General features: G+C 39.6%; 2 protein-coding genes across 6 annotated transcripts; one reads left to right on the forward strand and one right to left on the reverse strand.

Moving 5' to 3' along the window:
• Positions 1-7,229: 7,229 nt before the first annotated feature.
• OPRM1 (opioid receptor mu 1) lies at positions 7,230-28,375 on the forward strand. The gene is made up of 3 exons (XM_032485224.1): positions 7,230-7,718; positions 8,500-9,020; positions 27,898-28,375. The coding sequence occupies exons 1-3, from the start codon at positions 7,376-7,378 to the stop codon at positions 27,934-27,936; spliced, it is 903 nt and encodes a 300-aa protein (XP_032341115.1). The 5' UTR covers positions 7,230-7,375; the 3' UTR covers positions 27,937-28,375.
• Positions 28,376-52,768: 24,393 nt separating this feature from the next.
• Positions 52,769-206,041, reverse strand: IPCEF1 (interaction protein for cytohesin exchange factors 1). 5 transcript variants are annotated; one of them, XM_032485221.1, is made up of 13 exons: positions 205,699-206,041; positions 169,518-169,736; positions 161,055-161,098; positions 135,747-135,799; positions 123,376-123,415; positions 122,590-122,759; positions 100,148-100,221; positions 98,100-98,171; positions 92,486-92,544; positions 91,132-91,220; positions 80,529-80,901; positions 65,888-66,081; positions 52,769-57,676 (listed from the first exon to the last, which is right to left on the reverse strand). In XM_032485221.1, the coding sequence occupies exons 4-13, from the start codon at positions 135,792-135,794 to the stop codon at positions 57,470-57,472; spliced, it is 1,326 nt and encodes a 441-aa protein (XP_032341112.1). In that variant the 5' UTR covers positions 135,795-135,799; positions 161,055-161,098; positions 169,518-169,736; positions 205,699-206,041; the 3' UTR covers positions 52,769-57,469. The 5 variants fall into 5 exon arrangements, with proteins under 5 accessions (XP_032341112.1, XP_032341113.1, XP_032341110.1 ...); XM_032485222.1 differs by having other exon boundaries at positions 123,376-123,412; positions 169,514-169,736; XM_032485219.1 differs by having other exon boundaries at positions 169,514-169,736.
• Between the last annotated feature and the right edge of the window lie 30,995 nt (positions 206,042-237,036).

Below are 237,036 nucleotides of genomic sequence, written 5' to 3' on the forward strand. Positions count from 1 at the left end.
CAAAAAAATGTATGTCTGGTGATTAGAAGTCTTATCCACAGACTAGCTTCCTGCTCTGACATTTTAAAACTCATTTCTCTTCCCTGCACATTCTGATGCATCGTGTATAACATATTCATAATTCCTCTTTCTCTCCTTTCTTCTCTCCCTCTCTTCTTTTCTGTCCTTTTGTGGAACTTTGTTTTTCTCTGTCTTCACATTCTTCACATTTTACATCATACCAAAAGGCAGCTTTATCCACTTGCGTGATTGGAATTACCATCTAGAGGCTGACGACTTATAAATGAATTACTCCAGCTGAGTGGCAAATATATATTCAGGTGCTTAATGGACATTTTTCTTTCGTCCCACAACATAATACACTCAAAATCAAACTCTCTGTCAATCCCAAATCTGCTTTTCCTCTCTCCCATCTATGTTAAATGATGTTATTGCCATCTGTCCATTCTTGCATTCTAGAATTTGAATCATATTACACACTTCTTCCTTTATTTCTTGTTTCTAAAAATGTAGTTAACTTTTGTCTTCCTAATTATCTCAACTGTCCATTTGTTACATCTTATTCACTGATGTTATTGATCATTTGGCTATTACTAATTGTGATGATGATGATGGTAGTGGTGGCGGTGGTGGTGGTAGGTAAGAAAAAATAAGCACACTTTGAGAAATATTGCATTCAAGGAGCCCACAGCAGGCGGCAGATGTCCAAAAGAGAGTTGGAAATGTACACACGGAACTTAAGAGAGAGGCTGTGAGTCAAGTACACAGAACTGATAGGTTTAAATCATGGATTGTGAGAGAGTAAAGCAAAGGAAACAGAGCAAACGCAGTTTTCCTTTTAAAAAATGATTCTGTTACAACATTCAATATAATGAGAAAATGTCTCAGAATTTTCAAGATACTCTCAGCATGGGCATCTTTGAAAAAACAGATTAAAAAGCTTTGTATGCCCACCTTGTTTTAGCTACACAGTGGGTTGAGTGTATCAGCAAAGCACATCCAGAAATACACATGGCCCGCAATACAATCACAGCACGAAAGGTTCATTTTAGTTTTAAATGGATCCTAGAGAAATGGGGGTGGGGGTGGGAACAGGTCTCAAACATTTGTACATCTCTCTGTGCCTAGGTTCCTTCACCATAAAAGAAGGTGATCAGACAATGCGGTTTAGAAAGCCCCTTTCAGATCTTACTTCTCATCATTCCATGACCTTCTATGGCCAAAACTCTTTTTAATTTGACAACAAATTGACAAAGCAAAAAGGAATATTCTTTGTTCACTTTTACTTCAAAAGCCACTGGTTCCCTGAAAAAAAAAAAAAAAGTATGTTTCATCTTACCATAAAAAAATAAGATAATCCAAAGTCGTCTTCTTGTACTCAATTCCATTTAGTGGTGCCCACCCGATGCTGGGTTCTCTGTCAGATGGATGACTTAATTACATTTTAATTTTCTCATGCTGCCTCTCATGTCATACTTGTATTGAGTGGTTATACGAACATCATCACAAGCAGAGATGAAGCCTCACATTTGTTGAACTAAGTGGAGCAGATAATAATTCTGATAGCCTGTACCCTCTAAACATCTATAACCTACAGCATATGCTGGCACTTCTTCAAAAAGCTATTGTCTAACATTGATATTGGTAGAATTGTATCACATTTTGAAGTTTTCTCTTTTGTTCCTTCAATATAAAAGAAATACTAGGGATATACCATGATTTGATGTTAGTGGTAATGCACATTTGATTATTTTTTATGTACAAAACTTTCAGATCCTAACATAAAAGAAATTTCCTTTTCCATTAGAACTCCCATATTTGAAAGCTAAAGTGTTTCTAAATTTTAAAAACCAGGCCTTAAGAATAAAAATAAACATTGTTACCTACAAAGCAAAGGGTTCTAGCTCCTGGGATTGGAGTTCTGATGCTGAACTTTTTTTTTTTTTTTTGATGTGATTTGGTCTAAAGAGATAAATAATCTGTATTTCAGGAAACAAAACTCTAAAGTCACAGATAAGAATATTTCATCCAATTAAAAGGGTTTACATACATCAGAGGATTTAGCATGATCCTTTATATCTTTCTATCATACATAAATGTTTTTTACCACAGAATACAGGAATCAAGGAAACAAAACATTATTTTTTTTCACATACGCTTATGATGAGATAAATGCTATTTATGTCCTGAAGTAAAATGTTCAGAAATCAAATAAAGCAGGAAATAAGCACTTCCAAAGAGCGTAATGCAAAAAAATGGTTAAGAAAGTCTCTTGGGCATAATGGAAGAGTCTCTGCATTCATTTCCTTTCCTCCCTCCGCATTGATGGCTGGTCCTCTTCTCTCCCCATCCTCCACCTCTGTTCCCAATTCTAAAAAGAGGATTTGAGGAGCTTTGCAAAAATGCATGCCATAAAATAAGAGAAATAAAGAAGAAAATAGACAAATAGGAAGCCAACAAAGAATGAAATGTTGGGATCTGCAGGAGACTTAGCACAATAGAAATGCATTAGATTCTAGTGCCATTAGAATTCTATGCAATTATCAAAAGGTGCCACACATTTTGCTGATTTTTTTTCTAGCACCAAATGCAAAAATAAAAATATGATCGGTTATTCGCTTCATATTTTCTATTTATAAAGTTCACCCATTGCTTCAAGAAAGCAGATTTAAAAAAAAAAAAAAGAAAAGAAAGAAAGAAAGCAGATTTTTGTCCTTATTCCATTTGAAGGATTTTTTTTTTCACAAATTGTCACTAATGGGACATAGAGTAGGAGGAAAGTAGGAATATAGAGAACAAAAAAAAAGAAGTGGGTGTGGAAGCAGAGAGTGTACCTACCACTCAGCCCAAAAGACTCTGATGGTCGTTAGACTCCCATGACAGAGACGGCAAGAGGCAATTGACCTCCGGAAGGAGGTACCACACTGTTTAATTTCCTGTAAGCCTCTCAAAGTTTTCTGTTTGGGGGCAAATTAGCAAACAATAGTCACTTTCCAGTCTGCAGGGCTCAGAGATCTTCTTTAGCTAGTATAAGCTTATTGAAAATCTGGTCATTGATTGCATAAAACCACTTTGCAATAAATGTAAATGAAGTGTTTTAGAATATTTTATAACAAAGGGAGAAATCCCCAGTTTCCTCCTTCACTAAGCTAGTGGTGAATATAACAGAAAATAAACTAATATATGGCCTCTTTCTGTGTTAATAGCTAATGAGAGTATATCACTGGTTTTGGTCGTTTTCAACCTTTTCTCTTTCTCTCTCTCTCGTTCTCTCTCTCTCTCTCTCTCTCTCACACACACACACACACACACACACGTGTTTGCCTGAGACATCAGAATGAAATGGGTAATAAAGGAAAAATTCAAGTAGGTACGCATATGACCACTGTCCTCATCTAAATAATAACCTAAAATGTACGACAAGTGCCTTTATTTTATAGTATTTATTCAATTAATCATGAGTGTTAAAAAAAAAATGACACTCTAGGGAGATTTCTCCTCCACTAAAAATGTGAATTTCTCTGTTGAGGGTTGGTGGACATAAAAGTCATGGCAGATGGGAAAAGGCATCCATCCAAGCACAAGGCTGAATATACAAAAGGGCCTCATGAATCCTTACAGAGTTGAGTATCTTCCTTCTTCACTGATATTAACAAAAGGTAGGGGGAGAAAGAAAGAAAAACTCCATTTGGTAAAAACACCAAAGGGCAGAAAACCAGCCCCAAAAGAGGCAGAAGTCTCCTGTACACCCCAAATGCTTCCACTGTGACCTCCTGAAATAGGCAGCAGAAGGAATGTGAAATGCATAATGGGGAACAAAACTAGCAAGCTGGACTCTGGAATATGTTCTTCCTCTTTTCAAGCATCCTTGGCCAGTTTTATTTCTGGATGGAGACAGGGTCAGCACAATTCAAGAATTAACTCAAAAACAAAAACAGGACAAGAAAGGTTTGCAAAGCCTATCCCATTGGGTATACAGGAGTCATTTATTCAGTGTGGCTTCATTTAGCACAAGTTGGTCAAAATCAATAATGTTTTGGTAAGTGGTAATTGTTGGAGAAATGACATGAAGAATGGGTCTGAAGGTAAATAGGCATTAGAACCACAAAAAAGGAAGGACATTTACAAACTAAAGGTATGTACGCAACAAGGGAGAATAGGCGAGCTGCCAATGGAACGGGCTTCATAATGCCTCTTGCCTAACGCAGCATCTGGAAGCTTCATAAAATCACTTTAATGGGTCAAGCATTAAAGGTCCTGAGATGAATACATTTTTAAAACAATTGCATTGTAATTCATTTAGATTCATATAACAAATAAGCTATTCAATCATTTACAAAAAATTTTTTGATACATACATAGGACAATTTCAATGGGATAACTAGAAAGGAAAAAATAGCTTGGCCCACTAGCCAGAGGGAAAGACCCAAATGCGTGGGCACAGCAGGAGCAGTTGGTGTCAGGAAGGCCCTGTAGTCCAGGTGAGACTCCAAGAACGTGTCATATATCCATCCCAGTTCATTTTGCCCACTTTGCCACTAGACTCATTTATGACGCATTAAGGAGTAATAGGTACAAAGGATGGGGAAAGGGCTGTGTGTTGCTACCCAGGTGTTCCACTCAGACCCACCAGGTAAACTGAGCAGCACAGGCAAGCCTTCCTTCAGCTCACCTCTTTGGCACGCTTGCTAACTCTGGTTCGTATACACCTACAGCTTGTAGCGTGACTCTGATCTTTCAAGTGACTTTCCTGGGGCAATGCTCGCACCTCCTATCAGAACAGAGGAGAAGGAAAGGCTCATGTTTGCTGGACTGCATGACCCCTTTCCTAATCGGACTATCCCTTCAGATCAAAGCCTTCAGAGATATGCCGGAGGCAACTGGCGTTTCCAAACCTTTAGCCTTATATAATTTCTTTCACTTATTTAGGAAACTGCATGGACTCTCTTTTATATGTTGCTGTGATTCAAAGTGTGAGTAATTGGGATAAGAATACTGGCTATCTTTAGAAGAAGGCACTTTGGATAAATTGAGAAAATTAAACACCATTGCTCCTGTAAAATGCCAGTGGAAATAGCTTTGATAGATAAATGCTCACTTTTCCTTTTGTGATGTAGGACCCTAACCTCATTTTGTTTCACAAACATCTCATTCTGGAGAAGGAAAGGATTTTTATTTTTAACTGAAACGACCATACATCAGTAAGTATCTAGTGCTAAGATGAGCCTGAAGAAAAGGTTAGAAGTATGATGAGTCATCAACTGACAATAAAGAACCTGATTAGTTAACATAAAACATTCCACTAAAGATAAGATGTGAAATGTAAGGTCTGCTGGCTGGGAAAGTGACTAGTGCAATCAAGCGTGCCTCCACATCCTGCAGGTCCATCGTGTATGGTGGCGCTTACAAGGTTTTGGGAGACTGTTTCTTTTCTGCTTCACAGGAGAAATTCATGCTCATGAACAGCATTAAAAATTTTTTAAATTTCTTAAGCATCAAGGTCAGTTATTCCAATATCTTAAAAGTCATTTTTTTTATTTTGTTTTTGTACTTTGGAGGAACTTGTCTAAATTATCTTTTTATGTTTACCGTATTTGGAGTCTTCACTTTAATCAAACTGATTTATGTCTCCTCAAGTTCAGTGGCTTTCCCTACCTTTTCCTTTTTACATCCTTTAAGGAAGTGAAACTTCTAAAGCAAGTCAAAAAGCCCCAAATCTGAAAATGGGGAGCATTTTTGGCAGTAATGCACCTTTTGCAATTAAAGTAGACTAGATTGGGTATTAGAATTTTAGAGCTCAAGAAATAATTCAAGCCTATTGGCTCAGAGGAGGTTCTTAAAATCTTCCTTTAAATTTCAGCTTCCTGGTGAAATCAAAACAACAAGAACTTTCCCAGACACTGAATTAGGCCCTTAACAAATGTGCTTGTAACACTATCCCCTCAAACCAACAGCCATCTTGGACTGAATGAGTTAGACTCTTAATTTCATGTAACTGAAAAATAAATTAACATAAGATAAAGATTAGAAACAATTTATTGTATCATGTAAATAAAAAATCCAAGGAAGACCTGACTTTAGGTATGGGTTTCCCTCTCACTGTCTCGGATCCACATCCTCTGTGTTGAGTTCATTTTCAGACAGGCTCTTCCAACAACTGCATACCTTTCCTCCTCTCAGGTTTAATTATTTTAAAATAATATACTCTTTTCCCAGAAGTCCATATGGTCTCTGTGGCAACTACTCAACTCTGCCAATGCATCATCAAAACAGCCATAGCTAAGAAGTAAGTAAGTGAGTGTGAGGATGTGCCAATGGAACTGTTTGCGAAAACAGGAAGCGGTCCAACTGAGTGTGCAAACCACTCCCTGATCTTGATTATGGCGATGGTTTCACAAGTGTGTACATTTATCAAACTTGTTAAATTGTACACTTTAATTACACACCTCCATAAAGCTATTAAACAATAAAAACAAAACAATCTTAGCTTCCCCAACACAGATTGAATAAAGTCTAATCCTCCTACCGCGGTGCACAAGCCCGTCTGGGAACTAGCCTCTGTGTTCCTCCTCTGTCAGATTCATTGTCAGTCCTGGTGGGATGTTATGTGTGTGAGGCCAAACACACACATCATGCCATTTAAACTCTCTGCTTTTATTTGGATCTTTTTCTCTCTCTGTCTGGAATGACCTACTGCCACCAACGGTGAGATTAAACTTGTGCATCTACACTTCTAAGATGCCTTCTTTCTTTCCCTCTCTTACCCCTACTGTTCCCTTTGCCTCATCTCTCTGCCCCCATAATACTTGTATATTTATGTGTGTACGTGTATATGTGTGTACATGTACACACATATACACTCTTGCACAGTTTCATTGTTCTATAACTTTAATCATATGTCTGAAATTTTTCTATGTATTTAAAATTAAAATGTATTATTACCCAGTGTCTGAATACTTGACTGAGTGCTCCCTGTGTCTGTTACACCCATCACAGTGCCTGGCACATTCCAAAAAACAAACAAACAAAAACACACACACTAAAAAAAAAAAAAAAAAAAAAAAAAAAAAGCAAGGGGAAAAAACAATAAATCATGGCAGCCATTCTTATAACCAATATACAGGGAAGAAAACTGATATGTAGAGAAATTATATATTTAGTCCATAGGCATATGGTTATAAATGGCTAATCCGGAATTGGAAAATAGTTCTGCTGTATCTAACCTCAAATGCCTTTCACTAATCTTTGTACTTGTTTTTGTTTGTTTTCTGTTATTGTTTTCTTTTGTTTGGTTGGAAGCTTTACTGCATTTCACACTGTGACATCTTTTTCTGACTCTGCCGCTACTTTTCTTTCATTTCCTAGATACACCAAAATGAAGACCGCCACCAACATCTATATTTTCAACCTTGCTCTGGCAGATGCCTTAGCAACCAGTACCCTGCCCTTCCAGAGTGTCAACTACCTAATGGGAACATGGCCGTTTGGAACCATCCTCTGCAAGATTGTGATCTCCATAGATTACTACAACATGTTCACCAGCATATTCACCCTCTGTACCATGAGCGTTGACCGCTACATTGCAGTCTGCCATCCTGTCAAGGCCCTCGATTTCCGCACTCCCCGCAATGCCAAAATCGTCAATGTCTGCAACTGGATCCTCTCTTCAGCCATTGGTCTGCCTGTGATGTTCATGGCGACAACGAAGTACCGGCATGGTGAGTGACGCTGCAGCCTGAGGGATGGAGGCTCTGGGGACAGATTTGCTGGTGGAGTCATGAGTCAAATAGAGTTTATGGACTGGTCCAATGCCATAGTCAAACTGTAGCTTTAATGATTCTTTCTAGCAAAATACTTTTGAATATTTTGAAATAAGATTTTTTTCCCTATAATTTTAAGCCAGTAAATATTTTAAAGAGAATACAATCCATAATCTATGGGTTCCTAATTTCTCTGCACTTCCTTAGAATGATGGGAAATTAAGAATACACTCTTTCAAGAGCAATTAGAGCTTAAATCCAAAGAGCGTTAAGTGGAGCCTTCTTTTAAAATCTCAAGTGTCCACCTACATGACAAATTTATCCCTTTAGGCTTCAGTTCAGAATGAATGAACCACCCATCAAAAAGTGGACTGAAAACAACCATTAGCTGGAAATTCCTATAGACTTTGGGCAGTGATTATGTTTTTTGTCAACATAGACCCCACAGAGGATCTGGTTCATGGTGAGAGGTCCATAATTGCTGGCTCAGTGAAAGCTTAATGCCATTTAAAATGGACCAGAAAATGAGATATTTGGAAAAAATAACTTTCCCTAAAAATCAACAGAGATCTGAGTTTCTTACATAATTTCTTTAAATCTTCCCTTTCTGGCTTGCGTAGTCATAACCGTAAGTTAGCTCAGGTCAAGGCTCTAAATTAGAAAGAGAAATGGCAATATTAATATTAATGACATAATTAAATGTTGTGGCTAATTCCTCCTTGTAATTCTTTACTTCTAGGTTCCATAGATTGTACACTAACATTCTCTCACCCAACCTGGTACTGGGAAAACCTGCTGAAAATCTGTGTTTTCATCTTTGCCTTCATCATGCCGGTCCTCATCATTACAGTGTGCTATGGACTGATGATCTTACGCCTCAAGAGTGTCCGTATGCTCTCTGGCTCCAAAGAAAAGGATAGGAACCTGCGAAGGATCACCAGGATGGTGCTGGTGGTTGTGGCTGTTTTCATTGTCTGCTGGACTCCCATCCACATTTACGTCATCATTAAAGCCTTGATTACAATCCCAGAAACTACTTTCCAGACTGTTTCCTGGCACTTCTGCATTGCTCTGGGTTATACAAACAGCTGCCTGAACCCAGTCCTTTATGCATTCCTGGATGAAAACTTCAAACGATGCTTCAGAGAGTTCTGTATCCCAACTTCCTCCACCATTGAGCAGCAAAACTCCACGCGAATTCGTCAGAACACCAGAGACCACCCCTCCACGGCCAACACAGTGGACAGGACTAACCATCAGGTATGAGGCTTCTAGAATTGGGTGTGCCTGCTGGGGATGACATAAAAATTTAAAGCTTTGCTGCAATCCAAGAGTTTAATCCATTAGAAGTGGATCAGTAACTGGGGAACTGAGGTCAGTAGGAGGACCAAGGGAGGAGGGGAGCAAATTATGATCGTTGTGGCAGAGTCACTTTGTTATATAAACTGAGCTTTGTATATTTTGTACATATTCCTTTAGCTACAGAGACATACCAACTAGAAATCCATAGATCTGCAAAAATTCTACTATCTTCACAGCCTTTGCTTCTATACAAAACTAATGACTTCAGCACATTGTGGAAGTGACCCTAACCTAGAATTCTTCTCATCTCCCTCCGTGTTAGGTGTTTCATGCATACCACTCCAACTTCCCTGTCACTTCTCAAAAGCCAGTGGTTCTGTAGTTACAGTGGAAGTGCCAGCACTTTGCCCCGTGTGGTGAAGGGTACAAGATGTTCCCAGCAACTCAGTGTCACAGCAAAAGAGAAAAGAGAATTAAATGACTGGCCTTAACTTTGTTAAGCCATTGATTTGCAAACTTTTATACCTGAACTCTAGAGCAAACACCAAACATATTACTCAATGATTAGAATTCAATTAGCTTTATAACACTCGTCATACCAGATGAGGTTAGTATCACAAGGAGTGACTATTTGTTGGAAGATGCCTTTCTATTCACAGAAGAGTACAGATGGAAGCCTGCATGGAAGATTCAAGATTTATACACAACAGTACAATGACAAGAGAAATCAAAAAAGAGGAAAGAGAAAAGTTCATTCCTCAGTTAATGCTATTTTGTTAAGCCACAGGTTTGGAAAATTTGGAGTCTGACCTGTAAAGCAAATCCGTCTCTTAAATTGTTAATATTAATTTAAGTAAGTAAATTTCCGAATAATGATGCCAGCATCCCAAAAATCACAGCCTGTGTAATTCTATAACATAGAACTCAAATTCAGACTCCCTAGGAATGTAAATCCTCCTGTCAGAACCTTTTATAAAGTTCCCAGGGTCAGGGGGCAGAACTGCGAGGACAGATGGTTCCATTAAAATGAGCAGGGAGTCAAGTCAAGGAGTTCAAGGACAGCCTGGTTCCCTGAGGGTGCAGCTGCTCCCTCCCTGTTTCTCTTCACTGTGCCCCTCCTCGCTGTCCCCTGTGACCCCCACTGCTGCCACTCAACCTAGCCCAGGCTCACCCTACTAGCTGATCCCAGGACTGGTGTAACACAGCCCAGGTGGATCCGCCATAGGAGTCATCAAACCTCATACCCTCAATATTCAATAACGCCAAAATGCACCCAGGAACTCGGAGCCCCAAAGGTAATGAGGCAATGATGGCAGACCTACTTCCAACCAAACAGTAATTACTAACTTATTATACTTCACTTCTAATTCCATTTCAGAAAGAAATGTCTTTCTACTCTGCTACTGTATTTTTTTTCCACATCAAGACCTCTAAACCTACTCCGCTTACTAACCAGCTCTCCTTCTCAGTGGCTACAGCAGTCTTGTGAATAACTTAAAGAGGGTAGGGATTTAAATAGATTTTTCCCTAAGCTGAGAATAATACATTAAAGAATGCAATTTAAAACTCTCAGTCCTAAACTAAGGTTAAAGCATTTTTACATTGGAGCAATATATTTCTATTGGAGCAAAATGATGGCCCTTCTCAAGGATTGATTCTTTCTCCTTAAGCACCTGCTCATACCCTCCCTCTCCTTCCAGGCACCTTAGCGTGTGGCTGTGGGTATTGTACCCTGGACCGCTGCTGGGGGCTCTTTTCACACCGGATCCTCTCAGCATCCTCTGGTTGCCTTGCTCTCCCGGAAATACAGCTCCCAGCCTTTCTGGTTTAGCGTCTTCCCTGAGTTCAGCATGACTGCCCTTCAGGTGCCCCAACACTGCCCTTGACTCCCCTCCCAATCCAGCGTTTCACATTAGTGTGGTTCTTGCACAGCCAGAGAGAGGAGAAAGGAAGCTAATTGGGGAAGCTCTGTTCTAAGTAACTAAAAGGTTTGCTTCAAAATAACATCCAATTAGGGCTTATCTTCATTGCTGCCTCTATGAAGCAGAATGAGCGTCAGATAACAGCAGAAGCGCATTAGCCCTGGAGTTGGCTGCTTTCCCAAAATGCCCAGCTGGGAGGGCTGGATAGAGAGGAGTGGCTGCCAGGAAAAAAGGAAAAGACACTCTGACAGATTTGAAAATTAAGGTAAATCAAAGATCCCTTTTACTAATCTCCACTGACGTGTCATCGTTAGAATCGAGGCAATTACACACAGATACCTGAAACAATACAGAAGAATTTGGTGATAGTTTCAACACTACATCAAAATAATAAAATGATTTAAGGGAAAATTGGAGACTTTATCGCTGTGTCTATAGAACATAGTTGATTAGTTGTACAAACCAAGCATCTGACCAACAGGTTTTAATTTTTTTTCTTTTTTAGCGTCATGAACCACCACGTTAGGGAACAAGGCTAACTGGATTTTCATTAACATTTTAACTGCTTGTTTGACATCTGTACTGTTGTAGATGTTTATGTCCTGCCTATGTAATTTGTATTTTTCTCCAAGAAATATATCATACTATATATGTCACACCTCAAGCACATTAGTCAACTTCATATTCTGAAGATCAGAAATCAAACATCAAACCTTCCCAGGGTGTCTGTATTCTGACAACTGTACACTGAGACCATGTCCTTACAACGCAAAGTCAAGTGGACAGTTGGCAGTTAGTTATCAAGGTAATTTGATAAGCCATGTAAGAAAAATCTGTGCCCAAAATAAACTTTGAGTCATACTTAACACAGCTAAAAGCTATGGGGTCAGCTTTTGCTGCATAACAAATCATTCCAAGATTTAGTTTCTTGAAGCAACCATTTATTTGGTTTGCAATTCTATAGCTCAGTAATTTGGGCTTCTGGGTAGATGGTTCCCCTAGTCTTAGTGGGGCTCACCCAGTGGCCAACAGCTGCTGTTTGATGGGCTGTCAGCCAGCTGATCTAGGCTGGCCGTGGTAAGGATGGCTAGCTCCATGTGGGTCCTCATCTTCCAACATCCATGTTCCCCTTGGCTTGTTCTCACGGTGATCGCAGGTTCTAGATTCAAAGGGTGGGAAAACAGACTCTGCCTACTGATGGTAGGAGCTGCAGTCACATAGCAAAAGGTTGTGAATATAGGGCAGGGAGTCACTGTGACCACTTTTGCTGACCATCTACAGTGGGCGCACACTGCATGGGACAGGCACGCTGTCACTTCCTGAGAGCCCACACCACATCTGCCTTGCTCCTTCTTGTACCTCCAGGATCTGCCTAGCACAGTGTCTGGCACAATAAAGTACTCAGAAAATATCTGTTGTCAAAATAAATGAATGGTTGGAGGGCTCTTGATATTTCAGGAAATATGGAGGTGAGAATGACCCCTTTCTTACTACCGATTAACGACCTAAAGGGTTGTCACTCTGTCACTCTGACATTATATGAGACTCACCATTCAGCAAGAGGGAAATATTCCCAGGAGGGTTCTTCATTTTTACCTCCTCCAGGATTTAGTCCTCTGATCAAGATTTACACCTTTCAAAATTTTTCTTACATTTATGCTTGTCCTCTAATTTTATTTTTATTGTTATTTTTTCTTTCTTTTTATTGAAGAATAGTCAGTTTACAATGTGCTAATTTCTGGTGTACAGCACAGTCATTCATTTTTATATATATATATCTTTTCATATTCTTTTTCATTATAGGCTATTACAAGATATTGAATATAGTTCCCTGTGCTATATATTAGGAACTTATTGTTTTTCTATTTTATACATAGTAGTGTGTATCTACAAATCTCAAACTCTCAGTTTATTCCTTCCAACCCCTTTTCCTCCATGGTAACCATAAGTTTGTTTTCTGTGTCTGTGAGTCTGTCTCTGTTTTGTAAATAAGTTTACTTTTTATAAGAACCAGATTCAGTTCCCTAAACCAATTATGTCCTGACTCAATACAGAAAAAAAAAAAAAAAAAAAAAAGATGGTCTCATATCCTTTCGTGCATTCCAGCCTAGCTTGTCGCTCCAGCTGTAGCGCTCCGTGCCTGACTGATGTTCAGCTTGCCATCTCTATGTCTTCTGGATCTTCATTAGGTAGGCTCAGGCATAGGCATTCATTTTCCGTCTGCTCTAGATGCAAATTAATTTCTTTGTACATGCACGACCCTGTTGCTACCCTCATCGGACTCCACTTGGCTACAAAACACTTCCACCTTTGGCTCAGATCAGTCCAGGTCCAACTCAGACCCAAGATGCTGACCACTACTGAGCTGTCTTCCCTTTCTGGTTTCTTCTGCAATTGCATTCCTTTTTTAATTTCTTTCTCTTTCATTATTTTTATTTTTTATTGAAGTGTAGTTGATTTACAATGCTATTTTAAAGCAATTCAATTATACATATACATACATAGATATATGTATATTTTTCCAATCATATTCTGTAATACATTTTTGTTTGACGCCTAGATTGTTTTTTAATGTTAGACATTAGATGAGTAAAGAAAAATATGTTATATCAGTTGGATTATTATTTAAAGAGTTTGTATTAACTATAACCATAATAATTGTGGCACCCTGCACTTGTATGATAACATGCAGATTAAAAAGTGCTTTCATGTGCCCTATCACACCGGTTTCCTGTAATAACCCTAGTGGTTAAACATGAAAAAATAAATGTTCAGGGAGGTTAAATGATTATACAATATCAAACCACCAATGAGAGGCAGAACCTAGACAAACATCTGCGATTTTAATATGAATCCAAAGCTTTTCCCTGCTATCCCAAAAAATGCCACTGTGCACTCAAATATTAGTGTATGGTCTCAGTCAGAGGATCTCAAACTTTACTACGAGCTTCAGAAAGTGTGATCTCCAAGAAACTCTAAGAAATTCTGGTTCACTGAATCAAAGTAGAGTCCAACAATCCAAATTTTGAATGAAACACCAAACAGAAAACTTTGATTTAAAATGTAAGTGTCCTCCAAGCACTGCTAAGTTACTGTTTCGTCTAACCGGAGTGACCCGTTCAGTCAAGCTGATTAATACAAATTTTTTTCACCAAATGAGTATTGTGTTTAGCAAAATAACGTAGTTCTCTTTTGACAAGCCTCAGCTTTCTAATATATCAATCAGTGAGTCTTACAGGACAAAGTAACACAATACGGATAAAGTGCCATCATGGTACCTCTTGCTAAGTCTTCATCAATATGGCAAGTCCATTGCTAAACCCTCGGGTTACTATTTTTAAAGCAGTTTCTTGATATTTTAATCAAAGTAGCAGGTCAAGAGATGAGGAGATGCTTTAGCATTTGTATTAACTACAAAAGTGTATTATCCCCAGCTAAACTGAAACCACAAGCTTAATTTTTCAAATCAGCCACATCACTCTCAAAAGTTGGTTCTTGATTTTTTTACAAGACATCTGTGGAGAGCCAATTTGAGAAGGAAAAGCCTTTCAATTTCATAACAAAAGCCCCAAATGGGAATAGCTCACAGAATTACTGTGTGTGTCCACATCAATGCATATTTTGTGAATAAAGCCAAAGTGGCTATTCTTTCAATTCTTTGGTTTAAAAAGAAAACAGTTCCAGTTATGAGTGTGTGAGAGAGAGGGGGGGGGCATACACGTGCATGATATGGGTGTGCTTCCATGCAGGTGTGGCACTGGAGTATATCCAGGTTTAAAATTAACATTTAATATTAAATATATTAAAATTTAATATTAAAATGTATAATATCTTTCATAAATAGCAGAAGAACTTGGTATGTTTCTATAAATTGGCTACTATCTGGGAGGAGAAAATATTACTTACTTAGCAATTTATTTATTCTCAGAAAATATTTGGCTTTAAGACTATTAGTGATAACATTTTGACTAGCTTGTATCCAGCATATCTTATTCAATCATATGAGGTGTAAGAGATAATAATCACTATCTCTACAGTTGAGGAAGCCGATGTTTAAGGAATTAACTTGCCCAAGGTCATAGTTAAAAAGTAGTGGCTGAGGAATAAAAGCAGTTGAATTTGACATGATAACCCGGACCTTTAATTAACGTGCCCTACTGTCCCTTCAGTCTGGTCTTCACTCCACTTAGTGGTGCCTCTTACAACTACATTTTATCATTTATATACTGACAGTTTGAATGCCATAAGATCTTTATGTAGGCATGCTGAGATGTATTCATGGTGCATTTGTGTATCTGTGTGTAAAAGTAAACATTCAAAGAGATTAATGAATGGCAAGGGGAATTAAAAATTCAGCAATGGGGATCGTGGTTTCCATTATATGAGCTCAAATTATTTGACTAAAATCTTTTCCCATCAGTCATGTTGACTCTCACTGAATGATGGCATTTGCTTTTCCACAAGTTAAGATTTTTCATTAAGGTCAGAGAAATTCATTTAATATTTTCGTAAGTTGACCTTTAGGATCCTGAGCGCAATCACATTATCTTACTAGAGAAGGCAGCTTGGAGGGGTGGTGGTGCCAGAGGGGACCAGGACAGGGAGTCAGGAGAAAGTTCTAGTTGTCATGCTGTGCCTGACCAACATGTGATGGAGGAAACCCCTTCGTCTGGCAAGAACTCAGTTGCTTTAACTGTCACATTAGTGGGTTGAACCAGAAGATTATTCTGAATAACAGAAATGTACGTGAACACCAATACATCAGTTAGCTAGAGTTCTTCTTGACTGAGCACACTGATCTTTTAGGAAGGTTGAGTTATAAAGACTGGATTAACTAATATAATTCCTGAAGCATTTTCTTGTGCTTGATGATCCAATTAATATAGCCAACTGATAAAATATAGCAGCATACTTTTCTTTAAAAAACTAACTCAGAATGATATGTCATTAATTTGGCTAACCATAAGTGGTAGATTTCTGGTTCATAACCATTTACCATGAAAAAGTTCTCACACCGAGATTTACTTCCTTTCTTATATAGCTTTGGGAGCTAACTATAAGAGGTGAATATTTCATTTAACTTTCTACCACACATGTTCTTACATCTACGTTTATGAATCTGAAATGCAGTTTCAACTGCATCTTATAATTTTTTTTTGCTTTTGCATTTCTTTTCCTCATATCAAACAATGTTTCACTGGAATGAAAATGACCTATAACAAACCAGTCATTAACTTTTGAATATCATTCTGATTGTTGTTACCTCTTGGTCAGTTACAATAAATATTTGCAAATTTATACAATTTTACAAAAATTGTAAAACTATTTTTGGGATGACATTATGAGAACTAGAAATTTTTAGAATAAAATATGTATAAATATTTCCTTTCTAATTATTATTTCCCTGGAAATCAAGAACCTAGAGCCACAATTATTGTCTGCTTTCTCCCTGTACACTTGAGAATTTCTTTCTTATATACTAAGAGTTCCTGGCTTTGAAATGAATAGAAATTTTTCATGATGAAAAGAAAGATCAGAACTATATTATCTCTAACTTCTACTTTTACTGCAATAAAATTCCATATATATGGAATTCCATATATATTCCATATATATATATAGTGTGTGGATAAGGGAAGGCTAAAAACAGGAGTCATCTTGACTGCTAAATAATTGTAATAGTACTTTATCAAAACATGAATGGTTTTCCTGATATATATCAAAAGGATAATGATGCCAGTTTTCAAGACCCCATGTGAGTTTGGGCACCCCCATTGCAAGTGATGTTTGCTGAAGAAATGAATATCTATAAATATTAACCATACCTGGGTAGGAGATAAGTATGAATTTAGTGCTTGTTGCTTCACTGTGAATGAAAGGAAATTAAACACTTTCTTTCTGCAACACCTGCCTTATTAGGAACATATGCAAACACTTAGCCTGATAAATTAACTCCATGTAATTACAAATATCAAATAAATATAAGCTGAAAGTTTCATTATAACTTAAAATAATGGCCCTCTCAGTCCAAGAATGAATATGTAGAAAAATAATGTTATTTCTCTATAGAGAGTGTAGTTTATTAGGAAGGGAAGGAGGGAAGGAAGGAAAAAAAACAACCCACAGAATACATTTTGTGTTAGAATTCAGCCACATTCTTCCTACTATTCTGTTTTCCATATAGACATGGGAAACCCCAGGAAAACTGGAAATCTACAAAATCTGTGAAGCCCAGCTTGTTTCTTTTTTTTCTATATGCATTATCAAATCATCATATATGATCCAGAGTTTCCATATAATATGTCCAAGTCCCTTAGCATTAATAATTTTTTTAAGAAATGAATAAATTTTTCTTGTGATAAAGTAAGTAACTCTAAGACATCTGACAAAAAAGAAAAAAAGTAAAGTCTATGGAAATTGACATTAACAAATACAACTACCTTCAGGAAAGTCAAATTACTGCAAAAAAAAAAAAACTTGACAAGACAATGCAGTGAATAGTGGATGTGAAATGGAATATGGCCATATATTTGACAATGCAATCACCTATCTAACCCATCCTATAATTCACCAACTTAGCAAGAATATCTCATTCTTGCTGTTCTTTCTTCTTCTCCTTCATGTCAGCTAACATGTCTTTATATTCGAAAGTCCCCAAATATAGTTACATGTGAGCCCATTCGAATTTAAAACATCAATTTTTAAAAAGTGTTACTCTTTGGAAATAGATGAGGTACATGTCACTCACAGAACCTTAAAATGCTGCAGATGGAGCCTTGCAGAATGGCTAGCATGCACTTTAACAACTGAAGATCTTTCTGGTTATTTCAGAAATTCAGTGGAACAGATAGCGTTTCCAATGGCTACGCTAAAAGTAAATATCAACATCCAAATCCCAATAATGCAGTTGAATTTATCAAGCAGATTGTAAAATATTCACAGTTCTTAGGCTATTGAAACTGAAAAAGAATATAGATCATCTAATTAAACCTATTCCTCTTATAAATGGAGAAATTGTTGGCCAGAAACATACTTTTTATTGTATGCTTTTTTCTAAATTTAAAATATGATTGTGAGAGTTTTTTCAAACCTAATTTCCAAATAAAGTTTAAAAAAATTGTAACTAAAGAAAAGCATAATTATATTTTATATAAACTCTACTATATATAAATTTAATTTAAAATATCCACAGTTAAGGGCAAATTTTATAGTTAGATAAGAATAGCAGATATAACACAAAATCTCGAAACTTCAGATGGCTCATTTACTTAGCCAGACTCTACCACTGACCAGATGAATACCCCTGGGCAAGTTTCTGAAACTCTCTATATTTCAATTTCTTGCTATATCAGAATGGTCATAACTATAAAGACTAACATTTAGTTTTGATGTGAATGTGATGTGTACTCGTCCATGTAGAATACATAGCACAGTGCCAGGCAACTGGCCAATGTTACCAGCCTAAGCTACTCAGTGAGGTTTTACTGTTTTCATCTCCTCCCTTCCCTTTCCCCCAAGAAGTTGAATTACAGCTCTTGTAACAAAATTTTAAAAGAATGAATTAATGCTGCTAAAAGGGATCATAAGTTTGGTCTCTCCAAAGGACCTCTCAGTCTTGGCACTAGTGACATTCTGGGCCAGATAATTCTCTGCTGTAGGGGGATGCTCATTGCAGGACGTTTAGTTGCTTCCCTGGCCTCTACCCACTAGATGCAAGTAGCATATACCCATTGCTCGTTGTGACAGCCAAAATGTCTCCAGACATTGCAAAAAAAAAAAAAAAAATCAATTGAAAACCACTAAGGTAAAAATCAGTTGTGAACCACCGATTTAACCTGACCAAACTATGTTATAGATGAAGAAACATGAAGATCCAAGTTAGTCATACCCTTAAAGCAGTGCCTGAGAGTTGGAACTCGATCCCCGGTATCCTGATTTTAGTCTAAATCTTCTCTGAAATATCACACTGATTTCTCAAAAGAAGGTTTTCTTCTGCACTGCTAACCAGTTGCAAAGAATAAGATTCAATATTAATGGAAGACAAGAGGAAGGCACAATTCTTCAACCCTCATTTTATTCCGAGCCTTTCTTTCTGAGAAAAGATCTTCAGCCTGAAACACTGTTAAGAACTGAAGACCAGTAAAGGTGAAGATACTGTAAGAGAACATCCGGAAATGAAGCCATATCTCCTGGAGATCTTAAAACATTAAGGTAACTTGTCAAGGAAGCACAGTCAATGAAACACAAATCATAACTTCAGAAGCAAAGAAGAGTAAGAGGATTCTTGGAAAACTAGAGGAAAGAAATAAGAGTCCCAATTTTAATGGTATTTTTGTGGCAACTGAAAACCACACAGACAATTTAGCTTTGCACTAATTGCTTTTAGAACTTAGATCAGATTATTAAAGTATATTTTGAAAGCACTTAGAAAGGAAGTAGTGACCTCTAGGGGGCAAGTTTTCTAAGAATTAGTTACAGCGAAACAAATTTTGTTTTTGTAGAACATAGAGAAATCATTGATACCTAGTATTAATAGTGTTTTTAACAAGAAATTTGATGAGTTCTTGTTAATTTCTGTAACATTATCCTTTGGTGAATTATGATCTGGATACAACAGTTCAATGAGATAGATTTATAAACTTTGATTCCCACCTCACAAGTCCCAACCAACAGAGAAATGCTGGATAACCTAGGTGACAGGATAAGGAACCAAAGGTACTAGGAGAGAAAGCGAAAACTAAAATTATAGCAGTTACTAGAGAAAACCTTTAGTCCAAAAATCCAATTGTAGAAAGATAGGATGTGAGTGATAGCAGATATTAAAAAATGTCATAGAGATTTTATTTCATGAATCAGCAATATGATACAGACCACCTCAATTCTTGCAGTTAAAATCACATCAAGAGAAGTTGAGTGTCTAGAACCAAAGAAACATTTGTGACGCTCTAATAGATAATACATTTCATGAATGAAATAAGCAAATTAGATTGTGTTCAGACACAAACAACCAAGAAGGTGAAAAGAGTTAAAATTCCTTAATATGACAAATGGTTGAAATAAATGCACATGATCATCTGGGAAACAGAAGACTCAAACAGGGCAAGATGGTTATCGTCATATACTTAAAAGGATGTAAGTAGAAAATTGGACTTTACCCAATACAACTCTGCTCGTTAAAGCCAATGGGTGAAACCACAGGGAAAGGGATTTCAACACAACCAAAGAAAGAATCTTCTAAGCTTTGAAATACAAGGATTTCTTAGTCACTGGAAGCTTCACATGTCCAAAGAGGAGCATTTTGCCTACATGAAAGTGTTAAGATTTGACATTTAGGAAATCAAAACAAATGACTCTCTCACTTTTTTTTTTTTTATAGTTTTTACAATCTGCAATAGAACACTACTACAGTGAAAAGCTAGTATGTGGCCCATAAAAAAAAAATAGCTCTATAGGCAAATATTCAGAAATTTTGCATGTCTTATTTCGGTCATGAGGACCGATACTGTGAATTAGCATTTTAAAGGCTTTGAAAAGCCCTACTGTGCTTGTATATGTGTGTACGCTGCATTTAGTTTTTTACATATACTTGCATTTTGTTTTTTAAGCTAAATTTCTCAAATTTATTTAAGCGCAGTCTCAGTTTTTCAGGAGATGCCTTGTAACATCTCACCGAATTAAAGTTTCCCTAAGCGTTTCAAAAAGCCCGCTATAGACCGTTAAGTCCGAGTGAGGCACAAATCAATTCCAAATTCAAGGTTTTACTAGAATAAACGGCTATGTCCCGTAATTCCAGGCACTAGCCAGGTTCTAAAGTTGATTACTGATCTCTCATTCTCATTCATTTAAAATATGTGGTCTAAATACAAACATGATACTGAAACTTTGTATCTCTGAAAATAGAACAGGTTGTGTTTTGTTTGGCTTTTCCTTTTGTTTTGCTTTGTTTTGAAGGCTGTCACTTTCTGGTTACAATCCTAAATGGGGGGAAAGTCTGTGTAGCTTTGGGATATGTTTTCACTGATTTAAACCACACATTGCTAGGAATAAGCCTTATAACTGACATATTCTTTTGAATGAGACATCTTTGAGGAAACTAAGTTTCTTTTAAAAGTGATCTATATTCAGCTGCGAGAAGCATGCCAAAGTTTAAATAATTACACTATTTCTTGTGAAAGAATGCAAGGTTGGAAGCCAGGGAACCTGGGTTCGGGTGCCAGGCTGCTGATAACCAGCTGTGTGAGCTTGGCATCCCATGCTGTGACTGCTTAGAGGATCTCTTCACAGGCAGGACTTTCCCAGCTTCTTTTGACAACCAATGAATAAGGACTCATTCCTGGGTGATTAATTACCCCATTCAGACTCTGGGGCTGGCTAGCTTCTCCTAATGGACAACAAAAGTAACCACCAAAGCTTCCTTCTGTGAAAGAATTTACTATATTGAACAAAAAAAAAAATCATATTAAAAGCAGAAGGACGCATCTGGCATATTGAGTCTGGATCCTTTGAACTACCAGATTCTTCCACCTCTCCCTGAATTCCCCTTTACTGGAGTGTGACTCAGTTCTCTATTATTTAGGTAAATAGAGATCTTTGCCTATGAGTCATCTGTTCCCAAAGTTTTTTTGTGGCTCCGTTTCTATGGCTTCTGTTATGAATGGGATTTTGAGGTCTATTACTGGCTGAAACACTGATCAGCTTCGGAAGTACCCAAGTCTGGTAGTGGCTTCAAGTGCAACTTTGGAAGACACCACAAATAGGAAAGGGGAAAAAAAATGGAAGTGGAAGAGAATGCTACAAAGAGCAAAAAAAAATATTAAACTGGCTTTCCTCAACCAATACTTCCGGGTGTGTCACTTCACCTCTCAAGACCTCTATTTCCTCTCGTAGATTAATGGAATTGGAAAAGGCAATCTTTTAAATTCCTTGCAACGATGGAAAGCACACGCCAGTTGTTGTATGGACAGAGATTAAAAGTGCCTTAAATAAATTTCAGATTCTACCTAAAAGCTTTTCAAAATTTTATTTTTCAAAATAGGCTAAAAAGTAGCTCAAAGGGATTTGCTAGTTGACTTCCTGGAGAAATAAGAGTTTAAACAGCTGTTGGCAAAATTGGAAATCTGACGGTAGATTAAAATATTGTACCTATGTCAAATGTCAGATTTACTGAATTTATAACAGTGCTGTGGTTATTGTCAGAAAAGAAGTGCAGTCTGAGAAACTAGCAGGGAGTTGCAAGTTTCCAAAGGAAGTTTCTCACAGAGTAAGCAGGTCAGCTTGTGATGACTCCATGGGTGTCAAACATAGACAGTGTGACTCAGTGGATCAGAGGAAACAGCAGGAGCATCGGGACAGAGGCTCCGGTTACCTTGCCCCCGTGTCCTATGGAGTGACACAATAGACCCGATTGTCACTATGCACACAGTTGATTGATTGCACAACAGATGAGGGGCCTAGAGCTAGGGCTTCAGTACATTTTGTAGCAAACAGTAAACCAACCCCTAGGAGCAAGCAGTCACAAAGAGATCATGCTGTGGTCCTCATGTGGTTTGGCAGCAAAGGGTCTTCCTATGTGAGTAAAGAAACTACTTGGAGTCGGAAGACAGCAGCAGTTCAGCTCAGTCAGATGGAGTGTGCAGGGGTGCTTGGTGAACTGCCTTTCCCAGGAATTCACCGTCAGCTCAGCTTACTCTCATCTGAACTCAGTTTCATTACAATTATGCTCCCCCATCAGCAATTTGGAATAGACACACTGACAAGGGCTAGCACCAAATCTGCTTCATTTATTTCAGTCAGTATTTGTCTAGGGTTGTCATCCATAGAATCTCGATCAGCAGGAGCAGATCAGCCTGAGATTTTGACCTCAGGCATGTGCTCCAGAATCCCAGACTCAACTGATTAAGGCCCAGACAAGACTAACAGGTCTTATTTCAGAAAACCGTGTAGCCTCTTCCTCAGGATATGCATGATTGCACCACTGTACTGTTAACGTATTCAAACTCAGCAGGAGTGGCTGGCAACCATACCAACCAGAAGGCAGTCGAAGGCCAATAAATGACTCACTTGCAATCCAGAGCTGAGCCTGACCTGTTGGTCCTCTGTGGCTTATTCCATCTCATTGGCTATGCTTACTAAAGTCAAGGGGAAGTTCCTGACCTATCTCCAGAATGTGGACTCCGATGCCAGGGAACAGTACTCACACCACTGTATGGATGCAGGGATTCATGTATCCTTCAAATGGGACAGCCTTCTTTACATGGGGGCCTAACAAAAGGACTGCGACCCAAGGAGTGGTGTCATTGCCAATAATTGCATGAGGTCAACGATGCACAAAGCCTCGCCCTGATGCCTAGCAGAGAGATATCCTGTGGCCCCCCTCTCTCCTGCCAACAAACATAGAACTGAAGGGGACGGGTTCTGGCTCTGGATTTGGATCACTGTCACAATGATGTGGATGACCCATGGAAGCAGGGACACCAAGTGCTTGCAGTTTTGACAGTCACACGTGGCATAACCCAAGGGCACCCAGTTGCCAGGAGAAGCTTATGAATTGGTATGAGCTTAACTGAAACCAGATTGCATATATCTGTGAGTGTTTGTACACGTACAAGGACTTCACGTTTGGGAGCTGCCTTTGACAACATTAGTCACAGTAGAGTGACCCAGGGCCAGCGAGCCCACGTGGGCTCCTCTAATCTCACAGCACACAGGCTGGAGTGATAAGCCCTCCAGTAGGGCAGGCTGGCAATCTAAGCTGTGCTTGTCTTGTTGCACTGCACTTCTGCACTTCACAGTGGACCATGTGATTACTTGGCAGGGCTGGAATTTGGAGACAAAGAGAGCATGAATCATTGCCCCTCTCCCAGCACCTCCAAACCCTGAGATAGTCCTTCTCCAACTGAAGTGGGTAGCCATGCCACAGAGGCCCCAGGGGATACCTCTTGTGGAGGCTGCCTCCTCTTGCAGAAATCTGTAGTTCAAAAAATCTCCGGGGCTGGGCTACTGGGAAAGGTTGTCACACTGCCTCCTGTGTCTCCTGCTGCTTAGGTCCTCAGCCAAATTTGGCAGATTATCTGATAAACTATCAGACTCAAAAAAATGTATACATAGATAAAGCTCTTATTGTCTCTAATACCTGAATAATGCAATTAAGTGCCAAGCTATGTTTCTGGTAAAGGGGAATCCTAGTGCAAAGAATATTTTCTTTACAGACTCACGAATCCACTTTTGAGTTGTAGTCCATGTTGCTCCCAAGATTTTGAGTTGGGTGGCTGATCCCTGTATCTTTTCAGAATTAATGAACCTTCCTGGGCTTTTGTGTAAGTTAGCATCTGCTAAATTCATTGGAGCTTATCAGCATATTATCATCAGTGTAGTAGGACCAAGTCACTTACAAAAAGAGAGAGACTTCTGTGTTTTGACCCACATGTTGGTGACAAATAGCAGAACAACGTTCAAATAATACTGCAGCAGCACAGTAATTATGTTTTAGAGGCTTAGCTAGGTAAATAATCTTGAACTTCAGGTGCCAAAGGGATAGAGAAGACATGACCAAAGTCCAAGATGGCATTCCAGGTGCCATCATGGGCAACTGATTCAGTTACAGTCATGATGTCTGGAGAAGCCAGAACTGCAGGGAATAAAACTGAGTTCAATTGGCAGTTATCCTCCATAAGCCTCCAACATCCCGTTAGCATTTTTCGCTGGCCACACAGCACAGCGCTATGATATCACAATACTGTATTTTTCATAAGTCCTGTTGCATTTAAGTCCTTGATCATGTTGTGGTTTCCTTTTCTACTCCTGGGATTCTAAATGATCCTCTTTTATAACATAGGGAAGGGAACCAGAAGCCACGTTATGATCAACGTGCAGGCATCTACCATCACGTCCCTATAAGTGGCTCTTCCAGATCAGGACCATCTCCCCTGGACATAATGAGCATTCACAGAACAAGCGTATAAATTACCAGCACCATTTGCGCATTCAGCCTTGGGAACAGCAGAAGTGGAGTGCAGCAGGGGTCCAAATAGCCCCACCAAAAAGTTGCAGTCGCTTCTTTTCCTGTGTTACTCGCTGAATATGCGATTCTCACACCTCAGGAGAATCATTAGTCATTTGAGCACAGGCACCAAAAAGAGACATGAAAGTTTACGTTCACCCCGACACTTACTTTTCTCCCCTACCCTCATTGTGCCTCCCTTAGGGGGTAAGGCCTTTTATCCTTCCTGGGAATGAAGATGGGTCACTTCTCCCCAGTGCACCTTACCCTTAAAGGCTTTCAAATTAGGATACAAATTAGAATCAAGCAGTAGAGATTCTGAGGGAGTAATTTACTCTAAGGCAGCCATCCAGCTTCCTAGTTCCTCCATTAGAAGAGATTGATCTGCATAAAGGAATCTGGTTCTCCAGAGACCAGCAGAGTTTCATGGACCTGAACAGCTAACAGCCTCCACGGAATGCACCATAGCCTGACATCTGGACCATATCCCTTTGGTGATCACAGCATCAGTCTCTACTATGGGAATCCCTATTTTAATAAGCATCTCCATTGCCTTACTGTTTGGAGCAGGTTGGATTTTCACATCCCGAGCTTTGTCTTGGATTGCAGATTCTTTGCCTTCTAGCACAGGGTCTCCCAACCAGAAAGGCAGTGGAGTGCTTCACCTTGGGGGAGGGGGACCAATCTAAAAACTCATCTCTCATTCTCTGGATGGGGGATCATAATCATGCTGCCATTCTGGGCAGGATAGACTCAGTCCAGAGCAGTTCAGTCCTCAGGCTTTGAATTGCTTCCTTCATGGGATTTCATGAGATTTTCATTGGCCTTGAGAAAGTCTCATTGGATTGGCCAAAATGTAGTCATTGAAACAAAAACCCACAGGAGCATTGGAGGGCATGTTCCTGTCCCAGTTAAGTAATCTGCACAGTGGCTTAAATGATGGGGCCTCATGTAAGACAGCCTAGATTCTTCCTTCAACCTCTAAGAGCATAACCTTCGCCCTTCATCAGCCACGGATCTGACAGCTCCTCAGTCTGGCGATCCATGTGCTCCTAGGCCTCCGTCCTTTCCTTCTCACCAAGTCTGCACATTGGTGCTCACTGTAGGGGCACATTACCCTCTAGATGTTTCTGGTTGTGACTTAAGACTGGATGCACTTGTGCTTCCTCCCTGGTGGGCCCCAGAGTGCTGTCCTCATCCTTTAGTCCACAGGAGAGCAAGCAGCAACCACGACACCACTTAGATTTTATCCTTCACTTCTCAGCCTCCCTCCATCAACTCAACTCATGTTTATCAACAGGTAGGACAGGGGGACCACACTCTCCCTCTCTCTGCACCAAATGGGCCAGAACATTCGCCACCAGCTCCCGAGGAGTTTCTTAATATACTCAAATCTCTTCCATGAGCCCTTGCCTTTTCTCTTTCAAAAACCCATTGTCTATCTTGACACCCTGCTTGTTGTACTAGCTTGGGAAGAGTCTCAGCTCCTTAGAAGATGGCAAGAAGTAAACAAGACTCCAAAGGAGATAACTGAGCAAGCAGGCAGGTTGTCTCACCACAAGGCTAGAGGTGCCAAACGTAGACAAAAATGCTAAGACATGTTATTACTCACAGCAGAGCGAACAACAGAAGTTTAGCTTGGTGGTGCCTCCCGGCTCCCAACTCCCACAGGGCGATGCCATGGAACCAGATGGTGGCTGCACACACAATGGATCGTATCACAGTCGAGGAACCCGGAGCTCAAGTTTCAGTCCCTTTCACGGCGAGCAATAAACCAGCCTCCCAAGAGCAAGCAGTCACAGAGGGATCCATGCTGTGGTCACCTTGACCTTAATTGCTTGTGTTATCACTACAGAAAGTGTTCTGGGTCGGACATCAGTTAAGCCTTACAGTTTGGCACAATCAGCAAGGCTGAACGGGAACAACCAGTACTCATGGCAGACTGCCTCTCCCACGGCTGCTAGTGGTCACTCTACTTCTTATTCTTAGGAAATGTATATGGAAATATTTAGGAATCAATTTAATATCAAATGGTTCAATAAGATAATGTGTATGTTTGTGTGTGTCTGTGTGTGTGGAAGGAGGAAAAAGAGGCAAGTGGGGTACAACGTTAACAGAAGGTGAGTCCAAGTGAAGGGTACACGAGTGTTCTTTGTACCATCCTAATTCTTGCACTTTTCCTGAAGTTTGAAACTTACCAAAATTATGTTAAAGGGAAAAATTCTCATTCCTTTACATTTACTATGCGACACTTCTTTTTTCTCAACAAAAATTGTAACAACTCTGACAGCAACAATTATGTGTTAATTGTAAAACTTGTTTCATGTCTGTAATCCCCCCCTTATTTGAAAACAGCAAGCCACATTTTTCTGTGTGAACAAATGTCGTGTTACTGCTCAACATACAGGCTGGCTTTACAATGGAGGTGGGGGTGGGGAAATCCGCTGCTTTAGGGGAAAATCCATTGATTTTGAGAACCAGGTGAAAAATGAAATTTCTTTATCTAGAAATAAAGAGCATAAAAGGGACTGCAAAGAGACGGCCTGCTTCTCTTTTGAAATTTTGGTCAAATCATGAATAATTTGAAGATAAAGCGGGGAAAGAGGGTCAAGAGGCAAAGGAGACACAGAGTTTGGGTTAAAATACATTTTTTCAAAGAAGCCATCAATAACATCCCTTTGATGACTAGCATATAATTCTTATTCATTAGTGTATACAAATCCAATAGCATATTCAGAATGACCCAAGAGATTAAATAATGTCTTGACATTTAGGAAAATCTCTGAGGGCTGCAGATGAAAGTGTGTCTACATGAAGGTTCTCAATACAATTCTGACACACAGAGGATGCCCAATACATGTGTTCTGCAACCAATCTGAAATACTCACTGGCTTTGCTCTTTCTCTCCTTTCAGCTAGAAAATCTGGAAGCAGAAACTGCTCCGTTGCCCTAACTGGCCCTCATGCCATTGAGACCCTCCCTGAGCTTAGAAGCCACCATCTCTGTGGGAGCAGGTCGCAGCCAGCACGTGTGAGAAGGCTCCAGCTTCCTAGGAAAGTGCCTCCTCTGAGTCATCGAAACTCTCCTCTCTGGCCACTCCGCTCTGCACATGGGAGGGACATCCAATCTAAATTAAGCACTAGGAAGGCAAGAACTAAACCACAGTGAGTTGTCTTGTGTACATAATCGTGAGGAAGAAGCCCAAGGGGACCGAACCATGCTGCGGTATGTGCGTTGAGGTCATCGTCAAAGGTGGCCATTCTGTATGTAATATTGTTTTCAAGCAAATATTTATGAGCTCATCCAAGAAAAACCATCACCTGTTAAATTCACCATAGTAAATGTAAAGTAAATGCTACCTCTGATCAAAGCACCTTATGTGGAAATCCAAGACTTTCCAGCCTTCTGTAGGAGAATACTTTTGCTCTATTTTTGACCTTTAATGTTAACCTTCACTTTATCTGCGGTTAAGACATGACTTCCAAGTTCATTTCTTGGTTTTGCATTTTTTAAAAGAATAACATCTCTTACCTAGCTCCGTTTTCCCAAGGGAAGAAATTACCATGAAAGGTAACCTGAAACTCAGTAATGCATCAGCTGCAAAGAGGTTGATTCTCGTGCCCTACAAGTACTTCCTGAGAGTCATGATGGGAGATTTTTCACTCTTAGACTTGCAGTGGTTTGCTCAGCTTTAACTCTGCAATTCCCTTGCTCCCATCTGAGCTTTGGAAAAAAGGTAACAGTGGGTCAATGAGCTCGTCACTTTATCCATGCAGGAAGTCAAGCACTGAAACTGCTCTTCATTTCTCAATAGTTTCTCCATCCCTGCGTGTTCCCTTTACACTGTGTTCTTTTTTTTTTTTTTTTCAACTCTGCTCAGAATACTTATGCCTCTTGGATCAGCACGACAAAATGACAGATGTTTGATGTTGATTTTCAGAACGGTTTCAACTTTTTTAAAAATGTGGATCCAATATACTTAATCTCAAAATAGAAAGACTCAAATGACCACAGAGAAAAGTGGATGGTCTACTTTTCACTCCTGTGTAGTTACTTGGACATGAAATATTCACAATGACCCAAGAATATTTTCCTGAAGATTGTGTTTCTATCATGTTATCACCAATACATTGGTCTTTTTGATCTTTGCTAAATGTCAAGATTTCCTTTGTAAAATGTCAGTCTTCTAAGTAGTTTAAGACAATTCCTTCTCTTTGACTGGTTTTCTTTGGTATGAAATATAGTTAGAGATTTGGCAACCATCTGTTTTATTTGACCTCTAGAGGCAATCAAGTCAGATGACCCATGCCAAAAAACTCTCCACTTTGAATTTTTGTCTGCATTGTTTAAGTGAACCAAGTAAGTTGTAGTTTTCTATGAAGACACAGAAAACAGGGTGTGAGCTTCCCTTATAAGAATATTCCTCAGTCTACAAGCTGCCAGCAGACTCAACTTTACAATTTGTATTCATTCTTCAAGCTAAGAAGGCACAAATATGCATCAGATATCCAAGAGCAGTGTTTCAGGAAGACAGCTGTCATGGATCAGAATAAATGAGTTTATTGTCTCAGATCCAATCGGCTGTAGTTATATGGACCCAACCCATGTATCTGTTAGATGAGAAAAAGACAAAATCCCGGATAAATGTTTAAATGTTTCCTCCTGACGAAGTCTTATATTTGCCTCTAATCATCTCCATTTCTCAAATATAATGTCCCAGAATGAATATGCTTTTTTTTTAATTTTTACATTTTCTAATCAAAATAATTAAAATCAGGGCCTTAAAAAGAATGTTGAATAAATGCATTTGTGTATATACATTTATATATGTGCACTATTAGAGCTTCCACAAGTAAAAGGGATCATTCAAAGGAAGCACAATAAAGGAAAATTAAACATTTGTATATAAGTCACTGGGGAGGAAAGTTCTTGTTTTTACTGGGCCTTAAACACATGAGTTCTCTCAAGGGATGACGTAGTATTGCTTTCTGCTCATAAGGCTGTTTCTCAACAATCATTATTTCTGCCTAATGACCAGCTCTTAGCTAAGTAAATAATAAATTAGTGTGCTTTTGATATTTTTCATTCAAAACCATGTTTTATCATCAGTTTGCTAGAACTACCTTGAAATTCCATGACAAATAGAGAAGTAACAGCCTGGACCCAGTTGGATGGGTTGAAGTTTCTCATGAAATCTAAATATTAAGAAAATATAATGTTCTACTTTGTTCTTTCTTCTTTTATTCTTCTATTTCACCCTTGCCCTTATGGATGGGATTTCTTCCTAGTTTGGCATCCCAGTGATGCCAGCAGTACACATGAAACAGAAATGTTGCTTCTCGTCTGATTCCGGGCTGTGGAATTTCTCATCTCCAGGAGGCCTTCCCTCCTTTAGTCTCCACCATCGCGGTTATTTTGCTCCCACATCCGTCTATCTCTGCCAATCACCAGGGAGGAAAGAAAAGGGAGATGAGATCCAGGTGGAGCAAATGTGAGTCACCAGGAGTTTGCTGCCAGTACCCGTACTTGGAGGGGGGGGGGTCCTCAGAAGGAGATCTGAGCACACTTTTGTTTTAAACTTTTTGCTGTAATATTCTGGATCCACCTTAACAATCTGATGATGTTAAATAAAAGAGTTTAGTGGAGAGGCTAAAAGTTTGAGCTTCAAGGTCATCTAGATCCGTGTCTGAAAAAACACTGGCATTTTTTGGCTCTGTGGATTTGGGCAACATATTTCAGCTCTTTTAGCTTCAGCCCTCTCTTAGAAGTAAGGTCTATAATAGCACCCTTATTGAGTTAAGGTCTAGATCAAGTGAGATGATGTATAAAAAAGGCTTACCTACCGTGTAGCAAATGCTCCCTATTTGTAGCGAAAGTTATAAAAGAAAACTATCAAAATCAAAAGAAAAAAGAGAGAGAGTAACTTGGTGAATTCACTGGGAGTCACCTCTGATCACTGCTGGCAAAAAAACCTTGACAGGGACCTCTGTTGAGAAGGCAGGAGGCACCTCAAGCAGAACTTCCTGTGCTAGGAAGGCATTTCGACTGTGCTGTCAGAAGAAACAGGACTCTGAATTTGGCCACCTGAAATACTTCTCAACATTGGAATAGACAGTTGGCTGTTTTAAAATAAACTCTTCTAAAAAACAGCTTTGAGTTGGTAAGAGGATAGTCATTGCCTTAGATCATATGACATGAGTTGCTAAAACTGATATCCATTCACTTTTACATTTCATTATTGAAAAGGCACACTTAGCTTATTTACAGTGTGTGGCAAAGATGCAAGCTCTTATCATGCAATGCCATGGCATTTCTGAAATGAATCAATTTAAATTTAATTTAATCAACATCATTGTGTCCTGGGCACTTGGGTTGCAAACATAAGGACCAGTGACACTGAGATTTTAGGATTATGAAAAGTGTGTTGAGGGTGGGTTAAAAGTGCGTTCTATAACAAGGTACTTTTCTAGTAACACTGGATAGCTACATACGCATTTCAAAGGAATTTTAAGAGTTCAGAAATCATTGAAATTAGTTATATCATTCTTTGAAAGCTTCTCTTGATTCACATATATGAAAAGATGATTGTAGACCCTGAGCACATATTCAGAGAAAGATCAATTTTCTGGGTTTTTTCCTGTCACACATTTAACTCAAATTTAATAATATACTCACTTTGCATTTCCTATTAACTTGTAGTAAATGAGAATTCCATTAAAATCTCTACCTGGAATTGCACCTAAACTTTACAAAGTTAGAGAAAAATTCGAAGAGTTACTGTTTCTTCCAGTGCTTTGAGAGAAGTGCAGGTTTGCACGTCATAGAAAACCCACCTAGAAACTAGTGCCTCGAGTTCTAATATCCCCACGTCCCAGACCCCGGACCTCGGAAATCCAGTCCTACAATCTTGTGCACTCCACGGAGTGAGCTCCTGCCTACTCTCCCAGCCCCCAGAAACTTGGCAAGTCTCTGATCCATTCATGTCCAAAACAGCTCTCCAGACACTTAAAGACAAAATGAAACTCTACAGCAGTAGATTAAGCTAGTCCTAAAATGTACTACTAGGTGGGAGAGAATGTGGAAGGTTTATTATTTATTTGGACAAACTGAGACAAGAACCAAATAGAAGCAATATGGGGTAAAGAAGAAAGGAGAGGGTTTACTCATTTTTATCTTACTACCGTTAGAATTATTGGGCTTCACACTTCACCGCCACTCAGAGAGAGCAGTTGACATTTCTACCCTTTATATAAAGAGAAAAATTGCCCCGGTGTTTTGTAGAGTGGGTAGCAGTTTATTCAAAGTCGTAAAGGCTCTGTAGAATCTATCATACCAGAAACAGGACCTCCTGAAACCACACTTGAGTGCAAACAGCTGCAGTAGATAACTTTTCCAGCTCTGTGTTTCTGGAAAGCCTCTGTCCCTGTGGCAGTGGCACAAACAGTCCTACGTTCATATAAAACTGCCCAATATTCATCTCAACAGCACCCAGTTTTTCAATATGAGTATGAATATGTCTCTATTTTTCAGATAGTGTATCTTCTTCAGTCCTGGTTTTGACGGAATTGTCCTAGATGCTTGGGTTCCAAGTATATAAGTATATCTCATAGTACAATGTTCACAGTAACTAAATTTGCTTCTGTCCGTGCATCTCAATCATTGCACATGTGAATGATTTATTGTCATTCAAAGCTATCTCATGAATCAGATATACTTTGCTTTTCACCCTACAGTCATGTGCATGAAATCTAAATCTGTGCATCTGAAAAAAAAAGCGGAAGGGGAGTTATTACCTATGTTCCAACTAGTAGTAGCCCATTCTTAGCAATATGTATGTTGCTTGTAAAGAAAAATGTGTATTTGCTTTATGGTTTCAGAGAAAGAGCACGGAGATCCTTTTGGGGACAATGAGGAAAATTCTTCTTAGTATTGTCACATGCCCTGTAATAGGAACGTTTAGCAACAGAAATCTCCTAGGACAAGGTGGTTTTAAACATTGCCTCCAAGTTCCTTCTTCTTAGCTTGCAATTTGATTTTTGAAAGAACCTAAATCTTGAGAACAGGCTATCATAGTCCCTGTCAAATCTCTTAAAAGAAATGTCTGTTGCTTTACTTCAAATATATAAATGTTCAATTAGCATCAGCCACTAATGTGAGAAAAAGTTCAAGGAATAAACAGGAAAACAAAACACTAAACAGGAATGAGAGAAGTGGTACAATCCAAGGGAGAGACACGAGAGGGAAAGGGAGACAATAAAGGAGCCAACTGTTTTCCCAAGAGTCTGGGTGCAATTGAACAGAGTCACATACACTGAACAGTATGACTAAGATTCACAAATTTAAGCACAGTAAAATTGTTTTAATTAACAAATGCCAGAGAAAAGCGTGGCGAGATTACACTTGTGTGACCTGATGATTGAAATTTCACAGTCCTCAGTGGAGGATGATGCCAGTGAATCTCCGGGAAGAGCAGCAATTGTTTTCCCCACTTCAAGGAGGGCAGAAGTGTTCCAGCACTACGTGGTATCTGCAAAATCCACTTATCTGCTAGGCTGTCCTTTCTCCAGTTCCTTCAGAGATGGGCTTTGGGGTTGCAGAGATGCTTTTCATGTTCCACATCTGGTTGTGGCCAGGTCACCACCCGACCCTGCTATGACACCAAAACAGCCAAGCCTAGAGATCGTGGCTCTTCTGGGCTGCAGGTGCCTGTGTAGATTTGGCCCCCAGATCTGGTTAGGAAGGTCCAGTTACAGGCAGAAGGTCTTCATTAAGCCCTCGAAGGATCTCCAGCCAAGAGAGCCTACCAGTTTTTGAGTGACACATTTTGTTCTTACTTTCTCCAAATAAGAAAATGCAATTTACCTGAAGTTTTCACTATAGAACATACCACTGAAATGCAGTATTAAATATGTTATAGCTTTCCTGGCAGAGTAGCATGTTTGACTTTTTCTCTTGCCAGTGTCAAGACACCATGCTCTGAACCCAGTGGACGTTATTGTCTAAGGATTCTGACAACCAGAGAGTTCCAAAGGAGTTCCCATTTACGAGATGAATTTGAATAAAATGGTCAGAATGCCTATTCCTGATTTGCTGACTCTGTCACTTTTTTGTTGGTTGTTTAGTTCATTAGCTGGTTGGTTTTGGGGGTTTTGTTGTTGCTGTTCAAGACTTTTCACTTCTCCCTAGAATGTTTGTCATCAGACAGATGCATGTTCCCCTGTTGTCTCTACCAAATGCATTTCCCTTTTAATGACCAGTGTAAGAGGTCAGCATTACTGAAATAAAGTGGAAAATTGAGACATACCTTTGCTGACGGCTTGACAAGATGGTGGGGCCACCACATTCATGGCCCCCCTCCTCTACATCGTTTTGATTTTAGAACCAGTCAGAATTCAATCTCCAATATCCTGTCTCACACAAGAAACCCGTCCACTGATTCTTGTCCGGTATCTCTGCAGGTAGTAAATCTGATTCCTAATGCCGGCTCCTGCCTCAGCAGGCGTCCATTCAGAAAACAGAAAAATAGCAGTGTCTTTCTGTTACTCTCCTTGACTGTGAGACAGTTTGTTCCCATCTGCCCCCAGGCTCACCCCACACTCTGATTCAGTGGGAAGTTGCTACTGATCACGGCTGTATTAACTCAAAACTCATTTACTTTATGGACATTCATGGCCCTTATTTCTCAGGGGGATGGAGAAAACCAACAGGCCTCTTACCAGCTGAGTACTTTCCATGCAAGTTACTGTTTCTGTATAAATTAGGTTCAAAAACATGATTTTCAGGATTTAGAAACTCAACAGTGCAAACAGTAGAAGCTGGCAAGGACTCTCCGGATACCCTTGCAGCCTGCAAACCAATTACATAACGTCTATGTGGACTGGGGAAAAATAACAACAGTAAGAAAAACTTGTGTTTACATGAAAAACTGACCAATAATTTTGTTTATTTGTTCATTTTAATCAGCTCTATCCATTTACTGGCAGCACGAGGTGGGTACTTAATTCTGATTACATGATTCCTTTTTCACTTCTTTTATTGTGAAATTCTGCCTTCTCCACGAGTGAACTAAATTTTATCATAACCAAATTCACATGCCAATTTCAGTAGGAAACTGGGAGATCAATTTGGTTAGTTTTTTCACTGGTCATGAAGAGCATTGAAGCAGTCTTGCTCATTGCTAGATGACAACTGAGCAGTTAAAGACACCAGGAGAAGAAAAGGCTGCCTTCTACTTCCTGCAGAGCTGAGGGAGAGGAGAAAAGACTGTTACAACCCTGTAACAGCCATACCGTCTCTGATGTCAACTGAAAAACTAGGAGTGCTTCCTCTAAATTTTATTTTTGAAAGCACACAGATAGCTTTGTAAATAATAGGAAATTAATGTCAGGTTGGATCTATAAATTAAGTCAGTTTGACTCTGTTATGTTAAAAGAGCATAATTTGGCCTTATCTGTATTTTATAACATTTGAAATCTAAGAAGTTTGTGTCAACATTATATGATATTGGAGACTTCCGCATACAAATACAATTTGAGTTTGAATGCTTTCTGCTTGAGAAAATTCATAATGGAAACACTAAAATGCTGATCATACGTTTAGATTGTAGTTTATATCTCATAAGAACATTGCATTCATTTGAAAAATAGTTCTATGCACATTCTCAAACAATTATTTAGTTCACAGCCTGATACACATGTGACTTCTGCAGCCTCTTGAGGATCAGAGGAACCTGTGATTTTTAAAATGGCCAGTTTGGATGAATGTCTATCAGTCAGGTGCTTTACATTACATAGTATCCTTTAAAATGAGTATTACTGGGACACATAAACACCAACACACACACAGCATAGCAAAATGAATCCTTAGAAATTATATGGTAATTGAAATCAAAATACAAAGCAAACAATAAAATGATATTTATCGAGAACGTAGCTCCTTATTTGAAAGTCCAGAATCAATAAATTAGATGTAAACTCTTTTACATTTGTACCTTGGGAGTAAACTTAAAATGAAAATTAGAAAATGTTTTCAACTACACATTCTCTATTAAATCTTAACTTGAACTTTATGCTGTCATTTCCACTCAAACCATCAATCTCAGTGAAAAGTCTGAATGGTCATAAATTCTGAATCCATAAAATTCAATGCTACTGTTTATAATTTAATGCTCCCACCATAAAAACTCCTGCTCTATGAATATCAGAATATAAATTCCCATTAATTTAATGAGAATTAAATTAGAAATATTGATGTGTATATGGATATATTTCCACTATATGTCCCGTTGTGAGAATATATATCTCAATATAAGTGGAATATATAAAGGGGAATATATATACTGATGTAAACTTACCTATATATTTATATTGGCATATAAATTCCTACTAATTTAATGGGAATTAAAGAAGAAATGACAGTTTCCACTAACTCATCCTTCCGTTGGTAATGCATTTTCTGAACTTTTCATCTACTAACATAATTCTTAAGCTTAAAACAACAAGTATCTTGTTTTCGTCGTCTTCTGTTAGATGAAAAAGAGAAACCATTTTGCAAGTGGGGCTTTAAAAAAAGAACTGAAAAATCTGTGCTATCAAATGTAGCAAATAGACAAGTTTTTTTTAAAAGTGTGGATCTAAACATCAGGTGCTCTGTCACTTGTCATTAAATTTGTTGTGACATTATTGACACATTCTTGCTTCCTAGAGACAATTTCCACTGGAAAAGAGAAGACGTGCTGCATGGTTTTCATTATATCTGAAATTCAGGTGACTAAAAACACTTGGTTTATAAAGGTGACCATAATGCTTCTATGGGGAAAATGTTATAAAGAATGTAGTTCATTAAATGAGATTCTCTGTGGTTGACTTAGTTTTAATAGTTTTCAACAAATCCTTGCCCCCAAACTACTTTTCTCCCCAGCAACAGAAATGGCAGCAGAATTGCTACTCCCTGTTTCTATAGCTTCAAGTCAAACCTAACATCAACAATCAAATCTCTATGCATTGATCTCCTTCAAGTGGCTCCCAGTCAGGGTTTGAGAGATGAGCAGAACTGATCATTTTCCTTGAAAGTGTTGGGGGTGAAAGGAAAGAACTAGATCTGTTGCTCCGCCTATGGATTCAGCTTCCCTGCCATAGTCCAGTATCTAGAGAGCAAGTAGGACCGCTTGTTGGTAACATAACAAGAAAGTCTAGAATAGTCCAGGTTTTACAGATTTCATACCCGAGTAAAGGAAATCATATCCACGTCTTTCAAAACGTGGTATGAAATCCATAGATCTAACAATGAACACAACATACTTCCTATATTTATTTTTCAGGTCTTCCCCCATACCTGTCTTCACCATAGAAAGACAAAAGTATTGCCTAATGTCCGTATTTCACTTGTACATCCCTGCCAGGAAAATAGAGACAGAAGAGTATATTGTTGACTATAGTAACACACAAAGAGGAACGTTTTAAAAATACACATCATTCTCATGTTGATGGTCTGGTAGTTTTTCTTTAACTTTTTGTATATTTTTTGGTTTTAATTAGTGTGTGAGTCCCACCATGATGTCTTTTTCACTGTTGAGAAACAAATACTTCCACTCGCAGTAAAGACTAAGCTATCGTTTCACACTCAATGCATATTCTCAGGTAGGACAGAATGATCAGCTGCAGCTTTCAAAAGAATGAACTGTCAAGCCACAGTGGCCTCACGTGCAGATCAAAATGTTGACTCGTACGTCCAACCATCAGCATATCACTACATTAATTTTACATTAATCCTATTTGACTGCTTAAAATAGTTGTATGAGAAAACATAAGCTTCTGCACTGTATTACTCTTGTTGTGCCAGAATAATCATTTGGGGCTATATTGTGATTATCTTGCATGTAATGTACAATAATATTTATGACCAATAAAGAAAACATGACAGTAATACAAATCTAGATTTTCCCTTTGACTTTCTCATTCACACATGATAACTGATTTGTTTTAAAAGAACACTCTCTGAAAATTTTTGAATGATCATAAACTCTGAATCCGTTGAAATGTGCCAATGTACATAAGGAGCCTAAGAATCAGACTAACAGATGGCTTTGACACTGAACAAGCACTTCAAAATGAATGAGAAAGTGGAGTTTTTCTCTTCATCAATTATTTCTATTTTTAGAACCAAAGTGTCCCTAAACCTAGACTTCATGAGTCCTTCCAGTAGAATTGCCAACCAAACTGTGCAAAGAGGAAAAGAGAACCTCTGCTGTAAAGTTCATAAGTTGAAAGTAAACGCAGGTACATTCACTTTTCGGTCTACTTTTTAAAAGTGAATTTGATACATTAAGCAATTAAATTCGTTACAAGAAACAAGAAGTTCAGTAAAGTGAATCTGAGAGTGTCCTGAAGTTGTTAGGTATGATTTTTTCTTTTTCTGGACTGTGGAAACAATCTTGACATGAAAACACTTTCTGGTAAGAAAAACTATTTTAAAATAACACTGGATAACTCCAGATTACATATATAAAAAGAGTTGTAAACATGAACATTTTGAAAAGAAAAACCTGTGTCCAAATCCAAATTCTTACAAATATCTTCTCCCCGGCATTACCACTTCCTCATTCACGCTCTGTTCTGCTCAACACCTCTGAATGAGGTTCCACTGCCTAACAAAGTCCAGTCCCTTTGTCTGACGCCCAAGGGCTTTCATACTTTGTGTGAATGTACTGCAATTTACTCATCCATTCTACTACTGATGCACAGTTGGGTTGTTTCCAGTCTGAGGCTATTATAAACAATGCTAGTATATACATATACTCTGATTATATATATATATATATATATACATATATATGTACACATTTCTCCTGGGTATGTACCTGGGGATAGAATTATTTGGTATGTGAATACCACTGTACTTTACAAGAACAGACACAATGGCTCTGGTACTGGAGTTGTGCCTAAATTACCTACCTTCTACTCCACATCACCCCTTCCCCTTCCTCTAACCTGAGGCAGGGTACATAATCAGCACTACAAGTGCTGGAGACATAGCACATCCAGAAGCCACATTATGTTCAATAAAACACACAAAGCAGTGACTAGTTAAAAAATATTCAGTCATGACTCAGGCTCCTTCCACTCCAACTTCTGACCCAGATAACGAGAGCAATCAGGAGTCCTGCAAAAGTACAGACTGTTCTCTTCCAGAAACTGGCTAGCTGAGCAGCTTATTTAAAAATTCCTATGCCTTTTTAGGACAAGAATCAAAGGAAAACACTCTTTGAGAACAGGAAATGGGAATAGCAACTAACCCACTTCGCAAGGGTAGATGGCGGGCACTACCCATCTCCATTAGATTGCATGCTGAGAAAAGAAGATCTCAGAGCCCTTCTTTATTTCCCACCCAACCCCTTGGGGTCATGGGGCTTCCAGGGGCAGCCTGACAGCCGACCAAGGCTTGGACCATTTCTGTAAATCAAATTTATAACCCACCTCTTATCTTTTGCAAAAGCAAATTAGACCAGAATAACTAGAAGTCTTGGAGAATAAACATCTTCCCTCCTTAAGTCTGGGTACCCATCCTAAGGGATATGGATGGACTGAATCATTGTCCAGATCCAAGAGGAACTTTAATTCTCTTTTAAATCTGTCTTCTTCCTAGTGACAGGCTCCATGGCCAGCATATGAAAGACTTGTCAGTGGCCAATCTTTCAGATACCTGGGCCTCAGGCAGGCGTCTGGAGCCTCTCAGTCTCGGCCAGGAGACATGGAGTCTCCTAGACAATGAAAGCAGTAGTTGGAGCTCTACTCAAACTTCTCCTAGAACAGTCCGATCCTGGAACAGTGCCCAAGCTTCTCCACTGAAACTAGACATGCCCTCTCTTGGAGGAAAAACAGAGCAGGCCTATTAAAAACACCAAGGCAGAGAGAAAATTGAAAGAACTTCAATATTTCCTAAAGAAGAACCAATATGATCATAATAGAAAAATTCAAGCTCACTCAACTTTCTTTTTTTAGTGTTGAGTATTTTCACTCTTTTGATTTATATGTGGAGGGTGGGGAGCCGTTATCTTTTGCCTGTTTAGGATCTGTAAAGACATCATTCAGCTCTACCATTCAGAAAGCCTGAGACATCATATCCAGAGAGGCCTGGTTGTTCACACGGAAGTGACTGAGTGAAGCTGCTGGGTCCTGGTTACCATAAAAGAGGGACAAAGCCGTATTAAAGGGATCACATGCACAGTCTTACCTGTGTCCCGACCTGTCACAAGTGCTTTCCTGGGCTGCTGCTTCTCCATCTCTCTGTCACCATCCCCCCCCCCCTCGCCCCAACTCCTGACTGCACCAGAGTTCCACTCTGAGGCTAAATATTCAATATGAAAAATACTCTGTCCAAGGTAGAAAAAGAGAAGTAGAAATGAGAGAAACCTCTATGGGAATTTATGATATCCGACTCTCCCTGCCTCTTCTAGTAAAACAATGGTACCACATTTCAGCTGAATAATGTAGAAAGAGATGTTAAACATAGCCCAGTGATACTGCAGACTAAGCTCCTTCTAAAGGTCTCGTGCTCACCTTACACTCTCTCTCTAGATTTGTTAGGGGACCTCATGTCCCACCTAAGCCTTCCACCCCCCAGCCCCTCAGCCCCTTTCCTGAGCCCTCTTCTCCCACTGGCCCAGCATCCCATAGACAGTGGCCAAGCCACATTCCAATACTACTAGGGTCCCATTTTCCAGATGAGGAAACTCAAGACTGAGACATTATATTCTCCTTAGTAACTCAGGTAGTGAGCTATTTCAAAATATGCTCTTAATTTCTACATTATACTCTTCTTTCAAAAATTATTTCCCAAGCATATAGATAACATTCAAACAAAGTAAAAATAAAAGCCCATGATTGGAAAAACAAAGCTAGAAGTGAGCTTATGGTAAAGAGAAGATTGCGGCTATTCACAGTGATAAAAACAAATAACCAGGAGTATATTTACTATTTAAAAATGTATTTACTTTGAATATGCTAATCTTCTGCAGCATGCCTTGTGCAAGATTAACAGATTATTTTATGGTTAAATATAGAGATAATCCTTTATACACTCAGTTCTTCCTGCCAATAATTTTATTTTCTAATCCTGGAAATAATGGCAATTGATGATTCCTGCCTGGTACAGCAGGTATCAGAATCTCACAGAAAAGTTGGGAAGAGGATCGGATGTGTAACAGACATCGGAGAGGTCAGGAGCGAGGTTAAATTTCTACCTTATGGAACATTAAAAATGGGTCCCCTTTATTGTGCATCTCAAACTCATTGAGTTCTCCCCTAACAATCTCTTGCTTTTTACTTTTCTTTCAACCAGAAGCAACTACAAACAAAAAAAATATACAAAGCGTTGAAAACTAGCAATGGAAAAAGACAGCAATCAGTAACAGTGGCCCCTTGAGTGGTCCCGTGTCCATGTTGACTCTGACCATGTTCCCTCACTCTGATCTGGTCACTGGCACCTCAGAAAGGGTGCACTGGGGACACCCTGTTTGGTTTAGGATCATCCTTAAGGAAAGAAAGGGTATCACTATGTCTGCAGCTGGGTCTAACACAGCCATAGATCTGTGGTCGGCTGATACAGTTTCAGAGAAGCACTCAGAGTGAAAGACACTTAAGGACCCCAGCAAGTGTGGGCAGCCACGTAGACCAGCCCTACCACCTAGCTTGCTAGAAATTTAATCAGAAGCTTTTCATTTTCTCCACTGTATATGAAATGAAACACGTGATCTGCAGACTGAAATGGCCAGAAACAAAGGGCATTGATCCCACTGCCTACACTTTAAATTTCCTGGTAATGACACCTCTTGGCCAAAGCCACACTTGATTTGGCCTCACCAGCAGGAAGTTGAGGAAGGAAGCCAGTGTGCAGACTCCAGTAGCAATATTTCCAGAAAACCAGCACTAAGGGCCTGAAACATTGACATGCAAGTCACTCTCTTGGGCTATGAGTCAGTTTTCTTCTCGAAGCAATTAGCAATTACCAGCATTTATTCAGTGAGCAGGACGCAGGCAGACAGACACTGACAGTCTGTCATTATAACAACAAAAGAACCACAGCTTTTATCCTCCCCAGAGGAAGTGAGGTTTTTAAGAACTCCAACTTTCAAGCTCACACTCTTCCCAGGCCTGTGACTTATTTCATCATCAACCTTAAAAATAATACAAAGTTAAGCTACTCATTTACAAAGACCAGCTCGCAGACGGGCCTCCCAAGCGTCACGTGCAGCATCGCAAGGCTCTGAGAGACTACTGAGCAGAGATTCAACGGGTCACCTCCAGGGGGCGCCACCTCTACATTCACAGCTGATTGACTACCTTCTGGGAAAAGGCACCCTTTCTTCAAACTTCCTGTAGACTGCTTTCCCTCTGTCATACCCTAATCTCTCAGCAGCTGTTCTGATGTGGTCAGATCAATCAGTATTGGTCCCATTCCAATTATAGGCCAATATTAGACACTGTAGAAGTAAGGATGAACGAATGAGCCATTTATGCTCCTAGCTCTTGAGTACTAGACCCTATAGGTTCAGTAATGGAGCCAAAGTCAAACTGGAATCAAATCAAATCCATCGCCAGCTCTCACAGGATGCACGATTTGGGGCAAAGCATTTAATCGCTCTGAGCTTTAATTTAGTTTCCCCGTGTATCAAAAGGATAAAACCCACTTCACATCAAAGAGACAATATACTATAATAATAGTACAAAACAAACTGCCTTGCACACAATACGTAGGCAATACGTATTAATGCCGTTAACTCACCAGTTTGTCCCTATCTTTAACCACTTGATAAGTATAAATATTCTAATGGCCAGCCCTTCCCTCTAAATCTCAGTGCTATATCCCCCAAGTCCATCATATCTGAAGTTCTAGTCCTTTTCATTAATTTCCTCTCTAATTATTCCCTCTTAGAGATCTTGATGGGAAAGGGGATGGTAGAATTCCCAACAGCCCTGGCAGAGAGGGATCTTCAGACAATAGAGCTGCCTGGAATTCCAGCCCTGTGGTCTGAAGACCCCTGTGCCAGGGCTGCAGGATTATGAAGCTTTCACAGTCTACACGTCTCTGTTGCTGCTTTGCCTTGTCCCTCTCATGACCAAGTAATATACAAGCAGTTCAGATGTAAACCTATGGCACCTGTAGCACCATAGATTCCCTCTTCCCAGGGTACTCAGGCACTTGAATGGCGGAGGAGATGCAAATAGCCCACTGTCACTCACTCTGAACCTGGAATCTGTCCCCTCCACCCTTTGGTCCTCTCTGCTATACTTCTAGCCTTACCATCCCACCTGTCCTGTTAGTCCTCTCACACTCTAGCCCAGCCTCATCTTAGGTCTCCTAATCCATCAAATAAATGTGACCTTATCTCAACCCTCATTGTCAACAGTTCTTTTACTTAAGTCTCCTAGGCTCTGTACCAGTTGGGTGTGGTTTTGAATACTCTGAATATTCGCTGCCCAGAGTAGAGAACCTCCAATCAGACAAACGGAATCTCTTCTCTAATATAGCAAAACACCTAGTCACTAATATGCACATACACACATGCATATACATGCACAAGTATAATACACAGTCAGTAAGGAGTTCATACGAGTTTGATTACTTTTCTACAAGAAGCCAACTGCTTGTGTTTCAATAAACATTTTTCTGATGTCACACTGTCCCTTCATTTCTGAGACTGGCACATCATTTTCCTCTCACTCTTGCTTCCTCAACATCTAGCTCAAACCTCACCTCCTCCATGAAGCCCTTCTTGACCACCACAGCACACAGTCTTCTCTTCTTCCTCTACATTTATTGTAATTATTATCTGTGATACACACTTGACAATGAATTTATTCTTTTCCACCACAGAAGTAAAGATTAACAAAAGAAAATAGAGTGATGTCCAATAGTATAAACTACCTTCTCTCGTATAAGCTACTGGGAAAGGGAGTCTGAAAAAATTCACTGGGAGCTTCTTTTGAAAAGGTAAATAAATTGCATTTGAGCCTGGGAAGGCCTGATGACTGACTAGTAAGCTCTCATCAGCTGTTTCCAAACAAACTACCTACACCTCAAGGAACAAGGAAAAGAACAAACTAAGCCCAGGTTAGCACAAGGGAAGAAATAAAGATCAAAGAAGAAAGAGATAAAATAGAGACTATAAAAACAAGAGAAAAGATTGATGAAACTAAGCGTTGGTTTTTGAAAAGATAAAACTGGTAACCTTCAGCTAAACTAAGAAAAACGAGAAGACAAATAAGTAAGATTATAAATGAAAGAGGAAGCATTAAAAACTGATATCACAGAAATGCAAAGGATCATAAGGGACTATTAGGAATAAGTAAGTGCCAGCAAATTGGATAACCTAGAATAAATGGATAAATGTCTAGAAACATATAACCTATCAAGATTAATCCAGGAAGAAACAGAAAATTTGAAGATCCCAATGAGGAGTAAGGAGATTGAGTCAGTAATCAAAACCCTCCCAACAACGAAAAGGCCAGGACCTAACAGCTTCACTGATAAATTCTACCACGCATTAAAGGAGTAAAGCCAAGCTATCTCAAGCTCTCCCAAAACAAAGGAGAAACAAAGAAAGGAGGAAACACATTCAAACTCATTTTACAAGACCAGTATTACCCTGATAACAAAGCCAGACAAAGACACTACAAGGAAAGAAAATTATAGGTCAATATCCCTATTAGCATAGATGTAAATATTCTTAACAAAATACTAGTGAATCTAATTATAGCACCTTAAAAGGATCATTCACAATGATCAAGTGGGATTTACCTGTTTGATATAAAGATGGTTCAATACACACAGATCAATAAATGTAATACACCACATTAATATAATGAAGGATAAAAATAGTATGATCATCTCAATAGGTGCAGAAAAAACATGTGACACAATACAGCATCCTTTCAAGATAAAACCGCTCAATACATTAGAAGGAATGCATCTCAGCATGATTAAGGCTGTAAATGGCAACCCAAAGCTTACATCACACTCAACGGTGAAAAGCTGAAAGCTTTTCCTCTAAGACCAGGAACAAGACAAGGATACTCGGTCTTGTCATTTCTATTCACTCTAGTACTGGAAGTCCTAGACAGAGCAACTAGGCAAGAAAAAGAAAAAGGCATCCAATTTGGAGAGAAAAGGGTAAAACTGTCTCTGCTGGCAGATGACACACTTTTATAGACAGATAATCCTAACAAGGAAAATTCTGTCATTCGTGACAGCATAGATGGACTTGGAGGACATTATGCTAAGTGAAATAAGCCATGCACAGAAAGACAAATTCTGCAGGATCTCACTTATATTTGGAATCTAAAAAAAGTCAAATTCATAGAAGCAGAGATTAGAATGGTGTTTGCGGGGGGCTGGGGGTAGGGCAAATGTGGAGATATTAGTCAAGGAGCTCTAAAGCTCGGAATTTCTGGCCGCCTAGCATGCAGCACTGAGACTGGCATTGAGAGTGTTGTATTATATAACTGAAATTTGCTAAGAGAGTAGATCTTGAGTGTTATCAACGCAAAAAAAGCAATGGCCATGTGAGATGATGGATATGCTAATTAGCTTGATTGTGGTCATCATTTCACAACATATACATACACCAAAACATCACATTGTATACCACAAATATATACACTTTTTGTTTGTCAAATTGCACAACTGGGGAAAAAATTCCAGCAAGGTTTTTTCATAGATACAGACAAGATTATTCTTAAATTTTCATGAAAGGGCAAAGAGCTAGACTAGCTAACATATTTTGGAAAAGCAAATAAAGTGGGAAGGCATAGTCTGCCAGATCTCAATTTTTATTAATAGAGCTGCAGTAATCAAGACTGTGGGATACTGGCAGTGGGAGATACACACAGATCAAATGAACAGAACAGAGAACTGAGAAATAGACCCACGCAGATATGCCAAACCGATTTTTTACAAAGGTGCAAAAATTCAGCGGAAGAAAGATAGCATTTTAAACAAGTGATTCTGGAGCAATTGGACATCCAGAGGCAAAAAGTAACCTCAATTTGAAAGGTTCATTAGCACCACACTTTATACAAAAAGGGTCACACTATCCTCAATAAAATGCCTCGATGATAAGGCAATATTAGAATGAGGCATCTCTGCAAGGCAGTATGCTTTTAAAGAGATATTTGCTTAACTTGGATGCTTGGGTTAAAAACAGTGAGAAAGAAAATCTCATACAATCTAACACTGATCGATAATTTGTAATGAAGGATGATTACAAGAGTAAACATTTAAATTTCAAACAATGTTTTAAAAGTAAAAAATGGAGCACTTTTTGCATAATGTATAAAACCAAGATGTGTTGTGATCGTTAATGAATGATTCTGACTTCACTCGTGGATTGGATGGTACTTAAGGTATACTAAGTTGATGGGTTAGGAGTGTGCAGTGAAGCGCATTTGCTTTCTGGGCTCATTCTCCAGACTGACAGACTACTGAGCAAGGAGAAATACAGCACCCTCAATATGCCATGCTCCCCAGTGTAGCTTCCAGCAGCACAGAACAAAAAGAGCCCCCATGTGAAAAAGCCAGGCAGAGCGGTGGATAACTGTCTTAGATCAGTTTCCACAGAAGTAAGGCCAGAGACAGAGCCTTCTGTTGAAATGATGTATTGAGGCGTGCCCTCCAGAGAAGGCACATGGGTAGGCAGGATAGGGTAGGGTAAGAAAGCTAAGTTACAAAGTGGTCTGGAGGTAAACCAGCTTCTGTTTGATCTCAGGGGCCACTCTGGAGTACACATGGACCAGGGAATTGGTCCTATCCTAATATAAGGGAAACAAACTTGTACCCTGTGTAATTTAACTTAGTTATTGGTCACTGGCTGCCAGGGGAGAAGTGGGGAAAGGGAGCAGGAGGACAGCCTTTAAGAAGCCAGCTGCCATTCAGCCAAAGGCCAGTCTCTGGAGGTGGAGTCAGTGGTGAGCTACCAGCTGCCAGCATTCACTGGGGTCTGGGAGTCTGGATAAGGATCTGAACAGTGTACCATCTACATCCGAAGGAGTCTACCTCCTGACCCCTTCTTGATTTTCATGTTGTTTGTTACATATAGGCACAGTCACAATTTCCAAGCAAACTCCCAAGAGGCAAGTTAGGGTGATGTGTACTTGGTCCTAAGGCCTCAGATGACACAGGATCTCCCTCCTCCAGCACACATCCTGGATTCCTCTTGCCTGGCATGTCTGCTATCAGATGTTGCAGAACCCCATCCCCAGCTGTCAGAGCTCCTGGTTACCATACACGTCTCAGGCACTTTGCTGTCCTTGCCCTTCTAGTGGGCAAGTCGTAACTGGGCATGGGCGTAAAAAGGATGCCCCATGGGACTGTCTGTGGCCAAACGTATTTTTTCTCTCTACTTTAGGTAGCAACAATCTTATCTCTTCGTGATGATCACAGCCAGTAATCCCCGCCAGTATGGTAGATCCTTTCAGCACCTGCTGGTCTCCTAGGCTGAGGACCTCTAAGTAACGAGGTGGAAGCCATAGTCTTCGGTCTATTGGAACTCTTCTGACTCCCCAGGTAGAAGAAGCAGGACATCGAGGCCCACAGAGCCTGAAGTTGCAGGGCTGGAAAACACAGACTCCCCAGCTGAACCCCTTGGAATGATGTTCAGCTAGCCAATCCTGTTTCTTGCCCGTTGTTCCTACGTAACTTAGCCTGTTGTGAATAGGGTGCCATATAATGGCCACTGGCTTTTCAAAGTACACCGTATGCTGAGGGATGGCGCTCCATTCTCATGCCGTGCCCTCCGCTGCACCCTCAGGAGACCGTCCCAGAGTTCTTTCAGGCCAGCGGCCTCTGAACGTACAGACCGTGGCAGAACCACTGACTTCCGCCGTTACGTGCCCATTGCCCAACTTCCTTGGCCATATACCGGGGGCTGCTTGTTAAAGCAACTGTCTTAGTCAACTCAGGCTACTATGTCAAAATAGCATAAACTGTGTGGCTTAGGAACAACAGAAATTCATTTCTCACAGCTTTGGAGGCTGGAAGTCTGAGATCAGGGTGCCAGCATGGTCAGGGTCTGGCAAGTGCCCTCTTCCAGGCTACCAACCCCTGACTTCTTGTATCCTCGCATGGTGGAAAGGCAGTGAGCTTCTCCTAAGGTCACTAATTCCATTCATGAGGGCTCCACTCTCATTACCTAATTACCTCCCAAAGGAAACGCTATCACATTGGGGATTTGATGTCAGCATGTGAATTTTGGAGGGATACGAACATTCAGTCCATAACTGTGGTGTTACATGGGATCCCGGGCCTAGATCAGACACTTCGTAAGCCCTTGAATGAATCCATCTGTGGAGCCTCAAAAATCCTAGTCAGGGTGAAACATTACCTTTTTCCAGATGGAAGGGATCCAATGTAATCAACTTGCTAACAAGTAGCTTCTTGGTCTCCTCAAAGCATGATACCGTCTTGGGACTCATTGGTTTTGTTACTAATGGGAAAGACATTCAGCAGTAGCTTTCATCCCTGGGGAGGGAGCCCATGAGTTTGGGTCCATGGTTAGCCTCCAGCTGTGCCCCTATGGTTTCTCTGCCCACGAGCCCACGTGCAGGCCCTGGGGTGGTCAATGAAATAGGCTAGTGGACACCAGCTGGCTGACTCACCCTGCCCGCTTGGTTGCTTTGTGCTTCTTATGACATGGATGTTCTCTGATGGTTACTGACACTTAATACAAATATCAGATCCTCACATACTGTGTTCACTCCCATGGCTAGACTCTCAAGCCTCTCCCCTAGACCTCCACGTCCTCAGTGGTTCTTGGACCACCTCTCCCTCCACACAAAGTGGATGACCAGTCACATTGCCTGAAGCTCTGACTCCTGGGAGGTTTTCTCCTCCCCACTGGCTTTCAGAGTCACCCATAAGTGAGACTGTAGTACGGTTGAGCAGTCCATTTTTGACTTGAACTCAGCCCATTAACGATCTGGGTTCAGGCATTTTCCTCTTCTTTCTGACAAAGGAAACTTCCCAGGAGGCTGATGTGTCATCTGAGGGGGAGATGACTATGCAACAGTGGTAAGTGGCATAGGTGTCTGATTCACCTGTCCATGCAATTTTCTTGTCCCTCTAGAGCTGTTGAAGCCCAATCGTGGTTGTGCCACTTCCGTTTTACAATGAATTACTTCTGAACCATCCTAAAGTTATGTCTAACAGCACTCACCTCTTGATGGTTAGTTCTGGCTGCAAAGTCAGTGGGATGCACCATGGTTAGATACTGTACCATAGTTAGTATCTACCAGGGCTAAATCACATGTCAAGAGCTGTGTTTTAATGGTGACTCTTGATTGTTGATGGCATGACCTTGGTCCAGAACCCTAGGGATCCATGCCATGACTCTCATGTTGGAGACTGCCGCAGACTCCACATTGTTTCTTTCTTTATTGTATATGTCTCTCCTGTCAGGGGATCTGTCAGGTCATATGGTCCAAGCAAGAGAAGAACTACTTGCACCACAGCCTGCTCCTTCTGTAGAGCCCATTCTTGTTCTGGCCCTCACTCAAAACCAGAAGCTTCCCATATCACTCATGAATGAAGTCAGAACAATCTTCCCAAGTGGAGGCTATGTTGCCTTCAAAACTTGAACATGGCCAGCAAGCATTAGCCTTCTTTCTTATTGGTAGAAGTCCAAGGTACAATAACTGGTCCTTTGAATGTCCTGGCTTTCTCTAAGCATTTGAACCCCTGAATAGTTCACACGTTTGGCAAGACCCTGAATCATTGCAGGGTTTATCTCTCACTCTCTGGTGTTCTTGTGTCAAATCAGAGCCTCCAGAGCGTTTAGCACTTCCTGCTCATCAAGCTCTTATTGTTAATTACATAATGTCATCTGAATGGTGAACCAATGTGACTTTCTGTGAAATCTTCAAATGCTGTGGGTCTTTTTTGGCTATATTGTGACACACAGCAGGAGAATTAATATAGACCTGGGGCAGGACCATAAATGTGTTTTATCATCCATCTCATATAAATGTGAAATGCCTCTGATCCTCCTTCATGATGGCTATGGAAGAGAATGTGCTTACCTAGCCAAAGTCCATGTGCTTGAGGCTGTCATCTGCCCAACTAAAGACCCTACAAACACAGCCGCTATAGTTGGGGTGATAACTTGGCTGAGTCTGCAAGAATCGACTATAATTTGCCATGATCCATCTTGGATTTTCAGGAGACAAACTTGCAAATTGTGAAGGTGTAAGAGGGGACCACTGCCTCTGTACCTAAAAGTCTTTTATGGTGGCAGTAATCTCTGCCATTCCCTGTGGATGTCACGTTGGTTTTCATTTGCTAACTTTCCTGAAGGAGGCAGCTTCAAGGACTTCTGTTTGGCCTTTCTTACTGCAGGAGATTACCGGTCAAAGAACTGACATGAGAATTCTTTCAACTGCTAAATGTGGCATTTCCAATTATATATTTAGAAACTAGAGGACATAAGCCACTTGTCATCTAACCTGTATGTGTCCCTCCCCTGCCCTAACCCAGTGGCCATATTATTTGGGAGTGGTTCCTGGGAATCAGCAACAGTGTGGACCCTATATCCATCTCCCTTGAAAGTATGTCTATGTTTTGTTGGCTTCCCGTGTATTTTGTCTCTGGAATATTGCTCTCTATTAGCAATCTCCAAGATCCATGTGGTCAGCTGCAGCCCCTGGCTGTCACCACTGCCCCTCACAGTAATGCAGACCATCCTGCTTGTGATTGTTAAGAGCTGCCATCTGGCCTCGGCTGTTGTTGGCCATGGCCACCCCGGTTTGGAAGGAGCAGCGTAACATCCTGGCTTAAGTGGCCTTCATTAGCTGAGGACAATTTTCTGGAAAAGAGAGATGCTGGTAACTACAAAACCTGATAGCACCCGGGACATGAAAGCTCTGGCCGGGTGAAGGGGCCTGGGTGTGAAGGCACCCACAGCATCCACGGCAGTACCTTTGGCCCTAGAACAATAACGGGCTAAATATCCAGGCATCCTGTTTGCCTGGCAGTGTTGTCCCTTCCCCACACACACCCCCTGGACAGAACCTCCATCACACGCTCAGCAGAGACCCCGGTTTTGGCAGAGTGCTCGTGACGTCCTAAAACACGTGACTGGGATACAAACAGACTAGCGTCAAGGAACGACCTGTAAAGATAGGCTTGCTTGGGTTTTTAAAGGGAAAAGACAATTATAATACTCAGATTGTGATTTACAAGGACGAGGACTTCTGGAAACACTATGCCAAGCGGTACATTTAAACATCCTCATGCACACACGAGACTCTCTGGGACTCTTTCAAGGGAGAGGAAGTTGCAGCCTGGCCAGACCCCTCAGTCAGTCTGACGTGGCACCCAGCAGCTCCTAAACCTACGATTCTGAAGCCTAAATTATCCTCTGGTTCATGATACTTGATTCTCAAAAGTGACTTTCTAAAAAGACTTCAGCAGTACCTGTCATTAAATGCAGGTATTGTTAAACCTGATCTGATTGTTAAACTACTGTTTCACCTGTGTACGTGTGATTTTGTAGAAGCTAGAATTTTTTTCCCTTTTATCATCATACAGGTGGAATTACTTTTCCTATGGTGAACAAATTTTGATGAAATCAAATTCAAGCCATATGGGATAACAAGGAACTTTTATGCTTGTCATTAAAACTTAGACATCCCAGAATTTCTGGAAGAAATTGATGGTTCAGGAGGACTAAGCAGGATATTTGAAATGGAGCTTTGCAGTAGGCAGAGTGATGTGGCCATGTGCTAATCAGTGGAACCGACACATACAAACTACAAAGAGGAATTAAGGCTGCAGGATTCAGGCTGTTAAAACAGTCTCCTGGATTATCCAGGTGGACCCAGGGTAATCACAAGGGTCCTTAAAAGAGTCAGTCTGGGGAAAGTATGACTAGAGAGAAAAGGTGTAGGGAGATACAACGTTGCTGACTTCGAAGACGGAGGATGAGAACCAAGAAGAAAAGAATGTGGGCGGCCCGGAGAGGGCAAGGGAATGGGTTCTTCCTTGGAGGCTCCCGAAGGAACACAATTCTGCCAGCAACTTGATTTTAGCTCACAGAAACAGGTGTCAGACTTCTGACCTCCGCAACTGTAAGGAAACACATTTTTTAAGCTGCTACATTTGTGGTGATTTGTTACAGCAGCAATAGAAACTAACGCAAGATTGTTCTAGAGCACGCTGCCTCAATGCCTTTGGCTAACCCCTTTTACTGCTTCCACGTGGGAGTCTAGACGTATTTGGTGTTGGCAGATGGAGGGAAAAGAGGATGAGCCTCAGCATGTAAAGTGAAAATTGGGAGAGAAAGGGAAAAAAAATAAGACTTCATGTAGACAGCAGTCAAGAGGCTGTGAAGTTCAGAGCAGGCTAACTTCCTCTCATCAGTGGATCCAGAATAAGAGCAAGTTTTTATGCTATTTCAATATTTTATTTGTTCCTTTTTCACAGAGATACTTCACGTACTTTAAGGAACTCCCGTGCTACTGGTTGTAACTTTTATAATCTGCAACGTTTTAAGTCTCTAAACCAAATGTGGCTGCCTACTCATGGCAAGTCAAATTTTGTGCACCAACCATTTTGAAAAATATAAATATCTCTGGACTAAGAATCTTGTAAGCTGAGAAGACCACGTCAGTTATTGCTGAAGTAGATTTCCCAACATAATTCAATCTTTAACTAAGACATCGATCATCTAGAATCAATTATTCTGTGACCGCCACCAGAGGGCGCGATAACCTTTGTAGAAGATAAAAGCCCAGGCATTCAACACTTTCCAGGGTGATTTTATTTTGAGGAAGCAACACTTCAGGGCAGAAAATCAACACCAGTAGGACATTTTCCATTTTTTTCTATGTCATTTGCTAGATATATTTTCCCTTGTTTTTATTTTTATCTGACACGTCAACCTCAAACACATAAAGCAGGAGAAATGAGCCGTGCTGCTTTTTATCAGTTTGGTCAAAGACAGCAGGTGACAGAAAACGAAAGCACAGTGAGATCGAAGGTATCGTTTCCACATTCACATCTTGCCCCCACACACCATGCAGGGCTAAAAGTCACACCCCCATCATGCAAGGACATTAAATACATGGAGGTTTAAAATCCTGGGCGCAATTATGAGATGCTAAATGTCTCCATGGGGCATGCTTTCCCTTTGGACTCAAGGCAAAGAAATGTCAACACAGAGCAGTGAAGCCTTCTCACAGCAAGAGAAACAAGAGAACAGGTTTTTGGGTTGTTTTATTTTTTTTTTTTTAACGTAGCATCCACTTTTTGTTGCCGTTCGTTTTCTCTGTGGTCTGCGGTGGTGTGAGGAACAGTAAAGATGTGCAGAGGAGGTGAGAAAATTGCTTCCTGTCTCACAATGTGGAGAAACTTGTAGCTCATTATCTTGTTCACTGAGACGGGCAGCTCTCCGCACGAGGTGGGACTCTCGCTCCCCACCAGTCGACTTCGTACGGTTGATAAAATCTAGTTTCTGGGGTTTTCATTTTCAGTTACATATTACAGAACCCTGGGCAGGGCAGACTTCTGGGGCTCTATGTCTCTGGGGAGACCAGTATACGAAAAGTTGGAACGGTAATAAATTGGAAAACCCCAATCAAATATCATATTCTGTTGAACTGAAGAAAAGATATACCTGAAAACTTCATTTGGATAAGGCAGCTTTTTAACGTCCAGTGACTGTCGGATAGCCGTCCTCTGCACGTACTCACCCAATCTCCTGATGACTCACTAAATACTACCTTTCAGTGAGCCTGCCACACAGAGGTATGTGTCTGTGAATTCTAAAAGGCCGTAATTTGTTGTAACACCTCTCCCCAAATGACTTAGAAGTACTGTTTCATCTCTGTGACATTGTCTGTGACTTAGAGGCTCTAAGGAAACTAGCAGAATTAAATGAGCAGGAATTAAGAGCGGAATTTGAGGATCTAACCCTTAGTCACTAAGCCTGGTCTCTGGCATCTCCTGAGACGTTTTAGAAGGAAAACAAAATAAATGCACTCCACGTCTTAAAGTGGATCCCTTTCATCCAAGGATCTCATAGCCCCTGGCAAGAAGTGAACTTCACAGAAGAGAAGCAGGGTTGATTACGTTAAACCCTGTCCACAGCCAGCCCAGCAGGGGACAGAAACCTTTCAGGCCATGAGGAAGAGACTGTACTCAAGGAAAAGAGGCCCCTTGGGTTTCCAGCCAACGACCTCCCAAAAGCAGCCTCAGCCTTGTGCCGATTTCAGGGTGACGACCGGTACCAGGTACCGTCAGATTTCAACTGCTGGGTCCCCCGCAGCCACTGCACAGGGCAGAGGGGGAGAGAGGAGGGAGACTGAAGCTCACGTCTGGGCCCCAGCACGTGGTGCACTCCCCACAGCCATCCCTAGTGTTACGAAGACCCCTGGGGAGGGGGAAGGGGAGCCTGAAACACACCCATCTGCAAACTACAAAGTGCTACGTAAGCATAAGGCATCCTCATCGGTTCCCCTGGCAAGCCCACTCCAGCACGCCCTCTCCCTTCAGCTGGCTTCCCGGAGTCTTTGCAAATAGCGCCCTTGGAGCTTGGAGCCTTCCTAGGTGGTGCTGGGCACTATGCTGAGATTGTGGCACAACTAAGAATTTAATTAACTAATTAAAATTAATTCAATCAATCAAATAAATTGTTAATTAATTCAACAGACACCCTTCAAGTGCCAGACACGACACAGCACAGACAGCAATGGTCCAGAAAAATGGCTTGAGGCTAAGAGAGACTGACTGGAGTTACTTCTCACCCTCCTTGGCGGCCACAGCCGAAGGTGGGACTCACAGCAGCAGCCCCCCCCCTTTCCTAGCCCAGCAGAACACAGGGTGAAAGCATTAGCGGAAGGGAAGTCACGAACCAGCAGGTGGGTCTGGTCTCGAAGAGCAAGGTGTGAAATTACGCAGTTCACTTGAACTTCCATTTGAGGTGCTCCTGCAAAGCAACTGCTTTAACTGACAAAGCAGAAGCATCTAGACTAACTTGACTTTGAAAAATACCTGAAAGGCTGGAGTAAGTAATCTCCAGATCTATTCTGCCTTTAAATGTGAGTGTTTTAAAGGACTTTCAAAGGTCAGTTCAATGTGTACTAATAAAAGTCAAAAGTAAAGCATTAGAATATATTTGCAAGCCCTGGCCAAAAGCTTTGGAGCGATTTGGCAAAAACCAATTTGAAGTTCATAAATGGGTGACGCAAAACAAAGGGTAAAAGGTGGAAAAACGCTTATCATCCCACCATTTCCTCCATCACTGTTCCTCCTCGCCCCACTTTGTGTCATTGTGAATCCTAAATAATCAACCTGCTAATTTCAGGAAGAGTCAGATGCTGCTAATTACAGAAAGAAGAATCAGTGATAATTTCCAGAGTGAAAAGATGGAAGCACTGGCCTCTCAAACTAGAAGCTTCAGGGTCCAATCTGAGGACCCGAGCGGTTACTTCTCTCTGTGCCAACAGTAAACTCACGGAGGGCCAGGTCCCCCCTCTGCATGGTCTGAGCCGTGCCCGTCACACTCCACTTAAATGTTTCCTGGGCCAAACTGAACAGCATGACCTTTATCTTCCAGAAGCTTCCAGTACTACAACTTGCTTCCTGGTTTTGTTTGTTTGTTTGTTGTGTGTATGGTTTTTTATCTTTTTTGTTTTTTCTGTTTGCTATCTTAATGCTAAGGTTGATTTTTGTTTACAAAGCATTAAGACTTCTTAGTAAAGCTTAGGGAACATTTCAACAACTATTTCCTTTTTAGTTTGCAGATAAAATTCAGGGGGTTATTTCCATTTAAACATCAAGCCACACACTTTGACACTATAAAGCCAATAGTTTTATGTTGACGATCTGCTAGGGGTCAGGCCAAAATGGGTTTGGGGTGGGTTGTGGTTATTCTAACGGTGAGAAGTATGCATGGTGATGAGTAAGTGAAGATTTCCCTATAGTTCCTCTAATAAAGTGAGTTTTCTTTAACAATAAACCCCCAAATTTCTACAGGTCTTTCGTCAAAAGACTACAATAACCGTGCTTCAGTTGGTTTAGGGTGTGTGGGCATAAATGATAGAAAACTTGAAATGTATTTACTAGAAGGGATAATGTAGGATGCAAGTCTTTTTCTGGTTAGGAGAGTGGTTTACAACAGAGAAATCTAAGCTTTATAGGGGGAGAGAGAGGAGAGAGAGAGAGAGAGAAAGCAGAGGGAAAAGCCAGAAAGTAAAGATTATTAACGCATGCCCCACACTTATCCCACAAGATTTCCTGAGCATTCCTCATACATTATAGTGCAACATAGTAACTCCAATGAATAGGTAGTTTTCCTATTTTTCTCAAGCACAAAGTGTATGCTTAGAAATATATACTGAACAAAACGTATAATAGTATATCATCTTTTAAAACACTAGTCATTTAAGCTTCTATAAATATCCTTAAATAACAAATGTTATACATAGCTATTCACATAGGACACAAAGTGACACATAAACATACAAAAATAAAACAATCGTATTTAACTCTTTTGTTGGTTTTGTTGGGTTTGGAGGGGGGGCAGGAGGTGAAGATACTAAAACAATGCAAATGCCAGAATCATCTTGTCAATGCTGATCCTGGGGGACCTGGCTATACATTTAGACCGTGCATAGGTACCACACCCAAGGACAAAGGCAGTAAACATTCCTCGCTGGATGTCTGTCTCTGTGGTTTAGAAAAGCGAGGAGGGAGGAGAGGTCTCCAAGTGTAACGAGAGCTGTTTCGTTCGGCTGTTCTGCAGAAAGGAAACATTCATCAGATCCCCCTTCCCAACCTGGATAAACCGTGAAAATATTAAGCTGTCCTTTCAGTGAGTGGAATAGAGAGCATGCCTCCTCCACGGGTGCTCCCAACACACCACTGGCTGTGAAGTATTTCTCAACATGTGGAAAAGGCACCACCATTCTGGACCAAAGGCAAGGGATTTTGGTTCCACAATACCACATCTGTCCTGCTCCAGGTGCTGCTATAGAAAGCATTCTTCCACTCAAAAAACAACAACAAAAAAAAGATTTGGGGAACTCAGCTACCCAACCAGAAGGAATACGTACATTCTTCCTTTGGAAAACAAGAGTATTTCGGTGAGTATGTATCTCTGGGACAGAGTGATCTTTTGTCCGTGGAATGTTGTAATTCTCTTGAGAGCACGAAACAGGGGATACAGTTCTCACACCCCGCCTGGAACCTAGCATAGCTGAGAGCTCCCCAAAGGAACACAAACTGTTTGTTCAGCTGGACTCCACCGCTCGGGTCTGAATGGAAGCCCTGGACCGGGCACCGCCGCCATGGTGTTTATTCTCACCCCAATCGCATCTCTACAGGAGGATCTGGGTTTCGGTTTTCCTTTTTAAGGAAAAAACGTTAAGCTCTTGCAGCGTATCTTGAAGAGGTGCTTGGGGTGAGATAATTGAAGGGGAAAGAAGCCCGTCTTAGTCTCAAATAGAATTTTCGACGCAGGCAGAGGGAGGTGGTTTCTCAAGTCCCTGGGGGGAGCCTTCGGAGGCAGGCGTGGGGGCCCGCTGCTGCTGGTAGATATCCTGGATCAGCAGTGTGTTCACGACCTTCCACTCCCTGTATTTTCTGGCTGTCAGCTTCGGATCATCCAGCAACTGGTTAATCATGGCCAGGTCATGTTCTTTACACTGTCCAAGCAGGGGAAAAGAGAGAGAGACAAGGGTGAGATGTATCAATTTCAATAAACCATCATCAGCCCTTTTACAAATAAATGCACGAATACATTGACTATAAAATTATTAAAGTGTTTTTATACATTAATATTCCAGTCCCTACAGCAATCCTAAGAGATACGGCAGGACATCCATTTACACGTGGTAGCCACGAAGAAGGGAAGTATCCCACTCAAGACACAGCAGTAGGGCTAGGCAAGGGAGTCCTGTGTAGGTCTTCCCTGGTCAATCCAATATTCCGCACTGCTGTAATATCTACCTCGGCGTGAGCATTACTCCTCCTAAAACGTACAACAATTTTGTTGGCCATCTGAGCCTCACTAAGTAAAACTGGGACATGCTACTTTTTTAAGACATAAGACAATACAAAATATATCTTTTTTATTAAATTATCTTAATTTTTAATAAACCACATACATTAATTTAATTCATATATGCAGAATAAACATAAAGGCTATTTTTTAATTCAAAGACTACTAACCTGCCATCAAAATAGTGTGCATTCCAATGATGCTAATAGACAATCTATTCATATGATTTCACCCTGCCTCCTCTGTAACCAACGACACACATTTCTGAGATGTCTGCCTCAGGCTAGGGGACTTTTCTGTAGTCAAGGAGTGGAGTAAAATTAAAATGTATCAACCGCCACAAATAAAATTTAAAAAATCACTTAGCCCTTAACAAATGTATCTCACATCTATCCCTGTTTCCTCCATCCCTATGACCATAATCCCAATTTTGGATATAAAGCCCAATATATCACACTTGATCAGCTGCTACAGCCTCCCAAGTGAGGCTTCTGCCTCCAGTCCCCACCTTGTGTCCCCTCTCTGCATGGCCACGCAGGGGATCCACCGAAATTCAGAGGTCTCTTCAGGGTTCTCCTTCACATCCCCGAGGTTCCGTGGACTTGAGCCCATTTGTTGGTCCTCTTACTTCCCACTCTAACAGTATTGATGTGTGGCTCTTCTTCCCCCCACATGCTGGGTCACGGCTCCACGATGTGCCCCATGGAGGCCCATCCTCCCCTTCCTTTGCCCGGGGACTCTAATTCCTCCAGTGACTCTCACATGGAACATTTTCTAATCTTTTACTATCCCTGAGTTTTACTACAACTCATAAATGCATACTTCCTTCAGACATCAGGCTCTCCAAAACGTCTCTGAAACTCCAGACTGAAATGAGAAGCTTTCTTATACTCTCAAGTCTTCCACGGCTTAGAGCCCTCTTAGCACTTAGCACGTTACGCTTGACGTTCACAGATCTGCCAGGCTACCTGTTCTAAGTCTTCTTAAGGAAGGCGACAGGGAACACTGTATTCACCCCTGTATTCCCTGTACCTAACACGATGCTAAGTGCCAGGGAGACATTCAATACATGTTCATTAATGAACTAACCTCTCTACCTCGCCCCCAGGGTGGCATGTGCATAGCCAGAAATTCACAACTGTGCTCACTGGTCAAAATTCAAATTCATGACCACTTCCATTAAGTGGACTTTCACCACTATTGAGTAATCATATTTTCTCATCCCTTTTCTTTCCCACTCTCTCAAATGACTATTTCAAAACTTCTCATTTCTACTCAAATCTCCTCCCCCAAACTTCCCTTATAGCTGACGACCCTGCTGTCTCTATTTTTTTTTTTTTTTGAGGAAATGGAAACAGTCAGAAGAGTAGTTCTCTGTTTGCCCATTACCTACATCAGCACAAATCTATGCTGCCTACCTTCCTGTTCATTTGGATGAAATATCTGTGCTCCTGGTAAACACCAGTCTCTCCACTTGTGTGGGCACTTCCTGTCTCATATTCAAGAAATTCACTCCAGTAATTCTCCCCTCTTTCCTGCAACTTATCTATTGTCCATCCCCACGTGACAGTTCTCACTGGCTTACATACATGCTCTTATTTCTTCCATCTTAAAAGCCCTCTCTTGACCCCACTTCCCTATTCGAGCTAACGCTACATTTTTCTCTGTCTCCAATGTCCTTGTGCCCATTCCTCCACAGACCCACTCCCATCAGTTTCAGCCCCCATCATTCCACCAAAACTGCTCATGTCAAGGCCATCAATGACCACCATGTTGCTAAATCCAATACTCAATTATTTATCTTCAACTTTTATTTATCAACAGCATCTAAAACTGTTGACTACTCTTTCTTGAACACTTTTGTCATGTTGCTTCTGTGACACATTTTCCTAATTTTTCTCATCTCACAGTGGCCACTTATTCTCTCCCTCCTTTGTGGTTCCTCCTTATGGCCAACTGCTCAACACTGGAGTGCCCCAGAGCTCCGGCTTTAACCTCGTCTCTGTTTTGTCTACATTCATGCTCTTGGTAATCTTATGTACTCTCTCCCACTCTCTCCTACACACTGAGGGTCCCAAACTTATTTTGCCAGCCTTACATCTTACCTGAACTCCATACTTGTTTGTCTAAACTTCCTCTTAAGCATCCCCACTTGGACATCTTATGGGCGTCTCCAATGTAACATGTCCAAAACAACTTCCCGTTATTCTCAATACCACCCCCACTCCCAATACACCCTGAAACCTGCCCCACTATCATCATCCTCAAAGCACCTCATAGCAACTCCATTTTTCCAGCTGCTCAGGCCAAACACTGGACTCCTCCTTGACTCCTTCTCTTACTCCCAATCCACTAGCAAATCCTGATGGTCCTACCTTCAAAATGTGTCAAGCCATGGCACAGCTTGACTTAGAACTTCCTAAAGGCTTCTTCTCTCATTGTGAGTTAGAGCTGCAGAGTTTGCAACGGCAATAAGGCATTGCAGGCTATGACCCCCTGCTGCCCCTCTGACCCACTACTCTTCTCCCTGCTTCCCGTCCCTCACTACACTCCAGCCACACTGACCTCCTTGCTCTTCCTTACGCAGGTTAAGTACACTCCCACCCCAAGGAACATGTGTTTTTGTTCCTTCTACCTGAAACATTCTGCCTCAGATAGCCTGAAGGCTCACTCCCTTTCCTTTTTCAGATTTTACTCAAATCCCATCTTTTAAAGAGGCTTTTCATGTCAAACCTAATTAGAAATCCATCCCTCTGCATTCCTTATCCCTTCTCTTCTCTACCCAAACCTATCACCATTTAGCATACGATAAATTTTACTTATTTATTTGGTTTATTTCTTTTTCTACCTAAGGTAAGCTTCAAGCAGTTTTGTCTCATGTATACCCAAGAGTCTGAAATAATGACTGACACATAGCAGACATTCACTAGATACTTGTTAAAGAAAACGAATATACGAAATAAGAAATGGATGAAAGAACTAAACACCCATTTGCCTTTTCATCTCTTGTGCATCATGAACCCTATTTAGAGCCTGAGGAAATCCTCTCCATAAACAAACAAGTAGAATTATTTATATATATATAAGCATACTATATATATAGTATCTATATTATATCTACATAATATATATTTCATATTAGAGATATATAGATAGATACAGATAGTTATACACACATTTGATATATACACACATTGTTTAGGGGATTCTAAGAATTGGCAGCTCTTACTTTACCCAAATGAGGCATCTGGTCACGGATGATTGCAGACACTAGCGGCACACAAACGTATTGTTTGTACTCTACAATTTGCTTTAACTCATGTTTTACTTGGGGTGTGTCATTACATTTTCTTGTTTTCTTCTTTTCCTGCTTCTAAACTGGTCAGAATAATATGGATTTCAAGGGAAAAGTACCACACATATAGTCCCCTGGGTGGTGAGATTTATCATTGTGAATCAAGAGAGCAAGGATGTGGTGATGGATGGGGGACAAAAGATATATTTGGGTTTCAGGAAGGAGAGAGAAATTGTACAGTAGGAACAAAAACAGAAAGGGAGGACAAGCAGGTGGTCGGGTCCCAGAAGCAGAGGAATGAAAGGTTATTAAGTACGTGGGTAACTTGGAAGGATTACCGGCAGAAAGTCAAGAAGGACCAAGAGAGTTTCTCCTTTTCTCTCTGAGTTCTCAACACCTATACTTCAAATCTTTAAAAAAAAAAAAAAATGCTTTCATTCTCTAATATTACAGAGTGCTGTTCACATGAAGTTAAGGAGTTTTGTTCTTAAGAAAATTTGACATCTGTCCTAACATTTTATTGAAAAAAACTAAATAAGATCTTTGCAGACTAACAAAATTTTGGAAAACTGATTTTTTAAAGGCAAAAATGAATTAACCACCACTCTAAATCAGTTAAAAGTTTTAGGAAAGGGTCTCTTCAACTTTGGGCTAACATTTCTCATGTGGTTTTTAGCTCTAAACAACTCAAATTTCTTACCATTTGGCTCAAGTCTGTGTTAGTTCTTTTATGGATAAAAGAAAAAAAAAAACGGTAGATAAGAATAGAGAGGAAGGAAATTAATGTAACAACAAAACCCTCTAGGTTCCTTCCTAAACTGAGACAGTGAGGTCAACAGCACCACGCAATGGCCCTGCTTCTCCCCCATGGAGCACGCGGCTCACCGAAAGCTTCCAACTACTTTTACAACATCCTCCTGGCTTTCTGGCAGGCAGCCGGGGGCTGGTAGGGGTTGCAAAATATACCATAGTTTAATTTTTCACTCCAAATATTCAATATACGGCTCAACTCAAGACCTAAGCACCGGAAATGTGTTCCACCAGAGCAACTGGGCAAAGGAGAGTTTGTTCCTCTTTTGAGGTAGGCGAGAGGAACCCCGGAAGAAGGTTTCAGTTGGACCCATTAGCCATTCCTTTTTTAAATCAAGACAGGCTGAGCCGAAAGTCGGGGGATGTGGAGCTATCAGAAATTCCTAAAGATCTACCTTCAGTGTGTGATAGGGCAGTTTGTTCAACTTCCTAGAAGAATTTCCCTAAAGAGCATTCATTCTAATAAAATCCTGGTGTGAGGATTTTTTTTTTAATTTCTGGAACGCTGCCTATCACCAATATAAACGTTACTGCTGAAAGGGCGTCCTTGTTTCTGCATAAAACTCTATTCTTTATGCTCATCCATACTCCAGCTTTGAAGTATTTTTTAAATAAAACTTTATATGGCAACATAACATACACAGAGAAAAGCACACCTATCATAAGGTTTGTGCTCGATGGAATTACCACAGAATGAACACATCTGTGCGGTCACCGCCAAGATCAAAAAAGGACTCTTGCCCAGCATCTCAGAAGCTTTATTGTGGCCCCTCTCAATCACATCTTACCCTCCTCCTCAGAGGAGACCACTATCCTGTCTGCTTTGAGTTTTAAAGACAATTTAAATTTATTTCTGTCCTGTATTAAAATTTTAATTGTGGTTGCCAGGGGGGTGGAGGGTGGGAAGGGATAGACTGGGATTTCAAAATTGTAGAATAGACTACACTGTATAGCACAGGGAAATATACACAAAATGTTATGATAACTCACAGAGAAAAAAATGTGACAATGAGTGTGTATATGTCCATGAATGACTGAAAAATTGTGCTGATCACTGGAATTTGACACAACATTGTAAAATGATTATAAATCAATAAAAAAAGTTTAAAAAAAAAGACAATTTAAATTAAATTAAAGAGGGTAAAAATAAAATAATTTTTACAGCTTTTGGACATGAATAAACATGCATGTACCAAATGATCTTTCTCTAATGAACAGGTTGATGTGCTTTCCTCTTTTTTTCAGCAAGGTCAATTTCCACGTCATCATTAACTTCCTGGGAGAGTCACAGGAACATATAACATGGGGTAGGTTTCATACGCCCCAGCCTAAGGGATCTGTGGAAAGGTCTTCTTCCCAGGAATGTTCAGAAGTTCTGCTGGGTGGGGTAGACAGCCCCTGAGATGGCTCCAATGTTGCCTGCTCCCTGGTATTCATGCCCTTCTGTAATTCCCCTCCTTGACTGTAGGTAGCTAGGCTGACCTAGGGACTTGCTCCTAATGCGTATGATACTATAAATGCAACATGACGTCACCGCTGAGATTGGGGTATGACCCATCCTGCTCACTCACTCTCACTGCCTCACTCGCTCTGAGGAAGCCAGCTTGTATTTTGGGAGCTGACCTATGAAGAGGATCACAAGGCAAAGAACAGGAGTGGCCTCCAGCCAACAGAGTGTGAACAACTGATACCCTCAGTCCAACAACCTGAGAGGAACTGAGCCCTGCCAACAACCACATAAGGGAGCCTGGAAGCACACCCTCCCCCGCGGAGGACTGAATGCAGCCCCAGCTGATGCCTGGATTGCAGCCTTCGGAGAGACATGGAGGCAGAAGCCCCTAACCACGCCAAGCCCAAATCCCTGACTCACAGAAACAGTGAAAACAGAAATGTTTATTGCCTGTAGTTGCTAAGTTTGGGGGTATTCTGTTACCTAGCAATAGATGACTAACACCCGGGAAGAAAAGAAAAAGCTGCTGAATTTGTCGATTCTGTGGCCGTAGTGCATGGAGAACAAGGCTCACGGAGAGCTATCTGGGTCAGTAAAACCTTTGAATTCTTTGCACAAACCTGTGCTCCCGGTGGCCAAGCCCCAGGGCATGGTCCTGTGAAGGTCTCACCCAAACCCTGAGATTGCTTCTCTTTGGAAAGCTGAGATCACCCTCTTTCTCTTTCTAGAAGTAGCCTGAAGTGGCCATGCTCTCCTTTGCCTCATCTCCTATTTCTCCCAACGTGAGCTGCAACATCTCACCCACTGATATACATCTGCCTGGGCCAGCTCCTCCTCCCTGAATGCACTTCCTTCTCTTCCTGACGTTCTTCATCTCTTACCAAGGTCCAGTGTCAGCATCTTCGTGGCATCATCCCAAACGGCCTCAGGTAGACAGCTGCTTCCCTCCTCTGGGCCACCAAAGCACCCCAAGCTGCTATCAACTAGAGCACCTATCATATCTCATTCCAACTGTTTTCCTTTGTATTTCTATTGTCCAATGGGGTCTACTGAGTTGTCCCAGGGTTCCAGAATAGTGCCTCGTACATAGTAAGATTCAGGAAATATTTGTTCACTAACAAATGTATTCACTCATATCAGTTATCACAAATAAGACAGCAAAATCCCAACATATTATGGTGTATTACTTAGGGTGACCAAAAATGTTTATCAATTTTGTAAATACTGTAGAATATGACATATTTGCCTTTGAAATGAGTGCTAGTGATGACTTTCATCATTCAGTCTAGGGAATTTCCTCTAAATTTGGATTCTCTTAGTATAAGTGAAATACACCTTTCCTTTTATTTTTCAGCCTTATTTTCGCAAGGCTTTTAGGTCTTCTACCAACTAACTGGGATGTCTGATTAAGAATCCCTCAGCCATCTTTTGTCGCCTTGTTCTTTTGACGACTGATATGTCATCCTGGAAAGGGATTCAAATTCACGATGCAAAAGGACATGTACAAAACAGACTTAAACTGCAGGATCTATCAAACCTTTTTAGAATCTATGCATCTTCTATTAATTCAAGACTATTTTACAAAGTATCCTGGCCTTCACTTGTTTGTGCTATAACCCACATGTGAAAGCAGGTTGCTTTTGTTGTGAAGAACCATTTTAGCTACAGGAGACCCTGAAAACAGCTTCACCACCTCCTGTATACTGTCCCTCTTTCTCACTGTAAAAACCTCTCCTGGTCAACTGTCATGAAATATATATTTCCCAATGCCCAGCTCGCATGGCATTTCTTGGCTCCAGAGCCAACAGCTTAGAATCACTAAGTCTTTGCTGTGTCTGAAATACAGAAATTTTCTTCTGGATAGATTAGAGAACAATGGCAGCCTTTAACGAATTCAATGAAATTCCAAGACCTTATTAAGTATTACTGTGTATTCTCACCACTTGACCGTCTCAGGCTCCCACCAACATCAATTATGCCAGGTAGAAAGATTCAGAAACAAGTTACACCTGATCTTGTCGTCTAGGAGCTTAATGTTTAAAGTTTTATGCCAGAGCGAATGCAAAAATCAAGGCCTAATGTAGAACACTGCTTTGGGTGCTACCATGTGAGAGTCCTACTGCTTTAAGAATGTCAAGGGTCAACTCACCTTAGCGAGATGGTATCGGCGTTTCTGCTCTCCCCTACTCTCCACCCACACAAACGCAAATGGCTCATGTGGTCAGTATGAATCATTCTACAGAACCAGCATCTTCTCGCCCCACGTCTACAGAGTTCACCCACTCACTGAACTGTCTTACCTTTAATGTGCTATTCAAAGTTCGGATTTTGTGGAGTTTCTCATTTATGGATGGATTTTTGCACCGCTTAACAAAGGATTTTCTCAACTCCTTTTTGGTTGAAGGCCGTCGGTCCCCAAGAGGAGACAGGCTAGCTTGCTCTAATGATTTGTAGAGCTTCTCCATTTCATCATCTTCAGACACTTTTGTCTCTTCTATTAAAATAAATACATAACAATAAACCCAGTTAATCAAGGAGAGAACATTTGACACTGTGGTCCTAAAACAAGGCTCTCCTGACACCTTGATCTTAGACTTCTAGTCTCCAAATCTGTGAGACACAAATTTTTATTGTCTAAGCCACTCAGTTTGGGGTACTTTAACAGGGCCAGGTTCCCTTTGAAGGCACTAGGGAAGATCTTTTTCAGGCCTCTCTCCTAGCTGCTGGTGGTTCCTTGGCTGGTGGCCCTGGAACGCTAATCCCTACATGGTGTATTACCTGTGTGCAGGTCTCTGTGCCCAGATTTCCCCCTTATATAGATGCCAGTCATATTGGTTTAGGGGCCCACCCTACTGACCTCATCTTGACTAATTACAGCTGCAAAACACACCCTATTTCCTAATAAGGCCACATTCTGAGGTAGTAGCGATAGGACTTCAACACAGAAATTTTGGAGGGACATAACTGAACCCATAATAGTACACCATCTAACCTTCCAAAATCTGTGTCCCTCTCACACACAAAATACACTCATCCCAACAACTCCAAAAGTCTTAACCCATTCTAACACCCAAATCTCATCCAAATATCATATAAATCAGAGACTGGTAGGAGGACTCAGGGGATGATTCATCCTGGAGCAGAATTCCTCTCCATCTGTGAACCTGTGAAACCAAACAAGTTCTCTGCTTCTAAAATACAATGATGGGATAGAAAAACCTTAGCAAACTAATACATATCCTAAAGCGTGACAACCGTTGTCCTGGATCACATTTTGATGTCCTTTCTAGAACTGCCCTTTGAAAGAAAGACTCTGCTGGTGGTCTGCGATTTGAGCAAACAGTAGTCATTCCTCATGCCACACATCTCTATTCATTCCCTTCCTTTACCACGCCTTGCTTCACCTCAGATGCTTCCAATGAAGTGACCCCAACCAGGATCCAGGGGAGACCCTGTGTGCTAAGCTAAGCCAATGGCAGTTCCATCATGCTGACCACAGTCATTGATCTAGGGATGAGCCTGTGTCTCAGGTCAGGCCCATTGGGGCCAAAGAGACTCAATTCTGAGACTTTGGTTTAGGGTATCAGGGAAGCAATCTATTTTCCTAAACTGAGTGGTGTGATGATGTGACCTGAAAGATTCCAGGAATCATGCCAAGAATCATGAGAATGGAGTCAATCCACAGGACACAACTGAGATGTGGATCTTAGCACTACCATTACAGTCCTCTCAGCTTATGGGAGCCAGTACGCTACCTTTGTCAAGATATTCTGGGTGTTGTTTTCGGTCATACGCAACTGAAAGAGACTCAGATGATATTTAAAGTTACTCAAAGAAAATCATCTCTTGGTGTTGCTTTAATTTCTTACTAAGAACTTCAGTTCTTTATTCACTTCAGTCTCCAAAAATAATCTTGGGAAAGATATACAATAAGATTTTTTTCTACCATGTACTCCTTAGTGTCTATGCATTTTAGCTCCTGCCCTGAAAGAAAGCTTGATAGAGGGTCGTAAAGGAAGTATGGCATCAGGAGAACTGAAAAAAGGGAGAAAAGGGTCTCTCCAAAAGGGAGGAAAAAAACGTGTAATAGTAGTCTAGAAGCATCAAAATTAAGCACACTCACTCGCTTTACAATTTACTCTGATAAGATTAAAAAGCTTTAAGTAGCTGTTTTCCCCCAGGCACCACCAGGAAGTCACCACCGGTATTCCTAATACTCTTTTGTAAAATGGGGAGCAAAGATGTTGGGCTAACTTTGCAACTAAATTAAAGTTAGTAAATTTCTTTGGTTTCCTTCTTTGTTCTCTACCAAAACATCCTCAAAACAGGGGGAAATATTCAAAACTACATTTGAACACAATGAGACTTTTTGGCTCAGTCTGTGTGCAGACATCATAAGGAGGGTTTTACCCATAAGCACATGAAAAGATGCCCAATACTATCAGTCCTTAGAGAAGTGCAAATCAAAACCACAATGTGATACTATTTCACACTCACCAGGATGGCTAAAATTAAAAAAGACACAATAATTAAGTGTGGACAAGGATGTGGAGAAGAAACTGGAACCCTTATACATTGCTGGGGGTATATAAAATAGACACACCACTTTAGGAAAGAGTTCGGCAGTTCCTCAAAATGCTAAATGTAGAGTTGCCATATAACCTAGCAATTCCATTTCTAGCAATATATTCAAGACTGAAAAACATGTCAACAAAAAACTTGTGCATAAATGTCATGAATAATATAGACAAAACGTGCCAACAGCCTAAATGCTCATCAACTGATGAATGGATAAACAAAATGCGGTATACACAAGCAATGGGGTATTAGTAAAAGAAATGCAGTGCTGACACACACTACAGGGATGGCCTTGAAAAATTCTTTGAAGTAAAAGAAGCCAGTCACAAAAGACCACATACTGTTTCAGCCCATTTATATGAAATGGCCAGAATAAGCAAATCCATAGAGAGATAGAAAGTAGATTGGTAGTTGTCTGGGGCTGAGGAAGGGGCAAGTAGGAATAGGGATGCTAATGTACATGGGTGTGTCCTCAAATTAGATCGTGGAGCTAGTTGGACAACTCTATAAACACCAAAAACCACTGAACTGGACATCTTTATGTGTGAATTTTATGGTATGTGAAATATATTTCAATAGAGCTATTTTAAAAGTAGACTTTTATAAGATTATCATGATGACGAATGATACTTGCACAGCAGAAATACCTAGCATGGTAACAGTCCTGGAGTTAAGCTGGAGACATTAGAAAGTCTTAAGAAATTTAGATGAAAAGTCATCTGACTCTTAGAGGGGGACATTAGCATTGAGAACTCTGGAAGTTTTTAGACACAAAAACACAATAATTTTTATACATCTTTTTTTAACAGATAAGCAGGTGGAACTCTACTTCAAATAAAGGCTTAGTATATAGCTTTTATTACCACCATGTTTTTAAAGTAATATGTATTTAATAAACATCAAGAAATAAACCAAACCAGTATATAACAAAGAAGATAAATAAAATAATTTCTTTATTTTCTCTGTGTTCACCTAGCAGCTCAGTTGTGCTACTAATGATTGTGATAGAAAATAAAATTACTTCTGACTAATACATTAATTTGTAATTATGTCAGAGGAAAATGACACTATTTATTAAGATCATATATCTAATTCAACAGATATTAAATCATAAAAGATGGAAACAAACTTTAGAGTCTTGGAATAACATGCCATAAAGTACATTTCCTAAATGAAAAATAAACAGGACTGCCTCTTCGGATAATTTTATTATTACTTAATATACTTACATATATATTACCTTTAAGTTAAAAATATCAGAGATTATCTCTCTCCCACACACACATTTTTTTCCCTAAATTAAACTTTGGGACATTACCCATGAGGATGCATGTGTGTGTGAGTGTGTGTATGTATGTGTGTGTGTGTGTGTGTGCGTGTGTAACTTGATCCTCCAAGACATAGTGGAACTTTTAATACAGAGGTGAAGTGGATCTGTTGGGATTACTATAAATTAATACAGAATTCACCTAAAATATGACCAAACAATATTCAAAAGATAAACGTTTTCTCACTGGACTCAGTTAGAGATTGGAGATAATAGTAAGGATGGGTATGTTCAGATAAAGTTAAAGCTGCTGGAGAAATGGGGGGAAACGAAAGAAAAATCACCATTCTGCTCTTACCTCTCAACCATCCATGTCTTCTCAGAGGAAACCTGAAACTAACAGCCTGACCTCTACTAACCTGATTCTAGAATCGCTCACAAATGTATGGACAATAAAATATAAATGACAATGTTAAGAGTTAAGAAAATACTCTGATTGTATTTTCTGTATCATAATCTGAGACACACACAACATATTGCTAGATACTCAGGGAACAGACCTATGATGCAACCACGTCCATGACCTAGCCGGACTTTATACTGTATCTACGGTTGCTAAAGACTAGTGCTTTGGTCTTCACAGGACCATAAAATGAATACCCAATAATAATGGAAGCCGATGATACACAGGACAGAAAAAGGACCCAAAGGGTACAAGCACACAACAAAACACAGCTTGCACCTGACCCCAAAGCAGAGGTGAGAGCCCTTCCCAATTGCTATATGGAAGACTAGCTCTGCCTGGTTAATCCTACAGGGCCATCCCTGTACCTTTCAAAGGCTTCTCAATAAAACAACATTTTAAAAATCCCCCTTTCATCTTTATATGTACAAATATTTTTCTAAATTATAATTTCATATTAGAAAACACTAAATTATCTCCCTTATAGATTATAAGAAAGCAAGAAAAAAAAAAGATTGGCAGAAAAGACCACTGGTCTCTCTCCCACTGGAAACAGAAGCCAAGTTAATTATTTCCACCTCCTTTGTCCCCTGAAGCAAAATAAATGAATTTTGTCTGACAATCAAGTGTGTCCAATGCAACTGTTATCCTCCATCTCAAGTGTATATTTTAGTCTTCCTATGAAATAACAGGACTTTAATTTCCTCCACCACATAAGGCACGCTGTAGTCTATCTCATCAAGCCTCACAAGTTCTTTGCCAAGGAAGATGAAAACTATTTTTATTTTATAGATGAGAAAAAATGTGGAGGTTCTTGAAAAACAGTAAGTGATCTTTTCAAAGTATAAATCAGTGATGAAATTAGGAATAAAAATTCAATTCCACACTGTGGAGGTCCATGCCCTTCTGGCCAGACTTCTCAAACTTTAATAAGCAAACAATCACCCAGGGATCTTGTTAAAATACAGTTTCTGATTCAGTCAGTCTGCCATGGCAGGCACTGAGATTCTAGACCTTTAACAAGCTCCTAAGTGATGTCAGATCTGCTGGTCCATGAACGCCCTTGGAGTAACAAGACTAGACTGCTTGCCAGCAATTGGTCATCAGCCTCAGCTCATTGGAAGAGAAAAGGACTGGAATTATAACTAGGAAATCCGGACTTGTCCAGAAAGCAACATCTATTTTCTCTGCACCATGTCTTAATTTTAAAAAGAAATCTGGCTTGCTCAAAGGAGTATTCAGGAATTCCTGCTGTAAAGCATCAGTATCGTATATGTTGAGTTGGTAGGAATTTGAGATCAATGTTAGTGACTCTTTACTTCTGTTAGACTCGCTCAGAATGTCCGAAGGGGTCAGACTAGCAAACGTTCTCCAAACTCAGGTCAATAATCTAATGATTTAGACTCAAGAAAGGGATGGTTTTTTTAACAAGCTCTTTCTTATTGACATTAGCAAAAGACAAAACAATATCTTTAACTAATGGTTAGTAGTTCACTCCTTTCCAAGATTATGCCAAAGGTATGTGCTTCCCTCTTTACCCTCCCACGTACCCAGCCTATTGTCTGCTTCTGACGGGACAGACATGCTCCAGCAGACCCCGAATTTGGCTGTCGAGCACACTATATGCGGATTATCTCTTTAAACGCTGTATTGTCAACTTTGTCTCCCCCACTATTTTATTTTTGGCATTTCTTTCTGCTTTCTAGAATGTGGTTTTATTTTCTATTTAGAACATAAATGCTGGCTTCAGGAGACAAAAGGAATTCATACGCCGTATTTCATATCAGAATTTGAAAGGAAAACCTTTTGAGATTGGAGACGTCTAAACGATGTCCCAAGGAAGATAAGGTTAGTTCCCAACATGAAATATTTGAAAAGGTTTAGGTAGAAAATAGTCTTCCCTGTCTCATGTGCAGTGTTCTAGAAAGGAAAGGAAAGGAAAGACTATGGAAGGCACCTGTTACAAAGAGAGGAAACAACTACATAACCATTTGGACGTTAAGACCTCAAGGCTTTACAAATGTCATTGACTACAGCATCTGATGCCGAGAGATCAAAAGCATTTTACAGGCTTCCTCTAATTAATGATTCTGACAACTTTACAACAGAAGACTTAGAATCATAATGACAGACAAATTTAAAGTATAAAATGAAGATGAATCCAGGTAACTCATTTTAATCGTAATACTACAAACCAAGACTTTAGCACACATTCTGAGGTAGAGATTGCTTGTTTCTGCTTCTGCTGCTGCTGCTCCTGGTGGAGATGGTTATCACATATTGAGTTTTTAACTATGTGACAGGCACTACATTAACTGCTATACCAACATTATCTCATTACCTTGGTAACAACCACACGAGGGAAGTATTATTAACCCTGATATAAAGGAGAGAATGCCAAGATGGAGAAAGACTAAAAACATTCATCAAAGTCACAAAGAGACAAACCTCGGTTCTGACCCAAAGCTCGTCCTCTTAAACACTAGGCTTTATACTATAAACATATTAAATACACTGTCTTTTGAATAATGTGCAATGAAGAAGATTTCAATTCAGGCAATGCATAGTCACCAAGATGGTAGCTGGCCGGACTGGACAAACCAAGGCTCAGATCCCTGCCCCCACTATTCTGTCTTCCAGGGAAAAATCCCCACTCAGAGCCTCTTCTTCTGAGACACCCAGGTTTTATGCTTCAAATTCTGTTCTCACAGGGCCACAGGGCATTAGATCCTAGGACAGAAGATTCAAAAGCTGGCCAGCAACCTAAGATACAGGCTAGATAATCAGATTCTCTGCTTGGGCATTTGAACTGGGCCCTGGGGGATGATTAACTAGTTCAGATCTGGAGTAGAAGGTAAGAGTCACGTTCACAGTAGGCCAGGTCCTGTTTACAACAAAGGGGTCAGTACACAGACATGGAGAATGCAAAGTCAGGGTTAAAAAAAAAAAAAAAGATGGCAAGTAAAAGAAATTCTCTAAGAGAAAAATCAAACAGATTGAGAGAAAGTCAGAGAGAGCACCCAAATATAAAGGAAGTATTTTTACTTGTGTTCTTACAAACCTGACAGTAATTTCACTTCGGTTTCCCTCATTTTCCTATATTTGCTTTATCTTCTCTGCCAGAAACAGGTGCTTATTTTCTTTGGGGTATTTGATGTTTCTATTAAGAAAAGCAACTCAATACTCTTCTACCATATGATTGCTTTTATTGATAAGAATAAATCTAGTCTACTGGGTAATCTTTAATATTGCTCCCTTGTTTTACTATTATTGCCTTTGTGGCAATGATTTTCAGAAATAATCTTAGGTTGAGTTCATTATATAAAATTCGAATGATCACTTTCTATCCTTAAAACAAAGATTCTATTCATTTAAAAATGTATTCTTCCAACCGTGTGAGCACCTGGATTTGGCGAAATATTTAATGCAGACAGCTATAGCTGGTCACATCTGAAGAAAACAAAAGACACTGGCATGCATGGAAGAGAAGTATTTGGTCAGGTTTTCTTTTTCCTTTTTAAAATATATTTATGAGATGGAGTCTGCACGGGATATAAATAGGAGAAGAAGCTGTAAAATTGCCTAAAACCAAGGAGATAAACACAATGCACAGTAGAGAAATATGTCAACCTCGGCTCCAGAACCTGCTGGAACCATCAACCATGTGGATCCATGATGGGGACAAGTGAGCCGAAAAATGTAAAACTGAAGATTCAGAAGGAGGGGAAGGATGTGAGGGACACTTCATGACAAGAGCAGTGAGGCAAGAAGAAGAAAGAAGTTATTCAGCCTTAATTTCACTAAGCAGAAAATGTGGTTCTGGAGCAGATAAATGCCCTTACCTTTTCAAGATGGAGCTGTCTTGTCCTTAGGTCTATGATTATAGTCTAGTGTGATCCATAATTACTTGCAAGACATCTTTATTTTTCCCTTATAGGAAATCCTCAGTGTACACGTTTAGAGTTACATATTTCAATATGGCCATTAAATCCCTACGAGCAAAATTCTCCCCAGGAAATGATAATGATCCAATAGAGTTGTGATTATATTTAATGCTACAAGGTACTGAACGTGCTGGAAAACTTATCACTCATCCTTGGATCCTCTCTTCCCCTCACATATATGATCCTTTCATTATTTTTCAATTCGCCCATCACATATTCTTTGAATGCCCACTGTGTGCTCGGGCAGTGTAGTTGAGAGACTAGCGATAGACTGAAACAGGTAAGAATCCTTTATGAATCTTACATTCTGACACTTTGTTTATAATACATCCCAAATATGTTTTTTTCCTACCTCCCCTCCACATTGCTACCAATTTAGTCCAGGCCATCACCATTTCATTGGTGGCCTATTTCAACAGCTACATTCCTAATAATCATTTTCCATATCGTGTAATCTTTTTAAAAATTTAAAGTTTCAAATCTCTTTAAATTTAAACACTCCCAGCTTCAGTTCCTATAAAAACATCGCATTTTACTTTTGACAAAACCCAAACACCAGAAAGGACCCACCAGTTGCCACACAAGCCAGCTGCGATTGAATTCTCCAATCTCTTCCTATGCTTCTCTGACCCCTCTGCTCCAGCCACACTGGATTTATTTCTGGTTCTTGAACTGAAAAATCTGTGCCAATGCTAGAGCATTGGTACTCTATTTTCTCTCTATCTGGGGCATTTTGCCAGCTGTTGTTCACAGGTATAGGTTTTCTGGTGCTATTCAGATCTCAAATCAAATGTCAACTCCTCATGGAAGTAGCTCCCCAATCAGTCATCTAAATAAAGGTCCTTCCCACCCCCACTGTTACATACCCCTACCTGATGTCCTTCTGGAATTTACTCATTACCACAAATTATCCTGTTCTTCTGTTTACCTGCTAATTGTCTCCATACCCTGCCAAAACAGACATACACACCAAATTGTAAGTTCTATGCAAGAGGATTATTATTGCCTTTGTTATAGTCAAAAAGGGTCTCCAGATGTCCACAATTGAGCAAAGGACATAGTAGCTTCTCAAAACATATTTATTAAGTATTCATTATGTGGTCAAAAGGTCCATTCTTAATCTTATTCTCACCCTCTATCCATTCATCAAAGAAACACAGTGAGCTAATTTTGGAATTGGATTCTTTAAAAACTCAATAAGTAAAGTACACTTATTAAATTTCAACTGTCTATATAAGTCATAGGTAAAACACAGAGTTTCCTTTTGGCTAGAGAAAAAAGGGAGATGACACAAATTGCTAATATCAGAAATGAAAAAGACGGATATCACTACAGATCCCAAGGGACATTAAAAGGGTAATAAAAGAATATTATGAGCAACTCTATGCCCACAAATTTGATAACTTAGGTGAAATGGACTAACCCCTTAAAATAAACAATCTGGCAAAACTCACACAAAAGAAGCAAGTACTTTGAATAGGGCTTTATCTATTAAAGAAGCTGAATCAATAATTAATAACCTTCCAAAGCAGAAAGCACTAGTCGCATATGGGTTCACTGGTGAATTCCACCAAACATTTAAAGAAGAAAGTGTATCAGTTCTCTGTAATCTCTTTCAGAAGATAGAAGTAGAAGGAATACTTCCTGACTCATTCGGAGTCCAGCATGACCATAAATATCAAAACCAGACAAAGGCGAGAAAAGAAAACTGAAAACCAATATACCAATATATCTCATGACCATAGATGCAAAAATCCTCAACAAAACATCAGCAAATTGGAGTATAAAAATAATTTGACACCACAACCAAGTGGGAATTAGCTTAGGTATGCAAGGTTGGCTCAAACTTTGAAAATAAATTAATGTAGTTAACCACATTAGTAGACTTAAAAGGAAGAAGAAAACAACATATGATAACATAAACAGACCCAGAAAAAGCATTTTAAAAAATCTAATACCCATCTGTAATTTTTTAAAAATCTCAGTAAACTAGGAATAAAAGGAAATTTCCTCAACTTGATACATAATATCTATGAAAACCTACAGCTAGTTTCATACTCAATAGTGAGAAATTAGAAGCTTTTCCATTAAGATCAGTAATAAGGCAAGGATGTCCCTTCTCACCACTCCTTTTCAATATTACACTGAAAGTCCTAGCCAACACAAATAAGACAAGAAAAGGAAATAAAACTGTCTTTGTTCATAGATGACATGATATTGGCATACTGGAAAAGGCAAAACTATGGAGGCAGTGAAAAGATCAGTGATTGCTAGGGGTTGGGGAAGGGAGGGATGAATAGGTGGGGTACAGAGAATTTGTAGGGCAGTGAAAATACTCTGATACTATATAATGGATACATGTCATTGAAAGACATTTTTCACTGATGTCCTTTTCCCAGTCAGAATCCAGTCTGGGATATTACACTGAAGAAAGTTATCATCTCTCCTAGTCTCCTACAATCTAGGGCACTTTCTCAGCCTTCTTTGTCTTTCATGACCTCGATGCTTTCAAAGAGTATTGTCAGTTATTTTGTAGAATGTCCCTTAATTTGGGCTTATCTGATGTTTCCTCATGATTAAATTCAGATTATGATTTTTAGCAAGAACACTGCAGAAGTGATGTTTGACTTCTCGGTGCAACACATCAGAAGGCCCACAATAACAATATCTCTCATTATAGGTGCTGTCAAGTTTGAACGCTGCTTAAGGAAGTATCCGCTAATGTAATTTTTCTAAAGTATACCTCCAATTATATGATCACCCTGATTAAAAATTGTCCTCCATTATCAATTGAAATAAACGAATGACGAGCCCAGTATTCAACATCATCCAAATTTATTCTTCATTCCTCTTGTCCATGGCTCTCCTCTCTATGTACAGGTCTTCCCATTTAGATATTTAGCTCATCTTAGATCACTTAGATGCAATCTTCCATATTTTGAGTTCCTGCTCTCTTTTAAATCCCTTGAGTACTTTGTATCTCTCTGTGGCACTTATTTAACTCTGCTTTGCTGTGTTAAATGAGTCTTATTCCTCCCACTCGCCTAATTACATGTCAAAATTTTTTAAATCAGAAATTATACCTTGCTCATTTTTGATTCCTTGTTAGCATAAAGTACATGAGTACATGTTAGGTACTCAAAAGTAATAAAAAAATAAGGCTTAATTGAATGGAGTTCATTAATCAACTTTTTTTATTATTATCTTGCTTCCTAAAGAAACATATCCCATAATTCCTACAGCAACATCTGAGGTAGTTGGCTAAATTAACAGCATCTGTACTGTTTGCACTAAAATGGTGCAAAATTTTTGGTAATTGCTAAATCCTAAAATCTACCTCATTGATGTCACACATGCTCTAGTATGCTTATCTCTTCATTAAAAGTTATTCAACATCATTCCCAGATCATTTCTGGCTGTACTTGTTCTAAATGATTTATTTGCATAAATTGGTTGTTAGTCTTATTAGTGGTTATTTGGCTTGTTAGCATCCAGGGTATGGTCACTCCATTCGTGGAATAAGTATAAGTAAAACTGTCTCCACATTGTCAGCACAATGTAAGCAGAGACAAACAGTGTGAGTCACCATCATACAGGAATGCGTCATGGGCCAAATAACCTTACACAAAAGAAATAGTATACGGTAAAACTGGATTGAGATGAAAATTCCATTAACCCCATCACCTCTTTTCCCACTATGCTTTGTAGAAAGACTCTGGATCTCTGGAACTCCCAATGCAGAAAGGCAATAGGATGGAATTAATACCCTGCATTGTTTAAATAGCCTACACTGCAAGGGAGAAATGTCTAAAGGGGTATTTAAATTCAGTATAAAATTCTAGCAACCACAATTTTAATTGTATACCAACTGCAAAATATTTCTCTCATTGTCTAAATAAAAGAAGGCTATAATACACACTGTCTGCTTGCTTCAAGACTCAGTTATTAAGCTTTAGGACTCTTTTCTAGGATAAAGCCTTTTTCTCTAGCAAATGGATCTTGAGACTGAGACTTTAATCTAAAATCCTAACTCCTGTCATGAACCACGTCGAAACTGCAATCCCTGTCATAGAAACATCCCGAACGATATTTCAGACACAGGAATTTCAGTGTTTTTCCTTTTTTTTTTCAATTGGCAACTAAAAAATAGTAATTTTAGTAGTCACAAAAGTGAAAAGCTACCTTCTTCTCCAACACACAAACACACATGCAAAAAAAGAAAAAAAAAGCACAATTTGCAACTGATCACTCAGCAGCATGTCATCGCAAATGCAAGCAAAGACTGGGTTGCTGTTTCCATAGCAATGACTTTATGTGGTTTAACTCTGCTGGGAATTTAACCAAATCCCCAGCAGCAGGAGAAAAATCATCAGCAAAAATTTTCTAACATATGGCAGGCAAGTTCAAACCAGTGAGGGAAAAATAGTTTTATTTTCTCTTCCTTTCTACCCCAAGGAATACCTTCCTGTCAAGCTGTTTGAAGTAGCATACAGATTTTGTTGGTCACTCGACATCTAACTCAAATTTTTAAATACCTGGTTTCTTCCTCCTTAGATTAAAAGAGCTGTTGGCACTCAGTCAGGCTCTGCAGCACATGCATTCCCAGAATGACATTTAAACACAAACAAGAATGGCATGCATCTTCCCATGACTATCAGGTTATTCGTCCTAAAGGAAAACTCAATCTGCAGAGTTATCTCTTGAGAAAGAATGCAAATGGAATTTCATTCCCTATTTTGCTTTTGAAGCCATCCTCACCCTGGGGTTTGTGTGGTGTGTGTGTGTGTATGTGTGTGTGTGTGTGTGTGTGTGCTTGCATGAAACTTTTTAGTTCTACCAATGGCCCAACAATTGAAGTAAGAGTTTTTAGCAAGAAAAGAATAGATATGATCCTTTTTATTCTTTTTAGTTCTACCAGTCTTATATCTGGAAGGATCTTCTAAGTATCAAGTTAGAGGCCATTTAGTTCAAGAGACTTAAATGCCCTCTTCAGTATATCTTCATAAGAGCGGAAGTTGTGGTCAAGATGCAATATGCACTGAATACCCAATGAAAACGGTTGCCTCAGAACAAGTAAGCACCGCCAACAAGGAACACATTACTTTCCAAGGAGCCTATTCAATGTTGAACAGTTCTCAACATTAAAAAGAAGCTTCTTATGCTGAACCTAAAATGACCTCCTTTTCACTTGCACAATTGGCCTCAAAATTTGCATCAATTTTGTACTTCCAAGGAGGTACAAATTAAGCCCAACACTCTCCAAGTGACAGCATCTCCCAAAGCTGAGGCCATCTTGAGTTTACTGCTCTCTATTCCACACAGTCCAATAGGGGACCCACCCCCCCATTCCTCAATGACACTGTCTCCACTCTCCTCCCTACCCCACCTCAGTCACCTCTACAAGTAGGTTATTTTGGCAATGACTTCATTTCCTCCATTTTTTCTAATGTAAAGCAGATCACTGGGTATCAAACAGAAATTGCCATCAGAGGCCAGGCAGGTAAATTAACTGTGTGAAGCATCTTCAGGAAAGGCCGCAGGGAGTGGTGGTAACTGTGGTGACTTGGGAAATTAGTTCCCAGCCTGAGTGTTCAAATAAATGCTGTGAACACACACACGCACACACACACACACACACACACACATAGCCCTGGGTCTGCAGTTGTAATCCTTGGCCTAAATTACTCTGATACCAAATACTAAATTAATAGGGTACATCTGAAAAATTTGAGAACTTAAAGAATCTTTAGGCTAGGGACAAGGGGAGAGAAGTCGCCTATGTCAGCAGGCTACCTGGCGAGGTATCATGGGAATTTAGCCAGTCAACTTTCGCTCAGTAGTACACTGAAAAAGTACAAACAGAAGTCACCATTCTTCCATTTTTCGGTATCCTATATCAGGTAAGCTTGTTTTATGGCAGAATGAATAAGGCACAGACCATCAGAAAAGACTCCTCATGGCTGAAAACTAACAATTAAAAGAAGTTAGTCTGAATAAAGGAGAAGGACCAATTATCATGGAGTATTTAAGAAAGTTCACACATTGCATTTCTACACTCCAATGACTCTTCCCTTTGCTAAGACTTAAAATGTTGTTTTTTTTTTTCAAATGCATGAACTGTGCTCTCCTCTGGTTTTAAAGTTTCATTGCTGCCCTCCAAATTGCATGCAGACTGTCTTGCTGTTAACCACAGGGGCCGCTCAGGAGCTGACGACCTGGGGCCCAGACCTCGTCTGTGGTTGTGGCCCAGGGAAGGTGGCTGCTCTGCGTTCGGAACCATGGAGGTGATGTCATCTATGCAATGTTGATCTAATCACCACAAGCTCCAGAGTATAGGGCATGGGCCCCCCTCCAAACAAACAAACAAAAAAACAAAACAAAACAAAACAAACAAAAACCCTCAAGCTTCCCCTCAGACTGGTGGGGAAGTATCATTATTTTATGAACACGTGTCTCATATTTGCAAGCATTTGGTTGGTGACACTTACCACCAGGTAATGAATGGCCTTGATGCTAGAGTTTTCTGCATGCAAATTCCTCTACAGAAGTGGCCCCTGGACGTGGCCCCACTTGGCTGTTTAATTATTGCATCACTCGTGACTTTAAACATTCTTTTTACAATTAACATGAGCGGTCCACACCCAGACACATTCATTCTCTAAAGAAGAGTAAACGATTTCTTGGTTTACCTCTGTCCGTCATCTTTGATCCCGGCGGCTTGTCTGGGACAGTGAGAGGGTCTAGGTTGCTACTCAATGAAGAAGTGTCATCACTGGATATAGAGTTCAAAAATCCACTTTCTGATGTGGCCAGGCTGTCTTCCAGGGCCCTGCGGCTGTTTGCCTCTGAAGGCGCAGGGGAGTGGACCTGCACAGCACACGTCACAGACTGTCCCTCACCACCAGCAGCGGACGAACTGTTAACCATGTCGATCCAGGACTGTCTTCCTCTAGACAAGGAGGAAGACAAACTTCTGGGTGTCTTTCTTGTGTTCTCCATGGAAGAGAAAGAACGGGCTGCTTCACTCGATTTGGGCGAAGATGAAGATGCCCGCTGTGCAGCCTATTTTTCACCAATAAAAACAAAAAGAGAAGACAGATCATGATTAAGTCAGCAGCCTCTACTTTGCATTTTCAATGAAAGTATCCCAGTGTTTTAATTCAAAAGGTGGCAAATGATAAAAGAGTCAAAAGAAAAATATATGATATTTCTATCTGTATGACAGGCTTTAGGATGCCATTTTCCAAAGCCAATTTGTATTAACTTTAAATTTATTGTTAAAGGATTTTTTAAAAAATCTTCATATCATGATTTACCTTACTCCTCACTGCTCTCTAGATACTTGAAAGACCTCTCTGGGGAATTCTTTGGATCAATGAAGGACACTCTGAGCAAGAAGTAGATGGCAATCTATCACTAAATTCTCACTGATTGAGCAAAACTCTTCAGAAAGGCGATCAGGAGAAAGAAAGCAAAATTTGGAGCCAGATGAGAGGCAAAATAATAGTAACTGAGTGGAGACCAGTGATGTGGGCCAAGCGCATATATTTAAACCCTCAAATATCCTTCATGCATTCCTTAGCATGTGACTAACATAGCTCATAACTACACAGTTAAGTGAAATAATCCTAATTCATTCACTCTTCAATAATTTTTAAATATCAATAAACTTTCACTGAAGAAGACAGGAATACATTTGTAGGCCTCCAACTCATTAGAGAGAAACCCTAACCTGCACCACAGACTGTGAGAGGTGGGTCGAGGATGCAAGAGCTCCTGAAAGCATTTCCTGACATGCGATCCAAGGGGAAACGACGGTCCTTGGCAAAATTTTCACCAGTCTACGGAGAAAACATCAATGCAGCATCATCAACCACCCTTTCTTGGGAAGGACTTCATTTATTCTGAGATTTTATCCTTGTTACATATTGCTGTTAATATATAGGCCTTCTTTTAGAAAATGGTATTGGTAGAAATTAGCTTTTGTCTTCAGGGAGTTTTTTTTTTAATGCCCAGCAGAGCAAAATAAAGACGTGGCAACTCTACATTGTTCCTCCGTTTTTAATTTTCTTGGTCAATAAAATCCAAAAATCTAGACACCAGTGCTCTATGGATCACCCTATATCTCCAATGGCAGGAAAGACAGAGAAAGCATCTTCTGGTCTCATTTTGTCATCCTATGGGACACCCTTGTCAATTTCAAGCATTCAGGACTCCAAGGAAGTGGTAGGGAGGAAACTGTGAGATGGAAGAAGCCAAAGAACAAACTAGGATCCTCTCCCAAAGACCTCAGAATCATTGCATCTAACTTAGGGTGGGTGGCTTTGTTCCAAATTAATTGCTCCCCAAAATGCTGCATATTCTAAGCTCTTGATTTCTGTTGGGAAAAGCCAACATTTACCCAATACGTGCCCAACTGGCTGTATACTAGACATGGATTGTCAAATAAGCAATAAATCCACTTTTTAGTAGCATGACACTAAAACATCTAGTTAAGATACTAACTCATCACACACATTCTTCTTAATAATAATATATTTGGCACAGACACGAAAACTTTCCTTTTGGAAATGTGTCTAGAAGCTTTCAAACCAGTTGCCTTCAATCACCCAGACCACTGAACTAGGAGATCCAAGAGCTGTAATTCACTAAACACAGCCTAGTTATCCAGAGGCGGTAACGCCCCCCACCCGGCACAATGTCCAAAAGGATGCTAACACTTGTTTACTCATGAGCAGGATCTACAAAATAAATGTTAGCAAAAACACCCATTTAGGCCCAGTCCTGACCTGTTCCCCTATTGTGAGCTGCTTTAGTAAAACTTGGCTTCAGTGGGATCAGCTTCCTTTTCTGAAAAGAGACCAAGCACACGCTTTTCCTGTTGTTCTTGCTGATACTCCTGTAATTTGATTAAAACAAAATGGGCTACTGAGCACACCATGGCTGCAAGTACTTTCCATAAGCCTTTCTGAGCCCCAAAACTCTACTCAAAGGACTAAGGACAGACATATTAAATGAGCATTAGAAATTTCCAGGAAGTGCATTCCTGCTTGTGGTACTACTCAAACACAGTGCAAATGCTTTCAGTCCATTTTCTCTCACACCGTGTAACATTTATAAATTTGATTTTTAGACAGAGAAAAGAAGAGTGAGGGGGAAAAGGCAAAAGGGAAAGAAGTAGAGAGAAGGAAAAAAATGAGAAAAAGATGATGTGTATCAGGTCAGAGGGAATTTTGATTAAAAGAGAGATTGACACAAATCAAAGTGAACCTGGAGTGCCACTGCAGAGGACCGATATGGGAACATGCTTTTTAGGCACTGTGGTGCTAAATCCTGGCTCATTACTCCTACCATTCTATAGCCAGCAACAGCCAAAAATCAGACAGAGAACTTTTAGCTCAGTGCCTTCCACAAACCACCCAAATAATATACCCATAAAACTCCCCACTGCAAATCAAATGAAGGTAGCAAGGAGGGACAGACTCTCCTCTCCACCCCACCACTTCTTGGCTACCAGAAGCCCATCCTTCAAACGTCAGTTCAAGGGCCAGCTCCTCCAGGAAGCTTTCTCTGGTGGCCTTGGGGTGAGGTAGGTCCCCTTGCCTGGTGCTCCTGGACTGACTTCTAACATGCCAGGTGGAAGATCATTTTATTTGTCAATTAATACTGTAATTGCTGATTGATTTGTTCCTCTTTTTTGGTGAGCTACTTGAGAAGAGGCTGTTTATTAATCATTTTTGTATCTCCACTTTTTGCATTGGTGCCTGACATTAATACATTTTTTATATAATTTTATTGAAGTATAGTCAGTTTATAATGTTGTATCAATCTCTGGTGTACAGCACAATGCTTCAGTCATATAGGAACATACATATATTCCTTTTCATATTCTCTTTCACCGTTAAGTTACAACAAGATATTGACTATAGTTCCCTGTGCTATGCAGTATAATTTGTTTATCTATTTTTTACATATTAGTTATCTGCAAATCTTGAACTCTCAATTTATCCCTTCCCACCCCCCTGACATTAATAAATTAATAAATTAATGTAGTTGCTAATAAACAAAGAGTGGCCTAGAGAGCCAATGGTGTGAAGGAAAAAAAGCAATTCAGGCTTTTCCTGAAATTCTCTGTGAAGTTGCTAAGGATGATTTACTGTAATCCCAGGATATAGGGGTGACTGTTACTGATTGCAATGCACATAGTCCCACAAAATGCTCTCCTAATCGCAAGCAAAATTATTATTCTCTTTATCAAAGATTAATAATTGTATGCTATTTCATTTATTTCAGAATGTTTCAGTTTTAAATATTTTATTTTTAATGAGAAAATTTAAGACTTTTTTAAATCTTAGTTTTAATGAAGAGACTATGAATACGATTAAATTTAAAAATCAATATTGTTTTCCCCCCATTTTCTGTATAAGACATTTTTATTCATTGAAGAAGCTCAGTTCACATGCTGATTAGCTGTTAAAATCCTTGTCTTTGAATTGTTTTAAAAACAAAAGTTTGACATGGGAAAAATAGTTTAAAATGGCCACGAAAAATCTGTCATTAGGAGGGAGTGAGGCAGCATATAAATCTCATGCAACATTAGTCAAAGTAGATGAAAAAAATTAAAAGAAAATACAAGAATAAATTAAGCCTAAACATAATAAAAACAAATACAAAAAAAAAAGGAAAGTATACAGCTTTTCTCTCTTCCTATTGGCCACATTAATAAAAGCAAGCCAGTCAATTGCTGTCAAGCCCTAGGAGGTATTGTGTTTATGTTTCTACCGTATGCTAGCAGAAACACTGCTCTGAAAACCTGAGAACCTTGCATGGTATACAGTCCCCTCTGTCACTGACCTTCTGCATGACCTTGGGCAACGCAGAAGATGCCCTCCTCACTCCAATCTTTAGTATCCAAGTGGCCCTGTAGAAGCCACTTTACTTCCAAGTCCTAGTTTACTGACTTCCTGCTTCCACCATCACCCACCCCCTTCCCACCCTAGTCCATCCTCCAAACAGCAGCTAGAGTATTACTAAGACAGAAAGCCATCACAACATTCTCCTGCTGAAAACCGTCTAGTAACTGCCCATGATGAGTAGAACATGGTCTTCATTATAGCTGAGTCTTACATGGACCCCCATCTGCCCCTCCAGCACCATCTCCTTCCACCTCCCTCTCCCTCTCCTTTCCAGCCACATGGTTTTTCTGTCCTTGAGCATATCTCTGGTTCTTCTGCCTGAAAGGCTCACTCTGTGGATTTTTGGTTGGCTGCCTCCTTCCCATTATTTTGGCCTCAAGTTAAACATCCTTTCCCAACAGTTGTAGACAAAGCAATATGCTCCCCGCACCCGTCAATCCCCACCTCTCCCGAGCACATTGCCCCATTCTTTCTTATTCATAGTATTTATCGGTACTGGAGACTCCTTGTTTAAATTACAAATTTATTGTGACTCTCCATCAACTCAGAACGTAAGATGCTGCAAGGAAGAGACTGTCTATGCCAGTTCAGCATCCCCTTCTCTGCAACAGTGCCTGGCACGTAGTTGATGCACAAGGAAATCTGTCAGTGGCCTGCCTGCCCGACTCGGATTATCAAGAGGTGCGAATGAGGTAACACAGAAGAATGTTCTTCAGAAAAGGTTAACTCAAGCTTGCAAAGGTTACTTATGATTATTCTAGGTACTTCTCGGGCACTTGCCTTCCTCATTTACAAAACACAGGACTTTCGTGAGAGTCAAAAGAAGTCATCCTTCTCAAAGCCAAGTGAAATCACCAGACAAGTACACAGCAGTACTTTCTAATTCATATGTGGAAATATTTGGCGAGCAACAAACCTGTGGAGGGAATGGAGTTGTAATCATCACCCACACGCCTCTTTATCAGTCCATGAAATAAATAGTCAATGTTTCAAATATGTGTTAGGCACAGTCATACATGTTGTGGGTAAAGAAAGATGTTGGACACTGCCTCTGACTTTAAGAATTTAATAATTAACTAAAGCAGATACACAAAATCTATAATGCAAAGCAGAGACGAATAACAGGAAAAAAGTGTCCCCAAAAATATGTGCTATAGGAAAAAAAAAGAGTTCAGAAGAGGACAAGGGCCTCCTGACTCAGAGAACTAGGAAGGAAGTCACATTTAAACTGGCCTTGAAAGACATTTAGAAGGCGGAACTGGGGTGAGAGCTAATGGGTCCTGCAAACAGAGAGGCTTGGCAAACACAGGCATGGGAGCAGGGAGGTCTGGAACGCTTTGGGGAAACAGGAGGCAGCTTCTTGAGCTGAGGACAGAGGAGGAATCAGGAACAAAACTGTAAGGGCAGTTTGAAGGGAGCCCAAGGGCCTTAAGTCCCAAGCCGATGAGTTGAGAATTAATTTGATAAGCAACGAGGGCTCACGGAAAGGGCTTGTGCTGGTGAACCAATGCATCAGAACTGCACGTTAGGAAGGTGAGTGTAGTAGGGTTTTTTTTTTAAGAGGAGAGAGAGATTAGAGACAGAGAAAGAAAAATAGCCTGCCATTTCAACATCCTGGCCAAGGGCTAATGCAAACCCAACCAGGGCAGCGGCAGCAGTGGCGTGGAAGGCCTGGGAGAGGTCCTGGGACAGCTGTCATGCCCTGTGACTGACGGTCAGAAGATGAACTGTTAAAGCAAGTGGCAAAAGGTAAAAGCTAATTTTGGAAAAGTCTTAAAATCAGTTAGGTGCTCAACTATAGACCTTAAGATAATTTTTTGCATCCTGAGGATGGAGGGTGAGTTTTTCTATCTTTTCCTTCTAATTTTTCATACCACTACCTCACTTGCAAGCATTTCTATTTTTTTATGTAGTTCATGTATCAAAAGATCAAGTATCCTTTAGTAAATAACTGTGAAAGAGCCATCCTTAAGATGAAATTTAAATTTCTAAAATTGAATTTACCCCTTTTTGTATTTAATCTTTGACCTCCTCTGCCACTGGCCAGTGGGTCACAAGGTGCAGAGTTTGTTTCTATTCATTACTTCTTTGGTTTGCTTTACACTGGGTTTTTTTTTTTTTCCCGTCCTTTGGATATAGAAGAATTTTATTTCAGAGAAGCATCAAAATATAAGGACTATGACGTTAAAATAATCAGCATGAGCTGCTTAAAGCTGCTTAAATTGTTATCTTCTCAGTTTCTCTCATAACTGATCTACCTATTGGTCTGCCTTCCAACTATGTTCAAAATCTAGCCATTCCAAGTCTCAGCCACGCCCTGACCCCAGTCATCACCGCCTCTCACCCTAGATTACTGCTCACTCTCCCTTAGACTTCTTTGCTTCTATGCTTTCCCTCTACTTCCCAAGTCTCCTTCACACAGCAGCCTGAGTGGTCCTTTCAAAATGGAAACTGATCACATCATTCCTTTGCCCCAAATTCCCAAAAGCTAAGAGACTCAAAACATCAAAGTCAGGGGGAGGGTATAGCTCAGTGGTAGAGCGCATGATTAGCATACACGAGGTCCTAGGTTCAATCCCCAGGACAACCATTAAAATATAAACAAATTAAAAAACCTAATTACTTCCCCCTAAAAAACAAACAAAATATTTTTTTAAAAGACAAGAGAAACAAAAACAAAACAAAAACAAAACATCAAAGTCTTTTACTGGTCTGCAGGCCCTCCACGGTATGGCCACCATGACCCTCCAGCCTCAGTTCCTGCTCCTCCTGTCTTAGATCACTGTGCTCCCACCACACTGGCCTCCTTGGACTGCCATCTATGCACCAAGGAAATCTGGACTCTTACCTATTCCCTGTGCTTGGAAAACACCTTCCCTGAATACCCACCGGGCTGACTTTATACCACCTTTAAGAGTTTTGCTCAGATCTCAACTCTCCAGGCCTCTCCTGGCCACCCTATTCACTGTCACACCCTGACCTGCAGCACTCCTGACCGCCCCTTACCCCCTCTGCTCGACTGCCTCTCCTGACACAGCAGACGATTTACTTGTTAGGCTGATTGTTTATTCTCAGTCTCCCTCAACTAGAAGCTTGGCTCCATGAAGAAATGAATCATTGCTTATTTACTTACTGTTGTGTCCCCAGTACTATTTAGAACAGTGGCTCTCAATAAATATTTGCTAAATGAACGAATAAGCATATAAACACAGATCAAGCTATCAGACAATGCTTTTGAAAAATGAAACTTAGAGGGAAAATATGTATAACAGATTTTTAATGATCTTTAAGCTCTTAAATCACTTTGTAGCTTATAAAATTAGTAAGTTTGAAATGTGAATAAAGCCAGTTCCTTCTTTGTTCTTTTCTGAGTTTCAAGTATCATGAATAGTGATTTCCACCAAGGATCCTCCAAAGTGAAACCTACAGAGTCCCATGTATTTGGAGCCTGTCAAAAGACTCTCCATTTTTAATTTCTCTGTAAATAAATGGATGTCCTTTCCACTATCCATCCTGTGGAGTTTTCTCAAGAAGAACGAACATACACAGAAATAACTTGTTCACTTAAGGAAACCCTGCAGTGTTCTTTATCCTCTTGTGGATTGTGGTCCCACCCATTAGAAGCAGAGGTCCAAATTGGTTCGGTACTGAAGTCTTCCTGCTTATCTTCATAGCAACCAAAATGATTGGACACAGAATTTAAATTTTAATTCAAGACTTTTAATTTTTGAGATAACTTTCCAGAACAGTATTATTTTGTACTTTTGAGTTCATCATTCCAAAATGAAAGTTCATTACTCAAAATTGTTTTTAAAAGCAAGAACTTGGGAAAGGTTAGGGGTTTTTTGTTTTGAGGGGCTCTGGGTTTTTTTTTCCTTTGCCTCGGCTTACACAGCTCAGTCATGGCTAGCCCATGCCAGATTGAGACAAAACAGTAAGTGGATTTGTACTCTGGATGAAAGTCATTACCATGATTTTTTTTTTAATTTCATCTGTTAAAAAAAAAAAAAGTTTCAATGTTATTTTAACCAAGTGTCTTGCATGTCTGTTTTTCAGAAATAAGAGAAAACAAAAACAAAATCTGCCTCGGAAATATGTGAGCAGGAGCGACATACTCTGTTTTAAGGGATATTAAATCTAACTGTTCAACATTTATCTAATATATCTAATTTATCTATTAGATATAGATATCTAATATATTTCTTCAGAAAAAATTGTTAGCCTCAGTGGCCTTCTTAAAAATTAGCTTAACTTAGAACTTTAAAGATTAACATTTGATTGACATTTAGAACAACATTCTAAATATTCGCACTTCAGTGACATAATTTACTGGTGTCACAATCATCCCTTCATTTATCTGTGTTGAAACACACATTCCCTGAGCTCCTGCTGTAACTTTAGGTAAGACTATCACTATACAATGCAACAGACCCGTGACCCTTTCACATTCATCAGGTGAGATTCACGACGCCCGACAGTGCTCTTTGTAAAGTCGTCTGTGATGCAAAGTTGTCTGTGATGCTAGTCTGCCATCATAAAGCTGAAAATCACAGTGTTTTAGAACTAAAATATAACATGTAAGAGACAGAGGTGGAAAGACAGAGAGACAAAGACAAAAAGAAGCTTAACAAAAATATGGCTTCTCTATTAATCCAACAAGGCACATCTATTTCATTTTTTCTAAATGTGGAAACTGATATTAAAAGAGGAAAAAGACTACATCAAGGGAAACTATGAATGTATTAAGAAAGGATCTATCGAAAGTCTAGTTCAAAAGCTGGCCTACATTCTACCATATTCGAAGTTTAATCTTGCTTATATCTTGCTTAACTTTGGTTAGTCCTATTTAACAGAGATTTTAATAAACATTTATTCAATAAATATTTATTCCTGGTCTTGGCTGCTAGCCGAATAAATTAGAAAAAGTGAGCACAATTCTCCACTGACGGCGGATAAAAGTAATAGAGGTCATTATGTAAATAATATTAACAGCTTAAATCTAGGAACTGGCAAAATACAAATAAAGATTAAAACCTTATCACACAAAATAGAAAGTTCTGGCAGAAGAGGTCCAGTGGGTAAGGGAACCACTGTGACCTATCGGAACCTATGGTTATTCAGTTCCAGAGATAGACGGGTGTCATGGTAGATGGGACAGAGCTTACACTACAAAGCCAGACAGACCAGGGTTCCCCCCTCAGGTGCTCCATTTACTGGGGATGTGACCAGGCTGTCCACTTCTCTGAACCTCAGTTTCCTAAACCAAGAAATGAAGACAGTAATATCTACTTCCTTGTGATCTAGGAACAGGAAACAATTTTTTAAGCCAGAAACAAAGACAAGAACCACAGTGGAAGTGACGGATACATCTGACTCGCTGAAATCAAGAGCATCTGTTGACAAAAAGAAACAGAGTTAAAAAATAAATAAATAGAAGCCACAGGTTGGGAAAGAAGATATGCCTCACTTTTAACTGACAAGGGATTGATGTATAGAATAATAAAGAAACCCTATAAATCCAAAATAATAAGAGTAAGACAGCTAAAAATGTACAAAAGACTTGAAAGACACTTAACAAAACAGAAAATTCAAATATTCAATCAACATGAAAAGATGCTTGTCCTCATTAGTAATCACGGAAATGCGGATTCAGTAATACCACATTTCAGGGTTATTTGGGGAAAGCAAATAATTATATATTTGAAAGATCTACATAAGTCCTGGTATATGGTAAGTATAAAAGCCCTAAATCTACTTGTCCAAAGACCCCTGCCTGACTGCTCCTCTGGGCATGACTCCAATGCCCAGGAGCATCCTTCAATAACCTGAACCTTCACTGATGCTTCCAAAGCTTAGACTCAAACTTGGACCTCTCTCTAGCGAACACAGTGAATCATTCCATGTGCAGATTTAATGCGCCAACCTCATGCCTGGCTTCCCACAATCTTTCTGGCTCTAATTTTCTCTCCATGTTATTGTCTTCATCCCCTTTACATTCATTTTACGTTGTTAGCATGCATGCATCTAGGCAAGGCATGTTCAATTCTTTCTGAGAACAAACAGGGTATTAATAAATACTATAAAATAAATCTTTGCGAGCACTGGCCTATCGCCTAGAAGCCCTCTGTGTTACCAAGAACCCTCCGAGCATAATACATCTGTGGATCACACACAAACCCACCAGGTTTGTCACACCAGTGGGTTGCTATGGAGAAGGCTCAGAACCAGAACCCTGAGAACTGCACTTGCTCGTCGGCAGGTACTTAACTTAGCCTGTTCTAACAGCTGATCAGGCAAAGCAGTTTCTACCCAATTGGAAGGAATGACAGCCATGCACTTGATCCATGACCAGCAGACTAACAAGGTCAGTACAAACCAAAGGAGATGGAGCCTCCACCCGGCGAGGAGGCGGCGGTGTCTCCGCGGCTATTTCAGGATCTTCCTGTTCACTCTCGCTGTAGCATTCTGCAACAGAGACGAGAGAGATTAACATTTCCACGCTGCCATCACTTACTCCATAATGCCTGAGCAGAGGTTTTTCTCCATCTGGCTATTGCAACTCCGATCCAATTCAGAAAGTACTTATTGAATGAGCTACCTGGTACATAAGAGGGAAAAGCAAACGTTAGGGTTTCTTCCCTCAAGGAATGTCCAATAGGCAGGAAGAGGACTAACCACACGTAGCTCAGGGAAAATAAAAACAAGTCCTCAAAAGAGATGTGAGTCACACACTAAGGGAGCAAAAAAAAAAAAAAAAAGTCTGCAGTGATTAATTTTGAGCCTAGGAATCATAATGAGCTGAAAAGTGTACAGAGTCGCCTAAGGGACAGGGTGGAAAACAAAGCTGAAAGGTTGTTGAGGCCATATCATGGAAGGCCTTACATATCAGAATAAGGAGGGTTTTGTGTAGTTATATTTTTGCTCACAATCTATAAATATACTTCAAATATGCAATGGGTATTTATTTTATGGAAAAGAGGACCAAGGAGACAATTAGGATACCAATTTCACAGTATTGCATTGTACCTCTTTATTGTTTTCAATCAAGTTGCCACTTCTCCATTTCTGAATTTAAGGTTTTATGATTCTATTATCCAAACATATAGTCCCCTACTTCCAATTTCTGAGTTTTTTGTGGTCTGAGCATTTCAGAATAGTCAGCTCTGTGACCCTGGCATCTAAAGCCTCTTTCTTCTCAATCTTAAGGACTAATTGCATCCTTAAGAAGAATCAGACTCCTGTAGCTTTTGAACCCTGCAAGCTACAGACTGAGCTAAAAATATGGCCTCTGTCCCCAACTGACATTCAGGTTCCTGGTACAAACTTAGGGTAATTAGTCGCAGCACACAGCTGGTGGAAATACTAAGATATCAGAAAGGAAACAGTGGGATGCAAGTTATCTGTCTAGATCATGAAGAGATCAGGTCTTTGACTAAGAATTCAGTAAGTGAGGTAACAAAACATTTGCATTGGCAATTGGCTGAGACATCAGTGAAGCCTACAGCTGCTAACGTGTGGGTGAAGTGTGAAAAGCATTCTTAGCCAGCATGGGAAGCTCCATTCCATGTTGGTGAGCCTGTGTGAATATGTCTGTCTCTACATATTTTCAGATAATTTAAAATGTCAAAGTATGTTTCATTAGAACAAGGCTATACATAAAGCATGACATTGTGTCTTCACCGTATTCTAATATTCGTGCTACATTCTCAGAAACGTGAAACAGAACATACCTTCATCCTTTGTAGTGGACTCATGATGGATTACAGCTAATCCAAACTTGTTTAACCACCTAAAATTCAAATCGAAAATAAATGTTTGCCAGCGAGATTGGTCCCCTACCTATTCCCTTGACCCTAAACCCTAGAGGAAGGTCTTATATAAGACTTCATAGTAAAATTGAGTCATAATGCTACAATCAGTCTAAGCATTTCCAGAAAAGCATAAGTTTGAGGTATAGAAACCTAAGACCTCTCGTTTCACAGTACTGTCCACACTCCACATTCCCTGTCAAATAAGAAATGAGGTGGCTCATTATACAACTAGTTAAAGTGGGAACTCCATTAGATATTTTAAATGTATGAACATATATATGTTTTGTAATTGTGTATTTGAAACTCTTTAGCAACCATCGAAATGAATTTAGTAACTTGACCTATAAAGGTCTGTCTCTTCAATTCTTAGACTGTAAGCTAATTTCACCAAAAGGAAAAAAATGATGATCTATTTTTAAATCAAGATCTTTATATCAATCAGTAAAAGATCTGACCGGAGCTTCACAGTTACTCCTAAGGTGAGGAAATTTTTAATTCCTTACAAAAAATGTTTATGTAAGATAAAAATTGACAACATCCCTTCCAGTGACTTATTATTGTATTGGCAATGAATTTCAACTACACATCAATCACAAAAATAAAACTAGACAAACCTTAAGGAATGCAAATTTGGCTTATGACTTCAGGCCACTGGAGTTCCTTTTTGAGAGTTTAGTTAGAAAACTATTTCCATAGACAATTTTTTAAAAGACACAAAATGTGTCCACCTTCTATGTTTCTAGCTATATAAACTTCCATTAAAGGGAAAATATTATTTGGGGGGGTGGGGTGGGCAGTGATAATCTAACCGATTTATTTTCTACTTCTTTCTAGTTTTCCATACTTTTAAAAAATATTCCATAATATGTATTCATTTTTTTAAACATCAGTGGCCTAAGTCAATCTATCAACAAAATGACAATATTAACACTATGCATGTATTGATTCATTTATGCTTTTTATTTTTTCTAGTCCTGTAACGCCTCATAAACTATCCAGCTCGCTACACTCCCACCACAGCGTAAATACTGCACACCCCCAAGTCTGCACTCGTCAACAAATTAGGAATCCTTACCACCCAACCCTCAAAACTGCCATGTTCTTGCTGTGTTGATTACTTTTTTAACAGGAAATATGTAATAAATTTAATTTAAAAAATAAATAAAATAGGACTTCCTACAAGAAGGAAGATGAGCTCCAGCCCCATTTAAGAAGTCTCCTTTGGCACCATGATATATTTGAGTCTCTAACAGCCACTTAAACCGAGACCAGTATCTGGGCCCAGATCATGCCATCGGAACTGAAAAACGCTCACCAAGACTCAAAAGAAAAATAACCAAAACAAAGAAACAGAAAATGACAAACAAATACAAATGGCTAATAAATATATGGAAAAAATTCTCAGCTTCAGTAGTATTTTGGGAAATGCATATTCAAGCACAGGAAAATACTTTTCACCACTAGATTGGCAAAATTTTTAAACATCATTGCTTTCTAGATTTTAGGAGAAAACATTCTCATCCTTTGTTGAGCTGAACATGAAAAACTGGTACAACCACTATGAAGCAGGCAATCGGATGACACTATTCAAAGTATAAATACTCATCCCGTTCACCCAGCAATTCTAATTATAAACATCTAACCTACAAAACACACCTTCATGCACATAAATAAATGTGGAAGAATGTTAATTCAATAATGCTTCTTATAGCAAAAAGAAAAAAAATTGATACAATATAATTGTCCAGGAATAATAGGAAAATGGATAAAGTATGGTACCAATTCCACCAGTACTATATTACAAAGAAGCGAATAAAAAGACTGAGGTGGGGGGGCCTTGTCATGACCTGGAAAAATCCTAACATACTGTTAAGTGAAAAAAGCAAGTACAAAACAAGGTGTTTTTCTTGCTTTTAAAACTATATATTTGTATATGTGCATGAGTTGATATGCAAAGAAAAGCGTCAGAAAGAACATACGTCATAGTGTGAAAAGTGGTGTAATCTCAGGGAGAGACGTTGAATTGGAAGGTGAAGTTGGGCGTGTGGGAAGGTTTCCACTTTACATACTTCTGTATTACACAATTTTGACAAGAATATGCTTTATGCATCACTTAACTAAAAAGTACACTTAAAAGTACATTTTTAAAAACCGATCAGGCAAAGCACAATGAATTTAATGGCTCACTAATTCCTAGTTTATCCATGACTTCATCATTGCATAAACTGATCGTCCCCAAAAATTGCATCACAAAGTGAAGTAGACAAAACATTTGAAGATAAAAAATAGATGAACTGAGAATGTCTGAAACAAGAAAAGACCTTTCTAAGTTTCTTTCCAGAAATATAGCAGAACAGAAGAGTATTGACAGTAAAGAAAAGATTCCTCTCAGGCCTCACCCAAAACTCATGTCCCTTTAATTGCCACTACCAGTTACTTGCTGTGAAAAATGGGTGATTGTTTAGAATCTGGTTTGACTATTTTCTTTCCAGAACTCACAGGCTTAGAGTACCTCCTTTGCTAAGAACTTTTTTTTTAATTTCTATTTGTGGCTAAATAGATGGATGCACAAAAAGACTATATTTATATAAAAGAAGATGACAGATGTTTCCTGGGAGTTTGTTGTATGTTAACTCGTTGTGAATGTGTGTGTTGCAGAAGCACAAGTGTTAAGAAACTGATGTACAAAACAAGAGCATTCTTCCCACAAAGACCGTCTGATAAAGGCAGCTACCACAAGTCTTTGTTTAGAAACCAACTCTTTCATTACCCTTAATTACTTACCCCTGTACTTGTAAATGGAGGGTCCCTGCAGAACACACGGTGTTTCTACTAGACTTAATTACCTTTCCCTTCATTGTCCCTGAGAGAAACATCACCACCCAAAAAGTCAGTTTCCCGAGGAGATGAACTTCTAAAACAGGACCCATCTCTCCAAATGCCACTCCCTCCTTCCCCTGCATTTCTGCATCTCACTGTAAAATACCCAGATGCATTATGTACCAGTTTATAAGGAGCACCTCAGTGAGCAAGGATGCTCTTCAGGTGCTCCTGCAGAACCAATCTTTAACTATCCTCTGCCTAGTCTTGTGGGAGAAGGAAGAAGTTGGCATGCAGACCCAAAAAGATTCTGCATTGTTGGCTATTAGAGAAATCATCTTCAGAAAAACAAAACTGAATAACGATACGATAAATAAAAAATTATGATGCATTCAGGCACAGACAAAATGGGCCATTTACTTTTATAAGTGGCCAGATGGACAGTTTTTGAGTGTAAAGGTCACTGAGAGATACAAAAAGTGGGGTCTGGAGCTCATGTTCAAATTTCAGTGTACATCTTGTTTGGAAGTTGGAAAGAGAAACAAATACTAAAATAATTTCAAGTAGAATGAACAGATCTCCACAGCGTAGACAGGCCATGAGATCTTGACTTTGATAACTACAAAAGGCTTTGGTTTAACAGCCAAGTGGGCAGAGCGTGTGGCTAACAGTCATGCAAGTGTACTTGCCATTAGATCTCTGCAAAGGGAGAATGTGAAAGCGAAGACAAATGGACCAGAAATGTAAACAAAAACCGGAAAGTGGATGGGCAGGGAGCTCAATAACTCCGATGCATGATCTAGAGAGCAAGTCTGAATTATAACAGATTCAGATCATTTGTAAGCATCTCACACTTTTATTGGTTTAAAACGTGTTTTATTGTGTAGGTGGAGACATTCTATAGGTAACGAAACACTTAGCAGTAATTGTTTCTCTGGTAAATTCCGTCTTACTCTCCCCTTGTCGGAGAGAACAGAACTACTTTGAAAGAACCAGCCACAAAATGAATGAGAAGGATGGATGTGGCCAGAAGGAAGCTGGAGATACAAGAAGCTGTTTGAGAGATGCCAGGCACAGCGGGAGGCCACGGGGGTAGGGAGAGGCAGTGCTGTTTCACTGCCATTAAATGACTGAAAGGACCATTTGGGATGGATTGATTGACGGCTCAGCTCCAGACTGACCCTGACTACCATAAGGCTTCAAGTACTGCTGGGCAAGACATCAAGGCTTCCACACACCAAGACCTCACTAATCAATCGAATTTAGGGTTACCAACGCAAATAAAAAGAGAAGCAAAGAGCTCTGTCTGTGAAGTTTTTTATCTTCTCCTTTTGTGTATCTGCTCTTATTTTTCACAGACGCTTGAGAAAAAAAGCCAGGGGGGAAAAGCTAAAATCAAAGAGGATAGAAACAACTTCTTTCTTTGTCCAAGAAAATAAAAGACTTGTTTGGAAGATTCAATTGTCAATACCTCGCTTTGTTATTTGTAACACAAGGTTTCCAAACTCGGTGTGGTAAAGAACAAACCCGCCCTCCTCTGAAGGGTTGTGGTGGGGAGATGTGTACAGGGAACAGATGAGAATGCTTCCAGCTAGAAGAGGCTTCCCTCAGGGTACGGTGTACAGAGCTCTGTGTGTGTGTGTGTGTGTGTGTGTGCGCGCGCGTGCGCGCGTTTGCACATGCGTGCTAGCACACAGGCTCCTGCCCATGCATGTCTGGTGAAAAGCAACTATTTTTTCTTTATGCTTCTAGAGGAAAAGGGCAAAGAGAAATCACATAAAGCAGATAGATAAGAAAATCATTGTGTATAAATAAATAGATGGATAAACAGACATAAACATATAAATAGATGTAAAAATATAAACTATAAGCCCTACGAATGGAGGGATTATGTCTGTAGCCTGCATTTCTGCTGCCCAGGATCTGCTAAAAGGGAGCACAAAGGAGGTATTCCATACACATACTTTGAATTAATTATGTGAAAGTAATAAGAGACACTGAGAATCCTGAGACTAGGACTTAAACAGAATGCTTTCCGACGCCTCAAGCACCTCAAATATATCAAATCTATATATAGCCTCACTCAAGTAATAACCATCACAACCACACTGTGATCTAAGCCAGCAGGGGATGTTACAGGAAATGCAGGTAATACTCTTCCCATATATTTCCCTTATTTAAACAGAGCAAACAGGAAATGGAGTTAGGGGTATCTTAGATGTGCTCTAAACAAAGATGTTTTGCAAAATGTTTGGGATAGAACATGGAGAGGTGATAGACACGTGGATCATCATGATAATCACACAGCACATGGGAAGTGCTGTAGAGATATTTTTCATATAGAATTTTGAAAGCTGTGAGATTAGTTACATAATTCTTTCAAGCCTTTTTCCCTGTGATGCTGATTCTCATCTTAACATTTTCTTATCATGTCGTCTGTCTATTCCTTTCTTAACTTAGTGGTTCCTTTAGAAGAATCTTATTGCTTCTTCCTAAAATAGCCACTTTCATATGTGTAGTTCTCCAAAATGCTTCCAAATACTAGAGAAAAAAAAAGCATGAAGACTTTATAACTGCTAAGGAGAGTAATCCTTAAAGCAGCAGAAATCAATTAAACAACAATTGATATGAACACATGGTTATAATTTGAACACCTGATCAAAGTCCATCTATGCCCATAAAGATAGGAGTTAAGTGATTTTTCTTTACTTACAGATTCATTTCCTGTACATTCTCAGCTGCGAAATAAAAGGTCTTGATCTGTGGATGGCTGATCTTGAAAGCACTTGAAAGAGGAAAAGCATAGACACATGAAAATTAGAAATTAGTGCAGTCGACAGTGGTTTTGAAAGTAAAACAGTCAAATATAAGCATGGTAAGTTCTTCTGTTCTCTTTGTTAATGTACCCGAAAAAAATCAATTACATTAAATACCTGTTGTCTAATTTCTATTTCATACAGAGAGCAGAGGGTTAATTTATCATGTCAGGACATCCAGAACAGGACTGAGTCTTGGCTGATCAATAGTTTCTACCTAATAGGTAAACAACAAGGACCTACTATATAGCACAGAAAACTATATTCAATTTCTTGTAATAACATATAATGGAAAAGAAGCTGAAAAGAAAAAATATATATGTCTGTATATGTATGATTGAATCACTTTGCTGTACACCTGAAACTAACATTCTAAATCAACTACACTTCAATAAAAAATAAAACTAGAAAAAAAATAAATTGGCAGGCCACAGACTTAGAGAAGATATTTGCAACATAAAAAATTTTTCAATTTGAAACATATGGGTATAATCTTTTATTTTCGTTTGCTAACTGTTTTGCTATAAGAAGATGACAAATTAAAATTTAAAGTGATAGATGTGTCACTTCAAAATACTCTGATCAATTCCTTCAAGCAAAGTATTCAAATTATGTATATACAATAATTGTATTTACACAAAAATAACTAAGTATAAAACTTCTAGGAGAAAGGGTAGAGAGGGATAAATTAGGGGGTGGGGATTAACAGGCACACACTACTATATATAAAATATATAAACAACAAGGACCTACTGTATAGCAGAGGGAACTATATTCAATTTTTTGTAATGAGCTGTAATGGAAAAGAATCTGAAAATATATACATTATATATATGTATAACTGAATCACTTCACTGTACATCTGAAACTAATGTAAATCAACTACAGTTCAATAAAAAATTGTTTAATAAGAAATAAAAAAAGGTTTTTAAAAACGCCTATACCGTGATGACACATCAAAAACCTTATCCAAGCCAACTTCTATTAGTAAAGGAAAAATCTAAGGCAGATTTTTAGTTTAAAAGAAAAGTATAAAACATTGACTATAACAAAGTATTTCCCCTTTACCATTTAGATAGGAAGTCTTGCAGTACGGGCCAGAATATTTTGTAAATTACCAGTTCGCTCAAAACCACAAAAATCAGCACAGCCTCATGTGTCACTGGCTATGCGTAACTACAGCAGAATGGCAGAGACTTAAAACTAACGCCAGTTGATTCATTTTCTTTAGAAAAAAACTAAACAATTGCTGCTACTAGGAACATAGGTCAATAGGGAATTGCCCCTAAAACAGAAAAAGATGTCAAAAGCAAAGTAAAGAATAAGTAAGAGAGGAAGAGGACACCTGTGCAAAACGCAGCTGGACACCATCGTGGGAAGAGCACTTGACTGGGAGTCTGGGTACCTGGTCAAGGGCCACGGGCTGGTGACTCTTTTGACTCCTGTTGGCGCTCATACCTTTTGGGCTTAAATCATATCAGGCTGTAATCCCCAAGTCTAAGATATTCCAGAGAATTCAATTTCAAGGGTGCAACTGACAATTCCGTGAACTAAAAATAAGAAACTGGTCTTGCATCATATCTGCAGCCCTGGTGAATTCTATTTGATTAGTCATTCTCTCTACAAGGACAAAACCTGGACATCTGATCACCCTGCCAGTCCTGGAAGGCAGCTTGTTTTTCACTGGATCACAGACACTGTCATTAATGGCATGCCCTGCCAGGGCTCGGTGGGGTTTTAAAATCCATCTGCTCCACCAAATGAAATTCCATAAAACAAGAGGTTAAAAGCTTCTGTTACTGTTTGGGGTACCAACACATAAAGTCAAAATTCTCAGGCATCTGAGAATTCATCATTAACTTCCAAATCACCACATCACTTGAGAAGCATTATAAAGGGACATTATCCTGGCCCAGAGTTTTGTGGAAAATGATAGACAACTTACTGCTTTTTCTTGCATTCAGATGCTTTCTCTACAGTGAAATCAGGGAGGTTGACAAATCCATCAGCTTTCTCTGCCTGAAACAAACACATACCACAAATATGAATAAACATGTCAACCCCAGCAGTTTATTTATCGAGACCATATATGTTGAATAAAGATAGTGTAAATGAAATGAAGGAGGGTCAAAGGTACCTCTCTGAATCAGCATCAGACTTTATCCCAGATATACATTTTATAAGAGAAATTAATATTCTTCTGATTAATCATCCAGAATCTTCCCCTGAGAAGTAGCATGACACAGCTTAGGGACAGCCAGTGTATGCACCAGTAGGGCCTGCCCATCCCCTTCTTGTCTTCCTAGAAAACATGAGAGCCAACCTATCAGAGCTCTGCTTCCTGCTGAGCCCATAGGCACCTTTCTCATCCTGCTTCTCTAGCAAGCCACAAGCATGTGAGATGGAACCTAATTAGCCTGCTATTGTATGAACAGTGGCCTGGCTTTGGAGTTAGCAAATCGAGGTTCATATCATGGATCTACCACTTACTGGTTGTTATAAGACTTAACTGAGCTCAGATAAATAAAACACTTAACAGATACTCAACAAACATTATTTCCTCTCCAAAGTCTTTAGGCAGTTCTTTGGGAATTAAATCATAGAGCCATGTCTTGGAAAATCTCAGTTCTATAATCGATCCCTATGAGTTCTTTCTACAAAGGAAAGATTGCAGAAGAAAATGACACCTTTAAGGACATAGCATGAATGCCACTTTAAAACACCAAAAATTTTATAGAAAACGTAATCATTGTTCAACTTCTCTAAAAATTTCTTAACCTCTAGTTTATGGATAAAATTTAACTGAACCATAAGGAGATCGTTTGTCACAGATAGAACTGAAATTTTCCATCTACACCAGTGTCTCTGAGTGAAGAAATACAATTCACAAGATTAAACCTAAATGAGTCAGTGGTTATTGGGGGATGAGTAAAAATTGATTTTGAAAATACAATCTTAATTTTGAAATTCCACTAGCTATTAAATTAGTGCCATGGGCGCTTTTAGTTCACTTCTGCACTCTGTGTTTCTTCCCCTGATTGCCAACTAGAGTGCACCTTGTACTCTTTCTTCAAAATAACTAAACTGTGCAACATCCAACCCTAGGCTTGTCCTACATGAGTCAACTTAAACTCTTCACTTGAAGTGCTTTCTTTTTAGAAGACTCCAAACTCAATTCTAAAGAGCACTTCCTTCCTTAGAAATTACCTATTTTTTCATTTAACTCATCTATTTTCTGATGGGCTGCTTAATTACTGGATTGTGGTTTCACCATCCTAACTTAAAGAGCATGTCAAGTACTTGAAGAACAGAGACTGGGTAAGTCAACTTTTTCTATAATATGTAATGCTTCTTGTGGATTCTCAGTTTACACTATACAAAAGCATAGTTTTGAAAAACTAGATTAGCTCCAGCAATTCCACTCTTAGATAGATATCCAAAAGGAATGAAAACAGGTACTCAAATAAATATAGGTACATGGGTGTTCACAGCAGCATTATTCACAATAGCTGAAAGGTGGAAATAGTTCAAATGCCCATCAACAGAGGAACAGATAAACAAACAGTGGTATATCCATACAATGGAATATTACTCAGCCATAAAAACAAATGAAGTGTTGATACACTCTATGATGTGGATGAACCTGAAGAACATTATGCAAAGTGAAATAAGCTAGACACAAAACATCACATATTGTATGATTTCATTTATATGAAATCATTCAGGTATATCCATAGAGACAGAACACAGATTAGTGGGTATGGGTTTGCCTTTGGGTGTGATGAAAGTGTTTTGGAACTAGACAGATAAGGTGGTTGCACAACATTGTGAGTGTACTAAATACCACTGAATTGCTCACTTAAAAAATGGATAATCTTATGTGAATTTCACCTCAATTAAAAAAAAAAAACCTATGTTAGGCTAAGGTATGTTCATGTAAATTCCTGTAATTATTTTAGAAAGGATGAAACAATTTATATTCACCATTTCTTTCTACTTCCTCCCCTCATTCATTTCTATGCCCACTATTCCACAGAAGGGGTAGTTACCATGAACATCACTGATTTTCATGTTGCTGAATCCCATCTACGCTTCTTAGCCCTCACTTAATTGAACTCAAGGAACTGACACTACAACCCACCTCCTCTCCCTTGAAATGCCTCATATCTTGCCTTTCTGACAACACTTTCCAGCTGCCCCTCTTCTCCTCTAACTACTTTTTGCTTTCTTTCAGAGGATCTTCTTCTCCCCCCTATTTCTTAAATGTCACTATTCCCCAGATTTCTAACCACAGACCTACTCTCTTCTTATTCCAATACTCTCTGTAGGGGATCACACACACACTCCCACAGCTGCATGTATAACCATTGTACACAAAGGTCCAAAACCTATATCTCAAACTCATTTCAATCCTGGTGCTCCTGTCCCAAGATCCAACCACCTAGTGTTGGTATTCAATGGCTATTCCATGGGCTCTGTGTTGTGGACCCAATATTTGTGTCCCCCAACCCCCAAATTCCCATGTTGAAGCTTTAAACCCCAATGTGATGGTATTTGAAGGTGAGGCCTTTGGGAGGTAACTAGGTTTAGATGAAGTCACAAGGATGAAGGCCCTATGATGAGATTAGTGCCCTTGTAAGTAGAGAAAGAGACCAGTGGTTTCCCTCTCACTCCCTGCTCGTCCTCCATCCAAGGACATGGGGTAAAAAGCAGCTGTCTGTCAACCAGAAAGAAGCTCCTCGTCAGACATGGAGTCTGCCAGAACTCGATCTTCGATTTCCCAGCCTCCAGAACTATGAGGAACAAATATTCGTTGTTTAAGCCAGCCAGACTATGGTATTTTACTATGGTAGCACAAACTGACTTAGGCTCTTCCCAAGAGTGACAAATCCAAGACCAAACTCATCATCTTCCTCCATGATATGCCTGCTCCTCCTTTCTCATTTCTTCAGTGAGTGATATCACTTTCTACTCAGTTGTCAAAAAAAAGGGAAATATGGAAGACATCTTCAACTCTTCAATCTCCTTCTCAGCACCTGTGCAAGGAACCACTAGGAACCATCTGTGCAAGGAACATCATTGCTGCATCTGTCAAGAGCTCTTCAGCATATCCATCATCTACCACCTCCTTCAGATCACCATTAACTTTCAAATGAATTACTGCAAAAGTCTTCTAAATTATTATCTCTCTCTGTAAATCTGTCCTTTCCTCCAATTTAGTGTCCAAATCACAATCACAGCAAATCTTCACTCCATGAACTTCTCTCATTAATATTCTGCATGGTTCCCAGCTGCTCCTGGATAAAGTCTAAGTGCCTTAGCAGAGTATATAGTGATCAAGCCTTGTTTAATTATATAATTTCATCTCCTTCAGTGTCTCCACCCCTTACCCAACCAAAACTAAATAAAAAAAATTAAAACACGGGAAAAAAACAATGCTTCCATGATATGAATTAGAATTGACACCCAACTTAAAGCATTATTAGCCTCTAGACAATTTACTTTCAGTATAAGAAGCCCATCTTGAATGGTAACAATACAAAAATCAATCAAAAATAAATAAATACGGAAATACATGAGATAAATTGCAAATCTTCATTTGAGTGGATTCCTTTCCTAAGGAACTGAAATGGTTGAGATTCCTTCAAATAAGAGCCTAAATAAATTTGAGTAAATGACAACTTAGTGTTTCCCCAGTAAATCTTTCCTTTATGAACAAAGGCATTTTTTTAAATTGTACTTAAGACCTTCAAGCTGTATTCAAAATCACAGATAACTATGTCAAAAATTGCTTATTTGACTTTCAAAAAATGCCTCAAAAATGACAATCACAGTGGGAAAACTCTGAGGAAATGACAGTTTTCTCCTCTTTCTCCTTCTTTCCCTCCTCCCACCCCCTCAGATCCCTTGTTCCTTATTATATTAACTAAAATAACTTTTTTGAATGGCATCCTTCCTCTTTAGTAATTCCTAAATTCTTGAAAAGTTACTTGAAATTTCTGTACTGGTACCTGCAATTTTCTCTCTGGATTCTAATGTAATAAAAATCTTGTTCTCTTGCCATAAGTATCAAACCAACCTTTGGCCATTGTGCAAACTTGTCTTACCAAATCTAGTCTTAAATTCTGAAGCAAAGCAGTGCATTTCACTTTGTGATATGATGTCCTACAATCTTCAAAGTGTTCTTCCTCATGCATCCGTCCACCCACTTTTCCCAGCAACTCTGATTTTGTTCATCTCAGTGGAGTTTCATCTGTAGTTGGTGTATTAGGCACCATTAGACATACATTTTTATCAAAACTATCAGTTTTATACATTCATTTATTCAACAAATATTTATTGAGTACCTTCTTTGTGCCAGGTACCATGCAGATATTTGTGCTGTATCAATGGACATAACAGACATCTCTACTCTCAAGGAGAAAACAGACAACAGCTCAATATATGAACACATAAATTATGTAGCGCCCTGTAGGCAATCACCGCTATGGAGAAAAGTAAAGTTGATCAGGGTAAAAGTTCTGACTGTAAGCAAGATAGGATGCCTTCTGCAACTAGGCTTATAATGCCCCTCCTCCCTCACTCCCCTAGATATGTCTCCACGAAGCAACTTAGGTGTGACCTTCTCCAAAACTTTTCCCTGCTCCTCTGAGCCTGAATAGATGCCTTCCTCTTTGTGCCCCCGGACTAGTGGTGGGCTTTGCTTACATCTTCTCTTACTGTATTTAGTCATCTAGTTACTCCTGTTTCTCCAACAATGAGCATCTTGATGGAAGTAATTTTGTCATTTATGGTTATATCTTAATTCTTGGGAGAAGGCAGGTGTTCAACACATGTGAAATAAGTGAGTTTTATGAATGAATGAATGAATGATAGCAGGAACATGGTCTTTTTCCTCTGACAATAAAGAAAGTGCTAAAATGAGATGCAGAAGCCACTTTGCAAAACAGACTGGCAGTTTTTTAAAATATAAACATACAATTACCATACAACCTAGCAGTTCCATTCCTCGGTATCTACCCAAGAGAAATGAAAGCAGATGCCCACGCAAAGATTTGCAAGCAAATATTTATAGCAGCATTACTCATAATAGCCAAAAACTGGAGACAATCTAAATATCCATCAATTGGCAAATAAATAGTGTGGTATATTCATACAATGGAATATTGTTTAGAGAACATCTGACATGTGCTGAAACATGGAAGAATCTTGAAAACTTAATGCCAAGTGAAAACCAGACAGAAGAAACCATGTAATGCTGTGTGATTCCTTTATATGAAATGTAGACAAAGGGCAAATCAGTGGAGACAGAAAGTAGAATAGTGGCTGCCTGGAGTTGGGGATAGGAATAGAGATTGACTGTAAACAGGCATAAATAATTTTGTTGATATGATGAAAATGATCTAAAGCTGATTTATTATGATGGCCCATCACTCAGTAAATTTACCAAAAATTATTAAACTGTAAATTTGAATAGGGTAATTTTATGTTATGTAAAATATATTTTAATAAAGCTATTGTTAAAAACATAAGATGCAGGAAAAGTTTGGGGAGTAAATAATTGTGAATGAAATCCCTCCTGTTTGGCTAACAGTAAGACTTGAAAGAAGGTAAAATATGAGGTCTCTGATGATCCACTGATGACTCAATGATTTGTTTAAACTTTAGACACAAAATTGGGTTAATATTTCTTTCTTGCTTCAATTTTGGACCACAGGAATTTGAGAGTCAAAAATATTTTATATATCTGTCTTAGTTATTTTCATCAAGACTCAGAATTTATGATGATCTGCTTTTGAAATATGTCAGTTAACATTAAATATATATATATAAATAAAATATAATTAAATATTAAATATGTATCACCAAGCCAAAAATATTTTACATAGAATTTGCCACACTTCAGACATATTTTTTAAAATTAAAATAGGATATCAAATTTTAATATTTAAATGTAAAAATATGTGTTCATTGCCATCAATAAAGTTTGGATTTTTTATGCTACAAAACCTTGCAAAATAGACAAAACTACTTCTTAAGGATCAACATATGTCAGGAAAGTAGAAGGCAGACCGAGAAAAATATGAGTGATTTTCCAGAGGCTAAGTAGGTCAAAGAAGATCAAACCAGAAATAAATGAAGCAGAATATAGTAAATTATTATGTATTACACAGTTTTTAAAAAAGTATAATTATGTCTCTATTCTCACTAGCACCCTATTTCCTTGATTCTAAGAAGCCTGATTTTTCATACTTCAATAATTCTGAAATCAAGAAGCACCTTGGAATCTATATGTATTTTCATCGTACCATTTCCCCAAAAATCCTGTTGTTAAACTATAGGTCTTTAATGAAGAGAATGTTAAATTCGAGGAAAAGAGTAGCTTCAAAAACAAAATATAGATTTCTTTGTAACATGCTTTTGTGTTTGTGTATGAATGTGGATTTAACATTCTTGGAATTACTTTAAATAAATTTAAGTGAAGTAACCCAATGAATATCAAAATCAGGAGAAGCTGCGAAACTCCATTTCTCCATATAAATTCATGGTTTGCTCATTTCTGCTCTGAAACCCTCAGCATGCTGGAAACAGGCAAAGTCTAAACTCTAAGCAGAGCTGCTCTGTCACTTTGGAACAGTTGTCACTAAATTCTAATGGCCTATTCTTTTCTTTTATTGTAGTGTCTTTGTCTGGTCTTGGTGTCAGGTTAATGCTGGCCTCATAGAATGAGTTAGGAAGTATTCCCTCCTCTTCAGTTTTTTGGAATCTACTGAGAAGGATGAACTCTTTAAATGTTTGCCAGAATTCCCCTGTGAAGCCATCCAGTCCTGGACTTCTGTTTGTTGGGAATTTTTTTATTACTCATCCAATTTCAACACTAGGAATCGGTCTGTTCAGACTTTCGGATTCTTCCTGATTTAGTCTTAGAAGATTGTATATTTCTAGGAATTAATCACTTCTTCTAGGTTGTCCAATTTGTTGGCATATAACTGTTTGCAGTATTCACTTATGATTGTATTTCTGTGATGCTGGTTGTTACTTCTCCTCTTTCATTTAAAATTTTGCTTATTTGAGCCCTCTTTTTTTCTTAATGAGTCTAACTAAAAGTTTATCATTCTTATCAATATCTTTAAAAAAAAAGCTGTTAGTTTCATTGATATTTTCTATTGTTTTAGTCTCTATTTTTGCTTATTTTTATTATTATTTCTTTCCTTCTGCTGACTTTGGGCTTTGTTCTCCTTTTTCAAATTCCTTTAGACAGAATGTTAAGTTGTTTATCCGAGATTTTTCTTATTTCTTAAGGCAGGCCTATATCATTAAATACATCTCTCTTAGACCTGATTTTGCTATATCCCATAAGTTTTAAAAAGCTGTGTTTCTTTTTTCATTTGTCTCAAAGTATTTTCTGATTTCCTCTTTGATTTCTTTGTTAACTCACTGGTTTTCTAGCAGCATGTTGTTTGGTCTCCATATGTTTGTGGTTTTTCCGTTTTTCTTCCTATAATTGATTTCTAGCCTCATACCATTGGGGTCAGAAAAACGTTTGATATAATTTCAATGATCTCAAATTTATTGAGACATGTTTTGTCACTTAGCATGTGATCTATCCGGGAGAAAGTTCCACATGCACATGAAAAGAATGTGTATTCTGCTGATTTTGGATGGAATGTTCTGTAGATATCTATTAAATCTATCTGATATAATGTATCATTTAAGGTAACTATTTTATTACCGAGTTTCTGTCTGGATGATCTGTACACTGATGTAAGTGGGCTGTTAAAGTCCCCTTGTATTATTGTATTATTGTCAATTTCTCCCTTTTTGTCTGTTAATATTTGCTTTATATATTTAGGTGCTCCTGTATTAGGTGTATATATGTTTACAAATATTATATCCTCTTTGCTATATATTTTGTTTTAAAGTCTACTTTGTCTGATATGAGTATTGATACCTCTGCTTTCTTATCCATTAACAAGTGAATGGATAAGAAAGACATGATATGTATACATATATATATATATGTATATATATATACACACACACACACACACACAAGTACAGACACAAAATTGAATACTACTCAGCCATAAAAAAGAATGACATTTTGTCATTTGTAACAATACAGATGGACCTGAAGGGCAGTATGCTTAACGAATAAAATCAGACAGTGAAAGACAAATACTGTATGTTTTCACTTATATGTGGAACCTAAAAAGTAAAACAAATGAATAAACATAGCAAGGCAAAAACAGACTCACAGATACAGAGAACAGACTGGTGGTTACCAGTAGGGAGAGGGGTGAGGGAAGGGCAAAATGAGTGAAGGAGATTAAGAGGTACAAACTACTGGGTATAAAACAGATAAGTTACAGGGACATAATGTACAGCACAGGGAACACGGCCAATATTTTGTAACAACTTTATATGGAGTCTAATCTTTAACAACATCAAATTACTAAGCTGTACACCTGAAACTAATATAATACTATAAGTTAAATATACTTTATTTAAAAGTAAACAATAAATAAATAAATTCTATTGGTACATAGACTTGTAGCACTAGAGAAATCTGAATTATATCCTCTAAAATACAAGATAAAAATAAACTGAGATGAAAGAAAAGATGAAATCAACTTTTAAAGTTCTAGTTCTACAGAGAAACAGTCATTCTCACACACTCTGGGTGTTTATACGAAATGGAACCCAGTGGAAGGAAACTGAGCAGTAACTAACAAAAATCCATTTGCCTTTTGACCCAGAAATCCCACTTCTTGGATCTGTATTAAATATAAAAAATGCTGAATGGCATACGCATTATAACATTATCAAAAGACTGGAAAAAATCTAAATGTCTATTATTGGGGGACAGTTGAATAAACCATGCATCCACATACAATGAGTAACTATGACACACTATGATATATATATATATAGAGTATACAAATAGAGTAATCTCCAGGGCAAAGCAAGAGGAAAAGTAAGGTACAGTACAATAGACACAGTATGCTAATTTTGTGCAAGAGAGATGGGGTATGCCTCTGTATGCTTACTTGCATATATCTGTAAAAAGAAACAGTAGAAAAATAAAACAAAAACAACATAGAAGAAGGGAGAAAAGAAGGTAGAGAAACAGGGATGGAAAGCAAGACTTACCTGGTTGCAACTTGTCATACAGTTTTGACTTTGGAATGGGGTGAATGATTTATAGTTAAAATTTTAAAAAGCAGGTCCAAAATGAAAAGCACCTAGAAACAAAGGAACCTAACTGCACATAAACATGATGACATAACCCTACACAAATGATAATTACTCAAAGGAACCTTAGTCTAAGAATGTTTACCAGTGACCTTGTTATTATTTTTAGACAGTCTTAGTAGTTTTTCTTCCCCTCAAAAAAATTGCATGAAATCTAAAGCTTCCTTCGTTCTCTCCATATGACAGAATACATGATGCACTTTGTTCTGATAAGAAATTCAACTCCCTCTTCCTTTCAGAAAACAAAATATGAAGATTATATACCAAGGCAATCTCTATTCTGCAACGATCACCTGGGCCTGCAGGCCAAGAGCTGAGTTTATTAGCACTGGGCTATGACACGCACAGCAAGGGAAGAAGGAAAAATGTTTTTTTTTGTTTTGTTTTGTTTTTAGATATCTAATGCCACTGGGCAGTGAGAATGGCTGAAATCCTTTTAAGAAACGTCATAATCTTGAGTAACATCTAATACCTAACATGTGTTGAGTGGTAAGCACCTGCCATCTAGCTTATCTTTGCCTTTAGAAGGAAATTCATCACATCCAAGTGCCAGAATTTACGAAACTGATCCCTTTTTAACCTAGATAGGCATTATAAAATAGGAAAGTTACGCGGTGTTATTAAAGTGACAAAACTCAGACCAGAACCCAGAAGTAGGGTAAATAATTCTAAAAAAGAATTTCTTCCATCTCAACCAGGAGCTAAAATAGAAAAGAATCTGCAGTTGACGGATGGCCCTGGATTTGGAATCAGAATATCTCAAAGCAAGCCACTTACTGTGCAGTTTTAAGCAGAGCACTTAACCTCTCCCATCAGCATCCATGCAGAGGATCTAACCAGTGTTTCAAGGCCAACATAGATTTGTGCTAATACTGTAAAACTAAACAGAGCAAAGTATTCAGAGCCATACAAAATTAAATATTGCATTGCTAATGATAAGAATTTGGGGAAGGAATGGAAGGAAAATAAAAGAGAAGGAACGACCCAGAAAGACAAAAGTGAAGAAAAAAGTTTTTCACTCTGTCCACTGTCAGCTGAGCCCCCTAAATAGTTCTTCTGTGTCTCAGCTCCCCCATCTCCTCTTCATCAGATTGTCACTGTCAAGAACTGTTTTACATTCTTTGGAGAACAATAATGCTAGCAAGCTCACTATATCTTTCATACATTATCTGGGGTATGCTTTTATTAAAACGTTATTGCATTTGGGTTTATCTAACACTACATTATGCATATAATGAGACTTTAATCCAAAGAGACTTTCTTCTTACAGCTGTTTAGAAATAGATTTTCTACATAGAAAACATTTGGTAAACGTTTTTGATTAATAAACAGAAAGGCCCAATTTCCCACAGAACCCACAGAATCCTGACAATAACTATAAAAGTGAACTGAAGGTGCTGACTGTGATCATTACGGTGGTTGTGAGGGGGCTGAGACTCTGTAAGGGGGGAAGGAAAGGCTCTGAAGGTGGCAGACCACTTGGAGCTGATGGGGCTGGTGACCCAGCCACAACAGCCCCTCATCCCGATCCCAGGGTCACACTGGCCCGAAGTCCCCCCCCCCCCAGCACATGCATCTCTTTGCGGGAGGGCTCCTCAGGCTGCCGGATTCCACTTCTCCACTTGTGTAGAGGTGCTCGGGAATCACTTCCCCCAGGACAGGTCCTCAACCAATGACCAACGGGACTTGGTGTATAAATATCCCAGCTCCCATGGCCCTTGGGAGGAAAACCCTGAGGTGCATGTGCTCACAGCTCTCAGGGTCCCCCAGAAGAATTAGGCTTCACTGACCCACAGGTATAACTTGCTTGCTCCGGGGAGCTTTATCAGCTAACTTTCCACCCTTTCTCACTTCCTCACTCCCTTTTCAAGTATTTCCAGTATCACTTCCCAAAGATACCACTTGCACCCAAATTCTCTTCTCAGGGTCTGCTTCTGGGAACTCAAAACCAAGATGCTACTCCTCTCCCAGAAAAGATTATCACTCAGGGTTCCTGCTCATGAGCAGCACATCTGCTCAGCGCCATAGTCCCTCTTCATTACTTCCTTTTAAAAATCACCCAAGGATATGGCCACCTCATTGTCATATTAAGTCATATTTAAGTGGTGACCAAGAAGTGACTAGCATCTTACTCTATGATTTGTAAATCAGCTCTGCTAGCCAGCCATTCTTACTTGCATTCTTCCATTCTCTCCCCGTGAAATCAAATCGTAAATGAAAGTAAGTTACTAGTGAACTTTCTAGTATTCTGACATACAAAGATAGTCATTACCTTCTGAAGTATCATTTTCAAAAACAATTATCAAAAGCAAGATGGAAACATTAGTGTAAAAGAATCCTATGTTATTGTTCTCTATAATATAAAACCTTCACCACAGAGCACACAAGGCCATTTGTGATCTGTCCCTGTCCAGCGTCATCTCCCCTCAGTCCTTCAGAAGCCTTAAAACCCCAAAGATGCTATCAGTTTCACCTACTTAGAGTTGGTCTCTTCAGCAACATGGTCAGAAAAAGAAAGGAAGAAAGCACTAAAAAGGAAGAAAAGTTTTAAATGAATAGAAAGGAATCTTATTAAATCTTACTATTACAGAATAAATTACACCTCTTGCTTCCCAATAAATTTCATCTACCATCCACAGTTACAGCAGGCGTGGGGAAGAATAAATAAAGGAGCAGCACTTCAGAAAATTTGAAATCTGCAACATTTGCTTCAATATTAGAAATTTAGGAGAAATAACTAAATAAGTTTAGTTCTTTCAAAATCACATATAATTGTGCCTTCACACAATGTATATTAAGTCCTGCAATACTTCAGAAATATTCAATCTCTTCAAACTGTTTTCATGAGTTTCATGAGTGCCATTAAGGTACTATTCAGCCACAACAAAACAACCCCAAATGGGAAAAGACGTTTTTCCATAGAAGATATACAAATGGCCAAAGGAACACGAAAAGATGCTCAAGAGAAATGCAAATCAAAACCACAACGAGACACTACCTCACACCCATTAGTACAGTTACTATCCAGAGAAAAACAAACAGAAAAACAGAAAATAACAAGTGTTGGTGAGGATGTGGAGAAAAGGGAAGCCTTGTGCACCACTGGTGGGAATGTAAAATGGCCACCATAAAAAGCAGCATGGCATTTCCTCAAAGAATTAAAAATAGAATTGTCAGGTGATCCGGGAATTCCACCTCTGGGTATATAACCAAACGAATTGAAAGCAGGGTCTCAGAAAGACATCTGTACACCCATATTCGCAGTAACATTATTCACAGTATCCCAAAGTTGGATACAACCCAAGTGGCCCTCAACAGGTATGAATGGATAAACAAAATACGGTAGACACATACAATGGAATATCATCCAGCCTAAAGAAGGAAGGAAATTCTAACACATGCTGCAACTTGATGCAATGAAGCTTGAAGACATTATGCTGAGTGAAATAAGCCAGTCACAAAAGGACAAACACTGTATGATTCCAATTATATGGGGTACCTAGAACAGGCAGACTCATAAAGACAGAAAGTACAATGGTAGTTGCCAGGGACGGAGGAGAGAAGAAATGGGAGTTATTGTTTAATGAATACAGCATTTCAATTTTGTAAGATGGAAAGAGTCCTGGAGATGGTTGCACAATAACATGAATGTACTTAATGCCACTGAACTGTACCCTGAAAAATGGTTAAAATGGGAGATTTCATGTGATGTGCAGTTCACCACAATTTTAAAAAAATACTTTTAAGAAATTTAAGACACTACTCAGGAAATCATTATTTGTCAGTAAAGGATGAAAATGCATTTGCCATAGTAAGTTTCATAAGATTCAAAATAGGAAAATTTCAGTGGTTATTTACCACGCTGTTCAATAGCACCATCTCTTCCACAGGGAATAGCCAGTTATTCACATTACTGTTTAACAGATAAGGAGGAAGGGTCCAGAGAGGGTGGGTGCTTGCTTTAAGCTGTTAAGTGGCTTCAGCATCAGAGTAGGACCTGTCCTCCCAATTCAGAACCCAGGGACATCTTTGACTACAGCATGTCACTTCCTTGTGTCCTTTTTGAAGACACTATTTCAAACATGTTCTTCTAAATTATGAGTCCTTTAAAAAATATTAAATATTTTGTTTGAAATTTCCACTACATAGCTTCTTTTTGAAATGTTCTTAAAACATATTTTATAAGTGGAAGACTAAACACAGCAGCAAGATGACAGATGAGTTTATCAGCTAGCCTGTGTGTAGAAGCAGCTGGGTCCTTGGCTTTTAAAAGAGCTTGCTCCAGAGGGATGATAAATCTTCCAATAATGACTTCTCAGAAAAATCCTCAAATCTAACCAAAAGTTCAGCTCATCCCATGGGCCACTTCTCATTCTACTGCTTGGGAAATGTGCACGCAGCCCTCATCACTAAATCATGGATTACCTGAACTCTTCCTCCAGGACAGGAACTGCTGTGCTGAAGAATCCCCAGGGCTTCTTAGTTCCCTCTCCTGTTTTATGGCTTAAAATCACCCTTTACACAGGGCCAGGAGGCATATTTTTAGAATCTCTAGCCTATGATAGTCCATTGCCGCCCAAAAGAAAAAAAAAGAAGCCATTTCTGGTGTCTGAAAATCCTTATCACAATTCTTCTGCATCCTAAAATCACAATTTTATGCAAGCACATTTCATCTAAAGCAAATATAAAATTGCCTTTCTTTGTATGTATTCCTTTGATTTTTTTTTTATATTGCTGTAAGATGCATTTGACCTTCTGAAAATCACTCTGAATTACGTAGGGAGAGTGTTCTTGGTCAAAGTGTACATGTAAGAAAATGAATGCAGAGTTACATCACTGACCTAGGACTACATAACTTAGTAAGAAAGTACAGGAAAGAGTCCAGTGACCGTTGTCTCTTATACCCATGCTGGCGAAACCCACCTTCCTGCCCGCCTGCTTCCTGCTTCCTGCTAAAAGAATAACTGAGTTATACACACACACACCTGCCAATGTATTTATGCACATATTTATAATTATATAAATACATATATTAAACACCCACATAACTATAAATTAAATATATATCGCTTTATATTCAATTTAGTGTATGTATGTTTGTATATTCTATTTCCTTTTAGCTCTTTTAAAGGATTTTAAAATAAGAGGACTTCTGATTTTAAAGTCTATGGATTGATAACTATGACCTATCCATATGTAGAACTCACAGCCATTAGAAATGATGTTGTGGATATGTACGTATTGACATGAAAGTATGCTGATAATACATTGCTTAGTGAGAAAATCAAGTTATGATATCATGCTTAGCACGATTTTACTTTTGGAAAACATAAAAAAAAAGATGGTTGGAAACAGAGATATCAAAATGTTTACAGTGATCACATCACAGTGATGGAATCATAACTCATTTAAATAAATGATCTTAATTCATTTATTTCCGTTTGCTTCTATATCTGTCTGATATTTTAAAGCATTTTCTTAATTACTTAAGGCATTTTTTTAAAATTCTTTAAATTTCCAAGAAGCAAGAAGCTGGATTCTACCAAGCAAAGATAAAGTAAAACAGAGAGAGGTTGTGGAAACTCCAGAAAAAGCACAGCACACTGCCCATAAATAAGAAGACAAGAGATAATGCTGTGTCCCCCTGACCGGACATTTCACCCACTGCTGTGAAGTAAGAGGACTGCCCTCTGATAAAGCCCAGTCTATGTCCTGAACCCTAGCATCCTCTTCCAAATCAGCAGTGCCTGAGCATAGCACTGCCTCTGGAGAACAAGACAAGAAATGAAAAATTTCATAGTCTTAGTGTTTCACAATTGCTTTCAAAAAGTTTAGAAAGAATTTAAAGGAGAATAACATTGGCAACATAAGCAATTGATCCCACATTGTGTGAATTTAGCAACAAGAAGTTGTTAAAAAACAGCCTGGTTCAGCTACTGACTGTTCCCGATCATAAAGCTAACGGGGGGGGGGGGGGGGGGGATGACCCTTATTTTAGAAATACATTCTAGGATCTTCCAAGGAAAATAAGTCTGAGGACACAGTGATAGCATCAAAGAAAACAAATACATTAAACCAAAACCAAGCACCCATTTTAGAGATCTTTTCCACATATCTGAAATTATAATGAGGGAAGGAACAGAACTCAAAGAGTCCTCACTCACTCCTCTGTTCAGGCTTTCAAGTGGTACCTAAACAGTCGGGTTCAAACTTTTCACCCACCAGTCCTATCTGGAGGCAAACTGCTCCCTTACAGTGCCCTGTGTAGACCTGTCATCTTTCCCCCTCCTCACTCTCCTTTCCCAGACAAACTCTAGGAACACATCTTGGCAAAGAGTTCATCCATTTTCCTCAATTGGTCTGAACTGTCTTCACTGAAGAAACATGTTTAAATATTGGAACTTTGTTTGGGATACACTCAGAAGTTGGTTATTGGCTAAAACAATGAATACAGAGATCAAATAACTTAGAAGCCCAAAATTTATAAAGCATCTCATCTGGTGGGATTCTGGGAATCTATCAGATATTCAATAATGCTTTGATTAATTGATTTATGTAACTAATTGATAATTAAGTAATGTGATATGTAATTATCTTAAAAAACTTGCTGGGTGTCTACTGGTGCTGGCTTCTAGGGACACAGTGTAAACCAGAGGGGTAAAGAATAGATCCTCAGGTGTTTACGCTGTAGTGGGACAAAGCAAAAGAGGAACAGAAGCTCCGATGGCAGTGTTCATACATTCCTACAGAATTTTTGTTCAGCCTATGGTAAACTCACTGGGACATTTTTCAGAGTCTATGCAATAGGTGATTAAGCTAAGGCTTAACATGTCTCTTTCAAAGGGAGAATTAACCCATTCCTTACTTCTCTTATGCTGGGGAAAAAAAAAAAAGATGTTCCATATTTACTGAAACTTTCAGAACACGAAAAGAGAAATTATGGCTTTCAAGTAGCAGGTCTTCCCTATAGAGATTCTCATAAAACTGATTCCAAGAAAAATCCCTTCCAAACCTGAGATCCTCCAAAATTCACATGTCTGATACAGACACGGTTCCCTTGAAACAGCAGACAGGTGGACCCACGCAGACGGTGAGGGGGGAGGACAGCCACATTTGGGCAGGCAGGCTGGATTCGCAAAGAACTGAAAAATCTGCATAATATGCATTAAACCAGATTACAAACCTCACCCGTTTACCAAAAGTTTTTATGAAACAAAGGGTTGGCGATTCACCTTTACTGTACAAGGCCCAGGGGCCCTGGGCTCCCTTCAGCTGTTGACGCAATAGCGCAAATGGCATCAATCAAGGCCAGGTCTTCACCACTAACGACCATGGTTTCTAGTCCTTCTATACAGAGAAAGAATGTACAAAACTAAAATAGGCCCAAAAAAGTAAATGACAAAGAGTCCAAATAAAATTCTCCATTTTCAGCCACAAACTTGTCTTCTCTCAATTTTCATATTATTTTCCCAGTCTCCCCGTGTGTGGCGTGTCCCAAACTTTCAGTTTCCATTTACAGTCCAGGAGTTCGTGTCTCAATACCTGCCTTTTGTCACCACCTCCTCACTGGCCCTCTGGAAGCTCCTTCATCTCCAATACATCCCATTTATTACTGCTAGGTTAATATTTTCACAGGCCAACTCCATTAGATCATCTCCAGACTCAAGAATATGCAGTGGCTCCCTACTGCCTGCTGGATTGAATCCACACTCCTGCCCTCTGCATTTGAGAGCCCATTTACCAGTCCTAGCACATCTCTAAATGGGGAGGCCGTGCAGCCCCAGGCAGTAGTCTGGCTTTGGTACTGGTAGGTCTCTTTTATAATCCCAGCCTTGCCATTTACTCCTTACCCAACTTTGAGCAAGTTACTTAAATTCCCTGAGCTTCAGTAAACTCCTCTGGAAAATGAGAATAATAAAATCTATCTTGTCAGGTTATTAAGAGTATTTAGTATAATGTCTAACACAACTGGTTGGCACAGTTCATTTATATTTTCATTTCTTTGCTCATATTAGTCCCCAGACTGGAATGCCCATCCCCCTACCCTCTATCCTTGGGGAAAAAAAACTGCTTTCCAAGGCTGATCTTAAGAGAATCTTCCCAATGAAACAGCCTTTCTATATTCACTGCAACCCACAGAAATAATGTTTTTAATTGGTGAAAACTGTTTATCTAGTGAAGAAGGCTGGCCTCTGACCAAGGAAATCATTCAGCTTTGGAAACTAATTTTTTAAAAAAGAAAAAACACACACCTTCCTGGGTAAAAAGGAAAGAGAATCTTCCAGGAACAAAAGTTGCTGTGGCAGAATTCCCTCACATTTGGCCCAGAATACTTCCCTCATCCCTGGAATGTACAGAATTCATCTGTATTGCTCAACCCCAGAACCATTTTTTTCACCAATTTTTCTCTGAGCATGGCATTTACATAGATCTTTTCCCCTCCACCTGTCTGTGAACTCTTAACTGAGAGAAGAATTGTAGTCTTTTTTTTTTAAATCCCATAATAGCATTTGTAACAGTTAGCCCAAATTATTTTTAAGTCCTCAGTAAATACTGGTGAAAGGATATGTAGGTGAGTGGGCAGGTGGGTGGATGGATGGATGGATGGATGATAACCTCTTCTCGTTGAGCTCACTTAAAAAGAGATTTTTTTTTAATCTATTATCTGTTACTAACATTAAATGGTGCTTTGTAATTAAAGCTTAAATTGTTTGGGTAATGTCTCCAAATTGTATACCAGCATAACGCATATGTTCCCTTGATGTATTTTGATAGTCCACATGATGTTTTTGGATAATGTAGGAAAATATACTACAAAGATGAGTAAAAACATTCAAGAACCTCACTGATTTTAAGCGGGCTCTATAATAAAATAATATATATAATATTTACCATATGATTGTCTTGGGTATAAATAAAATCCATAATACATTTCCCAAGGAATTAAGCAAAATTTTAATTAAGAATTCTTAGAAAAGAAAAATAAGAAGTTACAGCAAAAGGGAGAAATCTAAAAATATTAAAATTTAAGATAGTTTTAACAAATAAGTAATAAAACCTTTAAGGACCAATCCTGTCACTACTTCATACTGATGTGCCTGAAGGAAAACAATGATTCGGAACTTTACTTCTCCGTCACCAGAGAGAAGATATTGATCCCAAACATCAGTCTCCAGCTGCACCTGGAATCCAGGTGAAATGCTAGCATGGAGGGACTTCCCTGGGAAACCTTCCTTCTCTCTTTCAACATTTCTGCCCCCAGCCTCATGATCTTGATCAATCAACACTTGTTTTCGACCAGAGGCCATGCTTAGAAAGCACCTAATAAAGCAGCCTCTGATGAGATGTTAGCAGAATGGGAGCAGCTATGTGGGACCCATGTGGGACCACGGAGCCCATCTGACAACTCTCCGATTGTACCTCTTCCTGTATTTTTTAGGAATAGATGTGGAAACATCTTTACTGGAAAATTATTTTCCGTCAAAAGCAGTCCTTATTCACCATCCAGTTTCTCAACATTCTTAAGGGTAAGGTAAATGCTGATAATTCCTAAATCTCACTTATTTATGGAATCAACAAGTATTATCTGAGTGCCTAGTAAGTGTCAGACACTATGCAAGGAGCTAAAGACGTACTGTGGTCTTGCTCTGCAGAGGGTCGTCAGCTATGGAAAACAGCAGGTCTGACAACATGCACCAAAGAGAAGGAGAAGTGTAGTAAGGTCAAGTAAAGGCTGCTCTGGGAGCGGAAGAGGCAGCCTGATCTAGGTCAGGGGAAAGGCAAGAACACTGAGAGGATGCACTATTTAAACTAAAATTCGACTTAGGAGGAGGAATAAGCTTGAAGCGACTGGGTGGGAGAAGGACTTTAGGGCCTGGATTTCAACTCAGGATTTTCAACAGCCAGGATTTTTAAGGCTGTTAAACTTGAATATGGCTCCGTAAGACTCAGCATGCCTTCTCGGGCACTGAATCATCGTCTGCGCAAGTATTGTGGGCTGTGAAAAATGGTAGATGAGGCTCTGGACTTGACCTTTCTCGAGGAAATCTGGGTAATGCTGCTTGAAGCAGTGAAGCGTGGGGCACCATCTCAGCTACTGGGTAGCAACCATGACAACAGAACGCTGGGAGAGGGAAGGGTGACGTGGTCCCCTCGGCTTGTGTCAGGGAACCACAGAAACAAGCAAAGGGATCCCATGAGCTCGCTTGTACTTGCACAAAAGAGCTGCCCCACATTTCATTTCTAGAGTTGTTCTTTCAAAACCCTACCGTAAAGGCAGATGACAGGGGAATTATCCTCGTCCCTGCGTGGGGTCAGGCTGCCATATGGCAACAGCCCTGGGCTGAGGAGTCAAAGGGGCTGGAGGGGATCTGTTTTGCCCCACTTAGGACTTGGGTCACTGGGGGCAACATGCACAGGGTCTCAGAGTCTCAGCCCTCCCAACTTTCAAGACGTGGTGACGATTGCTACCTCGGAGGGTATTTTTGAGGCATTAAAGAAAGCATGTATGAAAGGTACCCAGACTACCCCTTGGCGTATGGTAGGCGTTCAGTAAGCGATGGCTCTGGCTGTGATGCCATCAGCTCCCTTACCATGTAAGAAAGAACGGCGAGTCGGGAAGGCAGAATGCAAAGAAGTTTGCTCATCAGGCTTGGGTGCCTGGGAAGCTACTCTGCTGAACCGGAACTGCTTGAGTGGCAAGAAGGAAGTGAATGTTCTCAGCTTGAGGGTATGTGTTGGCTCTTATTTCACAGTTGTTCACGCAGATAGCAGGACTGTGACACTGTTAATTAAGTATTCATTGGGTAGCCTTTTTTCCCCAAAACAAACATAATTGAGATATCAGGGTGTGTGCATGTGTGTGGAGAGAGAGGATTCCACTGTCACACAGTCATAGAATTAGGGAGCTGAAAGGGTCCTTCCGTTATATTCTACTAGTTTAATAGGATAATTCTGTGCCAGATAACAGTAAACATATTCTCCGTTCAACGTTGCTAATCTGATTCTATTCCTCTACGTGATTTGCTACCTGAATACTGCTTTAGGTGTGTGCATGAAAGCAAGTGAGGACAGGGGTGCTGAGTGGGTCGGATGCTCCCTCCTTTTCCTCTTTCTAGTCTGGTCTCAGTCAATAGCGCTGCTCCCCTGCTCCCAGTGGAAGCATGAGACTCCTAATGCCTAAAATAGGTAATTCATTGCTCCTCTAAGAGAAGCTTAAGCCAAATGAACTGATGAAGCCAGATAAGCCAATTCTGTACTAACTATGTATGGTATGGAGGGCGCTTCCTCTAAATTCCATGAAGACAGGGACAGCACCCAGAACATATATGCAGAATAATGTGATTGAATGAGAAAATGAACACCATGCTTATATCTGAGCTTTGTTGCTTCCCACAGTGGTGCCATGCTCTGTTGGCACCCAATCCTTCCAGCAGCCTTGGAAAATTCCTAGAGAGCTATTAGAAGGCAAATCAGTAAGCCCTCTCATTTTCTAAAAGATGCAGACCATCACTGGCCCCAACTAACCAAAAGCAAGAGCCTAAAATAGTATACACGAGAGGAAGAAATTTCTACTGACCTTAATTAACTAACCTTCCTTAAGAAGGAAGCTGTATTTGTTTAGGGGAAATGCCCTAGGATAGACCCCAGCCCCAGGTTGCCTTAATTTGGGTAAAACCATTCCATGCTAGACGGGGTGATGAATGGACCCAGATGGGAAGAAGAAAGAGAGAAAAGAAGACAGTGGAAGACTGCATACTCTGCAAGGGGGTTCTTCCTTGTGAACCTCCCAAATCTTTAATAAGTTGTTCAAACTCACCGAAAGCTCAAAAAGCATATTTCTGTAAAACTCAGTGAAGATGTCTGTGCCATGTTTTGGGTGAAACCAAAGCAGTAAGCTTGGGAACAGAGTACGAGGAGAGGGACTACAGAGAGAAGCACAGGGGCGGAATGCTTATTCCAGGGCCCTGCCATTGGATTTGAGTCCACTTTAACTGGATCCTTGCAGGACAGATGCTTTGGGGCGCGTGGGGGCACACATTTTTTATTAGTGGCCAGTGAATGTAAATTTATCAACTAAAAATGTCGCCCACCAACTGCACAGGGCATTTACTCTACATTTATAGTTTCATGCCCTAAAGCTCTGTTGCTTGAGAGATGGGTGTGCACAAATCATTTTAAAAGATTGGTGTCACATAAAAAGGAATTTTTCTGGCTTATGGGCAATTTTTAAATAATTTCCCCTTAATAGATTAAAGCACACCCGTTGCTGACCTCGACTATACCACAAAGAGAAACCCAAGATCTCCTGAGATCAGCAGTTGACAGCTCTGGGGTTAGTGGACAGAGTTCCCACGTGAAAGGGCTCTAATTCGATATTCAACAACATCGTTATTTTCAAAATGTTTCAAGCCAGGAAAGATCAGCACACTTTTAAAAAAACTTTTATTGCCAGCTCTTCCCAACAGGAAACCAGCCTGTGAAGCCGACCACAAAAGTGTACTGCCTATTACCAGACAAATTAGGCAACTTTCTCATCAAGTGCTCTCCGAGCATCATTAGTTTAATGCCATCACTGCACACGCCAAAGAACAAGAGAGGACAGCCACCAACACAACACTGGCACACAGGTTAGCGATCCCAAAACCAACCCGCCCATAAAGACGGTCAGAGGAAAAGAAGATAATAAAGGAGGAGATAATAAAGAAAGGAGAATGTGGACTGAAACAGTTTACACCCCCAGTGGGTCTTAAAGTTGAGTCCTCTTTTTTTTAGTAGAGATCTTAACAACGTCACGTTCCCCTATCAAGTGATGCCCAGGTAAATCATGAAGTGATTAGCATTTCTCAGGGAAGAGTAATATTAACAGGCCAAATCCTCCTTTATACATTTGGGTGCTTGTCTCCAATCAAAGATCAGTCAAGCAAGATGATTTTCTTCTCTGTAAAGTAGTCGAATGACCTACATATCTATTGGACCAGAAATGGTTTCTAGAACGTGTTTGTTCATTTGCTCTGTCCCAGATCCCAGAAATAAAAACTGTCTTTCCCATGGGGATCACCTGCCCCGCAGTGGCCTTTGACCCACCCCTTGTTACAGAGGCCGGGCACAGGAGGAAGGCGGTGGACTCACCAACTGATGGTTGTACCAGTAGAGCGACGATCCCTTCAGCACCACCCAGAACTTTTTCCATTTGTTGCCTAGGAAAGTTCCTTTCTCCTTTTTCTTATACAGCCACCCCTGGCAGTCAGCATGTCCCAGGTCTTTACATGATATCCTCCTCCGACTCATGGTGAAAAATCCTGCAACAATTACATGAAAAGGTAATGTGTTATTACCCTGCTTTATGTGACAGAATGAAAGGTAACTGTTCATTGTTTACCTCCTGGAAGTCGGATTCTTTTTTAACCAAGATTTATGCAAAGTAAATGCAAACAAAAAGTAGTTTATTTTTAAACATTCATTTGATGCTTAGAAGGTACAAGATACGATCAAAGGAAACAGTGAGACTCATGTGCAAGTGTTAGTCTTAGAATATTCCTCAACCAAATAAGTTGAGAAAGATGAAAACCATGATGAGTCTGGCAGGCACATCACTGCACCAACACAGCTCGTTTCAACAATAATAGCAGTAGTTATGCAACAGACAGAGAAGGGTTAATGCCCACCTAGAAACACAGCCACCCGACTCTGTGCCAGTCTTCCTGAGCTCTGCTGACATCCCACAGGAGATTAGTCCAAATGAACGGCATGCCGTCATTTCTTAAAATCGATCCAAAATAACCCCAAATTAATCTGCCGTCCACCGCCTGATAGTAGCATTAAGGCAGACAAAAATCTGATCCTACAGAAGGCATCCAAGAGAAAGCGACACTCACGCACACAAACAGAAGATAAAGACACAAAAGATCTAATTACCTTGAGTTTTCTTTCTCTGCTTCTGACGCAAGGGAACCTGCTGGAAATGCAGGAAGGGAAGAAAAGAGGAAATTTCTGATTGTGTTGTAACATTTGTAAAGAGAGAAAGAGGGAGGAGGTGGCAGTGTTTATGAGCAGGATGGAAGCTAAAAAAAAACTCTCCAAGCAGAGCTAACGGGGAGCTACTCGCTGAGACACAAAATGTGCTAATTAGACTCAATATACATTGAGCTGCACCTGGAAAAAAAAATACGTAACACAGCATTTATCACTGATGTTTCCTGTTTCCAGCCACAGGCAGCTTTTTCACTACCACTTTAGTTATGACAGGACAGTTCACTTAAGTTCTTAAAAATAATAAAATATTTCCCTTTTTATTTTTTTGAGAGAAGAAAAAATTATATCATGTTTCTTCTCTTGCTATTTCTAAATAATAGAAATAAAAATAGATAATCATTACAATCTTATAATGCTACAGATCAGACTAGTAATTCGTGGTCCTGTTACCACATAGGGTTACATCTAAACCACATGAATTAAACATCCCAAAAAAAGAAATTCCACAACCTCTTTTGGTGAACTTTAAGTACTTATCAACCCTTCTTATCAAAAAATTCTTATTTACAGCCAAATTTAAATTACTTATTGTCTACGTATTTGTGACTATTTTTCATATGTTTTATGGAAGATAAATTAATTACCAATTTCTATTCAAATATTCAAATCAGACATAAGACAATATATCTGAAATACACATTTTTCACAATACATTTTAAATAATTTGTGTCAAATCATCAAGCTATCAACAAAAATAGAAAACAAAAAAATGCTTTCAAATGGCTGTGTGTGAGTGTGTGAAGAGAGAGATTTTAGATTAAAGAAGTTTCATTTTTTTTCTCCACAATATCTAAGCTGAATTTGTTCAGGTTCAAGTAATGTATGGTAACAAGTGGAGAATTGGGAAAAAAATTTACATAATTGAAAAGCAGTTCTAAAAAATGGTAGGCAATTTTATTCCAACATTTTATAACGTGATTCTAGATGCACCTGGCTGGAATTCTCTGTATCTAACTATTGATCTGAAACTACAATTGTTGTACTCTGTGTGAAGAGGGACTATGACATAGTGGAAATAGGGTGGGATTTTTAAATCAGAGGCCTGCAGTCAACTCATTGTTGTATAATTAGTAGCTGTGCTACCCAGGGAAAGGTCAGTTTGCCACTCAAAGCCAACTTCCTCCTTTGTAAAATCAAGATATTTATAATAATTCTAATCCTATAGGTCTCACAAATATTTAACAAGATTGTACATGTAGAGAGGAGGGTATAGTTCAGTGGTAGAGTGCCTGCTTAACATGCAGGAGGTCCTCGGTTCAATCCCCAGGACCTCCATCAAAAATAAATAAATAAATAAGCCTAATTACCTCCCCCCAGCCCAAAAAAAAAAAAAAAAAAAGATTGTACATATAAATGCACTGAACACTAAAAATACTTTGTGATTTTACATGCAATATAATATTACATGATTACATAATATATGATTATAGATATAAACAAATCATTCATATCTAATAAATAAAAATTTCATAATAATTTTTAGGATAGATAAGATTTGTATTTCCTTCGGCAATAATGATGATGTTAAAGTGTTTAAATTATATTTCCTAGGAAATCCTATACTGACTTTTTCTTTTATGAATATCAGAATAAAATTTTATCCCTGAAGAAATTAAGCATCCTTTTGAAAAAAAAGACATGCAAAGGCAGCAACTGCCCTGAAGTTCTGGCAGGACAGACATGCTAGAGTCACATAACTAACACTTGGGCATTTTCAACCAAGTCTCAGCTCCACTTCACAAGATATCTCCCACACTGACTTGCATCTTGGCCTAAAATTCCCGCCATTCTCTCAAACAGTGTCTTGCGCTCTTTTGTATATGCAAATATCTGAGGTCAGTAAAACCTATTACCAAAATATTTTAGCCCAAAATATTTTACCCAAAATATATGGGTAGCTAAAACTTAGCTGAGAGCCAGGACCAAAGGCAAAGAAGGGAGTAAGTCAATTTAGACACTGGAACAATTTAAGAAAATCTGGGATCCAAGAGATCCCAGGAGCACTGGAGACAGACTAAGAGCCAGGGGGGCAGGGAGAAGAGGGACGTGCAGACAGAGGATTCCTAGACAGTTCTGGCCCCATCTGAGCAAGGTGAGTCACATTCATTCACACAAAAGGAGCATCTTTGAAAAGAGGAGAGGAAGCAGGAAAGGACAGCTGCAGGATCTGAGAAGGGAGGCAGTACCTGCTCCATCCCTCCCGACTGGGAGCCAGTGAATCTCCTCCAACCATCCACGGGTTTCCAGTGCAACTGGGGGCGCTCCAGCTCCACCACCCAACTTAGCAGCTGAGTCTAGAGAAAGCCCCAAATCAAACCATAGGCTTTGTCTCACCTTTGCCCAGAACCAAGCCTCAGTCTATGCACCTGGGCTGAATGAGAAGTGGGGCTCCAAGCCGGACAATACATCAAGCAGGGTGAGTACCCAACACCCAGAGAGGACTTATTCAGACTCTTTTTAAGGGGGGCAGGGGAGTTTAGTCATTAAGTCAACCCTCCTTCGACAGTACTTCTCCTAAGGCAAATTATTATAATAAGATCTAAAACATAACTGTTTAAACCGTTCGCCCTGACCAGAAGCAGAACTGCAGATTACAGAAACAACAAATTTCAGAGAATTTCAGTTTCACATAATATATATGAATTTGAAACCTAAACCAGTTTACATGAGAGAATGAAAACAATCTTTAGAACTTAGTGAGCCTGAGATACGTCTAACTCCTCACAACAGGAAGTGGAACCCGCGAAGTAGTCAGTTTCAAAAAGATCTTACATGTGGTTTTTTTTTCACTCGGTGAGCGAGAAGAAGCCAAGCAACCAGTGAGCATTTCATGAGACAGTTTTTCAAAAGGTGAATTATCTCTTATCATCACAACAAACAGCCAAAGCCTAATAAGATAGTTTGCTCATACTGTCCTCTTCCCACTGCGATGTTATAGGTAAAACTGAAGAATTATTCTAAATTCTGAATTTGCCCTAACTTGGCTCTAAAATCTGAGGGATTTTTTCTTTGAAATATATGTGTCCTCTTTATTGAAAAAGAGTATTTTTCTTTTAGTCTTTAAGATGGTTTAAAAATTCACTTGGTCCTCCTCTGATGTTGAATGCTAGCGCTCACACCCAAGCTCAGGGTAATGATTATATTGTCTTCTAATTTACATAGTAATTGTTAAATCTTGCAGGTGCAACTTAGCCCGGTAATATATTAAAATTCACCATTAAATGGTTTGTCATTACATCAAACTTCAGAATGATCTTGGTCTTAAGCAAAATTATACAGTGATATGCTAATAAATGGGTCCTGATTTGTGTCATTGACCCGAGTTCCAGGGTGTAAAAAACCTCACATCATTGCCAGTTTTAAGCCACCAATACTTTAATCAAGCCACAAAAATTTCCAAGTATTTTAGAGCCAAGCCAGCTCCAGCTGATAAAGCTGCTAGGGGTGTTTCTGTACAAGTACCTTTCCCCTACAAACATCTTTCCTCCTACCTGGAGAATGAAACCCAACTTATAAAGATGAGTTACACAGCTTTTAAATATTTAAAATTTTACCTAGTGAAAATACGTGAAAAACTTGCTTTTTTTTTTCAGAAGACTAACCACTTTAAATATTACTCAGTAAGTTGATATGAAAAGAAAATTTCTAGTAGTGAAAGTGGAGACAGAGAATAGATATTTTAATAACAATGGACAGTAACTGAAAACAATGACAACCAAGAAATCTATATAAAGCTTATATTTATACAATATTTACAATGTGCCAGGCAGTGCTCTGAGTCTTTTCACAAATACCTGAACTGAATTCTCATGACACTTATGGCTTAGGTGCTATCGTAATGCACGGTTTACAGAAGAGGAAATTGAAGCAAATGGAGGCTCAGAATTCTGCCCAAAGTCACAGAAGTAAATGGTAAAATGCAAATAATCTATTTCAAGAGTAAAATGCACAAAGTAGTAGCCTTTAAGGTATTTGCTTTGGTTGCTGATATTATAGAAAGAAAAACAGAGAAGCAGGGACTAGAGCTTGAGGGAAAGCTGGACGCGAGGGCACTTTCTACACAGAAGAGAAATCGGAGAAATAAAAGGAGGGCCCGGGAAAAGGGGAAGAAGGAAGAGAGAGGAGAGACGGAGGTGGAGGAGAGGAGGAAGAGAAGCGAGGGAGCCGGAGAGAGGAGAGGGAGGGGAGGAAGTTAGAATGTGGGAAGTGAGGGAGAGCAACGAGCCAGGGAAAGAGCTCCCAGCTCAAACAAATGAATAAATGACAACAATATACAGGGCACGGCTCACACACACACACACACACACACACACACACACACACACACACACACATATTCAGTAGTAAACATATTGAGTTTGATGTACATATGAGGCAGCCAAGTGGGAATGGTCAGTGTACGTAGTATTTAAGAGTATAGGGTTTTGGAGAAAATCTGGATTCAAGATACAAAATTGGGAATCGTCAGTGGATAGAGAGCGAAAGTCTTGAGTTTGGATAAGGTGACCCAGATGTGTAGAATATCAAAGGGTTGAAGTCAGAATCCAAAGGAAAACCCATCTATTACATGGAAGCAACAGAAAAGGAGACCATCAGAAAGACCGCGACAATGAAGGAATGAAGAAAATCAGGACGGGGTTGTCATGGAAGAGAAAGGTGAGCCCGACCGTCAAATACCTCCAGGATGAAAGGGAAAGAAAAAGTCACTCGAGACCTGGGTGAAACAGTTTCGTATCATGTGGGGCTGGAAGACAAATTCCAGTGTGTGGGGGAGGAATGGGGATTGAAAAAGTCATCACGGCACTGAGGACCACTCTTCCCAGCATCCTGACTGAACAGAGATGTGACGGCAAGAGGAGGGCGTCGTGCTGAAAGACACAGACTGTCGTGTGCCCTCTTCCAAGTTTATGTTCGTGCTCTTCCTGCATAAGTTACAGAAGCCTACTTACCCACTAACAGTGGGGTGTGGAAATTGAAAAGCAATTTAACAACATGGTATCAAAAGTTTCAACTGTATTCATAGTCTAAGGTACTGAGTACACATTTCTCTCTTCCTTCTTTTCTTTCTTACTTTTTGATTCTATTTTGAAGGGAATGGAATATATACAAAACTGTGTCTCCATACGTACAACTTCCCTTTTCCATTTCCCTCTCATTCACCCCGGATTACACTACGCTCAACGTAAGATTCAACATTACCATGCAATTTGAGTATTTATAGGCAATATTTCACAGTACTATAAATCATAGCATTAACATAGGTATTTAATTTTCAATACTGTGTTTTCTGAGATTTTTTTTAATAGCACTGCAGTGAATGAAAATACCATGATTTATTTATCCCTTCCCATACTGACACACATTTAATTTACAGTTGTGCACGACCACAATATTCAGGCAGTTAACAACTCTGTATAATTTCCATTGTGCATGTGGGCATGTGTTCCCCTGGGCTAGAGTTTTATCTGAGATTGAACTGCAGTCATAGGATATGTGCATCCTTAATTTTTCAGATAGCCCCAAATTGTTTTCGGGTTGTCCTACTTAACAGTCCCTCCTGTGATATATAAAATTTTAGTTCTCTACAACCTGGAATATGTTTTGGTCTTTTATTTCAGAATTTCAGAACTCTTTCTACCCTCTTTCTTTAAAAAAAAAAAAAAAAAACTAGTCCATTATTTTCTGTCTTAATTTTTAGTCTGTGTATCTCTCTGTGCCACATGTCCCGTGTAAGTTTTTCAGTTTACCAATACTCTCTTAGAAAGTATCCAATGTTGAATTTATGCCATTTGCTAAGCTTTCTATTTCAAAGGCTATATTTTCTTTATTAATGCTTCTAAATCTTTTCAGAGCCCACGTGTATTTTGTCCTTTTTCATTTGTGCCTGCTTTTCTTTCAAAATTTGATAAAATATTCTTTGAGCTTCAGAGGTAAAAATTTTTGTCAGGCTTTAAAATTTTGCTTTTATGTAAAATAAAGTTACCATTAAATTTTTCATTTCATATTCTTCCTTAGCATTTTTTAAAAATCTGTTTTGGAGTTTGCAGAACTGTGAGTCGAAGGCTTGCATGTCTCTCTCTCTCTCTCTCTCTCTCTCTCTCTCTCTCTCTCTCTCTCTCTCTCTCTCTCTCTCTCCTCTCTCTCTCCTCCTCCTCTCTCCCTCTCTCTCTCTCCTTCCCTTTCCCCCATTATGCCCAGGGCTCCCTCTTTATCAGTTTGGAGGTTGTCTCCACTCAGCAGGTGGAATCAGCCCTACCATCACGTCCTGAGGCAGTCATGGAAAATCTTGCCTATCCAGTTGCTGCTTTGGCTGGTGACTAGGTTTAGTTGTGATTTTGAGAATATGTTCCTATTGCTCCCTCCCTAGGCCCTCGGGTAGCTAACTGTGCAACCCCAGGCAGTAGTCTGACAACTGTTTTATCTCTTCGTCTTTATCCCTTTCCACAAGCGAGAGAGCCCCATTCAACACTTATCAAGTCGTGAACATGGTCCTCTCACACTTAATGAGCATTTTTCTACCCCTACTAACCTGGACCAGGAGGCAAATGACTTCCTGCCTCCAGATGAGGTGCCCAGCAAGCCCCGTAGCTTCAGTCCTGCCCTCTTCACTTCTGATCCATGGAGATGATTTTACTGTGTTTTGACCCTAACTGTGCTTTTCTGGTTTTCTCCGTTTCTCTTTGTTTGTCATTGCTCTATATTTACAGCAGAATGGAGTGTCCACGTGTGAACCTACAGGACCACTATTGACTGGAAGCCAATCATTTCATGTATGAGATTCCATCTTGAAATCACAATTTAAGTGACAAGCAAGTTCCCTTCCACAGTAGCCTCAACGTACCACCAAGACACCTGTCCACTTCCTCTCCTGGCACCTCAAATTTCTTCTATTCTGTAGAAACTTCAGGTACTTTTGAATGCTTTATTCCCTTCCCCCATCTTGCACCTGGTTAATGCTTACCCAGCCTTTCATACCCAGGTCAAATGCCACCTCTACCATGAAGCCTTCCCTGACTTTAGAAGGCAGTTAGCACTTAGAGTAATCTTACATTCACTCGGAGTTCTTTATGTGTAGTCATTGTAATAACTGAATTATATTATTTCCCAATGATCTCCATGGTAGGTACTATTTTTATCTTCCTTTTCACAAATGAGGAACTTCATCTTGATATGGTTAAGTAACTTCCCCTCAGATCACACATAACTAGTAGCAGAGCCAAGACTAGGACCCAGGCCAGTCGGACTCCTAAGCCTATTATTTACCTCTGTGTTACTCTACTTCTCTTGTCTCTAGTCCACAGTGCTTTACTGATGCCTCTGAAATGGAGAGTATAATCTCTCTGTTTATCTATCCGAGTGGCACGTACAGGGGAGTAACACAGTCCACCCAGTGGCCCAACCCAGAACCGGGGGTTAATCTCAGGTAGGCTTTTTGCTCTCTCCCACACAGTTAGTCAATCACTACCCTTGTTAATGTCGCTCTCAAAGCCTATGAAGTCTCCTTCATCAGCTGTGGAGCTGAATGACCACTCTGTTTAGATTCAGTGATTGGCCAAGACTTTAAGATGGAATTGATGTTCATGAACACATCATGACTTCAAAAATCCAGCACCTCGCCCAATGCCTGACACCTAGCAAAGCACTCAATAAACATTTAACAAAAGATTAACTGTTTCTTACATTAATTTTTACTATAATGCCTTAATAATAGTGCCTTGTACAATTGGAGATTTAACAAATATCTGCTGTTTGATTACTCGGAGCTGAAAAACACCTCCACTAACATCAGCAAAGATAAGCAAGATAAAAGTTGTTCTAACATCCTTCTCCCCAGGAGAGGCACATACCTGGAGAAAAGCCCCGGAAATCGACCAACACTGGGCTTCACCCCACCCAGAGAGGTGACCCTTGAAGGTGCTTCCATGAAGGTCAAATGGACTTGTGCTGAACAAATCTCTACTTCTAGCTAAAATACAATTTGCCCAAAACCCACAGTAGCTTTCTCTTGCATCCTGTTTTAACCATACCCCCCAAATACTAAGAATCTGGAACCCAAGAAATGGGCATACATGGGGCAGAAGCGGGGGAAGGGGAGGAGTGATGCAAACTTTCCAGGACAAGCCCGTCCCCGGTGATCTGTTCCCAGACAGCTGTCATGCGCTTCCCCACCTGAAGTCCTACTTGGGGCAGAAAATATGCAGAACAGCCTCCAGAGCCTGATCTGTCAGGCTTCCCCATGGCAGCTCCCGCACAGCCGACTCAACATAGAGTTGGGCTGATGTAGCCTAGGAAGAAGCTGCCAAAACTTCAGCTCCTTTTAGTTGATGTGAAAAATAGATTGCTCACTCCACCCCTTGAATAGCACCACATCCCTGAGACACACAGCAGGGGCACAGGGGTGGACTGGGTGGCGGGCAGTTTCCCCCAGGAACCCGGATCCTGTCTGGGCTGCTCCTGGCACACGTTGCACATAAAGACCAGGCCATACATGTTCGGTGCCTGATGAACACAGAACTTTCTTGTGAAGTAAACACGTCAAGGATCAGTTAGACAGATCATCACAGCCCAAGCAACAGCAGATAACCCGGTGACCACAGTGCCAGAAGTAAACGTCCCCTCAGGTTCGAAGAGCTTGCCCTCCTCAGCAGAAAAACTGAGCAAAGTAACCATGATTTATATGCAGAAAGTCTTGTTTCAGGGAAAAGTTTTCACCTGACATTTTTTTCCAAGCAATATTTAATGAAGGAAATTTCTTTTAAACGGTTTTTGAGAAAAACACTGTCATAAAGTTTTCATCTAGGTTAGTTCTGACATTTCATCCCCACTAGAGCAATCCATGAAAGTAAGAAATCTCAGAAGCTGGAGGTGAAAGAACTACATACAACAGTAAAAGAGGTGAGGTAACATTCCCTTGAGCCTTGTCATCTTGAAATTAAGACTGTTTTCCTTTCTTAGCTAAGACATTGTTACTAACACCTGAGACCAGAGAACTTTCTTAATCAAACCTTTAAGATTCACATGCTAGGTATCATTATTTATCTATTTATTTATCTCTATTTATCTATTTTAGTGAGAAACTAATCATAAAAGAAAATTAAGGCACGTGGATTTACTGCAGAATACTTAATCACCACCGTGTGATGTATGGAGAGGCTTACAAATGTCAAGAATTACACAAATGGATGTTTAGGGATTGAACCAAATCTAATCACTATGTTGCAAATTTTCCAACAAGCTATGACCCAGATCCTAAAGGAGATTATATCTGTGCTTCCTTTCAGACCATCACCTGGTAAATTATAGCTTTTACTTATTCAACCACCACATACTGCATAATTACTCGGTGCCAAGGACCAGAGTCAATGGTGAGCAAGCCCTAACACAGCTTCCAGTCAAACACAGAAGAAGGGACTTGAACTTCAAGGATGATGAGGTCTACACATAAGTGTACCCCATTATAGCGCTCACCCAGAATAGGGGAGTCAGGGAAGCCCCCCCCCCAATATAAAGACCTGCACGTAAGAGGATGTGATACAGGGATGCAGGTACAAGCCAGGAGACATCAACCACAGAGTGCGGGTGGGGTTTGAGGGTGGTAACCACGTCTGGGTGGCCAAGGCACATCACGATGGGCCTTGTAAGTTATATATGAAAGTACACAGTTTATTTGAAAACCAATGGGAAGCCATCAAACAGATGGAAGCAGCGAGCGGCAAATTCAGACCTACATTTAGGAAAATTCACCCTGGCCATTCATTGTGTGGCAAGTGGATCAGTTGAGGGGTGATGGCGGTGGGGGGCAGTGCAGAGAGAGGCAAAGTGCCCCCTGAGCAGAGGGAAGGGCTACTTTGTGTCTGTGAAGACAGAGAAATACTTTAGGAGGTAAAACAGACAGAACTCAATTAGTTAATACTTTCGTTTCTAGGTGAAGCTTTAACTTTGAAAGTTCTGCTGTTTCCCTTCAGAGGAAAGAAAGTCAAAGGAAAGAAAGGGATACCTTCTGATTACAGCAAGTCAGCTCAACAAAGGAGCGAGGCTGTTCTACCACACATACTATCAAACTGCAAATGCTTAGGATCCAGTTTCCTGAACAGTTCTAGTACCACCACTTACCATCCCTACCTCTATGAGAACTAGTAGGTCAGGACCAACAAAAGTGCCTTAAAAGTAGCTCCCGACCTTCATACCCCAGCGCCGAGCTCAGTACACGTTAGCGAACGGGAAATGAGGTGCAGTTCGTGATGTGATTAGGTCAAATGTGTCAAGCCCACTGAAATTACCTAGCATAAAATGAGGTCTCCCGTGCTACACTTTATTTAGAGAACAAACGACAGTAGAAAATTGAACTAATTTTCTGAATGGAGAGTTAAGGTAGGGTAACCATGGAAAAGGCAGCTGGAAGAAATGCCTGAGAGACACATTAAGCAGTATTGTGCATACGGTGATGGTGAGATAAAAATAACAGGTACAAAGACACACAAGGAGACCTAGCTGGTTAAGTCTAGGAGTGGAGGATGCCTCGTGAAGTGAGAAAGACCCATAAACAGCCAGAGTTCCCACCAATAAGAACAGAGGCCACTTGTGCCCAGGACCAAGGCGGGTTACACAGGACAGCGGTGACAGCTCTAGGTGGGGAACTTTAAGATGATATGTTAGTCCTTTGGAAATCACATCTGCTAATTTTGTTCCAAAACCCAGGGTTATACATTTTTTTTAAAGATGTGGAGATTTTAACTTGTTTCAAGTCACAATTAAATCTCCAATTCCTACCTATTACAGTGGCCAACACATAATTGACCCAGGAGTGGTAACCAGTGAATATTAAGTAAATGTTTCAATGAATGAATGAATTTATTAATTTAAAGTCCTTAGCTGATCTCTTATTATCTTAATTTCCATTTTCTCTTAAACATATAAGGTAAACTCCTTCCAGGTGGAAGATTATATTTTTTCATCAGAAAAAGCGAAGCAATGTTAAGAAGTAAACCCTGCATTACCTTTCTCAAGAATCTGACAGTGCTTATGATCACATGCATCTTTTCTATTTAAAAAATTTTCTTAAACTTTGGATACTCTGAACTTGAGTCTTCCTGACTGTATTTTTACAGACCTGTGATATATATTTGCTTTTATCCTTGACCATAGGACCCTTGTTTAACATCCTGTACATACACCTTTATATCCACAGCCTGCAAAAGTCTTCCACTGCAGCCACGTGTGTTCTCTTAATCGCTCCTCTTCTTCATTTTCATTGTGATTATTCCCATTTCTATTATCAAACACGTACCCATTCATGTCCAAAGGATCAGTCCCTCTTTCTGCAAGTTTAGGTAGTGAATGTCCTAGGCTGCATAACTGACTGTAATCTGTCTCCCAAAGTTCCCACCATTTTTCATCACTAGCAAGCTTCTCCTTCCTCCCTTAGAAGTAGCATCAAAATTAAAGTGCTCTCAATGCCTGCTCTAGTTCTGGGATAGGAAATTGTTAACAAATAGAGGATGAATATGCTGTCCTGATCTTTAGTAAGGTGGCCCTTCCAGGAGTTGCCTAGTTCACTCAACTAGTGTTACAACCTGCCTTGACATCCATTTCCTAATGAGCATCAGGCAACCATTGTCCATGTTCCCCATTGGACAGAAAGGCTCTATCATGTTCTCTCAACCTTCTACTTCTGATTCTGCTTTTGACTCTACTCCAAAAACTCTGTCCTGTGCACCCATCATGAGGTCATTAGACTTGCCAAAAGATACACATCATCCAAGCCCACACAACCCTACATCCCCTTCTGTTAGAAGCGTCATGTTGCTTAAAACAACTTCTCTATTTTCCCTTCATAAATTTCCTCTAATAGAGGCAACTTGCTCAATTGAGTTACCTAATTTAGGCAAATTTACATCTATAAAATTATTTTAAAAGGATCCTGCAATTTCAACATAATAATTAGCAGAATTATTCCCACAGAAGTTGCATGAGAAGTTACACTATACTATGGTTAATTTAAAATGGAGATGATTTATTTTAGTATATTAAAATCATGGTACTATTTCTTGACCTTTAAGAGTCTTAAACAAACGCTTGGTGATCATAAGAAACCTTTAAATTCTAACAAAAGGATTATTTAATTCCACTGTGACGAATAAAATGGAGGATAATAAACAGCTAGCCAAACTTAAAATTAATGAGTGAAATTTTTCACTCATTCATCAAACTGATGATTAATATCTAAAGTCTGGAATATTCCAAGGCACACTTACAAGAACATTGCCTTCAGTAGCCATGTACGATGTCAAATTGGTAGACATAAAAGCTAGAAGAGAAAAAAGATTTTCAGTTAAATGTGGGATTAAATTGTTCATAAAAGCATATATCTCTTAGATGGGAAGAAAGGCGCTCCTATTTTGATTAATGAATTTCACAATAAAAGCAATTCATTACGTGGCATTTTAATCCAGAATAAACCTAGCGTTAATAACTGAGTTCATAAAATAAGACAGAATTTCATCTGCACATCTGTCAATATTCTTTCAAGTCTACAGAAAGACGTGTATTTTTTATCTACTTAATGTTGTATTATATGAAACCCTATGTCTTTGAAAAGTGAAAATATTTTCCTCTTCATGATGAACAACACAATGTAAGATGTGGAAACATTTGATCCATTACTATTGTTATAATGGCATTAACTAAACAATTTCAAAAATGTAATTAATTCCTCCACCTCAGAAGCCCCAACTTTAATATGAAGGTGCGGTACCTTTTGATGTATTGCACTTTGTAGTGGATAGTGAATTACCTGAAAAATAAGATACTGTGTGGTTTCAAGAAAAGGAAATGAAATCAAAAAGAAAAAAATCTCATGTTTTCAGACTTTGACAAGCGAAAAACTTGTTAAACATTCACAAGCCATTGAAACTCTCCCCAAAGCAAAGAACCTTTCACCTCTTCCCAGTGACACCATAAATACGGGTCCATACCGCCATGAGACTTTATTTCTTATACCCATGGTTCCCAAATTCTGAAAAATATATACCCCTTTTTCATGACAAAAGTGTTGTATTTATATGACATAGATGTAAATGAAACATTTATTTGTAAAATGCTAAAGAGGAAAAACCACAATAAAAAAGACTGAACAACTTAATTTCTTGATTTTTAACTTGTTTTAAAAATGCACTATAACAGAAATAGAAAAATCAAATCAAAAGCTCATGAAATTAGCTACAATACACACTTAATATATAAGAATCACAACATAAAGAGTTCTTACTCACCAATAAGAAAATAAGCAGCAAACTGGGAGATCAAGATGGTGAAATAGAAGAATGCGGAGTTCACCTCCTCCCACGACTACATCAAAAATACATCTACAAGTGGAACAGTTCTCACAGAATACCCACTGAACACTGGCGGAAGATCTCATACAACCAAAACTGCAAGAAAGATCACCACAAAACTGGCTAGGATGAAGGGGGGGGGAGGACTTGGGATGGGACCTGCACCCCTGGGAGGGAGCTGTGAAAGGGGAAAGGTTTCCTGCCCTTCGAACCTCCTTCACCAGGTAGGAGATAACCTGGGGCAGATAGGGAGCTTCAGAAGCTCCGAGGAGGTTTCATCAGCTGGCTTGAGGCAGGCAGGACAGAGAGAGACTAGCACAGACGGTCCAGGCCGCCTCACTGCAGCTCCAGCCTGAGACGTGCACCTGCTGGAGTGCACAGGAGCTGGGTGTTGAAACGCGAGCTTCAGTGGACAGATCCAGGGAGAAGATTCAGTTTGGCTGCATAGAGACAGCCCCAAGGGACTCAAGAGTGGTCCGGGACACAACTGGAGGTGTGTGCAGGACAGATCGGAGCCCTCTTGTCAATGTCAGTGCAAAGTAAGGGGCGTGGCTCCGTCACAGCAGCCTCGGTTCAAGCCCGCCCACAGAGGGTGTGGCTCCGCCCCTGTGAGCTCCGGGAGCGCAAAGGCGCTGGCGGGCTGCCCACACGCAGGAACGCAGGAGCGTAGAAGTGGGGCTGACGTCTGAGCTCGGTGGGTGCGTGACTTCCACCAATTTACACCCTTGGCAGCTTTGTGAGCACAGTGCCTGGAGGACTTCCGAGTTGTTTGCTGGGTGTCTCCCAGCTGAGACGGGGCAGAGGGCGGTTTCCACAAGTGCACTTTGTGAGCATGTGCAACAAGGGACAGGTGATGTCACAAAGCGCACGTTCTGGTGGACATCTCCTGCTGCTGGTTTTCCAGCAAGTCCCACCTACCTCACACCACAACTCTAACAACTGAGGAGCAGACCCTGCCCCTGACAGGGATCTGACAACTACTGGACAAAAAGGAGAGCCTGGCAAGCACCCAGTGCAGGCTCTGGTCACCACAACACCGATCATACCCTCATCAAGGGGACAGTGGCCAGCACATCCCGAGGGAAGATCTGGCAGGCATCCATACCAAAGACAGCCCTCACACCAAAAATACTAGCTCACACAGTCTACCCAAGGATGCTCCCAGATAAAACAGCCCTTCAAGACTATAGTGGATAACTCTTTCTCCTAAATTCGTAGAGTCAGAGAAATGTAAGTAGAATGAAGAAGAGGAACCACTCCCAATTAAAAGAACAAGAGAAATCCCCTGAAAGAACAAATAATGAAACAGATCTCTTCAATCTACTAAACCCCTAGTTTAGGAAGGAGGTAATAAAAATCCTGAAGGAGTCAAGAAAGGCTATTGATAGAAACACAGATCACTGTAACAAGGAACTAGAAACTATAAAGAGGAGCCAATCAAAACTAGACAACTCAGTTGCTGAGATGGAAACCAAGCTAAAGGCAATAAATAGCAAATTAAACCATGCTGAAGAACAAATAAGTGATCTGGAAGATAGAATAATGGAAATCATCCAACCAGAACAGCAGACAGAAAGATCAATGATCAATCAATCAATCCAATATATGAGACCTATGGGATAATATAAAGCATGTCAATCTACACATAATAGGGATCCCCAAAGGAGAAGAAAGAGAAAAGGTGATCAAAAATGTATTTGAAGAAATTATGGCTATAAACTTCCCAAACCTAAAGAAGGAAATAGATATCCAGGTACAGGAAGCACAGAGGGTCCCAAACAGACCTACACCAAGACATATTATAATTAAAATGGCAAAAGCTAAAAAAAAAGAGAGGATTCTAAAGGCAAGAGAAAAACAGAGTTAGTTTCAAGCAAACTCTCATAAAACTATCAACTGATTTCTCTACAAAAACACTGCAGGCCAGAAGGGAGTGGCAAGATGTATTCAAAGTCCTAAAAGGGGAAAACCTGCAAACTAGGATACTCTGCTCAGCACGATTATCATTTTGAGTAGAAGGAGAGATAAAGAATTTCTCAGATAAGCAAAAATTAAAAGAACACAGCAATATTATACCTATCTTAAAAGAAATTTTGGAAGATATTTTCTAACTAGAAAAGCAAGAATGTATATGAAAGGGAAAATAACAATAGGAAAAACAAATACATAAAAAGATTGTAGATCAAATAAATAAGATAGTACATAGATTTTTTTTAAAAAAAGGAACCTTGTGAAAGCAATTACAAATACAATGAACAGCACAAGAATATACATGAAGATGTAAAATAGGACATCAAATCATAAAATGTAGGTAGGGGAGTAAGAAAAATACAGATTTTTTTTCTAGAATGAGTTTGAGCTTATCTGACTACCAGTCTAAACCAACAAGAATGACAAAAATTAAAAGAAAAAGAAAACCTAAATTTAGCAGAAGGAAAGAAACAATAAAGATCAGGGAGGAAATAAATTAAACAGAGATTAAAAACAGAAAAAAAAATCAATAAATAAAATCAACAAAACTCTGGACAGGCTCACCAAGAAGAAAAGAGAGAGGGCCCAAAGAAACCAGATAAGACATAAGAGGAGCAATAACAACCAACTCCACAGAAATTTTTTAAAAAATCATAAGAGAATATTATGAATAATTATATGTCAACAAATTAAACAACCTAGAAGAAATGGACAAGTTTCTAGAAACATACAGTCTACCAAAACTGAAACAACCTAGAAGAAATGGACAAGTTTCTAGAAACATACAGTCTACCAAAACTGAATCAAGAAGACATACAATCACTAGAAGTGAAATATGACTGGATAAAGAAGTTGTGGTATATTTATACAATGGAATACTATTCAGCCATAAAAACTACAACGTAACGCCATTTGCCGCAACATGGATGTCCCTGGAGAATGTCACTCTAAGTGAAGCAAGCCAGAAAGAGAAAGAAAAATACCATATGAGATTGCTCATATGTGGACTCTGAAAAAAGAGAAGAACACAAATGAATTTAAATATAAAACAGAAACAGACTCATAGACATAGAATACTAACTTGTGGTTGCCAGGGGGAGCGGGACAGAAAGGGACAGACTGGGAGTTCGAAATTCGTAGATACTGACAGATATATATAGAATAGATGAACAAGTTTTACTGTATAGCACAGGGAAATATATACAAGATCTTGTAGTAGCTCATGGTGAAAAAGAATGTGAAAATGAATATATGTATATTCATGTATGACTGAAAAACTGCTCTATACTGGAAATTGACACAACATTGTAAACTGACTATAACTCAATAAAATAAAATAAAGAAGTGAAATAGAATCAGTAACTTTTTTTAAAAAAAAGCCTCCCTGCAAACAAAATCCAGGACCAGACAGCTTCACTGAGGAGTCCTATTCTATCAAACATACAAAGAACTTATACCTATCCTTCTCAAACTCTTCCAAAAGACTTGTACATTGGGAGACACTAGTCAGAATGGTCATCATTCAAAAGTCCACAAGCAATAAATGCTGGAGAGGCTGTGGTGAAAAGGGAACCCTTCTACACTGTTGATGGGATTGCAGTTTGGTGAAGCCACTCTGGAGAACAGTATGGTGGTTTCTTAAAAAAACTAAAAATAGAGTTACCATATGATCCAGCAATTCCACTCCTGGGCAAATATCCAGAGAAAACTCCAATTTGAAAAGATACATGCACGCCAATGCTCATAGCAGCACTATTTACAACAGCCAAAACATGAAAGCAACCTAAATGTCCATCTTTATTCAGATGAATGAATAAAGAAGTTGGGGTATATATACAATGGAACATTACTCAGCCATAAAGAAGAATGAAATAATGCCACTGCAGCAACATGGATGGATCTAGAGACAATCATACTAAGTGAAGTCAGACAAAAAACAAATACATGTTACCATTTATATGTAGAATCTAAAAAAATAAAACAAATGAACTTATTTACAAAACAGAAACAGACTCACATGGAAAACAAACTTGTGACTACCAAATGGGAAAGGTGGGGGAGGGATAAATTAGGAGTTTGGGATCAACAGACACAAACTACTATATATAAAATAGATAAATAATAAGGTCCAACTGTATAGCACAGGTAACTATATTCAATACCTTGTAATAACCTATAATGGAAAAGAATATGAAAAATTATATATATGTGTGTGTGTGTATCCATATATATATGAATCACTTTGCTGTATACCAGAAACTAACACAACACTTTAAATCAACTATATGTCAACTAAAAATAAGAAAAGAATTAGCAAACTAATAAAAAAAAAACAAGTGAAGGAAAATTCAAAACATAAAGGTACAAATGACTAATGTTTAATATCATTAGTAATAAAATAAGTGCAAAATAAAACAACAGCCAAATTCTATTCTTGATCTTCAAGATTAGCTTACACCAAAAAATTGGTAGAAGCCAAGTTTGGTGGAAGTGTGCTTAAAAGAATAATTTGTTGTTGTTGGGATATCTAATTATTACAGCTTTTCTGGAGAGCAATTTGTCAAGATGACGATGACTGGTGACAATCACAATGGCTGCTGACATCCGGTGACTCTTTATTTACTATGTGCATCAACTATGCTAAGCACTGCCATACCAAATATGCAGAGTTTTACAATATATTTTTTAATGAAAAAGGTAAAAATATATGCAGTGTGACTTCATTCATGTTTTTTATTATAAAAATATGGGTTTATATACATACAACTCATACATGAATGCACTGGGGGTGGGAGTCTGAAGGTATCTATGGAAAATTAGGTATAGTAATTACCTATAAGAGTTGTAATAATCAGGAATTTATTTTTTATTCCCCTATATATTTATTTTCTGCAGTAAATATTTATAAAATTAAAATATTCAGATAAAATACTATAAGTATTTTGTTGACTCCACAGCAATGTATTTTTAGCACTAATTGAGTAAATGGGTAATAAGCAAAAGCCGGTTTGAACTCAGCAGCACATTTAGGTAAAGAAGCTCGGAGAACTTTTAGAAGTTAAAAACAAAGCTTTAAATTGGTCCAGACTAGACTTAAATCCCAGCTTAGCAACTTACTCTGTAATTTTGGACAAGTAACTGATATTTGGGGACCTCTGGACTCCAATTTGTGAAATGGGGATAATAACTGCATTTTCTTCTTAGGGTCAGATTAGAATTAAGTGAGAAAATATCTTTATAATGTTCACACAGGGCCTAACATAGAATAAGTGCTCAATAAAATATTTAATTTTCATAAAACACACTCATTCCTTAAGCAACACTTATTAAAGATCAACTATATATACTCTTTAAATTGATGTGAAAGATCACTGTGTAACCTTTCCTGATTCTTCCCAGATGGCTAACAAGCCCCTCCCCTATAATAACATGACAGTTAAACTGATTGCATTTATTAAGTAGTTACTATTTGTCTGGCCAATTGATGATTTCCTATATCATACCATATGGTTAGAACCACTTTATGGATAATATACTATTATTAGTCCCACGTCTTAGATGAGATAATTTAGGCAATTTGGAGGAGGAAGTTAGTAAATGGGTATTTCCAAATTCAAACCCAGACTCCAGAGTCTGCTCTCTGAAGCACCATAACACTATCCTGGCTCCCACAAGTCTCCCACTGACTCCTCAATGACCTTGGTATTGTTCCACGATGCTGTGGACAGGTGTCCCTGATTGGACAGTGAGAATGTCAAATGACAAGACACAGTCTTCTTTCTGCCCAGGGAAGTGCACAGCTTAGGCAAGAGTTGCCGAATGACTTTTTAAACTAATAGATTGCACCCTCAGACAACTTTATTAATTCAGTGGAAATCTGAATCCTTCACTCTGACAGCTCTCTAATAGTAAAACAAGCACAGAACTGACAGGAGATGAGGGAAGAAAAAGGGAAGAAAATCATCTCTAATTCTTCTCCTAAGCATTGGGATTCAGTCAACACACTGCTCTAGTCACGAGTATTAAGCCTACCTTGGATTTTGAGGAATATTTATTTTATGCATATCGTACAACTTTCCCACCTGACTGTGTCCACTATGTCTATATGCACTGCTACCACCCTAGTCCAAGGCACCAGCACCTCTCTCCTGGACCACTGCAGGGCCATCCTCACTGGCATCCTGACTTTCTTTCTTGCCCAGAGTGATGTTTTTCCAATGAACATCTGATTACTCATCTCTTTGCTTACACTTCTACAGTGGCCACTGAATCTCAAGATAAAGACCAAACTCATGAAAATCTCCTACAAGCAAGGCTCTGTACTACCTGGCCTCTGCTTCCTTTTCCAGCCCCATCTTGGATCATTTCTGTGTCTCTTTCTTTCCATCTTCCTGACTCACTGGATTTTTTATTAATTCCTTAAACATGTTTCTACCAACCTCAGAACGTTGGTGTAGGCTCTTCTTCAACACGTTCCACCCAGAATGACTTATATCATCTAATGTTTCAACCCGCAGACCAAATGTCACTTAGTCAAGAAAGCTTTCCATGATCCTCAAGAGAGATCAACCCCATTTGCATGCTCTCGTAGCACCTTATCTTCTGTTTATTGAAGTTCTTATAATTGCACTGGATTATTAATTTTGCAATTAGTTCTTTAACATCTGACTCCCACTATAGTGTAACTTACCTGAGGGCAGGCACCTTGTCTACTTGTCTACTTGCTTACTGCTATATTCCAGTCTTTGTACACAGGGTGATTAAATAGACATTTGTTGAGTAAATGAATTAAAAATACAAAAAAGAAAAGCACTAAACTATAGATGAATTTCCATAAAGAAAACCTATGAATTCCAAATTTTTCCATTTAATGGAATAGTACCATCATGAATCTCATTAGAAATCTCCTTCCCCATCTGAGGGATGTGGAAATAAAACTGTGTTGATGTCAAACCTCCCTGAGTCAAAGAGCAAATGGGTAGAAATAAGATGCAATCAGTGGTGCAAGGAGGAATAGGTAAGGGCACCTAGGAATGAATGCATATTTGTGGAGGCTATTGGAGTTTTGGTACTTTATTCCTTGAGGTAGTTGACATATATGAAATCTAAAATTTCACCAAAATGATTGAAAGATAATTTGAGGCAGAAGAATCATGAAAACAACCTAAGCTCAACTCTTGCATCTCCCCTTCCATACAAAGCTCCCACCCATAAGCTGGAAGAATCAGGAAGTAAAATGGTGATCATGAAGACTCATGTAAATACATTTGACTATTGTTTGGGCAAAGAGAACCAGCTCAGCTAACCATGTTATAGCTACATGGTATCTATATATTGATAAGACATTAAAATATTTATGAAGCATGCAGTAAAAGCAGTTTGTGAAAAATAATAATAATGCTGGCAAAAGTGCTTTGGAAGTAATTTTTCCACATTCCCAACCTTTCAGAGAATATCAGTTTAACCAAGGTGCCTATAAATGAAAGAGTCAAAGGGAGAAGCAGTAGTTATTTGATGTGTCTTTATAAAGAATTTTTGTATAATTCGCAGGAATTAGAAATGTGTAAGAGCCTAATGACAGGGTTACAAATAATGTTCATCAATCAAGTTTCCAATTCTTTGCTTTCAATAAAATTAAAGAAAAATCTACTTTAAGTCTCTTAATCATTAAAAGTAGTTATTGTGACAGATCATCATGTGATATTTGGCATATCCTTGGAAGCAGTTCAAAACGTGCTCCATTCCCATTTATTTACGTCAAAAATAGTCTTAAGTGCTCACATACATAAAAACCAATAATAGGATTAGAATTGGTTCTGAACTCTCATTCTAGCAATAAGTAACGTTCATCCACGGATGTGTTACATAATTAGAAGGAAAGCTTCATCTACCTCATTAAATAATTCATTTTCAATAAAAATTTACCTCTTGTATTAATCTTTATTTGTCAAAATGTGTAACATATTCATATTGTTTGTTAAGTTATGTACCAATAATTGTAACAATAACTCATTCCAAATGAAATAATTTATGGCTTAAAGAGTTATGTCACCTCAAAATTTTAAAATTAATTTCATTTTAAAATACATATATATATAGTTGAAATGTATTATAGAATTAGCCATAAAAGTTTTCAAACATAAAAATATTATATAATTGAAAAAAAATCCATGGAGTATTGGAATGAAAATACAAGTTCCAGGGGGGAAAAAAAAGAGCAATGTAAAATTTAAAACTCCAAAGACTACTTTTAAAAAATAAATAAGGAGACATATGAAATTTCTATTTATACTGCACTGTTATATTGAAGGAGAAATATTACCTTTCCATTATCAAGATTTATAATATGCCAGAAGTTATATCTTTTGCAATGATTTAAACATATAATCAAAACCTCTGGGTGACAATTTATACTGTGAGGGAGGGCATAGGGTTTCCATATTATTTTATAGGTACACAACCAAAAAAAAAACTTTTAAAACTACTGCACACACATGGATTAGGGTCAAGTAGATTTCACTCTGCCACTTGTTAAATGTGGCAACTTATGAAAAATCACTTAATTTCCCTAAATGGCAAGAGTCTCATCTGTTAAACAGAAATAATAATAACCAACTGATAGGGGTTTTGTGAGAATTAAGTGAAATATCACATGGGAACCACGTGCTCAATAAGAGGTAGCAATTACCTAGAATGGGAGCAATTACCGAGAAATAGCTTTGTTATAAAGAACCGTTCTTCCTAATGGAATTAGTGCACAGCTAAAGGGTTTGAGCGGAGTGAGAAGAGGTTTCATCAAATAAAATAGCGTTCACACTCCAGGGCTGATTAACTCCTAGCCCCCTCTCCAGGAGACATTTTGGGTACCTTATTTCAGGATTTAAGGGAATCGTGTTCTCAGTCATATTTGAGACCATTATTCTCTTTAAAGAACAACTCCTGAACACACCACAATATGGGATTTAGCCAAAATGATGAGGGCATTAGAATTTTTTTAAGTTGGTGGAATGAAATAAAATGTATTTCTGATAAGTTCTACAACTGAAGAGTGGAAAGCATTTCATTACCAAATGAATAATAAAGCTAATTTCAAAGAGATTTTTTTTCCTTAATATATACTGGTTGTTATGGACTGAATGTTTGTGTCCCCACAAAATTTATATGTTGAAATCTAACTGCCCATGTGACGGTATTTGGAGGTGGGGCCTTTGGGAGGGAGCTGGGTCATGACAGGGGAGCCTTCATACATGAGATCAGTGCCCTTAGAAGAGGTCAGAGAGCCAGGTCACGCTCCACCACGTGGAGATACAAGAAGAGTCAGCAGTCTGCAGCCCAGAAGAGGGCTCTTCCCAGAACCCGACACGCTGGCTCCCTGACCTTGGACTTCCAGCCTCCGGAGCTGTGAGAAGTGAATTTCTGTTGTCACTAAGCCACCTAGTTTATGGTATTCTGTTATAGCAGCCCAAGCTGACTAAGATGCTGGTGAAGAATCATTTCCTTTCATTTTAGCATAAATAAAATAACAGTTCATTCTAGCAATTTATTTTAGAAACTAGTAAATGAGTTAAGTCAGAATTATGGACTCTGGTCCTATATCATTTAAAAACCAGAAAATAACCCAAGAATATCAACCTGCAACAAACGTACTATTGATAAAGCAGGTAGTTGGTAGTATAATTGTTATTTTTTAAGAACTACAAAAAATTACTAAAGGCAGCTATAGGTTCAATTGATCCAAAAGTAGCTGTCTTGATTATTCTCCAACAGACATTATAATCTTTGAAATGATTCAGCAAAATAAGTATCACGCCTACTGTTTTAAAGATTTCTTTTAAACGAAGATGATTTATTGTGAGTTAGAGATAATTTTCCAGTTGAAATAAATGGTTTAGTCTCTTTTTCAGGAGCCTAAATTTTAAAAATCCAACAGATTAACTCATAACATGTTTATCTTCTAAAAGTATAATGCTAGCATTTGACAAGAAATTCTCAGAACAACAAATGGATTTAGAGAAAATCCGGGCACATGGGCAAACAATGTGCACTATTCTTAATCCAAAAGCTAGAGCTCTCTGGAAACAGAAAACTAATCATTCTAGAGGCAGAAGTCTCAATCATCAAAAAGCATGTAAAACATGGCAACAAAGTGTACACATAAGTAGCAATGAGACTGTCCATAAGCATCATCTGTCAAGTGATCATCACAGGAAGCAGGAGAAAAAATTTATCTTTGCTCATATGTAAAAGCAACAGACATGAATCAATCCATTAGTTTCATTACTTCCAAGAGGTCTCGTGTTAAGGCAGAGCAGGGGAGAAGGGAGGAAAATGCAAGGCGACCTCCTCGTGAGCATATGTGCAGCGATGTATGGGGTGGGGTGGTCTGGGGTTGTTACTTGGTCCAGGAATTCATGAGAGGGAAAAAAATGGCTTCATCCACATTACTTCAAACTTTTTCCTTCTTAATTTAAGCTCTGTTGTCATTCTGTTCCGATCCATTTCCTACATTCTCTAAAAGCCTCATTCTTCCTCTTTCACTTATTTTTTTTTTCTTATTGTTCACTTTTCCACTCACTTTGCTGCGTTTTTTTTTTTTCGGCGGTCTCTCCACTCTGAGGATAAACTGACAGATGGTTGTAAGAGCTGCAGCTTTTTTAAACAGAAACTATGATTAAAATTATTTCCTTTTTAACACCGCTGAAATCCAGATCCATCATCTGAGACTGGCAGGCCTCTTTCTTACCCTTCCCTCCTGCGTTCCCACAGAAGCTGTCAGCCTTGACAGTCAAGGCTTAGACATAAAAATCCACAAATCTAAGAGGAGGAAAAAATATCCCTCTTTCAGCCAATAATCTCAGTCTCTGCTCCTAAAGGACCATTTCACCTTAGCCACAAGCCAGAGGCACGCTGTAAGCGATCACCAACAATCTGCCTCTTCTTCCTCCTGGAAGAACCCACACCAGACCCAATGGCTACTGGCCACGCCCCTCAGGGAGGCACGAAGCTCCTTTGCATCTCTGGCCGCAGGCATCCTGGCCATTTCAGGAGCCTCCACAATCCAAGTCACGGATCATGGTCTGTGTCCCAGCATGCCCTTAGGGCTCGAGCAAGCTGCGAGGCCCCGCTGACCCCCCTCTAAGGCTGTAGCGGGACACTGCCTATGTCTGCCCTGTGCCCACTGGTACCAACCAAGCTGCTTTCCCTTCAGCAGCGAGCAGGGTCGACCAGATGTCCAGAGACCACTGGGCCTCATCTCTATGGGACTGATTTTGTTCCTGTGATTGTCTAAAATTCCACAATCCCAGTCCTAAGAGTGATGGATCCCACTTGTATGCTGACTTTTTGCTCTTCAAATTATTTATGTAGTTGAGGCCCCCACAAAATAGGTTTTCACGCACACACCCACCCCCACAGCAGCAGCTCTGTGCACCAGTGCAGATAAAACCTGCAGGGCACCTACCCGCTTTCCTAGGCCAGTGACAGACCCAAGGAACTCCTAGGAGCCGGTCATTCTAAGATCCAAATCAGCTGTGTGCTTAGGTCCAATTTAAAAGATTTGCGATGGAAACTGAAGGCACCTCCTTCAAGCTTTGTACTAGCCCCCAAGATGTTCCACCAAGTAGGGAAAGGGCCACCAGGCCTGTGATGAGGCCACAGGAAGCACTGGTAGCCCCGAGGCAACGCATCAGTCACTGGGTCCACTGCAGCCGGTCCCGTAGGCACACTCTGTCTACAATGGCAATGCTCGCCCTCACCTTCCCGCAGTTTGCATCCTTAAATTTCTCCACATGAGTAATAATCATATTTTCTCTCTTGGGAAGATAGATTTTTCTGCTTATGAAATCTGGACCATGTACACACTGCTCTGAGGCAGCCAATCACTTCAGTTCAGCTTTGCCAAACAAGGGCTTTCTTTGAACCCTCTTTCTACCGAAGTGAGTAGGTATACCCCATGTAGCAGCGGCCTCTGCTACGGAATCACTGTTGGCTAGAAGGAAGCCAGAAGAAGAAAAAGGACTATACAAACTGCCTGCTGTTTGCACCCGTGGCCCCGGAGTTGAAGCAAAAATTCCTCTTTTGTCTGGCTATCTCTCTCTTGGGAAATACCGCTTTGATGGGCCTTATGATTTTACAAAAGTAGTGCCCAAGGCAATTCTGCCAGGAGAAGCAGAGACCAAGACTGTAAGGAGCTAAACTGCTGTGCATTACGATGCGAAAGGCTGCCTTTATCAAGAAAGGGCGACTTCTCTTGGAGGCTCTTTCCATAATACTCCGCAGAATTATCACAAACTATTCACAGTCTTCACATCAACTCTGCAAAGTAATATCACCTATACTTTACAAATAAAGGAACTGACATCCTGAGCAGGTAGACTGACTGCTTTACACAGCTAGCAAGTCATAAGGTCAGGCTTTGAATTCAGGTCTTCAGACTCCAAGCTCAGGGCCCTTTGGACATTAGCAATGCCGCCTCTTAAAATAATCTTTGCCTTTTCAACTTCTCCTTAGCAACCTGCCTAATTTTTCTGCAAACAGTAAATCTCATTACATTCTTACAGAAGGAATGAGTCCCATAATTCTTGTAGACACCCCAGGCCAGGCATACAGTAGGCACCTAATAATACCTATCGACTTACATTGACCTTGCTTCTACTTTAGGACAAGTTAGAGAGGGTAAATGATTAAACAAATTTGAACAATTCAGAGAAGCCTTATGTGACTGACTGCAGTTGATACCTTCTACCCAAAGGGCTACACATGGAGCCACAGATGAGCTGCCACTGGGTAACTTTGAAAGCTCTGATCAGCAAAGGGTACAGCTCCTAGAAGGAGACATTGGAGAGCCGAATGCAGCCTGTTTTGGAATTGAGCATCCTTGTCAAGTCTTCATTCATAAATAATATAGGACTAACTTCCTGGTCGGAATCCTAAATGGGCAGGCTATTGAATCTAAGGCTTCTACCTGTATCAGCCTGCCAACAACCCTGTGCAAGTACTTGAATTTTGCATCTGCTGACAGTTCCTTGTTAATGTCTCTGGAATTTGTAAAGCAACAGTGAAAGCTGCAGCCGAGACACATCTATTTATTCTTTAGGAAGAACTGTTAAATTAAAGCCGTTCTTAAATACCCTCAAATTGAGACATTTGTTGACACAGTCCACGTAAACACTGCCTTCAGAAATAGCTTTCTCTGGAATCATAACATGTATGCAAAGAGACTCCTAGTGGACAAACATGTAAGTGCGCCATTTAGCTTCAGACCAGAGACAAATTATCATTGACACCCTGAGTTAAAATAGCTTTGATTTCAATAGACCATCTTTTTTAAACGACTAGAATCATAAAACTGGAAATCTAAGTTTTACCAAAGAATATTTTGTGTTCGTTGCTGAAGAATTTTTTTTCTCTTTTATTTGTTTTTTAAATTAGACTATCTTACTGCATAAAGTCCTGAGAAGTAACACAAAAACTAGAATAGAATGTTACTGGCCAGCCACTTCAGTTCACCTTTCTCCAAACACTTGTGTGCTTATTTTTTTGTTTCCATTCGTTTACAGGCTTTGCATATGAGATTTTTCCATTTGTCTTTGGTTGTTTTATTCTTGCTTTTAATTAAGTAAAGCCAGACTTTTTTTTTTTCCAGCCAGCTTCCTGTGGTCCACCCACTCTCTTCACTTCGTGCTCTCTTTCTCACTCACACCTCACCTACACACCGTGTTGTACCCACCTTCTCACAGCCAACTTATATGTGCACCTGCCGCCTCCCCCCTGCCCTAGACAACTTCACCTAACCTCAAAAGGAAAAGTCTGTCATCACACATAAAAAAGGAATTATCTATTTTTTCTTGACATTATTGTACTGAAATTTGTTTATGTCAAGTGTTTAGATGAATGAGAATGTTTTAATTAAATAGATATGTTTAATTGCAGCTTGTATGAATGTGTGGACTCCAACTCATAGAATTTTAGATCTGAAAGGGGAACCCTTGTTCTAGGGGAAGTCAGATAACATCTACAAAGTCCAGTTACTCTGACACTGCCATGCTTGAAAAGCTGAGCCTCGTGGAGAGTCCCAGCAGAATGAAGTGCCAGGAGAAGGAGAAGCCAAGGAACACAGACATGTGGATGAATAAGTGATCATGGAAGTAGGTCATCCCTACCCCTCCAGCAGAAACCTCATGAATCAGGGATGAACTGCGGAGCCACGCCCTTCCAATCTGCCATGGGCAAAACAAAGAGGTCCTTACTCTGCCATTTTCAGTAAGTAAAACAGTCCTTATTCTCTCCATCACATATTTGATGGTGAACTGTTGGGGCTTTTACTTGGATATTAGAAATAAACCAAAGATGCTCATTATCATTCCACAACATTGTATCAGAAGTGCTCATTTAAAAAAGTAAGAATTCTAATAATTAAAAAACAAGAAATTAAGATTGTCAGTACTTTCAGATGGTATGATTTTACATGTGGAGAAGAATCTATACATGAATTATTTAAACTGAAAAAGTGGACACACAGAACAGTTGCTAGATATAAGGCCACTACGTAAAAATTACTAACATTTCTACACACCAGTAACAGCATGAAAATAAAAGTTATAAGGAGATACATATATAGCAACATCATTAAACTGTAAATACACAAGAATGAATTTAACAAAAGATATATAATACTTCTATGAATAAATCTATATAATGTTATTGAAAGCAATTAAAGAAGATCCAAATAAATGGAAAGCTAGGTCATGTTCATTAATTAGAAGACTCAAGATTGCAAAGATGACTATGGTTAGTGCTTTTTCTTTGCTGTTAATTTTATTATCCAATGGCCATAAGGATATTATCTTACCTTTTCTTCTAGAACTTTTGCTTGGTATTTCATTTTAGATCTACAATCTACTTGCAGTTGATTTTTTATTATGGTTTCAAATAAGGGTCAAGTTTCATTTTTCAAATTAATAATAATTGCCTCAGTATCATTTATTGAAAACACTGTCATTTCCCCGTTGGTTCTAACCATGAAGGAAAAGCTTGATAAGTTGGAACCCACTAAAATTAAAAATTTCCATTTGCCTAGAGACAACATTAGGGGTTGTAAAATCAAGCAAATGAATGAGAAAAGATGTTCTTAGTATACACAGCTATACAAGGCTACATGCCAGAATGCATAAAGAACTCCTACAAAGCAATAAGAAAAAGGCAGAAAAACCCAAGAGAACAATGAGAAAAGACTTCATAACCATTTCACAAAGGAGGATATCAATTAGCCAATATATGTATGAAAAGATGCTTAACTTCATTAACATCAGTGAACTGCGAGGCAAAACTGCAAAGAAACAGTATTAAACACCCACCAAAATCATGCAATTTTAGAAGACTCACAGTACCAGGTACAACTGTAGAGCCAAAGAAAACACTCAAACACTGCTATTGTAAATTAGGAGTGTAAATTAGGGCAACCACCTTGGAAGACTCTTTAGCAGTATCTGTTAAAGCTGATCACATGCGCTGTCTATGAGAACCATACATTTTACTCAAGGGAACATGCATCAGATACGCATGCACAGTTACACTGAAAACATGTGTAAGGATGTTTCCAGCAGCTTAGTTAATAATAGCAAAATCGTAAAAAAAAAAAAAAAAAAAAAAGTCCATCAGTAAGAAAGTGGATAAATAAATTGTGGATTGATCATACAATGGATTTCTACTTAGCAATTAAAAGAAGAAAACGCCCTATTCCACAGTCACATAATATTGAGAGAAAGAAGCCAGACAGCAAAGAATATAAACTGTATGATTCTGTTTATATGAAATAATTAAACTGGCAAAACTAGACCATAGAGTTTAGCAAAGTACATTTGAGTCATAAAATTATACAGGAACGCAAAGAAGTAATTACCACCAATGGCAGCAGATTGGTTACCTTTAGAGGGACGTAGGGAGTATTTATTAGAAGGGGCACAAAAGGGGAGTCTGGGGCCCCAACAGGACCCTATTTCTTGACTCAAGTCATAGTTATAAGAATCTTTGCTTTGTGATAAATCACCAAGCTGTTCAAGTTAGTTTTGTGCCCTCTTCTCTATGAATATTATATTTAGCATAATGTATGATATATTTTGAAATCAAATTTATTTTAAAAAGTAAGACTTAGCCATATGTTAGCTAAAAAAAGAAAAATAGAAAACAAAAGGATATGAAATGTTAACCTTCAAAAGATGGAAACAGATATCCAGGAAAATACAAACCAAAAGCTGTGGTGACAACTTTAATATCTGAAAATATGAAATTCATGGTAAATATATATAACCAAAAATAAGAAAGCATAGCCTTAATACGCATATTAATATGCAGCCTCAAAATAAAATATATTGACTCAAGCAACCACAACCCATAAAACTGGAAAGAGAAATAAATAACTCAGTAGGTACAGTTGAAGATTACAACACACATTTCTCAGGTATCAGTAGCTTAAGCAGACAATAAGAACACAGAAATGCAGATGACCCAAATGGCACAAATTAGTAAATTCAGATGCACAGAACTCTGTACTTAAGAAACAGAATACACACTCATTGTCAGCACACAGTATATTGTCAAAAATTGACAAAAGTACTGTCTTGCAAAGGAAGCCTTGATAGATTTTACAGAATCAGCTTAACACAGATTATGTTCTCTGACTATAATGCATTAATAATAGACTTAAATAAGAAAGCATAGTTTTAAAAAGTCTGTATGTTTAGAAATTAAATCTTGCATTACTAAAAAAAATTGGATCAAGGAAATCAAGTAGGAAATATTTAGAATGTATCACCACTAAAAACATTACACGTCAGAAGATTTAGGAAACAAGACTAAAGCATTTTTCAGAGAAAAACTTACACCTTAAATACATTTATCAAAAAGGAGAAGGAAAGAAAACAAATAAGCTAAGAGTTTAACACATCCTAAGCAAGAAATAGTAAAAATAAAGGCATAAATCAATAAAACAGAAAAATACAAAGAGAATCAGTAAAACAAGAAGCTAGTTCTTTGAACTAAAATTAGTAAAGTAGAACTTTCAGCAAGACTGAGAAAGGGGGAAAAGCTAGATACAAATAAAAACTTCTGAGTTATAGCTCTTAACTCACCAATTATTCAGCCTGTAATCATTAACATCAAAAAATTTCATTTGGATGCAGGTAAATAGTTAAGAAAAAAAAAATCTAGTAGGGAGAGATTAACCAATTATCCATCTTGCATCCTGTTCTCCTGAAAGAAATAAAATATTCTTTGCCAAAGTCTGACATTTTTTTTCACACATTGATCGGTGAAAGTAAAAATCTAATTGAAAATGAAATAAATTACTCAGAAACTCAGAGAAAAATCGTTTCCCCTATAATTTTTTCCAGGCAAAATTACCTAACATTTAAAAGACTAATTATAACATATACAGACAATTACACACATGCAAAATTCAAAATCAAACAAATTGGAAAGTTACTGTCAGGTTTCAGAGTCTGCTGCTCTCTTCCACCTATTACGCTTAGACCATTTAATACAGACTCCCATTTCTCAAAGCTCACTCTTAGGATCTATTAGCTCTTTATAAACTTGTGTCTGACCAGCTCCTTTCACTTCAAAGACTTGCCCTTCCCCCTCCCGTAGGCACTGTCAATTACATGGCCCCACATCCCCAAGCAGGAGCCAGCATACGGCTTAGGTATGCCAATCATTCATTCCTTCATTAAATATGCATTGGCTGACTGTGTACCAGGCAGAGTTTTAAGAACTGAAGATACACTATTGAACACAATATATAAAACCTCCTGCCCTCTTGGGGTTTCCATCCCATGGGGGTAGAAAAACCATTGAGATAAGTAAGTAAAATAAATGGTATATTGGATGGAGATCAATGGAGAAAAATAAAACAGGGAAGAGTGTTATAGAGGGCTGTGGTTTTACACTGGAGGGTAGAAATGGTCTGACTGGAATGGCCGGCGTCCGGTAAAAACCAGAAGGAGGTGAGGCGCAGCCTCTGGCTGGTGTCCGAGGGCGCCGCAGCCCGGGAGGAGCGAGCGGCCCACGCAGAGGCCCCGCACGGCGCCGGGAGTGTGTCTGGCTTGGGTGAGGCTACCGGGGACGCCAGCACGGCTGAGGCTGGGGGGCAGCGGGGGGGAAGCAGCAGCACATGGATCGGAGGCGTCATGGGAGGCCGGATCACGCAGATCTCGGGTGGGCTTTTCAGCGATGATTGAAGACTCCAGCTTTCCTTGAAGTGAAACAGGCGAGCTTTGCAGGGTTTTGACCTGACAAACACACTAACAGCTCTGGCTCTAACATTGAGAAGAGGCTGGAGGCAGCGAGTATATAAACCGAGAAACCGGGTAAGAGGCTCCCACAGTCATCCAGAGAAGACGTGAGAGCGCCTTGGACCAGAGGCGTAGCAGGAGAGGTGCTAAGGAGATGGATTCTCCTCTTTGACACAAGGACCAATCAATTCAGAAAGGACTACATGAACCGAGTCAGGCTAATCAGGAAGTTCTGCCTGGAATGTTAAGGAAAAGATACATCCTTTTTTCTAGAATTTTAGTCATGAGTGTGATGCAGATCTGGAGCTAGCAGTGACCATCTGAGTTACCTGGTGGAAAGAATGGAGAATGTGACCAAAGCAGTGGGAAGCAGAGCTCAGAGAGGAAGGAAGGAAGGAAAAAAGGAAGGAAGGAAAGAAGTTAGGAAGGAAGGAAGCAAGGAAGGAAAGAGAGGGAGGGAAGGAAGGAAGGGATTTTCCTCAGCAGCAAAATGCTGAATCAGACATATTTTATAAGGTTCCTTGAATATGCCTGGTGAAATTTCAGAATTTCAAAGATACTCAGAGAATCCTAAAAGTTTACAGACAGAATTTTTTAAAAGGTACCATCTATAAAGAAACAAGCATAGAATAACATCAGATTTCTCACCTGCAACATGGGATGTCGCAGGATGTTACAGCAACGCCTTGAAAGTTCTAAATGAAGATAAGTTTTCTACATAAAATTCAATACCAGGCAAACAAACACATAATCAATCATGAGGGCAAAAGACATCCTCAGACATGTTTATTCCTCATGTACCCTATACAAAAGTATCACTTGGTAAAATACGCCAATAAAGAGAAAAGGAAATTTAAGGAGAAAAGCATGGGATTCAGATTCAGGGAAAGCTGAACCTATTTTAAAAAGAAGAAGAAATTATGAAAAACAAATCTATTAAAACTGTTCTTGCATATTCCTAGCCTGATATCACGTGAATGGATTTTGCAATCAATCTGCTCTGTATTTAGAGTTACATTTAATTTCAAGTTATGGTTTTATTGAGAAGAAAAGGAAAAGAAATAATAGAATATTATTAAGAATACAAATAAATTCTATGGAATACTGTTAATAACAGAATTCTATAACTGTCTAGACATTTGAGGCCATTGCTTTTCATTATTTTTAAGAGATTAAAATAGAGTACCATAGTAAGCCATAGGGAATGGTAAGTGTGACTGATTTAGGAAGGAAAGTTGTTTCATATAGGTGCCTAATACAAGAATTTCCAGCAAAATTCATCAAAGAAGGAATTACTGGTGCTCACTATGTCTCGTTTTCCTTTACTCCCTGGGCCCCCAGGAAGACCTCCTGCCCAACATGGTTAGAAGAGGCCACATGACTAGTTCTGGCCAATAGGCTCTCGGTGGAGATGACGTGCCCCACCTCCAGTCTGGAGAAAAGTCTGAGTCCTCCACAGTCTCTCTTGCCCGAACACAGCAAACACTGAAGCCATCTGTTGCCATGGTGACACCACAACGTGATGGGGCTTCATCACTTTGCACCCCTGAGTGACTATGTGGCGTGGAGGAGCCCTCCCTCCTCATGTCAACCAGTATTGAGTATATCGTATAAATAAGAAATAAAGGTTTGTTGTGTTGAGCCACTGAGGATGCAGGGTTAATCTGCTACAGCAGCATGTCCTAGCCTGATAAGAGCTACTTGTGCCTCACTCATCACTAACAAGAGTCTTTTCTCATTTTACTTAAGTTATGTTTAAATTTTTTCTCTTGTAAACTGTCATATACCCAAGATAATTAATCCTTTTTTTGAACACTTTGGTAGAAGGTGATTTTATTCAGAAAGACATTGATATTTCTACTGGGGACAATAAACTCAGGGAAAATGAGACGTCTGACAGCAAGAAACTTTGGCTTCCTGAGTAAGCTTATTTTTATCCTCCCCCTTTTCCTCACTGCCTACAATGAAGGCAGAAAATCTTCTGGGAAAATCCCCCATTAATTTGTAGAAATAACCTCAAAAGATTTCAACATGGTCAGCTAATCTCCATCAGTTTGGGAATTAGATTCTATCCCTTAGAAAGCTATATTCATATTTTAAACCAAAATTTCAGAAAGCACAAATATTATTAGCCAGATAAAATAATTGCCTAAATATTAACCTGTCCTCCTGTGATTTGAAAAGCCTGCAGATTCAAATAACGTGTATTAGAAGGAGTTTTTCAGCTAGCCACTTCACTCTTTGTAATCCAATTGTCCCCATTCCTGCTCATGTTGGTATATTTTGTGCAAAAAAAATTACGAGCCTTCAAGAAGAAATGGGGTCATCTGCGCCTACACTGCCAGAACATGAGATTTTAACATAGCGCTTATTTTAAAATAAGCCAAGAAATCCCCAGAGCCCGAGTTGTTTTTCCATTAGAAGTCTGAGACTTGGCCCCACGTAGTCCTGTTCTGGAAAAACTGCACTGACACTTTGAATCACCTGGTAACGTAAATTAACATTAAATATTTCTTTCTTGCTCATAGGCAGAGCAAGAAGAAAATAACAGGAAAAATAGAACCTTGTGTTCAAAATATATTCACAGAAAACTTCATAATACTCACTGCCCAACAGGAATATGTCAAAATAATTAGACAAGCATTCTGTACTTAAGAGTTCTGTGAAGACTGCCGGTAAGAAAGTAAAATGGTACGGTCACTGTGGAAAACAGTATGATGGCTCCTTAAACAATTAAAAATAGAATTGCTATATGATCCATCAATTTGACTTCCATGTCTGTACGCAGAAGAATTGAGAGCAGGATCTCAAAGAGGTACTTGTACATCCATGTTCATAGCAGCATTATTCCCAACAGCTAAAACATGGGAGCAACCCATCAACAGATGAATGGATAAGCAGCATGTGGTGTACATACAATGGAATATTATTCAGCCTTAAAAAGGAAGGAAATTCTGCAGTATGGTACAACATATATGAACCCTGAGGACATTGTGTGAAGTTTTATAAGCCAGTCACAAAAAGACAAATACTGTATGATTCCCCTTATATGAGATATTCAGGGTACTCAAAATCCTAAGACAGAAAGTATGACGGTTGTTGCCAGGAACTGGGTGGGACAGGAGAATGGAGACATTGGTTACTGGGCATAAGGTTTCAGTTCTACAAGATGAAAAGAACTATAAGGAATGATGGTGGTCATGTTTGTACAATAATGTGAATGTATTTAAACAGTACAGTATCACCAAACTGTATGCTTAATATGGTTCGGAAGGTGAATTTTTTGGTTATGTGTGTTTTAAACCAAAATAAGAAAAAAATGAAAAAAAAATTCTGTGAAGAATTCAAAATAAACATGGAGCCAGAAATCTGAGCACATGTGAAAGAGAACGAATTATGAACTGTTTGCTCTCATTACACACACTTGGACCGAGAACTGTCTATAATATATTGGAGTGACTGTATAAGCCAGAGTCCTTTACTATTGTTTAATAACAATGGTAAAGATGAAAATAATTAATATGCTTTTGCATCAAATTGGAGGACGTTTTATTACCCTAGTAGCTGGCACAAGACTTTCTCTTAGGTAAACTTCTAGCTTTGTTAGAAAATATCACAATAAGGCTCTTCATAAAATATGAAAACGAATAAATGTATGTATATGCATGAACCCTGAGGACATTATGTGAAGTAATATATGGGACGTTGTACTGTCCACCAGAAATTGACACATTGTAACTGGTGGTACTTCAATAAAGAAAAAAATAATATTCTTTGTTATGAAATCTGAGATCCAGAAATGTTTGAATGTAGGCAGACAGGCCTGCATGAAGCGATCCAAGGTAGATGGGAGATGGAGCCTGAGGAAAGGAGGGTAGCTGTGTCATAGAGGTGACATCTACAATGTTGGTGTAACTAGGAATTCGTGAAGAGTCTGAGCAATGCCTTCGTGTTGGCTTCAGGTGAGTCCAAGACAGTATTTCAGGATGCTTGAAGAAATAAGTTGCTAGAAATTCAGAGAAGCCATTGCCAAGTGCACTCCACTCTTAAAAGCCATACATTTGGGAGGTTAGTGACAAATGTAGAAAACTCTCCAAGAGGCACAGATGCCCCAGTTGATGACAACCTCGTTCATTCATCACCATCGTAAGTGACATCTTCCAGTACATAACAATATAACAAATCTGGTTCTAAGGATTATATTCATACCAACAGCTTTATGAGGTACTATTACTGTCTCCATTCAACAAGAGATGAAAGGGAGGCACGTAAGGGTTAAGAAACGTGACCAAGGTCACACAGCTGGTAAGTGTCAGAGACAAGATTCAAACCCAGGCCATCTCAATTCAGAGCCTGCTGTCTTCACCACTATACTGTCTGATTTTACTCAGGGGAAGAATTTCTATAATGCTCAACAAGGCTCAAAGTATCTAATTTGGTCATTGGTTGCAGAGCTGAGGATCATCTCACATAGGCAATGTCAAGTTTCTCATTACAAGAGACCATAGAGTTCATCTCAGCCAGTCTTTACCAATGCAGGGTTCCCTTCTAACACACCTCCTTCTGATAGCAAGCCAGATAGCTACCCTTTATGATGGGGAGACCCCCAATCTGAGGATCAGAAATGTTTTATTGGGAAATTACTTGACAACTTTTGAAGATGGTAAAAATCTACCCGTTTTCGTTAACACCTCAGGGTAACCAGTTTTGTAAACCTTCAATGAATAGCACAAGTATGAAAAGTATCACTTTAAATTCCTCAATGAAACATCAAATGTTACGCCCAATAAAGCATTCTTTACCATGGAAGGCCACGCGGGAATCTTGTTGACTGAGTCATACAATCTATCTCATCAACAAAGGCACGTCTTTGGTATACACGTGTCGAAACGAAAGGAATGTATGTATCTGAAGACATCTGACTGCTAACTGTATGCAACACAGCTAATTTTTTGTCAGTGAGGTGGACAACCAGGACAGTGTGCTTTAACAACTACAGAAAGAGAAAGAGAAGGGCAAGGTCATCAAAAAGGATGATGGTGACTAATGAGTCATGAGTAACAATGTTTCAAAGACACTTGCAAGGTAATTGGAAGTGGTAAAAATTACATACTAGGGAGAACATTGATTATTACTACTACTATTATTTGGCTCATAGAAAACTAATAGCACTTAAGTTACTTTACTAATATTTTCTGAAAATGAACCAGAATTTCAGTTGTATCCACGGAATCACAAAAGGATTGTTCTTGATAGATAGCTGTAAAAAAGAATGCTTCCCTTGCATTTTCCAGCAAGCTAGAATTGTATTTTATAAAAAGTTAAAACTAACAAGAGATGGATGTCCTAGTCAGAAATGGAAACATGTATTTCTTTTAAAATCATTTTATAAACAGAAAATTAAAGGAAAATGAGAAGAATTACACCCATATTTACAGAACTTCATCCTTGCCTAGACAGTTAGGGATTAAATTTAAAGATGAGAACATATTAAGTTTGATTTACTTTTATAATTACTAAGTATAAATATTTTGTTGTAATCATTAGTAAATTTAGATTAGCACATGTCTCATTTCTAGAACTTTCCATGTATATATGGGCATCTACACACACAGTGGCTTATAAAATAGATTCTTCACATAATTATAGTTCTACTTTGATAGTTATGATCTATTCCTGACCTCTGAAGGGGTCAAACAAGATAATTCCATGAACTGCTTTACCAAACAGCTCTCCCACTGAAAAGTAATCGCCATCAAGAATCCATTTTCAAGGAAAATCCAGAGGACCAAACACAGTTGGTTATTTATTAATACTATTAGCTTTTCTCTGCATTAATCCTAGCTTTGGGATTACCGAGGCTGCTATAATTTGGTTCACAATTTAGAATAACAAAGTGGAGTATGAGCCATTCAGGTCATAAGTATCACTGAAAGGGAGATTCATTGTGAAGAGTTCAATTACATACCAAAAAGCTATGAGCGTCCTCGTTCTAGTTCTGTTGCTTCTGATCTGTAAACGAGAAAAGGACAAGAAAGAGATCATCAGACTTCTGCCTGGACTCAGCTGCCTGGGAGCAAGGCAGAATCCTACCACACCAGCCCCAAGAAGAGACAACAAAATAGGTAACTTGCTCATTGTCGTAATCACCCAGTGACTCTCCTGGAGAATGAGACAGAAAGTAAGTAAACTGGGTAGTTTACTTTGGATGGAAATCTATCCAAGTTTATATAACCAGTAAGACTACTTCTGTGGCCAAAATTTAAGTAAAGCAGGAAGTCATTAAACTGAGATCCCTCAGAATTGAACGTTTTCTAAAAGACAATTAATGAAAACAATATTCTAATCTCCTGAACACTCCTCAAGATACATTTTTACTTTGCTTTTAAATACCTTGAAAGATGTGCACATGGATTTAGAACTTCCATCCGGTTCCCTGAAATTTGGCCAGTAGGAAAATGTTTCATATTAGTAATAATAATCTCAAGTACTGCCTAAACAATAAATTTTTAAATGAAGATTCTTTGTTTAAAAAACTTTTTAAAGCAGTTTTTTCCTTTTTTTAAAATTGAAGTGTAGTCAGTTACAATGTGTCAATTTCTGGTGTACAGCATAATGTCCCAGTCATGCAATATATATAATATTCATATTCTTTTTCATTAAAGGTTATTATAAGATATCAAATATAGTTCTTTTCAAAGCAGTTTTATGTTTACAGTAAAATTGAGAGTACAGAGAAGTACGGAGATGTCCCATATACCTGCTACCACCACACATGTGTAGCCTCCTTCCTTATCAACATCACTCATCAAAATGGTCCATTTTTCACTAAGGACGAACCTGCACTGACACATCGTAATTACCCAAAGTCCATAGTTTACCTAAGGGCTCACTCTTGATGTGGTACATTCTATGAGTGTGGACAAATGTATAATGACATATATCCATCATTATATTTTACATAATTACATAATATTTTCATTTCCCTAAAAACCCTCAGTGCTCTGCCTGTTCATCCCTCCCACACCCACCCCCACCCCTGGCAACCACTGATCATTTTATTGTCTCTATAGTTTTGTCTTTTCCAGAATGTCATATAGGTGGAATCACACAGTATATAGCCTCCTCAGATTAGCCTCTTACCCCAAGTAATTATGAATTAAAGATTCCTCCATGTCTTGTTATGGCTTGATAGCTCATTTCTTTTTAGCACTAAATAATAGTCTATTGTCTGAATGTACCATAGTTTACTTATTTATCCATTCCCCTACTGAAGGACATCTTAATTGCTTCCAAGTTTTGGCAATTATGAATAAAGCTGCTATAAACATCCATGTGCAGATTTTTGTGTGGACAGAAGTTTTAATTTCTTTGGGTAAATACTAAGCATGATTATTGCACCATATGGTAGAATTATGTTCAGTTTTTTTTTAAGAAACCACTAAATTGTCTTCCAAAGTGGCTGTACCATTTTATGCTCCCACTAACAATGTATGAGAGTTTCTGTGGTTCCATATCCTCACTGGCATTTGGTGTTGACAGTGTTCCAGATTTTGGCCATTCCAATAGGTGTTTGATGGTTTATTTTTTAAAATTTGCATTTCTCTGATAGCATATGATGTGCAGCATCTTCTCATATGCTTATTTGCCATCTGTATGTATCTTCTTTGGGGAGGTGTCTGTTAAGGTGCTTGTTTTCTTATTATTGAGTTTTAAGAATTTTTGATACATTTTAGATAACAGTCTTTTGTCAGATGTGTCTTTTGTAAATACTTTCTCCCAGTCTGTGGTTTGTCTTCTCATCATCTTCATATTGTCTTTAGCAGTTTTTAAGTTTAATCAAGTCCAGTTTACCAATTATTTCTATGAACCAGCCTTTTATACCTGAGATAAACCTCACTTGCTCAAGATGTGTAATGTGTAACTCTTTATCTACTTTTTTGCTTTCCATTTGCTGATATTTTGTTGAGGATTTTTGCATGACATTTTGTTGATATTTTGTTGAGGATTTTTGTTTTCTTTTCTTGTATTGTCTTTATCTGGCTCTGGTATTAGGGTAATGTTGGCCTCAGAGAATAAATTCAGAAGTATTCCCTCTGCTGCTTCCCTCTGAAAGAGGTTGTTGAGAGTTGGTATTATTTCTTCCTTGAATGTTTGGCAGAATTCACCAGTGAACCATCTGGGCCTGTGCTTTCTGTTTTGGAAGGTTATTAATTATTGGTTAAATTTCCTTAATAGATACAGACTTATTCAGATCATCTGTTTCTTCTTGTGTGAATTTGGCAGATTTGGCTTCCGAGGAATTGGTCTTCTTCACCTGGGTTATCAAATCTGTGGGCATAGAGTTTTTTATAGTATTCTTTTATTATCCTTTTTAATTTCAATGGGCTCTGTAGTGATGTCTCCTCTTTCATTTGTGATATTAGTAATTTGTGTCTTCTGTCTTTTTTTCTAGTTAGCCTGGTTAGAGGCTTATTGATTTTACTGATTCTTTTAAACAACTACGTTTTGGTTCAGTTGACTTTCTCTATTGATTCTGTTTTCAATTTCATTGATTTTTGCTCTAATTTTTATTATAACTTTTCTTCTGCTTAGTTTGGATTTAATTTGCTCTCCTTTTTCTAGTTTTCTAAGATGGAAGCTTATATTATTGATTTTAGATCTTTCTTCTTTTCTAATTATGCATTCAGTGCTATAAATGTCCTTCAAGCATTACTTTTGCTGGAAGATTTTTCTTTTTAAACCTATATGTTTGTATCTCACACCAAAATGAGATGATAGAAAAACATGATCTGTAAAGAACATATGTCAAGAAATTTTGTTTTTTAATAACTCAACTATTTTGAGTGTTTGGGTTTTTTTTGTTTTTTTTTTACCTTTTTAAAATTTTATCCAACTTTTTTTATTTTGGAAACGTTCAAAATTATACAAAAAATGCAGAAATAGTTAACAATGAACACTTGAATAGTCTTCATCTAGATTCCCAAATTACTACCATTTTGCTACAGTTGCTTTATCTCTCTCTATATATAAATATGTTGCTGAACCATTTGAGAATTACTTGTGGACAAAAAGATGTTTCGCCCCCTATATATTTTAGCATGTACCTCCTAAGAACAAATTTCCTATGGTAATTACATGATAATGATCACATCTAGGAAATTTTAAATGATACAATTATGTAATATGCAGTTCAAATTCCCCCAGTTGTCTCAATAATGCCCTTTTCAGTCTGAAGGACTATTTTATTTTATTTTATTTTAAATCCAAGATCCAATCAAAGGTCACCATTGCATATATTGTCATGTGTATAGAGTTCCTTTTGTTTTGGGTGATTGACATTTTTGTAGATTCTAGCTCAGTTGCTTTGCATAACATCCTCAAATGGGATTTGCTTCATTGTTCCTCCACAATTAGACTCAGGTTAAACATTTTTGGCAAAGATATACATGCGAATGCTTTCTTTTTATAATTTAGAAAAAAAGCACAAAAGAGGTTGGATTAATTTTTTTTTCAGTCTCTTAATAACACGTAATGACTATCTGCTGTAAAGTACATTTTTGTTAGAGTTTGCAGTTTACAAAATGCTTTAACTTAATTTATTCAACTTGCATAACAACCCCATGAGTAGGTATTTTTAATCATCTTTTCTTTTTGGATGGAAATCTATCCAATTTTATACAACCAGTAAGACTACTTCTGTGGCCAAAATTTAAGTAAAGAAATACTGTGTGTATCACACTACAGTAAGAAGCCTTCTATTTTCATGTCAAACACATCTAGACAGCTCTTTTTCTCTTCTACAACCTGCACTCCCCCTTGTTCACACTTTGTGGCTTAAAGATCTAGTTTTGTTCTTTAAAATTACAAGGTAAGGTGATACTATGCTTTATCTAAACATTTTCCAACTTTAGTGATTTAAAATTACAATAGTTGAACCAATTGTTTACCAGAAACAACGTAAACGTATATGAAAGTTAACTGTATTGGATGCCAAGTCATTGACTTCTGTTCCTGTTTGTCTTTGCATTTGGTGTACCTATTAATAAACCAGCTTTCTTTCTCCCCAGAACAGGATTTTATGTCACTTCTTTCTACTCCCCAAAGCAGTGAAAATAGCGTTGTTTCAGGTGATAGTAATCAGCATTCATGTAAGAACTTCTTAGTATATTAAATTAGTTTTTACATTTTTCTTTTACTGTTGGACCTCACAATCCCAGTATTGTTCAGGTGAGGGCCAAGTCAAAAAAGTTGGGGTATCACTGTATGTAACTTAATCATAGCCAGCAGAATGAATCTCTAAGTAGACATTCCAGCCAGAAAGAACACAAATAGGTTTTCCTATCCTATAAATCAAGGGCACTCTTGGGGGTAAAAGCCAGACAACTTTTATAGCAATACTGACATTTAAAAAGCAATACCAACATGTCTAGGTCAATGTGACTGTTTATTTGGGTGGTCTTCAGATTCAGATGTACTATCTAAATCATTTTGAATTTGGAACGATCTTGAAGAAATTGGTTGCTATTTTCCACTGATAAAAATCACTTTAGCACATCCAGAAAGCCTCATGCAGAGATAGCAGATCAGGATTCATTTATTCTTTCATTCATGCACAATTTCTCTACCACTCAGTGATTTGAATATCTCATTTCAAAGGAAAAGACTTATTCAAAAAGATACTTATTCAAGAAGGTTAAAAGATTATTCAAATGTCTGAATAATGAGTGTGGTATTATTGTCCTCATCCAGTGCTCAATTTCATAAGGAGGCAGGGACAGAATCCTGAAAATACCCAAAGAAGGAGCAAAACTCTCCTTTCAACTTTCACAGAGTTCTGCAAGGGTGACATCATTTTCTGATGAACTGGGGTACTATGTACCCCCTCAAAAGAAAAATCTATATCTTAATCCCAGGAAAAGCATTATTCTCATGCTTCATTTGAATTTGTTTTCTAGGCCAATTACAGTACAGAAAGCTACATTTGATGACCATGCCTTCAATGTATAAATTGTAGCCAGAGTGATGAACAACGTTTCAGCTGTGAACTCTTTAATAGAACACATATCATTCATTTTTTTTCCCCACCAATCTTCATCAGACTCCTATTGTCTTCAAGTAACAATGAGAGGCTGCCTGCAGTTAATTTAATCATTGTAATTTCCTAAGAAATAAAGACTGACGTCTATTGAAAATTATTCCAATTATGTCTTTGAAAAATGAGTTCAAAACTGTTAAAATTACTACTTTCAATACTACATTAACCTCTACCAAGTGTTATTCGCTATTCTCACAAACTTCTTAGAGCAAAAACTGACATGAGTGCCTAACTTTTTTATTCAGTAAAAATTCAACTTTGAGTTGCCACAGTAATTTTTAAAACTTGGCTCAAGTGCAGTCTGTTTAAGGCTTAATCTAACTCTTTTTCTATTACATCCTGAGAAATAGTTTCTCTGATTAAAAACAAGAACACAGCCAAAATCCATTTGATTGTATCACATATAATCAAACCACAACCACCACTTGAAAATAAGTTGAAGATAAGCAGAGAGAAGGGATCTCACAGAAACAACAGGGATGAAGGTAACAGTAGCCCACATTCATTAAGCTCTGATTATCGCTTAGTTTGTGCCGGCAGACACTATATGCCGTACATGTATTAATCATCTGGTTTCCACAACGGCTTTGTGAAGTTGATACTTTACTCCCATTTTACAGATGAAGACGACTTCCCTGAAATATGCAGCTCTGGCTGGGGTCCTCTGCTCTGGGGACAACTGCCACCTCACTGCTCATGCGTGGCCCCCCACCTCCTCTAGATGGCCTCCCTACCCCGCCCCCCCCCCAAACACACACCGGCTTCTGATCACTACTTTGATGAGGATTCTCCACAGTGACACATGCTTTCCTCTGACCATATTTCTCTCCCTCCGGAACCCACAGACATCCTAGAAGAGGGATTGGGTGGGGAGGGGGGAGAACCGGGAGGACCGGGGTCAGCGATCTCTGCACCCCCGCCCTGCCTCCTCCCGCGCTGCCAGACTCCCCTCATCTGAGCCTTTGCCAGGTGCCCAGGGCCCTCCCTCTAGTCCGCTCCTTTGGAAGCCTTCACTCCACCATTCAAGTCTGCTATGCCTAAGCCACGACTGCAGAAAAGTTTAGCCCCTCTCTCCCCGGGCTCCTGGACCCCACGCAGTACACCTGGTCACGCCTCTGAGTCGGTTCCGAAGCAGCTCGGCTGTTCACCAAACGCTCTGCAGCCGGGGGGGGGGGGGGGGGGGGGGGGCCTGCAGCGCTTCGCACATGCGCAGTAGCGGATGGTTGCCTGCAACCGTCTGTTCCAAATTCTTGGCTACATGAAGGAGGTAAAATTCATGACTCTCAAACTTTTCTGTGCTTTGATTCTTCATAGGCTCTGAACTCAACGCGGGTTTGATGAAGGAAGCACAGGGAGAAAGAAAAGAAAGGGTTGGAGAACAGTTTGGATGGGGTGTTACTGTGGGGACTCGGACCAGCCAGAGGGCGGCAGGAGGCCAGGCCTGGGAGGGGAGGAAGGAGCCGACACAGAAGAGGGTGTAAAGAAGGCAGGTGAACGCTAAAAGCAAAAGCCACTTCTCAGCTCTCCCATTGCGGTTCTGCTTCTCCCGGAGGCCAGTATCCCGTCTTTACCCGTGTCAGCCCACCAGAAAGCCCCATCACCCTCCCTGGAAGCTCCCGTGAGTACAGACTCATTTGTGTCCACTTCCCACATCTAGAGGGGCTCTCCTGCGGTAGCTGTCCCTGACCACAGTGCTATTCTGCACAAAATGCTGATTCATAAATGCTAGCGGCATTGGTTAAAAGAGGAAGAAACAGAGTAGAAGCAGCAGAGAGGACCCTCCCACCCACCCCCGATGGTGGGAGGGAGGGGTGGTTGGGATGCAGATGCTAAATGCAGATTATACTAGAAGCGGTCTCCTTCTCTTCCTCCCTGGCCTGAATTCACTACTTTTCTAGTTTGGTCGTTCTCGCGTAGAGCAGGCTCCTGATTCACCACCCCTACCATGAGCATATTTTTAACCCAAAGTTGAGAGGGACGCCTGACATGGTGCCTACTGATGAGTGTTGGGAGGAACAAGGTGTCTGCAGGACACTTGTTCACCGTGTCCTTACTCCAAGGTTGGCCTTGCCAAAACTACAGCAACTCTTCTACTTTTTAAAAAAAAATGAAGTTTTTGATATTAAAAAATGCATATTTGTATTGTTTTAAACTTTAAAATGCAAAAGAAATAAAGTTAATAAAAGAAAACAAAAATCACCCATAAGCCCCCAGTCCAAAGATATCCACTCTTAACTTGTGTATTTCCTGCTCCATTTTCTTCTATTCGTTTGGAAAACTTGTAATGAACAAAGAGTGTTCTATATACAAAGCTTCGTGTCTGCAAAGCCTAATCTTAGAGCCCTGCACGAATGGGGATTATAACTAATATTTGGGCTACTTGACAAGTCACATTTAGATCCTTTAATCACTGCAAGAGGCCCTGACATTCCACTAACTTCATCAGGCATGTATGCCGTTTTGGACAGCACCCTAATGAGCTGTAATGCTGAGAGCATTCCTTTTGTATCTCCGTTGTTGAGCAGGAGGTCCTAGAGTGCAGAATAATGTGGAAGTCCACATGTACATTCTCAACATTTGAAACCAGCACAGAAAGCACAGAAGTGCTTTTGAGAACAAGACTAGTAACTTATAAGGCTCAGTGATTGGTATGATCGCAAATATTTCATTGTTTAACGTTTCTGTGATCTTTTAGGATAAAAGCTACATAAATGACAGAAGGCAAAGACTGTTTAAGTCAAAATTCACTGGAAAACATTGGGTTCCGGATTCTCTGGCTCAATTTCAGAGAACTCTTAGAAAAAAACTCTTAGAAAAAAAATTGAGGACATATTAGAAAATGTATTACAATGATATTTCATATAAGTATCATTTTGATTTAACAATTTCTCAAATAGTCCCCAAAATTTAGACTTTTTATAGAGAACTTCTTAATAACAACTTAAACTGAATTTAAGCCAGCAACTTAACTTTAACTTCCCGAACATTTCATGAGTTATTATAGTCAATTATATAATCTCCAATTGAGGGGATATTTTTATTTGCTCATGCAAGAAGCAAACTGTGCCCAGTTAATTCAACTGAAAAAAATGAGACAGACTCAAAGAAAGCGAAGGAAATGGAGAGCAACCTTCCTTTCAAGAATGAAGAATCGTCAAGGGTCTCCTTTCGATAGAAAATGAGTAATTCCCATTAAGGTTACCAGTATCTGCAACACACACACACACACACACACACACACACGTTATCAAAAGAAGAGAGGATCCTATTGTTTATTGCAGTGTTCACCCTAGGAGCTATTTCCTTTGTAGAGAAGTTGTGAATCATACCTGCCTTAAAGTTCTGCTGTCAGTGGTTCGCCTCCTAAAACCTTGAACGATCAGTCCTTCCACGAGAAGTTCGTGAACTTGGGTAGGTGCTCTATGCCCAGCAGCTGGCAGGATTCTCAGCAGGTGGGAGAAGGGACTAGCCAGGTGTCGAGAGCCTGCGTGAGGTGGGCAAGTCCACACTTACTGGTGTCACTTTGGACTGCAGGGCATACTTTCAGGGTTCCTTGATTTAAAAAAAAAGAAATTTGTTTAATGCTTTTGAAAATTGTGAATCTATACCATTCTAATTTATTTTTCCAAAATTCAGGTATTTCATGTCTGAATAATCTGTAAAATTCATAGTTGGATTATTATATAAAAAATGAAAATGAATTTCTAGAGTTGTTATAAATCAATTGAAGATAATATAGATATGTTACTGCTTCTGGTCTACAACCTCACTGCTCATTGTCTAAGCCCCCGTGCATGAAGGAGGGCCTTCCTCCCACTATGATTTCTGGTGTTTTGTTCCCTCCCAGAAGGAAAAGACAGCTCCTCTGCATCTTCATTAAAAATTAAATGCAGATTTGGCCTTTCTGTGGGCAAAGTCCAAAGCAGAGGATGGTTTAGGTTAAACATAAAGAGTGTTCTATTCATTCTGATTCTTCAACTGAGTCTCTGAAAATATTTTCAACTTCTCTGAATATAGGTATTGAGAGAAATGGCTTTCTTTCCTAAACAAGCAAAGTAGATACTTCCCCCACAGAACAAAGTCAAAAACACAAACACGGTACTTCCCCTGGGCTTTGAAGAGGCAGACATTTCACGCCTTAGCAACTTACTCTTCTCTTTGATGAAGTCAACACTCCCTTTTCATTTCTATTCCAAAATAAGAATGCTTGTATTTGAAAACAATAGCTTTCATTGTTGTGAGCTAGGAGTGGCTTTAACGGAGAAGTTGCCTTGATATCTGACCCCTGAAAAGAAGAGCTACGGAGTAACTATTCTAAACCCAAAGTGAGCACTTTGGTTACTCTTAGCTTTTCATTTAACCTGTGTATAATTAGTACGTCTATAAAACAAGTTAGCTCAGCCACTTAACCAAAGTATATATTTTGCAGCCAACTATCCTGGGACATTCACCAGAAAGTTGTATCAGTCAGTTCAATTGTTCCACGTGTGCTGTACTGAGAGTTTTCTCATGAGCAGTCATGGTTCTATCAGATTTAAATTTTCCAAGTTAAAATCATCGTAGCCATGTGCTGTGGTCTATGTGTCTATGGCCTTAAACACCACTACATCATGAATGGAAATCGATCTCATACTGTTCCAAGTGGATTTTTCTCATGCTTATCTTAGGCTGGTGTGTTCTGAGATGTTTGTCTTATTAGGGCCTCTGGTAGGACTGCACCCCTGCAATGGGAAACAAGTCCTTTCCAGAAGAGGGTATACATTCCCCATGTCTACAAACTCAGAAAAATTTGGACCCTGAGCTATGGTAAGGAAAATTTTCTTTCTCCTTCTGTCTTGGCCTTGCTCTCTTGAGCCTGAGCTGTCAGGAATCTTTCTAGAAGGTTCTATGCAGGTGCTGCAAAGATGACCACAGCCATCTGGAGGCACCCTTGGAGTAGGATGGGAAAGAGGAAAGCAAAAACGATCTCACAAGGGCGAACTGTGGCCTGTGAGTTCCGAGAGCAGGCATATAGAGAATCATTTTTATAGTTCGTGGGATACATGTGATGCTGCTTGCAATCTCTTCTTAGTATTGTTAGCTTATTGCTAGCTGTTTAAGTGTAATGATAGCTTCCAGTAACACTCTACTCTCCACTGGCCAATTCACCAGGCACAGTGATATGATGGCCCAGAGTCAGAAGTCATATTACAATATATGCAGGTCCCGTGTCTCCCTGTGCCAACGGGTAGTGGAGGGAAACAAAGTTTGTAATAAGCAGAACCAGAAGCACGATTGGGAGAAATCCTTCCGAATTTTAAAGCTCACCATTGAAAGAAACATGAGAAAGAAATCCCAAAATTTTACATTACCAGTGATAAACTGGGAAGCCAAAAGAAGTTTTTCTGAACAATCAATAGAAATGAAAAACAATTCTGATCGACTTACGCTAGAGGACAGACTAGATGATCTTTCTATGTTCTCTCAAGAAAAAAAATGACTTTATAAAATTCACTGTCGTGTGAAGAGGCAGCCAAAAAACACGCAGCTAAAAATGTAGGGGGAACGTATTTTAGAAATCTGCCAAGCAGTTAACTTTTAAATTATCTTATTTTTCTGAATAATGTGCTGTTTCTGGTATTTTGTAGCTTTTTAAAATTTGATATTAATTGTTATGCATTTTAAATATTGAGTTTCTTACAAGTTTCTCTTTTTAAGTTTGTATTATATTTCCTGAAAAAGACCCTCAAAATTGTATAAGCTTTGGACTTTACGAAATCTGGATCTACCCTACTTATTTCTGATCTCTCACATTACAGCTTGGTCTCAGCTGGGCTTTGGTTAAGTGATGGTGGGAGTAAAAGCGGGGAGCTGGTAAGTGCTCATATTTGGGTCGTCATCTCCTGGGACCAGGAGATGGTGGTAGCCAGAGATTTGTGATGTTCTTTCAGGGGCATGAGAATCTTGGGCACGAGAGTTGAGGTTGTTTGAGCCAAGCAGCTCTCCAACCTTGAAACATTAGCATTGTATCTTGTTAAATGCGCCTGCAGCTTTCCTGTTCTGCAAGTTATTAAAGCATTTGCTTAATCTGCAGCATAGGATAGCTGCATTCCCACGCTTGCCAAGAGCATTAAGTCCAACCGGCTGGTTCTCAATCCACGTCAAATGCTCAGTTACATAAACGATGTTTATATAATGTGTCTAATGGCATATCTATGACTCTGTACTGCAGAGTTATTTACTCTCAGAGCACTGAGACTTCAGGAGGCCTGTGATTCCCTGAAATTGCATGCAGAATTTAATGTGTGTCTGCATGTATAGCTTTCATCAGAGTCTCAAACTGGTCCATGAGATGTAAAAATTAATAATCACTAATTTACATTGCAAGAATAAGTACTTCCAGGAGGTGGTAGTAAAAGTAAATAAATAATAATACTTTATACTGCTAAAAGATTAAAAAATGTACACTAGATAGTTTAAAATCCACTTCTAAATTAAGCTGGGCCAGTAGAAACCTATGTCATTAATTTTCAATAAGAAATTATATAAGATAGCCCAATAAAACAAAGGAAGTTTTCAAAAGTACTGTTACTTTCATTCTTCTGTGCATAGCAATAATACACATAGCAATAATGGACTAAATTGTGTTACCTCCAAAATTCAGATGTTGAAGCCCGAGCCTCCGAAGTGAAGGTATTTGGAGACAGGCCTTTCAGAGGTCATAAGGGTGGAAACCTCATGAAAAGATTAGTGCCTTTAAGAAGGGAAAAGGTAGAAATCGCTCTCTTTCCACTCTGTGAGGACACAGCAAGCTGGTGGCCGCCTGCAAGCCAGGAAGAGAGCCCTCACCAGCACCCAGCCATGCCGTCACCCTGATCCGGGACCTCCCAGCCTCCAGAACTGTGAGAAATACGTGTCCGTTGCTGAAGCCACCGAGCCTATGGCATTTTGGTTTAACAGCTCGAGCTGACTGAGAGTCATTATAAGGCAGGGACTATGGAGGAAATTCCTCTCTAGTTTCAGTAGAGAAAGAATCGGGCATCTCAGGAGACATGGTCATGAATCTATAACTAATTGTTTCTTACCCTTTGCATTGAATGTTAAATTTAGAATCACATTTGTCATTGTACTCTAGCAAAGGTCTAGAACCTTCCCACATACACTTTGTATATTAACTTCACTCCCAGACACCTTCTACTTTTCATACCAATCTTTTCTTTTGTTCTTTTTTCTCATCCACTTACTTGTAATTTTATTATATTTCTCTATATGCATATATGCAAGTTGCCTCAAATCTTTTCAAAAACAGGTTATAAGAAGATAAATGAATGAATAAATGAATGAATGAATGACATTTCCATTTGAGAATTAAAAATATAAATGTTCATAACTGCATTGGGAATTATATACAAACATATATTTGAAGAAACATTATCTCAACCACACTCATAATCCTATGAAAATGATTTTCCTATCCCAGGGGTCCGTAACTTGGGGCTTATGGACCCTCCAAGAGTCCTGTGGACAGAATTTAGGGAGTCTGTACACTTAAATGGGAAAAACATATCTTCATTTTCACTGATCTCTAACTGAAACTTCACATTTCCTTCAAATATAAATACTGGCAGCAAACCACCCAAGTATTAGCAGCTTCAGTGGTTTTGTTTCCTGGAGAAACCACAAGTATTCTCATCTCCAGTAGGGTTCTTGAAGCCATCTCCAAATATCATTTATGCACCTCATCACCATTCAAATGTCACTAGACTTGCTGATAAGTTGTATTTAATGCATTAATAAAGAAGCACATATATTACTATATCACATATTTTTTATTATTATATTTTTATACATTTGGTTACTTTGCAATCGTTTGCATGTTCTTTTATACATTTAAAAACATTATTCTGAAAAGTGGTCCACAGGCTTCCTCAGACAGCCAGGGGTGTCCAGGGCATAAAAGAAAGGAAAACTCTGACAAACACAAACTGTTTCAGTAGCATTTTACAGAGTGTTTGTAAGAATCTTACAGAGCTCGAGCCTATGACTAGGTAATGGTGGTTTCTCTTGATTGGAGAACAATTGCATCCTCTTTCAAATAAGAGGAAATATTCGAAGCTGCACGAATCTTGTAGAGCCTTTGACAATATAAGGTCACAATCAGCTCCCATGCAATAAATCTATTGTCTGCATTTATAACTTCTGAAAAGGCATTTAGAAGCTTTTCTATGACTGAGGTCAGCATCTCTATGACTAAGAGAGAACAGTCAATCGACTTAACATTTAAAACATCTACTGAAAAGCAGCACATTTGACTCAATCATGTGAAGACTCATTATCTATGTTGCAAAATTACCCAAGCCCCTTCCTTTCATTTTTTCTTTCCCTTGTGAGTCAGGCTTCTTTTGAATTTTTATCAGACACTTTGGCACTTTTAGCACAACTGGAATAAGGAACTAAAACCACAGGCTCTCAGTCTGATTACTCAACACACACTTGAAAAGTATTTTTAGTTACTGTGGTGACATTCACAAGGAGGACCCACACAATGGAGTGTGGAGTGTTTGTGTGGGTGTGTTGGGGGGAACAGTACACATGCGGTGTGACCATCCCCAGGAGGCCACGGGCAAGAGCCTCTTTCCCGACTCCCCAAGTCTGTTAATCAAAGATCAGGAGAGGAAGGAAGGACCAACTGGGGAGACTTACTCTCGTACCCACCGCTCAGCACAGCAACTACAGTGGGATGTGGGGAATGAGACAGGATGGTGGGTCCCTGCGACGGTGGACTTTACCCTCTGTCATTCTTTCAGGCCAGCAGGAGGGTATTATCCCTGGGCCACCTGTCCCTATTCCAGTGAAAGCTATAGTTGGCAACTGGAGTTGATAGTTAAATGGTAAGGTACCAGATGATCTCAGCTCCTCTGCGTACACATCACTTTGTATGACTAGTACATTTTCCAGCTGGCTGATTTCTTACCTTTTTACATGTACTTTTTTCATGTTAGTTATTTTAGACAACAGAATGTATTACAAATGTACTCTATACCTCCCACATACTTAGAGAAGTAGCCTGAAGTTCATTTACTCTTATATTGACAATCCTGGGTTGACACTGAAAACACACGTTTTCTTGCATGGCGTGTTACAAGAGTAAGCCCCACGATCCACGGAGGGTCTTTGACCATAATTTGAATTAATGCTGAGATCTTTGAGTTCTTACAGCTGCTTTTTTCTTTTTCTGTTCTTTTTATTTTTTTGGCCTAATCTTTTCTTGTCAGACATCATTTCCCCCTGTTTTTAGCAATCCTTATGAAGAATTTCTTTTTTGCTCCAATAGATTTGGAAACCAGATATACAATAATGAATAGATTGAAGGCATGAGCACATTTTAAATGGAATAAAAGTTAGGTGCATGAGAGTAATTATTTATTGTTTATGATATCTATTTGAGTATTCACAGAGTTTTACTTATTTGCTGGTTCTTTGCCATGTGCTGGATGTGTGAGTTTACAGTGTAGATAACTTCCAAATAAATGAGATTCAACTATACTTGATTTTCTGTGGAAACCACCCAGGGAGGCCTCATTCTCTTATAGGTACAGCTACACACCGACTCAAAGAAATGCTTACCCCGGCTGATAGCAAGCTTCTGCCATTGCGTTAAAATCTCCTGAATCTAGTAATTGAAATATTTACAGATCTGACTACACAAACCATTGGTCCTGATGTCAGAAATCTCTGAGTCACACACTCATTTTTCACAGAAGCAGCAAAACCAAGGTTTCCCAGTTCCTTTTTCACCCAGGCTTTACTTGTCTTACTTAGTTGTAACCCCACCATGCGGTGGAAGGACTGGACACACATCAATCCTCTTCTGCCTCCAACCAGCGGTGTGGGGCTTTGGGGAAACTCCTGTTCTCTCGAAGGGCCAATTTTTCCATCTGTTAAGTGAATATAATTTAGGACCTGGAGTGTTTGTGAAGAGCAAGTGATATAAATCCCGTGTATTTACCTAGTAAGCGTCAGGCGTTTAGTGAATGCGTAATGATTGTTTCCTATCTTTCCCCACGTTCCTTTACTTCCCTATTTGTTGACTCTACAAACCCAGTGATGCAGACCATCTTTACAACACACAGTTATCATCTTCAGTCAGGCAGTGCTGATCAGCAACCCAGCAGCCTTAGTCATTCTTAATACGTCCCCATCAGATTTTAAATGGAGCTGGGTGACAGCACTCTCACTGTCACTGTCAGTGTCTTACGAGCGTGTATGTATCCATGTCTATGTCTGTCGGCCCTTAGACCGGGAGTTTCTTGAGAGGAAGGCTGGCATCTCATTTATCTTTTCCTTCCCAACTCTTAGCCCATCATCAAGATATTAGGAAACATTTAAGAAATGAAGAAAAAAATGAAGAACCATTCAGACATCTTGAATGAAGTTCTGTTTACATTAGGAGATTCCTAATCCGGTGGAGTAAATAGTTGGATTGGAAGCCAGACACCCCAAAAAATAGGAGGCCAAGATCCCCCAATACAGAGACAGCCACCTACAGATGAGGGTGCTCTGCCGACCTCCCGGCACCACACACGGTTCATAATATTAACCTGAGAACTTTCCCACCACATCTTCAGTTTGGAAAAGAAAAGCTCTTCATTTGCATTGTAGACAGAGTCCATCAGTCTATGCCTAAAACAGTCTTCTATTTTAGGTCATAAGAAAATTAATGAGAGAGCCAGTACTTCCTTGCTGCCTCCACCTCAGCATTTACCCAGTCAGGTATGTTTCTTAGGAGGGAAAACCAGCTGCCACTACATAGCCTGGTTCCCCAGCTTCACTTCCCACGGACTTGGGCTCCCTTGTCCTTCACTTACGATGCCCACCCCTGCGTAACTTCTGCCATGCCTTCTTCAGCCGGCGTTTTCCCATCCCCACAACAGTCACCCGGCCGTGGATCTTCATGCTTCTCCCTACACCTCTATCTTCTCCCCCTTTCTGCACATATCTGTCCTACACCTGCTTGTCAGAACAATCTTTCACAAAATTTATATCTCACTGGGAAAAAAAATCAATAATAATTCTCTGTCTCTAACTTTCCTCTCAGCCAATGACTCTGCTCCCAACTTCCTTCTTCTTCCTTCGCACCCGCTCCTGTATCTAATTCTAGAGGGAGCTCTCCATGGCCATCAAATTAATTTCATAGTGCTTATCGTCTCATTATTTAATAATTCAGTATACACTGTCTTTTATTCAAAATCCCTTTCCTCGCCTTCTCATCCAGGTTCATTTCCTTAAATTCCTAAAAGAATAACATTTTAGAGTTTAAAAAAAAATGACCTAGGGTTAGAATCCAACCACACAATCCCTTCATTTCTTTGCAGTCAAGAAACTAAGACCCAGAGACGGCTTACAACGTCCTTCCATCAGAAAGGTCTCAGGATCCACACACTAACTCTACGGCTCCTCTCGGGAAAGCAGGTCCCTGGCAAGGAAGAGACAGGCATGAACGCTGTGAAACACCTACCAGCCTCTGTCCTCAGTGCTTTCACTTGTGCCCACGTGACCCTCGCAATGAACCCAATCTGTGAAGGACAAATCTGAAACTCAGAAAGGTCAAACTACTTATTCATTCAAAGTCATACATCAAGTCAAGTCAACCAGACTCAGTTCTCAGACCTGGGTCTGTTTCCTCTCCAAATCTCACTTTATTTCTCTACCTCACTGCTCCCTCCACCTGCAGACACTATGTAAAATTCATATGTGTGTTCATGCCCCTCGGTGGGTGTTATTTCGCATGCGGGGTTGTATTGGCTCACGTGGGCTGCCATGACAGAACACTGCAGACTGGATGGCTTAAGCAGCAGACGTTTATTTTCTCACAGGCGTCGGGGCTGAAGTCTGGGATGTCACAGGCTGGGCTTAGGGCTCACCTAACATCCCCATTTTTATGTAATTATCTCTTTTAAGGGCCTGTCTCCAAATAGAGTCACATTCTGAGGCACTAGGCATTAGGTCTGCAAGGCGCGAATTTTGGCAGAACACCATTCAGTCCATAACAGCGGTCCTGGACTATGTCCTCTACTTCTGCTACCCTTAATCTCACGCCCACACCAAGCAGAGAACTCTCTTTAACCAAATTATAATGAAAATCACACAAATTGGTATTTAATGAGGTTTAGACTCTTTTGAAGATTTACACTGAGTGTGAGAAGCTAGAACCACAGCCACCATGTCTTTACTGCCATCTACACACTGCTCCTTGCTTCAAACACTCATCAAAAACAGTGAGTAAAAATTACGTCTGCTAATGGCGTTAAGCCCGCCTGCGTGCCAAGTACTACACTCATAGTACTTGCACCCATCACATACTGAGTTATGCTTCCCAGCTCACCACCCTGAGGCCCACCTACTGACAGATACAACAACAAGCAAATAAACAAAGAATTTCTGGTAAGAAGCTTACCATTGAAAAGAAGAAAGTTACAAAATTGCCTCAAAAATCTCCACTTTTTAAGTGTAAATATCTCTGTAGAAGCTTCAGAGAATTTTAGGGGGAGAGGAAGGAAAAGAAAAAATAGTGAATTATAGAAGGAAATAAGAACAGAATGAGAAAGAGCCAAAAAGGATGATGAATGTGTTTATTCCTTCCTAAAATATTTTAATGAGGGTTTCAAATTTTAAATTTTACTTAATTCATCTTTTTTATCAAGCCTTCCAGAAGTCAGCCTTCCTTCCCAAAGCAGTTTTTTTCACACAATAAAGAATAAAGCATACTTCATATTAATTTCAGACCTCCTCAAAAAGGACATTAGTAAAAAGAATTATAAATATACCAGCCCCTATTGCAAAACAATGGAAAGGTTATATGCACTTATAATTTCTAGATTATCCATAAGTGGTAATGTTCTACTTTTTAAACATCATCTTTTTGAAAAAGTAAGTGTTATCCCAGAATATATTCAGAAGACATGTGTATAATCCAATACTCATATTCTAGCCACACAACTAGGACGAGCTCTTCTTTCCAACAAGATCAAGGAGGGGAGGAGCATGAGGGAGTATAATAATGTGTTGGTGGATAATTACTGTAAGTCCCCCTATACAGGGACCACCAATTTGAAGAATTAGAATACACTTAAATATTAGTGCAGAACCATATTGTAGATATATTTGATATTTCACAATAAACTTCAGATTTCATAATGTGTTTACTCATTACAATGAACAAGCTCTATAAAAAGTGTGCCATATCTGATTTATTTTTTATTGCTCTGGAGCTAAATATATTGTCTTCCAATTAAGCATATTAAATAACTAAATAATGGATGTTTCCACAGCTTTGAAATTTCAGAATATAGAATTTCATTTATTAGAATGCTTACATAATATATAATATTAACAAAAATGTTAAAATATTTTATTTGTGTATAGTTATGTTTTAAACCTTTAAATATACATTTATTCAATCGATTCTCAAAATAACCCTGTGAAGTAGACAGGATTACTGACCCTATTTCCTAGAAAAGAATAGAGGAAATGCTTTTAAACTATGTTTATGGGGTTAGAATAACCCTGTTACCAAAACAGAGAAGGAAATTATAAAAATTTATTTTCATAGAAGGAATTATTATTTATAGAAAAAATATTATACATAAATTTCCCACATGGACGCAAACACAAAAGTCTGTTTAAAACATTAGCAAATAAAATCCAACAATATATAAAAAGTATAACATATCCCAAGAATGCAAGTTTGTTTTCACTTTTGAAAACTAATCAATATATTTGCACATTGACAAAATAAAAGCAAATAATTGTATGATCACCTCAGTAGATTCAGGAAAAGCATTTGACAAAACCCAACACCCATTCATAATAAATTTTTTAAAAGACTGCCCCTAAATGATTAATAGAGGACATTTTTTCACTCTGAAAAATGACATACACAAAAAGCCATAGCTAATATCATACTTAATGGTGAAAGACTGACCACTAACCAATTAAGATCAGAAACAACATCAGAATATTCACTGTTAATATTTCTATTCAAAATCATTCTGGTAGTTTTAGCCAGTGTAAATAACACAAGAAAATTAAATATATAAATCTCAAAAAAGAAGAAATGAAACTATCTCTCAACAAATAAGTGAATTTAGCAAGGCCTTGGGAAACAGTCAAAACAGAAAATAATGGCATTTTATATAATAGTAATGAACACATGGAAATTATATTTTAAAAATAATACCCATTACAAAAGCATCAAAAAGCAAAAAAAAAAATTTATAGATAAATATAGCAAAAGGAATCTAAAAGTCTCTGTACTGAAAACTATAAAACATGGTTAATAAAAATTAGAAGAGACTTATGTCAAAGCTACAGCAATTAAGACAGCACGAGACTGGCATAAGGACATATAAACAATGAAACAAGAGAGTTAAGAAATAGATATTTATGGTCAATTGTTTTTCAACAAGAACACCAAAGCAAATCAATGAAGAAAGAAAAGACTTTTTAATAATATTGCTGGAACAAGTGGCTATACATATGAAAAAAAAAATTAACTTCAATTCCTACCTCATAAACCTAAACAAGAAAGTTAAAATTATAAAGTTCCCAGAAGAAAATATAAAGAATATTTTTGAAGTCTTGAAATCGGCAAAAACTTCTTACCCAAGATACAGAAAGCTCTAAGAAAAAAATTAATATTTCTACCCATTAAAAATGATATGAATAAAATAAGCAAACCAGACTGGAAGAAAACATTCACAAAACATTATTCAGGCAAAGGGCCGATATCCAGAATGTGTAAAGAATCCTTCCAACTCAATAATAAAATGACAAATAGACCAATTAAAAATGGGCAAATGCTGGGATTAGCAGGTACATAATACTATATATAAAATAGGTAAACAAGAAGGACCTACTGTATAGCACAGAGAACTATATTCAATATCTTGTAATAACCTAAAATGGAAAAGAGTCTGAAAAAGAATATATATATATATACACATATATGTATAACTGAATCACTTTGCTGTACACCTAAAACTAACACAACACTGTAAATCAATGACACTTCAATTTTTTTTAAATGGTCAAATGACCAGAATAGATACCTCACAAAAGATCTACAGATGGCCAATAAGCACCCAAAATAGTGCTCAAAAAGTGCAACAAAACCACAAAGAGATACTCCTACAATGGCAAACATTAAAAAGAAATTGGTATAATGCAGAACACCCAGAACTCTCAGACTTTACTGCTGGGAGTGCAAAAAGCTACAACCATTTTTTTTTAATGTTTGGCAGTTTCTTATGAAGTTAAACATAACCTACCCGATGACCACCAGTTTCACTCCTTGGTATTTACTCAAGAGAAAGGAAAACATATACCCATTTTCAAGACTTGCACATGAATACTCACAGTGACTTATTTATAATAGCATCAAACCAGAAATAACCCAAATGCCCAAAAACAGAGAAAAGAGGTAAACTAATGGTGCTGTATCCTTGTGATAGAATAAGCAGCAGTAAACAGAAATGAACTATTACTGATTCCATACAATAGCAAAACTTAATCTCACACACATTATGCTGAATGAGAGAAGCCAGATTCCTAAGAGAATGTGCCATGTGATGCCACTGATAAGAGGTCCTGGAACAAACAGACCTCATCTATGGAGAAAGAAATCGGAACAATGGTTGCCTCTGGGGAGAGGAGAGGGTGGTGAGATTGACCGTAATGGGGCCGGAGGGAAATGTTCCGTATCTTGGTAACAGTGTGGCTTACATGAAAATATGCATCTGCTCAAAGTCACAGAACTGTAACACTTACAAGCTGTACATCTCCCTACTTGAAGACTACACTTCAATAAAATAAGTTAAAGCACAGAAGGTAATTAAACAATATTATTTTAATGAAATGAAAATTAAACCTGAAAACAAATTAAGGAATAAAACAGGGCAAGTTCGTTTCACTCTTTACCTCGAGGAGTCCAAGCCCCACACTGTGGGTGAGATGGAAGCTACAAATCTGTCTTCATTTCCACCTGACTAGAATCACAGCGTGCTTCTAGTTTTCAAGACACATGTTTTTCATATGACGAGCTTCTGACATCAGTAGTTACCTCTCCCTCCCCCTCACCCATGTAGCCCATAAATTAAAGCCAATCTCATCATCTAGAACCTACAAAAATATGGGGCTCAACAGACCTACCAGCTGTGTTAGTAGAACTACCTGTTTCTGTCTCCAACAGGATGACTTCCAGGGAGACTGTCCAAGGTAAGTCTGAATATATATGAGTTTTGCCTTACAGACTAACTTTAGAAACTAACAGGATAAGCTATGATTCTACAGTAATTTTTCCTAGATAAGTTGTTAAGTGATATTCCCTAGATTCAAGGACGTAACTGAATTTCTATCATACGATTCTTAGTACTCTGGTTGTAATTAAATGTACTGACTTTAACTTGAGGTATACGAAAACTTTCCTCAATCCTTTCTCTTCTCTCCCCCATCAACAAACGTGAACTATTGACAAAACTTTCAGTCTCTTCATTTGGTTTTACTTATCTGGACTCATAAGCCATGCCTGGTAAATTTCAGACCTATAATTTGTGGCTTCCTGATTCCAAGATTTCTCCAGAGTCGTTCTCCTGTGACTGTTTTTCCAGTTAAATATTTACACACATACACGGGGTCCACAGGCAGTTCATATTTGACATGATTTAACAGCATCAACATCTGTTTCTCATCATAACGTGACTGGAAAATGTGCCTACTAAACATTTTTTAAATATATTTGTCCAAGCCATTGTTTCTACTCTCATCCTGAGACATTTCTGTGTAAAGAAAACAAAAGATAAGATGGCCCCTCTCAGGCCCTGTTCTTTCCTAATTCCCTTCCTCTGGCCTCAGCAGCCTCTCTTGCCATCAATCATTACTTTCCAAGCCTAACCAAAGCATGTATGTCTTTTTTTTAGTCAGTATGTGAGAAGCACAAAATTAAGTTGAAATATGAAGGGAAAAGTATCTTATTTAAATTTAAAAGCTCCTCTCCCAGAGAAACAACTGACTTCAGTGTGGTCCTCCAAGGTTAGCAAGACTTCATCTAAGGAAAAAGTCCGTGAAGAAAGAAAGAAAGAGAGAGAGAGAGGAAGAAAGAAAAGAAAGAAAAGAAAGAAAGAAAAGAAAGAAAAGAAAGGAAAGAAAGGAAGAAAGGAAGAAAGGAAGAAAGGAAGAAAGGAAGAAAGAAAGAAAGAAAGAAAGAAAGAAAGAAAGAAAGAAAAGAAAGGAAGGAAGGAAGGAAGGAAGGAAGGAAGGAAGGAAGGAAGGAGGAAAGAAAGGAAGAAAGGAAGAAAGAGATTGAAGGAGGGAGGGAGGGAGAAAGGAAGGAAGGGAGGAAGAAAGGGAGAAGAAAGAAACAAAATTCTTGGCTTTCAAGAGGCAAATATTCCTAGGTGCCCAAAATTTCAAATCACAACACAAACACCTGTTCTAATTTTTTCCCAGTTTGTTTAACAAAGTCAATCATATTTTAAGTTCATATGCTTCTCCAGAAATATAAAGCAGTTAGATCATGAGAGGATTCTCTTCAGAACACTAGTTTAGAATAAATCAATCTTGCTTGATTTTCATTCTGTGGTTGTGGGTTTTAATTCAGAAATCTGTTTTCTCCATTTCTGGTCAAGATGGCCGAGTAGTAGGACCACCAGCTTGCCTCTCCTTGCAACTACAACAAAACCACAACTGACTTCTAAACAAGCATTGGAAAAAAAAAAAAAAAAAAAGACTAGAACCTAGCAAAAAAGATCTTCTGCAACTGGAAACATAAAGAGGGAACCACAGCGGGACGGTAGGAGGGATGTGCTTGCAATATAATCAGGCCCCATACCCTCCAAGTGAGTGACTCACAAGCTGAAGAATAATTAAGTCACAGAGGCCCTCCCACATGAGCAAGAGTTCTGAGCCCCACGTCAGGCTTCCCAGCTCAGGGTTCTGGCATTGAGTAGAGGAGAAGACCTCAGGACATCTGGTTTTGAAGGCCACAGGGGCTTAACTCCAGGAGCTCCACAGGACAGGGGGAAACAGAGACTTCATTCTCTTCAGAAGTGCACACAGAATCTCACATGTGCCAGGTCCAAGGGCAGAAGCAGTGATTTCATAGGAACCTCAGCCAGATCTGCCTGCTGGTTTTAGAGGGTCGCCTGGGAGGTAGGGGACAGCTGCGGCTCACCCAGTGGACATAAAAACTGGTGGCAGACATTCCAGGAGTGTTCATCTACATGAGCTTTCCTGGAAACTAACATCTTGATTGGCTCATTAGCACCAAGACCTAGCCCCACCCAACAGCCTGTAGGTTTAAGGGTTGGGAAGCTTCAGACCAAAAAACATATTGGGTGGGAACACAGCCCCATCCATCAGCAGACTTCCTGAGCCACAAATGTCTCTAGACATGGCCCTACTGATCAGAGGTCCAGGACCGATCTTCACCCAGCAGTGGGCAGGCACTAGCTCCTCCTCACAGGAAACCTGCATAAGCCTCTAGTTGAGACTCACCTACCAGGGGAAAGATACCAGAAATAAAGAAGCAATCCTAAAGCCTGTGAAAGGAATCCACAAACACAGGCCAGACTCTACACTGGGACCAGCTGGACCCTGGCCCTTGGGTGACAAGAGAGGAGTATACTGCTGAGATACATAGGATGTCTCCCACAGAGGGCCACCTCTCCAAGGTCAAGAAATGTAACTAACCTACCTAAAAATACAAATAGAAAGATAGACAATATGAGGCATCAGAGGAATACCTTCCAGACCAAGGCACAAGATAAAATCCCAGAAGAAGAAATAAGTGATGAGGAGATAGGCAATTTAATCAAGAAAAAGTTTAAAGTAATGATAGTGAAGATGTCCAGAGAACCCAAGAGGAGTATAGATGCAGAGTTGGAAAATATAAAGAATATCCAAACAGTGTTGAAGAACAAAATCACTGAAATGAATAACACACTAGAAGGAACCAAGAATAGACTAAACGTGGCAGAAGAATGGATCAGTGAGCTAGAAGACAGATTAGTGGAAATCACTACTGCAGAACAGAAAACAGAAGAAAAGAATGAAAAGAAATGAGGATAGTGTAAGAGAACTCTGGGGCAACATGAAGTGCACTAATATTCACGTTATAGGGGTCCCAGAAAGAGAAGAGAGAGAGAAAGGACCTGAGAAAATTTTTGAAGAGATAATAACCGAAAACTTCCCCAACTTGGGAAAGGAAATAGTCACCCAAGTTCAGAAAGCACAGAGTTCCACACAGGATAAACCCAAATAGGAACACACTAAGGCACATAGTAATTAAACTGACAAAAGTTAAGGATAAGGAAATATTAAATATTAAAATTAGCAAGGGAAAAGCAGCAAATAACATACAAGGGAACTCCCATAGGGTTATCAGCTGATTTTTCCGAAGAAACTCTACAGGCCAGAAGGGAGTGGCATGATATATTTAAAGCGATGAAAGGGAAAAACTTACAACCAAGAATACTCTATCCAGCAAGGCTCTCATTCAGATTTGATGGAGAAATCAGAAATCTTCACAGATAAACAAAAGCTAAAAGAATTCAGCATCACCAAACCAGCTTTACAACAAATTTTAAAGGAACTTCTTTAGTCCTCAAACCATAAGAAAAGAGAACAAAAAGAAGAAAGAGAAAAAAAGGACCTACAAAAGATTGCTTTGGCAATTTGGGGTCTTTTATGGTTCCATATAAATTTTGGAATTCTTTGTTCTAGTTCTGTGAAAAATGTTGTTATTTTGACAGGGGTTGCATTGGATCTGTAGATTGCTTTGTATAGTATGGCCATTTTGATAATATTGATTCTTCCAACCCAAGAGCACAAAATATCTCTCCATTTCTTTGTTTCATCTTCAATTTCCTTCATCAATGTTTTACAGTTTTCAGAGTATAGGTAACCTCCTTGGTTAAGTTTATTTCTAGGTATTTTCTTGTTTTTGATGCAATGGAAATGTTTATGAGAGTTATAAAATTCTGGTTTTTGAAGGGGGGAAAAAGTGAACGAATGGCCACAAATGGCAAAATATCCTTCTTTTTTGTTGGTGAGTTGTATTCCATTACATATATATGCTACATCTTCTATATTCATTCATCTCTTCATGTGCCCTTAGGATGCTTCCAGCAATTATAAATAATGTTGCTGCTAATAGCAGAGTTTATGTATCTTTTTGAAGTAATGTTTCTAGTTTACTCAGATATATGCCCAAGAGTGGAATTGTTGAGCCATATGGTGGTTCTACTTTTAGGTTGTTGAGAAACCTTCATACTGTTTTCCATAGTGGTTGCACCAATTTACATTCTCACCAACAGTGTACAAGGGTTCCCTTTTCTCTACATCCTTGTCAACTTTTGTTATTTGTTTGTTTTTTTTTTCTTTTGATGATGGCCATTCTGACAGGTGTGAGATGATCTCTCATTGTGATTTTGATTTGCATTTCCCTGATATTAGTGATGTTGAGCAACTTTTCATGTTCCTGTTGGCCATGTGCATTTCCTCTTTTGGAAAAAATGTCTGTTCAGTTCTTCTGCCCATATTTTAAATGGGTTGGTTGGTGGTTTGTTTGTTTTTTAATTGAAGTACAGTTGACTTAAAAGGTATTAGTTTCTGGTGTACAGCATAGATGGATTTGGAGGGCATTAAGCTAAGTGAAGTAAGTCAGACAGAGAAAGACAAATACTATGAGAAACACTTACATGTGGGATCTAAAAAAATACAACAAACTAGTGAATATAACAGAAAAGAAACAGACTCATGTATGTAGAGAAGGAACTAGTGGTTACCAGTGGGGAGAGGGAACGGGGAGGGGCAAGATGAAGACAGAGGATTAAGAGGTACAAACTATCAGGTATAAAATAAGCTACAAGGATGTATTGTATAACATGGGGAATGTAGCCAATATTTTATAATAACTATAAATGGAGCATAACTTTAAAAATTTGTGACTCACTATATCACATACCTGTAACATATAATAATGTACATCAACTAAACTTCAATTTACAAAAACATATTATAAAATAAATACATAAATAAATTTTAAAAAGAAATACATTTTCTCATTTTATTGATATGTTGTCATAAGCAATAACAAAGCAAAATTTTAAAAATGAAAACAAAAACAAAAACTCCTGAGTGAATCATAAATCCTAGAAGCAGACCATAGTTTGTATGTATTCAAGAAGCAAAAATAAAAGGAATGATTGTTTTCAACAATTTTGTGACTTATTTTTTTAATTTGTGTCTCATTTAAGACCTTGATTTTTCCTTTTCTTTTCCCTGATTTATCTTTTGGCCATGGTACAACTCATTTCACTCTGGAAAGAAAGTGATTGGATAAAGAAAAGGTGAGACTAAAATGAATATAATTGACTTTGACAGCCCCAAGGAAAAGATTTATTTTCAAGTAGCCTGGAAAACTTGGCTCTAATAAAGCTTTTCATGCATCTGAGAGTTTAAATAATCCCTTATATTCTTAATTCCTGTCATACTAGTTAAAAAGTGTAACATACTATTTTTAGATATTCAGTGTTATTAAATAATATGAAAGGTTGCTCAAATCCAGCAATCACACTACATACTCAGAGAAGCGCCTCCTAGGATACTATATACTTCCTCAAACTAACAAATATATATAAATATTTATATAATATAATATATATTAATAAAATAATATATGTAAACAATATATATGTAAGTGTTAGCTTTAGTTTGCTGTTCTGACACTTCAAATATTTATGCTAGTTTTAAAAGAAGCTAAGTAATTACGATATGTGGATAAATAAAACCTACAGATGATCCAAATTTTTTTTATCCATGAACTTTCATTACATAGTAGATAAACATTTCAGGAAAAAAAAGATACTATGTACATTAATTTTTTCTTAACTTTAAGAGAATTAAAATGTAATGAGCATCAAAAAGGCTCAAGGAACTTTATAAAACCTTCCAGAAGGGGAGGAGGGAATATTTCCCAACTCTTTTTATGAAGACAGCAGCACCCTGGTACCAAAACCTGAAATAGACATCATAAGAAAAGAAAATTGTAGACCGGTCTCCCTCATGAACAAAGGTGTAAAAATTCTTAACAAAATATTGGCAAATTGAATCCAGCCATATATAGAAAGGATATTACATATGACTATGGGAAGTTTATCCCAGTCTTAACATTTGAAAAGCAATCAATATAATCACTATATTAACAGAATAAAGGGAGAAAACCACATGATCATCTCAACAGATGTAGAAAGTGTGTGCGCCAAAACCTACAGCTCATCATGGAAAGCTCAGGGACAAGATGAGGGTGCATCCGCTCTTACCACTTCTATCCAGCATTGTACTCGAGGACCTAGCCAGTGCAATGGGGCAAGAATAAAAATTAAAAAGAAGTCCTACAGAATGGAAAGGAAGAAGAAAAAACCCTCATTTGCAGATGACATGATCATTTTAAAAGAAAATCCTGTGGAATCTAAAACAAACAAACAAACAAACAAAAACTTTTAGAACTAATAAGCCAGTTATCAAAGGGTGGGATACAAGATAGAAAATATAGGTTTTACATCTATATTCTAACAACAAACATCTGGAAATTGAAATAAGTTATAAAATAATATCATTTATAATAGCATCAAAAATACAAAATAGGGATAAATCTAACAAAAGATGTGAAAGACCTATACAATAAAATGTACATTGCTGAGAGAATTAAAGACCTAAAGAAATGGAAAGATACACATTTTCCATGAGTCAGGAGACTGAATACTGTTAAAATGTTAATTCTCTCCAAATTGGCTTATCAGTTCAATTCACTCCCAATCAAAATTCCAGCAGAATTTTTTAAATTGACAAACTGATTGTAATATTTTTATTAAAGGAGGTAGAATAGACAAAACAATTTTAAAACAAAAGCAACAGCAGATTCCAGACTCATCATAAAGCTAAGGTAATCAAGATAGTACAGTTTGACATGAAGACAGGCAGTAGATCACTCGAGAAACATGGAGAGTCCAAAAATAAATGCATACATGTATGGTCAGTTGATTTTTGACAAAACAGTAGAAGCTCAACTCAGTAGAGAAAAGATACTCTTTTCAACAAATAGTGATGGAACAATTGGGTATCTATGTATAAACAAACAAACAAACAAAAAACTTCCTTGATCTATATTTTTCTCTGTGTACTAAATTAACTCAAAACAGATTATAGACCCAAATGTAAAACCTGAAACTACAAAACTTCTTGAAGAAAACATAGGAGACTTTATCAAAATTAAGAATTTCTATTCCTTGAAAGACACTTTTAAGAGAATGAAATGACAAACTATACTCTGGGAATCAATTTTATGTGTGTGTATGTATGTGTATGTGTATATATACATACATATATATATATATGCCTATACCCAGAACATCTAGACATCTCATAATACTCAATGAGAAAACAAATAACCTGATAAAAAAAATGGGTAAGGGATATGAACAGAAACTTCACAAAAGAAGACAAATGTCAAATAAGCATTTGAAAAGATGTTCAGCACAATTAGTCATTAGGGAAATGAAACTTAAAAGCACAATGTTACTCCTACGTACCTATTAGAATGACTAAAGTTAAAAATATTGATCATACCAAGACTTGATGTAGATATGGAGCAAAGGGAACCCTCATACATTACTGGTGGGACTATAAAATGGTTCAATTACTTTGGAAAACAGCTTGGTAGTTTCTTAAAAAGTTAAACATACACTACAACCCAGCCATTCTACTTCTGAATATTCATCCAAAAGAAATTAAAGAACATATATGTTCAAAGATTTGTACAAAAATGTATATAGAAGATTTATTTAAAATAGCCTAAAACTGGAAAGAACCTAAATAGAATTATAGAAATAGAATTATACAGTACTGTTTGATATTTTGTTCCCTGTAATCATCACTGTTTCAGCATTTAAACATTATGAAATTTTTTTCCTAAATTTGTCCTAATGCAGATGGTTGTTTGTTTTGCTCTGTTGGGAGCAATGTGAGGAATCAAGTTTTATATATTTTATATGTAAAGATACCTAATAACATCTTTCTTATTTCCAATTTATACAGCTGAGGTTGTTAGAGGAAAAAAATGAAAATTTCCAGTTTTAGATATTGCCAAAAATGTCCAAATCTTGTCCATCAAGTCATCTTCCCCATTATTCACTATCTACTTTTATAAGTTGGGAATTTGCCATAATAACAAAGCTTATTTTTTTTTAATGAATGCTTAAATACATTGAAATTTAGTACTGTGTCTTAGTCAACTGACTAGCCATGTGGAAAACACCTTTAAAAAGCTACCTTCATCAAAATAAATTTCAGGTGAATACAAAATTTGAATATATAAAATAAAATAATAAAACTATTAGAAGTAAGTATAGGAGAATTTACTTCTTTTTAGAGATTAGCAACTTTTCTAAGCAATATACAAAACCCAAATTCCAAAAAGATTAGTGAATGTGATGGCATAAAAACGTTTTTTTCTGCACAGAAAAAAATATCATACAAAGTTAAAAGACCAATGATCAACTGGGAAAAATACTTCAACATGTTATGACAATGAGCTCATTATCTTAATATTAGAAAGGCCTCTTACAAATCGGTTATAAAAGACCATTAAGCCAATGGAAAAATTGACAAAGAACTTAGAGGCAGCTCATGGAAAACAAACACAAATGGTTTATAACATATGAAAAGACAGCCGACCTCAATTATAAACAATTGAAAAGTAAAATGTCAATGTTATACGACTTTTCATTTACTGGAAGGCAAATCTTAAAATATATGTCATTAAGAAATATTTAAGTGAAAAATCAAGATGTATAACAATCTATATAGTATGCCTCTACCTGTGTAAAAATAATTATATATGTATATACATGTATATTGATATATACACAAATTTGCATGCATGCTTAAATACACATAGAACGTTCTAGAAGAACATTGTATAAACTGGTTACAGGGGTTTCTCCTATGATGGGAACCTGAAAGTCCTGAGTGAGGAGTAACCATAACTTTCCATCCTGTGTTCTTTTCATAATGTTTAAATTTTTAAATGTATGTCAGCATTACCTTTTCAATGAAAAATAGCTAGTTGATTTTAAAAAACTAAATTATTGTGTTCAACAAATATTTCTTTGTGTCAATCATGATTTGAAGTAGTAGGAATATAGGTGGTGGAAAACCAACATAAATCTCTATCCTCAGCTCTAACATGCTCCTCGGGGGAGAAAAAATAAAAGTCTCTAATGAATTCTGTTCAGTCTAGTCATTTCTCCTACAATTTCATAAATGTTTTCTTTGGATATGTGCCCCTTTTTTAATGTAAGTGAATATACTGAGTCTTACATAAAATAGTAACTGTAGAAATGCATTCTTTGGAACTGCCACAATTGTCATAATCATAATTTGGATAGGACTTGTCAGGTTAGAAGAAGCAAGAAGAGATTCGTGGTTCAGCCTCCATGTGTACTCGTACCATTGAAGAATTTCATTCTTCTTGCAACAAAATATTTCCAATCTCTAACTTCATTTTAATGGTTTCTCTATTGAGAGTTAAGAAGCCCCTTGCTCCCTTACTACTTAATTCATTACTTTAGAATCCAAACCTAAATTATGTCCTGAGGAACATTACTGTATATATAAAATAGACAAACAACAAGAATCTACGGTATAACACAGAGAACTATATTCAGTTTCTCATAATGAGCTATAATGTAAAAGAATCTGAAAAATATACATATATGTATGTGTATATATAACTGAATCGCTTTACTGTACACATAAAACTAACATTGTAAATTGACTATACTCTAATAAAAATAAGAATTAATTTTTTTAAAATACCAAAGACTTTTACCATCATCCACATCCACAGAATTCCCATCAGTGACCTAAATTCTCATTTCCACTGCATCTCTGTGTCTTTTTCTCTGGATGTAGAACAACAGTGCCAACAAAATGTAAAATTACAGTTGTTAAGGCTTTGTTTCACTTATAAAAACTTTATATTTTGGTTAAAGGATGGAGTAAGCTAAAGGACAGTATTTCTAAAGTATATAATAAATGAGCACTAGCCTTGCTCAGTGCTCTGTCATAAAGGATTCCTTGGCCAAAATATTGGGAAAAGCTGCTAATTAAGTTTCCCCATAATTAAACACTTTCCCCATATTGGAAATTAACAATACCTGTTAGCATCTTGGCCCCTGATAAAAATCCTTCAGTAAAAAAATTTTCTTAACTTTGAGCCTTTCTTTCTCCCTTCTCTGTGTTGTTTAAGAAATTTCCTGACATCAGAGGAAATTATAATCTGAGCTCAAACCAGGACGAGTCTCAGTTTTGAATCTTTGCTGTCCTCTCAGCAAACTCAAGGATCTCCTAGCTCCGCTTTGAAATCCATGCTGTCAAATTTCTTATTAGCTCACAGCTAACCAGAAGCTTCCACCTGTAAGACTTCCATCTGTAAAGCACAACATACCTCTGTCACAAAGAGCACATTCCTGGTCCCCTGGCAAGAAGAAAGTGAAAAGACTTAGTACGTGTGGGCTTAGAACAACCGAAATTCAATATTACCTGCCAGATTACTTCCTCGTAAGGTCACAGCAATGGCCAATAACAACAAAAGCAACGTCCATTTTTTTTAAGCAGGGGACAAAAGAGATCTCATTCAAACCACTCCCCCAACACAAAACGTTATGGGAAACAACCTTCCTGGTAACAGAATACCAACAGGACTTTTAAAATCACAGCCTCTCATTCAACAATACTCTGCACAAGAAAGTTTTATTTGGATGAAATTTTAAACCCAATCCAAGAATTTTCTCTTACAGGGCCCTCACAAGTAGGTCCGGCCATGGAGCCAGGCCTCCCTAAGTTCTGATTAGCTCTTGACGTTTGTCACTAGACCCTACTTCCAAGATTTCCAGGCGCAAAATAGTCTTGCCGAGTCCTGAAGTTCAACAGAGCATTTCTCCAATCTACTAGCTAAAGGTAAACCTTATTAAAGGAATCCTTTGTTTCCATTTTTCAAAGGTGACATTCCCATCAAGAAAACCCTGCTACAATTGCATTAATTCACGTGCAGGACAAATGCAACTGAAAAATCAAGGGTTGTGATATTTTCATACTTTTATGCCCTATGAGACACTTGACCTATTGATAACTTTTTATGTGGCAGATGCACCTTCTGGTGAAAGGCTGTGAGAGACAAGAACTGATCTGAGCTTCTAAGCTTAATACATCAAGAAGCTAAAGCTGGTCATTTTGTGTGTGTATTTAAAAACTTTTCTGATTAAAAAATAATCTTAAAAACTTTGAAGAGTTTCTCTACTTCGGCAAATGTAACTGGAGACTCGAGTATTTTGTCTCCAATTCTGCTGAATCCCCACGTCTTCTACACCAACTGGGCACCAGGGCCCTCCCCCCACACCTACCTTATGCAGATTTCTAAATCACCAGAGAAACCACCAGGCAGCAGAAAGCCAGCACATGTGGGCGGTCTCCAAGACCAAGAGAAGCTGTTACCTGATGAGAGGGGCTTGAGAGACAAAGGGAGACTGTCTAGGGGCTCTGTGTAAAATAAGCACATTATAGGGTCAGAAAAAGTTATCAATAAAGATATGTGATCAAGGTCACATATCAGGAGGAGCCTTACAACATCTCGATGCTCAGCTGATCTTGAAGCAGGTCTGGTGGGGACCCTGGAGGGGATCGTGGTCGGGGGGACTTGAAAGAAACTTGGTCCAATGGAAAAGCCAGGATTAGCGCCTGCCCTTTGGAAATGCACGCCTGTCTCTTACCCAAAGCCCCCAAAGCTAGATCAGTTTCATTTCCTGGTGGTCTTCAGGGTGTTACTGAAACTAAAGTCATGGACTGGGCCCTCAAACAAGGCAGTTCATTGAGATGTTTCCTCAGTCACAGACCCCCACAACCTCGACAGAGCCTGGTGTTAGGAAAGAGGAAGAATGAAATGCAGAAAACCACCACCATCTTCACCCACAAAGGAAAATACTTCCTTATACTGAAAGACGGTTTATATGAAAGAAGCTGCAAAATCTTCAAAAATAAGTGATGCAGTGCTTGTTGTTGATCAGTTCACATTTAGAGGGTTTAGGTCAGGTATTTATCAGCTAGTTGTGAGCCAGGTGATTTGACAATCCACATCAGCTCTGGGTCGGAAGGATCTGACTGGCTAATTCACAGACGGGTGTTAGTAACGCATAACAACTGAAAGACCTTTCCCTCCAAGAATGTGTTCATTTTAACCCAGACTTGAGAGTGAAAAGAGTCTAGGAGTCAGGAAATCTAGGCAGTGAACTGAGCATTACCTGTAACAAGCTGCACACATTTAGGAAATCACAAAGTCTCTTTGGACCTCAGCTCCCTCTCTATAAAGTGGTAAGTGGAGAGTAAATGAAGTCTACAGTCCTCTTAGCTAAAATAGGTTTGGTGTCTGATCCTACAGAGTAGGCACTAACATCAGGCATCCAAGAGAGGGGAGTAGAGGCCTCCCAGCCCAGCCAAGGACAAGGCTAAGCATACACGCCCAATGCGGTGATCTAGCCTGGGACACATGGAGGAGCAGAAGATGATTAGTCTTTCAAACTTTTATCTAGGTGATAAATCAGCAGAGACAACTTACTGATAAAGGTCAGGTGATGGAGTGCTCCTCAGCTTAGTCGTTTACTAGTACTACAGCCTCGGACAAGCCACTTCACCATTCCGAGCCTGTTTCCTCAATGGACACATCCCTATCTGCCCCACACACAGAAGCACAAAGTCAATATAAGAAAAGGTGCACATATGCACCCGGGAGATTATAAAGTACTCATAGCTCAGAGGTTCCACGTGAAAGGGCATTTAGGATTTAGAAGGAGGTCTCCTTCTCAAAAATCTAAAACAAAAGCAAAAACAAATGAAAGGCTAGAAAAAAACTTTTGAGAAAATAGCTTCCTACTTGCCCACTCCTAAAATATAGACACTGAAATACAAATACATGAAACTCCTCTAGGCTCTCCAAGAGAACAGACAGGAGACTTTCACTGGAAATGTCTGCATAATAAAATGATTGCTAAACCCAAAGTCTTTGTCATACTTACTCAAGGCCCCAGACCACACAAGACGTTCAAGCAAGCAAAAGAATCAGAGAATCTCTGCTTTACACCAGGAGACAAGACACATGCTGAGACAGCAGGCAGAGGATAGGGCTCAGCAGAGGGACTAGTCCAATGTGCGCAAGTAATCCCGAAGAAGAGGTACAGAAATGTGGGGGGAGAGGGAGGGATAGAGAAAAGAGATTTGGCCACAGCTCAGATTCCCTGGTGGCTGTTGATTGGGGTGAACAGGTTGGGGAAAAGAAGAAAGCTTTTCTTACCTGAATGAGCAGGTCATCTAGGAAGAGAAGTATTAAACAACAAAGCGACCTTGACCCCAGAACAAGTAGACTCCATCAATGCACAGTGTCATTGAATAAAGCAATATTAACCCCTAAATGAGGGTGGAGACCTTAATGATTTTTTTAAACTTTACCCAACCAAGTTCATTTGTTTTGGTCAATTCTCCATGAACCCTCAAGAGAGTATGAGGAGCTCATCCACCATCCAGGGAATATTGGACAGTAATTGAATTTTTTAAATATGTGATATGAGTACAATGTCAGTGTATATGAGGGGAAAATCCTGCTAGCAAGAGGAAACTGAGTAGGGAACCAGAGTCAGATGGAGACTGGAAAGATGGGGGATTCAAATCACATTGTGGAATAATCGTTGAAGAGAATTGAGGTCAGGGAACTTCCCTAGAGAGAACTCCAGTAACAAGACAGAGAACCAAGAAATAAATCAAATAAGAAGCTATGGTTGAAAGGCTTAAGAAAAAGTCTGAGAGCGAGATGGAGTGTATGTCATTAAGGTAGACAGGGTTTATCTGAGTCTTGAAGACTACAGAAGGGATAATTCAGGGATGTGATCAGCACAGAAAGAGGTGCTGAATCCACAGAAATGAGGCTGAGAGTTGAGAAGGGCCCTAGATTTGAGCAGAGAGCACTGTGAATAGAGTGTAATGAATGAAAGCAGGCAGGAAATTTGCCAGGCTAAGTCAGTTCAGAAGGTTTTATATAATGTGTGAATTCCCCAGCCTCTCTGCTTTTCCTTCTCCTACTTGCTACATGCCTGTCTGTTTTTCCTTTGTGTCCACCAGAAAGTTCAATGCACAAGGAAGATGACACTAATTGTTTAAATCTATGAAATGTTTAGTGAAGAAATGATACAAGCACAAATGTTGAAATGTACCTTTACAGACAGTGTGGATTCGTTCATGCTTTATCTGATTCTCATGGTCATAACTCATTAAGAATTGGTTATATTAAGCCTTAAAAATTTATAATAGCTCTATGGCTTTATCTAAAAAGATAAATGTGATGTATAAGCCTAGGACTGCTGTCCACGCTTTAGCTACTATCCAATTGGATTGATAATTTCTCAAAACGACTTCACCTATTTGTTGAGCCTTGTGCCATATGCTTCCAGGGATACAAAAGGGAAATAAGTGAAATAAGGAGAAAAGAAGAAATTTCCTTTTCTTCCAATTAAATTAGTGGGAAGAACATGTTAAAGGATTTGACATGATGCTTTGGCCACAATACTCAAGAAAGTGCCATTTTGTTAGGAAAAATACAAATGTATGAAAACCCATCCTTAACATCAAACTTTCTCCAAAGCATTCCATGTCCTTACCAAACTCTTTCCTCCTCAAGTCTTCTCCTTCCCCTCTTTTCTTCATGTCTCCGGAGGAGAAGTATCAATGCCATCAATGTATCAACCCTCTGCCTGCCCATTTTCCCCTGCTACATTTGACCCAATTATGTCTCGCTGCCTTTAATATACTCACATTGGCTTGGGGTGCGTTTTAATAACTTTATTGTCCTTTTACATTTGATTTTGTGCTTTTCTTCTGTCTGTATTTCTAGTAAATCACCATCACAAGTGACACAGCCCATTTTTCAGTTTACAAAGCTATTAATATACATCATCTCATGAGAGACCCGAATAACTCTTTGAGGCAAGTAAAGATATGATGCTACCCATTGCAGAAATGGAGAAACTGAGATGTGAAATATTAATAACCCAACGTTCACCTACATAGCAACTGGCATAACAAAGCATGTGGCTTGAGATCCCAGACTCTTCCCATTATATAGCTGCCTAATATACAGCAGCATGGCTGCCATTTTGTCTTGGCTTCAGAGGGAAAGGTCTGTTTTGTATTTTCCCCCCTGAATCCATGGTCGTCTTTCTTCTTTCCATCCACTTGAAATTTAGCCTTCCTTCCACAGTCTGTTCAGCTTCTTCTCCATCATTAAACTCTTCAGGTTCATGCTCTCTCTAACTTTTATAAGTCCTTACTCTATACGGTTCATTATAACAATCATGTATCACTTTTGGTTTTTCATTTAATGTCTCATGAGTTGGTTTCATTGCTCCAGTAAATTAGGAAGATATTCTAGGGAATAACTCTTTAAAAATACTTTGTTTATATTTTCCATAATGCCTGATACAGAGAAAAATTTTAACAAATTTTTGCTGAATTGGGCTGAATCTCTCAGGGACCATAAGAGAATCTATGTTTAAGAAATCATTTTTCAATACCACTTACGGTCAAGTAACTGGAAAATTTGTATGAGTGATGATGCTGATAGGCTTAAAAACACTTAGAGATCAGGAAGGACCTTACTTTAGTCTTCAGAGCCACCAGGTATCAAAACGAAGTTGCAAAAAAAAACAAGTCAATTAAGGACAACCCTCTTTCCAAAAGACAGCCACCACCACTCGCACGCGCCTATTCAGATTCATGCTGGGGGCCTCCCTGTACTACATTTTGCTCTTCTGTTATTTTGTTTTCTTTTGCTTTATATGACTACTAGTTACTTTTTGGTTGACAACTTGTTAAACTTGTCAATTCTTTACAGTATTTGCAAATGCTGCATATCTGAATCTTTCTAGGGTCAGTTATCATGAAGAAAAAGCTCTCTTCACCTATTCATCATCACCCATTCAAAAAGTTTGGTTACTGCACCCCCAGATGGTAAATGATCATATATAAAATAGGTAATGTGTTAGGAACATGATTTTAATATGTCAGAGTACAGTTTTCTCTCATTTTTATCAAATACACACATATATAAAGAAAAAGGAGAAAGTATTGAAGTTTTGACACCAAAATGTTAACTATGATTATTTCAGTATGGTAGATCATGGCGGGGAAATGTATGTTTTATGTGCATTTTTGGCAATAAACATGCAAATATATGTACTAAAGAAAAAATTGTTTTTAAAAACTTAAACAGTAAATAGCAAGATCATTGATAGCATATATTTAGTATGAGGCCAAACGCAAAGTATTTGCCTAAAGAGTTTCTTTTTTTCCCCTCCCTTTATCTAATTTGATATTTACCAAGCTTTTCTTTTTCTCAAGAATTTTTTCTGGTCTTATAAAAAATAGAAAGCATGAATGGAGACTATTCAAACACATCCTCCCAAAATCCTGCCTTCTTAACTTCTAAGGTCCATTTCCTTCCTCTTTTCAATCTGAATCCTTAGAAGCAAATGCTCTATTTGCCCCAAGCCTCCTCAGCTGTGATCTGGAAATGTCTTTAGGAACGAGATTTTCCTCAATGTGCAGGCAAGTCTGTGACAGACGCTCTGAACATCATATTCTTCACCCAAACAAACTTCTGGCCCAAATGGGGTCAGTTCACATACACTCTCGGCCCAGGAATGAGCGGAAGGGGGACCAGCACGAAGCAGCCTCACCTAAGAACAAGAAATCACGTGACATTCTTTGTCCTCCACCTTCAAGGCAGCCATGTGTCACTGGCCTCTCAGGTGCAACAGTCAAGGTCGGACTCCGGAATCAAATGACCGGGCTTGGGACCCTGACTCTACCACTTACTGTGTGACCTTGAGCCAGGTTCTTAAACTCTCTGAGCCTGTTTCTTCATCAGGAGCAGGAGAGCTAGTTAAAAACAGCTCTTCCCAGAGTTATTCAATTAAGGAAATTAGACAATGAATATACAACCTTTAACCCTGGCAGACAGAACGTGGACAGCACACGTTAACCCTTAGTCATGACCGTAGTGCTGACGACACGTGACACACAGCTGCTGGGGATGTGAAAACAAATGCAGCCTATCTGAGAAACTACCATTAGAAACAAGGAGCAGCCCTCCTGAGCCCTGTTTTTTGACCATCACTCCAAGGCTGGCCTCAGTGGCACTCACTGCCCAGAAAGTCCCGTGCATCACTGAGGACACCTCACTGGCCAGGGACCTCCAACCATTCTGTCCACGGTAAGAAACACGAGGCTGTGGGGAGCAGGCAGTGTGGTGCTCGGTGTCTGAACTCAGTTCTGGACTGAGAGGAGAATCTTGTTCACTTGTTCCCACAGCAAAGCGCACAGGGGTAAGTATTTATTGCAAAGTGGAAATGACCGTAACCCAAGTCTAGGACTCTGCTGCTACCAGGAACACCAAATTGAAAAGCAAAGCGACTTTGGAAGAAATAGCCAAGACTTACTTGCTTACTTACTCTGCTTTGATGAATGCTCTGGGGTCCCTCTCCTCGTGCTGGCTTGTCAGCTCAGAATGGCTGGGAGGCGTCTGGTGTTCCTCTCAAGGCAACTGGTTTGTACATCACTGTGGAATGTTTGTGAGTGTTCACAAAATAAAACTAAAGAGGGCTCTAGTGCCTGCTTCAAACCTTGCTTGACAATGTCCTCTTAAGTCCCTGTTACCTATGCAAGACAGCTCCAGGTGATTAACCAAGCCGAAAATTCAAGTGCAGGGAAACTTGGTAGCTTGTGTTCCAGGGTGGAATCCAGCTCGAGCTGGAAAACCTTGGCCATATTTCACCAGGAGAGTTCAAGTTCAGTTCCTTCCCTTTGACGGAATGGCTGGATCTAACCAAGAAAAGGTGGTAATTCCCCCGATAACAAGAGAACTTAAAAGGTGATCTTGTCTGTTCTCTTGCAATAAGATATCCAGAAAACACAAAGTATCCGGTAAGCATTTGGTGAATGTTAAATATTCAAAAATGGGCATTCATCGTGTTATGTGATTAACATTCACACTCACGAGTGAGAGCAATTCTTTGCCTATCTCTCCAGAATCGTAAGAGAGGTTGGGATTTGTGATCCAAAGAGGAAAAAGCATATAAGGCTTTTAGCGTAATTCACTTCGGGCTTCTAAAAGGTGGCACGAACAAAGTTGTTATAACTGGCCTGCACTTTAAGTGAATTAATGAAATCTTCCTGTTGCAACCATTGGTTTGCTAACCTAGCAGAATCTTCAAACACGTTCAAGAAGCTAATGAGACCACAGGTGCTCATCTGACCATGACAACTAGTGCAAACTCCCCCCGAAATGCGTTGCGCTCTGAGCGCTCCAGACAGAACAATCATAAACCAGCAGCCTAAAAAGTATGGTTTTCATGTTCACAGCCATGGTCTCCGTTTTTGAAAAGAATTAGAGATTTTCTCCTTAAAACGTGACTTAGTATAAGTGCAGCCAAGTGTCTTCTGGGTGAGTCAGGACACCTTACACCCAATTGTATTTCGTAAGAGGGGATAATGTCAAATTGAGATTCCCTGGGAAGAATTGTGTGTCAGTGCCATTTCTTTCCTTTCTTCTGAGAGATCTGTATTTTCCTGTCTTAGGTATCAATATATTAATGTGTCTACAAATGCTTAAATGTCCTACTCCTCTTTGATATTAGAGATTGGTGCACAAGATGCCTATGAAAGTATTTTCCTTCAGGATAGTCAGGGGAAAAAAAGAAGTTCTATCCTGTTCAAATTTGAAAGAATCTATCCAGTCACAAATTTCTATTGAGCATTTTGAAAAAAATTATATAAAATAAATAAGTCTACAGAAAATGGAATATAAATCAATTAAGGTCAATTAAGAGAGGAGCAAAAAGATATTTTTAGTTTTGAGCGGATTAAATGTATTAGCCTCCTACAATAATGTTTTCCTGCTAAAACAATGTTGTTCTGCTGGGATAATTATGCTAATAGGAATTAGGGTAATTTAAACTCAACTGAAAAGAGAAGTTAAGGGATTCTTATATTACAGAGAAACCCAAGATTACACTTGAAATCCTGGCTATTTATGCTGTTATTAAATTAGCTACTCAAGTACCAGACTAACTTTATGCCAAACGGATCAACAATTATAGATAAAACTACTAAAATAACCCAACATCCCATTAATTGGGGAGTTTCCATTTGCCATCTGCTTAGATTGGAGCCTTAGGTTTTATACTGGGACCAAAGTGCCACCACATTACGCCATTTTTCCAATTCAGAAGATTTGAACTTTTCTTTCACTATACAACTTGGGGAAGTAAATGTCCCCCCAAGCAGACACTAATGTTCTATATCTAGTAAGTGACCACATCGGTATAATAATCGGGAATCCTTCGCTGAGTGCCCTTTTATAGATTTCACAATAGCCTAATTTTCATTTTGTAAATGTGTCTCATTGTGTAGCGTCTTTTTCATTCCCATTCAATGATGAAGCGAATTACTGTTTGAGGCCCCATGCCACAGGTTGAAGTCAGAGAAATGAGTCATGCTGGATTTGATCCCTAGACATGCTTGCCAGCAACACAGATGAGTTTACCACCAGCACTTAAAGTGACTTTCAGTCTTTAGTCTCTGCATTTGTTTCCTAGGGCCACCGTAACAAAATACCACAAGCTGAGCGGCTTAAAGCAATAGAAATGTATTCTCTCAGAATTCTGGAGATCAGAAGTCTGAAATCAAGGTGTTGGCAGGGCCAGGCTCCCTCTGAAAACCTATAGCGGAGAATGCTTCCTTGCCTTTTCCTAGGCTTCTGGTGGGAGCTGGCAGTTCCTTGGTGTCCACTGGCTTGCAGCTTTGTCGCTCCAATCTCGTCTTCCTCATCACGTGGCTGTCTCCCCGCATGTCTCTGTATTCACAGGACCTTCTTCTTATAAGGACACCGGTCATACTGGATTAGGAGCCCCCTCACCACAACCTTCTGAAGTTAACCAATCACATCCACAACTACTCCATTTCCAAATACGGTCACATTCTGAATTTCTGGGGGTTAGGATTTCAGCCTGTCTTTTCTTGGGGGGAGGCACTGTTTAGCCCATAAGACCCCCTACTACCTTTAATTTAATCCCCTTCTGCCAGTAAAGCTTTTGTGTGCCAACTGAATCTCTCCATGGTAAGAAAATAAAATACGAGCAAAGACAGAACACCCCACTGGTTTATAATGTTTTTACTTTCTTCAGAGCATTACCAGTTAATTACATTTGGTCCACACAACCAAACAGACTGGTTAGGTATTTATATCTCAGCTTTTACGGATGAGAAAACTTAGGTGTAGAGAAGTTAAACACCTTGCTTGGTAGCACACCACGTTCATACACCACAGGAAGAACCCTCGGGCCTCCTAACGCTTCCATCCATACTTCTCCCACTAAGAAACAGAGCCTACTATAGAGACCATCACTCTGCAGGCACTGACCCTCAACATGGAAAATGGATATTTTCAAAGTAAATAGAATGTTACTATCAAAGGGAAGCAGGAGGCATCCTTGTGATGAGAGAACCATTATGTACCTTGACCAAGGCTGTGGACTATCTAAGGATGGCTCTGAAAACCATGGACCCCCATGGCTCTCCAGAAACCTTTTGTCCCTGCTGATTAAGAAGCGTTCCCTACACAACACCTCAGGGTACCTAACAAGTTGTTACAAGGACGGCCACATACGCGCAGTCATGTCAGGGTGCAGGTCGTTCCCTGAAAACAGAGAGAAATTCCTTTCCACTACCTCCTCAGTGAAGAAATAGAAAGGAATGCCACTTCCACTTAAGGAGATTTCTAAGTAGAAAGTGAATCTGCTCATCCTCACCCCTTGCCTCCCAGTTCTTGGCCTCAAATCCCCATCTTACCTAAGAAAATCTTTAATGCAAATGAAATCAATGTAGCATCATGTATGATGGTAGTGAGGCCACAGGCTCAGAGATGCACAAAGATGTGGGTTGGAATCCCATCTCCGCCCCTGCCCAGCAGGGTGGGTTTCGGGTAGGTTACCTCTCTGAGATTCACCTTGTGGAGATAACAGCAGTGCTATTTCCCTGGGTCGGTTTGAGATGTGATTGTTTTGAGAATTGTTCATGTAAAGATAAAAATGCTGATTACACTGCCCCGAACATAGCAAGTGTTCAACAACATCACTGGTTTGTATTCAGCGCTCCACACGTGAAATATTCAGTAACGCTGTGGCCCGTCTATCCCAGAGTCTTCCGTGCTGCTGTTTCTAGTTCAATTCATATTCCTCACTGGGTTTCCTGGTTTTTACAACTGGGCATAAGTTTTGTTGTCTGTTTGATTAATTCGTTCACCTCCAACCTAAATTTCAGATTTCAGTGAAGATGTGGTCATTTTTAATTTGGATTTTTTAAGAGTTTGTCTGCACTCTGGTAATTTTGGGGTGAGTTTAAACTGGCTAACTTTTCACCTTTCCATTACTTCTGTTTGAACACTTGTGTCAGTTTAGGAGACCTGCCTTTTGTTCACATTTGTTCATCTTTTTTTAACAAATCCACCAATTATCTCTCCTTTTTGATCATTTCTAAGACTGGGTGTTTGGGTGATTCCTTCCAATACTGATAAGCCGAAATACTTGATTTTGGTTAAGTCTCTGATAAAGGACTCCCCCACTGTGACAGGACAGCACTGTGAGGTGGGATGGCCAAGATCCTAACCAGAAGTACTTCTTGACCTTCACCATCACTTCCACCACCTCCATCACCACCACCTCCAACTCTACATCACCACCTCCAACACCACTTCCACCACCACCTCCACCATCACCCCCACCCCCACCTCCAACTCTACATCACCACCTCCATCACCACCACCTCCAACTCTACATCACCACCTCCAACACCCCCTCCATCACCACCTCCATCACCATCTCCACCTTCACCACCACATTGCCACCCTTAGGGCTTATCACCTCCTTCCTACACACCCTTACCTCTCTTCAAACCTTCATATTCTCCATTGACCCTATTAAACCTGCTTGCAAACCATCAGCCTGTGCCTGGGATCCCAGCTCACCCTGCCTGTCCTCCACGCTGGATGGAAAGCAGAAGTGAGCTGTTTAAGGATACACCAGTCAAAAGGAAAGTCTCAGGCAATAGTCATGAAGTAATTTCTTATCTCTTATTGCCACAGCCAGCTACCGCAGGAAAGAACTTCCTATTTCCATTCTCAGATGATGCATTTTTGCTTAGTGCAAATTGCCTGAAATAGTTCACACATGGACCCTCTCCAGCACAGACACTTGATACCCAAAGAGAGAAAAGGAGGGAAACTCCTGTCTACAAAATAGATAAACAACAAGGTCCGACTATAGAGCACAGGGAGCTGTATTCAATAGCTTGTAATAACCTATAATGAAAAAGAACATATATATGACTGAATCACTATGCTGTACACCAGAAACCAACACGACATTATGAATCAACTATAATTCAGTAAAAATTAATTAATTAATCAAAGAATGAGTACATCAACAAATACACAAGCTGAAGTTCTTTTCCTACTCACCTGCACGATGGGAGCAGAAAGCAAGCTGTGTTCTTTCTGTTTCTGTTTTCTATGTAAAATTTGAATTAGCTGTCGAGAAAACAGACTCTGCGTATGACTGTACAACGCCTAGGATGGCACAAAGAACACGCAGGCTCCCACAGACTAATAAATCCCACGACTATAGTCAAAGACGCCCTGGTGGGTTATCAGAGTCTCCTGCAGTTAAGATGATTTCACACATACACAAGCAAAGAAAACCAAATGCTCCAGATGGCCTCGATGAAAATCTCTAAACCAGCATCACCTAAGTTCTCATTTTCCTGCAGAGATATTTTGTCCAGCTGGTGACTTTTCTCTCAAAGTAAAATCCCCTCCAGCCGCCTGCATACAAAGGGGGATTCTCCACACAGACATGCATACACACAAAAAAAAAACACTCTCTCAAGAGAGGGTGACCACAGAGTGTTTCCCCAAAGGAGCTCCTCAGGACCCAAACAAAATGCTGAATCGTGTTTTTCTAAGTCAAATCCACGGTCTGCAGTCCCAGCAGCGACCGGGGCAACATCCATTTAAGAAACAGAAGAAGGCAGAGTGCGTCCACAGCTCCCTCCTGCAAAGCTTTAGCAGAGTTCAAGGGCACCTTTAGTGCTGGACTCCACAGCGGCAAGTTCATAAAGAGCTGAGCAAACATCAGATCCCAAGAGTCACATCTTAGCCGCAACTGACTATTCAAAAGCCAGCGCTGGGCTAGCGACTCCTTTACCATCCTGAGATGCTACGCAGTGACTTCTCACACATCAGCCAAGGAGTGATTTTACTTACATGCAATAAAAAGAGAGTAAGTCCAGACACTGGCTCTTTATCCCTGAATTCAGAAAACTCATAATCCTCGGAGGCAAAGGATGAGGATTCCACTGTCAGCAGCCGCAGCTCTGCAGGCTCCACCCCCACAGGACGACCATTAGAGGCTGACCAGAGAACAAGGCTCTTTCGAAAGAAGAGGAAGTGTTGTCTCTACTTCCCCAATTTCGTTGTTCTTCCCTCTTATTATTTATGAGCCCTTCCTTGATTCCGAAATCCAGGACACAAAGCAGGCACGGCCCATCTGTCTGACTCCATCCATTACTAAACACGACTCGGTGTATCCATTTCCAGGGCACGTGCGTGAAACATGACACGGTGTTGCTCTCCTGTTTTGGAGGCAAAGATGTTGATTTGCAGGTGTGGAGGGTGAGGCTGTTTGCAGAGCTGTGCATGGTGTGTCTAAGCTGAAATGCTGCTTTTTTATCATCAACCTTTTTTAGGCTCAATGCTCTTTCAAATTTCCCTTCTTTCTTGTCTCCTAATAGTTCATATCACTCCTAAATAGAGGGCATGGATAAGTCCATAAAAAGTATTTCAGGATGAAAATAAGTCTTAGCCTGCCCTTCTTTTGCTGCACGCCTAATAAATTCTCTAGCTTCAAAATTTATCCTTCATGCACTAGAAAAGGAAGATGACAGGCAAAAGGTTGGAGAGATTTGAAATCGTCACCAGTAAGTTCCCGCCAGCCCACTTCCCCTTATTAGTACCAGCATCTTGTGTCCTTATGCCTTCTTGTATTAAACTACTTTCAAAGAAAAGGAATCCAATCATTAGAAATAATTTCCTGACCGTGCAGGTTCCCAAAATGTGGTTGCTAGACCATTGGCACGTCTATCGCTGCAAAACAGATTATCCCAGCACTTAGGGCTGAAAACAACATACACCTGTTACCTCTTGGTATCTGGGGGTCAGAATCTGGGTCCAGCTTAGCTGGGTTCTCCAGCTAAGATCTCCCACAAGGTTACAGCCAAGGTGCCAACGGGGACTATAACCACCTTAGGGCCCGGCTGCAAGAGGAAACTCCTCCAAGCTCACCCACATAGTTGTTGGTAAGATTCAGTTTCTCAACGGCCATGGGACTGGGGGTGTCAGTTCAAGATGAGCTGTTGCCCTGAAGCCACGCTCTGTGTCACATCCGTTGGGTTCTCCTCTCGGGTCAAATCAGCCAGAGTGAAAGAGAGCGGGAGGGAGGAGCCCAGCTCCTGGTGAAGCTCCTGGGTGGCGTCTTTAGGCCTGATCACAGGGAATTACCAAGGCTCCCCTCTCAGGCCTCACAGGGACTGGGTGACAGGAGGGCACTGCCGCATCTGAGGGGAGTCGAGTCAAGGCCCCAGGCCCCTGGTCTTGCTCCTTTAGGTATTTACATTCCCAGCCTCAGCACCTTCACTCCCAGGTCTCTATCTGAGACCCTGGGTCAGGGTCCTCTCCTGGTACCTCTACTGAGGCCTCCTTATGAAAGGAGGTGGGGAACCCCCCACCACTCAGTCAGGACTTTTCTATTTCTGGGCCCCCCTCCCACACACATACACACACTTCAGGGGCTCCCCCAAACTGCGGGAGTCTTTTATTTGGGGTTCCCTCAACAGAGAGATGATGACCACATCGGTGCTGCCCCTCCTCAATGCCCCACTCCCTGGGGAAAACGGAGCCTCCCTGGCCCAGCTCCGATGGCCTCCTACAGAAGGGGCATGTGAACAAGACAGGAGTCACGCTCCTTTGCAACCTGGTCTCACAAGTGACGTGGTGCCACTTTCGCCACTTTCTGTTTGTAAGAAGCCAATTGCTTGGTCCAGTCTATGCTCAAGAGGAGGGGTCTATGCAAAATGCACATGCCAGGAGGTGGGGGTGCGAGGGGGCTATCTCACAGGTTTAGATAAAGTATATGACATTTTAGACGAACGGAAGTTGCCCCTTTCCAGCCAAATATGAACAAACGGGAAGATTCATCTAAAGATAAAACCATCAACCTAGTCAGACCATTAAGGGGCAATCTGAGACTTCCCTCCAGGCGCCATATGAGCCCACTCTCACCATTACCAAGATCACACTGCTCAGATCTGGGGGCCTAATTAACCTCCTCATTCCACAGAGTAACATACAAGCGAAAATCTAAACGACACTGTAAAACTAGCCTAAATCTGGAAGGCGGCCGAAGCAATTTCATAAAAAGAATAACTTTTCACCAAACCATAGGCATGAGAGCGCCTCACAGCAAGCCCAGAGGTGGGCTCTTCTCAGTAGGTTTATCTAGTCTCCTTAATCATGTATTTCATTAGGATCAGAACTGCCCAACACTTTGCCAGTCAATGAATCTGCTCCTTCATAAGAATCACAAGGCAGAGTTTTATTGCTTGGAACCCCACCAACCCCACCAGGTACAAAAGCAGATCACTCCTTCCATCCTCCTTTGTGAGCAGGAACTGCTTAGACTGGGGCAAACAGAGAGTCCTTCCTGGCCTCCAACAACTGAGGATAAAAGAAAAGGGTCATTCTGGATGGAGAAGTAAATAATTCAGTTGATTTTCAATCTTCCTAATTTGAAGATGTGCTGAAAACAGCTGATGGCAACCAGCGTCATTTGATTTGACAATTAACTGGCAATAGGTTAAGGGCAACATTTTCAGAAGCAAAGTGGAAATCCTCTGTTCATGTTTTGTGTCTCTACTTTTTCAGAAGTTTTTGAATTTACAGAGTAAACATGGTCTACATCCAGACATACCCCCTACCTCACAATCCAAATGTCAATAAAATCTGTGTTAAAAATAAATAAATAACTGTCGAGGGAGCAAAGAAAGAGAGAATGCATGACAAAGTGACTATTTGGTGAAAGCTTTGCCTTTGGGGAATAAATCAGAGTTTGAACACTGGTTCAGTCTCTGGTCTCAGACTTCCTCTCATTTTTTTATATTCATTTCATGATAAGATAAAACTTCAATCTGCAGAGAAGTGAAAGGATTCAAAGAAGATGCTGTATATTTTGACCAAGAATATAAAATGCATGCTCTCTTGGTGGCTTCTTATTTGCAGAAACTTCTGTTTCTGAGAAGAGCTGCCTTTTCTTATTCCCACGTTGAGCTGTCCTCTGGTCTCCTGCCTTTAGCATCCAACAGTAATAGATGACGTCAAAAGTATTTCGTGACATCAGCAGCACAGGCTTATTTTTCATCAGGTTTAGATGCCATCTTCACAGTCATCCTCACAGGGCGTGTAATTTACACTCGTGGGGCCAGGATTGGAGCCACTTAAATTCTCCGAGCATAATCACCTGATTCATACAAGAGCAATAATCCTCAAGTCCTTCCCGTTCAGGCTAAGCTGATCACAGATTTTTTTTCTTTTTCTTTTTCTTTCCTTTTTGCCCCTTTCCTTCCCTCCCCAGACTCTATTAAAATGATAGGGAAAGTATACAAAGATATATATATATATAAACCCAAAATAGCAAAAGTAAAATTGGAGGAAGAGCATTAGCACTTGAGAGATCTTAACAGATTTCTGGAAGATGGGATGACGAAGGAGGAGTAAGAGATGAAGGAGGTCAGGGGACCACAGCATCCCATCAGTAAGAAGGACACTGGGGCAGAGAAACTGGCCACCTGGGATGCAGGATCCCTGAGAGGATCAGGACTCAAAAAGCCCACGGAAGTTAGAAAACCTAAATGAGTGAGGGGGCTGAAAACTGGAAGATGCACTGAAAGTCTGCAAGACCCTAGCCTTCCTCCCACACCCCTCTGTCGAGTACCTCTGTCAGCCCCGCCTTTACACGGTGTGTGTACAAAGACATTCAATCCTGTGAGCAGCCGTTTCAGCCCACCCTGAGTAGTTCTGGGGAAAGGGTGCTCTTCTCCAAAAAATTTGAAATTGTACAGAGAATACAGACAATGAATGCTCACACGGGTACTTCAGAGTGAAAATCCCACGTTCTGACGTGAGAGAATCACTCAGCATGTTCTGGGGCATAACATCTTCTCCCTGTTGGGTAATCAAGAAATGTAGAAGAGGAGGAAAAAAACGCTCTTCTAATCAGTATCCTTACAGATACTTATGAAGATTTTGTATACATTAAAAAAAAAAAAAAAGAACAGGGTGGTAAGAAAGATAAATAATCTGAAGATAAGAAAGAACCTTTGGATATGATAAATATGATTGCCAAATAAAGGTTTTCAGGAAAGGCTGGGAAGACAAATTGAAGTAAATCTTTCAGAAAATGTTATCAATGACCTCATCAAAGAAATAACATGAAAGATTTCCATTAAGTGAAGTCCATGAGTATTTGGATTAAAAGGTCTCAATGAGTGCCCAGGAGAAAGAATTTCAGTTACGGTAAAATTCCCAAACACCAAAGATGATGAGAAAATCCTAAAATCTCCCAAATACAGAAAACAAATCACTTTTACAGAAACAAGAAACTGAAGGGTTCCCGATTTCTCTGAAGTAGAATTGAGGGTTAGATAGCAAGTGAGCAAAACCTCCAAAGCTCTGCAGGACCTTAATTTCACATGAGAGTAGATGCTCATTCATTCAGCAAATTCTTGCCAAGTAACTGCCAGAAGCACTGAAAATGGAGATTTCATTATAATGGGAGTAGGAAGGAGATGAGGGTGTTCTCAAGTGAGCCAAACCCTCAACTCTTGTTCCCTGAGGTCAGCAGATAGCATCTGAAATTGACAAAAGGGGAGGCCATGAACACAGCAAAGAAATCACAAGGACTGAAACCAGAAGAGCCTAGCGGGAAGCCCGCAATCAAGTCGGAGTGGAGAGGGTTGCAGCAGAGGGACGATGCTTTTCCCGTAGCCCCCCTTGCCTCGATGCCCCCCAGCTGCCCCAGCTGTCCATCTACCCGTCATGATTCAGCCCACAAGTCATTCCCCGGGGAAGCTTTCCCCATCCTTCAGACTGAGCCACTCCTTCCTGTTTGCTCTCGCAGTATTCTGCACAAAATCTCAAATTATATTTTATTATGTTTATAAGCACATGTGACATGTGCCTTCTCAAGTCCCTGTTCTTAGAAAGACCTCATAGTTGATTCGATGCTCTATAACCACCATTGCAAAATTCCACTAAGGAAATTCCACTAAGGGTGATATTGGACAAGGGATTCCCCTGTTTTCATTTTGAACTGGGCCCTGCGAATCATGCCGCTGTCCTGTTTGGAAGTTCACGTCCTAACTGGACTGTCAGCTCTTCAAAAGCAGGGATGAACTGTTTGTTTAAATTTGTATCCCCGTAAACGAGTACAGGGACCTCAGTAAATCACCGTTTGCCTAACTGATACTTACATGTATTTCACTTGTCTTAAGGGCTATATTTTTATAGTCTAAGATCCAAGAACATAATCCATCTTTCAGGAAAGCTATGATTTGTAGGATGCCAGGAGTCACCTTAACACCATCCATAAAACATCTCAGACTCTTTCCTCTGATGCCTGGAGGGTCAGAGTTACAGTTTCATTCCTTTCTTTTTACGACCTTTCCTCTCTTGCACTGTCAGTCCCTCCGGGAGAGGTAGCCTTTAAGCTTCGCTAGCGAACCTTAACCAGCGTGAATCTGTCAGGTCCCTTCCGTTCAGACAGAACCAACCCCATCCCCAAAGCAGGCAAATCACCTTAAGTTCACACTTTGAACACAACACAAGGCTGTGGCACTGATTTGGGACCGTGTCAGTAAAACATACAGATGAATAATTCAGCTTGCTGAGCCTCAGCCACGGCAAATCAGTGAAGTGAAAATACGTGAAATTACACCAATACTCAAGATGGTTTTTGAAAAATATACATGGTCTCCAAAACATAGGACCTCGTCTCTAATTTTCGCCTGATCTGAAATGTTTTTATCACCTTCTCCACTGATCCATAAAAAACCCTCACCTTATTTACTGTTTATCACTATCATTATTATTGAATTTTATTCAGAGTATTTGTGGACTATGTTTCTTGAGCGATGATGTGTCAGACTTGGGGCTGGTTACCTGAAGGCTCTGGAGCTGGGACGGGAGGAGAGCTCAGGGACACAAGTGGACAAGGAGGACAGGAGACGGCATGGGACTGGAGCCAAAAAGAAGGACTGGGAAAGGTCAGAGACAGGGGGAAAGAATCCGGTTGGGTGTACCTGCGCCGGCTCACAGAGGAGACGGTATCCGCGCTGATCCCTGGAGCACAGATCGGCTATTGGCAGGGGGATGGGGCAGGGGAGGACCGTCCACCTAGTGGGACAGGGTTTAGGAGACCAGCAAGCTGACCATCAGCTCAGTGGTTCCCACTGAGCTGCTACAGCGCCCCCAAGGGGCGTTTTGGAAATTATCGGGGCTTTTTTGTTACAGGGATTGAGAGTCACTTCTGGCGTCTAGTTGGTCTCGGGGTGGGTTTCATGGTAAGAGTTTGATGCCCTCAGAACAAAGCATTATCCTGTGCCGATGTTCATAAATATGAATAGCATGGAAGCCTTAGCTACCTGAGTCTAGAAACAAAGTGGGGTTTTTTTTGCATGGCTTTTGTATACGTTAAAATATCATCACGTTCAAATTTATCTTGCAAATTTGTTTTGCTTAGAAATTCATGAAGAACCATTCACCATTTCAGAAACTCACGATAGCTCTGAAAGGCCCGCTTATGAAATCCGTCCTGTATCCGCCTGCACTAGTGGCTGCCGCTCACAGTGATCGGACACCTGTATGTGAATGTGGTTAGTCAGGCGTTCTTCAAAAGCCAAATATTTTTTCACATGTCAACAATATGTAGTTGAATATCATCTTCAACTTAAATCAAAACTTACTCCTTAAAGACTGGAGCAAGGGTCTGACTATTCCATTTGTTTTCCTAGTGTGATCATGTCTGAGTATTTATATATTAACATACATATTATTTGATTATAAACTGCTTTTATTTCTTTTTTATATCTCATTTAGGACATGAAGAGTAAATAGAGAGTTTGTTCTATGCCAGACATGTTCTAAGACCTGTACGTGTAACTCACTTGAGCCTCACAATAACTCTGAGACAAGTAGGCTTACCCCCATTTCAGAGATGAGAAACTGAGGCACAGAGAGGTCAAGTAACTTGCCCAGGGTCCCATGGCAAGCAAATGGCAGAGCCTGGATTCAAACCTGGGCAGTGTGGCTCCAGGCCTTGTACTCTTAACCAAATTACTCTACTGGATTATATTATTTTTTTAAGTGTATATGTAAGTAGGGTTTTTTTTAAGTTTATAAATAGGTTATTTTATTTATGAATCTTATTTCAAGATAGTAAAGAGGGCATTTTGATATACATTTTATCAAGAAAAGGGAAGCAGTGAGTCTGATAAGGTTGAGAATCACTGGCATAGCTGAGAATCGAAGCTGTTGGGAAGGAGGAACGAGAAATGAAAGTGGAAGGCTGGCTGAGGCCGCGACTGAGGCATGTCTCACCCGGCAAGCCAAGGAGTATGGAATGAGCCGTGTAGCAGGATCCCAGCCTACTGGAATGAAAAGCATTCTGAATATAATGCAGTTTCCCGCCATTGTATCATTTTTCGATGCAGAAATGTTCTCCTTGTTAAAAGAAGCAAGATTTTCAAAGGCAGGGTTTTTTTTTTTTTTTTTTTAACTCTAAACCCCAAGGTACAATGTCTGGCATATGATGGTCAAGTAATGTTGGCTGAGTTAATTATATTTTCCAGTATTCAAGACTAAAATGTAAAAGCTTGGTGCTTGGCTTCTCTCTCGTTCTCTCTCTCTTCTCCAATCCTCAGTCACTTGCTTAATTAGGAAAAGCATTAGCTCCAACCTGATACATTTGGGGTCTTCCCCTTAACCAGCAAAGATCCCCCTAGTAGTCTCACCTAATAACCTTAACATAACCATTCCCTGTTGCAGTAAATGAGTTGGTAACTGGGGCCATTTTAGCCTGGATTATTTCTTAATAGCAACCTGCTGACAAGTCCCACTGAGTCTGTAACGTTGTTGGTTAAGAACCTTGTTTCACCAAATCCAAATCAAGCCTTCATCAATAACAAAGGAGATCACGCCCAGGGGAACACAACATCGCAGCCATTCTTACCTCATGGGCTCTTGAGGCCACAACAAAGCCAATATTCTAGAGGGGAGGCCAGGGCCCAACCAAGGCAGATGGCCCCCAGCTGGACTTTGCTGGTTAGCGAAGCAGACCTTTGGCAAGTAAGGCTCTTATTTCTCAGTCACAAAGGCTTCTCCCAAAGTACCCATTCCATCACTCTTCAGTGCTGTTTCTCCATCTCCCACATTTCCAGCCAGGACTGTGCCCACGGCCCCGGCCCAGGCAGAGGCTCAGCTCCACTGGCTGGTCTAGAAGTGCCATCAACCAGCAGACACTCTGAAGCCTGCAAAGACGAACCATGGTGGAGGCAAAACAAAAGACTCTCACAAAGTAGACAATCAAAGAATTGGAAACACAGGTAATAGGGTAGGTGCTGGAAATACTTTAAAATATAGATCTAAGATAAGATTTCTAGTATAAATTATTTGTTGGATTTTCAGGATGTTCCTAGCAAATAGAGTCAAGACAGAATGACAATGGAAGTATCGCAGAACAAAGATTCATCTGGAAGTGAGGACTTATGGGTGGTTTCTTCAGCATCTACAGGTCCACAAATTCACTGTAGTGTGAACTGCAGAACTTCTGTGACTATAACTCCCTCTACACTGTGAAGTCCTGGAAACCAGGGTCAGTATCTTGTTCCCTGATGTATCTCACCATGCTCAGCACAGAGTGGGCATTCCACAAGCATTTCTTGAAAATGTGAAGGAAAGATGGAAGAAATGAAGAAACAATGTAAGCGGGTATGTCAGTGTCCCATTGTTCTTGTAACAAATTACCACAAACTTTGTGACTTAAAGCATCACAGATCTGTTATCATACAATTCTGAAGGTCAGAAGTTCAAAATGAGTTGTCAGGGCGGTATTCCTTCTGAATGCTCTAAGGGAGAATCATTTCCTTGTTTTGTCCAGCTTCTAAAGGCTGCGTGAATTGTTTGATCCATTGCTCCTCATCACTCAACCTCTGCTTCTGTTGTCACATCACCTTCTCTTACTCTAACCTTCCTTCCTCCCTCTTAAAAGGACCTTTGTGATTGCACTGGGCCCACTAGGAGAATCCAAACTAATCTCTCAATCTCAAGATCCTTAACTTTGTCACACCTGCGAAGTCCCTTTGCCATGTGAAATGACATATTCACAGATTCTGGGGATTGGACCATGGACGTCTTGCGGGATGCCCTACTAACAGTCAACTGGGGTAGACATTTTTCTCTCACCTAATTCTAATAGTTTATAATACACACTGCTTTTTTATTCCATAACTGGCTAGATCCCACTTAAAACGTGAAATATGACAATGTCCTCCCAATTCCCAGGTCAGTTAATGACATCAACTAAGCCAATCTCCTCACCTCCAGTGGATCTCACCAAGCCATCCTCCATAATTCTGAGAAATCCCGCAAACATGCAACTCTCACTCCCCAGGAGCTGCATATAACACCTCGAGAAATATTTGCTGAAATAGTTACTGAACATAACTGGTGATAATAGGTACTGATTTGAAAAAAAAAAATGTTCAAAAACCAAATCCTAAAATCCAGCATCTGATGCTTCCTTGTTTGTGAGGGGTTATTTCAATTTGATTTCATGTTTCAGTTTTGTACAGAAGCCCATTACTGGTCCATTAGTTCATGTGTAATTCATATGAGTGGATACTACATATTTATAATGTTAGATTTCTAAGCATCCAGAGATAAATCACAGGAGTTTGAAACTGACTCCTCAGGCTGGTGTCCACTGGTCACTGCCACCAAGTGGCAAGTGTTGTCATTGGAACAAGTGAGCACAGACACGGCGGCCTGTCATTCATTCTTCCCATTACAGACTTCGGTGCATAAGGAAGGCCATGAAATCTGTCTCAGACCTTCACTGGCCCAGTGATGAGCTGAGACTTAGAACCGCAGTTTGCAGGATTTTTATATCACAACAGGAAAAAAGAGGTAACGATTCTTGTGAGGTCCACCATAGAAATCAGTAATTTTTTTCCTTCTTTCCACGTTCAACTTTGCAAAACACAGTAATACCTTGTTTACTTGATATTAAAGGGTATGTGACCATCTGAAAGGTAGTTTTCAAGATAACTCAAGCTTATGTCTGTAAGAATTAAAACTTATTTTCACAATTTAACCATCTATGATGTTCTAACTACAAAATGATATGCCTGTTCCTCTTGGTGCAGTTGTGGAAGGCCCATAGTTGCCTAGAAGGCTGGCTCCTGCTCGGTCACGTTGTGAATTCACTGCTGTCCAGGTTCAGGCCCATCTGTGACGGCACAGAAACCCCTTTGTCCCTGCCTTGGGGTTTCCTGGACACAAGGGTGCTGACTTACCCTAACCAAGTCACACACAAAAACCTGAAAGCAGACTTATGAATTCGTTTGAGATAAGAAATGCAACACATTTATATTGCCATCAACCTGATCACTCTCTTCTGTACCTGTAACAGGGGTTGTTGGGGTCAAGGGCAGGAGGAAAGAGGGAGAGGAGACATAGATGCCCCTTAACAGGGAGAAGCAGGGAGCTGGGTTTGATGGCGTTTCTGCTCCTATTCTAGTTCATGTAGCTTAGCAACATTCCCCCCTCTTCCTAAGACAAATTACATGAGTCTCGGCTCCTGGGGAACAAAAGGATGAGCTAAAAATACTATTAAACACGACAGTCATTAAAGATGATGTTTTGATTGGTTTTCTTATGTTTGTTTTTGAGTTTGAAGCATTTGATCCTTTTTTTTATTCTTGTTTAAATTTTTGCTAGTTCTATTATTCCTAGTTCTATTACAAAATAATAAGGGAATGTAAACTGTATAATTTGTGCTTTGCAAAATAGATTTGCATATTCTTATTGTCCAAGTATACGATTAATTACTAGATGTGTTCAATGGAAAAAAAGTCAGTTCTCTGTATTGTAAATAATTTATATCTATTAATTCAACTTTCAAATTATGTTATTGCTCTTTAAATCCTTATTTACTTTGCCTACTTGATCTGTCAAAGACTGAGGGAGGTTTGTTAATGTCTATGACATTTGGGTATTTGTCAATTTCTCCTTATATTTCCAGTAGAAATTGTTTTATATGTTTTAAGTTCATGTACTTGGGCTTATATAGGTTTTTAACTATTAACATCTTCCATGTAAATTGTGCCTTTAACTAAAATGACACCGTCTTATCTAATGTTTTTGCCTTGAAATTTATCTTATCTGAAGTTAATATTGCCACTCCTTGTTTCCTTTTATCTGCAGACAATTTTGCCCATCTATTTTTTTCTTATACTTCTAAATAAATTTGGCTTTGGTGTTTTTCTGTTTGTAGTGTATAGATTAGTACTTTATAGAAACATAGTTTAAGAATTTGTATCGGCTTGTGTGTCTCAAAACCGCTGGGTTTGCTCTTCCGTCAGCTTGTTTTCTGCTTTCTGCTCATTTCTGTTTCACTGATGCGCCAGGGTCCATGGCTAGAGCACAATGACTAGGTCCAAGCCAACCAGGGACTCCCCTTGCTGGACTGAGAAATGGAGCCAACGCAATAGGAAACAGTCGAAAGATCGGGAAAAAGTGAGAGTCCTGAAGGCTTTCTTCAAACACCTATATTCAGCCATACTGGTAGAAAAGTCTACCTCTGGGCCAGCACTGTCCAACAGAACTTCCTACAGAGACCGAAATGTTTCATGATTTGCACTGTCCAATATGGCAGCCACTAGCCACACCATGACTGTTGAAATGTGGCTAGTGCAACCAAAGAGTTGATAAAAATGGTGCATTATTAACAGACGGGGAAATGCAAAACAAAGATTAAGCATCTCAGCTAAATTCACAGGATTAGCGACTGAGCCAAAACTAGTAGCCAGGCCTCCCAGAATCTGTTCCTGTCCCCTGAATATGCGAGCTGAGATACGCAGTAACTAATTGACAAAGCAATCAGGAGGAACTAAAAAATAAGATCAGTATTTGATGTGTGAATTTCTGACCATTTCTTTTCTGTTTCTCATTGGTTGTGGCCACTGGCATCAAATCTAAACAACAGTCTTTGGAACTAAATTATCTCTAATTATGCCAACTATAAACAGATTGGTCCTGCTATGTTTTCATCTATAAAGTTGATGTGCTGACTGTTTCTTAAGATATGGTTAGGGGTCATGTTTAGAAAACTTCAAACGATTCTGATTCCATATTCTAATTCCTAGTTTACATCAAATACTTATTCTGATATTTAAAGTTACAAGACGGAAAATGCAACTCTTGAGAAAAAAATAGTTCTGAAATAGCCTCTCTAAGCTACCTGGAAATGCCTGATGCAAAGAGCTGCTAATACTGCACTAATGGGCCTCGTGTCAGGGTCACAGTATGGCTCGTTTTCCTTTTTATGCGGGAGCTGCCCATTATCTTTTCCCTTTGGCCTTTCTCTTGTTTGGGTCTATTTAGAGATTTTTTTAAATATTTATAATAATATTGTGGTATATTTAGATTATAATTCTTGGTAAAAGGCCAGCCCTCAATTTTGTTTGAGACATAGCTAGTAACTCAGGAGATTTCTGGAAATTTCAGGAAATTTCTGAAGCCCAAAATATTCACCTCTGACCTCTCAACGATCATGCTGCCTCAGATCTGTCCTAAATGGGTTGCCAAGCAGCCAGGAAATCTACGTAGCAGCAAACATTGAAATGAGCTAAAATGAGTCTTTGTTTTGTTTTTTGTTTTTGTTTTTGTTTTCGTTTTTTCTGGACATGGCCCTTCTGCTTTAAATTTTTGCAGACCCAAGGAAAGTGGAGAAGATTTTCATACGTTGATAATCATCGGGGAAAAAATTAAAAATCAGAGCTAAACCGGTCAGGTTTAGGGCCCAGGCTGCACCAGTCAGAGAGCAGAGAAGCAGCAGAAAGAAACCCCAAAAAAAACTGGAAGTGGAGGACTACTTTCCCCTGCAAGTTGGGCCAAAAACACCCAAGGCTTAAAGTCATTCAACTCTCAGGTTAATTGCCAGCAATTTCTATGATGAAATCTCCCACAGAAAAGCTCTCTGTTTATTATCAACATCCTTGCTATGGGTCAATCTAGCCCTGTTTTCCCGCAGATCTGACTGGGCTCTAAGCTGTGTGTTTCAAGGAGAAAAGAATTCCAGAGCGTCTTCCTGAAGCCTCACTGCTCTCAGCCTCGTGTGACCCCTGGGCTGTGCTGCTCTGACATCCTTCCCGACAGAAAGAGGGAGGAAGAACCACACACATGGCTAAGCTCACAAAATCCACCCCAGGCAGCGCCAGTGAGCCAGAGGCTGAACTCCTGTTCCCACCGAAGTCTGCGTGAGCTTCCCCAGATCTGTGTGGCCAACAGCAGACAGCCGTCCTCCAGGGTGGTCCATGCATCTCTCCCTGGAATCTGTGAATCCTGCTCCTGACAAGAGTTTACAAAGAGACCTTCGTGGGCACCAGGAGAAGGAAAACAAAGGAAGAAAACCCTGGCTCTGTTTGAAAGCCTGAGTCCAAGCTAAGATTATAACCAAAAGGCCCGTGACTGGCAGCAAAGTGTATTTAGGGACAAATTAACATAAAGTTGAATGTGGAATTCAAGACTACATCTGTAAGTTTCACCTCAGGTCTTGAAATTAAGAGTAAGGGGGTAAAAATGTTATTGGGATCATTTTTGATCCAGAGGAAAAGTTTGAGGAGAAATGACATCAGAGATTAATTAACTTTATGAGCAATGATAGCTTTTTGCAAATAAACTTAAAAATATATATTAGGATGATAAAATGGCAGTGGCTTTAGACACTAATTCAAAAAGAGACAAGCACCCCAAAGTTAATAGCTGCATTATTTACAATTGCCAAGCTATGGAACCCAAGTGCCCATCAACAGACAAATAGATAAAGCAGAAGTGGTGTATATATACAATGGAATACTACTCAGCCATAAAAAAGAATGAAATTTTGCCATTTGCAGCAACATGGATGGGCTTGGAGGGCATTTCACTAAGTCAAATAAGTCAGACAAAGAAAGACAAATACTGTATGATATCACTTACATGTGGAATCTAAAAAAATACAACTAATGAATATAACAAACAAGAAGCAGACTCACAGATACAGAGAACAAACTAGTGGTTCCCAGTGGGGAGTGGGAAGAGGAGCAGGGGCAAGATAAAGGTCGGGGGGTAAGAGACACAAATTATCATGTGGAAAATAAGCTACAAGTATAGACTGTACACCACGGGGAATATAGCCAACATTTCATAACTCTAAGTGAAGTATAACCTTTAAAAATTGTGAATCACTAAATTGTACACTTGTAACTTGTATAATATTGTGCACCAACTATATTTCAATTAAAATTCTTAAATAAAACAATTCCTCCAAAACAAAAAAAAAAGAAATAAAACCCATCTAAATTTTGCAATCTTACATACAGGTAGTCCACACTTTGCATAGTTCCAATATGCGTGAATTTCAATTACTACAGTTTAGTTAAACGACACCAGATGTGCAAAAACATGGTGCAAATGGCAGTTATCAAAGTGTATTAACTGTGAGCAATTGCATAAAATACAAACTTCACTGCTAGCTTTCCAGTCCCCTAATCACTACCTAAATAGCAGATGCACATCATGATCAGTGACCAATCACGTCGTTTCTTCCACAGCCTATCAGGGATGGGTCACTGGGAATCTGTTATTCAGTTCACACAGAGCCAGCAAAGTGTGTGCAAAAATGGACGATCAAACACATAAAAGCAAAAGTGCAGCAAAGAAAAAGAAAGTAATAAAGCGGGAAGTAAATTTCCAACCAAATGTAAATGGGTTATAGAACAAACAGTCACGCATAGGATCATGGATTCTGCCCTGGTCCTGAGACCCCAGATATGCAGCCGGAGGGTTGGTGAAGGTGAAGTCAGCCATATCAGTGAGGGGTGTGGCTGGGACACAAAGCAGGAAGGCATCGCCAAGGAAGTGGGGTAGGCAAAAAACAAACAAACAAAATCACACTGAAGAGCTCTGAGGATATTCCTCATTAAAACACAGAGGATAAAATGCTGGAAGCTGATTCAGATTTAGAAAGGAGCAAGACAAGTCTCCAGGATGTTGAAAAGATACAAAGAAGGCAATCTATTCTTGATAAGTCTTTTACAAAGAAATAAAACACGTTCATTCTCAAGCTTTCTAACATTTTAAATTACCAGGAACTATGTGTATGTGTGTGTATCAGTTTTACTATTTTTTTTTCATTTCCCTGACATTTATAACTGACAGAAAGGGAGCAGCTGATGTTTTGATAAAAAATTTTAAAGTTCACAGTAGACCTGTAACCTTGCCCATTGATTATTAAGCTCATTTTGCCAAATGTCCCCTTGCGTGGTCATACTTACGGTCCTGCACTACTGTGCAAAGCAAGAACCGTCTACTCTATTTTAAATTGGAACATAAATTCCTCTTTTTTCTCAAGGCACTGCTACGTACGCTCTTGATAAGAATTCTGATGGCGACATCTCCTCCTGCCTCGCTTGCATTGCTGTGAGTCTCCCCAAAAGGAAAAAACAAATGGTCAGCATCCTCACCCCTTCCGCCAGGTGCACCCTGTTAAAGTGGAAACGAATCCCTCTTTTTCAGGGATCATCATCACTGTGTCACGTATAAGGAATACTTTCAGTAACCACCCCTTGGTGATTATCTGCAATTCAAAGACAGGTTTCTAAAACCCGGGGCGCCCCCCTACAGCCAGCACCTGTCCCCATAACAAGCTGAATATACTTGGGGTGTAGTTACCTTCATGCCAGTCTTCAGCCTCAAAATAAGGGACATGCAGAAATGTCTGCCCTCAATCTAGTCTCACATATTGCATTTTGCACATGTTATCCCTCGAGCTACTCAAAAGCCTCCCTCTCTGGCAGCCCAGTTTATTCACAGAGTCATTTTCCTTCTGAAGAATGCCTGCCTCGCCCCCACTGTCTGACTGCCTAACCCAGAGACCTGTCTATCTTTACAGCCTGGGTCTCTGCCACAGCCTATCAAATAGCAGGTGCCCAGTAAATTTGTTTTGGAATAAATGAATGAATGACTGAATCCTCAAGTCTCACCTCCGACAACACCTCCTCTGAGAAGCCTTCCCCTCCTCCACCCAATGGACCACGGACTGGCCCTCTCTCCTCTGCAGCTCGACTTCCGCATCTTTGCTCTCATCCGCATCTCTTCCAAAAGTGAGTTGAAATCATTGCCCTTCCTTAAAAAAAATTTTTTTTTAAATCCTCTCCTGGATCCTCAGTACCTCAGATAAAGTTCAAAGTCCTTAGTTGACGTTCTTCTTTTATTCCTTCCTTCCCTCAACAAGGATGTCTCAATGGTTGGGTGTGTTATGAACAAGTTGAGGGCACTGTTCTCAGAGTCAGCCACTTGGACGCACTGATAGACACACAAACAGCTAAGTAGGGCACAATTCAGGGAGTGCAAGGGCAGAGATGTGCAGTGCATTTGAAAGCGGGGGGGAGGGGGGGCGCCTAATTTGTCTTGAGAATGAATGGGGACGAAAGGCTTTCCCTGAGAAGGCAATTGCTTGTGCTGTCTTAAGGATGAGCAAGAATCCGCCCACCAAAGAATGGTGGAGAGGAAAGTATGGAGAGGACAAGGCATCCTCTGTTTTCCTAAACTTAATACGATAGGATACTTAATACACCAGGAGCTAACACCCTAGCAGCGGGGAGAGAGCCTCATCGGTCCTTACGGCTTGGGTGCACTCCCTCATACGGATGCCCCGTAGGTGGTTCAACCAGCCCCCTTCTGATGGGCATTAATATTTCTAGTTCTGTGATCTGTTACCATAAACAATGCTGCAGGGGGTGGCACGGCCCCTATTTGTTGCCGTTTGTACTGTTACCAGTTGTAACTTTGGGATAAGTTCTTAGAAGTACGATTGCCAGATCAAAGTGTGAATGCAGATGTAATTATCCTAAATGTTGCCAAGTTGTGCTCCACAGGGGTTGTGTCATGGTGCATGCTCGTTAGCAATGTATGAGACCGAAAGGCAATTTATAGAAAGATTTTTTTTTTAAAGGTGGTGTCAAAATTCTGGTGTCAGAACTGTACTCTAACAGCATCCATGAGAGAGGACAAAGCTTAAAAAATGTAAAGCGCTAGGAAGTCAGCTGCACAGGTTGAATCCTAAAATCAGAACGTTTATTGTAATGGATAACAACGTGCAGGAGAATAACCAAGACTTCTGACTATGCTTTGTCCTGGAAGAGGACAAAACAAACACCCAGCCTTCCTGGAAACCATGGAGAAGTGGGAGCCTGTCTATCCTGGGAGAGGTGGGATCACTGGTGCATTGCCCATGATTAGCAATCACTGTCTGTCTGTTCCCCAACTGCATTTTGCCATCAAGTAAATCTCACAACAAACTTGTTCTGCCCCAAATGTCTTCAAGATCTTCACCCCTGTCATCCTTACTCCCACTCCTCCCGGACCCTGGGGTCCTAATTTTCGTTGAAAGCAAAGTGGTCAGGGCAGCAGGGTCCCATTAAAGCTTAGTGATTTGAACCACGTAGCTCAGCTCCTACACCTGATCTCATGCTACCAAACTCCCAAATCCATTTTCTGTGTTCTTTGTGGGGACAGCTGAGGAAGGCAGATTGTGTTGTTTTATCCATTTTCCTATATTTGGTTTAAATAAAAATGCTACAGAGATATGTGCAAACTGTATGTAACTAATGATGCAAATACAAATCTAATCCACACTGCAATTTAAGACCTGGAATATTACAACATCCTCGAGGCTCGCTGTGTGTTCACGCTTGAGCCTCTCTCCTTCCTTCCCTGCAAGCCTCTTCTGAGAAGGATGTGTGTTTGCATTTGCTGAGAGTCAGGTGATTCCCTGGGCTGCTCTGGCCTCCTATGGGTCCTATCAGGTGGGACTTTGTGTTATATGGGCAAGGCTTAGGCTCCACATCCCAGGACTGCTGTAAGAGCTTGCCCTCAGGGACACTTTCCTGTCCATTCCCATCATTCTGGGCTCCCTGGTGGAGGTCCTGTACATTCTAACAAATCCAGCAATGCCTTATAAAATAGCGTCACTGTGACTAATGCATGATTTATTTGTAGGGGACCAGGAGGGTTCTTCACAGCAGCCAGTGGCCCAGACTACTGTGAGTGGAAGTCTATGGTTTCCTCATTCTTGCCTTCGGTCTTGCGATAGTGTCTCCTTTCCTTGCTATATTCTAAGGATTACAACAAATCCTATTTCAAGTGCTGCTACCCCTCAAGAGTTTTATTATCTATGACAGTTTCACCTGGTTGATAGCGGTTCCCTGAAATTCTGTCTTGAAGGACTTGAGATTCTTTTTTCCTAAACTCTTCAGGAATGCAGGCTTAGTTTCTTCTGTGAGTAGGCACGTGATGAGATGAGTGACAGCCTCGTAAGACTTGAGCCTTGACAGCCTTATAACCCACCTCAAAAGTCATATGCTGTCATCTCCACCATCTCACGATTGGAGTTCCAGGTTCTCTCCATTCAGTGTGGGAGGAAATTACACAGGGGGTTGAACACTTGGTGATGGAGATCACCAGAGGTCCTCTTGTAGGCTGCCTCCTAAGCCTGGAAAATATTTCTCCTTTGAAAGGAGTATAAAGCCAAAGATCCCCAAAGCCTAAAGTTTGATAGTTTGTAAGCTGCTCCAAAGTTCCAAATAAAGAACAGAAAGGAAGCTTTTACATTTCCTGTGCAGGAGATGATTTCACATTTTTGCAAGAAATCTCATAGCTTTATCCTTATACCTCAAAAAAGATATAAGCTTATCACCTTATATCTTTTTTGAGATTCCAAAAATGAAACTACATTTCATGACTAAAGGGTAAGGAGCTGCCAAGTTGATAGAAACAAGGGGGTTGTGGCAGAAAGTTGTTATTCAAAGGTTCTTGAGTTTTCCTTGTAAGAGTCTTTGAGGTTAGTTATTTTCCACAGAATAATAAACTCCATTCAATGAAAAAAAGTCTTGCCTTGCTACTTCTGACAGTAACTGTCATCACAGAATATTAGTAGACGACATCGCCTTTTGTTTTGCTTTGCCTTCTGGAATGCTGGATATGACAGCACACACAGTTTCTGGAATTTCCAAATAATCTTCTAAGGAGGTAGAAAGCCCTAAGTCTGATTATAAAACAATGGTAGCCTTGTCACTGCTCGGTTAGCAAGCCAGAAATCCGGCAGAGTTCAACAAAGCAGTGGTTATAAGATACTCATATATGACTCTGTTTAATTGCCAAACCTCTGAAGAGCCGCTGGGTTTTTCCACAAGGTGCATCAGCACCACCACGTAATGGCTCATAAGCCCTCTCCTCCTCCCGAAGAATCAAATTCAAGAGAAGCCGATGCGAGAATCTCCCACCAGAATGTGCCAGGCGTCTTTCCAGACTTCCCGGGGATGTTAAGGAAGTTAAGGTGCTGCCCTCCAGGACCTTGCAGACCTCTGCCCAGTGTGGGAGACCTCTCAGGGCTCGTGGGGGGTTTTCACGATGTCCCTCCGTGTTATCACCTTGCAATAAAGCGTGACAGCTGGTGACACAGGAATTCAAGGAGGAAGCCTCTTCCTTATTCTTTTCCGTCTACCTCTGCCCATCACCTACTTTCCTGGGAAGAGCATACCTAAGGGGGCGAGCACCTGGCTCTTCCCCTCCAAATTTGAGAGGTTTGGAGTCTTATTCTGTCTAAATCTTCCCCAAATCTACACAATATATATTGTGAGCCTGCTCAGGCGTGACTTTAAGATTTTAGACCCTTCATCCTGCCAGGGTTGTAGTTTCATGATATAATAACAACTGCAAGCAAACCTCAGCCCCTAGTGACTGACCCAGAAGGGATGTGTCCAGGGCTCCACTGCAGCCTTGAGAGCAAGGGACACAGTCCAGGTGACAGTGAATGACCACCTTCAAAGGAAACAAGAGGAGGCATGGTGGAAGCAACAGCTTTTTCGAATGGGCTCTTTGAGTTTACATCATCCTAGGAACTTCGTTCTCTTCTTGAGCAAGAAGAAGTAATCCTACCCCATGCAAACCAAAGCCTCACTCAAATGCTTGATCCTATTTCAGTGCATCAATTTCCCTTCTCCTTCTCTTATGTGTCTCAGAATTACTCAAAAAGAAAAAGGCACGATGCAAAAGCAGCCAGGTTGATGGAGGAAAGCCCTCTGTCTACTCCATCTTGAAATGCCTAAATTTCTTACAGACATCTTCCCTTTGTTGAGGTATAATTAACATAGAACCTTATATTAGTTTCAGGTGTACAACATAACGATGCGACGCTTGTATCTATTTTGAAATCATCACCACAATAAGTCGTGTTCGCCACACATAGTTACAAATTTCTTTTCTTGTAAGAAGAACTTTTGAGATTTCCTTTCTTAGCAACTTTTAAATATGCAATACGGTATTATTGACTGTAGTGGCTATGATCTATTACATCCCAGGACTTATTTATTTGATAACTGGAAGTGTGTACCTTTTGACCCCCTTCACCCATTTTGCTTGCCCCCCACACTCCATCTCTGGCAACCACCAATCTCTTCTCTGCATCTGTGAGCTTGGGTTTTGTTTTAGTTTTTGCTTTTTTAAGATTCCACAAAGACGTGAGATCATATGGTATTTGCTAAAGACACCTTTTTACACTACAGGTTAACAAACTTAAAATCTTCCATTTAAAAGTCTTTTGAAACACTTATGGATTACAAAAATACATAGACTCATATGAAATTATTAGCATCCCACCCACCCGTGTCCCACTTCCCTAACAAAGAACATGTTTCTGACACCATCCTTCCACCTGTCCCTCTCTAGGATCAAAAACAACAGACGTCCTCCAAAGTCCAAAGGCAGGTTCCCCCCTAGTGCTCATCACTTTTGAAACCGGACTAAGTTATCAAAACCAAAAATTTCTAGAGGTAAAAAAGAAACTTCTCCAAACAAATAAGCAATTACCAAAACATGGAGGGCAAGGTACTTAATTCCATTCAAGAAAGAGTTATTTAAAATTAGTTTGAGATTTGCAGATATTAATATATATAAAATAGACAAAACAATAAATTGATACTGTATAGCACAGGGAACTATAGTCACTATCTTGTAACCTACAGTGAAGAGGAATATGAGAACAAATGTATGTATGTTCCTGTGTGACTTGAGTATTGTGCTGTACACCAGAAATTGACACAACATTACAAACTGTACTTCGATAAAATATATTTTTTTAAATGTCAAAAAGAATTGTTTAGTGTGTTTATCACTGTAGGAACAGCCCTGTGAGTGTGCTAGATGTTTTCTGTTTGTCCCTTCCCATCTACTCTTTACTCCCTCAAATCTACCCCTTGCTTTGGGCCAAGGCAGCTGCCCTCCAATGGACCACTCTGTCAGTGGGGCTTTCCTGCCCCCTGGCTTCTGGTTGGGTCCTGCCAATCAGGGGGTGCTGACAGGAGAGAAAAGTCAGAGCACCTCTCCTCTCCGCTCCCTCCCTCACTCCACCTCCTCTGCATTGGCAGTGATCTTCCACCAAAATTCATGGCTCCTGATGGGCATCCTCTCCCCTGACTGCCGCATTCTCCCGGGGTTCCAGGATCTCCCCATCCCCTAACCTTCTGTCCTCCCTGCTGACCCTGGCATGCTTCGTCACCCCTTGTGGAATCTCTGCATCTCCTGACGCTTTTATAAGTAACTCGTTCCTGAGACTCTCATCAACGACCTGCCTCGAGGGTACCATATGCTTCCTGCAGTGACCATGACCAGTACTGTTCATGACTGACTTTTTTTAGCCTTCATATCAATGCATCAAGCATTCCACTCTTTTCCAAATGAAAAGTAATTTCAAAGGGAAAGCATAAGCCAACCACAGGGCGCACAACTTTACATAACTAGCAATGTAATTTCAGGCATTGCTGCAAAGAAAATTAAAGAAAGCTGTTTCCTTGTGTACATTATTTAAGTGAGGCAATAAGAAAGGAATGTTCAGAAAAGCAGGGATGTTTGTCAAGGTCAGGGTCCATGATAACCATACACTGCTGCCTGTTGCAGCCCCATGAGAGTTCACAACGGACGTGGCCGTGCACATGCAACACGTCTTCCACCTTTAGTGAAACATAAGAAACTGACAAGCTTTGGAAATTAGAAACATACATATTCAATTATTTTATTAGGCCTTATTTAATGGGAAAGTTTTTCCATAATCAAATATACTGTACACCATTTTTCTAACGTCTGAAGCAATAGCTTACAAATAAAACAGACTGGAGACTTAACAGTTGAATTTTTATAGGAGATTTGATTCCTTCTATCTCCCAAGTAGGTTTAATTAGCTTTTCAAAATAACCAGCTAATTTCCCGGATGCAGGGAAGAGCAAGAATAGAAATCAACTGCTCTTCTCTTTTGTACAGAAAAACACACACTCAGAAACACAGAACTGAATTCACCGTAACTTAATCTTTGATTCTTTATACATCATCATTATCATCATTGGTCCATGCTTGTCCTTTTATTTTTAAAATTTCACTTAAAAAGTAATTGACTACCTCTGTACCCACCATCCCAACCCAGGGCTAGAACATTGCTGACCAGTCACAAATCCAGCTCAGCTGGGCTTCCGGGGTCCCGCATCCATTGCTGACCAGCCCAGGGCGTCCCCTTAACCGTCAGCCACACAGCCGGGCCAACCCCCTGCACATCCAGGTTTCTGGCTCCTCCTGCCCCTTGTGGATTCAGGGGAAAGGCCACACTGGAGGGGCACTGTGAGTGGCCACCGAAGAGGCTGGGTGACACAATGAGAAAGTACAGGGACTTTACCCTCCCGTGGGCTGCCCTGACCTGGAAGATAAATTCCCCCTTCCCCTCCCTCCTTACAGCTTCCAGAAGAGCCCCACTGAGCAGGCACAGTCGCCCAGAGACCCATATTTACTCAGAAGGGACACATCACTGTGTCTCAGCCTGCTCGGGCTGCCGTGACAAAGCACCACAGACTGGGGGCTCAAACAGCAAATACGCATTTCCTCACAGTCCTGGAGACTGAAGTCTGGGATGAGGGTGTTGGCAGGGTTGTTTTTTCCTGAGGGTTCTCTCCTTGGCTTGTAGACGGCCGTCTTCTCCCTATGGCTGCCCACAGTCCTTTCTCTGTGCACACACACATCTGTGTCCAAATTTCCTCTTAAGAGGACACGAGTCATACTGAATCTCATTACTTCTTTAACAAAACACAGTTACCTCTCAAGTACCGGGGTTAGGATTGAACACGTGGATTTGTGGGGTGGGACCCGCCCGGTGGGACCCGCCCGATTCAGCCCACACCACTTTCTATCGCGTCACATGTTTTGCCTCACTTCCCTCCTTCCTCCATCTAGTTGCCCTGGGTTTCTCTGTTGCAAATCAAACATCAGTACTTTTATCCTTGACTCTGGAGAGAACTGGGCTGATCCACCTGTACGTCCACTTGGGGGTCCTTCCTTTCCTGTGCTCTTGCCGCCCCACCAGAGGCGAACCACGTCTTGAACAGCGTGTTCTATCATCCCTTTCTTTCCTCTTTTCACTTACTCACTAAGTAGTACTCTCTTCCGTTTTACCTGTTTTAGAATGTTTTAAAGAGTGACAAGCTACATGCTGCATTCTGGCACTTTCTCCAGTCAACACTGCGTTAATAAGATTCATCTCTTTGATGTGAACAGCTGTAATTCATTTGTTTTCACTGGCTGGAGCTGATTCCATTTTAAGAATAAACCACCACACAAACAGTATTTTGTTGATGGACGAGAGGTTGTGCTGTGCAAACAAAGGCAGATGGCCAAGGCACACACAGAGACCACGTGCTGGGGACACTCAGAGGCAGCAGCAGGGGTGCAGGTCCCGTGGTCAGCTTCCCCCAGGGCAGTAGACGGAGGTCTGACAGAGCCCAACCTCAGACCTCCGATGGAGTCCCTGGACCTGTGGGGCTTTTCAGCGCATCATTAAGGAAGCGCCAGGCCCCTCCCCTGGCTTCCTCGGGGGTTGTGACTGCAGCTGAGTGACGCTGCCCACCAGCAGCAAGACTGGCTTCCTTAGCATTCATGGTGGGGGCACAACCAGCCCTTCGCTCTCCCCTGGTAGCAGCGGGGAGGTGGGTTCCAAGCATTGCGTTCGATCAGATTTTGCTGCCCTAAGTGATGAGTCATTGCCTGTTTCCACGGAGCTCTGCAGGGACCCACCACCTTTGCTGGGATAACAGCTTGCTGGGATGTTCCCATTCGCCTCTTGGGCAGTTACCGTTTCATTCTCCAGAATAGATACCCAGGAGCGAGAAGGCAGTATGAACAGTCAGTGCCAGTTTAACCCCACATCAGCAATGCGTGCGAGGTCCCACTGGTCCTCTGAGTAATTACTTCATTTTTGGCAGTCGGTTAGGCATAGAAGAGCATCTTCCTGTGGTTTTGATTTAGATCTGGCTGCTGACTAATGAGTAGCTTCTCATGTGCTTATGGACTATTTGTGTTCCCCTTTGTGAAATGCTTTGTGCTCATTTTTGTACTGCTTTGTCTTTCTCTAACCAGGATTATATATATATATTCTTGATGCCAATCCTTAGGGTTTGTTATCCTTCCTCAATTTTTAGACCTTTTTTTATTTTTTACAGTGTCTCTTGAAGAACAGAAGTCCTTAGCTTTAATGCAGTTGAATTTATCAAACTTATCTTTTATAGTTGGCCCTTTATTGTCTTGTACGACAAATCCTTCCCTATCCTAATGACATAGAAATATATAAAACTCAAAATGATGCATGGACCAAAGAATAAATCATAGCAAAATTAAAAATTAGTTGGAATTAAACGATAATGGAAACACTACACACCAAACCTTGTGAAATACAGCAAAAGTAATGTTTCGAGGGAAATTTATAATCTTAAGTGTAAATATTAGAAACATTAAAGAAAAGTTGTATTTTAATGAACTAAGTACTCAACCTAGGAAACGTGGCAGAGACCACTAGCCCTCACCAAGAGCCCTTTCCCAACCTCCCTTGCACTTAAGGTGGCCATGATGGTCATTTCTAGGACAAGCTGGTTAACTGCTCAGTTTCACTGTCCCATGTCCCACAGCCCAGTCTACCAGACGCATAGCATAGGGTAAGCTTGAAACCCCAAGTTTGAAAAACCAGAGATAGGAGTGGCCTGGGTCCCCGAGTCCCTCGCTGGAGGAAGGCCACCATGCAGCATTGCCCAGCCTGGAACATTCACAGTGGACTGACTCTGTATACAGAAAGTGTCAGCTGGGAGTGTGTTAAGTCACTGAGATGTTGGGGTTGTCACGGCATGAGCTTAACACAGGAAGTTTAAAAAAAAAAAAAACAGATTAAGCCCAAAGGAAATAGAAGGAAGGAGGAAATAAAAGAGCAAAAATCAATGAGATGGGAAAAAGCAGCAGCAGAAGGATTCAACAGAGGGACAGCTGTTCTTTCCTGAGCCTTAGACAAGCCATGGGTAACTCCCAACTCTGGCCTTAGTCTCCTTGCCGAAGGTGTTTTCATCTCCCCACGCTGTTCAGAAGAAGAACACGTTGAGAGCCAACATATATGAAGCCAAAGGGTTGGATTCGTTGTTTCTCTTTCTTCCAACTGCCAAAAAATGGGCTGTATTTCTCAACACAGGAGGCAAAGGATGGGAGATGGACTGAGCGTAGAGAGCAAATTCAGAAATCAGGGTGACTGTGGTTTGAGCTGCATCAGGAAAACACAAAGGTGAAAAAGGGCGAGTGGAAGAAAGGTGGGCAGAGCAGGGAAGCAGGGTTTCCAGGGGTGCTCAGGCCAAGTGCTCCCCACGCAAGGAGAAATGACACAAGCAGAGTACGTACTGTCACTGTGCGCCCTGAGTACTTTCCATTGCCAAGAAGAGGATCCAGTCCTATTCCCCGTATAATAAACCTAGACCACATTTTCAGCGAATTCTACACGAGCCCTTTAGATAGAAGCACATCGCTGGATGCATCTGGAAAAGCAGCACTCCAAAGGCCCCAGATCATCATCACCATTAATTTCCGTTTGCAAAGGAGTTTCTTTATTTAATCATCTCGTATTTCTTCCTTTTAATATATATGTATTTTTTGGTTGTTGAACTACTAACAGTTGAATGTCTCCTGCTCGATCTGCCATCTTTGGGGAAAGTCAGGTTCCCGAAGGAGCAGATTTTCTGCTTGTTTTCAGACGTCAACAAAGTGGAACCCGCAGACCCGGGGGAGCCCAATGTAGCCTAGAGCAAAGGACGTTATTTTTCACATAGACTTCGATGTCTCAGACATCAGCAGCGTTGTTTGCGGTCTCTGAAACACAGCAACAGTATTCTCAGTAGTTCATCACTCAACCCCTTGGGATGAAGGTTCTTAGTAATATTTCACTGTCTACTTAATAGCCTTAGTACTTATGCACTTGGTTTTCTCAGGTCCAAATCACACTCCTTCAATCAAACATCATATACCTAGAATTGTCTTCCATTTTGCCTAAATTATAAGAACTTCCATTTGCCCTGACTGCCACGCACCATTAATTTTCCTATGGCTAATTTGAAACCACCTGTATGAATCTGAAATGAGTCCTTTGTAGACTTCTGAAAGTGCTTACATTCTCAGCAGTTACTATAATCCTGTAACCAAAGAAGCGGTTGTTGACAGCCAGGGTTGAGCCTTCCTACAAATATGACTGAGTTCTGACACCTGGTATAATGTCTTCCTTTAGAATGAGAGCCAACGTAATGAAATTCTACATGTAGTAGTCTGCAAAAAAAATCTTAATATAATTTCTTTTTTTCACATACGAAACTTTAATCATTTTTTCTAATTTTTTTCCGACTGCACAGTCATTAACTTTACCGTCTAGTTATTTCAATAATATTGACTCTACCTATCATGTGAGTTATACAGAATCTGCTTTAGAAAGGGTCATAATCCAAGCTGGAGAGCCAAACATCTAACCAACAGGATGAGTCGACGCTATAGAAAGACAGCAGAGACCGATGAATTCTGTCCAGAGGAGGGTCAAGGAGGGCCTCATAGGGATGACCTTGGGAGTCACCTTGGTGACTGGACCTGGAAGGATGAGTCCATCTTCTGGTTAAGAATCTAGAACTAAGTGCCAAGGCAGGGGTTTAAGGAAGAATATCAGCTAAAATTAACTAGTTGTTAGTTTAAACTAACACACAAACTCTGATCAATTGTATTTGATGTTGTCTAAAGAGTGTAATTCAATTAACATCCTTGCATACACTCTAGGGGGGCTTCAGTGATTTGCCTTCCTTGAGGAGAAATCTGAAAAAGGCAGTAACAATTCCAAGTAAAATATAGTGCTCTCAATAAGATTAGCTTAGCTCTTCTTCCATTTCCTTAATTGCCCTAAGAGCAAAAGGAGAAGCAGATAATGAAAGGTCTTGTTTAACTTTTTTCCCCCAAAAATCAGGTTCTAAGGCTTTTATTTTGTTTTGCGGGCTTGTTTGTCTGTTTGCTTTTCAATTGCTCATCTGATCTAAATGCCCATGGCCAACCCTCGTTTCTCCTTGACATTGCCATGAGCATAATAATGTAAAATGCCAATTTCGTCATTCACCCTTAACTTTCTTCCTTTTATCCTAGGAATTAAACAGATTATTTCCTAGAAAATAAACAGATGAGTAAGATCAAGTTGAGGGTCACCTCTCGGTGTTCAGGGTACTGGGGGGGGATCCATGGAGACAGACAGTTATTACAAGGTGTAATTTTAACACCAGGCACAGAACAGAACGGAGCTTTGCTAGAAAGTAAAAGGAAGAAACAGACATGATCTCTGTCCTCGGAGCATCTGTAACCTACTAGGTCGAATGGTGATTATGTAGGTTCTTATTTTAATATGGCCAAATATTCACCAATTCATAAGATTCTGCTTCACAGATGAGAGAGACAAACACAAGCGCTCAAGCAGGGGTGGCGCTGCCATGTCCATAGCAGCCGAGTATCTCTGGTCTGTGTGCTCACAGTCTGGCTGATGCACTGAGTGTCCAGATGGCTGAAATAAACCAAATGAAAGCTGAGACTAAGAACAATTTTCCAGTTCCCTCTGTCCCTCCCAGAGCGTCTCTCTCCCTATTTCTCCCTGGACCTCCCAAAGCATTACTTGAGAGTGGGCATCTGAGGACAGTTCTTTTCAGCTTCTGCAAAGGCAACACACACTCCTAGTTTTATATTTATGTAAGAGTTCCTTTTCATAAGAATTTCCAAAATAGAAACCATTCTACATGATTAATTTTTCCCCGAATCACAGGAAACACAGAGGTAAGTTTGAGGGTACCACTTCAAACTACGGATGGGAGGCGAAAGTCATTCAGCCAACTAGGAGATGGGGGAATGCAGACTTCCTGTTTTCATACATCACTCTGTTGAAGACAGTTGGGGGGATTAAAGAGAGAAAGTATGCTGAGGATGAATCAAGCCAATGTTAAAATAATACTGTATTATTCTGAGTGTGTCCGATCAGACTTTTATCATTTCTGCATTCTGACTTTGCCAAAACTTCTGAGTAACTGAGATTTGTACCAGTAAAAACCACATTTCCAGGCCACGGAATACACAGCAGCCTTCTAACAGTGTGACAATGGCATTATTTTGCTGATTATGGACAAAAGAATGAGCAATTCCCTGTTGACCAGCTCTGAATGCCTCATTTAATAGAGGTTAAGATGGTGTAAACACTGCTACTAGAATGTTCCAGCAAGAGTCAACATCTCCTAAGTGCTGGGTGCTGGGCTATCCTAAGACCCTCACAAACATCACCTCATTTAATCCCCATAAGCCTGTGAATTAGATTCTATTATTCCCTTTCTAATAAACAGATGCGGACCAGAGAGGTAAGTAACCTGTTTCGAGTCCCAGAGTTTATTAAGTCCTAACTTGGGACAGTTTGGATTACCTAACTTCAAAAGCTGAACCCCCTACTTCTAACTGCTGGATACCAATTTCCAAAAGTCAAAGACATCTGAATTAGTACTAATTCCTAAACCTGCCCCATCCTTATCCTGGCTCAGCCTCAGCTGGAATGGCAGAGAGGTATTTTTGAGTAAGAAAACAGGACCCCACCCCCACACAACTAAAAGGACAATTTCTTACTTCAGACACACTATTACTTTATATTAAACTTCATTTTTAAAGTCTTTCCCATTTCTTTGCGATAAATCAAAATGTTCAGACTAAGGTATGTCCAAACATTGAAGAATTATCTTCAGATCTGGTCTTTGTCGCCCAAAAAATAAAGCTAAATGGTGAATCCCTTTTCATGGGTCTAGTCAAAGGAAGAACAAGGGGGAAAAAACGATTTTTTTCCTGCTGATGTTGCCTCTCCTTTCAATCATTGCTTCACAAACAGTTGAGCATTTACAACGTACCAGGAAACGGAAGGGTAAATGATGGAAACATTGATATCCTTGGATGGGAAGGATATAGCCCTTCATCTTTTAAAAACACTTTGAGGTTTATTTCTTGATTTTTCTCCTACAGCGTCAGTTTTACTCTTCAGAGAAACAGGAAGCTTGGTGAAGCATGACTGTGTGTGACATTCAGCTGCAAGCATGACGTGAGCACTCAGGCTGTGAACTGTCTTCATCTGAGCAGTGACTCCTGGGCGGTGGGATCCAGGAGAGAACGAGGACTGACACCCCTGAAGCACCACCTTCCGTTGCATCCTCACGTGCTTTAATCCCTCAGGTCTGTTGAAAACGGGCAGCATTTAAGCGTAGGATCGACCAAGAGGAGGAGTTTCATAAACACTGCCATGGTTTTAGAACGTGCCTAGGGATGGTCAGATCACAGCCACAATCTAGTCCTTAAAAACCCGACACCATTTCTATGTAAGGGGAGCCCCAAAGGCTCTGACATACTATGTGTGACAGCCTTCTGGCTGCATGACATTATTTTGTTGCTTACAGACAAAATTTACCTCTCCTCTTTCCAAAATCAGTAGGTCATAGGTCATTATTTCAGAAGGACTTTTGTAGTAGGAAAAAACTGTCTTAAAAGAAACAAGAAGGAGGGGAGGGTAGAGCTCAGTGGTAGAATGTGAGCTTAAGATGCATGAGGTCCCGAGTTCAAAATGCCTCTGTTAAAAATAAGTAAATAAGTAAATAAATCTAATTACCCTGCCCCCACCAAAAAAGTGAAGAAAGCAGCAAGAAAAAAGAAAAAAAAGATTCTCTTCTACACACACACACAGGGTTTGGGACAGGCCTCTCATTCCTAAAACTAGAGAAAAACATGACCCTTCAGTAAATCTGAATTTGATATAATCACCTGTCCCTTTACTTATGTTTACCAAGCAGTACACTTCTAGAAATAATTCTGGCCAAAAATAAATAAAATCCCTAAGGCAAAACTTAGCATTTGAGAAATTTCCAGAAAAATTTAAGGCAATTTTTACAATAATATTAATATTTTTTCTAATCCCATGTCCTACGGTTTATAAAAATCTATCAAGTCCCTTAGGTATCAGTAAACACGGACTGTGGTCCTACTAGGCTGATTGCTCACACAAGGTGTTCTACATATTTGAAGAAACATCAGAAAGGGCAGCTTTGTGTTGGAGATTATATGCAAGGTGGGCACCTTGAAAAGGTTTGTGTTTTCTTTAAGCCAGTTTTTAACCAATACATTTTTAAATACTCACCTTCCAGGTGATCAGCATGAACATACAAAAAAGATACACAAGCAGGGTAACTCCAAGGGTGAATAAAATCAAACGTCATTGGCCAACCCAAAAAGTGGTCATACCAAACGTAGTTTTTTTCCTTTTCAAGGTGCCCACCTTGCATATAATCGCCAAGGAAGCAGGTGGCAGTGGCCTCATCCCAGAAGAAATGATGCAGTGATTCTGTTCGCAAGGGTGGGAGCAAAATGGGAAGCACTTCTCCGTAACGACTAACCACAGATACAATGGGTGGAAACATCCCAGCGAGGCCTGCATGGCCACCCCCTTCATGCTTATAGTGGGAAAAAAGCAACTTATTCAAGTGTTAAAGAGATTAACTTACACAAGCTCTTTAGGGGATGACAAGTTAAGTGTAAATACCTCTCAGAGTTTTCCGAGGGCTAATAGGCTGAAATTCGGGAATATTGATGGCCTTTGGGCCAGAGGAGGCAACAAATCCTTGACTTTGGGGAGAAACACAGAAACAAAAGCCACCACAGAACAGATTCTTTGGTGGGGAGAGAAATGAGGCGAGAGGAGCAGAGATAGAAAGCAGACAAATACAAAACCTGAAGACTGAAACT

This window comes from Camelus ferus, chromosome 8 (assembly GCF_009834535.1).
Source record: "Camelus ferus isolate YT-003-E chromosome 8, BCGSAC_Cfer_1.0, whole genome shotgun sequence".
Classification (NCBI taxonomy): domain Eukaryota; kingdom Metazoa; phylum Chordata; class Mammalia; order Artiodactyla; family Camelidae; genus Camelus; species Camelus ferus.

What these genes read in the sequence shown, in the direction of transcription:
- IPCEF1 (XM_032485221.1), bottom strand. Translation starts at nt 135,794, where the DNA reads ATGTCTACCAATTTGACATCGTACATGGCTACTGAAGGCAATGTTCTT. An exon ending in CTACTGAAGGCAATGTTCTT is followed by an intron (nt 123,416 to 135,746) that starts GTAAGTGTGCCT and finishes CTGCATTTCCAG; the next exon opens with CAGGTTCCCTTGCGTCAGAA. An exon ending in TGGAGGCTCCATCTCCTTTG is followed by an intron (nt 80,902 to 91,131) that starts GTTTGTACTGAC and finishes GGTGAAAAATAG; the next exon opens with GCTGCACAGCGGGCATCTTC.
- OPRM1 (XM_032485224.1), top strand. Translation starts at nt 7,376, where the DNA reads ATGAAGACCGCCACCAACATCTATATTTTCAACCTTGCTCTGGCAGAT. An exon ending in GACAACGAAGTACCGGCATG is followed by an intron (nt 7,719 to 8,499) that starts GTGAGTGACGCT and finishes CTTTACTTCTAG; the next exon opens with GTTCCATAGATTGTACACTA. An exon ending in TGGACAGGACTAACCATCAG is followed by an intron (nt 9,021 to 27,897) that starts GTATGAGGCTTC and finishes CTCTCCTTTCAG; the next exon opens with CTAGAAAATCTGGAAGCAGA.